This window comes from Adiantum capillus-veneris, chromosome 1, assembly GCF_014529385.1.
Source record: "Adiantum capillus-veneris isolate H3 chromosome 1, ASM1452938v2, whole genome shotgun sequence".
Classification (NCBI taxonomy): domain Eukaryota; kingdom Viridiplantae; phylum Streptophyta; class Polypodiopsida; order Polypodiales; family Pteridaceae; genus Adiantum; species Adiantum capillus-veneris.
Genome location: NC_140931.1, coordinates 143,835,668 through 144,124,025, shown reverse-complemented (window position 1 = coordinate 144,124,025; position 288,358 = coordinate 143,835,668). Strand labels below are relative to the sequence as shown.

The 288,358-nt window shown below is 41.8% G+C and overlaps 2 protein-coding genes, 2 long non-coding RNA genes and 2 pseudogenes across 11 annotated transcripts in view; 2 read left to right on the top strand and 4 right to left on the bottom strand.

The window, feature by feature from the left end:
* LOC147465726 (uncharacterized) overlaps positions 1–1,269 on the bottom strand; it is a 1,785-nt gene extending 516 nt beyond the window's left edge. Inside the window, exon 1 of the mRNA XM_086521581.1 lies at positions 60–1,269. Within this exon, the coding sequence (XP_086377707.1) occupies positions 60–874 (815 nt within the window). The 5' untranslated portion in view covers positions 875–1,269. The remainder of the gene's footprint in view (positions 1–59) is intronic.
* Positions 1,270–63,259: 61,990 nt separating this feature from the next.
* LOC147465725 (MFS-type transporter clz9-like) lies at positions 63,260–63,930 on the top strand (annotated as a pseudogene).
* Positions 63,931–63,955: 25 nt separating this feature from the next.
* On the top strand, positions 63,956–64,604 carry LOC147465724 (uncharacterized; annotated as a pseudogene).
* A 1,663-nt stretch (positions 64,605–66,267) lies between these two features.
* Positions 66,268–219,706, bottom strand: LOC147465722 (uncharacterized). Of its 5 annotated transcripts, XR_015189401.1 has the most exons (5): positions 219,142–219,706; positions 218,443–218,823; positions 217,394–217,504; positions 161,822–162,001; positions 160,736–161,535 (listed from the first exon to the last, which is right to left on the bottom strand). It is a non-coding gene; the product is annotated as an uncharacterized LOC147465722 (long non-coding RNA). The 5 variants fall into 5 exon arrangements; XR_015189404.1 differs by lacking the exons at positions 160,736–161,535; positions 161,822–162,001 and adding an exon at positions 66,268–66,286 and having other exon boundaries at positions 219,142–219,699; XR_015189403.1 differs by lacking the exons at positions 160,736–161,535; positions 161,822–162,001 and adding an exon at positions 185,099–186,364 and having other exon boundaries at positions 219,142–219,699.
* Positions 186,375–192,699, bottom strand: LOC147465723 (uncharacterized). The gene is made up of 3 exons (XR_015189406.1): positions 192,285–192,699; positions 192,052–192,192; positions 186,375–191,958 (listed from the first exon to the last, which is right to left on the bottom strand). It is a non-coding gene; the product is annotated as an uncharacterized LOC147465723 (long non-coding RNA).
* A 31,533-nt stretch (positions 219,707–251,239) lies between the features above and the next one.
* On the bottom strand, positions 251,240–281,061 carry LOC147465721 (uncharacterized). Of its 4 annotated transcripts, none has more exons than XM_086521549.1 (11): positions 280,707–281,061; positions 265,207–265,336; positions 264,996–265,108; positions 264,834–264,906; positions 264,559–264,620; positions 260,201–260,323; positions 260,030–260,083; positions 258,341–258,380; positions 257,202–257,342; positions 257,002–257,084; positions 251,240–251,474 (listed from the first exon to the last, which is right to left on the bottom strand). In XM_086521549.1, exons 1-11 carry the CDS (start codon positions 280,758–280,760, stop codon positions 251,379–251,381), a joined length of 969 nt encoding a protein of 322 aa, XP_086377675.1. In that variant the 5' UTR covers positions 280,761–281,061; the 3' UTR covers positions 251,240–251,378. The 4 variants fall into 4 exon arrangements, 3 of the variants coding, with proteins under 3 accessions (XP_086377675.1, XP_086377679.1, XP_086377686.1); XR_015189400.1 differs by having other exon boundaries at positions 251,418–251,474; positions 257,002–257,091; XM_086521553.1 differs by lacking the exons at positions 264,559–264,620; positions 264,834–264,906.
* Positions 281,062–288,358: the final 7,297 nt, after the last annotated feature.

Sequence of the window (288,358 nt, the reverse complement as noted above, 5' to 3'; positions counted from 1 at the left end):
CCAAGCCACACACACTTATGCAGATAGATCATATTAACACAGACATAGAGAGCCCCTACCTGTAGATAAAGATGTCCTTCCCAGGCACAAAGGCTCTCGTGCAGAAACCACAAGCCTCTAGAAAGCTCACCGGCAGAGTGTCAAGACTGCCATAATTGGATGGAACGGATGCAAGGGAAAAAATGGATGGGCTCTCAATGTAGTCCTCGTCATTGTCAGCAGTATTAAAGCTTGTCCTGTCATATACCACATATTCCTGCTTGGGAGACGCATAATCAGACCCAAAGAACTCCATGTCCAGATCACTCTCCATGGAGCTTAAAGCATCATCCTGCAATCCAGAGCTCTCAAGAAACTCGCTAGAGTTGTGAGAAGTTGGTTCCTCCCGACTGCAAGAGCTTGTCGCAATTGCAATAGGCTGACTCGGTTGATGATGGCAATGACCTTGTGGGTAGAGAGACGAAGGGTTCAGCTCATGATAGTGCGTCAGGAATGCCGAACCATGGCCAACAAGAGAAAGGGGCCCCTGATCCCCCTTCTCTTCAGCGTGTATGTGGACAATGATGGCAAGGCCAACTCCTTGGCTCCCCTTATTTTGAAGTGGTAAAGCTGGCACATATGATCGGAAAGATTTCCCTTGAGGTTGCTTCTCAAGAGGAAGCACATTTACATCTAGCACAGACCTTGGGCTCTCACATACATCAGAGGGCTTAGACTCTTGCTGAATATCAAACCCAACCAAAACATGCTGGGGGACAAATGAATGCTTGCTGCGAACTGGCACATCCACAGGCTTTTGATCAAAATCCTCTACATGAGGAAAGCTCAGCTTGCTGGCTGTGCGGAGCAGGGGGCGTGAGCGCTTGCCAAGCATCTCTATCCCCCCAAACAATACGTGAGCACCGCACAGCACTTTGCACTGTTCGGCCGCAAATTGAAGGATGATCAAGCAGGCAATGACGCTACACGTGAGGACAATGCTCGATCGTGCAGAAATGGCACATAAAACCTTCAATCAATGGAGATGCTGCTCCTGGCACCTGCTGCAAAATGTTTGTACGTGCAAACAGGACAAAAAAATCCGCAGAAACAAGCGCAGGTGTGCTTACATGGGCGATGTAAGCGATACAGGGCTTGAGGGGGTCGGGCTTCACGCTACGGCGATGGCGAGCTTCGAGGAAAGAGCAGGAACGACGACGAAGAAGAAGAGGAGAAGCTTGTAATAGAAGCATCGATGGAAAGGGGAGGGAACTCAGGGACCTCTACAAAAGCCTGCACTGACCAGGGGTTAAAATGGAACCGGGGTTACTTCAGGGATGTTGAGGGGGCGTCAAATCAACCGTCAAATGTAACGGCAACCAGCCGGAGATGTGGATGGGGCCGTCAGTGGGGGAATAGGGCTATCATGTAGACTCTAGTAGTGTCTAGACACTGTAGGTATGGGTTCAGGACACAAGTCCTTCCATGAGAGCGTGGGCCATCCCTGCTTAGCGAAGTCCCATGCGTCCCTGTCACCTTGATGCCCCACACTACCTACTCCTTTTCCTCCTACTTAGCCCCCCTTCACACCCCTTCACGTCTTCCACCTAACTTGCTTAGAAAATTAAACCTTCCCTTTCAACTCATGGCTAGGCCTAGTGCCACTCTCACAGTGAGAGTTTGATTTGTATTTCGACGTCTGCCATTATCTCATACACAACCCAGCACGTGCGACCATTGCATGAGCCAAACCCAACCAGATTAAACCTATACTAGTATAATGGCGTCACCTTCGACGACGACACATAAAGGGAAAGCGTTAAAAGGCTTTGTAAAAGAAAAGTATTGCTTTGCACATCAGATGTGAATTTTGAACCCTCTTCTTAAAGAGACAACACATCAACTTCAAGATAGCAACAATCCTCACACTCTGATTTCTCAAGGCCACTTGGACTCCCAGCTAAAGCTCACACCATTTTGTTGCTCAAGGCATTGCTCGATAATCAAGATAGATCAGTGCTCTCAATATGCAGGCTACACGTCGATGTGACCACCGCCATGTCATTGCTGCCATGGGCGTCTCCTCCCTCGTTATACGGGAGCCAGCTAGCATGCAAGAGTCACCTCGGTGCTGTATTCTTTCCTAAGGCCATCTCCACATCTACTAGCTGCCAACTCTTTCACTCCCAAGAGTGGGCAGGGCAATCATCTATGGCAAGTCCATTCATTGTGGGCGTATGGAGAAGCGACCACATGGATGCACGTTCTACGCTTTTCATATAATACATAAATGCTTCTATCGTTATTTTTACTTTTTTAATCTATCCAATTCACATATTTGATCTCAATATTCACAGTTTATACAAAATTTCTTGATTTATTCTTTTTCAACGCATTTTTCATTTATAATTTCTATCTTAACAACCATTTTTGGTCGAGGAAAAAAAAAATTTGCCTGCTGTGGAGAGAGAGAGAGAGAGAGAGAGAGAGAGAGAGAGAGAGAGAGGTGTGGGACCTCACTCCTATCTTATTGGCAGACATAGCGAGAACCATGAATAAATTGTCAATCCATGGTATGAAGCTGAATCGACTAGTGCATAGAGGCTACAAGAGGTTGTCAATCTCTTAGAAAACAACAAACAACTCGTATCTAACTCAAGCTACACTCAAATGACTGAAATCACCAAAGACTAATTGCTCATTGACAAATAAATCACATCCATTACAGCATCAAATGACATCCAAATGTAATGAAACTTCTAGGACATGTTTATAAGACCTAAGCACACATGCTTATGGTCTCAAATCTCACTTTAGGTCGAGTGCAAAAATCGCGATAATCAACAGCAATGAGTTTTTGACCTAGTCGTTTTCGACCGAAAATGCATCTAAATGCTTAGCAATGATGCCCCAATACCCCGCCTATACTTAGTTTTTGATTTTAAAGTGTAAATTCCTACTTATGATGAGATTAGGCCACGAGTCGGTGACGTCAAAAGCTACGTAATACCGTGAAATGCTTACATCAATGCGTAGAGCTCTTACCTGTGGTTGTAACACAACAGACGCGACCACAATGTGACAACCGGGGAGGGAGTAGGGAGCGCCAGAAGGAGAGAAGTGAGCGCCGTTAGCTCACGTTGTGTATTTCATTATCCAAAACTTATGAAAAACTTACAAAAATTGGCTTTCATATCTTAGCTAAGGTTTTTGGTGGTCAAAACTAATAATCTGGGATCTCTAACTAAAGACAGGTTGATACAATCTAGAAGCTTGTAGCCCCGACTCATCAATTACAAAGTTTATTAGGAAAAATAGGAGTTACAATATTCTCGATTCATCAAAATAATAAATGTTTTTACAATGAAAGCTCCAAAAAATGGTATCCGAGTTAGCTTGCTGCTAACATTTCCCCCCTCATCGCCTGTGTCGTCCCTTGACACAGCTTTATGGACTGAAATAACCTTTGGGTTGACGGCTAGCAAGACGGTCTTTAAGTGCATGTAAAGCTTTTTCATATCTGATCTTTCTTTCTTTGTTTGGAACTTGCAAAACTTGCATGGTGACCCTATTTTTAGCTCGATGACTGAGTAGCCAACAAATCAAGAGGTTAGGTTGCTGATCATTGGCCCAAAAATCTTTGTTCGCCAAGTGAAGAACCCTGTATAGAACGCTTCCTCAAACGCCAACATATTGTGAGATGGCAAGAACATGCATCGGGCGTAGAAGCCATAAAGGACTTCTTCGGAAGGTTGGTCGCTAAGGTCGTTACCAAAGACCTTTATTGCCCTTGAGGAATGACATCCACGGTGCTCCTGCTTGCTCTAGCTTGTGAAAAGCTTCAATGCATGTGAGTAGCATTCAACAAATTTTGTAGAGCATAGCAAATGAGAGATCAGGGAGACTTTTGAAGAATGTCATGGCGCTCCTTAGGGTTTTCACCATGTATTCCTCTGTCAGTGTCCCCTTTTCTGGAGCTGGAAATCTTGGATAATTAAGCCATGTAGGCCGCTTCTTTGTCATTGCTTCATGTGCTTGCCATGTCCTTACCCTTGGTACATGACAAAAGGTCGATCGGGTCTTTCTGAAGTGTTGTAGGTGCTCTTGTGAACAGAATCAAGTATCTAGGATTCTTGTTCAGCCAACTCTTTCTCCACTTGGGGTGGACTTCCTCTACGCCTTTTGCTTGCATGTCTTTGTATAATCTTTCCTTAACCTATAGCAGCTCTACCTTGATCAAGGGATATGGAAGTGATTGCTGATGTCATTATGCATTGATTTGGTTGGGAGTGAGTTGAGTGACATTAACTAAATGGAGAACTCTCAACTCCCAATCCATCGCTACTTTCCATTGTTCATCCGTCTCCTGGGCAACCTGTTCCTTAAGTGCGTCTTCTTTAGCTTTAGACAGTTGGACCATTGGCACTTAATTAGAATCTGCTAGTGGTACCTGAAAATCTTCTTCTTGTCCTTGCTACAGACGGAAGCCTGGCTGCCCTGCAAAAGACTCGAAAATAGCACATAGCGAGACATAAACGACTAAATCTGCATACCTCGAATCACACGACGCCTAATCCACGTTGTACACAAGCAGAGAGAGAAAGAGAGCGTGATAGAACGAGAGAGCACCTGCAGGCGCACCTCCTAGAGTGGAGTGCTACGCAGGCACGACGAGAGAGAAGAGGGGAGAGGGGAGAAGAAGTACACAGACACTGGGTGCAATCTCCCCCCGTGCAAGAGTGACCATTTCCCTCTTGCACGTATTTGTTATATAGATTTCTTGAATGGTCAAATTGGTTACAAACTGGCCGGCTGGTCATAAATGGCCAAAGCTCATAAAGAGCACTTGAATAATAAAATGTACTCTATATATATATATATATATATATATATATATATATATATGTTTCCATTCGCATAGGCCTAGCTCGGTCTAGTCTTTTCCACCTGTCAGCTGCAGTAAATCATAAAATATCATTTCTATAACATACCTCTCCGTTGGAAAGCAATTGTCCTCAGTTGCGAAGATAAAAATCTGCAAACAATACTTGTCAAAAACAATGATTAGAAATCTGTATCAAATAGTAAAAGGAAAATCCATAAAATGAGATAATATTGCTTATGCCTGCCGTCATCCACATACTACCTATTCTAGTGTCCCATACCACTAGAATAAGCGGTATATGTCATACCCTGATGAATCAGGATATCATTGGTCACACTCATCATTAATCTCATAATGTCAAGTCTCATCACATAAACACTGCCATAATAATCACCAGATACCAAATCCCAATCCAATTCCAATTCCACAATATAAGTCCAAATCCAAATCACTTTCATTATGTACCCGGGTAACAAAATCATACCAGTTACAGTGGTGGCCACTGCCGCATGATTTTGTGATCGGTGTTGCCTAAATCGGCGAATCTACACTAATGCTACCTAAATCGGCAAATCTGCATTTGATATAAGTTCAAAAAGCGTGAATCTGTAGTTTGTTGTTGTGCTGCCCAAATCAGCGAATCTGCACTAGATGAGCATTGACACACTGCCTAAATCGACATATCTGTGTGCTTGTGACCAATGGACTAGACAAGGCATAAAGGAGAGAATAAAAATAGTTACTATGTTGACATCGCAATGCAGTATATCAAGGCACTTACAAATTGTTGTGCACCATCCCAAAACACCGTGGCTCACATGAGTAGCTGCAGGGCTTATTGACAAATCATCTTTACAAAAAGTACTTATAGTACAATTAGAAGCCATGATCGGAGCATTTGATGGAGTATTCAGTGAGAAGATAATGTAGAGAAATGAAATTTAAAAATAGGAGTGATGTATATGAGATTCCATTTTATAAGTATTAGTGATGACATGAGAGATGTTGGGTTGCCTAATCTATAAAAGATTGTTGGTAAAGCAATTATAAAAAGGGGAGTGAGGTTAATGTACATACCTTGAGGGTACACTGCATCAAAATTATATGAGCCAGTGTGTTTGTGGAGAGAGATATGATCGTAACTTGCATCTGAGGCGTGTCAAATAGATTTGTAGAAGCTAAGGAGAACTGCGACTATCAAACTTGCACCATAGTATAATTAACAATTCCAAAATATGTTAATTTTGTGTTAGTAATTTGAAATAAAATAAAACACTATGTTGTCTGTTGAGAATTTGATTCAAGATTAGTGTGCGATCACATATTAAGAACATACAGTGTTAGCACTTTGATTTAACAATCGCCAAATAAATTAAATGAAGTTGGAACACAAATCAAAGTTAGCCATAGCCCTGCGAAAATGAAAATGTGTCGGAAAATATTGCAGTCCTAACGAAATAGCACAGACAGACAAAAACCACGAACAAGGCAGAAAAAAAAATGTAGGTAAGGAGATCTAATTGGATTTTATAGTGCAATGTGGGAGACAAAATTACATTTGAGGACTGACAGACGTCTACGATGATTAACCGTGACTGATTGGACAAACAACCCAAAAGTAATTTGATCTTGAAGTGCCTTTGCCTAGAAGCCTTTATTTATGACAAATTATTTGTTAGGTAGAGCTAGAATTAGGGATGAGAATATAGATTTTTGGTGCGTCAAGGAAATGCCTTACAAAACCATCTACTTAAGCCTCTGGATATTAACTGGGAGGAGGTAGGATGGGAGTTGGTATCTTATACAAGTTACCCAAACCTGAAAAGACAATGCGTAGATAGTTGGTGAGCGTAGACCGCAGTAGTTGTAATCACATATTTCGACATAAATAATAAATCATTATATAATGAAAATCATTGAAATCATAGGAGAAAGGGATCAACGTTCTCCTCGGTAGGTATAGCAATCATGGATGATGAGGGTTCCGTAAAGAATGCTTCATCATTGCCATAAATGGAGAAAGAGGTATCCAGGAACCTGCTCCATGCATCATCAAAGCCCATGCCCCCCGACGTGCAACAACATTACAGGAAAGGCAAGCTCCTCAATCTCTGTGTGTGTGTGTGTGTGTGTGTGTGTGTGTGTGTGTGTGTGTGTGGTTGGGCACCAGCATGCATCACCTAAAGTCAATGTGCGCAGCTCATGGCTGCAGGGATTTTGACATCAACTATATGACGAGGTCATGAACATATACAACAAGATGAAAGCAGACCTTGTAATATTTTATGCTGCATTTGAGTCTTGGGACAAAAGACCTTAAATTCTCGGAGCTGCAAAAACCTTGGTGAAGCTGCCTGCACTCAAGTGAGTCAACATGACACACGCACGTCACATTAAAGAAGCCCTAATGAGGCTCGTAGCGAACTGCATGGGTACCGTTTCAGACAGTCAGTCAAGGGTGAACTGCTGCAACAAAGAGGCCTTCCATTTGAGTGCTAGAGAGAAGAGGAAGAGAGGGAGAGAGAGAGAGAGAGAGAGAGAGAGAGAGAGAGAGAGAGAGAGAGAGAGAGAGAGAGAGAGAGAGAGAGAGAGAGAGAGAGAGAGTAAATGCATCATGTCAGTGTTCAGGAGCTCAGAGTGTGCAAGGAGATTTTGATGTTCTCCCTCAAGAAGCGATCGCCTACTTTAGGGATTTCTTTGAGCAAGAGGATCCCGATGTGTTGGAAGGCTTATCAGACCCCTTTGAGGCTCAATCTCCCAACAAGCAATTAAGCCGCCATTACAGGTACATTGTCTCATGACCAGCTTCCGATCTTCTTCCTGGAAAGAGAGGTGGTGTATCGCTACGCCACGAGTGCGTGGCTCCTGCCTGGCATTGAAGCAACGTCTGTGAGAATACTGCTGTAGGTGGTTAACGTTGACGAGTGCTTAATTTCCGGAGTATGGCTATCCCACCTCACCGTGGCCGCAGAGAGAAAGGCATGCCACTTGGGGCTTGATAGGTCCTGTCTCCTTGTCAAATTTTTGCGAGCTATTTGCCTTACATACCAAGGCCTCTGAATTTGCTTCCATCATGGAGGAAGACTCTCCTGCTTTAAACTTGAGTTGCAGCTCTCCCATCATTGACTTTAAACAGCAGGAAGAGGTGAGCATCCCTGAACGCTTCACCAAATGCTTGTCGACAGTGGGACAATGACTTGGCGAGCAAGTCGAAAAATAAAATAAAATAAAAATAAAAAGAACAATCCAACTGGGTGCTCCCCGTCTGCGTGCAGTTGGATGCCCCACAATATTGTAGTGTAGAGATATTACTGCAGACCAGATCTCCTCTCACATGCGTTTCTTCCGTTTACACTGATGGTGTGTGCGCACGTGTTCTGCAACAACGAGAGGCAGAGAGAAAAAGAGAGGCGGCTCCAAATTTTGTGTTCTGGTTGGTAGGGGTGAGATATTGTATGCAGGGGTGGTTGGTTCCCGAGAGAGAGAGAGAGAGAGAGAGAGAGAGAGAGAGAGAGAGAGAGAGAGAGAGAGAGAGAGAGAGAGAGAGGGAGACATAGTTTAGTGGGTGATCCGCTGGGTGGCCGCTGGCTGGGTGCCAGATGTACATGCAGAGGTGGTGGGTAGCCCACCGTTCTAATTAAGTGGTTGGCAGATCTGGTTGAGTGCGACACCACGAGTTGCTGGGTGGGGGACGCCATGCAGACAACTGTGTGTGTGTGTGTGTGTGTGTGTGTGTGTGTGTGTGTGTGTGTGTGTGTGTGTGTGTGTGAGAGAGAGAGAGAGAGAGAGAGAGAGAGAGAGAGAGAGAGAGAGAGAGAGAGAGAGAGAGAGAGAGAGAGAGAGAGAGAGAGAGAGAGAGAGAGAGAGAGAGAGAGAGAGAGAGAGAGAGAGAGAGAGATAGATAGATTGGATTATCGTCCACGGAGGTCATATATGACCTATGGGACCAAGAACAAAACATTACAACGATTCATTCTCAGTGTGTGCTGATACATATCGGTTAAGGACTGAGGGTCCCTCAAGAGGGTAGGGTAGAAAAAAAAGGAGAAAACAAACAAAAACCTAAGGGTCGGCTGGGGGGAGAGCTGGTTTGGGATTTCGGAATTCCTGGATGATCGCTTTGCCACCTCGATAGATTGCCCATTTTCCTTGCTTACGCGCTTCATGCACCTTCTTAAGCTCGCTCGCTTTACTCTTGAGTTGATTCATGGTCAATTCTTCTGCAATCCAAAGCTTGGTTTCTTTGAGAAGGCGGGACTGACGTAGAAACTTCACCCGCTCCTCTTTGTTCTTGAAGGTAAGAACACAATGCTCGGGACGCACATGACGATGTGTATCATCAAACTTAACAACATTATTGAGCCAGTCAGAGAGAGAGAGAGAGAGAGAGAGAGAGAGAGAGAGAGAGAGAGAGAGAGAGAGAGAGAGAGAGAGAGAGAGAGAGAGAGAGAGAGAGAGAGAGAGAGAGAGAGAGAGAGAGAGAGAATTCTGCATGAGACGAGAGAGGAAGACGGCTGCAGGGTAGGCGCTATTCGACCAGAGAGAGATTTGGTTGGTTATTGTAGAGAGTGAGGGTGTGTCTGGTAATTGGTGGCAAATGGTAGCCAAGAGTGGGTGTGTGCACCAATGAGAGGTAGAGGGAGAGAAAATTGGCAGCCGGGCTGTTGCTGCTTATTGCATGCTGAGTGCTTTTCCCAAAGTGGCCATCTCGTTAGCCCTATAATCCAGCATCAGCAGCTACCATTTTTCTACAACGTCGGCTGCTATTGGCGCTACCATAATTGTTCCATTAGTGGCTACAGGGTAAAGATACAGTTGCAGTAGATAAAGGCATTAGTAGAAGGCGGATGGGTGTTCCGTAAGCTGGTCGTCTTTCTCTCCTGAATAATTTAGGTAGGGTAGCTTCCCGCATATGCGTAGAATCTCCAAGCTGCTCACGTTGCATGATGGTCACGATGCAGTTTAGTCTGCTGTGATGCATGTCCCTTTGTGTCAGGGTGTTCTAGGGTCAATTCCCACAACCCATTTAAAAATTACCTCCTCGTGTTGCGCCATCCTTGCTAAGTATATTTGAAGTCTACAAATTTATGATATCAGGTAATTTCTTTTGACAAGACAAGGAACCCAAAAGAAAAATATTCAGAAACCCTTAAGTTAGTTCACACGTTCTCGATGGCACAACCTGACTCTACGTTCCAATGATCTTTTTGCCAAATCTCTAAAATAAATGACTCTAGAAGTATGGACTGCTAAATCTTTCTTCCTCTTATTTTTCGTAGTCTATGTACATCCCTTATACCTTCTCTATTATTATACATGTATTTGCTAATGTAATCGAATGCTCATTGATGTATCAACTCAAATAGAAATTTCTTTGCTATGTAGTTTGCTTAGTTATACCTAGCGATGGATTACTCAAGCATAAACACTCCTCCTTCGAGTGAGGATGGAAAAATCAAGAGTAAAAAGAACAAACAAAAATTGCAAACATACTTACCTTTGGTAGTTTGATCTTGAAGTTCTCCGTATTTGTACTTACATGCAAAGCTAAGAGCATGTCCATGGCTCTGATACCACTGCTACAGACGGAAGCCTGGCTGCCCTGCAAAAGACTCGAAAATAGCACATAGCGAGACATAAATGACTAAATCTGCATACCTCGAATCACACGACGCCTAATCCACGTTGTACATGAGCAGAGAGAGAAAGAGAGCGTGATAGAACGAGAGAGCACGTGCAGGTGCACCTCCTAGAGCGGAGTGCTACGCAGGCACGACGAGAGAGAAGAGGGGAGAGGGGAGAAGAAGTACACAGACACTGGGTGCAATTTCCCCCCGTGCAAGAGTGACCATTTCCCTCGTGCACGTATTTGTTATATAGATTTCTTGAATGGTCAAAGTGGTTACAAACTGGCCGGCTGGTCATAAATGTCCAAAGCTCATAAAGAGCACTTGAATAATAAAATTTACAATATATATATATATATATATATGTTTCCATTTGCATAGGCCTAACTCGGTCTAGTCTTTTCCACCTGCCAGCTGCAATAAATCATAAAATATCATTTCTATAATAGTCCTAGCCCTTTTGCTGGCTGTGTTAACATCTCAACGAAAGAGACTGAGGGAATCTCAATGTGTGGTTGCTCTGATGTACCAGCTTCTTCTTGTACTCTGGTTGACCATCTCGTAGCAGGCAGCTGATTAACTCGCTTGAGCTCTATTATCTCCTTGAGCAGTTGTTCTTCCCTTTGTGCCCGCATCAATGCAAGGTCTCTTCGTTGTGACTGCTCTAGCTTTAGCTCGAGTTCAAGATCCTTGTGCTTCTTTTCTAAAGCTTTGTATACTTCATATGTACCTTTGATCGAGGCAACTGCATGATTTTTCCTTATCTGTCGCAAGAAGGTTGCCTGATTGTTGATCCTTTGCTCTGAGTATTGCAGTGAAGCATTCGCTACATCGAGCTACACTTGGATTTTTTGTATTGACAGAGTTGTAGTTAAGAGTACAGTGGTAACCTCTGTCAGTTGTTCGTCTTTGGTCTTGCAGGTATCTGATAACTTCGTGAGAATTTCACCTAGTTACTCCATCTCCTTTTGTTTCTTCTCTTTGGCTAGCTGGTGTTGTTCAGCTTCAGCTCTCAGCTCCTGGATTTGTCTTTGCAGATCAGTGATGACAATCATTCTGTCCTCTAGCTCTCCTTGCAAAGCGTCGATGACCATTTCCAGCTCTCTAGCCTTAGCATTGTGGCTAAGTGCTATTGTTCGCATTTTCTCTGTCATCTCATGTATCTGCTTGGCATATTCGTTTCCTTGTAGAATAACTTCATCATTTGTCTGCAAGTCTTCTTGTTTTGTGAGTTGCCTAGATGTTTTAGCAATCTCTGTGTGTGGCACTTTGGGTGGGGCTATGGCGGCTGTTTGTGGTAACGGTAGGGATTCTACGTCTCCTTGAGGCTGTGTGGTTGGTTCGGCTGCTTTTTCTTCTTGAGGCTTCATGGATGCCGTGGTCATTTCTTGTTGGGGTGGTTGTAGACGGGGTGGGCTCTGTTTCTTATGCCTTAGGTTGCTCAAAACTGGCAGTCTCTTGTGGTTCAGTACTTGTTGCCTTTTTGCGGTGCGGGCCCCTTTTCTTTGGTTTTGTTACGAGATTGGGCACCCTCCTGTTGTAGTGGTTAGCTGCAATTGGGATAGCTGGGCGTAATGGTTAATTATGTGCTGTCTATTTATTTCACTAATTGAGTTGATGATGATTTTGTAGAGTGGAATGCGGGGAGTTGATGAAGAGGCGACGGCAATTACTCTTGGCCATTTTATATTTGCACAGTATCTTGGAACATCATTTCAATAAGCCACTATGGCTCTGTAAATAGTTGTAGTGGGAACTCCCCTTATAGGTCATGCAAGAACTAATGAGCTTCACTCATTTGCAAAAGTAAAGTGGTTGTAAAAAGAGGGGCCTCAATTTTTGGCACCTAAAACTCAAAATAATATATTAAATACCAACTCCACAAGAGAGGTGCCGTGGAGTTTGGGGCTAGATTTAGGCCTTTCTCTTGCAGATTCTCTTCTCTACTCTCTAATGTTATGGTTATTTGTTGTGTACTCTCTAATCTAGTCTCCATCTCTTACACATCTCTTACACTCTCTTACAAGCATGTCTATGTCAATTCTATGTTTACTCTGTGTGTGTGTGTGTGTGTGTGTGTGTGTGTGTGTGTGTCATAGTCTAGGTGAGTGTGTGTGCTTGGGAATTGGAAGAAGAGGTGGATAGGTTGATGGTGATTGCTTGAAAGCTTGTGTTGAATATTTTAAGCGGTTGATCTCCCCCTCTTCTCCCAACAGGTTTGCTCTCCCTCAGTGGGTCTAAGTGTTGGTGAAGGTGGAGGGCTTGGCATGGGGTCATCTTCCTCGTTGTGGGTGAGGCAGGCTTAGGAGACGTCTCTTCTTGGTCATGTTGTATGTCTCCTTGTTCTATTGACGCGGCCTGTCTTTCTTGCTCTATTGCCTCTTCTTGGCTTTTCTCTTAATCTCTTGAGCTTCTTTTAGTTTGAGGGCTTCTGCCTCTGCATACATTCTTTCCAAAAAATCAGTGGAGTCCTCTACCTCCTTCCTTGTAGGGTTCTTTGTTCTAGGTCCCTTTATCTCTTTGGGAACCCACTTTTTCAGGTCCTCTCCTGTAGCTTGGCGGCTTCTTTTGTAAGTGTGCTTCTCTCTTTCGAACCTTGCTTTTTTCTGATGGGACTCTTCTTGGTGTGCAGCCATTTCTTTTCTCCTCATCTCTTCTATTCTGGCTCGCCTTTCCTCGTTTTCTAAGCTTTCGTTGCTATGTGCTTCAAGAGAGCTCTCTGCAGATTCTTCATCGGATTTGTAAACTCTTTTTGCCGACCTTGTGGTTCTTGGAGATGGCTGTGCTGACACAATCCATGTATTTTGATCTAGGGCAGGCGGCAAATTGACTGCCATGCAGATAGCATGGTATGCTATTCTTGCCAATACCTCAGGTGCACCCAGATACATGATCTTACGCTCTTTCTTGGTACCTTTCAGCGTTGATAGCACATACTACATGTGATCAATGGGTTGCCTGGTTGTTGACTTCAACACTTGTGTGAATGTAGTCGCAACTGCATGATTAGGTGTTGTGTACCTTGGCGGTCTCTTTGCTAGAAAGTGGAAGTGTTGATGATATAACCGTGTTGATTCTTCCACTTGCTTCTGGATGAGGTCAGCAAAGGTTTCCGCAACGGTCTCCTTGGTGAAGGTACCTGTTGTCTTTCTGTCTTGAGCCCTCATCGTCATGCCTTCTGTTGGCAACTTGAGAGCCTTGGCCACTATTTCTTTCGTAATTACCACTTCTACCTTATGCCCTTGTTGGTCAGTAATCTGGGCTGTTCTGCCTTGCTTGATTGTAGAAAAGAGCTCATAGGCTTTCTGGAAGTCTACGCCACACGGTTCCTGGTCATAGAAATCCCTGAGGCCAAGCCTTCTGTTAGCTTCTTTTGTGTTGGGCTTTGCCACGACATCATAGATTTCTTTCGGCAGCAGCTGTAGTTCAACCTGGTGTCCTTCTTCACTTTTAAACCTGCCTGTGATGAAGACTGTGGTGTTGTTTTCTTCAAGCTGTTCTCTGGATAGATTTGTTGCTTTGGCCGTTTTTACTGAACTGTGGTCCAGTTGGTATGGTGGCAGCTCTGCAGCTTCTTTTTTTGAGAGACCCTCTTTTTGGCCTTCTCCGCAGCTTGCATTGCTCCCGTTAAGTGAATAGAGTTCCAACGTTAGAAAGTTCTACAATTATTGCTCTGAAATGCCCTTCAGTCTAAATTGCCGACAAATTGAGTCCAGTTTGCTTCAAATCAATTTTTGAACATGCATAGATGCATAAAACATGTAAAGATCAAAATCATAAAGTCCAAACAAAAAAATTGCAACAAAAGTAAATAATTGTGATTATTTACAGTTGATAAATTTTTTCAGCTTTTTGCAATTTTGGCATCATAGGCTTGAAACATATATCAATTAGATACTTTGAGTGAGGTGTGGGCTAATTTGAGTGCACAGGGTGAGAATGGTGCCAGATTTAGGCTTTTTATCTCTGAAACAATAGATACAAAATAATTTTGAGATTTTGAGCTCCAAATTTGTTCAAACTTGGTTAGTGGGCTTAGGACATCATGTGCTTTGGTCCCATGAAGTCAAAGTTGCAATTTCTCCCATCTTGGCAAAAAAGTAAATAATCGCGATTATTAACTTTTTCATCAAAATGAACATTTTTTGGTACAACTTGGTTCTATGCATGATGTAGACCCTGTGTATGAGATATGAGGTGATTTGGATCAAAAAATGTGACTGATAACTCAAAATTTCATTGGAAGGGCTTCTTTGCGTTTTTTGGCCATTTTCCAAGTTATCATTTATCATTTTGGCTCATACTTGAAATGTGGCATGTAATAGGTGTGTACAAGGGATGGGTGATGTGAAGGTACCATTTTCAAGCCAAAGACTTACAAACGTAAATAATCGCGATTATTTACAGCAGTCAACTTTTTTTACTAAACTTGACAAATTTTGACCTATACATATTCAATACACCTAAAACAAGTCCTAAATTGAATTTGGTAAAGTTTCGTCGTGTCGGCATCACTTCTTGCTTTGGCGACTCTAAAATCATCGATTTTTGTGACTATATGGCCTGTGGAATTGGTTAGTCACTTTTGAAGCTATGGACTTGTCCGCTACATAGTCCTGAAGCTACTCATCCAGTTTTGGCCCATTTGGAGTCAGTTTGACTTCGCATGTCAAATTTTATGCTTTGTAGCCTTCGAGTTCTTTTCTGCTTTCCGAGGGCTTGCCTTGATTGATTTTATGAAACCGACTATATACATTGTATATAGACCCAATCTATAAGCTGTCTGTGGAGTCAGAATCCAATTCTGACATCTGTCAAAAACCTAGTTGTTCTACTTGGGACCCCCCTCGACCCCTGTCGAATGGTCAACTGGTGATATATAAGTGTTCTATTATATGGGGGCATGCTACATTTCAAGTCTCATCTGATTTGGTTGAGCTGACAGGCCGCTATGGTCAATTTTTGGTCGTACGACTTTGTGCACTGCTCAATTTCTAGGGTCTTTTCCTGGGGTTTAGACTAGCTACCGGCCATACAGAATGGATCATTGATAAGTATAGAACTTACCCCTCATGTCTCGTGTGAGACAGCGGTGTAAACGGGCGACTGTCGACTCCGAAAAATGCGCGCGAAGAAGGTCGAAAGCTCTCTCTCCAAAGGCGATAAGTGGAAATGAGGTGGTTTTAGACTACCCTGGATATCTATACTCGGACTTCCCGAACCAGTTTTCCCCATATTCCCTTGTTAGTCCTACTAGGCCATGAAATCTACGTTAGACCCAAAAATTCCATCAATCGGATTCCTATAGCTCCTCCTGTAAGAATTTTGCAAAAGTAGTTTTTTGTGCCTGTTTGTCTTGTCCTTTTGATCATCAGTGTATCTTCAATTTTTCCATTTGAGCTCATTTGCTATTTATTATTAATTTTTGACTTGTTTATTGAAAAAATCAAAGAAAATAACAAAATGTGCTAAGAAAGCAAAGTGAAAATCCAATAATCAAGAAAACCCATGAAAACACAACCTTATTGGCTTTTGTTGGATTTCTCCATTTTTAAGTCCCAATATCAAGAAAAATGATTAAAAATAACCAAAAAGACTATTTTTTGATGATTTTCTCATAGTATATACACTATTTACACTCATCGGGGAGATGTTATCCCCTGTTGATGACTTGTAAGGGAATTATTAGGTAATTTTACAAAAAATTACACGTTAACATCAAACTTTTTCCTCCCTCTTCAAACATTGCCCTTAATTACTTAGTTCCCTTCCACCCCTCCTAGATGGCGTTCTCCGGGATGACTGTGTGCATGGGTTGAACAATCATGTCTATGCATAGCCTTGGTTGGCTCTACCATGCTTTGAAGATCAATGCAGTTCAAACCAGCATGTTGTGCAAGGGTTGAGTCTTGAGTAATTAACTCAAGGGTTTCTGATGTCGAGGTTTTCTTTTGTTGTCTTCCAAAGAGGAAATCTTGTAGCTTATGTGCTCTTTGCTTTATTGTACCGTCAGGATGCTTTGATATACTGATTTTTTGAGCTTTCGGTATCAAATGATGGTTGTCAAGCTTTTACCCGTCATTGGTATCTTGGTTTGCTTTGGTCAGAATGCTATGGTCAAGTTTTTTGAGTCTTAACTCTCCATTGCTTGGTCGGTTTTACAGTTTCCGGAGACGATAAGTGCTCCTTTTGTTAAGTATGGAGCCTGATTTACCCTTGTAATTTTCTGTGGTAAAAGCGCACATTTGTAAGGCCCCCATTATGAGGAGAAGCCATCGTGCGTGAAGGAAAATCACTCACCGGAAACCAAAATTTTCACGGACAAGAATCAGGGGCAACTCTAGAGGCCTCGGGGGCGGAGGCCCCCGAGACTTTTTTCGCCGAAATATTCCTTTTCGCCGGAATATTATGGTCGGACGGCGGCCGGAAAGTGGTCGGAAAAAAACCGGTCGGTTGGCCGGTGGCCGGTAGTCAATGGCCGATGGCCGGTGGTCGGAAGTCAATGGCCGGTGGCCAGTGGCCGAATTCAATGGCCGGTGGCCGAATTCAAAAGCGGACTTGTCTTCTCAAGGGCGGCCACACATGGGCGGATTGGAGGGTCCGATTTGGACTTATTCGCACAATGGCGGCTACACATGGCTATCTCTCATTAGAGAGGGCAGCCCTTTTGGCCTATAAAAGGAGGCCATTTCTACACACATTTGATAGTGTGAAGTTGATGCAACAAGGTGAGTGTGAGGTGGTGAGAGTGAAGCAAGGCGGGAGCTCCATTAAGGGTATAATCCCTTTGTAAACTACTTCTTGTTTTGAAGTACTAAAGCCATTGAGTGGCTGCTTTCCCGTGGACGTAGCCCACATTGGGTGAACCACGTATATCGTGTGTACTCTCTCTCTCTCTCTCTCTCTACTCTATAATCTCGTGTATGTAAATCTGTCTCTCTCCATTAAGTAATCCACTCAATTATCTATTTAGCTACGTCTTATTTCCTAACAACTGGTATCAGAGCAAGGTTTGCTCGTAGCTAAACTATCTCAAGGAAAGGATTCCTTGAATTGAGTGGGAGTTATGGAAAAGGAAGGGAAGCTCAAGATTGAGAAGTTCAACGGCAAAAACTACCAACATTGGAAGATGCAGATTGAAGACTATCTTTACTAGAAGGACCTCTATTTGCCACTAGGCGGTCTTGCAAAGAAGCCCGCAACGATGGCAGATGAAGCATGGATTGTCCTTGATCGAAAGGCCCTGGGAACAATCCGGTTAAGCTTGGCGTCAACGGTGGCCTTCAATGTTTCGGAGATGAAGACCATGGAGGACTTGATGAAGTCACTTGACGACTTCTACGAGAAACCATCGGCATCCAATAAGGTATTTCTTATGAAGCGCTTGTTCAATCTAAAGATGGCAGAGAATGGTTCAGTTGCAGAACACCTAAATGACTTTAACACAAACATAAGTCAACTTCGATCGGTGAAAATCAATTTCGATGACGAAGTGCGAGCTCTCCTTATATTATCATCTCTACCGGATAGTTGGGACAGCCTTGTGATGGCTGTAAGTAATTCTATCTCTGGTATAAATACTCTTAAGTTTGATGATGTTGTGGGTGTTCTCCTAAGCGAGGAAATACGAAGGAGAAGCACAGGAGAATCATCAAGTGCTGCATTGTCAGTGGAAACAAGAGGAAGGCCTAAGGAGAGGTTCAAAAGCCAAAAGGGTCGTGATCGCTCAAGCCGGAGCAAGTCACGAACAAAGTCAGTTCTTGAATGTTGGAACTGCGGCAAGAAGGGCCACGTCAAGAAGGATTGCTGGTCCAAGAAGAAGAAGGAGACAGAGTCACAAGACAACAAGCCAACATCGGAGGCCAATGTGGTAGGTAAAGTAGAGCAAGATGCTCTAATTCTCTCATTAGACAATGTGTCTAATTCCTGGATAGTAGATTCCGGGGCTTCATTCCATGCGACACCACACAAGCAACATTTCCAAGACTACACCAAAGGTAATTTTGGGTATGTATACTTGGGAGATGATGAAGCTTGTGAGATTGTCGGCAAAGGTACAGTTTCTGTCAAAACTGCTAACGGAAATGAATGGAAGCTTAAAGATGTTAGGCATGTTCCTTCTCTTCGAAAAAATTCAATCTCTACAGGACAATTGGACGATGAAGGTCACAACATTGCATTCGGAAATAAACGGTGGAAGATCTCAAAGGGATCTTTGGTGGTTGCCAAGGGGGAAAAGGTCGGTACACTTTACTTGTGTACTGTTAGCACGCAACCTTCAGCTTGTGCAGCAACTACAGAAGTTGATAGTGCAGTGTGGCACTATCGACTTGGGCATATGAGTGCCAAAGGAATGCAAATCCTTCAAACAAAGAAGCTTCTACCAGGTTTGAAAGAAGTGGACTTAGAGTTTTGTGAAGATTGTGTTTATGGTAAACAAAAGAGGGTAAAATTTCAAAAATCAGGAAATGAAAGAAAAAATAAAAAACTTGAGTTGGTTCATTCTGATGTTTGGGGTCCTGCAAGTACACCATCACTTGGTGGCTCATTATACTATGTAACATTCATAGACGATGCGACTAGAAAAACATGGGTTTATGTCATGAAGAATAAATCCGATGTATTTTCCATATTTCAAAGGTGGAAAGCCTTTGTGGAGAATGAAACAGGTACCAAGGTTAAATGCCTCAGATCCGACAATGGAGGCGAATATTGCAGCCAAGCTTTTGAAAGCTTTTGTGCTAGCAATGGCATTCGGAGGCAAAGGAAAACCCCAAGGACACCTCAACAAAATGGGATTTCGGAAAGGATGAACAGGACAATCATGGAACGAGCACGAAGCATGCGGCTACATGCAGGCCTACCGCTTGAGCTTTGGGCGGAAGCTGTAAGTACGTCTGTGTACTTAATCAATCGGTCACCCTCAACGGCTTTGGATGGAGGTGTTCCAGAAGAGGCATGGACAGGTAAACCGGTGAATTATGCATTTCTCAAAGTGTTTGGGTGTGAGGCTTTCATGCACATAGATAGAAGCCTAAGATCAAAGCTAGATGCAAAGTCCAAAAAGTGTTTCTTCATTGGCTATGGAGAAGAAGACTTTGGGTATCGCCTATGGAATCCTGAAGATGGTAAAATCTTAAGGAGTAGGGATGTAATTTTTAACGAACAAAATATGTACAAAGATTACTTGGAAAGAAAACAAACAAAAGAAACAGGTGATGAGTACATGGAGCTTGAGGACGGTGAAGACTCAAGGACTGCAAACAGTGACAATGTGCAACAACGTCAACCAAATGAGGAGCCTCAACCTATTCCCCGAAGATCTACAAGAGCAAGTAGACCTCCAGAAAGGTTTGTTCCTTCCTTCAACCATCTCTTGATCTCAGATTCTGGAGAGCCGGAATCATACGAAGAAGCTATGCAACATGAATCCAAAGAAGAATGGACGAAGAGCATGCAAGTGGAGATGGACTCGCTACATCGCAACCAAACATGGGAGTTGGTTGAGTTGCCTAAAGGTAAGCGGGCACTTCAAAACAAATGGGTGTACAAGCTGAAGGAAGAAGAAGGTGGGAAGAAAAGGTACAAGTCTAGGCTTGTGGTAAAAGGGTTTTCTCAAAAGAAAGGTATTGACTTCAATGAAATATTTTCTCCTATTGTAAAAATGAACTCAATTAGGCTTGTCTTAAGCCTTGTGGCTGCTCATGATCTAAATCTCGAGCAAACGGATGTAAATACGGCATTCCCTCATGGTGATTTAGAGGAGGAAATCTACATGCTTCAACCAAAGGGGTATGAAGTAAAAGGTAAGGAGAAAATGGTTTGCAGATTAAAGAAGAGCTTGTATGGTTTAAAGCAAGCATCAAGACAATGGTACTTGAAGTTTGATCGATGGATGTTGGATCATGGATTCACAAGATGCAACTCCGATCACTGCGTCTACACGAAGAATTTGGGAGATGGGAAATTCATCATCCTAATGTTGTATGTTGATGACATGTTGATTGCAAGTGCTAACATGCAAGACATCAAAGACCTAAAAGAGGAGCTGTCTAAATCTTTTTCAATGAAAGATTTAGGTGCTGCAAAGAGGATACTTGGTATGAAAATATCAAGGGACAGGACGAAGAAGACAATAAAGCTATCTCAAGAAGATTACATCAAGAAGGTACTAGAAAGGTTTGCAATGCAAAATGCAAAACCAGTTTCTACACCTTTGGCTGGTCATTTTAAACTAATGAAGGATATGTGTCCAAAGACATAAGAGGAGATAGCCTATATGTCTAAAGTTCCATATACTGCAACGGTAGGTTCTCTAATGTATGCTATGGTCTGGACAAGGCCAGACATTGCACATGCAGTGGGAGTTGTGAGTAGGTTCATGGACAACCCAGGTAAAGAGAATTGGCAAGCTGTGAAGTGGATACTTAGGTATCTAAAAGGGACAACAACAAATGCTTTGTATTTTGGAGGAACTGATATTTTTCTAGAAGGGTATGCTGATGCAGATATGGCAGGTGACAAAGATACTCGAAGGAGAACTACTGGCTATGTGTTCACGGTTGGAGGCACAACAGTAAGCTGGGCTTCAAAGCTGCAGAAAGTGGTTTCACTTTCTACCATGGAAGCAAAGTATGTAGCAATGACGGAGGCAAGCAAAGAAATTCTGTGGCTTCACAGATTCTTAGAAGAGCTTGGATTCAAACAAGACAATTGTGTTTTGTACAGTGATAGCCAAAGCGCTATCCATCTTGCGAAGAACTCAGCCTTTCATTCAAGGACAAAGCACATTGAGGTGAGATATCACTTCATACGCACTCTTTTGGAAGAGGGACAGCTAAAGCTAGGAAAGGTGCATACAAGTGAAAATCCTGCAGACATGTTTACAAAGGTGGTCAACAAGGAGAAGTTGAGCTTTTGCTCATCTTCAATCGGCATTCAAGGATAAGAAGCCAGAATGGAAAGCAGTCACAGGTTTGGTTTGGAGATCAGTCTCCAAGTGGGAGATTGTTAAGTATGGAGCCTGATTTACCCTTGTAATTTTCTGTGGTAAAAGCGCACATTTGTAAGGCCCCCATTATGAGGAGAAGCCATCGTGCGTGAAGGAAAATCACTCACCGGAAACCAAAATTTTCACGGACAAGAATCAGGGGCAACTTTAAAGGCCTTGGGGGCGGAGGCCCCCGAGACTTTTTTTCGCCGGAATATTATGGCCGGACGGCGGCCGGAAAGTGGTCGAAAAACAACCGGTCGGTTGGCCGGTGGTCGGAAGTCAATGGCCGGTGGCCGGTGGCCGAATTCAAAAGCGGACTTGTCTTCTCAAGGGTGGCCACACATGGGCGGATTGGACGGTCCGATTTGGACTTATTCGCACAAGGGCGGCTACACATGGCTGTCTCTCATTAGAGAGGGTAGCCCTTTTGGCCTATAAAAGGAGGTCATTTCTACACACATTTGATAGTGTGAAGTTGATGCAACAAGGTGAGTGTGAGGTGGTGAGAGTGAAGCAAGGCGGGAGCTCCATTAAGGGTATAATCCCTTTGTAAACTACTTCTTGTTTTGAAGTACTAAAGCCATTGAGTGGCTGCTTTCCCGTGGACGTAGCCCACATTGGGTGAACCACGTATATCGTGTCTACTCTCTCTCTCTCTCTACTCTATAATCTCGTGTATGTAACTCTGTCTCTCTCCATTAAGTAATCTACTCAATTATCTATTTAGCTACGTCTTATTTCCTAACACCTTTTTCTTCCAAGTCATTTCGTATTAGGTTCCTTGTTCGGAGATGCTCTTCTTTTTGTTTTGATCCTTGGAACCTTCTTTGGTACAATAGATGATGTCTTGGGCACCCATATTTGAATCGGCTTGTCCTTAAGCTGTGCTTTTGGTACCCAAATTTGCATGACTCCTTGTATGCTACTTGTAGCATTTGATTGTCGATAGGATGGAGAAAATTGGTTGCCTCTGTTATGGAATTGATATTTTATTATTTGTTGCAACTGACAGGTGGAAAAGAATGGTACCCAGCTAGGCCTATACGAATGAAAGTATATACATTGTACATTTTATTATTCAAGTGCTCTTTTATGAGCTTTGGCCATTTATGACCGGTCGGCCAGTTTGTACTCAATTTGACCATTCAAGAAATCTATAAATGAAATACGTGCAAGAGGGAAATGGTCACTCTTGCACGGGGGGAGATTGCACCCAACGTCATCTTATTCTTCTCTTCTCTCCTCTCTTCTCGCTGATCGTGCTACGTAGCACTTTGCTCTAGGAGGTGCGCCTGCACATGCTCTCTCACTCTATCTCCCTCTTTATCTCTCTCTGCTCATGTGTAGCTTGATTATGTGCAAGGATGGTTGTCAGGTATGCAGTTTCATGCGCTTCATCGTCTATAGTATATAGTACTGGTATTTTGCAGGGCTCTCCGCGCTCCCATTGTAGCAGTGGTATCAGAGCCAAGGCTACGTTCCAAATATTGAAGATTCAGATAATCAGACGAAAGCTAAGTGCAATCATCTAAATTTATTAGTCCGTTCCTTTTCCATACGCATGATTTTCACAAAAAAGTTAATTAATTTTAGGATAGTTAAGGTCAATCCCTCATCAAATTAGAATTTTAAGTAACTCGAATAAGATAGCTAGAATCGTGAAATTGAGTGTTGAAGGACCCGTAGTAATGGCACGATGATTAATTAGAGGCTTTAGTTTCTACAATAGTGGTAATTTTTTTTATTTTTATTTTTGTGAGTACAAAGAGAATATGAGAGCACATGAGACCGCGATCATCAAGACTTAATGAAAGTTCATAGAGCTGGAAAACAAGTGGAAGAAGAAATTAAGGCGATTTGTTGTAGTAATAATCAGAAGAGACCTTTGAATCGTGTCCGGAATTGTGCAACTATGTCCAAGATGAACGACAAGTAGAGCAAGTAGGATCATGCAAGTATAAGATGAAGGAGAAGAGACAAGAGTAGAAAAAAAATTTAATTGCCACGCCCCCAACTGAAGATGCTCAAAATAGCCGACCGGGTGGGAATTTCGATAATCAATACTCCACCTGGCACACAGTGTCGAGGTGGTTCTTTTGCTTTTGGCTAGTTGGAGACCATTGAGTTCGATGCTATGAGGATGGTCTGGCTCTCAAGAGCTCGGGTTTTAATTAGAAAAGAACGAAATATTAAAAAAACATAAAATAAAATGGGAAAGGCTCGGGAATAGCCATGCCACATCATCTACAGCTGTAGATGCCTTGAGACACCATCGACCAGGCTACGACAGTCGCTGCCCATCCATACTCGTACTTTGGCGTAGCCATCCCCATAGCCTGGCAAGCGTCACTGTTGACATGCATACGCCACTGTTTCTCTAACAACATGCATACGCCAACAATTACAAGTAACTCACACCATTTTTTTTTAACGAAGAGACATGCAGGTAGCTGCCAGTCATCCACTCTCTCTCTCTCTCTCTCTCTCTCTCTCTCTCTCTCTCTCTCTCTCTCTCTCTCTCTCTCTCTCTCTCTCTCTCTCTCTCTCTCTCTCTCTCCCCCTCCCTCCTCAGTTGCTAGATGCATGCCAGGCACCGCCATGTAAACTCGAACTCTCTCTCACTCTCTCCCTACCACCCATTACTCCTGCGACAACTGAACCTTCTCTCTCTCACACCCTCTTCCTGCCTGTCCAGCCGCCACCCTTTTTGCTTGGCCAACCACCAAACTGACACACACACACACCCCATCTCAATATCTCTCTCTGTCGCTGGTTCACCACCATACATCTGCCTCTGTCTCCGGTCGCCAACCACTCCCATGCAGTGGTTCTCTCATCCCCCGCCCCACTTCTCATCACTCGGTGGCCGCATGCAGTCTCCAACCACTCCTTTGCGGCTGTGATCGTCTGCCAACCCACCCTTATCGTCCTGCTTCTCTCCCTCACTTGAGGCATGCCTCCGTTCGACACCCCGCTTCTACCTCTCTCTCTCTCTCCCAACAACATGCTGTCTCCCTCATCATCTATGCTCTCTCTCTCTCTCACACACACACACACACACACACACACACACACACATACACACAGGTTGTCAACAACTAGCACCTCGCCATGTAGCCGAACAAAACTCTCGCTGTCTCTCTTCAGTCATCATCCATCCTTTCCTATTGTGATGAACCAACCCCATCAGCAGCTACATGAAACGCAAGGGCATAGCAGTTGGCGAGTGCTGCCTAAGCAGGCTGGTCTGGCGAGGTGTGGCAAGAGTTGCCGACTGCAGTACACTGACTTCGTGTGGCCTGGCATCAAGTATGGCAGCTTCTTTGTGGCAGAGAAGAACTCCATCATCCAGCTCCACGCCGTTCTTGGCAACCTGGCCTTCCTGTTTCCATTTGTAGCTCAGTATAGTGAGCGTTTCGCTTGTCTTTCAACAGTTGCATGATTGTCGTGCTGCCTTTATTCCCACAGCTCCCAATCTCCCTCAACCTATCCTGTGGCCCACCCAGACATCCACCATGGTGCACTGGTAGTGGACTTCTCGCAGACCGAGTGTGCGAGTTGACACTTGAGCCAGACCGAGTGAGCGAGTTGTCATAGTTCTTTGGTGTGGAGGAATCCTTGAATTAGATTGTCGAGGACATAAAACATATTAATAAATAAATAAATAGAGTAGGATAATTAGACCCAAAATATAGTACTATCTGGTCTATCGTGATGCATACATTTAGTGTAGATGATTTGAAACATGCACGTACGAGCGGCCAAACAGAATTAGGACTCTAAAGAAACAACTCACACTTTTCTCTTTTATTTTTTTTGGTTAGTGACACTAGTTGATCTATGCTATTTACTTAGAACTGCAAACATTTTCTTTCCGCTCAATTGTCTCACATTTGTTTCATTGTATACTAATCCCTTATGTAGTTGTAATTGCAAGTTCATGACTAATTATTAACCCCACACTACCACATTTTGGATCTGTTAGCTATAATTTGGTCTAAGTTTGCTAGTTGCAGCACTTGTACCTCTCCCCATATGCCAACAATGGTATATATTTTCAAATACAATATACCCTTATGGTATGTACATCAAATACGTCATTTCTCTTTTCATATTTCATTTCTCTGCATTGTGTTTTAAGCTGAATACTCAAACATTGCTAAGGTCATGGCTTCTAATTGTATTTTCATTGAGATGATTTTTCAATAGGCTACACAACATTTTCTTGTCAACTCAATACTCCAACACTGTTACGGTCAAGGCTTACTACTTGCACGTTATGACATTTTATTGCCATGATTATTCATTAGCTATGCAGCTCGTCATTTGAGCTAGGGTGCTCAGGGATATCGAGCCACAGTTTGTAAGTGCTTTGCTACTGGAACATACTCTAATTTGGTGTAAAAAAGGTAACAAATATTTTCTTCTTTTGCCTTGCTTGGTCCATTGGTCACACGCACACAGATTCGCCGATTTAGGCAGTGTGTACATACTCATCTTGGTGCAGATCCGCCGATTTAGGCAGCACATTGATAAATTGCAGATTCATGATTTTTTAAACTTATACCAAATGCAGATTCGCCGATTTAGGCAGCACGTCTTATTAGTGCAGATTCGTCGATTTAGGCAGCACGTCTTATTGGTGTAGATTTGCCGATTTAGGCAACACCGATCACAAAATCATGCTGCAGTGGCTGGCCACCACTGCAACTGGTATGATTTTGTTACCCGGGTACATAATGAAAGTGATTTGGATTTGGAATTAGATTGTGGAATTGGAATTGGATTGGGATTTGGTATCTGATGGTTACTACAACATTGTTTATAACATGAGACTTGACATTGTGCGATTGATGATGAGTGTGACCAATGATATCCTGATTCATCAGGATATGACATATACTGCCTATTCTAGTGGTATGGGACACTAGAATAGGTAGTATGTGGATGATGACAGGCATAAGAAATATTGTCTAAATTTATGAATTTTGTTACTATTTGATACAGATTTCTAATCATTGTTTTTGACAAGTATTATTTGCAGATTTCTATCTTCGCAATTGAGGACAGTTGCTTTCCAACGGAGATGTATGTTATGGAATTGATATTTTATTATTTTTTGCAACTGACAGGTGGAAAAGACTGGGACCGAGCTAGGCCTATGCGAATGAAAGTATATACATTGTACATTTTATTATTCAAGTGCTCTTTTATGAGCTTTGGCCATTTATGACCGGCCGGCCAGTTTGTACTCAATTTGACCATTCAAGAAATCTATAAATGAAATACGTGCAAGAGGGAAATGGTCACTCTTGCACGGGGGGAGATTGCACCCAGCGTCGTCTTATTCTTCTCTTCTCTCCTCTCTTCTCGCTGATCATGCTGCGTAACACTCCGCTCTAGGAGGTGCGCCTGCACATGCTCTCTCACTCTATCTCCCTCTTTGTCTCTCTCTGCTCGTGTGCAGCTTGATTATGTGCAAGGATGGTTGCCAGGTATGCAGTTTCGTGTGTTTCATTGTCTATAGTATATAGTAATGGTATTTTGCAGGGCTCTCCATGCTCCCATTGTAGCAGCCTCGTGGTTTGCTTTGTTGGTAACCTACTTTCCATTCCTCCTTGCTTGGTGCAATTGGAACAATGAGTTGTCCGCCTTTAGGTGATAGCTTGAGCTGATTGGTATCCCAATTTGGAACTGCCTTGTACGTCCGCATCCATGAGATTCCAAGTATCATTGTTTCATTCATGTGTTCATCTGGTAAGCATACAAATTGATGAGGGCAAGAACATCCATCTACTACCACATTTAAGTTGACTACTCCCAATGTGGGTGTTGGGTTCTTGTTGCATCCTTTAATAGTCGCTATTCTTGTTGTCAAAGACTGACTTGTTGCTTTCTTGTACGTGGAATAGCTGACTGCATTTACTCGAGCTCCTATATCAACCAATGGATTTGTGCTATGATTGTACAACTTTACTTTGATGCGAATGTCCATTCCATCTAACCATTCATCATCTGTTGACACTGCATCTTTCTGCAATTCCCATTGTAGTCATCTGGTTTTAGAGTGTTGATGGGAAAAGATATTTTCTGATTCTTGAGAGCAGCTTTCCTTTTGAGTACGAAGCCTGAGATTCTTTGTGAGCATAGTGGGTGAAGTTATTTGATGGTAGCAACATAAACACGGTACCGTTAGTTAACTTGGCATGAACAATACTTTTCCAAGAGAGAGAGAGTTTAGAGAACATGCCAATAGTTGAGGACCCGATTCATATGGAGCCGGTCCCCCCTCCAATAGACATTTGTATTATAGTTTCTCCCACCAAAAGACAATACAATCTTTGTGTTCCTTGTGACCTACGTGATGCAATGAAGATGGAAAGCTTCATGCATCACAATCATATCATAAACTTAAAGAAAGCATTAACTATCCCAAGCCTCAGTCCCAAGGCCTCAAACACCTTCAAAGGTGGAGAGAGCTAGCGGGGAATGAGGATAGGGAAGAGGAAGAAGAAACATTCCATAGGAGAAAGAAGTAGTTCCTCACTTATCATTACTCTTCTTGCTAGCATACATAATAGCATAGTAATGGAGATGGAGAAGATGGCAAGCTTAAGCATTGAAGCATGGCTCTTGGTTGCATTTGCATTCCATAGCCAAGAGTGTTGGTGTAGGCTTTCACTCTCACAAGCTTGGAGAAGGAGGTGGTGTTCCTCAACTTTCACCAAGTGAGAATGGTCCTCAAATGAGTGTGTGTGATGGTGTATATTCTCCTAGCACCCCCCCTCCTTGCTTTGGGAGAGTGGAGACTTTTCCACATGTTGCAGGCTCATTGGACCCCTCTCCCCCTGGCCAATCACATGTAGCATGCAGTCAAGTACATGGATAGACTTTTGACAAGTGTCCTCCTTACCCCTTAGAGAGAGAGAGAGAGAGAGAGAGCTTGAAAATATCTAGATATTTGTTAGATGGAAGTGGAAGATCATTGGACCCCTCTTTATCCCAACCAATAGCATTCAAGCACACCATGTGGTTAAGCTTAGTGAGAGTCTGACATGTGTCCCATGTGCTCTTTTAGAATTCCCATAACTTTGAGATTTTTATGCATAGGAAGTTTCTCAAACAACTTCCTCATTAAGTGAGTAGGTTCTCTTTTTGACTCAAGCATCTTAACCCTTATGCATAGGAAGATTCTCAAGCAACTACTTCATTAAATGTGACAAGTACCTCAAGTACCTTAGTCATCAAGCATGACAAGCACCTTAGGTGGAGTTCCCACCTCAAGCACAGCCCTAGATTGCCTAAGTTTAGGTCGGATTCCCACCTCAAGCACATCCCTAGCTTGCTTAAGGTTCCCACCTCAAGCACAACCCTAGCTTGCTTAAGATCAAAAGGACTTTTAACACTAACCATTGGAGGTCTTTAATGAAGTTAACCCTAAGGTCTTTTAAGCTTCATTAGTTAACCTTGCTCTTTGACATACCATTTCTCATTTAGGCCCCTTTACCATTAGCCTCGTGTTGAGATAGATCCGTAAGCACATGTCTATATTCTAACCCTTGTTCCCATTTATTATCCCATATTAAATGACCAGTTTAATATGAGAAAATCATTTGGGTTGGTTAGATTTTAGATATTTGATGACATTACCTCTCTCTTGAAATCATAGTCGTCCTCGACTATGAGGTAAAAGAGATAAAGTCATATTCATTAGTCAATTTGTTTTAGTGGGTAGAGGATCCCTTTTTACCCTACGACATCATTCCAAGATGGATGACTAATCCATTTGGTGCTTGGGAGACATAGCTGCCGCAAGCATGTCTGCTCTTTAGTCCATTTCATCCTCCCAAGGAGAGTGACAAATTCTACACGGTGTTTGAGAGACTTCGTCATCCCAAACATGATTCTCAGTATGCATACTACTTAAATTTGTGCACAATAAAGAGAGAATTAGTCTTATAAGACAAAAACATTAATTATTTAAAAGAAACATGTACATTTGGTTACTCTAAGGTAGCATTGTAAGCGTTGACAAGGTTCATACTATCCTTAAGCTGGATTCCTTGCATCCATTTAGCATCTTCAAAAGGATAATTTTTAAACTTAATAAGATACCATCGGATAATCTTACCATGTCGTAGTACCTTGTCTTCATGCTGAAGGATAGCTTCGGGTTGTAGGACCTCTTCTTGATCTTCGATTTCGGGAGGGTCTTCAATAATTGGTTCATTTGGAGGCTATCCTTTGTAGGGCTTGAGTAGGCTCACATGAAAAGCATTGTGTATGAGCCAATTGTTAGGTAACGTGAGTTGATAAGCTACCTCATTGATTCGCTTCAAAATTTGAAAAGGACCATAGTATCTTTTTGCTAGTTTAGCATAATACTTTTGATGGCCCGTAGGATTTTTTCCCATCGTTTGCCTCAATCGAGCCTTAGGAAACTTAAATAAGACCCAATAATTTTCTTTGAACGTTAAGGTCCTTTTGTGCTTGTCAGCAAACAACTTTTTTGCCTTAGTTGGGAGATGGATATATCCTCCTTAATCTTTTGAAAAGATGTTTGCAGGTCACCGCTGTACTCATCGGCAACGAAGATCTTCCATGTAATTTAAGTAGCAAGGGACTTTTAGGTCTTCCTTCTATGATTTCAAAAGGTGCTTTTCCCGTGGAAGTATGGATAGTAATATTATACGCATACTCTACAAGAGGTAAGTACTTTTCCCATTGTGAGCATTGATCTACTTTTGTAACATAGGTCTTTAGTAGATCAAGAATCGTAAGATTGGTTATCTCACTTTGGCCATCCGTTTGTGGGTGATAGGCCGAAGAGAAATTCAATCTTGTACCTAGATTTTTGAAGAGACCTTTCCAGAAATTACTAGTCATTCTAGGATCTCTATCTGACACGATGGATGTTGGCAATCCATGGTGTTTGAAAATCTGTGATATGAAGAGAGTTGCCATTTGGTGTGCCTTAATAGTCTTCTTGACAGGGATAAAGTGTGCTTGCTTGCTAAACCCGTCGACTATTGTCCATATTCCCATATTACCATGGATAGATTTTGGTAATCCAAAGATAAAATCCATGGATATACTCTCCCATGGCGAATTAGGAATTGGCAATGGCTGGAGTAATCCAAGTTGCTTCCCTCTATCATACTTGGTCTTTTGGAATACTACACATTTTGAAACATACTCTTGTATGTCCACTTTTATGGTAGGCCAATAAAAGTACGTCTCTACTCCTTGAAGAGTAGGTTGAATGCCTCTATGCCCCGCATAGGGAGGAGCATGGGATTCATACATGACTTTCTCACGAAGGGAGTGGGTAACACATAGCCTATTGCCATGGAGAAGATAAGCATCCTGCAAGGTGAATGGTTCCTCTTTATTCCCCAAAGCAAGGGCTGACATTATGTCTTTAAAGTCAGGGTCAGTAGCATACTCATTTGTCATAGAAGATAGATCATTGTGAGTTGCTATTGACACAACATTAACTTTTGGTTGTCGTGAAAGTGCATCAGCCACTTGATTGTGCTTACCAGCAATGTGAGCAATGTGGAAATTAAATTGTGGAAGAAAATTTTCCCACCTCATTTGTTTGTCGGAAAGCTTTGTTCGCGTCATGAAGTACTTGAGACTTTGATGGTCTATTTGTAAGATGAATGGAGTCCCCAACAGATAGTGCTTCCATGTGTCTAGGGCATGTAGAACAGCTAACAGCTCTTTCTCATAAATGCCTAAGACCCGTTCATATGTGTTGAGCCTTTAGCTCTCATATGCTATGGCATGCCTTTCTTGAAGCCAGAGTGCTCCAAGGCAATCACCACAAGCATCACATTGGACCTCAAATGGCTTTGAGAGATTTGAAAGCATAAGGACTGGTTGGGAGATAAGCTTCTCTTTGAGCTTGTCAAAAGCACTTTGCTCCTTAGCAGTCCATGAATACTTAACGTTTTTCTTTGTTAAGTTATGTAATGGTTCTGATATTTGAGAGAATTTTGCTATGAAGTGTCTATAGTATGCACACATACCAATAAAGCTTCTTAGCTCATGTAGATTCCTTGGATTAGGCCATGCTTTTATTACCTCCAACTTTGATGGATCCATACGGATACCATCTCCAGAGATAATGTGACCTAAGTATTGAATCTCTTGAAGAAAAAATTCACTTTTCTTTTGATTAAGAAAAAGCTTATTCTCCCTTAATGCTTGAAAAATCACTTGGAGATGTTGCTTGTGTTCCTCCAAGGAATTGGAGTAAATGATGATATCATCAAAGAACACTCCAGTGAATTTGCGATAGGGTCTAAAAAATTTCTCCATTAATCGATTGAATGTAGCTGGTGTATTAGTCAAGCCAAAAGGCATGACTAGATATTCATAAAGGCCAAACGTTGTATGAAACGCGGTCTTTAGGATATCTTCATTCACTATCATTATTTGATGGTATCCACTTTTAAGGTCAATCCTACTGAAGTAGGTAGAGACTTGTAGCTTTTCAAACAGACCTTCTACCCGGGGTACGAGAAATCTATTTTTGATAGTGATATGGTTTAGTGCGTGATAGTCCACACACATGCGTTATGTACCATCTTTCTTTTGCACTAAAAGGACTGGAGAGCAAAAGGGAGAGGAGCTAAGCCTCACCATTCCTTTGTCTACCAATTCTTGTACTTGCCTCATGATCTCCTCTTGTTGAGCTTGTGAAACTCGATAAGGAGGTTTGTTAGGCGGTGAGCTTCCTGATAGGAGCTCAATTCGATGGTCATCATCCCCTCGTTTTGGAGGTAAGTCCATAGGGATATCATCAATGAACACATCTTGGAATCCTTTTAGAAAGTTAGACAAGTCTACTCTTCTTGATTCCTACCATTCACCTTTGATGAAACATTAGGACCTTTTAGGGATTCTTTAACAAAAATCATGTACGCAAAAACTGAGCTTTTCATTGATTTATCAAGGGCGAGAGGATTTACAAGTGGTATAGTACGACCAGACTCATTAGCATCTATATACATATTCTTTTCCCTGTAGGTGAAGTAGATTCTCCTTTCAAGGAACTTCATGTTGGTAGCCATGTGGTTGAACCATGGTATCCCTAGGATAACATCCTCATGTTGGAGAGGAGAGATGTAGAAGTCTTCTTTGTCGACATAGATTTGGACATGAAGCCTCAACTTCCCAATCAAGGGAGTGACGGAGGCTTGTTGTCCCTTGAAAGCGGCATCAGCCGTTACAGCATCTCCCATCTCAAAAGCTTGACTGCCCAACTTGGTAGCCAACTCCATTGATATGAAGTTGAGAGCAGAACCAGGGTCAAACAAGATGAAAGCATCATGCTCCCTTACCTTTCCGCAAGCATAGGAGAGAGGTGATCCTTTGCAATGAGTATCCTCTTTTGGAGCTTCGATAGTGGAAGCTCTAGGAGTCTCATTGCGAGCATTTCTTTTGGGGCAAGAACGATAGCCATGTCCTTGCTTCCCACACTTAAAACATTTGTGATCCTTGCGAAAAGTTTTAAGATCTTCAGGAGAGATTTTATTTTTACCTTTGTAAACTCCTTTCTCCTTGGACCGATTGTTGTTGTTGTTGTTGGAATGGCCGTGGGAAAAAAATTGGGCATTAATTTTTCCCTTTGCATCACTTTTGTCTTTATTTTCCATGGGTTTGACATTCCGTCTAACCTCTTTCTGGAAATTGATGCATGAAGCAACCATGGTATGGTGGATTACTTCGCTGATAGAGTCAGGCCGTTGAGAGTTGACATACTTGGCCATCTCTTCAGGTAATCCCGCACATAATTGTTGTTTTTGCTCAACAAAGTCTATCTTTTGAAAGACAGTAGCCTTGAGATGTAAATCCCAAAACTTGTCCACATATTTGTGAATAGAATCATGAGAGAGAAGCCTTAAACTCCGCCATTCGGTGAGCACTTTGTACTTTGCATCACTTGCAAGGAATTGCTTCATGATGGAAACTCGTAGAGTTTTCCATGTCTTTGGTGCTTCACCATTGCCTCGAAGGCTAGCCCACCACTGACAAGTCGATTTTTGGAAGTGCATAGCTACATGGCATAGCTTGGAGGACTCCGTGAAACCCTCGTCTCCAAAGGTCGCATCAAATTGTTGGATGAAGGCCAATACTTTGTCGGTAGCACCAAGGTGCCATCATAGGTGAGAAAAGAGATACTCTTTCCTCCCTCTTTGACCTTCTTGAGCTTTTGTGACCTTTGCCATGCAGAGTAAGATTTGTGATGTCCTCTCCTCTTGTATTCTCTAGGAGAATAGCCATAGATTTCATTGGTAGAGGAGGAAGGTGAAGAAGAAGAAGAAGAGGGTGACCTCTTTCTTGCCCTTTTCTTCCTTGGTTTCCTCTCTTCCCTTTTGAAGTGACGAGGAGAAGGACTATGGGTTAACCGTTTCCTCTTGGGAGGAGTTGGCGATCGTTTAGTCCTCCTTCTTCATGGAGCCACATCTTCAGAGGAATTTAGGGATTCATTGCTTTCTTGATCTTTGGATTCCTCCTCTCGTATGGGAGAGAGTATTCTTTTGGGGGTCTCTTCAAGAGGTCTTGTAAGCTCTCTCTCCTCTTGGAGAGGAAAGGAAATCCCATAAGCACGAAGTTGTTGAGTAACTTCAGCTTGCAAAGTGGGGTTGCACATAGCTTGTTGCAACTTAGTGACAAGTTAATTAACAAACATGGGAGCATCATCATTGGCACTTTCATGAGCAAAATCAAAGTTATCAATGTTCTTTCTCCTCTCTTGATTATTGTCAGCCATGCTAATTAAACTTATGTGTTTACTTAGTGTATGCTTTGTCAATTCAAAACCTTAGTTGCTACTTCTCTTAGCCTTTGAAAATAGGCACTTAAGTATCTACACCCATAGCTCGAATTGGTTAATTATAGAGAGTAGTGGAGTGAGTCTAACATAGAAAAGTTGTCGAGGGATAGCTCCTTTCGGAATTCTTATGGCTCAATAATGGTAAAGCCGTAGGAAAGTCTAAAAAGACTCCATTATTAAGTCCAAATCTCCTGAGGTGTGCACCTTATCCCACATAGTGGACTCAACAAAACTGATAATAGATTCCAGTCCCACTTACCCTAATATAATTAACAAAATCAACCATCAATAGGCTACTTAAGGACCTCTCTTCTTAAGCAAGAAAAGAGAAACCAAATGCTTTGATACCAATGTAATGGAAATTGCCTATGAACTTTGAGAGTAGGAGAATTAGGAAATTAGGTGAAGCACTTTTGAGAGATTCTTTGTGACCATAGCGGGTGAACTTATTTGATGGTAGCAACATAAACATAGTACTTAGTTAACTTGGCATGAACAATACTTTTGCAAGAGAGAGAGAGTTTAGAGAACATGACAATAGTTGAGGACCGGATTCATATGGAGCCGATCCCCCCTCCAATAGGCATTTGTATTTTATTCGCCCATCAAGAGAGACTTGGTACAATACAATCTTTGTGTTCCTTGTGACCTACATGATGCAATGAAGATGTAAAGCTTCATGCATCACAAGCATAGAATAAAATTAAAGAAAGAATTAACTATCCCAAGCCTCAGTCCCAAGGCCTCAAACACCTTCAAAGGTGGAGAGCTAGTGGGGAATGAGGATAGGGAAGAGGAAGAAGAAACATTCCATAGGAGAAAGAAGTAGTTCCTCACTTATCATTACTCTTCTTGCTAGCATACATAATAGCATGGTAATGGAGATGGAGAAGATGGCAAACTTAAGCATTGAAGCATGGCTCTTGGTTGGATTTGCATTCCATAGCCAAGAGTGTTGGTGTAGGCTTTCAATCTCACAAGCTTGGAGAAGGAGGTGGTGTTCCTCAACTTTCACCAAGTAAGAATGGTCCTCAAATGAGTGTGTGTGATGGTGTATATCCTCCTAGAACCCCCCCTCCTTGCTTTGGGCGGTTGGAGACTTTTCCACATGCTGCGGGCTCATTGGACCCCTCTCCCCCTAGAAAATCACATGTAGCATGCAGTCAAGTACATGGATAGACTTTTGATAAGTTTCCTCCTTACCCCTTAGAGAGAGAGAGAGAGAGCTTGAAAATATCTAGATATTTGTTAGATGGAAGTAGAAGCTCATTGGACCCCTCTTTATCCCAACCAATAGCATTCAAGCACACCATGTGGTTAAGCTTAGTGAGAGTCTGACATGTGTCCCATGTGCTCTTTTAGAATTCCCCTAACTTTGAGATTTTTATGCATAGGAAGTTTCTCAAACAACTTCCTCATTAAGTGAGTAGGTTCTCTTTTTGACTCAAGCATCTTACCCCCCATGCATAGGAAGCTTCTCAAGAAACTTCTTCATTAAATGTGACAAGTACCTCAAGTACCTTAGTCATCAAGCATGACAAGCACCTTAGGTGGAGTTCCCACCTTAAGCACAACCCTAGCTTGCCTAAATTTAGGTCGGATTCCCACCTCAAGCACAACCCTAGCTTGCTTAAGGTTTCCACCTCAAGCACAACCCTAGCTTGCTTAAGATCAAAAGGACTTTTAACACTAACCATTGGAGGTCTTTAATGAAGCTAACCCTAAAGTCTTTTAAGCTTCATTAGTTAACCTTGCTCTTTCATAGACCATCTCTCATTTGGGCCCCTTTACCATTGGCCCCGTGTTGAGATAGATCCGTAAGCATATGTCTATATTCTAACCCTTGTTCCCATTTACTATCCCATATTAAATGATCAATTTAATATGAGAAAATCATTTGGATCGGTTAGATATTAGATATTTGATGACACTTCCTCTTGGGCTTCATCAATAACCTGCTATCGTTTTATCTTTCTTTGCTTAGCTGCATGCATCCTTTCTAGCAATTCATTGGTTAGTGACAAATTGTACTTCTTTAAACCACATCCACTAATCCAATTAGCTATTGGTTCACCATCTAGAGTGGACAACTTAACTGCTCCACTTCGAGATACATCTTCAATGACGAATGGTCCGTTTCCCTTTTTCTTAAACTTGGGAATGTGTTGCTTAAGGAATAGACTAAAACCAAGTCCCCTTTTTTGAAAATTTTTGTAATTAGATGCGAATCAAAAAACTGTTTTTGTTTTCGCTTTTGAGCATAGATATGAGCTACAACAGGTAGGCTTTTCTAAATCTTCAAGTCTTTCTGACAATTCATGTCCAGTCCACTCAAGTTCCTTGGCTGCCCTTAGTGTCAGCAATAGAAATCCTATCGGCAGTATGGCATCAAGACCATAAACAAGGTTAAAGGGTGTAGCATTCAAAGCTGTTTTGAAACTCTATAAGTCCATAGAGCAACATGGAGATTCATTTCCCAATATGTTCTTCCTGAACTAACCACTTTAGTTAGTACCGAGCTAAGAATTTTATTCGTATGCTCAGCTTGTCCATTTGCTTGTGGGTGATAGGGAGATGATTTGTTATGGATGACCATAAATTCATTAAGCAGATACTCAATTACCTCATTGAGGAAATGGGTTCCCCTATCACTGGCAATTTCTACTGGTAGTCCATATCTAGTGAACACATACTCATACAAGAATGCGACTGTAGTTCTGGCATCATTATTTTGAGTTGCTTTTAGCCTCGGCCCACTTGGTCAAATAGTCCGTAGCTACAATGATATTTTGAGCTTGGGTTCTATGAGCAGGTGGCTGTATTGGCCTAACAAAGTCTATACCCCATTTTGCAAAAGTTCTAGACCCCATCATTGGTCTTAGAGGCATGCTATCTACACGGGTTGACATTTTTGCTCGTTGACAAGCATCACACCTTTGAACATATTCCTTGGCATCCGCAAGAAGTGTTGGCCACCATATGCCAACCATTAAGATTGCTCTTGCGGTGGTCTCACTAGAATAGGAATGTATTCGTTTTCATTTTCACAAAGACATAAGTGTTGATCCTTACCTCTCTGATATAGTTGGTTTCCAACAAGAACGTAGTCTCTTGCTTCAGTTTCAATTGCTCTTTGATGGCGTTTACTCATATCCTCAAGAAATATTTGGCTTGATAAGTAAGTAACTAGATAGTTACTCCACTTAGGAACAAGTGATATGTGGAACAATGTCACATGAGGTATGAGTGCTTGTTTTTGACATTGAGGACAATTTTTTACAAATGAATGAACACCCCTCCTCATAGTTGGCTAGGATACTCCAAGTCTCAAGATCCGTTGCATAGTTTGGTCTTCCGCAAAGTGAAGCCCTACAACTGTGATATGTGCTTGACTTAGGTATTGGGTTTTCTCCTCAGGATTAATGCACAACAACAATATTCCATCTCGATTTCTTTTGTACAACCTCCCAACTAGTAATTGATACATAGCAGATTTCTCAACTAATCCGATGGTAATAGAAAGTGGTATTTGTGAATCCACTTGAGCTATTGTCATCAAGGATACTATGTTTTTCGACCATCGAGGTATCATTTCAACGGAGAACAGGTATGCATCTGGTATATCATCGTCTATTCCCTGAGGTGGTTCTCCTGAAACAATCCTTGACAAACGATTTGCTCTTTGATGAGTGGTGTCCTTTTTCACAACGACAGTGAAATCAAATTCCAGAAAAATGATGAACCATCTCACTATTCTTCCTGTGTTGCATGGCTTGTTGACCATGCACAATAAGGCTTGGTGGTCCACAAAGAGCACAAATTTGTTAGCCAATAGGTAATGTCTATACTTTTTCACGGCATAGATCATTCCTAGTCCTTCCCTTTTGGTGGTTGTGTAGTTTTTCTCTGCCATATTCAACTGTCGGCTAGCCTAAGAAATAGAAAAATCAATTTTTTTGTCTCGTGGTTGAGCTAGTATACACCCGATGGCAAAATTGAAAGCATCTACATGTATGTGGAATATCTTATTCCAATCTGGTGCTTTCAATATTGGAGCTAAAGTGAGAGCTTGCTTAAGAAGCTTCATGAAGGATTCTTCACACTCATCAGTCCATTTAAAGTGTGTAATCGAGCTATACATGGGTTTTGCAATTATAGCGTACATGTAAATGAATCGTTTGTAATATCCACAATGTCCTATGAACGCTTGAACCCCTTTGACTGTTGTCGGTTTAAGAAAATAAAAAATAACATGAATTTTATCCATATTAGTACCTATGCCATTTTTAGACACTATATGTCCAAGAATTTTTCCTTGTCTACCCATGAATGTGCACTTCACTGGATTTAGGCAAATCCTATAAAGTTTACATTTTTCGAATACCTTTTTGAGGTGTTCAAAATGATTAGTCCAAATTGATGAATGTACACATAGATCATCCATATATACTTCCAAGAAATTCCAAAGATATTCTTTAAAAGCGTGGCTCATTAATCTTTGAAAGGTGACAGGAGCATTAGTTAACCCAAAAGGCAAAATCCGATAGGCAAAAATATTCCATTCAGTTGCAAAGGCAGTTTTATGCTGACCTTTGGGATCAACCAAAAGTTGATTGTATCTCAAAAAGCCATCTAAAAAGTTGTAAGCTTTCTTTCTTGCAAATCGTTCTAAAACATGCTCAGTGATTGGAAGAGGAAAGTTGTCTCTAACGGTAGATGCATTCACTTTCTTGAGATTGACACATACTCTTAATTTTACATTTTTCTTGGGGACTACCACAATTGAAGAAACCCAATCTGTGTGTTCAATTTCATAAATGAATTCGGATTCCTTTAGCTTTTCAATCTCTTCTTTGATCTTTCTGGCAAATATTTCATTATAAGTGTATGGCCTTTGTCTGCTTGGTTTCGCATCATCTCTCATGGGTATAGTATGTTGACAGATTTTTGGATCAACACACTTGATATCCTTATAAGACCAAGCAAAGATATCTTGGTATTCTTTCAGTAAGCTTAACAAAAGCTCTTCTTCTTCTGTGTTAGGTCATTTGCAATGTAGGTAGGTCTAAGCTTTTCTCCTGGTTCGGCCAGATCTATCTTTTCTGCGTTTTCGGGTCCTTCGTAGTTTCATAGTTCCCTGACAAGTTGTTCGACAATGATTTTTTGGTCTTGGAGAGTATATTTGTTGTAATGGGATGGAACATTCATTACATCTTTACCTTCCTCAGCAGTAATTTCCATTTCAGTTGTATATATCTCCTTTAGAGCTTTTTTCAACTCTTGATATTTCTTTTTTCGCTCAACTCGTGTCATTGTTGAAACCTTGTCCTGGTTTTTAGATTTTTCTTGAGTTTCCTTTCTCGGTTTTCTCGATGTTTTTAATGGTTTTTGTTTTTCGTTTAAAGGATATCTACTAGTGATTTTGTCCTCGACACAATCATGTGCATCCATCTGCATCAGGAATTGTGTTCTACTGGAAACTGATGGCATAGGTCTAGCTTTCAAGTTTTTCGCGTCTCTTTTTCTTCTATACCATTTCTGTCTTCTCGGTTTTTAGTTTGGAAAGTCAAAAAACTTTTCCTCCCCTCCTTTCATGAGTAGTTTAGCTCTCACATGTTATTTTTCCTTCCCTGAATCATCTTAGGTAGCTGAGTGTTCGTCTAACTCATCTGTTGCATCGTAGTAGAGGTCTTGAAAGACTTGTTGAGCTTTCATCAAGTCCTTGGATTCCGGAATTTCTTCTTCAACATGGAGGGTTGAGATCATTTGGATGGGAATTATGTCATAGCCGTCCTCATTGCAGTAGGCATAGATGTGTTTACACATACATCCATTGTCGCTAAAATTTGAGTCCACTCAAATGGCTCAAACAAATGCTCTGGGAAGGATTCACGTACAGAGGCTTCATCTGTGCAATCCCTTTCTAAGATACATTCTTCTCATTTTAAGCTCTCGTTTTTTGAGGCTCCGCACATCCAAATAGGAGTTTCTTTGTTCAACCAAGATGGAAGCTTAGTTTCAGCCGAAGAGACTGAGTCGAATTCTTGTATGGGTGTTTTCATGACATCTCGATAAGTATGTTCTTTTAGATTAACCCTTGTTATGGATCCCACTTGCTTCAAGTACAGATAATTGTTTCTGCAATCTTGGATGAGTTGTACTTGTCGCATGAAAGGTCTTCCCAAGATGATTTTGTAATTGAGTTTCTTTCAAAGTCTACTATGGAAAAAGTGTGTTAATATTCAATCCCATAGGAATTAACTATCACTTTTTCAAGAAGTCCTAAGGGTTTTTCGATGTGTCCATCAACCAGTTGCAATTTCATTCGAGTTTTGTCTAATGGATGGTTGTCCCCATGATTCCCATACTTCTTTCGTGGCTATGGCTATGCCTGCCCCACTATCGAGTATTGCAATGGTTTCTATATCATTGTTTCTTACTGGAAGGGTTGTGTTTCCTTCTTTCCCTTCGTAGAATTCTCCGACTCTGTTCATTGGAACAACTCTAATATCTTTGGTACCCATTTCGTGTTTTAATTTTTCCAAATTTTTTGCGATTAACTCTGTTATCCCCACCTTCTCTAGAGTTTTTTGTAGATCATTCCATAAATATAGTCTGATTTTCAACAGTTCTCCTAAAGTAAGAGTGCATGGAATGGGCGTGGACATGCTTGAATGAATGTTGTCTACTTCTAGGGTCTGTTCAACTCTTTTTACATGAGTGATTTTACACACTATGGATTCATCTTCGTTATCCCCCAAGTAAGAGGGTAATGTTTTCAAAGTCAACGGTTTAGACATTCCCGAAGCTTCAGATCCGCAATCCCCATACAAGGATTGTATACCCATGTCCTTATCAAGAGGTAGGTTGTCTAACCGAACTTCCTGTATACCGGGTTGACTTCTGAGTTAAGCTCCCATCATTAAGCTCTCTAACTTTTTTCCATAAGTGTCCTGGCCAATCTTCTTCTACGAATGGAATTCCTTCTAAGGCATCTTCATTGTCCGACGCTGGCTCTTTTGTTTCAAGGTGGGATTCTCCCACCACTTTGGATTTCTCTTTACTGGTTCCTACCATGAGCTCCTCAGGTTTTTCCATACTCTCGAGCTTAGGTTTCTGTTTTTCCAACATCTCTTGAGTAATTCTTACCAAATTTTGATAAGCTTCAAGCTTAGCTGCTTCCATGTCTGGAGAAGGATAGTTTTTCCATTTGTTTTCCATGTTTTGGCCTGCTTTAAGTCCCACTTGGTAAGATTTCAAGGCTACATTAATAGGCTCAAAAATTTTGTCTACCAAAATTGATCCTCCAGATTTCACGGTGGTTTCCTTGATTTCGCTTTCAGTCTTTCACCTTTTCTTGAAATAGTTTCTTTGCTTTCTCCTCGATTTTAGCCCGTTGTTTCTATTTTCTTATCTCATACCTCTTGTTTCTGCTTCTTTTGGTCTTTTGAGAGGAAATTTTAGTATTTTTCAAATCATCAAAAAAGTTATGTTACTTTTTCTTAGCCTGGGCTCTGGTGATTACCTTGATTGGAACAATCGGTTCACTCTCAGATGAGCTACTAGGTATCACTTGAATTACATTCACTACTGTTTTATCCTTGTTTTAAGGATTTTTTTGACAATCTTCAGGGAAGTGTCCTCCCTTTTTGCAACATTGTATGCAATATGCTTCAACTGGCTTGAGATTCTTGTCAGGCTCTGGGCATTCATTTTTCCAATGATCATTTGCACCACAGTTATGACAGTTTTCAGTTCTTGGCTTAATCAATGGGTCTTACCATAGGAGGTCTAACACCTTGATTAGCTACATAGTACATTGGTGCAAGCTCTGGAGTACATAAGTCACAGGTTCTTCCATTGGTGGTGGATGTGAATTATACCAATCTCCTTCTACCATTACTGTATATAAACTAGGCTCAGCATAGGGTGTAACATGTACTAGTGCTTGTTCATCTATGACTCCCTTTGAATGCATGTACTTTACAGGCACTGCATTATGTCCAGAATATGGAGGTTGTTGACCCAACACGGGTTGAGGTCTTTCCATACCCATCAGTGGTCTTTGAGCTCGGGCCATATTAGGCTGATATTTGTACATGGGTTGTCCTTGTGGCCTCATAGGCACATATTGAACATTCCCATCATACTTCAGTCGGTAATAGCACTCATGGGTCTCATGGTTGGTCCATTTACCTCGACTGCACACCATTTTTGTGGCCTAATTGGTTGTCCTTGTGAAGGAGTCCCTTGCCCTGGTCCCCTCATAAGTGCTTTTTTCATGTTATTTATCATGTCATTCATCCTTTTGAGCATGTATTCTATGGCTGAAAGCGGTGCTACGGCAGCCATTCCCACTTGGGCTGGTTTGGTGGATGCTATTTTCTTGCTTTGGTTATCCTTAGGATCATCTTCTTCATTGAAAATATCACAATTGTCTCTTAAGTCAATAGCATCTGACACACACTCTTCTAGGGTTGTATGCTTCTTGCTATACAGTATAGCATGAAGTTCTTTGTTTAGCAATCCCTCTAGAAACAATGATATTAGTTGTTCTTCTGGAGGTATCTCTAGCTCTGGGTATCTTGCAATGTATTGTTTCATTCGAGTTGCACAATCCCTAACAGACTCACCTTGTTTTCATTTAAAGCTATAGATTTGAGCTACAGTATTGTGTTTGATACCCCTTTTTGGAACAAGCAACTACAAATTCTTGAGCTAATGTATTTAAGTCCATGATTGACCTCGGTGGAATGTTTTGGAACCATGTCAATGCTTTTCCTTCTAATGTCATTCCAAACCCCTCGAATTGAGTATAGAAATCAAATATGCCTTCTGCTCTTAGCACTTGTTTAAAGCTTGCTAAGTGGTCATGTGGATCCCCAGATCACTATATTTTTTGATCCATTTTTGAAAATCAGCTGGTCTAACACGTCTATGTGATTCAACTCCCAGTCTCCTGGCAGTTGGTCCTGTTCCGAGTCCTTCAAACCAGTCTGTTGGAAATAGTGACTCATGTAGCCCTGGATTGGCTTTAGTGTCACCCAATTTTCTTCGTGATGAGGTGGTTTCTAGTTTCTTAACATTACTCTGAAAAGTTCTCTCATGGAGTTCTTCTCGTGGATTAGTTTCTGGTCCTTGGCCCAATATTCAATCCCGTATGGAATACCCTTGATATTTGGTATGTTCCACCTCCTCAGGAGTCATCATAGCAAAGTTATTGTTATAACAATCCCTAAACAGGTAGGTCAGTAGATCTGCTGATCCCTTGTCCTTGATTTTGTAGACATAAATGATCTTCATGGGCTTTAGCTATCCTGAGTTGGCATGAGAAGTCCATAGAAGATCTTTTACGTTTCTAATCTTCCCAACAGTAGACTCCGATACTAGGATTATCCGTACTAAGCCGTTTCAAAGGCTTCAAGTCAACTTGATAGTATCCCTCAAATTCTAAAGTTGGTGGTCCTTCTTTTGCTGCCATATCTGGAATTATGGTATTTACCTCTAACCCCCAGTTGTCTATCACGTCAGGTTTTTCGACTTGTAAATACTGAGTTCCGTTTCTATCCATGTATATTTTTTCTTGTTTGTTTGCTCTGATCTCCTCTTTAAACTCAATTCTAAATTTGGTGGTCCTTATTTTGCTGCCATATCTAGAATTATGGTATTTACCTCTAATCCCCATTTGTCTATCACGTCAGGGTTTTTGACTTGTAAATACCGAGTTCCGTTTCTATCCATGTATATTTTTCCTTGTTTGTTTGCCCTGATCTCCTCTTCAAACTCAATACCATGGTCATCAATGCGAATAGCATACTCTTCATTAGGATCTAGGTAAACATGAGCTCCATGGAGATTAGTCTTATTATATAGACTTGTGAATCCCTGGATAGAGTACTTCCCGTCGGATCGACTTGTTGTCAATGTCTTCCACTTGACTTGATTGCAACTTCTGTCAAGCTGTCAATTTCTTGTATGCAACCTGATTTCTGTATCAATTCTGATCAAGTTAGCTATTCTTCCACAAAGACTGTATAGTTTTTGCTAACTATTGTGACTGATCTATGTGTATCACTTCAAATCGAGCTAAGTGAGTCAGCAATTGAGACTTTCAGATTCCACTTTTGCAAAAAGCCAAACACTAATCTGCAACTTGAAACTGAGTGAATATGTACTAATCTGGATCCGATTGATCCCAAAATTTCCCGGTGGCCTTGTATTATGTTGGTCTAACACTATACAAGTTCAAAAGTCAAAACTAGTGTCTCTGTGTAGCAGTTGTAAATAATCGTGATTATTTACTTTTCTCAGTTTTTTGCACTTTTTGGCTTGATTTGCCAAGTATACAACTTGCTAAGGTCTCTGGACAAGTTTCGTTAAGTTTGAACAAAATTTGCTCAAGTTATCAACTGTTTTGTGTCCGTAGACTCCGTTTTCAAGAATCTGGCTTAGGTCTCACTTTTGTGGTCCAAATTTCACCAAAATTGATTTGTGTGGTCTACTTAATATGCTTGACCTTGTGATATACTCAAATGTGAAAGATTATCAATTTTTGTAGCAGATGTAAATAATCGCGATTATTTACTCCAGCTAATTTTTTGCAAGTTTTTGTCCCAATCTTGATACAGATCTGTTAAGTATTTCAACTCAAGCTCCCAAGCCAAGTTTCATCAAGTTTGGACATTTTTTGTTCAAATGGTCATCAGTTTTGTATCTGTAGACCGATTTTGCAATACAATGATCCAAATCTTACCAAATTTGATTTGTGGGCTTAATACAACATGGTAAAGCTAGTGGTATGCTAATTTGGTCAAAAAAGTTAAAAAATGGGACATATGTAAATAACCGTGATTATTTACTTCTGACAAATTTTTGCATCTTTTGATCAACTGAGCATGTACACTTGTCTATCACATCAATATAAGCCTATGAATCAAGTTTCATTGATTTTGAACAAAATTTTCTCAATTTTACACTCAAGTTTCCCAAACTCAGTACAGACTTTAGCTTTTATCCAGTTTTTGGTCAGTTTGGTGATCCAAATTCTATGGTTCTTTACAAAAGTTGGTTGTACACATGCATGGAGTCTTTGGTATCAACCTTGGTCAATTTTGGGCTGAAAGTAAATAATCGCGATAATTTATTTTAGGCTTAAAATGAACACTTTTTTGAACTTTTCACTGGACAGTCTTTTCATGAGCTATTTTAAGCCTCTGAGTCATGCCAGAACTTAATTTGGCCTAAAATGTCAAGAAAAAGTAAATAATCTGAGTTTTTGCAAACTCTTGAAATTTTTACCTCAATGTGTCCTTGAGCTTACCGCCGTAGACTTGAAATTCTGCAACTTCACATAACAACTCACAAGTGATTCTTTTGGAAAGAGCAATGTTCTGAAATCCACCTCGGATTCTACTTACCCTACTCCTAAGTTCTATTGCAATGGGGTTGTGAAAAGTGTCCACAAACACTCGTTTTCTTGTTTTTTTAAGGTTTCATGAGCATTGATCTTAAGACTTGTCTCGTCCATCAATCATTCTCAAAATCCTAATATAATTCTACAATACTACAATCCTAAAAGTACTTAGCAAGTACAATCCTACAATCCTAAAAGTACTTAGCAACTACGTCTTACTTCCAAGCTACCTCTACACAACAAAAGACGACTATCTTAAGCTATACGGTTTTAAAAACAAGTTTTGACTCTAGGTGAACCTAGAGAAAGTTAAAGGGTAACTTCACAAGATGCTCATGTTTTTCCCTAGTTTAGGTCTCTTTGATCCTCGGAAGCGGCGCCAAATGTGGGACGGGTGTCTAACCTCACTCCTATCTTATTGCAGACATAGTGAGAACCATGGATAAATTGTCAATCCATGGGATGAAGCTGACTGGACTAATGCATAGAGGCTACAAGAGGCTGTCAATCTCTTGGAAAACAAAAAACAACTCGCATCTAACTCAAGCTACACTCAAATGACTGAAATCACCAAAAGCTAATCGCTCATCAACAAACAAATCACATCCGTTACAGCATCAAATGACATCCAAATGTAATGAAACTTCTAGGACATGTTTATAAGACCTAAGTACACATGCTTATGGTCTGAAATCTCACTTTAGGTCAAGTGCAAAAATCACGATTATTAACAGCAGTAGTGAGTTTTTGACTTACTCGTTTTCGACCCAGAATGCATCTAAATGCTTAGCAATGATGTTCCAATACACGGCCTATACTTAGTTTTTGACTTTGAAGTGTAAATTCCTACTTATTATGAGATTAGGCCGCGGGTTGGCGACACCAAAAGCTACAAAATATCGTGAAGATGTCAATGCGTAGAGCTCTTACCTGCGGTTGTAACGCAACAGATGTGACTGCAATGTGACAACCGGGAAGAGAGTAGGAAGCACGAGAAGGAGAGAAGTGAGCGCCGTTAGCTCACGTTGTGTATTTCATTATCCAAAACTTATGAAAAACTTATAAAAATTGGCTTTTATACCTTAGCCAAGGTTTTTGGTGGTCAAAACTAATAATCTGGGATCTCTAACTAAAGACAGGTTGATACAATGTGGAAGCTTGTAGCCCCGGCTCATCAATTACAAAGTTTATCCGAAAATAGGACTTACAATATTTCCGATTCATCAAAATAATAAATATTTTTACAATAAAAGCTCCGAAAAATGGTATCCGAGTTAGCTTGCTGCTAACAGAGGTCTCTAAGCCCGTATGTGAGCCAGCGGAAGTCACTAAGCCTAGAGAGAGAAGTTTACTTGCATCGAGAGATCTTTTAAACAAAAGCCTTTAAAAATGTGTGTCGAGTATCCAACATGATGGACCCATAGAGAGAGAGAGAGAGAGAGAGAGAGAGAGAGAGAGAGAGAGAGAGAGAGAGAGAGAGAGAGAGAGAGAGAGAGAGAGAGAGAGAGATAATCATTGTTCACAGAATAGCAGTCTTTAGTGTATTTTGAAAGGACAAAATTTAAAAAAATTGATTAGTTTTGAGGGACGAAACCGATTAAATGTGGAGGATTTTGGTGTAAAAACACTAAAATTTTCTCTAAAAACGGAAAATTTCAGTGCTCTCCTTTTTTCCATTGGTTCCTAAAAAAATTTGGTGAACGATAAGTGTAGTTACATTTAACACTAGTTTGGTAAGGATAACAAGCCATAAAAGTGTCCTTTTAGGGTTTTGAAAAAACTTCCAAGACCATAGTAGATCCACTCATTTTGGAAAATCTTTTCATGAGCTTATAGTTCAAGGACTACCATAAATATGAGAAACTTGTAAAATTTCTTATCTCTTGGTCACAACAAGCCTCCAAAGTTGATGTAGCAGCCATTTTTTCCAAAACAATCATTTCTTACGGTTGATTGCATATAAATGAGATTGGGGATTTTTGTAGGATATGAGATAAAATTCCCCGTTAACTTCAATGGGTTGGTGATCAAGAAATATGGTTGCTTTTGCCTCACCTTCATGTGAAAAATCAAAGCTATCAATGTTCATTCTACTCTCTTGGTTATTGTCAGCCTTGCTAACAAAATTTGTGTACTTACTTAGTGTATGCTTTGGCAATTCAAAACCTTAGTTGCCACTCCTCTTAGCCTTTGAAAATCGGCACTTAAGTATCTACACCCATGGCTCGAAGTGGTTAATTATAAAGAGTAGTGGAGTGGGTATAATATTGCAGAATTGCCGAGGGCTAGCTCCTTTTGTACTTCTTATGGCTCAATAATAGTAAAGGTGTAGGAAAGTCTAAAAAGACCCCATTATTAAGTCCAAAGCTCCTGAGGTGTGCACCATATCCCACATAGTGGGCTCAACAAAGTCGATTATAGATCCCAGTCCCACTTACCCTAATATAATTAACAAAATCAATCATTTATAGGCTACTTAAGGACCTCTCTTCTTAAGCAAGAAAAGAGAAACCAAACGCTTTGATACCAACATAATGGAAATGGCCTATTAACTTTGAGATTAGCGGAAATTAGAGAAAGTACTTTTGTGAATTTTTTTTTGAGCATAGCGAGTGAACTTATTTGATGGTAGCAACATAAACATAGCATTTAGTTAACTTGGCATGAACAATACTTTTGCAAGAGAGAGAATTTAGAGAACATGACAAAAGTTGAGGACCGGATTTATGTGGAGCCGGTCCCCCTCCAATAGGCATTTGTATTATAGTTTCTCCCATCAAGAGAGACTTGTTACAATACAATCTTTGTGTTCCTTGTGACCTACGTGATACAATGAAGATGGAAAGCTTCATGCATCACGAGCATAATGTACACTTTGAGGAAAGCATTAACTATCTCAAGCCTCAGTCCCAAGACCTCAAACACCTTCAAAGATGGAGAGAGCTAGCAGGAAATGAGGGTAGGGAAGAGGAAGAAGAAACATTTCATAGGAGAAAGAACTAGTTCTTCACTTATCATCACTCTTCTTGCTAGCATAGCATAGTAATGAAGATGGCAAGCTTAAGCATACATAATAGCATAGTAATGAAGAGGAAGAAGAAACATTTCATAGGAGAAAGAATTAGTTCTTCACTTATCATCACTCTTCTTGCTAGCATACATAAAAGCATAGTAATGAAGATGGAGAAGATGGCAACCAAGCTTAAGCTCTTGGTTGGATTTTCATTCCATAGCCAAGAGTATTAGTGTAGGCTCTCAATCTCTCTACTTGCTTGGGGAAGGAGAGGGAGCTCTTTCACTTTACCCAATACACAATGAGAGTGTGTGTAAGTGTGCGTGGGAGAGTATACCCCTCAAGCATGCCCCCTACTTGATTTGGTCAACCCCCTCATCTAGCACAAGCTTAAAGCTCATTGGACCTCTGCAAGCCTGGCCTATCACATGCAGGATGCATACCAAGCAAGTATGCTAGCCTTGGTACAAGTGTCCCCCTTTCCCCTTTGAGAGAGATGACTTGATAAATGCAAAAACAATTAATTAAATCTACTTTATTATCATTGGACCCCTTGGGAGGCCAACCAATAGGCTTTGGACACTCCTTGAGGGTAACCTAGCTAGGGGCTTGACATGTGTCCTACTTGCCTCTTGGGAAAGGGGTGCCCTTTGGGAGAGAGAGTGGTCAAGCAACCACCCCCCCTTCTTGCATGGCTCACCCCCTCCTTGTAGGGATATGCTTTGACTTTTGTGACACCTCAAGCCCCTCAACCTTGGACCCAGTTCTCACTACAAGCACAACCCTTAAGCCCCTCAAGCTTGGTCCGGGTTCCCACCTCAAGTACAACCCTAGCATCTTAGGCATGACAAGCATCTCGATCATCAAGTACTTCAAGTATCTCAGTCATCAGGCATGACAAGCACCTCAAGCTTGAGTTGGGTTCCCACCTCAAGCACAACCCTAGCTTACCTAAGGTTACATGGCTTTTAACACTAACCTTTGGAGATCTTCAATGAAGCTAACCCTAAGGTCTTTTAAGCTCTAGTGGTTAGCCTTGCTCTTTGATAGACCATCTCTCATTTGGACCCCTTTACTATTGGCCCCGTGTTGAGAGATCTGTAAGCACATGTCTATATTCTAACCCTTGTTCTCGTTTATTCTCCCACATTAAATGATTAGTTTAATATGAGAAAATCATTGGGTTGGTTAGATATTAGATTTTATGACATTCCCTATCTCTTGAAATCATAATTGTCCTCGACTATGAGGTGGAATAGATGAAGCATTAGTCATTAATCAATCTTGCTTATTAGCAGGTAGAGGATACCTTTTTACCCTGTACGACATCTTTCCGAGATGGGTGACTAATCCATTTGGTGCTTGGGAGACAGATTTGCCGCAAGCATGTCTGCTCTTTAGTCCATTTCATTCTTCCAAGTAGAGTGATAAATTCTACTTGGTGTTTGAGAGACATCGTCATCACAAACATGATTCTAAGCATGCATACTATTTAAATTTGTGCACAATAAAAAGAGAGAAGTAGTATTATAAGACAAAAACATTGGTCATTCAAAAGAAATTTATACATTTGCTTACTCTAATGTAGCATTGTAAGCATTGACAAGGTTCATACTATCCTTAAGCTGTATTCCTTGCATCCATTTAGCATCTTGAAAAGGATAATTTTTGAACTTAATAAGATATTGTAGGATAATATTACCTTGTCTTTATGCCGAAGGATAGCTTCGGGTTGTATCACCTCTTCTTGGTCTTCAACTTAGGGAGGGTCTTCAATAATTGGTTCACTTGGTGGCTCTTCTTTGTAGGGTTTAAGTAGGCTCACATGAAAAGCATTGTGTATGAGCCAATGGTTGGGCAACTTGAGTTGATAAGCCATTTCATTGATGGACTTCAAGATTTGGAAAGGACCATAGTATCTTTTTGCTAGCTTAGCATAATACATTAGGAAAGTTTTGAACTCATTTTTGGGCCTTTTAAGAGTGCCACATCATCAAAGTTGTACAAAAGAAAGCAACCCGGTAGACCCCTCTAAATATTTCTCAGAACCCCATGATATGACCTATCATTGGAAAGCTTTTAAAAAATGGATTCTAAAGAGATAAGGTCCGAAAAGTTTGGATGACTTCTATGAAAGTTATGCCATTTTTTTTCAATCAACCAATTTTTGTTACTGTTACGGTAATCTAAAATCACCTTTTTCTAGATCTATATGAAGGCAATGTCTGATACATGCATGCTATATATCAATAAATAGCATTTGAAGAGTAGATTCTAAATATCCAACCTTCGACAAGTTTGGATCTTATTTACAAAAAACTTATCGATCCCCACTTTTTGAAAGCTATGCCACATCAACAATTCTTACAAGGCCCAAAAATGAGCTCAAAATTTTCCAATGCTTTTGATGGCCCGTAGGATTTTGCCCATCGTTTGCCTCAATCGAGCCTTGGGAAACTTGAGTAAGACCCAATCATTTTGTTTGAAGGTTAAGGCTCTTCTGTGCTTGTCAGCATCATCTTTTTGCCTTTGTTGAGGGATGGATATAGCCTGCTTAATCTTTTGAAAAGACTCTTGTAGGTCACGGCTATACTCATCAGCAATGAAGATCTTCCCATGTACTTTGAGTAGCAAGGGACTTTTAGGTCTTCCCTCGATGATTTCAAATGGTTCTTTTTTCGTAGAAGTATGTACAGTATTATTGTAGGCGTACTCTACAAGTGGTAAGTACTTTTACCATTGTGAGCGTTGATCTACTTTATAACGTAAGTCTTTAGTAGATCAAGTTTCGTAAGATTGGCTGTCTCACTTTGGCCATCCGATTTGTGGGTGATAGACTGAAGAGAAATTCAATCTTGTACCTAGATTTTAAGAGAGACCTTTCCAAAAATTAATGGTCATTCTAGGACCTTTATCTTACACGATGGATGTTGGTAATCCACGATGTTTGAAAATATGTGATATGAAGAGAGTTGCCATTTGGTGTGCCTTAATTATTCTTTTTGACATGAATAAACTGTGCTTCCTTGCTAAACCTATCGAGACTATTGTCCATATTCCCATATTCCCATGGATAGACTTGGGTGCACAAAGATAAAATCCATGGACATACTCTCCCATGGTAAATTTGGGATAGGAAATGGGTGGAGTAATCCAAGTTGCTTCCCTTTGTCATACTTGGTCTTTTGGCATATTACACATTTTATACTCTTGTATGTCCACTTTCATGGTAGGCCAATAGAATTACATTTCTACTCCTCGGAGAGTAGGTTGAATGCCTCTATGCCCCGCATAGGGAGGAGCATGGGATTCATACATGACTTTCTCATCACGAAGGGAGTGGGTAACACATAGCGTATTGTCGTGGAGAAGATAACCATCCTGCAAGGTGAATTGTTACGAGACTCGACACCCTCTTGTTGTAGTGGTTAGCTGCAATTGGGATAGTTGGCGTAATGGTTAATTATGTGCTGTCTATTTATTTTCTAATTGAGTTGATGATGCTGGTTTTGTAGAGTGGAATGAAGGGAGTTGATGAAGAGGTGTCGGTAATTACTCTTGGCCATTTTATATTTACACAGTATTTTAGAATCTCATTTCAATAAGCCGCGATGGCTCTGTAAATAATTCTGGTGGGAACTCCCCTTATGGGTCATGCAAGAACTAATAAGCTTCACTCATTTACAAAAGTAAAGTGGTTGTAAAAAGAGGGGCCTCAATTTTTGGCACCTTAAACTCAAAAATAATATATTAAATACCAACTCCACAAGAGAGGTGCGGTGGAGTTTGGGGTTAAATTTAGGCTTTTCTCTTGTAGATTCTCTTCTCTACTCTCTTATGCTAAGTGCTATTTGTTGTGTACTCTCTAATCTAGTATCCATCTCTTACACATCTCTTACACTCTCTTACAAGCATGTCTATGTCAATTCTATGTTGTGTGTGTGTGTGTGCGCGCGCTTGGAAATTGAGAAAAGAGGTGGATAGGTTGTTGGTGATGTTTGGGAGCATGTGTTGAATAGATTAAGCAGTCGATCTCCCCCTCTTCTCCCAATAGTGGTATCAGAGCGAATAGATTCAAGGATTCGTGGAAATTCAAAGCTTAATCGGTCTAATTTGCAAAACAAATTCTAGTCGATCATCAATTGGTGGCGAATCGACTACTAATCGGTAATTGGTTTCCAATTTTGGCTTCATGACGATTAAAAACGGGTATGCGCAACGTCTATTTTGCGATAAATACTAAAATTTGTGGAAATATGACGACACGGGTAAGAAGGTTATAAGAAGATTCGAAAGAAGTTGGAATAAAAGTGATGGAACCGACTCGGCATAGGAGGATTTTGAAAGATTTTAGAAGGGTTGTACTTTGCGGAATTAAGAGCGGAAATCTTCTCTAAATCTTGGTGAATTTCACGTTGCGGAACGAAGTAGGCGATCACGGCTATCAAAGAAAAGACGAAGAGAATTTGAAGGTCTTCCAAGGAAGCTTGAATCCCTCGAGCTGCGAATTATTGCTTGAAATTCACCCCGAGCAACTCGAATTGAAGTACGCTGTGGGACACAACCCTTGCACACAAAATCAATCTTAATTGACCTGCAATAAAAGTGCCTTGAGTGGTAGCAAGAGAATCGCCTTGGCTTGGGGAACATACCTCCCTACTATCACAAAGCCCAATTTCCATTGTACAAAGTGCTATCTCCCAAATCATCACAGCCTGCTCGTTTTCTTCTTGTACTCGCTCACTTTAACTTTGAGAATTTTGAATTCAGTCGGCTGCTCGTTTTGAAAGCTTCTTTTGCTATTGAAATACCAAACCCACCAATTTAACTTAAAAGTCTTCCTTTGCTAAGAAGTCAGTCACCCCTTCTTTCGATACTCTTGGTCCTCGACAAAACTCACCCATCCGCTAGTCGACGACAGCGAATCTTAATCGGCACCGGCGGAGAAAAATTTTCTTTTGAACTCGTTGAGTTTTCAAAGAACAAAATTGATTCTTTTGGAAAACCGGCTATCACAATTGAGCCGACAATCATCCGCCAAGGAGCAGGTCACCTGAATAACTTGCGAAAAAGCTTGCGACTACTACTGCTTTCTGCTTTGGGGGTACGGGATATCGGGCACCATGAAATTCAACAAACTCGTAGACGCACTGTCGGACCGCTCACTTTTCTGGCAATTTCCTAGCGCATCGCCATTTCGGACTGGACGCCACCGCAAATTCTCAGCTAAGTATTTCATTTTTGTTATTTATTTTACTCTCTTTTACTTATTCCACATAATGCATCTGTAAATATCATCAAATAGCTCTTTTAAACATTATTATCTATCAATTTAAAAAAAAAACAAACAAAAGGAAAGAAAGAAAAAGAGAAGAAAAAAAAAAAAAACCACGCAATTATGGCACATCTTCCTCAGGCAACCACGATTGCTGAACAACTTCTAAATCTGCAACAATCCCTCACATATGAACGCATGCAAAGGCAAGAACTTGAAGATAAATTATTGCATTCTGCACGCACCGAATCTGCATCGACACCCAAGAATTTTTTTAATAGCAGAAAGGCCTTCACTTTCAAGGATTTTGAGGTCACTAAGGATGCTAGCACGGTTCTAGCATGGGTTAGTCAGTTAGATGACTATTTCCACGATGAAGACTTCCCCGAGTGTGAAATGGTAAAGTGTGCATCAAATCATCTCACTAGCAGTGCTGCATTGTGGTGGAACGCCACCAAGCAGCATGGGAAAAGACCACGTACCTGGCATCCCGAGGGATTCACCATGGAAAACTTATCGCACCACGTAAGTGTAGGGGAGGGGGGTTTTTTTACGAGTTACATAAGTGTATAAGTTAGGGGTAGGACCCCAATATTTTATCTCCTAAGCTTAAAAATAAGGGAAGGGGTATCATATTTAGCGGGGGGGGGGGGAGCGAAAAAAGGGAAAAATGAGAGGAAGTTTTTGTGTTTCAAAATCATGGCTTTCCAAAAGAGTCTTCCCTCAAACTTGTGAGTAAATAGCTACCAAGATACATGCAAGAACCAACACTGCTTTGTATCAATTGCTTGTTTTGTTATTATAGTTGATTTATTGAGGAATGAAAGCTATAAAGAGTTTATATAGATGCAAATTTGCACGGATAACCTAACACAACTTTATAACCATGTTTATTAAGTGATTTAGATGGATCAGAATTGGACAAGTAGCTAGAGTGCAGGCTGAACAGGTACATAGTTTGAAAGTCAAACTAAGACACATTAAGGGTACATCTAGTTATCAACAAAAGTGGTTCCTTAGTACATTGCCAATCACTATGTTACACGCTCTTTGACTAGTTTTACTTATTTAGATCACGTGAGACCTACATTTTATATGTAAGATAGGGGTATAATAGTTTTCTGCATTGACTTTTCTATAAGCGTAGAAAGGGGGGTCATATTCCCTAATATGACTCGTATATAGGGGTTTTATCAAAGTTGTCCGCTCGCAGGTGGCGTCCTGTTTGGTATATAGAGTAAATCCCCCAGGCCTGGCATGCATTTAAAAAAGTGTTTTTACCCCAATTTTTGCCCACACAGTACAAAGCTAAAGCACGATGTCAATGGGATTTAATTGGACAGGGTCAAAATGAAGATGTACAAGGTTACACTGATCGTTTTTGGAATTGTTTAATTCGATTGCAAGCTATTAAAACATGTTAGTCGTAGGAAATTGAAGCGTAAATACATATCAGGCTTGGCACTACAAATTGGTGCTGAGGTAGATATGTTCGAACCAGATTCTCTGTCAAAGGCTATTAATTTGGCTCTCAATGCAGAAAAGAAGAAAGGTGGACAACCCTCTCACAGTGATCAACCTGCTAACACTAACCGTAACAAGAGACCTCTTTTCTCTACTAACTTTGACAGAAACAAACACCAAAGCCGTACTTTTTTCAAGAGACGCAGATTTGACAATTCTTCTACAATTGCTCAACCTCTTACAAGCATCATCAACAACAACAACACGTTGCAAACGAGGCAACCAAAATTCTTTCAACCAACATCCTACTCCAAATTCTAATGGTAACAAAAAGGTGAAGTGCTTTAAATGCTTTCAGTATGGTCACTATACAAATAAGTGCCTAAATGGTCCGCTAAGGGCAATGGTCAATTCAATGGCCACTCCAATGGAGTCAATAGAAATTCAAGTAAAAAACCCTTCAACAACAACCGCCCCAACGGAGATTTAAACGTTTTTTTTGTGATTACCAGAATTTTGTGATTGTATTTTTTGATGACATTCTGGTATTCAGTAAATTTGAAGAAGAGCATAAACAACATTTAAACGTGTATTTGACCTGCTTGCACAAAATCACTTGTATTCAATCATGGGCTAGACCCAAAACTTGCATGAGCTACGTTCTTTTATTGGTCTTTGTAGCTATTATAGGAAATTTGTTAGTAATTTTGCTTACAAGTCACACTATTTGATTCTCCTGTTGAAGAAAAACACACCTTATGAATGGACTGATTTACAAGAAAGCTCATTTAATGCACTTAAACATGCTTTGACTAATGCACCTGTATTGCAATTGCCTGATTTTGAAAGACCATTCTTTGTGGTAGTCACTGATGCTAGTGGAAAAGGTATCGGTGCAGTGCTTATGCAAGATAACCATCCAATTGCTTTTGAAAGCCGCAAATTCAAACCTTTTGAAACAAAGTTCAGTACTTATGATAAAGAGTTGACTGCTGTGGTACATGCATTGAAAATTTGGAAACACTATGTAATGGGTACTGAGTATCAAATATGTAACAAAGTATCAAATATTTACTTTCTCAACCCTTAATAGATGATAGACATATTAAGTGGGCCGCTTTTATTCAAAGTTTTTAGCCCAACATTCAATACCAACCTAGTAAAGAAAACTTTGTAGCTAATGCTTTGAGTAGAAGACCCTCACTTAATCATCTATCAACCATTACGGGAACTTCATTTGACACTATGCGTGACACTTATGCACATGATGATGACTTCAAAACGACATGGTTGCATATGCTTGATAATTCTGTGCACACATTTCTCGAATACACTATTCAAGAAAACTTTCTTTATTTCAAACAAAAATTGTGTGTGACTAAACCTTTCCGTACATTAATTATTGAAGAATTGCACATACCACTCTATGCTGGACATAGAGGATTTGCTGCAACTTTTCAAAATTTACGTCATGATTTCTATTGGCCTACTGTGAGAATGGATGTTAAATAGTATGTTTCAACTTGTTTGATTTGTCAAAAAATCAAAGCAACTACAGGTAAGAAATTGGGACTTTTACATCCTCTCTTCATTCTTGAAAGACCTTGGGAACACATTTCAATGGATTTTGTTACTGGTTTCCCACTCACAGTGCACAAACATGACATGATTTGGACTATTATTGACCGTTTTTCTAAACAAGCGTATTTCATTCCTTGTAAGAAAACACTCACAGCACATCAAGCTGCACTTTTATTTCTTAAGACTGTTTTTCCACATCATGGTTTGCCTAAAGTGATTATTTCTGATCGAGATTCAAAATTTTGTAGTGCCTTTTGGACTACTGTGTTTGAAAATCTTGGCTGCACTACACTTGACTTCACTTTTGCATTTTATCCTGAATCTAATGGTCAAATGCTTACATGTCATCAAGCCACTTGTTATTTCTCTAAAATAAAAAAACTTGCCTTTGCTAGTCGCTTCAACACCACAAGTACCAACTCCTGACGGGCTTGATTCTCTTGTATATTTTGCTTGGCCTTGCCCTACTCGTCTGAGCTCATCATCGATTATCTACTGGCGCAGCTGCCAATACGCTACATGCTCTTGTCCTTGCTATTGCCTCCTGCCAGCCATCAACCTTGCAACCAAGGCCTCGTACTGCCCACCGACCTATGGCATGCTACTGAATTGTTTTGCTCGTTGACATCTGCGCTATCAAGATGCTCAAAACTACCTTCTTTGTGCCCTCAAAATCCCCACATGCTACATCATCAGAGGTGTCACCCACATTTCAATCAAAGGGCAAAACCCTTTTTGACTTAATGGTCGACTTCACAAGAGCACTTTTTTGGTAGCTCCATTCGTAGCAATTCTCAAAGGCCTTATGATATTCCAAGCCCTATTTCACACGCAGCCATCTCAAAAGCCTTTTAGCTCCCATTCCTACACACAGTGTGCTTCCACACAAGGCTCTAAATGCCACATCTTCAGTGTTAAAGGACTCGTTTCCACGAAGCCCAAATGATTGTCATCCTCAAGCACACAAGCAACAAAAGAAATGTATGTACTATTTGTGTACAAAGGTAGTATGCACATGAGCACGGGTTCTAGACAATGTCCAAAGGAGTACTTTGTGGTAAGACCACCCATCACATGCACACCAAAAATACACAAAATTGCAATATATGTGTACTTTACACCATTAGCCAAGAAGGCTGCATCCTCAACACATTGGATCAAAGACAACAATGAAGATCATGCCACATGATAAAAACAAATGATCAACATGAAAGCCTGAATGTAAAACATTGTGACACATGACGGAAATGACATCAAGATGAAGACAATAAAGGAAAAACAAGGCGACCTCTTCACACATTAATGAATGAATGAATAATTTTTGTACTACCCAGGACTACTAGTGAGCCTACTAAATCTCACTTGTGAACCATAGTGATAAATCCAAATGAGAACTGCTATGATGTGTCATGGGACATTGAACCATGGTGATGAATCAAATTGAACCGCTATGATGTATCATGTAGATGAATCATGTTAGCCTGGGAGTATACCATGACATGAATACATGAACTAAAAACACATGGACTCTTTGAAAAACCCCAAGTTTGGCTTAACGGGGTGTTTGTTAGGGTAAGCCCAACTTGTGGCACCATATGAAAAATCCCTCTAGCCACCTAAGAAAGGATAAAAGATGAGATGGTACAACAGAAAGAGGATGCAACCTCTCTAGCCAATGATTGTAAAGCACGAAGCCTACTTAAGAGGCTATTCCCTATAGAATCAGAGTTCTATCATTTGTGTCTATACTCTACCCTAATGCTCTTGCACTTGGCATAGCCTATCCCTAATCTCCATCTCTCTAACCCTAACCCTAACACCATGGTTAAGCTAAGCCTTTATCCACCATAGCTTAACGCTACACCATTGGTGATTAGGAAACACTGAACGCTGCCTTCCAAGTCTTTCTAACTACGTTCAATTATCCTAACGGCCCCCTTAACTAACCTAAAAGTGCACTAATATGCCACTTACTTACTACTCCCAAGCCCATTTTAACAGATTTATAAATATACGTTCGTAATTTACTTACTCTCCTATATTTCATAGTCCAACTAGGCCAACCGCCCCCTTAACTAACATCCGAAGTACTCTACTTTCTGCTAAGCATCTTCAACAACAATCGTTTTATAAACAATTTGACATATTCACGAATAATAAATTTTCTTTCTCTACTTTATCAATTTTGCAACAATCTTCACCACTCTGAACTCATACAGATTTTAATTTATGACCACACACATATACCCATTTCATCATGAACAGTGGATTTCATCAACAAAAATATTTGTATTGAAAATAATCAATTGTTCAATTCCCAGCCCAATGCATATGAAAACTTTGCAATCATTGCTTTTGACTTACAGACTTTTGCCAAATACTTTCAAACAATTAAAGTTTGCTTTTAAAATTTGAAATAATAATAAAATATGAATCTGCTTGTAAACTCTACTATACAAAACTCAAAGATTTCATTTATGCTTCCACAAACAATTATGAATTTACTATTTTAAAATTTTTATTTCTTATTTTCTAAAATCACGACTCAATTAACCACAAATTGCTTTCGTCCTCGACGTTAATGTTGCTTTTGTCATTCACTAGTTCAATTCAATACATCTCCGTCGTCGGCTTCTCTTGTGCGCTCGATAATCGAAATCTCTCTTTTCATTCTTTAAATGATTCCTCTCTAGCCTTTTTGCACTCACCTAATTACTTTCCTTTCTCCTCACTTTCTCCGTTTTTCCTCCCTCTTTCTCTCTGTCTCTAAGATTTCTCCTTTATCTCTCTCTCCTGTTACATACACACACTAACACATTAACTTTTAACTCTCTCTGTCTCTAAGATTTCTCCTTTATCTCTCTCCTGTTACATACACACACTAACACATTAACTTTAAAGACCTGTAAGTCGGCTTCTTTCTCTCTCACCAACTCTATAGAGAGTATTCATTCTCTCTCTATCTTAATGAACACACATGTTCACAAACAGTCGCAATTTCTCTCTCTCTCTCTCTCTCTCTCTCTCTCTCTCTACTTCTTGCGACCCCACACACCATGAGTTGCATAAAGGAATACTCTCTCTCTACCTCACTACACAAACTCAGACGCACTCTCTTTCCCTCTCTCTCTCTCTCTCTCTCTCTCTCTCTCTGTGGCGCTCCAAGGGTTCTACGCTACAGCAAGGCACACACAAAGGGTAGCCCTCTTGGGCTCCCTCTCCCTTCATTTCTTGCCGGAGTCACTCTCTCTCTACTTCTTGCTAAATACCCAAAAATCCCTCTCTCTCACACACTAGCGCTACAGGGTTCTTTCCCCCCCTCTCTCTCTCTTCCTCACTACATAGACATACATAGAAAACTAGAACAAAATCTCTCTCTCTCTCAATCACATAAATAGACGCAGTCAACTGTAACACACACACATGCAATACATATCATGCAATATGACTATTAGACTCTCTCACTCTCTCTTACTCGCTAACTAGCTTGCGGCCACCACCTCTTTCTCTCTATCCTCTCTATCCTGCACTACAATAAAGGAAATCTCTCTCTCTCTCTCTCTCTCTCTCTCTCTCTCTAATTGCGGCAGCAAAGAATGTTGTCCTCATCTCACTCGGACCATCCCTGTAGAGAGTTCTACTCTCCCTCTCGGCTCCTTCCTCATGGCTTGTGCTCGTTCTTGGCCCTTGCTTCTCCTACTCGGCATGGCAACACCAGCGTCTTAGCATGTTGCATGGTCTCCAGGGAGCCCTCCCCTCACAGCAATATCACCAGAGAGTTCCTCTCTCTCTCTCTCTCTCTCTCTCTCTCTAACTCTCACCCTCTACACACACAAGGCATCACCACCCTCCTCATGGACTCTCAAAGCTTCTTTCTCTCTCTCTCTCTCACACACACACATGCTAGTTACACATACACACATAGGGTCCAGCCTGGCAAAATCTAGCAACCCAGTGAGGGGAAGAAAGAGAGCGAAGGAAGGGAGGCGCTGCCGACTCTCTCTCTTTCCCCTAACGACCTCCACCAGACCTCGCGACCTCGCCTGTCGGCTCTCCCCTTATGAGGGCGGTTCATAAAAACTCAAGAAAAACATTTATTTAAAAATTGATTTTTTTAATCTTCTTTAGAAGACCTACTTGAAAAAGGTTTTAACATCGTAGGGACAATCCTCAAGATCTCAAAGATCCAGTGAACAAGGGTTGAGCTCCCCTTTCTCTCTAGGGTAAAGGGGCTAGTAAGGTTAAGGAGCCCAATAAAGGCACATTTTTAAAGCGCATCTCAAGGCCAATTAAGGCGCATAGAAATTTGAAAGAAAACGCTCTGCACGAAAAAAGCTTCGCTGTCACTATTGAGGGAAGAGTGTGCACTGTTTGGCACGCACCACAACTGCTTTCGGTCTCTTCATGCAACATTAATGGACCTTTGCACACACAACATGAGCATTCATATTCTGAAGCGTAGAGATTTATAAAGAGCAAATTTATGTTCCGTTTTCATTCCAGATTTAAGAAAACGATTAAATAGAAAAGGTTTGCAGCTCATATAATGATTTTTAGAACATTGCAAAGCTCAGAAACTAATTTTAAAAAAGAACCCAATCAATCAGAAACAATTTCCTCAGAGCCTTCCTCCAAAACCTGGTTCCCTCCATTAAGCAAGCCACTTTCAAAATACAGATTCCCTCCTCTAATCTACAAGAGCATGTCTCACACATTAACTACCCTAATCCAAGAATTCAAAATATGACCAATCATGCTCTATTCCTTTGAGTCTTGCCTCAATCCATGCTTTTTACAGTGGACTAATCAAAACCAAGCTTCAACCCTTTAAATAGCAAACTGAAATCCCATACACAAGGCACAACCCATCTTGAATTGCTGCTTTCGTGACTTGCCATGCTATTTCTCCACCCTTATGTGAATGTTTGTTATGCCTCTTGTATAGGTACCCAACACTTTCACCCTTCTTATGCACTCAAATATTAGTTGATAGGAAAGGAAATAGAGTATGTAGATGTGGTCGAGTACATGTTAGACCATCAGCCCTTTGCACTCGTAGTGTTGCCCAATCAAAAGTGTCAAATATCATCACGAAAACCCCTTCAAAGCCCATAGAGAGAAACGACAAGTCACAAAGAAAAGCACCTTCTCCTAGAATCATAGAGGAAGTGGACGCTTTGGACGATTTGTTCAACAACGCAAACCCAAGTTGTTCACTCAAAAAGAATGTACGAAGAGCTGAAAACAATGACATGGAGATGCATCCGAAAAAACGCTTTCGTTGCGTGGACTACGCTTATTTGCTGATATGAGGTAATAAATAATTTCACCTTCTTTGCATGGATCAAAAAAACCTTGCATAATAACATTACATGGTTATTTTGTTGGAATGTTTAGGGTTTGGACAACCATCAAGTTTCTCTAAAAGCGTGTTATCTCCATATTTCTCAGCACTCTTTCCTTGTGTTTTTCAACACAAAGCCCCATCTCTTTCTTGCCTTTTCTCGCCCCATTCTCTCAGCTATGCCGCTCACACGCTCTTCGTTCGAAAAGAAGAGAGGAAGACAGCCTGGTTTTGTCTCCAACAAGCATTGCAATGTACCTAGTCCTACTTTGATACATAATTCCTCGTCATCTCTTGCACCAAGAGAGAAATCAACAACAAATCCACCTGCCAAAGATGTTGCCCATGCAAAAGTGAGAGCAGACTCACCACCAAAACGACGCCGCTTAATATGGTCCGAGAAGGACATGGCAACAGCTCTTGAAGCACATGATGGGGGTATGTCATTACGGGAATGCAGTCGTCAATTTGGCATGAGTGTCAATGCAATCAAGGCATGGATGGAGGGAAGGACCAAGACAAAGCGCAAAGATCCAACAACAATTATTCCGCCTCTTGAAGAGAAAGCATTGGTCAATTGGGCATTCCAAATGCAAGATGCCGCTCATGGGGTGACACTTGGTAGCTTAAAGCTTAAAGTGGCTGAGCTTTGCCAAATGCGGGCAACACCTTTTACAAATGGAGTACCAGGCAAAAGCTGGTGGGATTCATTTAGGCGCCGCCATCCCGAGATAACATTTCGTACATCACAGGCACTTGATAAATCAAGAGCTATTGCATTACGTCCAGAGGTGCTTCAAAGCTTCTACAACAACCTTCGCATCATGTATCGAGAGCATGAATACCCACCAGAAAACATTTGGAATGCAGACGAGACAGGAGTGCAAGCAGGCAGAGAAAAGGGCATGAGGGTGTTGGCTAAGAAGGGCTCTAAGGTAGTGTATGGAATCACCCCCGACTCTAGGGAATGGTTGACCATCTTGTGTTGTGTAAATGCAGCAGGGAGTGCATTACCCGGATACTACATCTTCAAGGGAAAGAAGGCAATGCAAAACTACCTGATGGAATGCGAGGATGGAGCTGTGATGTCAATGCAAGGCAAAGCATGGATGACTGGTCAATTGTTTGAAGCTTGGCTTGATCACTTCAAAGCTGTGTTGCCATCTCCCCTTACACCAACACAATGTCACCTACTTATAGTAGATGGCCATGGCAGCCACACCCGGTTGGAGGTGGTTGAGAAAGCATCTCAATGGGGACTAGACATAGTCACCCTTCCAGCCCACACATCTCATAAGCTACAACCTCTTGACGTAGCTGTTTTCAAGCCCTTCAAAAGCAACTTTCAAAAAGAAAGAAATCTCTGGCAGCTAAGAACCTTTTCCACTCAAGCCACAAAAAGTGAGCTAGCAGGAGTAGCCTCTCGTGCTTTGAGAACTGCTTGCACAGAAAGTAACATAATGGCAGGCTTTAGAGCCACATGTATATGGCCTTTCAACCATCAAGTAATAGACCTTTCATGCATGCCGTGTGAGTACATGGATGTACACATTTCAAGTAGCACAACAGAAGAAGAGCCAGATTGTAGTCAGGTGCCATGCTCGGAAGAAGAGCTAGATTGTAGTCAAGTGCCATGCACTCCAATGGATGATGTAGCGTGTGATGTGGCAAGTGTCTTGACTACTTTAGGGGCTGACCTATCACCTCCTCCGACAAACCCTAGTGTGATTGAAATCCTCAAAGTGCCACATGAGAATGTCACAATAGGACAAGTGCAAGGAGAGGCCTTCTTGGACTACACCAATTCTCTTATCCTTACCTCATCTCAATACATTGAAAGCATGAAGGCAAAGCAAGCCAAGAGAGAGCAACTAGACCAGCTTAAAGAGGAACGTCGAAAGTAAAAGGAGCAAAAGCACAAGGAGACTATGGAGTTAAGTCTTCATTGAAAGCAACAAAAGGAAGAAGAGAAGCTGAAAAGGGCAGCAAAAAGACAGTGGGATGCTCAACAAATCCAATTTGAACACCAGATGCGAGCTATCTTATGGGAAGGAGAGACTCCCCATGCACCGCTACATCCTCTACATGTGCCAAACATTTGGCAAAAATCTCGAAGGGCAGCACGCTTACAAGCACTTCGCTTGAAAAAAGCATCGAGGAAAGACACATGCTCACAAGCTTAACCTTGAATTCAAATTTTCAACTAAGTTTGAATTTCCGATTTTGTCAAGAACAACCTTGAATGCATATTTTCAACTCAATTTGAATCTCAGATTTTCAACCCAATTTAAATCTCAGCTCAATTTTGAATCTCAACTCAATTTAAATTTCAGGTTTTGTCAAGAACAAGCTCAAGCTCAACCCCGAATGCAATTTTTCTCAGGAATTTCAAAATCGTCGCTCAATTTGTATCTCGGATATTGTCTCAAGCTCAATCTTAAACACAGACAAGCACTATTAAATGTCAGTTTTAATATTTCTCTCTGTGTGTGTGTGTGAGAGTGAGTGTGAGTGAGTATGTGTGTGTGCACGCGCGCGAGGAATTAGCTCAATCAAGATAGCAGAAGTCAAGAAATTGTATTCCAACACACAAAAAGAGCAAAACGCAATCTGTTCTGAGCGAGTTTGGTAACTCACTTGGAAATTGTGGACGAAGAGCCTCCCTGCTGGTTGACGAACCTGGCTGCGGTGCTCTTCTTTCTTCTCCTCGCTTTCTTTGGACAGCCTCCTGCGCCAACCAGCTACTCGATGTGCCTATACTCGATAGCGTGTGTTCCGGGATTGGGGGTCAACGTGGCAGCAATGGGGGCGACAGTGCATCCCTTTAACGGGACTTTTTTTAATAGGGAAGCTGGAGTTGGCCTTTAAAAATGCTCCCAAATGTTGCTTTATGGATCCCCAATTTTTTGTATGGCATCTGTACGCGCAGACTATGCCATGCCAAACCTAACATGAAAAAATTTATGCATGAGTCTTCAATGATGGCCCCTTGAAGTTTGGTGTGACAGTACTGGCCCCCCTACCCTATCCACTGCCCTTTTTGGTGACCATATGTTTATCTCTCGCTCTCAACCGGCAAATATAAGGACAACCTTGAAATGCTCTCAGTCTTTATGTCAAAATTTGAAGATGTTATCGGTAATTACACTAGAAATAGTGTAAACTTTTACTGTTTCCTTAAAGGAAAACTCAACGGCTAACTGGGATTTTACCATTTGAACCTATTAAAATACACTGTATCCCCGTTTTCTCTCTTGCCCTGCCCCAAAATAACCATAAAAGAGAGTTTTAATGTCGTAAAGACAATCCTAAAAAATCGTAAATATTTATTTTGGCTAGTCTTGAACTCAAGTCGAATCTCCAATTTACTTTGTCTCTCAATACTATCACCCTCTTTATACCTACATATTTAGGCCCCCATGAAAACTGATATGGCTATGCATAGTAGTCTTGACAATTGCATAACGTCTCGAAACTGGTAACGAACTTTCAAAGCAATTGGAAAAGCATTCAAATTTGAATGTAAATATCAGCAAATGCTTTAAAATCCTATCTAATCATTTATATGCAGCAACATCAAATCATGTTAAACATGCATACATGTGCAATGATTTGAAATGCAAATGCTTCTAACATGCCCATGCATATCCCAATTAATCCCGGTTTTGATACATAATGTGAAAATATCTTCGGGTCTACATTCCTCCCCTAGTGAAACTTGAAGTCTTCCTTGACGAACAAGAAATATCTTCGACAATGGAAATGAATTTCTTTAAACTGCTGCAACTCCCCAACTTGGCAACTATACTTTGAAAAATATTTGGCTCCCCTCCTTAACTGCGAACGCCCTCGTGAGCACAATAGCCTGAAACACAACACACCAAAATTAACTGTAGTATGTCTATTCTCATACACATTATAACATCATACTTTTTCAACCCTAGCCTCTCTAGCCTTTTTGCACTCACTCAGTTACTTTCCTTTCTCCTCACTTTCTCTCTCTTTCTCCATTTTTCCTCCCTCTTTCTCTCTCTAAAATTTCTCCTTTATCTCTCTCTCCTGTTACACACACACACACACACACACACACACACACACACACACACACACACACACACACACACACACACACACACACACTGACAGACTAACTATAAAGACATGCAAGTCGACTTCTTTCTCTCTCCTATTCTTTCTCTCTCACCAATGCTACAAAGAGTATTCGTTCTCTATCTATCTTAATGAACACACACATTCACAAAAACTTGCAATTTATCTCTCTAACTTTATCTCCCTACTTCTTGCGACCCCCACACACTATGAGTTGCATAAAGGAATACTCTCTCTCTATCTCACTACACAGACTCAGATGCAGTCTCTTTCTGAAAGGGCGGCGGTGATGCGTGTGCTAGTCTCCACCTAGCCGTGCTATCTTATAGCCTCCCCCTAGCGTACACACTTTCCGGCCATGCCGGTGACCTTGTGTAGGACCCATGTCCTTACATTACCCTCCCCTTGGAGAATTGTTTTTGTCCTCAAAAACAAACATAGGAAAACGTTTTTTAAGTGCGAAGACATTCTCCCATGTAGAACCTTCTTCAGGTCTATCTATCCATTTTACCAACACCTGTCATCTGACATGATGTCTAGTGAGAAGCTCATGAGAATCCAAAATCTTTTCGGGCTCATGAGGGATGCTTGGTGGTTTGATAAGGTCAACTAACACACCTATGTCAATGACATTGTCATTCTGTCCTACCTATTTTTGTAAACGGCTAACATGAAAAATAGCATGAACTCGTGAGTGCTCTAAAAGAGCTAACTTATAGGCCACTTGACCTATACGTTTGAAAATAGTAAACGGTCCACAATAGCATGGTCAAAGTTTAGCAACTTTTCTTGTCTTTAGACTTTCTGAATGCTCCGGAACTTTGAGGAAAACCTTGTCTCCTTCTTCGAAAGTAGCACGACGACGATGCTCATCTACGTACTTCTTATATTGATCTTGAGCTTGCTTAACATTCTGTCTAGCAACTCGAAGCATGTCAAAATGGTCTTGGAGAAAATCCTTCGCTTGTTGTATCTTCTCCTTAGCCAACCCCACCATAATGGGTGATCTAGGTTGAAATCCAGATAAAAAAAAAGGGACTAAACCCTATAGTCACATGCTTTGAATTATAAGAAAATTCCAATATAGGTAAGTAATCTTCCCAATTGGTTTGCTTCTTGCTAACGTACACTCGTAGCATATCCTCTAGCACTTGATTAACTCTTTCGGTTTGACCACCTGTTTTTGGATGATCAGCCGTACTTAGATTAAGTTTAGTTTCCAACTTTTGAAACACAGCTCTCCAGAAGTGATTATCGAACTTTCGATCTCTATCACTAATGATACTAGCTTGAAGACAGTAGAGTCTATATATATTCTCTACAAATAGCCATGCTAATTTAGGTGTCTTAACTGTAGTCTTAGTGAGAATGAATCAACCCATCTTTGTGAGACGGTCTACAATTACCCATGTGGAATCATGGCCACGATTTGCAGTAGGTAGTCCTACTACAAAATCCATAGAGATACTCTCCCACACCTTGTGGAATCTCTAAGGGATGTAAAAGGCCACCTATGTTGAGATGCTCTGCCTTATTAACTTGGCACTGTTGGCAGTTTAGTATGTACTCTTGAACATCATGATGTAAGCCTGGACAATAAAATTACCATGGAACTAAGGCATACGTCTTACAAATACCTGGATGATCATCACTTGGACTATTGTGACACTCAAATAAGATTTGGCGCCTAGTGTCTGAGTCCTTTGACACACATACTCTACCCTTGTGGAGTAAGTAGCCATCATCAATGGAAAAATTCTTCTATCGCTTAAGCTCTTCCTGAGTAGGGGTGGAGCTCTGTGTGTTGGAGTTTTTATCTGCATGTGCAGAGACATGTTGATCTGGCTGTACAGAGACATGTTAGTATGAGGGATCCCTTTTTAAAACTGCACTCCACAATTTAGCATATGATTGATCTTGTCCACACTTGCCACGTAATGACTCCAAAAATTCACTCTTTATTTATGTGAAAGCAAGTGAATTAGACTGAGGCATCCGACTTAGTGCATCCACTACTACATTATATCGCCCCTTGTGATATTGTAGCTTACAATCATAATCTTGAAGGATTTTTGCTCATCTAGCTTTATGGCCCTTCAAGCCCGTTTGAGTAGTAAACCATTTGATACTCTCATGGTGAAAAACTACTTCAAACTTTGCACCATATAAATAGTGTTTCCACTTTCGTAAAGCGTGGATTATGGAATTGAGCTCTTTCTCATAGATAGAATAATTCTATTGAGATTTATTTAACTTTTTACTTTCAAAGGCTATAGGTCTTACCTCCTGAAGAAGTACCACACCAATTGCTTTATCACTAGCATCAGTCTCTACCACAAACGGCTTAAGTGGGTCAATGATTGCTAGGATAGGAGCAGTGGCTATAGCTACCTTGAGCTGTTCAAAACTGCATTTTTGGGCTTCTTCCCAAGAAAAGGTCTTACCTTTTGCTTTAGGTTGATCCATCATAGGAACATCGATTTTGACATAATCACGGATATACTGTCGATAAAATCCAGCCATGCCTAAGAATATTTGAAGCTCCTCAACCATGTTGGGATGTGGCCATTGAAGAATGGCAGCGACCTTGTCAATGTCTATCTTGATGCCAGAATAAGAGATCACATGGCCAAGGTAATGTATCTCCGTTTTAAAGAAATCACACTTGCTTTGCTTAGCATACAGAGCGTGAGCTCGTAGCTGTTCAAACACTAATTGTAAGTCTTCTATGTGTTCATCTTTAGTCTTACTGTAAATGAGAATGTCATCAAGGAAAACCACAACAAATTTTCCAAGATAGGAACGTAAGACACTATCCTTGAGTGTCATAAATGTAGCTGGAGCATTGGTTAAACCAAAAGGCATAACCAAAAATTCAAAATGCCCGAACCGTGTTCTAAAGGCAGTTTTGGAGATATCTTGCAAAAGGATACACACCTGGTGGTATCCTGAATGAAGATCTATCTTTGTATAGTATCTTGCCCCATGGAGTTGATCAAACAACTCATCTACTTGAGGTAGAGGATATTTGTTCTTGATGGTTATGGTGTTTAATCCACGATAATCTACGCACATGCGTATAGTACCATCTTTCTTTTTTACCAATAGAATTGGTGATGCCCAAGGCAAAGTGCTAGGTCTAATGAAACCACGGGCGAGGTAGTCAGCCAACTGACTCTCAAACTCCTTGGCTTCTTTACCACTCATACAATAAGGTGGTTTACTCACCAGTTTAGTTCCTGGCAAGACATCTATGCCATGCTGCATATCACATGTAGGGGGTAAACCCGACGGTAAATCACTTGAGAATACATCACTATACTCCATGAGTAAGTGAGTCATATTTTTCCATGCAAAAGGAGAAAGTAAACTAGAGTTATGCTGGGATGGAGAATCTTGTAATTCTTGTAATGTTTGTTTTACAACAGTTGCACGTTGCTCAATAAAATTAAAATTGAGAGTGCTTTGCTTGTTAGATTTGTTAGCACTTTGCTTATCATTAGAATTCATTGCACTTTGCATACCATTACTAGAATTCACAAGACTTGGAGACAAGCAGTAACACAAAAAACGTTGTTGCACGCATTTTGAGAACCCTTTTTTTTGTAAATTTGTACATATGGACATGACACCCAGTATCAAAAAGGTGTATGGGGTCTATTTTTGTGAGCTTTTTAGATTGATTTAACAGCACATGTACATGCACTGCAAGTCGCTAGTCTAGTGACAGTTGTCGAGCTGCTGTAAGTGTCCGCGAGTGAGTTTTTCGAAGGGATACTTGTATATAACTAAAACTCATGTACAAACTGAAAAAATTTCAGCCACCAAAATTTTGCAGCTTTGATCTCGTTGTGCCTCCTTGATGGTTTCTGTTGCAAATTTTGTCCTCGCCTTGCCTACTCTACGCGTAGTCGCACCGAGACAGCTCTCTGCTCGTATCAATTTTGCATGTAGTGGCTTGTAGATTCAAATTTTGTCATCTTCAGATTTCTCACCAGTCATTTTTCAAGATTCCTCTCAAGCTTTAAAGTGCCCCAATTGGAGTTGTGCTCTTCAGGTTATGAATAGTTCTCTGCAGGGTTATGGCTATGGCAGACTAGTGGCAAATTGTGTGCAGACAGATTTGGAGGGCATGTATCTATGAATTGTGGAATTGATGTTGAAGTTGTGGGTTTGTGTCGTTCAATTTTGAAAGGAGAGGCACTTGTCTTCATATGCATTGGTCGGCGTGTGCTTAAATCCGTGCTTTGACAGGGTTTTGCTCCTATATGACATAGTCTCTTGGGTGGGCGACGGCTAGTAAATTCCCAAGGGTCTGCTCTTATCGGACTTGTGGTGTTTCAAAGGGATTTTCCAAAGCTTTTGGTGTTGTTGTAGTGCTCTTTCAACGCTCTTGGGTGACATCACTATAGAGGTGTTTCAATTTGTTTGTTTCCCAACTATGTCATCTATTAAATCTGATTTCTGCAAAATAGAAAGCTCGGCTATACATATAAGAGGTGCAGATGGTATATTTTTCTCACCAAGCAAAAGAACATGTTTACCATTGGCCATAAAGGATAAGGAGTTGTGTTCATAACTAGTGTGAAATGTGTTTCCTAAACCATGCAGCCACTCCCGACCTAAAACTACTCAGCACGATCCATGTTCATAACTTGAAATTCAAGGATCATCGTATGATCTTGAACAATAAGTTCAACCCCTTGAACTACCGTGTCCCATACTTCCTTATCATTCCCAGACATTTGTTCGACCACATGCTTGTGAGAGCAGGGAGTCTGTGTAAGCTTTAATTTCTTGACTAGCTTATAGTTCAGGAAGTTATGTGTTGCACCATCATCCACTAAAAGACGAACACGTTGTCCGTTAATAGTGCCATACATGCGAATCAAATAATGGGGGCCAAAGGTGGGCTGCCACATAGAAGCAGACACACAACACTTGTGCTTTTCTTCCATATGAAAAACCTCTACAACACAATATTCAGGAGATGAATCTAATGTGAGGCGTTGCACCGTGTGCATGTCCTTTTCTTTGCCTCTGTAAAAGAGGACAATATTTCTTGTTATGTTGGTCCGAAAGACATCTAAAACACAAATTGTGTTTCTTGCATGCTCAAAATCAACAATTCTAAGAGACCCACGTGGAGTATCTCATGATTTCTTAGGCTTCTTAGCCTCTTATGAATGTGGAGAGGTAGATTGTCTCTTATTCCTCTTGGAACCTGTGGGAGATCTACCTCGCCACTGGCTCTTAGCCACATTGCTCTTAGCAAAATTATGCTTAGAGTAAGGAACATTTTTCTTCCTCTCTTGGTCATCATCATATCTTTGGGCATGATTGATGGCTTCTTCCAAAGTTTTTGGATGTTGGGTTTTGACATGAAGACAATAGTCTTTGTCAAGACCCCTATTAAAACCCCGTATCTTTTGAAATTCATCTAGACCTTCTAGTTTTAATATGATTTTTCGATACTTGGAAAGATACTATGTGAGAGAGAGGCCAGACATGCGGCATGCATCCCATGCTAACCAATTCTTATCTTCTTCATTGGAGTCCAAAAACTCTCTCGAGAAAAAAGCTTGAAACGCAGCCCAAGACGGAGGACGAGCATCTATTGGAAATGTCATCCACCACTTAATTATAGGCTTTGCCGATTTTGATCTACGTGCTCAAAATCAAAAGTGTGTGTAGGTAGGATATCTGCACTGGCCACACTAATGTAAAGAGAGAAAAAAAAAACGTCAACTTATACCTTGTAAAACTTGAAGTCTTTGTGTTTTTTATGCTCGGCGATTTGCGTCGCATGCGAACCTCACCTTGCAAAAACTGTAGCGCCTCGCGTGTCATTCATCGTAAGAATACCTTCATGAATTCTTCACAAAAATCATCGCTTTTGAGAAGGCTTTTGTTCACTTTGAAGCTACCTCCTTGAGGAAAAAAGACTTTTGGAGGAAAACTTGCCTTCCTCCAAGAAGTGAAAAGAAAGGGTGAAACTACTTCCTTGAAGTTCGAAGCTTTCCCTTTTCTTCTAGCTTTCTTGTCAACACAAGATGCTATCTTTTGATGTTATACACAACAAGACTCAATAGCTTTATGGTAAAGTGTTGGCCTCTTACCCTCATGGATTGGGTTCAACCCTCCTGCATGCAAGGGTTAAGCAAGCCCTACGTGTGCAACCAACGGTGCCAATGGAGCCTTCGTAGCCTCGGTGCCATAGAGTTGTCGATCGAGTTTGCCTTGGTCGCCCGTTGTAGTTGCCTATCGTGGAGGGCGTGGATGGGGTGGTTGCTGTCGCTGTCTGTCTTCGCACGTTGTGCACAAAAAACTGTGCATTTCTTCTTTTAGCTTCACAACCGAGACGTCGCTGTCTGCGAAAGGTGGGAGAGGAAAAGCAACACGTCACATGCACATGCAATCTGCTTTTCTCCTTTCCCAAAAATAGTTCAGATACCAGTGAAAGGGCGGTGGTCATGCGTGTGCTAGTCTCCACCCAACCGTGCTATCTTATAGCCTCCCCCTAGCGTACACACTGTCCGACCGTGCGGATGGCCTTGCCCGTAGGACCCATGTCCTTACACTTTCCCTCTCTCTCTCTCTGGCACTCCGAGGGTTCTACGCTACAGCAAGGAACACAAAGGGTAGCTCTCTTGGGCTCCCTCTCCCTTCATTTCTTGCCGGACTCTCTCTCTCTCTCTCTCTCTCTCTACATCTTGCTGAATACCCAAAAATCCCTCACTCTCACACACTAGTGCTATAGGGTTCTTTCCATCTCTCTCTCTTTCTCACTACATACACACACACAAAAAATTGGAAAGAAATCTCTCTCTCTCTCTCTCTCTCTCTTTCTTAGAATCACATAAATAGACACAGTCAAGTGTAACACACACATATGCAATACATATCATGCAATATTGCTATTAGACTCTCTCACTCTCTCTTACTCGCTACCTAGCTTACAGCCACCACCTCTTTCTCTCTATCCTGTGCTACAATAAAGGAAATATCTCTCGCTCTCTCTCCCCCCTCCCTCCCTCCCTCCCTTTCTCTCTCTCTCTCTCTCTCTCTCTCTCTCTCTCTCTCTCTCTCTCTCTCTCTCTCTCTCTCTCTCTCTCTCTCTCTCTCTCTCTCTCTCTCTCTCTCTCTCTCGGCAGCAAAGAAATTTTGTCCTCATCTCGCTCGGACCAGCCCAGTAGAGAGTCTTTGTCTCCCTCTCGGCTCCTTTCTCATGGCCTATGCCCGTTCTTGGCCCTCGCCTCTCCTACTCGGCATGGCAACACCAGCGTCTTAGCATGTCACATAGTCTCCAAGGAGCCCTCCCCTCTCAGCAATATCAACAGAGAGTTCCTTGCTCTCTCTCTCTCTCTCTCTCTCTCTCTCTCTCTCTCTCTCTCTCTCTCTCTCTCTCTCTCTCTCTCACCCTCTACACACATAAGGCATCACCACCCTTCTCATGGACTCTCAAAGCTTCTCTTTCTCTCTCTCTATCTATGCTACAAGCCAGTATCTCTCTTTCTCTCTCTCTCTCTCTATCTCTCTCTCTCTCTCTCTCTCTCTCTCTCTCTCTATATATATATATATATATATATATATATATATATATATATCTTATCTCTTGCACTATGCTCTCTCTATCTCATGCTCATCTGCAGTTAAACACGCACACACACACAGAGTCCAACCTGGCAAACTCTGACGACCCACTCTCTCCCTCTTGTCTCTCTCTTCGCTCTCGACCCCACTAGGCAACGCGTCCCTTCCTTTTCTCTCTCTTTCTTCCCCTCACTACCTACTGCACTTGCGTCCCCCACGGCATGGCGGTTTTGACTCTCTCTCTCTCTCTCTCTCTCTCTCTCTCTCTCTCTCTCTCTCTCTCTCTCTCTCTCTCTCTCTCCCTCTCTCCCCTACCGACCTCCACTAGGCTCCGCGACCTCGCCTGTCGGCTCTCCCCTTATGAGGGCGGTTCAGAAAAATTCAAGAATTTTTTTAAAAAAAATTGATTTTTTAAATCTTCTTTAGAAGACCTACTTCCCACCTTGAAAAAGGTTTTAACATCGTAGGGACAATCCTCAAGATCTCAAAAATCCATTGAACAAGGGTTGAGCTCCCTTTCTTTCTATCCACTTCCCTTTTTGGTGACCATATGTTTATCTCTCGCTCTCAACCGGAAAATATACGGACAACGTTGAAATGCTCTTAGTCTTTAGGTCAAATTTTGAAGATGTTATCGGTAATTACACTAGAACTAGTGTAAATTTTTATTGTTTCCTTAAAGGAAAACTCAAAGGCTAACTAGGATTTTACCATTTGAACCTATTAAAATACATTGTATCCTTGTTTTCTCTCTTGCCCTGCCCCAAAATAACCATAAAAGGAGAATTTCAATGTCGTAAACACAGTTCTAAAAAATCATAAAGGTATTTTGGCTAGTCTTGAACTCAAGTCGACTCTCGAATTTACTTTGTCTCTCAATACTATCACCCTCTTTATATCTACATATTTAAGCTCCCATGAGAATTGATAGGGCTATGCCTAATAGTCTTGACAATCGCATAAGGTCTCAAAACTGGTAACGAACTTTCAAAGCAATTGGAAAAGCATTCAAATTTGAATGTAAATATGAGCAAATGCTTTAAAATCCTCTCTAATCATTTATATGCAACAGAATCAAATCATGTTAAATAGGCATACATGTGCAATGATTTAAAATGCAAATGCTTCTAACATGCCCATGCATATCCCAATTTATCCCAGTTTTGATACATAATGTGAAAATATCTTCGGGTCTACAAAGTGTTAGTAGCGAGCTAACACGAATACCATTTTTTGGAGTTCTCTTTGTAAAACACTTATTAGTTTGATAAATCGGGAATATTGTAACTCCTATTTTCTCGGTTAAACTCTGTAATTAATGAGCCGGGGCTACAAGCTTCCAGATTGTATCAACCTGTCATTACCCAACCTTGGTAGAATTCCAGATTATTAGTTTTGACCACCCAAAAACCTTGGCTAAGGTATAAAAGCCAATTTTTGTAAGTGTGATTTTAGTTACTTGAGTGTAGCTTGAGTTAGATGCGAGTTGTTAGTTGTTTTTCAAGAGATTGATAGCCTCTTGTAGCCTCTGTGCACTAGTCGAGTCAGCTTCCTCCCATGGATTGACAATTTAATCGTGGTTCTCGCTAATACTGCAATAAGATAGGATGGTGAGGTTAGACATGCGTCCCATATTTGGCACCGCTGTCGGGGATCGAAGAGACCTAAACTAGGAAAAAACACGAGCGTCTTGTGAAGTCATCCTTTAACTTCCTCTAGGATCACATAGAGCTCAAAACTTTCTTTTAGAAACCGCATAGCTTAAGGTTTGTCGTCTTTTACTGTGTAGAGGTAGCTTGGAAGTAATCGTACTTGCTGAGTATCTTTAGGATTGTACGATTGTAGATTAAGTTAGGATTTTGAGGATGATTGGTAGACGAGACAAGTCTTAAGATCAGTGCTCAGGAAAACATAAAAGACAAGAAAACGAGTGTTTGTGGACACTTTCCACAACCCCATTGCATGAGAATCTAGAAGTAGGGTAGGATCCGAGGTGGATTTCATAACATTGCTCTCTCTGAAAGAATCAAGTGTGAGTATTCTTTGAAGTTTCTGAATTTTAGGTCTACAGGTAGAAATAGCTCGAAAAGACTCGAAACCACTCAATCTGACTTGAGAGTAACCTTAAAAGTTGTTTGAACCAATGGGTAAGTTCAAAGACACGTCGAGGTAAAAATTTCAAGAGTTGGCCAAAACTAAAATTATTACTTTTTCTTGACATTTTAGGCCACATTAAGTTTCGACTTGATTCATAGGCTTAAAATAGCTCATATAAAGACTGCCTTTGAAAAAATTGCAAAAAAAGTGTTTATTTCAAGCCTAAAGTTAATACTCACAATTATTAACTTTCTGGTCTAAATTGACCAAGGTTTATACCATTGACTCATTGCATGTGTACAAACAACTTTTGTAAAGGCCCAAGAGATTTGGATCACCAAACTGGCAAAAAACTGGGTAAAAAATAAAGTTTGTACTAACTTTTTGAATCTTGAGTGTAAATTGGGAAAAAATTTTCCCAAACTTGTTGAAATTTGATTCATAGGCTTATATTGATGTGATAAACATGTGTACATGCTCAGTTGACCAAAAAGATGCAAAAAGTTGTCAGTTGTAAATAATTACGATTATTTACATTTGCCCCATTTTTCAAGTTTTTTGATCAAGTCAGCATACCACTAGTTTTACCATGTTGTAATAAGCCCACAAACCAAATTTGGTAAGATTTGGATCACTGGATTGAAAATCGTGACCAAATTTGCAAAGTTAGTCTGCGGACAGGAAATTGATGACCATTTGACCAAAAATTGTCCAAACTTCATGAAACTTGGCTAGGGACCTTAACTTGAGGTGATTAATAGATCTGTGTCAAAGTTGGGGGGCAAAAATTTGCAAAAATTTAGCTGAAGTAAATAATCGTGATTATTTATATCTGCTTCAAAACTTACAAATTTTGTAAATTTGGGGATACCACAAGGTCAAGCATATCAAGCAGACCCCACAAATCAATTTTGGTGAAATTTGGACCCAAAAAGTGAGACTTAAGCCAGATTCTTAAAATCAGAGTCTGCGGATAGAAAATTGTTGATAAACTTGATTAGATTTTGTCCAAACTTGTTGAAACTTGTCCAGGGACTTTAACAGATTGTATACTTGCAAAACCAATCCAAAAAGTGCAAAAATCTAGCAAAAGTAAATAATCGCGATTATTTACTACTGCTATCCAGAGACATCAATTTTGACTTTTAAACTTATACAATGTTAGACCAACATAAAATAAAGCCATCGAGAAATTTTGGGTTCAATCTGATCAAAATTGGGACATGTTCACTCAGTTTCTAAGTTGCAAATTAAACTTTTGATTTTTGCTAAAGTCGAATCTGAAAGTCAAATTTTGACCCCCATAGCTCGATTTGAAGTGATACACAGAGACCAATCAGGAGAGTTAGAAAAAACTCTATTGTCTTTATAGAAGAATAGATAGCTTGATCAAATTTACACAGGAACCAGGTTGCAGACGAGGAATCAGTAGCTTGACATAAAGTTACAATCGAATCAAGTGGAAATTGACCGCAAGTCAATCCAAAGGTAAGTACTCTACCTAGGGTTTCATAAGTCTATATGAACCTTAGATCTGGTCGTGTACAGGAAATCAGTGCATACTCAGAGAAACATCCAGTATAGTATCCACCGAAGAAAGCGTGAATCAAAGCAATTCCTTGCACACAATTCTTGAAGAAGTCTCAGACACTTCTTGAGATTCAACATCCGAAATGTCTTCTTACTCGACTCACTCGGAAATCGGAACGACAATGCGCTATGATCATATACTCTCTTTTTATAAGACTAACCACCATGGAGCCCAGGTTTACTTGGATCCTAACGAGGAGTATGCTATTTGCATTGATGACCATGGTATTGAGTTCGAAGAAGAGATAAGGTAAAACAAACAAGGAAAAATGTACATGGATAGAAACGGAACTCAATATGTACAAGTCGAAAACCCTGATGTGGGCTAGAAGTAAACACTATAATCTCAGATATGTCAGCGGAAGAAGGACCACCAACTTTAGAGTTCGAGGGATACAACCAAGTAGATTTGAAGCCTTTGAAACGGCTTAGTACGGATAATCCTAGGATTGGAGTCTATTGCTGGGAGGATAGAAATGTAAACAGATTGTTATAACAAAAATTTTGTTATGATAACTCCTGAGGAAGTAGAACAAACCAAATACTTAGGGTATTCCATAAGGGATTGGATATTGGGACAAGGATCAAAAACAATTCCAAGAGATGATGAACACCATGAGAGATCATCTGAGAGTAATGTGAAGAAACCAGAAACTACCTCCCTCACGTAGAAAACCGGGTGACACTAAGGCCAGTCCAAGGATACATGAGTCACTATTTCCAACAGACTGGTTTGAAGGACTCGGAACAGGATCAACTGCCACAAGACCGGGAGTTGAAGCAAACAGACGCATCAGACCAGCTGATTTTCAAAAATGGGTCAAAAAATACAATGGATCAGAGGATCCATATGACCACTTAGCAAGCTTTAAGCAAGTGCCAAGAGCAGAACGTATATTCGATTTCCATACTCAATTCGAGGGGTTTGGAATGAAATTATAAGGAAAAGCATTGACATGGTTCCAAAACATTTCACCAAGGTCAATCATGGACTTGAACACATTAGCTTAGGGATTTGTAGTTGCTTGTTCCAAAACAGGGATCAAGCATAATACGGTAGCTCAAATCTACAGCTTTAAACAGAAACATGGTGAGTATGTTAGGGATTGTGCAACTCGAATGAAACAATACATTGCTAGATGCCTAGAGCTAGAGATACCTACAGAAGAACGACTAGTGTCATTGTTTCTAGAGGGACTACTAAACAAAGAACTTCATAGAGTATAGCATGAAGCATACAACCCTAGAAGCGTGTGGGTCAGATGCTATTGACTTAGGAGACAATTGTGAAATTTTCAACGAAGAAGATGTCCCTAAGGATAACCAAAGTGAGAAAACAGCATCCACGAAACCAGCACAAGTGGGAATGGTGGCTGCAGCACCACTTTCAGCTATAGAAGACATGCTCAAAAGGATGAATGACATGATGAACAACATGCAAAAAGCACCTATAAGGGGATATCGGACAAGGGATACCTTAACAAGGACAACCAATTAGGCCACAAAAATGGAGTGCAATCGAGGGTAAATGGACCAACCATGAGACCCACAAGTGCTACTTCAGACCAAAGTATGAAGGAAATGTTCAGTACATGCCCATGAGGCCACAAGGACAACCTGTGTACAGATATCAACTTAATATGGCCCAAGCTCAAAGACCACCTATGGGTATGGAAAGACCTCAACCTGTGTTGGGTCAAAAACCTCCTTATCCAGGACATAATGCAGTGCCTGTAAGGTACATGCACTTAGAAGGAGTCAGATGAACAAGCATTAGTGCCTGTTACACCCTATACGGAGCCTAGTCCATCTACAATAATGGTAGAAGGAGATTGGTATAATTCACATCCACCACCAATGGAAGAAACCATGACTTATGCTCCACCAGAGCTTGCACCAATGTATTATGTATCTAATCAAGGTGTCATACCTCCTATGGTAAGACCCATGATTAAGCCAAGAACATGAAACTGTCATAACTGTGGTGCATATGATCACTGGTAAAATGAATATCCAGAGCCTGACAAAAACCTCAAACCAATTGAAGCCTATTGCATACAATGTTGCAAAAAGGGAGGACGCTTCCCGAAAGATTGTCCTAAAAATCCTTTAAACAAGGGTAAAAAACCGTAGTAAACGTAGTCTAAGTGATACCTAGTAGCTCATCAGAGAGTGAACCGATTGTTCCAATTAAGGTAATCACTAGAGTCTAGGCCAAGAAAAAGAAACACAACTCCTCTGATGATTCGGAAAATACGAAAGTTTCCTCTCAAAGAATCAAAAGGAGCAGAAGCAAAAGATATGAGACGAGAAAACAAAAACAACGGGTTGAAATTGAGGAGAAAGCAAAAAAGCTATCCCAGGAAAAGTTGAAAGAAACTAGAAGTGAAATCAAGGAAACAACCGTGAAATCTGGAGGATCCATTCTGGTGATAAAATTTTTGAGTCTATTAATGCTGCCTTGGAAGCCTACCAAGCATGACTTAAAGCAGGCCAAAACATGGAAAAAAAATGGAAAAACTATCCTTCTCTAGACATGGAAGCAGCTAAGCTGGAAGCTTATCAAGATTTGATAAGAATCACGTAAGAAATGTTGGAAAAACAAAAACCCAAGATTGAAAGTATTGCAAAACCTGAGGAGCTTGTACCCCACCTTGAAACAAAAGAACCAGAATTTATAGTGCCGGACAGCGAAGATGCCATAGACGGAATTCCATTTGTAGAAGAAGACTGGCCAGGAAACTTATGGAAAAAAGTTAGAGAGATCAATGATGGGAGCCTAACTCTAAAGTCAGCTCCTATAGAGGAAGTCTGGTTGGATAACCTACCTTCTGATGTGAACATGGATGTACAATCCTTGACGGGGATTGCGGATCTGAAGCTTCAGGTATATCAAAACCATTGACATTGAAAACATTACCTTCTTACTTGGGAGATAACGAAGATGAATCCATAGTGTGTAATACCACTCAAGTAAAAAGATCTGAACAGACCCTAGAAGTAGACAACATTCATTCAATCATGTCTACATCCATCCAATGCACTCTTACCTTGGGAGAACTGTTAAAACTCAGACCATATTTATAGAATGATCTACAGAAAACCCTAGAGAAGGTGGGGATAATGGGGCTTATCTCAAAAAATTTGGAAAAATTGAAAAATGAAATGGACAACAAAGAGATTTGATCTGCTCCCACGAACAAAGTCGGAGAATATTAAGAAGGGGAAGAAGTAAACACCACCCTCCTAGTGAAATATAATGACATTGAAACCATGGCGATACTGGATAGTGCTCGGCATAGCCACAACCACGAAAGCAGTATGGGAATTCTGGGGACAACCAGCCATTAGAAAAACTCGAATGAAATTGCAATTGGCTGACTAACACATTGAGAGACCATTAGGGCTACTTGAAAAGGTGATAGTTAATTCCTGTGGAATTGAATATCAACACAATTTTGCCATAGTTGACTTTGGGAAAAAACTCAACTATGAAATCATATTAGGAAGACCTTTCATGCGAAAGGTACAGCTTATCCAAGATTGGGGAAACACTTATCTGTACTTGAAACAAGTGGGATCTATAAAAAGAGTAAATATAAAAGATCAAACTTATAGAGATGTCTTGAAAACACCCATACAAGAGTTTGATTCAGTCTCTTTGGTTGAAACTAAGCTTCCATCCTGGTTAAACAAGGACACTCCTATTTGGATGTGTGGAGCTTCAGAAAATGGAAGCTTAAGACGAGAAGAATGTATCCTAGAAAGGGACTGCACAGACGAAGCCTATGTACCAGAACCCTTTCCAGAGCATTCGTTTGAGCCATTCAAATGGACTCAAATTTTAGCGACAATGGATGTATGTGTGAATACGTCTATGCCTACTCAAGTTTGCAATGAGGATGGCTATGACATAATTTCCATCCAAATGATTTCAATCCTCAACATTGAAGACAAAGATGAGGAACCCAAGGACGTGATGAAAGCTCAACAAGTCTTTTCAGACCTCTATTATGATGCAACTGATGAGTTGAATGAACACTTAGCTACCTCAAAAGGTTCGAGATAAAAAAAAGAACATATGAGAGCTAAGCTACTCTTAAAAGGAGGGGAGGAAAAGTTTTTGACTTTCCAAACCAGAAATCAAGAAGACAAAAATGGTATAGATGCAAAAGAAACACAAGAATTGTGAAAACACGACCTATGCCATCAGTCTCCAGTAGAACACAATTCCTGATGCAAATAGATGCACATGATTGTGTCAAAGACAAAATCACTGGCAGATATCCTTCAAACAAAAATTCAAAAATGTCTCAAACATCGAAAAAAAAGGAAGGATACTCAAGTAAACCCACAGGATAAGAAACCACTCATGACATGAATTGAGCGCAAAAAGAAATATCAAGAGTTGAGAAAATATCTAAAGGAGATATACATGCTTGAAATGGAAACCACGGAAGAGGATGGTAAGGATGTAATGAGTGTTCCATCCCATTACAAAAAGTATACTCTCCAAGATAAAAAAATCATAGTGGAACAACCTATTAGGGAACTACGTAACAGGGTGAGTCCTACGAAGGTCCTGAAAACGCTAAAAAGATAGACCTAGCTCAACTAAGAGAAGAGCCTAGACCTGCTTACATTGCGAATGACCTAACAGAAGTAGAATAAGAGCTTTTGCTAAGCTTGTTAAAGGAATACCGAGATATCTTTTCTTGGTCTTACAAGGATCTCAAGGGTGTTGATCCAGAAATCTATCAACATACCATACCCATGAGAGATGACGCGAAACCAAGTAGACAAAGACCATACATGTATAATGAAACATTTGCCAGGAAGATAAAAGAAGAGATTGAAAAACTAAAGGAATCCGAATTCATTTACAAAATTGAACACACAGATTGGATGTCCAATTGTGGTAGTACCCAAGAAGAACAAAAGATTAATAGTGTGTGTTAATCTCAAAAAGGTGAATGCAGCTACCATTAGAGACAACTTTCCTCTTCCAATCACTGAGCATGTTTTGGAACGAGCTGCAGGAAAAGAATCTTACAGCTTCTTAGATGGCTTTTCGGGATACAATCAACTTTTGGTTGACCCAAAAGGTCAGCATAAAACTACTTTTGCAATAGAATGGGATGTTTTTGCCTATCGGGTCATGCCGTTTAATTTAACTAATGCTCCAACCACATTTCAAGTGTTGATGAGCCATGATTTTAAAGAATATCTTATGAAATTCTTGGAAGTATATATGGATTATCTATGTGTACATTGATCAATCCGGGGTGATCATTTTGAACATCTCAAAAAGGTATTTGAAAAATGTAGACTTTAGGGATTTGCTTAAATCCTGAAAAGTGCACATTCATGGGTAGACAAGGAAATATTCTTGGACATATAGTTTCTAAAAATGACATAGCTACTGATATTGAGAAGATTCATCTCATTGCTGATTTGCCTAGACCAACAATAGTCAAGGGGGTACAAGCCTTCATGGGGCATTGTGGATATTACCGATGGTTTATCTACATATACGCTATCATTGCAGAACCCATGTATAGCTTGATTACACACTTTGAACGGACCGAGGCATGTGAAGAATCCTTCATGAAGCTTAAGCAAGCTCTCACCTCATCTCCAATATTGAAAGAACCAGGTTGGAATAAGATATTCCACATACATGTAGATGCTTCCAATTTTGCTATCGGTTGTATACTAGCTCAACCAGGAGAGGGGAACATCAACTTCCTATTTCTTATGCTAACAGACAGTTAAATATGGCTGCAAATAATTACACCACCACGGAAAGGGAAGGATTAGGAATGATCTATGCCGTTAAAAAGTATAGATATTATCTCTTAGCCAACAAGTTTGTGTTCTTTGTAGATCACCAAGCTTTGTTGTATTTGGTCAACAAGCCATGCAACACAGGGAGAATAGTGAGATGGTTATTCATTCTTCTGGAATTTGATTTCACTGTGGTTGTAAAAAAGGGCACTACACATCAACGAGAAGATCATTTGTCAAGTATTGTTTTAGGAGAATCACCTAAAGGGGTAGACGATGATCTACCAGATGCCTATTTGTTCTCTGTGGAGATGAGACCTCGATGGTCGGAAAACATGGTGTCATTGATGACAATAGCTAAAGTGGATTCACAAATACCTCTTCCTATTACGATTGGTTTAATTTAGCAATCGGCTATGTATCAACTAATAGCTGGTAGGTTATACAAAATAAATCGAGATGGAATATTGATCTTATGCATTAATCCTGAAGAAAAAAACCAATACCTAAGTCAAACACATGTTACCATAGTAGGACTTCACTTTGCGGAAGACCAAACTATGCAACGAATCTTGAGACTTGGAGTATTTTGGCCGACTATGAGGAGCGATGTTAGATCTGTTGTAAAGGATTTTTCTCAATGTCAAAAACAAACATCCATACCTCATGTAATATTGTTTCAAATGTCAATTGTTCCTACGTGGAGTAACTATCTAGTTACTTACTTATCAAGCCAAACATTTCCTAAGGATATGAGTAAACACCGTCAAAGAGCAATTGAAACTGAAGCAAGAGACTATGATCTTACTGAGAACCAATTGTATCGGAGAGGTAAAGATCAACATTTGCGTCTTTGTGCAAATGAAGAAGAGTATATTCCGATTATGGAACAAACACATGTTGGATTAGCTGGAGGTCACGTTTCTAGTGAGACCACCGTAAGAGCAATCTTGATGGTAGGCATATGGTGACCAATGCTTCTTGAAGATGCTAAAGATTATGTTTGAAGGTGTGATGCTTGTCAACGAGCAAAAATGCTGACATGCGTAGATAGCATGTCCTTAAGACCAACGATGGGGACTAGAGCTTTCGCAAAATGGGGTATAGATTTTGTTGGGCCAATATAGCCACTTGCTTATAGTACCCAAGCTCAATATATAATTGTAGCTATGGACTATTTGACCAAGTGGACCGAGGCTAAAGCAACTCAAAAGAATAATGCCAGAACCACTGCTGCATTCTTATATGAGTATGTATTCACGAGATATGGACTGTCGATAGAAATTTTCAGTGATCGGGGAACTCATTTCCTCAATGAGGTAATCGAGTATTTGCTTAATGAGTTTATGGTCATCCATAACAAATCAACTCCCTATCACCCTCAAGAAAACGGACAATCTGAGTATACGAACAAAATTCTTAGCTCGGTGCTGACTAAACTAGTTAGTTCAAGAAGGACAGTCTGGGAAATGAATCTCCATGCTGCTCTATGGGCTTATCGAGTTTCATTCAAAATAGCTTTAAATGCTACACCCTTTAATCTTGTTATGATCTTGATGCAATACTGCCAATAGAATTTCTATTGCCGACAGTAAGGGTAGCACAAAATCTTGAGTGAACTGAACATGAATTGTTAGAAAGACTTGAAGATTTGGAAAAGCTAGATGAGCAAAGGCTAACTGCTATAGCTCACATCTATGCACAAAAGCGAAAACAAAAACAGTTTTTTGATCCCACTTAATCACAAAAATCTTCAAAAAAGGGGACTTAGTCATTAGGAGAAATATGGACCTTGCATGGGTATTGTAAGGAATCCTAATTTTTAGGGATTAAGGCTAATGTTGTGTAGGGTTAAAGAGACAAGGGCATTCAAAAAACTAGTTTTGAGTAGGCTTTTCTAGCTTTTTTTTAAAACACATGTAGGATGTGGACGTAAGAGGTCACCTTCTCTCTCTAGCTTTTTGAAAGTAAAGGGAGTGAAGAGGTGTGGCCACATCAGCAAAAACGTGGGTCACTAAGAGCCAAAATTTGACTTTTTTTCAAAAAAGTTATTTTTACTTCTTTTTTACTTAAAACTTCCTCCCAACATATATACATATCAAAAAATCATTTTTTGACCTTTTTAAAAACCTATAAGCACTAAAAGTCCAATTTTTCAAAAACAAAATCCCCCCCTCCAAAAAAAATCCGTTGTTCTCTATTCCTCCTCCATCATTTCTCCCTCTCCTGTCCCTCCCTGCTCCCTTCTCTCCTCCTCCTCCCCTCTCTCTCTCCCTCTCCCCCACTACCCCCTTCTCTCCTCCCATGTTCCTCCCTCTCCCTCCTTGTCCCCTTCTCTCCTTCTCCTCCCCTCTCTCTTTCTCCCTCTCCCCCACTGCCCCCTTCTCTCCTCGCATGTTCCTCCCTCTCCCTCCCCCCTCTCTCTTTCATCTTTTGCTTCCTCACGCAACAACTGCCATGGTGCTCACGGACATGAGAAATCGTATGCATACATATTTTCTTGTTCGTGGCGTTTGCACCGAAGGATACACGTGAGGGTGAGCAGAGGTCATTCCAAGAATGTCGTACCATCGGTGAGATGAATGTTGATGGTTCTTCAATGTCTTGCCAATACCATCACATATTTGAATAAAACACCCCTTTGTACAAGGTAACAATATACTTCTTTCTTTTGGTTGTGTTCTTCTTATCATAGAGTTTGAAGTATAAGGTGTTGCCTCTACTTGTTTTGTAGTGCTTGGTACAAAGGTTGCTTTTGTGCACAAATAGTGAAAGGCTGCAGGTTAGAGAGGCCAAGTGTCACCACTTTTCCTCTAAAACAGTCTTCTTTGTTACATCTTGCAGGTAGGTGCTTCAAATCCATGCTTATTAGAGGTGGGTAATCTCATCATAATGTATATTTTAGGATTGTTTATTCCCAGTTGGATGAAAATACTTGCAAATTTGTACAACTTATACTTAACAAGTGTCTTTATTATACAGCTTGCAAATGTTGAATTCATACATGTTTGTTACAAGGTGACCTCTTACTATGCTAGTTGAGTGGCGTTGTTTGCAAGAATGGCTCAAGGAACTGGCATAACATGAAGCTTTTACGGTGGCACAAAGCTCTCCTCAGTGGCAATGTGGTTCCCACTACACCAAAAATCATTATGCTAACATGGAGAGATCCCTAGTTGGACAATGCAACATCTTTTCATCAGTAGCAACACACCCTTTCCTAACATGAGGGCACTCCTACCAAAGATATTTTTATGTGATAGGTCACCCCATACAATGCCATATCATGGAATGGATGTAAGAACTATGACCGCACTACTCCTTGGAAGTTGTTCACAAATGTATGTTTATCAAAGTTAATGAGAAAAAATTTGGACTTTTTTGTTTGTTGATGTGTAAGAGCACTCTAGGTCTACCATATTTTAGATTGTTTGATAAGTTAAATACGATTTGTAGTCATTTAAAGTGTAATTTTTTTTTTGTTTGGTAAGATTGTACATGAGAAGACATGATAAAGGACAAGAGATCTTGACGGAATAAACCTCGATGCCACACCTCTCCTTAAACCCTTTGATTTCTATTGTCGTGGGAAGTCCATGGGAAGTTTATTTTCAAATTTTTAGCAATAAATTTTTTTTGAAAGAAATTTTGGTTATTTTAAAGTTTGCACATAGTTTAGGAGTTCATTCTCATTATTTTCCTTCAGTTTCAAATTTTGACCGAGGGCACTCCTTGGAAGCCACTTTTGAAGGTGTTAGGGCGAGATTTTGAGAAAGTTTTGTATGTAGGAAATACAGTCCTTAAAAAACATTAGTTCTTTGAGTATTTTTAGATTCCATGGTTTCAATGCTCGTTGGAGGCCGCAAATTAAGGAAAAAGTAAGAAATCTCTGCTTTACATTATTTTTTAAGAAATTGCCAACTTGCACGTTGTTTTTTGGAGAATCCGAGCAAAAGATGATTTTTTTTGCATCACAGTCTAAAAGTTCAATTTCTTTTGCATCCCAATTGCACCAAGCAAGGAGGAATGGAAAAGAAGTAATCACAGCAGACCAAACCACGAAGAAATCAATCTTCTCCATCCCCTCGACAAACAAATGCTACAAATAGCATGCAAGGAGTTAGACAAATTTGGGTACCAAAAGCACAACTTAAGGATAAACCGATACAAATCTGGGTGCCTAAGACTTCACCAACAAAACAAAAGAAGGTTCCAAGAAGACGAGCATCTCCGAGCGGGAAACATACCATGAAATTGGTTTGGAAGAAAAAGAAGCACTTATCTTCTCCACAAACCATAAAACCAATCAAGCAATGACGAGTTAAGTCTCAAAAGACTCCTCCAATCCGTACAACAACAAGAAAATCGAGCAACCAATGGCGAGAAAAAGCTCGACAACAAAGAAAAGTGCTAGCAACAGCTCAAGCAATTAGCGTGTTGAAGCATCTTGATGGTACAATCAAATAGAGAGCACACAAGCTACAAGATTTGCTCTTTGGAAGACATCAGCAATAAACCTCGACATCAGAAACGCTTGAGTTAATTACTCAAGACCCACCTCTTGCACAACAAATTGATTTGAACTGCATTGATGTTCAAAGCATGGTAGAGCCAACCACGGCTATGCATAGACACGATTGTTCAATCCATGCACACAGTCGTCCTGGAGGACGCCATCTAGGAGGGGTGGAAGGACACTAAGTACTAAGTAATTAAGGACAATGTTTGAAAAGGGAGAAAAAAGTTCGATGTTAACGTGTGATTTCTTGCAAAACTACCTAATAATGCCCTTATAATTCATCATCAAGGAAAAATTCAATGATAATATCTTCCCGATGAGTGTAAAGAGTGTATATACTATGAGAAAATCATCAAAAAATAGTCCTTTTTGGGTACTTTTCATCATTTTTTGTGATAGTGAGACTTAAAAATAGACAAATCCAACAAAAAACAATAAAGCTGTGTTTTTCAATGGATTTTATTAATTGTTATATTTTCACTTAATTTTTTTAGAGAATTTTGCTATTTTCTTTGATTTTTTTAAATAAACTAGTAAAAAATTAATAATAAATAGCAAAAAATCTCAAATGGAAAAACTAAAAACACATGGTGATAAAAAAGACAAGGCGGACAAGCACATAAATTTTCAATGAAATCAGAAGATGGAAGCGAGAAGCCTAAATTAGGCGGCAAACCTATTTTTGCAAAATTCTTACAGAATGAGCTACAGGAATCCGATCAAGGAAATTTTTGAGTTTAACATAAATTTCACGGCCTAGTAGGACTAACGAGGGAATATGGTGAAAATTGGTTCGGGAAGTTCGGGTATAGATATCCAAAGTAGGCTAAAACCACCTCATTTCCACTTGCAGCCTTTGCAGAGAGAGCTTTCGACCTCTTTCGCGCGTCTTTTTCGGAGTCCACAGTTGCCCGTTTTCAGTGCCATCTCACACGAGACATGAGGGGTAAGTTCTTTATTTCCTCAATGATCCATTTTGTAAGGCCGGTAGCTAGTCTAAACCCCTAGAAAAAACCCTAGAAACCAAGCAGTGCACGAAGACCTACGATAAAAAACTGACCATAGCGGCCTGTCAGCTTGATGCACATAAATTTTCAATGAAATCAGAAGATGGAAGCGAGAAGCCTAAATTAGGCGGCAAACCTATTTTTGCAAAATTCTTATAGAATGAGCTACAGGAATCCGATCAAGGAAATTTTTGAGTTTAACATAAATTTCACTGCCTAGTAGGACTAACGAGGGAATATGGTGAAAATTGGTTCGGGAAGTCCGGGTATAGATATCCAAAGTAGGCTAAAACCACCTCATTTCCACTTGTAGCCTTTGCAGAGAGAGCTTTCGACCTCTTTCGCGCGTCTTTTTTGGAGTCCACAGTTGCCCGTTTTCAGTGCCATCTCACACGAGACATGAGGGGTAAGTTCTTTATTTCCTCAATGATCCATTTTGTATGGCCGGTAGCTAGTCTAAACCCCTAGAAAAAACCCTAGAAACCAAGCAGTGCACGAAGACCAACGATAAAAAACTGACCATAGCGGCCTGTCAGCTCGATCAAATCAGATGGGATTTGAACTGTAGCATTCCCTAACATAATAGAACCTTTCTATATCATCAGTTGACCATTTGGTAGGGGTCGAGGGGGTCCCCAATAGAAAAAGCTAGTTTTTTGACAAATGCCAGAATTTCGATCTGACTCCACAGATAGCTTGCCTACGAGGTCCATATACAATGTATATGATTGGTTTAGTGAAATCAATCAAGCAAAGCCCTCGAAAAGCAGAAAACGGCTCGAAGGCTACAAAGTGTCAAAATCGACATACGAGGTCAAACTGACTTCAAATGAGCCAGAAATTGGACAGGATGCTTCACGACTATGTTGCGGACAAGTCCAAAGCCTCAAAGTTGACTGACCAACTCAACAGGTAGTGTAGTCAAAGAAAATGGTGATTTTAGAGTCGACAAAGCACAAAGTGATGCCGGCATGAACAAACTTGACCAAATTCAATTTAGGACTTGTTTTAGGTGTATAGAATGTGTTTAGGTCAAAATTTGTAAGCTTTGCAAAATTTTTTGTCACTGTTGTAAATAATCATGATTATTTACTTTTGCACTATTTTTGCTTGGAAATTGTTACATCACCTCACCTATCATGTGTACACACCTATTACATGCCAAAAATCAAGTATGAGCCAAAATGAGCACCTATAACTTGAAAAATTGCCAGAAAACGCAAAAAAGTCTTTGCAAGCCAATTTTTGGGTTATGGACATCTTCTATAGATCCAAATCACCTCATATCTCATACACAGGGTGTATACAATGCTTAGAACCAAATTGTACCAAAAAATGTTGATTTTGGTAGAAAAGTTAATAATCGCGATTATTTACTTTCTAGCCAAATTCGGAGAGTTTTGATATTTTGCCATCATACATCCAAAGTACATGATGTGTTAAGCCCACTAGCTAAGTTTGAACCAATTTGGAGCTCAGATTCTCAAATTTCCTTTATATCTACTGTTTTAGAGACCGAAAGCCAAAATCTAGTACCATTTTCACCCTATGCATCCAAATGAGCCCATATTTCACTTAGAGTATGTATTTGGTATATGCTTCAAGCCTATGAAGCCAAATTTGCAAAAAGTTGAAAAAAATACTCAGCTGTAAATAATTGCAATGATTTACTTTGGTTGCAAAAATTTGTTTTGACTTTACAATTTTGGTCCTTGCATGTCTTTATGCATCTTTGCTTGTTCAAAAATGATTTGAAGCAAATTGGATCAAAATTGTCAGCATTCAGATTAAAGGACATTTTAGAGAAAATTCTGACAAATCTGCTAACTTTGCACTCTATTCACTGAACAGGAGCCATGCAAGCAGCAGAGAGGGCCAAGAAAAAGCTCAACGAGAAGGAAAAGTTACAAAAGCTGCCCACATATCAATTGGACCCAGAGTAAGTCAAAGCCGCCAAGGCAGCTTATCTCTCCAAAGAACAGCTAGAAGAGCATCATACCATAGTCTTCATTGGCATATTGAAGAGTGAAGAGGGACATCAGGTGGAGTTGCAACTCTTACCGAAGGAAGTATATGATGTTGCCGTGAAGCCTGAGACTAAAGAAGCCAACCGTAGGCTAGGACTCGGAGATTTCTACGAACAGGAGCCTTGTAGGGTGGATTTCTAGAAAGCTTACGAGCTTTTATCCATAATTAAAGAAGATGGAATTTCCCAGATCACTGACCCCCAAGGGAACAAGGTCGAAGTGGTAATAACAAAAGAAATAGTGGCAGAGGAACTCAGACTGCCCACAGAAGGAATGGCCATGAGAGCAAGGGACAGGAAAACGACAGCCACCTTTGCAGATTTAATTCACAAACAAGTGGAAGAGCCAGCCCGGTTATACCATTAGCATTTCCACTTCTTGGCAAAAAGGCCACCAAGGTACACTATGTCAAATCACGCGGTTGCCATCACTTTCACACAAGTTCTCAAGTCGACAACCAGGAAACCAATGGACCACGCCCAGTACGTCCTGACCACTCTGAAGGGAACCCAAAAAAGAAGGTAAAATCACTTATTTGGGTGCGGGTGCGCCAGAAGTCTTGACAAGGATAGCGTACCATGCCATCGGCATGGCCGACAACCTACCACCTGCCCCAGACCAAAACACACAGATATTGGCAACACAACCATCTCCAAGAGCTACAAGGTCAGCCAAAAGATCTTATAAATAAGATGAAGAGTCAGCTGAAAGCTCGTCGGAACAGCATGGCAGTGAGAGCTCAGACAACGAAGAAAGGAGACAACGAATTGAGGAGATGAAAAGAAAAGCTGTGAATGTCCACCAAGAAGAGACAGTGCAAAAGCAAGCTCGCTTTGAAAGAGGAAAACATACCTACTAGCACAACCGACAAGCACAAGGGAAGGACCTAGAGAAATGGGTGCCTAGTGGACTTAAAGGCCCAAGGACAAAGCATCACACGAGAAAAGAGGCTAAAGATCCAACAGAGTCTCTGAAAAAAATATACAAGAAGTAGAAGCCCTCAAGCTGAAAGAAGCCCAAGAAGAGGCAAGGAAAGGAAAAGAGGCAGAGGACCAGAGAGCCGAGGAAACGGCAAGGGAAGAGGCACACCATGAACAAGATCAAGGATCTCCCCGACCCACTTCACCGCCTACTGAACAACAAGAACATCCTATGCCAAGCTCACCACCATCACTTGCAGGTAAAGACACCACCAAGGACATAGAATCTAAATCAAAAGAAGCTAAGCTGGAACAAGAGAAAGCAGCCAAAGCTACACAAGAGCCTGAACAACAACAGTCAGATGAATCTGCAAAAGAGGCTACCACTGCACAAGAGGCTACTGCTACACAAGATCAACAACAAGAGACAGAACCTGAGCCAGAAAAGGAAGTGAGTCCTGCACCAAAAGAGACCACAAAGTATGATCAAACACCCTCTACTTCCACGCAGCAAGAAATAGCCGAGGCAGCCACAAAGCCTTAGGATGACAAAGAAGAAGAAGACCAACCCTCTACCTCCACACAAGAAGAACCAGCAGCCACGACACATTGAAAGAACACACAAGAGGCTGCAGGAACATGACATCAGCTAGCAAGACACGAGGACTGGCAGTCTAATGACGTGGAAATACGAATATGTAAGGAAAATGCAAGATATGACGAAGAACCTCCACTCAGTAGCACTTGGCCGTAGCACAAAGGCCAAAGAGCTAGAGATGGTCATTGATGCTCTCCAAGGAGAGTTAGAAGACAAAATGAACGTCATCACCGATCTTCAGAGGCAAGTGCAGGAACTGAAATACAAAGCTGAACAACATCATCTAGCTAGAGATAGACAGCATAAAGAGATGGAAGAGCTAGGTGATTTGCTCACAAAGCTATCAGATGCTTGTAAAGTAAAGACGAATAGCTAACAGACGTTACAAACAAACTTCTGACAACCACCTTGTCAGCTCAAAAAATTCAAGTGCATTTGGATGTTGCAAATGCTTCTTTACAATACTCCAAACAAAGAATAAATGATCAAGCAATCTTCTTACTTGCAAATAAGAGAGAATCCAGTCGTGGCCTCTATCAAAGGAACATATGAGGTCTATAAAGCATTGGAGAAGAAGAACAAGGACCTCAAGCTGGAGTTAAAGCTGGAGAAATCTCAGTGCAGAGACTGGCTTTGATGCGGTCCAGAGAGAAGAAGAGCTCCTAAAAGAAATAGCTGAGCTCAAAAGAGTTAACTAGCTCCTAAGAGAAGGAAAGCTGGATACGCAGGGAGAGGCAGGCACTTCAGAGCTGGTGCAAATAGATATACCCTCGGTCTCATTTGCTGAATTGGAGACACAGTCCACAACAGAGCTGAGTGGTGAAGATGATTTTCAGATAGACATTACAGATACAGACACAGTGCCCATGGTCCAGATATCAAAAGCTGAAGAAGATGCACTGAAGGAAAAGATCACACAAGAGGATCATGAGGCCACGATGAATTGGGACTTGAGAGTTCTTCACTGTGTCAAACTCACTCAACTCACTCCCAATCAGATCAATGTGCAATGGCACCAACATTCCCTACCATACCCCTTGATAAAGGTGGAGTTACTCCAAGTAAAAGAAAGGTTGTACGCAGACATACAAACAGATGGCGCAGATAAAGACCACCCAAAGTGGAGGTTGAGTTGGTTGAACAAGAATCCGAGGTATTTGATTCTGTTCACAAGAGCACCTGTAGCCCTACAAAGAGATCTCACTTTCTGTTCTGTACCAAGGGTAAGGACTTGGCAAAAGCATGAGGCACTAACAAAGAATAGGACAACCTCGCTAAGCTACCCAAGAATGCCAGATCCAGAGAAAGGACAAGCCACAGAGGAATACATGGTAAAAACCCTAACGGGCACCATGTCTTTCTTCAAAAGTCTACCGGATCTCTCCTGTGCAATGTTATATAAGATATGCCAAATGCGGCTCACCTATATTAAGGTTTTTCATGAGCCAGAGCAAGCAGGCGCCCTGTGGATGTCATTCCTCGAGGGAAATAAAGGGTTATGCTATGATCTTAGTAGTTAGCCTTCTGAAGAAGTCCTTTATGGCTTCTACTCCCGGTGTATGTTCTTACCATCACATAATATGTTGGTGTTTGAGGAAGCTTTCTACACGGGATTCTTCACTTGGCGAACGAAGATATTTGCACCATTGATCAACCGTCCTCACATCCAGGTTTGTAGGCTACTCAGCGGTGGAGCTGAAGAACAGAGTGACCATGCAGTTTCAGATACCAAAAGGCACTGAATGCGCTTAAAGACCGAGTTGCCAGCCGCCAACCCAAAGACTATTTCAACCCATACAGCTGTGTCAAGGGACGACACAGGCTACCATTTTTCGGAGTTCTCTTTGTAAAACACTTATTATTTTGATAAATTGGGAATAATGTAACTCCTATTTTCTCAAATAAACTTTGTAATTAATGAGCCGAGGCTACAAGCTTCCAGATTGTATCAACCTGTCATTACCCAGCTTTGGTAGAACTCTAGATTATTAGTTTTGACCACCCAAAAACCTTGGCTAAGGTATAAAAACCAATTTTTGTAAGTTTTTAATAACTTTTGGATAATGAAATACACAGCGTGAGCTAACGGCGCTCACTCCTCTCCTTCTCGCGCTTTCTACTCCCTCCCTGGTTGTCACATTGCAATCACGTTTATTGCATTGCAACCGTAGGTAAGAGCTCTACGCATTGATGTAAACACATCACAATATTTTGTAGCTTTTGGCATCGCCAACCTGCGGCCTAGTTTCATCATAACTAGGAATTTACACTTTCAAATAAAAAACTAAGCATAGGCGGGTATTGGGGCATCATTGCTAAGCATTAGATGCATTCTGGGTAAAAAACGACTAGGTCAAAAATCCACTGCTGTTAATAATCGCGATTTTGGAACTTGACCTAAAGTGGGATTTGAGACCATAAGCATATGTGCTTAGGTCTTATAAACATGTCCTAGAAGTTTCGTTACGTTTGGAATGTGATTTTTTTTTCGATGAGCGATTGGCTTTTGGTGATTTCAGTCACTTGAGTGTAGCTTGAGTTAGATGCGAGTTGTTAGTTGTTTTCTAAGAGATTGACAACCTCTGGTAGCCTCTGTGCACTAGTCGAGTCAGCTTCGTCCCATGGATTGATAATTTAATCGTGGTTCTCGCTAATACTACAATAAGATAGGATGGTGAGGTTAGACATGCGTCCCACACAAACACACTTCCCAACAAGCACCTTAGTCAGCAAGCACGACAAGAAAATCAAGCACCTTAGTCAGCAGCACCTTAGTCATCACAAGCATAACATAAACTTGAAGAAAGCTTTAACTATCCCAAGCCTCAGTCCCAAGACCTCAAACACCTTCGAAGGTGGGGAGAGCTAGCAGGGAATGAGGGTAGGAAAGAGGAAGAAGAAACATTTCATAGGACAAAGAATTAGTTACTCACTTATCATAACTCTTCCTGCTAGCATACATAATAGCATAGTAATGAAGAAGAAGGAGATGGCCAGCTTATTCATTGAAGCATGGCTCTTGGTTGGATTTGCACTCCATAGCCAAGAGTGTTGGTGTAGGCTCTCAACCTCTACTTGCTTTGGAGAAGGAGAGGGAGCTCTTGCACTTTGAATAGCACACAATGAGAGTGTTTGTGAGTGTGTGTGGGTGAGTATACCCTAAGCAACCCCCTAGCTTGCTTGGGTCAACCCCCCCCTTTGTAGCTCATGCTTGAAGCTCATTGGACCCCTCCAAGCCTAGCAAATCACAAGTAGCAAGGGTAGCCTTGGGACAAGTGTCCCCCTTTCCCCTTTGAGAGAGAGGACTTGATAAATGAAAAATCCATTAATTGAATCTCCCAAATTATCATTGGACCCCTTGGTTGGCCAACCAATAGGCTTCATGTACACCATGAGGACAACATGAGGAGGAACTTGACAAGAGTCCCTTCTGCTTTCTTTGTACCATGCATGCCTAGTGTGAGTGTGTGGGTGATTCTCTCATCCTCCCTCATGTAGGGCTCGCCCACTCCTTGTAAGGATTGAACATTTGACTTTTTGACACCTCAAGACCCTCATGCATACGCCCATTTCCCACCACAAGCTTGGCCCTTAAGCACTTTAAGCTTGTGCTGGGTTCTCACCTCAAGTACAACCCTAGTATCTCAAGCATGTCAAGCACCTCAATCATCAAGCACCTCAAGCACCTTAGTCATCAAGCATTGACAAGCAGGATAAGCACCTCGAGCTGGGTTGGGTTCCCGCCTCAAGCTCAGCCCTAGCTTACCTAAGGTCAAAGGACTTTTACACACATTATTGGAGGTCTTCAATGAAGCTAACCCTAAGGTCTTATGCTCCATTGGTAAGCCTTTCTCTTTGATAGACCATCTCTCATTTGGGCCCCTTTCCTATTGGCCCCTTGTTGAGATAGATCTATAAGCACATCTCAATATCTTAACCCTTGTTCCCGTTTATTCTCCCACATTAAGTGATCAGTTTAATATGATAAAATCATTTGGGTTGGTTAGATATTAGTTTTTATGCAATATCATTGGATAATCTTACCATGTCATAGTACCTTGTCTTCATGCCGAAGGATAGCTTTGGGTTGTAGCACCTCTTCTTGGTCTTCAATTTCAAGAGGGTCTTCAATAATTGTTTCACTTGGTGGCTCTCCTTTGTAGTGCTTTAGTAGGCTCACATGAAAATCATTATGTATGAGCGAATGATTGGGCACCTTGTCTAAGAGGTGTACCATTTTTTTATAGCAAAACTGGGCATATTGAAAGAGAAGGATTTTTTTAATGGTTTCCAGTCCTGCTCACTATACTTAGAAATTTATTAAAAAATTATGCAATCACTGTAGTAATTGCTTATGAATAATTGGTTACATACTACCTGTGGTGGATTTTGGTGTGATAACAGAGGGAAACCTGGTGGCCATGACTGAAAATTGTTTGTATTAGGTGCTTCATTATGCATATATCTTTTGCGTACTATGGTTAAGATTGAAATCATGATTTGTCTCTGCTGGCTATACATTGCTAAAAGATCTGATCTACAACTCATTTATGCTAACCTTTTAATCTTGGTCTTTACATATGGATAATGCTCTGGTTCTTTGGTGTTGTATTACCTTAGTTTGTTATGGTATTATGATTTGGGGGAGACTATTTTGACTTACAAAACATCTAACCTTCACCTGTTGCTTGGATATCTAGCTTAGATCTGGTTTTTTACTTACATATTCCACTACATCTAGTGATGATGCTACCATAAAATATATTCCACTTTTTACTGTTTGCTTTGACATACAATAATCGGAACCTTCTGCTTGTTGCATGGATGCCTCGCTTAGATCTGGTCTTTTTTCATATATACACTACATCTAGTCCTTGGTGATGGTACTACCATAAAAACCTTTTATATACATACATATTTTGTTTCTTTATGCTTTACTACTTGAGATTTGCATAAACTAAGATTCTGACCGAGTTGGGTATATTTGTTACTCTGGCTCTAGCTGATACTTCTTTGGCATTGGTTGCTACTTCTCTGAGCTAATGGTTCAGCTTTTCCTTTAATTTCAAAGGGAACTTGTTATGGAGTGAAGCATAGTGCTAGAGAATATGCATAACCTCCTGCATAATATTGGATGAATCAATGACTTCAGATTCTGGATATCTGGCTTAAAAATTGGTCGAATGATAAACCTAGTTGATTCTAGCCTTGAAGGGCTCGACCTCAAGGATTATTTTAAGAGTGGGAAAATACAATACTAAGAAAAATACAATACTGAGGTGGGGGTACTTGTTTGCTTTGATTTACCTACACCTTGACTGTTGATTACTGGTTGGCCTTTTTGGATGTCTGGCTTAGTCTCGAAACTGTTTTACAGTTAGCTTACTTGGGATTTTTAGGTGGTACTTTACTACCTGGTTTTGGTGCACTAAGTAGTTGGAACTTTTACTTGAAAAATCTAAGAATATATCTTTTATGATCTGCTCACTTGGTCCCTATGGTTTAACATATATAAAATATTGAAATTTGGCTTTAGCACAAAATAGGATGGATCTCTTCGGGCCAAATATGGCTTAAAACTAGATAATTGTACTTCAGGCTTGCTCATTGAGCTTAGGAAAAACTATCTAAAAACTTTTTCATACAATGTTTAGCTAAAAGAAATACTTTGAATGATATGGTATAGCCGACTGCTTCTCACATTAAAAAGGTTGTTTTTTTAAAAAAAGAACTGTTATTAAACATATGAAGCAATTCTGGTAGGATTACTTTGTAGGTGAAAAAACCTTGAGATATTATCTACCTTAATGTATAGGACAATAGCTAGTTTAATAACTTTTAAGTTTGACATGGATAACAACTAATAGGTTCTTTGAAGCCTGCCATATGTAGCCAAGCCTAACATATTTGTTGTCTTGACTATATGGATGCATGTGAGAATTCTATCTTGGCTTATAGAGGTTTAGCTTGCTGCAGTCCGACTTTGAAAACACTTGATGATTCAGTCGGGATAGTTTTGATACCTTTGTACAAATTCATTTGGAATGATACTTCATTCTTATTATGTTGTACATTTATGAATCAAAGACTGAGTTGTTTCTGTACTTATCTTTGCCTAGACATCTTTAGCCAGTCATCTTTTTGAACTTCTTGTTCATTGGTGTGTTATTTATTTTAAGAAAAACAGCTACACACACCTCCCTTGCCCACATACACCCTCTCTCACCCTCTCTCTCCCTCACGCTCTCTCCCCCTCTCTCTCATTTCAGTGCAGTCGGCGAGCCAGGAAGATTAAAAATGAATGAAAACTTCTCTTATTACTCTCGTTTCCACACACACACTTGCCCAAACATTCATCCTCTCTCTCTCTCTCTCTCTCTCTCTCTCTCTCTCTCTCTCACACACACACACACACACACACACAACCCCATACACATTGCTCCCACACACACTTCCTTGATCTCTCTCTCACCCATCTCTCACTCTCTTTCCATACACACATATACACACACACCCACACGCTTCGTGCACACACATTAGATTTTACACACATGAGAAATGCACCTACTTACACACTCACACACATAAAACAACTACATGCATACACGCATAAGCACAAATGCACAAGCATCTAAAGCAAAGAAGTAAACAAGCGCCACGCCATCGACAAAAGGAGAAAAACGATCAAAAGCACGTGAAAGCGGCCCCAAATCGAAGATTGACGCCAAAGACATGCCCCGGCCGGCTCAAAAATGATGAATGCGTAACAAACACCAGTTCTGGTAGCACCAACATCACACCAGCCACCCGAACCATCAACAACACCCATTGTAAATGCCCGATCTCCACTCTTTTCTAATAACCTAGCCAACGGCTAGTAAATTGTAAAAAATTCCCCACCCGACTCTTACCTCCCTTCTCTCTATCTGTACCTTCTCTCCCTCTCTAGCTCTCTCACTAGAGAGGCATCTAGACTCTCTACAATGACCAATGGGTATTTTGAAGGACCATTAGGTAAGAACCACCTCTAAGGCCTATATAAAGAGGCTTCTAGTAAGGGAAAAAGGACATTGGAGGCGCCACCCAGGCTCCATGCACTCTACATTCCATACACATAATGCATCTGACAAGCTAGGGAGCTCACCGTGGCATGTTTGTCACAAGCATGAGCGTTTTAGCATTGGAAACATCACCACTGCCACCAGTCTCCCCCCACACCATGTTTGATTTACTAGTCATGATCATCCCATGCACATAAAGCATTCATTATCACCCCGCAAGGCAGCATGGCCACATTAGGATTGAGTACACCCACACTAGGCTACCCCGGGCCACTCTGGATGCTAGTGATCATTGTCACCGGCAGTTGCATCATCTTGATGTTTCCCTAAAATAACCTCCTGATAACGTGCTAACACTGATAACTCCAAGGTTTGCCATGCACTGTTGAGATGTCGAGCTCTACATCTTGAGCTGGCATCCACTACGGGTCTTGGCCGCTTACGACATTTACTCACTGGCGCATTAAGTGACCGACACAGAGGATCTCTGCCAGTGATTCTACAGCTGGACTACACTTATAGTGCCAGCCTAGTATGCTTCTAGCGAGTTCACACTTAGCGACCGCATGTACATATGTGCTACTTTTCAGCTTTAGAACTTAGTCATTTTTGTACTCTCTTTTCTGTGAAGAAGAAGAAGAAGCTTTCCATCTTTGTGTGCTTTGTGCTTGTCTTGTGTAGCTCTCTTGCATCCGCATTCTTTACATGGTATCAGAGCCTGGTGCAGGCAAGAGAGGCTAAGAGAGAAAGAGCATCACAATCCCTTCATTCACAATCCACGACCAGATTTTGAACAGGTTTTTCGTACAAGTTTCTGAACAGGTCTCCAAAGTGCAGTACACAGAGATTTACTGTACAAGTACAGTGGTTGTATGTATGCTTGATTGTGGACACTCATTGAGTGTAGCAAGCGTTACAGGTACCACTATAGCAGGTTCAACAGATTTGCAGGTTTTTGCAGATTGTAGCTACTTTGTCTTAGTGCTTCAAGAAGTCTGACGGTTTCAGTCAGATTGTTACTGAGAAGCTTGAGAAAAATAACTACCCTGCATGGAAGTTCAGAATAACTAATTTCCTAAAAGGAAAAGGTTATTGGGACTATGTAGAAGGAGACAATGAAAAGGAACCAGAGATTCCCGAGGCAAATGCTACAGCAGAACAAAGGAAAGCTTTGAGGGACTGGTAGCAAGGCCAGAGCAAAGTGATGTATTGGCTTTCTATGAGCATCACAGATGGCATGATGGGCTATCTACAGGATGCTGAAACCCCCGCCATTGCATGGAAAAACTTAGGCAGAGTGTTCGAGGTGAGCACCAAGGCCAGGAAGCTTCAACTAAAGTCGGAGCTAAATCAGGTTAAGAGGAACAACCTCTCAATCAATGATTATGACTTGAAGATCAAGAGTATCATTGAGGCTCTTGGATCTATTAAAGTCTCAGTGGAAGACGATGACATTGTCCGTGCATGCTTGGATGGCCTAGGAGATGAGTATGTACATTTCAAGTCTTCCATGAATACAAGAGACGACATCCCCATGTTCCAAGATTTGATTTCTATGCTTATTCTTGAGGAGAAGAACCTTGACACATCTTCTTCTCATGGCAGAAATAATTCTGAACAGGCCTTCTATTCTAACTCCAACAGAGGTAGAGGTAGAGGTCGTGGCGAGGCCCAAGAGGTTGCAGGGGCCAATTTCAAGAAGTTCAATCAAATCAAAAAAATACAGGTGGTAGGGGAAACCAGTCTCAAGGCAGGGGGAGTCAAAGAGGTCGTGGTGCAGGATCAAGCAGGCAGCAACATACTCCAGATAGCAGAGAATGTTGGACTTGTGGTGAAAGAGGTCACATGTCACTGAGTAGCGTTAAATGGTAACCTTGCATTTGCACTACATTTCTACTTAAATGTATATATTTTTTATCAAATTTTGAACCTAGTGTTCATTCTCTCTTTCCGTAATAGCCTTTTTCCATACAAACACCTTACCCTTCTCAGATCTTTATGCATTTACATCATATTTCTCTCTTCATGCTAAATGTAAATAGTAAACTTAATTCTACTCTCCTAGTTTTTTACTGCACATTCTTTTAACTAATTACCTTTACTAATTTAAATAGCTATCTACATCCCATAATTTGTAAATGAATAATTTATGGGCACTTATCTTACCCATCTTCTCTCAAGGGTAGGGTTAACCTTGTAGGCCTTCCCTTCCCCACCACTATGTGACCCAAGTCTTGGATCATTTACTTGTGTTGGTCAACAAATCTTAAATATAATGTATATCCCCAATAAATCAAACTTTATTGGAGCCTACCTCATTTGTTTAAGGTGGATTCCCTTTTGAAAAAAGCATGCTACACCTTGGATGCATGCTAAAGGGCCCCCTACAAGGAGACTTGGTTCAAAAGGTGTTTTGGATGCATCTTGAACGCCTTAGCTTGTGGGTATACTTGATGAACACTCCAAAATCAGCTTAAACACTTTGAGAAGGTCAACTTTGCCTTTTACAGCACCCAATTTTGAGTTACAGGCTGAAAGTTATGGTGAAAACAAAGTGCTGCGGACACTGTTACTGCAGGTCAAAGTTACAATCAGGTAAACCACAAAGGTGAAAAGTTTTCTTGACTTCTCCAACATTCTAAAATACCAATGGGGAGTTAAAAACCACTTGCATGTGGAGGGGTTGGCTCAAGATGCTTCCAGAGACACAACAAACAGGATGGGGACACTCTGTAGGAGCCACTGGAGGGACATCATGGTGGGGCCCACATACATTATCAACCCTTATGGAGCCTCCACGACCTAAAAGGCTATTTTTAATGAAAAAATAAGTCCCTTATTTGCATAATTGAAGGAATGGTCAAAAGGGAACCTAACTATGGTTAATTACCTACCCTAGTCAAGTTTAACCTAACCCAAGGTCTTGTACATCTATAAAAAGGCCCTTTGGCAAGCACAAAAATACACACACCTACTCCATTGCTGAAAATAAGCTCCTCTAAGGTTAGGGAAGCCCTAATCTCTCTCTCCTCTTGTCTCCCTATCCATTTCCTAAGCTCGCTATCATAAGCGGCACCATAGAGAGAGCATCAATGTGCTATTGCTACCATTCTCTTGCAAACATTTCTCTTACCATACTCATCCCTAAATAAGGATTGTAGATTCTATATGAGAGCAAGGATATCAAGTTCAATGATCTATCTCATGGTTTGATCAACAAATTGTTGCAATTGGGGTGTCATCGTCACACTTTTGCTCTAAACGCATGTAAAATTGGTAAGCATATCTTGGCAGCTTCTCATATTTTGTGCTCATTGGGTTGCTTGTTTGTTGAGAAAGTTTTTTGTGCACCATGGTGTCTATTTGCTTGGCTTCTCTCCTTATGTTGTGTGTAAGTAAGTCTTGGGGCTGCATAGATGGAGAAGAGCTCTCTATGCATGCCGCCTTATGTGTGTAAGTAGTCTCTTCTTTTGGGAAAGGAAAGGAGTTGTCAAGTATTTGTGCATTATGGTGTTTTGAGTTTTGAGGTTTTGTGCTTGCTTTTCTTAGAAGTATATGAGCACTAATATGGTGAAGGTCAATCTTTGCATGTGAGTTTGTGCAGTGTTCAAAGGGATTGCTTAAGGAGTGTGTGTTGAATGGTTGAAGGGCATTTTGTGTTGAAGCACATAAGGAAGGTGTGAGCGTGTGTGTGTGTGTGTGTTGTATATGGTTTGTTTTGGTTTCCTTCTTTCTCCATAAAAGAGGGTGGTGCCCCTAAGAAATATGCGTGTGTAGGGTCTCACAGAGTGGTTGTCTGGTGGGAGCCTTGAGTTGAGCCCCATCTCAAAAAATCCTCTCTCATCACGTGACTGTCCAAAGGGAAAAGCAAGTGGAAAGAGAGAACAGGGCAACTATGCATCTATTAGCAGAGATGCAGATGACAACAAAAACGAGGGCATGTTTGTTATGCAGCATGTAATGAATACAATGACTGCAGAGAATTCCACCCAAGATGATGTTTGGTATGTGGATTCAGGTGCCTCTAATCACATGACGTCTCGTGGAGAGTGGTTTAGAGATATGCGCAAACCAGATGTGTCAGGCTATGTGCAGACAGGAGATGACACAGCTCACCCCATTGCTCATGTAGGGGACATACCCCTAAATACAAAGAGTGGGAAATCAAAGTACTTAGCAAATGTACTTCATGTCCCAAAAATTACAAAGAATCTTGTTTCTGTTGGACAAATGGTTGAGCAGGGTTTGCAGGTTCGCTTCAATCCGAATGTTTGTTATGTAGAAGATTTCCAGAATGGCTGTAAGCTCATCACAGAGGGAAAATGTGTGGGCAGAATGTTTACGTTGAATGTAGACATGCCTGAGGTAAAAGCTGCATTATTTGCACAGGGCACAGGTGTTGTGGATGATGTTGACATTTGGCACAAACGCATTGGCCATGTCAATGAGCAGAGATTACGCAGCATGCAATCAAAACAGATTGTAAAAGGTTTGCCCAAATTCAAGGTGGATGGTATGCATAAAGTGTGTGCCGCATGCCAGTATGGAAAACAGTCAAAGGGCTCATTTCCACATGAGCGCAATGTATGTAAAAAGCCACTTGAGGTGGTGCACACAGATGTTTGGGGTCCAACCAATACTGCAAGTATACATGGTTGCAGGTATTATGTCTCTTTCATTGATGACCATACAAGGAAAGTATGGGTCTACTTCATGCGTAACAAAAGTGAAGTGTTTGGTCACTTTCAAGACTTCAAAGTCATGATTGAGAAGGAGACAGATATGCAAATCAATACATTGAGGTCAGATGGAGGGGGAGAGTACTTTTCCAATGATTTTTAGATTTTTTGTGAAAGCATGGTATACACAGGCAGTTTACATGCAGATATACTCCATAGCAAAATGGGGTCGCGAAAGGAAAAACAGGCACATTGCAGAGGTTGCACGTGCATTGATGAATGAGAAGAACATGCCTCATCATTTCTTGGCTGAAGCTGTAAATACAACTGTGTACATTATGAATAGGACACCTACAGCTGCGGTGCATGATGTAACACCTGAGGAAAAGTTTACAGGTACAAAGCCTGATTTGGCACACTTGAAAGTGTTTGGATGCATAGCTTACATGCATGTACCAGATGAGTTGCGTAGGAAATTGGATCCTAAAGCAGAGAAATGTATTCTTGTGGGATATTCCCTTGAACAAAAGGGGTACAGGTGCTACAATCCTACTACACGAGAATTACAAGTGAGCAGAGATGTAGTCTTTGATGAGATGAGCAGCTGGTACAGTAATGCACATGGCACTATTGGGGCTGATGTAAAAGATGATGTGGTCGTACAAAATGTGAGGCCACAGTCACAGGTTTTGAGTGGACCACAAGAGTCCTCTTCTCGTGGATCTGTTGAGAAGCCATGGAATGGTAGACTACATACGCAGGTTACTCCACCAGCAGGTACATGGAATGTATCACGAAAAGGAAAGGAAAAGGTTGATGAACCTCACTTTATGGCTGATGCATCATCAGTTTTTTCACATGTAGACATGGATTCAGATGGTTCTGAACAAAGTCTTGATGAGGAATTTGGAATTCCGGCTGTCAGGACACCTGGTGTAAGGAAAATACAAGAAGATGCTAGAGGGCAAAGGAGTGACCCAGGACCGCGCAGATCTAACAGAGTCAAAAATCCAGTTCAGAAATTGAATTATGATGGGTATCTAGTGCATCACCAAGCCTACATGGCTAAGGTGATACAGGATGTGGAGCCCACATGTTTTGAGGATGCAGCTGAAAATGTGCATTGGGATGATGCAATGAATGAAGAGATGGCTGCATTGGAAGCAAACGACACATGGGAGTTGGTGCCATTGCCAAGTGGCAAGAAAGCTATTGGCTGTAAATGGGTGTATAAAACCAAGTATAAGGCTGATGGTAACATTGAGCGTCACAAGGCACGGCTGGTCGCAAAGGGTTAGGCATAGACATATGGCATAGACTATGAGGAGACCTTTGCTCTAGTGGCAAAGATGACGACTGTGAGAGCTGTCATAGAAGTGGCTGCATCTAGAGGATGGATTATGCATCAAATGGATGTAAAGAATGCCTTCTTGAATGGTGAGTTGCAAGAGGAAGTGTATATGGATCAGCCACCTGGTTATGTCGATCCAGGTTACCCAGATTATGTATGCAGGCTTCTCAAAGCTTTGTATGGTTTGAAGCAGGGCTCTAGAGCATGGTATGACAGGATTGCCAAGTATCTTGTCAGTATTGGGTTTAGAAGAGCTCATGCTGATCATTCACTCTATGTACGTGAGAGTGATGTGGGGATTGTGGTCATTACAATATATGTAGATGACCTTATTATTGTGGGTGACAATGCTATGGAGATTGACCATGTGAAGGGTCTTCTCAAACAGGAGTTTGAAATGAAAGATTTGGGCGAGTTGCGCTACTTTCTTGGCATTGAGGTGATCAGGACTCCAGAGGGTGTATGGCTGTCACAGAGACAGTATGCTTTGGACATGTTGTCAAAGTATGGAATGGCTGATTGTAAGCCAATTTCTATTCCCTTGGATGTGAATGCAAAGCTGAGTGCAGAGAAGGGTGATGTTGTTGAGGATGTCAAGATGTACAGGAAGATTGTGGGTAGTCTAATCTACTTGACTATCACGAGGCCAGACTTGAGCTACACAGTAGGCTTGGAGAGTCAGTTCATGCAGCTTCCGAGGAAGCCACATTTGGATGGAGTACGACGCACACTTAGGTATGTGCAAGGGACTCTTGACAACGCATTGTTCTATGCAACAAATGTGCCATTAGCATTGTATGGGTATACAGATACAAATTGGGCAGGTAGCATTGTTGATAGGAGATCTACGAGTGGCTTCATGTTCTCTTTTGGGAGTGTTGCTGTTACTTGGAGCAGCAAAAAGCAGCCTACGGTTGCTTTATCGAGCACGGAGGCCGAGTACAGAGGTGCAGCAGTTGCGGCGTGCGAGGTAGCTTGGCTACGCACATTACTTGAGGACTTGGGAGTGCAGGTGGACCAGCAGATTGTCATCCATTGTGACAACCTCGGCAGCATGCAGTCGGCTAGGAACCCAGTGTTCCATGCCAGGACCAAGCACATAGAGGTCCATTACCACTACGTTCGAGAGCAAGTGTTGGCGGGCGACATCGACTTGGTCTACGTCAGCACAGAGGAGCAGATAGCGGATATCTTTACCAAGGCCCTCGGAGCTGAGAAGCTTCGACGTTTCCGGACTATGCTTGGACTCTGCGACATGCAGAGCTCGAGGGGGAGTGTTGAGATGTCGATCTCTACATCTTGAGCTGGCATCCACTACGGGTCTTGGCCGCTTACGACATTTACTCACTGGCGCGTTAGGTGACCGACACAGAGGATCTCTACCAGTGATTCTACAGCTGGACTACACTTATAGTGCCAGCCTAGTATGCTTCTAGCGAGTTCACACTTAGTGACCGCATGTACATATGTGCTACTTTTCAGCTTTAGCACTTAGTCATTTTTGTACTCTCTTTTCTGTGAAGAAGAAGAAGAAGCTTTCCATCTTTGTGTGCTTTGTGCTTGTCTTGTGTAGCTCTCTTGCATCCTCATTCTTTACATGCACCACATGGTGCTCGCATTCCATCATGTACCCCCAATGTCAGGATCAAGGCTAGTTATGAGCCAAGATCACCGTTTGTAAGTATCATCACAATCAATAAATGTGAAATTCTATCATGATCTTTGAGTCGATTCTCTCTTTAACTTTGTTCTCCCCATGCATGTGGGATGGTTCTAACCTTGTATGTCATCTCAGTCCTGCCATCCTAGGTCATTTATGTCTGCGTCCTAGTGGCACTTATGCTAGGTGGTGCCCCTTATAATTATAGGATAACCCCTCGTTTGAGATGATGCTTGAGGAATTCATGCTATGTGTGATGTAGAGGCCACCCCATCTGGCACGTCATTTCCGAACATCATCACCACATGAGGTGTCATCCGTGAGCTATCTTGGGAAATTTCAGATATTTCAAGACTGAACCTTCATAAGTAAGCCAAGAAAACCAAAAAGACCACCATATGAGAATACGACGGTCTTGGGAAAGCCATGGGAAAGCTTTGATGAGCCAACAAACGTACTTTAGGAGAAAATTTTAAAGTTTGACAAAAACATAGATTAATATTTCCTTGGTGGTTCATGCTTGTGAATTTAATTTTTTCTAACCAAAACCTTATGAATTGCTCTATCTAAAACCTGAATGATGTCAAAAGATTAAAAAAATTCATATGGAATCCAAAAGGTATTAATTGCGATTAATATATTTGGCTTAAGAAAAGGGCTTCGGGTCCACCAACACCTATTAGCAGCAAGCTAACTCAGATAACATTTTTTGAGAGCTTTTAATGTAAAACACTTATTCTTTTGATAAATTGGGAATGTTGTAACTCCTATTTTCCAAATGGATAGTGTAATTGATGAGTCGAGGCTATAAGCTTCCAGAATGTATCAATTTATCTTTAGTTAGAGCTCCCAGATTATTACTTTTTTACCACAGAAACCTTGGCTAAGGTATAAAGGCCAGTTTTTGTAAGCTATTTTCAAGTTTTGGATAATAGAAACACAATGGGAGCTAACAATGCTCACTTCTCTCCTTCACGCACTTCCTACTCCCTTCTCGGTTGTCACATTGCAGTGTCTTCTGTTGCGTTGTAACCGCAGGTAAGAGCTCTATGCATTGACATAAACATTTCATGGTAATCCATAGCTTTGGTGTCGCCAACCCGCGGCCTAATTTCATCATCATAAGTAGGAATTTAAGCTAGGAAATCACAAAGTAAGCATAGGTAGGGTATTGGGGAATCATTGCTAAGCATTTAGATGCATTCAAGGTCAAAGAAGACTATGTCAAAAACTCACTGCTGTTAATAATCACAATTTTTTCACTTCATCAAAAGTGAGGTTTAAGTGTTAGGAAATATGACGTAGCTAAGTAGATAATGTAGTAGATTACTTAATGGAGAGAGATAATTTTCACACACAAGATATTATAGAGTAGAGAGAGAGAGAGAGAGAGATCACACGATATACGTGGTTCGCTCAGTGTGGGCTACGTTAACGAGAAAGTAGCCACTCAATGGCTTCAGTACTTCAAACAAAAGTTTTCAGTGAATGTGATGTACTACTTTCCAGCACTTGTGGAGTAGGATGAAGTGGACTTGTGGGTTTGAGCCGTTTATATAATTTGTCAGAGATCAAATTTGCTTGAGCTCCAGAATCAAGCAATGCCGTCGATTCGGCCTGATTGCTACCCACTTTGATTGCCATTATTGGCTGCACTGTGTATTCATCAAACTTCGTTAGTCGAATGGCATTGATTTGAAATGGTGATCCACATTGTTGTTGTTGTCGCAGAAGTCTTCTTTTTGCAATGCGTTCTTGTGATTTTGCTTGAGCTTCTTCCCGTACTCTCTGTTTCTCCTTCATTCGTTGTTTTTCTTGATGGATTTGTTGAAGCATATCCTGTGTTAGTGGTAAATGATATTTCTTTAATCGACACCCACTAATCCAATTTGGAATTTCCTCTCCTGCTAATGTAGCAAGTTTGACAGCGCCGCTTTGTGATAGCTCACTAATCACAAAGGGTCCCATCCCCCGCTTTTTAAGTTTCTTGGCATGTTGCTTCAAGGTATAAACAAGTACATAATCACCTGTTTTGAACTCTTTCGTGCGCACATGCTTGCTAAAAAACTCCTTTTGTCTTCTTAAAAGCGAAGTTCATCTAGCTTTTCAAGGTCATCTATTCTTGAAGAGAGCTCATGCCCTGTCCATTCTAAGCGTTTCGCTACTCGTAGAGTTGGAATTAAAAACTCTATGGGTAATATAGCATTTAGGCCAAACACCATGTTGTACGGTGTCATTCCTATTGATGTTTTGTAAGCTACCCTGTATGCCCATAGTGTTGAGTGTTGCTGCTGATCCCAATCTGTTCTTGATTCAGATACAATTTTAGTGAGAACCGTGCATAGTGTTTTATTTGTGGCCTCTGCTTGTCCATTTGCCTGTGGATGATATGGAGCAGATTTTCTATGTATGACCATGAATTCCTCTAGCAAATATTCAATGAATTCATTAAGAAAATGTGTTCCTTGATCACTGACAATTTCTATTGGTAAACCGTATCGTACAAAGACATTTTCATACAAAAATTATGCAGTGGTTCGTGCATCTGCTTTTTGTGTTGCCTTGGCTTCTGCCCATTTCGTGAGATAGTCCGTAGCCACAATGATATATTGGGTATGGGTGCGATATGCAGGGGGTGAAATAGGTCCCACAAAATCAATGCCCTATTTTGCAAATGCCCTTGCTCCCATCATTGGCCGTAGTGGAATCTCATCTCTCTTTATCGGCACCTTGGTGCGTTGACAAGCGTCACAACGCTTTACAAACTCTTCAGCATCCATATGTAATGTAGGCCACCATATTCCTACGGTTAAGACAATTTTTGTCGTCTTATCGCTTGAAAAATGGCCTCCACTTATGCCTCCATGTGCGTGTTCTAGAATCAGCAGGTATTCACTTTCACTTGCACAGATTCTAAGTTGATTGTCCTTTCCTCGCTTATAGAATTGGTTCCCAATTAACTGAAAGTCACGAGCCTCCAGCTCTATAGCCCTTTGCCGTGCTCTTGTTGTGTTTTCATGAAACATCCTTGTGGTTAAGAAATCAATGATATATTGACTCCATGCAGGTGCAATGTTTACTTGAAACAATGTCGCGTGATCCACTGGTCGTTTGGCACTACATATAGTACAATTGGTAACATAATCATGTGTGTCCGCGTACATAGTTGGACAGTAAACCCCTAACTGTTTCAATCTCTAGTGTGTTTTCACTGTTGAAAAATGAAATGCACAATCCTGGACATGTGTTTCTTCAAGATAACACCCGAATTCCTCCGGATTTATACATAGTCGTAGAAGTTGGTCCGATCCTAGATGATACAACCGTCCTGCAATTAACTGGAAGTTTTTTGTTTGTCGAATTGTTTGTTGTTTGGATCTGTCTTTTGTGTTATCAAACCTTCCACCAAAGGAAAGAATGCTAACAATTTGCTGAGACCATTTGGGTATCATTTCAATATTGAAAAGATAAGCATCTGGTATGTCATCCTCTACTCCTTCAGGAGCTTCCCCGTTGTGTATCCTTGAAAGATGATTAGCCCGTAGATGAGTTTTACGCTTTTTGACTACCACTGTGAAATCAAACTCTAGCAATATAATAAACCAGCATACAATTCTCCCGGTATTGCATGGCTTATTCACCAGATACAAAAGAGCTTGATGATCTGTAAAGAACACAAATTTGTTTGCGAGCAAATAATGCCGAAATTTCTTTACAGCATAAATCATTCCTAACCCCTCCTTTTTGGTGGTTGTGTAGTTCTTTTCTGCACTGTTTAACTATCGGCTGGCATAACAAACTGGGAAATCCATTGTTCCATCTCCAGGTTGAGCCAGAATACTCCCGATTGCATATGCAGATGCATCAATGTGAACATGGAATATCTTTTCCCAATCTGGTGCTTTAAGTACAGGTGCTAATACAAGATTTTCTTTCAGCTTTTGGAATGAAGTTTCACACTCCTCGGTCCAGTTGAAACTGACTAACAAACGATACAGAGGTTGTGCGATGACTGCATACCTATATATGAATCTTCAATAATACCCGCAGTGTCCCATGAAGGATTGCACTTGTTTTGCATTAGTAGGCCTGGGCATGTCTACTATGACCTTGATTTGTCGAGGTCAGTGGTTATGCCATTTATGTAGACAATGTGTCCTAAGACGCGGCCTTGTCTAACCATAAAAATACACTTTTCTGGGTTAAGATAAATTCGATATGTTCTGCATTTTTTAAATACCTTTTGCAAATGGTCAATATGTTCCTCTCGTAGAAGAGAGTGTACACAAAGATCGTCCATGTATATTTCTAAGAATATTCTCAGGTATTCTTTGAATGCATGCGTCATTAACCTTTGAAAGGTAGCTGGTGCATTAGTTAAGCCAAAAGGCATAACCCGATACGCATAAATTCCCCATTCTGTGGCAAACGTTGTTTTGTGTTGATCCTCTATTGCAATTGCCAGTTGGTTGTATCCTGAAAACCCATCTAGAAAGGAATAAGCCCATTTCCCGGTCACCCTCTCAAGTACATATTCTGTGATCGGCAAGGGATAATTGTCCCTTATGGTGGCTGCATTTACCTTTTTGAGGTTTACACACAATGGGTGACACCCAATCTGTATGTTTGATTTCATAGATGAATTCGGCATCCATCAGCTTGTCAATCTCCTCTTTTATTCATTTAGCAAATGTGTCATTATATGTATAAGGACGTTGTTTGCTAGGTTTTGCATCTGATTTCAAAGGAATTGTATGTTGCCATATGGATGGATCAACTCCTTTGAGGTCTTTGTAGGACCATGCAAACACATCTTCATACTTTATGAGAAGTTATGTTAGCAGTTCTTCTTCTTCAGGCTCTAAATCAGTTGCTATATAGACCGGCTGAGGCTCTTCACCTGCTTTAGCGAGGTCTATCCGTTTAGCATTTTTCGGTCCATCGTAAGATTCCTGGTTTGTTCTTTCCCTGACTGGTGGTGTCATTATGATTTTTATGTCCTAGATGGTGAATTTCCGATAGTGTGATGGTGCATTCATGTTTCCTTTTTCTGACTCCCCTTTTCCATCACTATCTTCCTCAGTAGTCCATTCCTCTCATAAAGACCGTTTCATTTCTTGGTATTTCTGTTTACGCTCCAATTTGGTCCACTCTGGGTCTTTTGTTGTTGTTTTTTTTTTTTTGAGATTTTTGTGATTTTTTTTCGGTTTTAGCTTTTCGTACTTGTTTTATTTCCTCTCGCGTTCTTTCCCTTCGAACTTTTGAGAATCTTCATGATACTTGATCTTTTACACAATCCCCTGCTTTTACGAGCATCGGATAGTGAGTTTTACCTTTTATCCTGGGCATCACGTTCTCTCGCTTTGTTTCCTGCTCGTTTTCTCCTATAGTGTTCCTAGCGTCTAGGGTGCTGATTAGCAAAATCATAAAACTTGATATTCTCTGTTTTCTCCCCACGCTCACTTGAGTTGTCTGAACACTCATTATCTGCATCGTTATTTACCTCCAGATGTTTAGAGGAGTTATAAAACTCTTCTTGTTCTGGTGGTTCTACCATCTCATCTCCTCCTAGTATAAGGCTTACCATGTAATAGGGTAGCATATCATAGCCATCCTTATCGCAAAATTTTATTGTTGGACTATCTGTAATGGTACAGACATCCAATGTTACTAGTATGTGTTCCCATTCTAGAGGTTCCAAGGCATCTTCAGGAAAAGGTTCAGGAATATCATCCTTGTCCTCAATCGCTCTTTCTAAGACGCATTCCTCTCTTTTTAAGCTCCCACAAATGTGAAGCTCCGCACATCCATAGCTCTTTTTGTTTCCCTAACCATGCTGGAAGTTTCGACCCTGCTAATGTAGCTGAATCAAACTCTTCCACTGGTGTTTGGTTCACATCCTTGTAACTATGGTCTTTCAGGTGTATTTTGGTTGTTGTCTCACCATGTCTGAGGTATATGTGGTCATAACCCCAATCCTGGATCATCTTCAATTGTCTCATGAATGGTCTTCCCAAGATGATCTCGTAATTGTTCTTTTTGTCGAAATCGACTATTGCAAGTGTATGCTCATACTCGATTCCGCACGAAGTGACAATCACTTTTTCTAAGAGTCCTAGAGGCTTCTCCATGAACCCATCTGCCAATTGCAATTTCATTCAGGTAGCTCTCAAAGCTGGGTTTCCCCATTTTTTCTAGATTTCCTTGGTGGCGATAGTGACTTCTGCTGCACTGTCAAGAATAGCCTTGGAAACTACTCCTTGGAATTCTACTGGTAGCGTGGTGTTCCCATCTTCTCCCTCGCAATACTCTCCAACCTTGTTTAAAGGTACTGGCCTAGTATTTAGTTGAGGCCTGTCCAATTCTCTGATCCCTTCATGAAGCTTTGAGGTGGGGTCTTTCACTCCAAATTTTTCTAGGCATTTGCCTATTGTGGTCCACATGTTTGGTCGTAACCTTAGGAGTTCAGCTAATGTGATTGTGCATGCCACCGGGGTGGACAATAACTCAATCAACCCTTGTGAATCCATCACTTTGTTAGAAGCAAGTCTTTGAGATGGGATTGCTCTCACTTCAGACTTGGCTTCATACTCTCCTAGGTAAGAGGGTAGAGTTTTCAGCGAGTTTGGTTGGCTGTGCCCCGAACTAATTGACCCCTGGTCTCCCCCTTGTGAATGTATATCAAAGTTCATTTGTGATCTTGTCTCAAATTCTTCAATAGGAGGTAAGATCTCATTTTTCCCTTTTCTCGTGTTGTTCATGTGGTAACTTTCCCTGTTAGCTTCGTTGGCCTCACAGATTTGTTTCCACAGATCATCAAGACCGTTACAATCCTTACCCATTTCTACCAATGTTTTAGGTTGGAACCCGTCACTTGCCTCATCTGTTGTATTTGGCACTATGGTAAGCTCTCCCCTAGACTCATAGGCATTCGTGAGTCTTTTTCTTCATTTCTACTTGTTCCTCTAAAGCTGGTTTGATAGGGGTTGGAGCTGGTACTTCATGCCAATTTACAGGTTTACCAAGCGGGTTTTCTATCAAATATTGAGCTGTTTCAATCATCTTTCTACACATTTCCATCCTCTGTTTTTCTATTTCAGTATATGGATAAGTCATCCATCTTTGCTCTTGGGTTTGGTTCTTTTTGAGTCTGGCTTCATAAGCTTTTAGAAGTGCATCTAACTGCTCATTTACCTTGTCTGCCAGTATTGATCCTCCTAACCCTGCACTTTCGGGTTCTGTTATTTCCTTTTGTGCTATGGTTGCCGCAGTGTGTGAGCTTAGGCTAGCTAGATCCTCTAACCATTCTAATCTATCCTTTGTGTGTTTTAACTCCTCGGATAGAGCAGTTTGCTCTCGTTCTTTCCTAGCTTTCATACGCGCCTTTCTAACTTTCCAAGCGCTTCTCTGATTTTTCGTTTCTGAACTTGGGGCATCGGTTTTTGGCTCTTCAATTATGGGCTCGTTCGTCATTCTTTGAGCTTGGGCTCGTGTTACTGTATGAATAGGTATGATTGTCTCGTTTTCTGACCCTCCATTGGAAGGCACTGCTTCCAATATATTCAAGGTAGTTTTTGCTCCTTTGCTCGGGTTCTTAGGGCAATCAGGAATCAAATGAGTATGCGTTGACTCTAATGATTTCATCATGAGGACAGTCTCTTAGCCAATGGTCTCCACCACACTTGTAGCAGGGTCCTTTAGGCTGTTGAGGTGCTCCTTGAGCTACTATTTGTTGGTATGCATGTCTCTGTCCGCCCATGCCTCCGTTGGCTATGAACAACAATGTTCGTTCATCTAAGCTATATCTTCCATCTCCTACTGCCTGCAATGTCGGTTGTCCTGCACCTCCCATCATGCTCCATGGTTCTGGTGTTGAGGGTTCTTCCGGTGGATAATAGGCAGGGTTTGCCGCATATCAATTGGGATCTTCATAATATGCATGCATAGGCACCAAAGCCTTCTCTTCTGATTCAGTTACTGTTGGTGTGTATCTTATGCCAACTGGTCGTAATCCTGGTAGGGGTGGTTGTTGCCCCAGCACTGGTTGTGGTCTTTCTACACCTAAAGGTCCTGGTAGGTTGCCTGCTTGATACCTAGGCATCGGTGGAGCTTGAGGAGATGCTACCGCTTGGGGAGCATAAGGTCTCTCTCTCACATATCCCTTGTTATAATAACATTCCTCCGTCCCATGGTTTGTCCATTTTTGTTCAATAGCACACCACTTGGGCTGTTTAGCCTGGGATTTGGCGTACAAGTTAATCTTTTTTAGCACTTCCTCTACAAGCTGCTCCTGGTTTACAGCTACTTCTCCTTTCGGTGCTATTTTACAAGATTTGCTTCCACTTTGTTGTGAGGATGAATCGTCATCAAGATCCTTGAACTCACCCTCTTTGTAGACCGCACAATTGTCTACAAGGTAAAGAGCCTCTTTAGTTAACTCATTCAACGTCGTGCTCCTCTTCATATGTAAGTCCTTCTGGAGATCTGCATTCCTTAGTCCTTGGATAAATATAAGCATAAGTCTGGACTCAGTTGGCAGTTCTTCCACAGGGTAGAACTTAACATATCTTTTTAGTCGTAGGGCTGCCTTACGCATAGATTCCTCCTCTTTCTGTTTGAATTTATGGATTTGTGAGACTGTATTATGAGCTATCCCCCTTTGTGAGAATTCCTCGATAAACTCGTCAAACACTTCCTCCATAGACTCAAAGTCTCTACGCTCCACAGAGTCAAACCAAGTAGCAACGTCATCCTCTACGGTTAGTCCAAACCCTGCAAATTGGGTAGGGAAGTCTAACACCTTTTCCGCTCTAATTACACACACAAAGGCTGCTACATGATCTCGCGGATCTCTGTTTCCCGTGTATTTATTGTTTACCCATTTTTGCACTTGAGAAGGTCTAATTCCACGATGGTCTACAAATCTCATCATTGGATCTTCTCGTCCCAATCTATATACCTCCTCTGGCCTTCTGTAGTAGGCTGGTTCCTCTCCCAATGGTGCTCCTAAGCCATAATTTCTAACAGTTCTTGCAAGAGATGGTTCATCTCTTCGAACTCATTCTATGGGTGGTCTTCCAGGCTCTGTTGACCCTTGAGTTTTTGTCTTACTCTTTGCTTAATACCGTGAATAGAGTGGTGGTTCTTGTAAATCCCTTAGCCCTCGTGCGGCTTGATAACCATCTCGATTTCGGTCTTGCTCTAATGTTGCACTTTGTCGAAGACATGCCTGCAATGATGGCTGAGTTGCTGGTTGGTTTTGGTTGTTGAGTGTTTGTGGTCTGGTAGAATGTGAGGTCGCGTCATACTCCTCTGAAAAGGGATTTTTCAATTTGCTAGGGGTGTAGGTGTCTCCTGACACTCCATCGGGAGCATATGTTGATGCTCATGGAACTGTTGCCCTTTCTACCTCCTCTGGGAGAATACGTTGGTACTCTCGCCCGTACCTATCAACAAAAACTATATCCTTCCCCATTGCAATTTCATAAGAGAATAAGTAAAGAACCTTGTCTTTGCTTAACTCATGTGGGTATGGTTCTTTGCAACGAAAGTAAGAGACTATTCCCTCGCTCTCATGCTTGTAAATTCCCACATTATCATTATAAGTTGAAACCCTGGTTGTTTTCTTATCATGCATAAAAATTGCTCCAGGTCGATCAATGTTTGCTAGCGGTTCTTGAGTTTCTGAAACCATTTTCCCCTTCGCCATGTTATCTCCATATCTGTTGCAATCTTCAGGGTTACTAACTATCAGATAGTGGTTCCCCTTTTCGTCTCGGAATCTATTTCCATCATCATAGACTCGAATCATCTCCAATCTGTGAGCCGGTCTTTCTTCAATACGAATACACTTATGTCCTTGATAGTCAGAATAAACTAGGGCTCCCCTCGAGTTTGTTCCTTCTAAGAAGATCACAGTGAACTTGGAATCATTCAAAGGATTAAGCGAGGTGCTTCCTCCTGGCATTGGTCCGTCATAAGTGAAACCTCCTGGCTGTTGACTACCCATCATGAAGAAAGATTTTTCTGATGAAGTGTCAGTATCACTACCCTCCTTAATAATCAGTGCTAGTGGATCTAGCATTGCCTGGGTTACACTCTCCTTGGTGGACACTAAGCTACCTTGGTCACCTGCCACCTTTTGGTCTCTAAAAATGTATCTTCCTGATCTTAAATTCATCAAAATTATCAATGCAATTTATCACAAATCCAACCACTCACCTGGTAAAGGATCAGTCTCCGCTCAACTTCTTGCTTTGCTGCTGAATATACCTGTACACAAGCGTTTAATTTCAGCAATCGAATCAAAGCATTTAACTGCTAGAGGTTATCTTAGTAATGATTGGTATAACTGGAGAGTTAACCTCAACCACTACTGTATTTTATACACTGCTAATGTTCTGGATTAGTTCTGCTAATCTAGAAATGTACTTCCCTTGGACGTTGGTCAATTTTACGTGAAAAGTCTGAATTCAGTCTTTGCTCCGTTAAAAGGTCAAACAAGGTCCAAATTCACTTCTGAAAGAAGTTCTGGAACCCTTAAGCCAAATGGATCCTCACTCTATAAGCTCAGTCAAATTTTCTCTTCACTAAGCCCTAGTAGACATCCTACGCGTAGGATGTCTCCTGCTCTGTTTTGCCTGGATTCTTGCACTATGGATTCCCCTTGATGTGCCGAGTCCACATCTGTTTTTACTTTTTGATTTGGACACCTATTAGCTAGTCAATGGATCATAAATCTGTTCTGGCAGCCTGCTGCAAGTCTTGATCAGTCAAATCAACCCCAATTTGGACCAAAATTGACTAGGAGGCTTGTCTCAGGCTATCTCAGGCTATACAACACCTTGCTATGCCCACAGTCAGTATCTGGCTTCGATTTCTTGCTTTAGACATCCTACGTGTAGCATGTCTTTTTGCTCAGATTATCTTCAAATGCAAAGCACATACTCTCATTGAGATTCTGATCACTTTAGTATGCTCAAAATTAGGTTTGGAGTGCAAAATCACACAGATGACATCCTACGCGTAGGATGTCTTTTTGGCATGTTTGACCCCAGACTTGACCCACAGCTTTCCCTTGATGTCAGCAACCTAGTGGTATGCTTAGATTTTGGTTTGGATTTCAAAAGTCCCCAATTTTAGCTGTTCTAGCCTTTTTCAGTCAAAAGCGCTAAAGTCTGCTTAGAACCCAATTTTCTCACCCAAATGAGATGAAACCTCTCTCAGTCACTCAATATATCATGCAGATCATGCTCATGCAGTCATCCTATGGTTTTGGTCTTAAAATAATGCCTTGGCACAATTTGGGTCAGATGTCTAGCAATTTCAGTCTATCTGGCCTTATACTGTCAAGATATGGTCAAATTTTCACTTTCTAGGTGAGAATAGGGTAACACCTACCTTCTGAACACACTGGTCAACTCAAAATTCCAAAATTCCCACCAGATTAGCCTATAGACATCTTACACATAAGATGTCTCCTAGCTTAAAATTAAATTTTTTTCAGACAGAAATGCTCCTGATGCTTTACAGCTCTATCAGAAACACTCACAGTAACTTTTGGACTTCACCTTAGCTTTCACACACACTTTTGCGTCTTTTACAACCTTGTGATGAATCTAACAAGCAAGTATGCATGCATGAAGTGCTCTAGATCCTGAATCATGATGTCCTACTTACTCTACTCCTACTCATCATGTGAAATGGTGATAATGGTGTTTTGGTTGCTTCCTGGCCTCTCCGGACTCTCAAGCTCTCCTCTCACCACTTCTACCACTCCAACTCCTACTCTTCTAATACCTAAAACATCTTAGTCTACCTAAGTCGAAGGATCTAGGCCAGACACATGCTCCCTAGACTCCCTCTAAGACCTAGAGAGTCCTCCACCCTCTGATCCTATCTAAATGTAAAATGAGACTCTTGGCAAGCCAAAGAATCCCTATCCTTAAGGACTAGTCTCGGTCACCTACCTAAGGTTTTCGTCCCCAATAGCGGCACCAATGTTGGACGGATACGCCGCAACGGACGTTAGCACAGCGAGAACTCACTAACAAGATTTGTCAGCTAAGGACAAAGCTCGAACCGTAGGCACATGGAAGCAGGCATAGGGTGTCAACCTACACTCGACCGACTCCTAACTAATTCCTACAGAGGTCTCTACCCAATGTCTAAGTCACAGCCTTCAAGAGTGCATAAGAGGAAACTTCCTACAACGCTTTCTAGAGTTGAATACCCATCAAACAATCTTGAAACGCCGCAGAACTTGAAGGAGACCCTACTAACACCAATAGGTCGCTCTCCCTAAGGTCTATGAACCAAAACCCCAACCCAAAACACCTCGTGTAAAATTACGTAGGATGTCTGGCCAAAATTTGCAGGTCATCGTTTCCGAAATCTAAAGTGCCTAATGTGTAGCTCTACTCAATGCGAACACGTGGATATGTTGCAATGCAAAATCGGACAACGTATGCTCACCGAATCACCAGATGAAGCTCGTAGATGGAGATCGCAAAACCAGACGGTTCGTGCACAATGTAGATATTGGCTCGTAGCTCTCGTCGGGGGCAACACACTGCACTTCTCCGCACTCGATTCTGACCACCGGTGCGCACGTAGCGTCAAGATGAAGCTCTCACTCTCTCTCGTATACAGTACGCTCACTCACAGACTTCAAACTTTTTAAAATGACAAAAGGTTTTTTCATTAAGGTCAAAAAGTGGTATAAATACCTTACAATTTTCAAACCCTAAAGTTTCAAATTAACCATCTACTCAATCTAAATGTCAAAACTGGGATACAATCTGGAAACTTCTGTAAGCCCCAATATTTACAAGGTGAAATGTTGGGTTTTCTCAATGAATGAATAATTACAAAAAATAATAATCTGCCGAGCCGTCATTTTTCGTAGGGTGTGTCCAGCTTCCAACACATCATGTACGCATATTATCCATTTGTGCAATGATCACATGATTGGTTTCATAGATTTACTTGTTAGCACAATCCATTATTTTATTTGGATGAAAAAAATTAATGAGATTGTCTTAATTTCTACAAGCATCTATGCTATAATAATGAGAATAATTTGAGCACAAATGATTATGTAATCAAGCAATGAGATCATTATCATTAGTCCATAGAGTATACATAGAGAATTACCAAAGAATAGGTGTAATCATTGCCGATTCCCAGCTAAGTATAAGTACATAAAAATATAGCATTGATAGTATTGTGACAATTGGAAAGGATTCCAATTGAATGAGAGAAGAGAGTGAAGATGGCTTGATTAAGCATAAGAAAACAATAAATTCTATTTATTGATTGTGCTTTGGAGTTATTGATCTCTTAAATATTTGATGGAGTAACCACCAAGGTTTTTAGCCACAACAGCAAAGCTTCTTTCTCCCAAGAGTGTGTCCAATATGACTGAGAGAAGGTCCCTTTTATAGATTCTAGCAAGCTAGGGCCCTACTTAAGCTGGTCCCTTGCTTCCCAAGCAAGACACTAGCTTCATAGGAAGCTCCCTCTTGCTATTACAAGGGGGAGAGGTTTCAAAAGTCTCATTTCTTGCCAAAGAAGGTGTCAAGTGACCACTCCCTAAGTCTTCTATACCAAATTTGTGTGCTACACCTCATGTAACCCCATGTTTAGAGTCAATCTTTCCAAACAAGATGGGTCCATGGTTATGGGTCATTATATGGGCAACCATGGACATGCATACATGTGCACATACTACCCATGCACATGCATACACATACATACCTTAGAATTGTGACTTAATTCCATTAATATTTGGATAATGATTAATTGACTAGAGTGAGCTTAGCTCATCAGAATTCAATTATGAAAGATGCTTTTAAAAGACGAGCTTGAGGACAACAAGCTAAGGAATTAGATGCACACACTTGCTATATTTAGCAATTTTTGAAGCAGATAACTATTTTTTTGGAATTTCAAGGTGGGGTAAATTTAGATGAGACGATCACGTCTAGCTAGGTGCAAGCACCTCAAAACTTACTATATTTGGATGAAAGTGAAAAAAAGTAAAAAATTTCATTTTAAAAAATCTTATATTAATTTATACATCAGTAACCTATCAGAAGTGAAAAAAGTGCTAAAAATATAAACTTCTATTTATGACCGAAATAGTATGATAAATTTATTTTTAAATTTTTCCACGTAGACCCGCTCTACTAGGGTCGTGGAGACCTTACAAGAATGCACTGGAACTTGATACACAGCTTCCCCTCAATCCCCTGATCCTTGCTATATGGTTTTAAGTGATTTGGATCTATTTAGGTCACCCAAAATTCAAACCCTAGGTCTGTCTGGTGGTTTTTGGACTTGGATTGCTTTTTCCCTCTTTTGACCCACTTCTTGAAGTTTCTTGGCTACCTTGAATTTTGAAGTTTTGTTTGTATTGGTCTCTGCTTTAAGTATGTAGGGTATGCGTCCCAAAATTTAGAAAAGGTACATGGATCGTGATCCATGTTTCACCAGATTTGGACTCCAAATTTGGCTTCATGGTTACTTGCAGTCTTAATAGTCCACTCCACAACTTACTTTTGGATTTGAAAAAGTTTGTGTCAATCAAAAGTGAATTTTTGTGTCTACCCTGCAGTTTTTGACTAGCAAATGGTTTTTTAATGATTTGGTCAATTTTTTTTGTAATTATTGCTATGGTTCCCTTCGAGAAAGTTGTTCCAAAGGCTGTCAACTATCTACTTCTCGAATCTCATCCTCAAATCATCAAAAGATACACGGATCGCAATCTATGTTTGACCACATTTGAATATGAAATTAGGTCAATTGAATGTTTACACTCTATCTTTAGAGGTCAGTTTTTCACTTCTTTTTGGATTTGGATCTCAGCAAGTTATAAAGCCCCAAATTTTGATCAATTTTCAAGGTTTTTGAACCTTTTGTCCAATTTCTTGATTTGAGTGAGTTTTCAGTGTCAAATTCTCACCCAAAGAGTGTATTCAATGATTTCGAACCACCCTAGACCCAGTGGCATCCGTTTCTACTCAAACAGTCACATGGGGACATGGATTGCGATCCATATTCCTACACCAAATGGATTGAAACTTTCCATATTGACTCTTTTTAGTTTGGTTATTTTCCTTTTGCACTTATTTTTGGGTTTAGATAAGCTTTTTCCAAATTTTCAGAGTACTTACCAAAATATGGTTTTTTGCAATTTTTCCCCTTGAACTTCTCAGCCCAATCTGATGGTTTTGGTTGTTACCTAACCTACTCCTAAGTGTTGAAATGAATCCTATGAACAAAAACAAACAAACAATACAAAATGGAAAGTAGAATGGATGATGGAACATTACTTTTAAAGTATCAAGAAAAATACATAATGAAATGCTTTTCATATCTCACTTACAACACCCTATGCCTCTCAAGAGTAGATCTAGCAACTCTCAGACTTATAGCCTCTACCAAGTACTTAACCTCTCATCTAGCTGCTTGACTATTGAGGCGTAAACATAATGGAAATTAAAATCTAGGGCCTCAAAGTAAAAGCAATGAGTAGTTCACTCACCACCTAAGGATCGCTATCCTTAAAAATGGCACCAATGTTGGTGGGTTGCCATGATCGGACGTCTACAGATATCGGCTTGGCACTAACATAATCTCAATACTCAGTGAAGTGACTCGGATGGGGCATGAAGACTCTTTGAGGGTGTCAACCTCCAGAAGTGAACCTACAGAATGAAGCTATCTCTTTCACAAGCAAATCTATCAATCTCTACTTGGGCAATCTGCCTACATCGTGTCATGTCTCATCGCTCCCAATCGTCATTCCATTTTGGCACTCAAGCAAAGTCTAAATGCAACAAAATTTTTGGAGGATGTCTAATATTTCCGGGGATACTATCCTACCAAGTCTGATTGCAATCCAACAAGGTACAAAAACCACAATCCATCATTATTAAGGTCCTAAAAATTATATCAGAACAGTCCAGAAAAGTCGCCCTATGGTCTATGAACACTCTCCTATGGTCGAAACGTCAAAAAAACAACCATTAATGCACATGATTATTAGAGCTCAAGAAAAATGAATCACAAGTGGCATGAGAGTAGACGCTCTTAATCTGCACTTCAAACTCTCCAAAAACCTTTGATAATGATAAGTGGTGTGTTCAAAGTTACAAAATTAGGCTTTAACCTAGGGCTCCTTTTGGCGAGTGGGCGACTTACAAGGCTCAAACCCAGAATTAGACTTTTTAACTCATATTTTTACAAAAGCTGGCTAAGAGATCACTCGGCTAAAATCAAAGTTCCTCATATTAAGAAGTAGTTTTCAAAAAATAATAATGGAATTATAAAATTGGCAGCTTTATGATTAGGTGACGGACTAGGAGGGTGGCCTTCTGGTCCATCTGCTAGCACCAACCACTTGTACCCCAGATTCTCACTCTACTACCTACTTGCCAGCTAGCTCTGTCCAAGGATTGAGTCCCATGCCTACCGCTTGGAGGCCTTTCGCACAAGGCTCTAGCCACCAAGGGCCAAGACAAATTGAGTTCTCCAAAGTATTTTCCCTCGGTAGCCTTGCCATCCATACCCCTCAAAGCTCACTTTACCTTGCATAAATGAATCCAACCACACATAACCCTGTGACATGTAGGCAACAATTCTAACAAAAGGAGATCATCCCTAATATCTTGTAAACAAAGACAGGCATTTCCCTTTCAAAACTTGAAAGAGGTAAGACCTTCTCCTTGCACACAAAGGGGTGAACCATGGGGAAAGAAAGCCTAGAAAATTTTGACAGCATAGGATTCCACACATGAAGGCAAGTAAAATTGAAGGGTTAACTTATGGAAAAAAAATCTTTGGGAAGTGGTCAAACCTTTGGGGCAAGGAGGAGAGATTGTGAAAATTAGAGCATCCATACACAATTCTAAGGTAAGGATGAGTAGGCGCTTGGGATAATTCTCACTATAATAGATGATAACTTTGTACACTACTTAGATGATACTACCACTCCACTCTTCAATTCTTGGTAAACACTGGAACATATGTCTGGTTCTAAAGAGAAACACTCTAAAATTTCATTCAAAATGCAATTATTTAGTCTAATGATGAAAGAAGGAGAGGATCTCTCTAGCCTCATCACTAGGCTAAAGAGTATATGTACCAAACTTGTTTACATAGAAGCACCAGTTGATTAAGAAGACAAGATAATGGTTCTACTTAAAGCTCTTCTTGAAGAATAACACCAAATTGTCAGTGTACTTAAAGAAAAGGAACCCCATACCAATCCTTCAATGTGTCTTAAATTCACTACAAAAAGAAGGCAAGAAGCACGACAATAGCACTAAAGGAACTTTTAATGGAGCATATGTAGTCACAAGTAGCAAAAGGAAGTAGTGTGAACCGTTTGTCAAAGGATTTCTACAAGATCAACATTTGTGGAAAGAACACACACTCATCAAAGTTTTGTTTTTACAGGGATTTAACAAAGGCAGTTAGCACTAGGAGAAAGGTAAAAGAGAGTTTTCCTGTTGTAAAAATTGCACATGCTGAAATGAACGAGGATATTACACCTGTGCTAGATTGTTACATAAAAGGAAGATTGGTTAGGAAAGGTCTGGTGGATGGGGGTGCACAAATTTGCATCATGACAGAAGGGTTCATGCAAAGACTAGGCATGCACATCCATGAGACACCTGAAATCAAAGTGAAAATGGCAAACAATAGCAAGGCTAGGTGCGTAGGCATTTGTAAAAATGTTTTTGTGGAGGCCTTTGGCATTAAGAAGGCAGTGGATTTCTATGTCATGTCGACCAAGGGAAGTGGTTATCCATTTATCCTAGGAAGACCATGGCTAATGAAAATGCAAGCTTTGCAGGATTGGGAGAGTGGAAAGCTAATTTGCAGGAATGACAATCACAAGAAGGTTGTCTTTGACATGAAGAAGCAACGCCAAGAGGAGCTCCATGAAGAATCATCTCGAAGTGAGACGGAAGAAGATTGGACTGAAAACACTTCAGAAGAAGAAAGTAGCGGCAGCATTACTGAAGAGGAGTCCTCCATTGAAGTCATGGGGGTAAGGTTTAAGCCAAACAACCAGGAGACCTCTTCTCGAGGTTTGGAAGAGGTAGGTTCCCAAGAGAACCAAAAGGTGGAAGATGAAGGAATGTTAGAAGGTATGTTGTCTACAACACTTACAAAGGATGAAAGAGAGGAGTTCAAATGTGTGCTAAGGAAATTTCCGAGGCTTTTTGCTAAAGACTACACCGATGTGCGTGGAGTAGATGTTGTTCAACACAAGATTGAGTTGAAGCCAGAGGCCACACCTAAGGCTCAAAAGCTACGAAGGCTAGGAGTCATTAAGGAGCAGGCTCTACTCAAGGAGGTAAGAAAGCTTCTAGCAGCAGGTTTCATTTATCCAGTGGAGAATTCAGAGTGGGTCTCTCCCGTTGTTGTCACTCCTAAGAAAAACGGAAAGTGGAGGGTGTGTGTGGATTACCGTCCACTCAATGAGGCAACAAAAAGAGATCACTTTCCCCTCCCATTTCAAGATGAGATACTAAATGAGGTAGCTGGTCATGAGAAGTACACTGTGTGTGATGGCTACTCAGGCTACTTTCAAATAGGTATCGCATTGGAAGATCAATTGAAAACAACCTTTATCACTCCTTGGGGTTGTTATGCTTTTAGAGTCATGCCATTTGGTCTGACAAATGCTCCTGCAACATTCCAACGTTTCATGAACATGGTGTTTCAAGCATTCTTTGGAAAGTCAATTAGGGTGTTCATTGATGATTTCTGCATTTATAGCTCAAAATCATTGCATCTACAAAGGGTAGAAGAAGGTTTAAAGAAGCTCTACGACATGGGAGGTCAACTCAACCCCGACAAGTGCCACATAGGTGAGGATGAAGTGATCTTGCTCGGTCACAAGGTTTCCTATAAAGGCATTGAGGTGGATCCTTCAAAAGCAAAGGCTCTTATTGAGCTCCCATCACCGAAGAGTCTTAAGGAGGTTATCTCTTTCATTCAGAAGGTGAAGTATATGTCACGCTTCATTCACTTAGCCTCAGAGTTGCTTCATCCTTTGCAAAAGTTGACACAACAAGTAGAATTTGCATGGTCTGATGAGCTTGAAGAGTATTTTTGTAACATTAAAGTCATTTTGTCAGAGCTACCAACACTCATGCCTCCTTGTTGGGAGTACACATTCTTTGTTAGCTCTAGTGTTGGAAGGGAAACAATTGGTGTTGTGTTGCTACAACAAGATCCCCACAGTACAAGGATGCGACCCATCTACTTTGCTAGTAGGGTCATGAATGCTTTGGAGAGAGACTACACAGAAGCAGAACTCATGATGCTTTCTCTCATGTTTGCGGTGAGAAAGTTTAGATCCTACTTACTACCAAAACCTTTTGTAATTCTCACTGCAGAAAATTTGTTCCCTTGGGTGTCATCTCAAATGAATCTTAGTACTAGGATCTCAAAGTGGATTATGGAGTTGCAAGAGTTCCAATACTCTTTCAAGGTAAAAGATAGTGTGCGTGCACAATTGGCAGGGATTCTCACTTATAGGGTACATGAGAAGGAAATTAAGGTGCCTCAAGTAAAGACCCTACCATTGCCACCACCAAAAAGTATTCCCAATGCTTTTACCTTGTTCTTTGATGGAGCTTTTCGATGAGCCACAGGGAAAGCAGGGGGAGGGCTAGTGTTGCTCAACCCAAGTGGAGAGGTGGTCATGAAAGAGAAGGTCAATCTACCAGGTTCAACTAGCAACAATGAAGCAGAATACGACACACTACTTCATGGTTTGAAGATGTGCATTGGCCAAGGGATAAAACGTCTCATGGTAAAGGGAGATGCACTTCTCATTGTTAAACAGATTTTAGGCATTTGGGCATGCAAGAATGAAAGCTTAAGGACAAAAGTTCATGCCATTCGTAAGATGTTTAATCAGTTTGAAGAAGTGCAACTATATCATATTCCGAGGAAACAAAATGAAGATGCCGATTTACTTGCACAACAAGCAGTTACATGTGTTGAGAGAGAAGTGCAGGTTATCATGGTGGCAGCAGCTGTCAAGCAACCGAGATACCAGGGATTGGAGTCATTGGCTCCCATTATCGGCTACATTTTGGAGGGTGAGTTTCCACAAGACTTCACGAAGGCTCAGAAGAGGAGACTCATGAAGAAGGCAAATTTCTATCTCTTCCTAGAAGGCTCCCTCTATCAAAAAGGGAAGGATCAAGTGTGCAGAAGAGTACCAACTATCGAGGAAATTCCAGCCATTCTAAAAGGTTTGCATGAAGAGGCATGTGGTGGTCATTTTTCCCAAGAATCAACTGTGAAGAAGATTTTGCTTGCGGGGTATGTTTGGCCAAGCTTGCATGTGGATGTTCAACATTGGTGTAAAAGCTGTCACAATTGTCAGATAAATGGAAATAGAAGGTTGGTGCATGGCCCGAGGCAAATAGTGCTTGCAAATGGACCCTTTGAAAAGTGGGGCATTGATGCTATGGGTCCTCTGCCTAAGACAAAAAATGGTAAACTCTACATTCTAGTGGCTGTAGACTATATGACTAGGTGGGTGGAAGCTCAAAGTGTGGCAAGAGTGAATGAGAGGACAGTTAGCAAGTTTGTGTACACTCACATTTGTTGCAGATTTGGCACACCTTTGGAGATTGTTTCTGATAATGGTCCAGGGTTTAGGAAGGGCTTGCTCACAGAAGTTTGTGAAGAGCTTCACATTCTACATCGTCATAGCACACCATACTACCCACAGTCAAATGGTTTGGTGGAGAAGGCTAATGGTGTCATTGCAGGAATCATTAGAAAGATGGTGCAAAACAAGACAAAATTATGGGATGACTTCTTGGATGGTGCCTTGTGGGCATATCGAACCACATATAGGGAAGCCACGGAGTTCACACCATTTCACTTGGTCTATGGTCAAGAGGCTTTGTAGCCTATCGAGCTCAACATTCCAACAATGCGACTTCATGGCAAAGGAGCACAAGATGATCAAGAGGTATGGATGGATCGACTTCTTACGTTAGTGGAGCTTGAGTGGAAAAGAGAAGCAGCATATGAGTGCTACAAGAGGAAAGCCACACAAGCGAAAGAAACGCACGACAAGAAACTGAAGGACAAAGGCATCAAGGAAGGAGAGCTTGTGCTAAGGTATGACAATCGACTTGACAATCGTTTTGATGCCAAGTTTGAAACTAGATGGCAAGGGCCATACATAGTCAAGAAGGCTTTCAATTCTAGTTACTATCAGCTTATGGACTTGAATGGTAAAGAGCACTCCAGGAAGGTAAACGGGTATCGCTTGAAGCCCTATTTGAGTCGCCTTCTACCAAAGGATCTACCAAAGATCTGTCCAAAGGCCGCTGTCTCATGTAAGTATTGTTATATGAAGCATGAGTGTAACTCTAGCCAAAATTCTGAGGGGCCAAACAATGAAGATCTCGTCAAGGACTCTAAAGCACTCTCTTTGGAAAAGATGCTCTATGATGGTACATGAATATACCATCATCCTGGGGGAAGGGCTAATGATAGCCGTTTTTCGGCTCTCCATAATTGCCATACTAGATTACTCCATCCTACCAAATTCACCCAAACGCTATGGCTATCCCTACCATTTCACTGTACATAGGCGTGTGTGAGTTAGGGGGCTTTTCCCATATCTTCTTAAAAACCCTCAGCTAGCTAGTCACTGGGCTAGGTGAGCCAAAAAAAATAAAATAAATAAAAAATAAAAGTATATTATGGCCTCTTTGTGTGTAAATATTTCATTGTATATATGGCCTAAATATAGGGATTTTTTATAATTATTTTGGTATTTTATTTAAATATTTCTACTTAGGTGTGTGTTTTATTAAACCTATGTACACCTTCTTTCATCCTCTTACACCATAAGTATATTTTTTGCCAATATGTACATATTCTAACCTCATTTTTTTTCTTTATACAAATCACTCCCACATTTTCACCCTCACCCTCGTGAAAACAAAAAATTGATTTCTACTCATTAGTTACGTTTATTATATTATTTACTTGCATACCTTTTCCTCTTTCACCCAAAATAATTCAAGGAGGGACCATATCATATGATTCCAATATCTTTCCATATCCATAACTCCTCCATATTTTTATTATTATTTTTACTCATTATTCTAACACCATGTGCTCATTGAGCTAAAGTCCATGAATAGTCCATACACTAGTCCCACCATGTATATATTTCTTATTTCACCAATAATCCTCCTCCATGCATGGGTCAAGGGCAACTTGAATGCTTTGTATTATAATATGACAAAGGAGGGGCTCACTCTTGGATGCATTGTACAAAATCAACAAAGGAGGGGGCCACTAAAAGACTTTTGCAGGCATAAAAAACAGGCTTTTTGGTGAGAATTTTGGCACCTATCTCCACTCTGAATTTGGAGCGGTGGTCAAAAGAGAAAATGTAGCCCACGCTCTGAATAATCACCTCAAATTTTTTCATGATTTTTGGAGCTACCAGCGGTGAGCTATGATTTTTTGAGTGGACCCCAGTCTGCCCACTTTTCTCACAAGTAGCCCTTAGTCTTCTCTCACCCTTCCACACACCTACTCACTCTTACACATCCCTCCCTCTCCTTCCCTCACTCAAACCTGCAATTTCCATGGCTTCTCCCACCCTCTTCACCATTACCCTTCTCTCTCATCCCTATAGTTCTTTTATGAACCTCTACATACATACACCCTCTCCATGTCTCTCTCTATTGCTTCTATGTTACAATTTCATTTACCTCTCCTAAAATATCTAAAATTCAACATTTTAACCATGATAACTTCTGCAAATTGAGGATTTTTCATCAACAAATCCTCTTTTCATCGTGGTGGTCAACCGTGGCGGCGGCGTAAAGAAGCGAAGAAGAAGAAGAAGACCAGCGGTCATTTTTTCCACAATCTACACAAGGGTGAGTTCAAGCTTCTTCAAAGCTTCACCATCTCAATGATTCTCTTTTAATTCACCCCTCTTCCTTCATCAAATCAACTCACTCTACCCATTGTAAATGTAACATTAACTTTCTAGTGATTACTAACGACTAACATACTAACACAAAATAGCATTGACCTAACCATAAAAGAGACCTCACCTCAAGACATGTATAGTAACTCTCTCTCTCTCTCTCTCTCTCTCTCTCTCTCTCTCTCTCTCCTTCCTTAAAACTTACTTTCACCTTATCTACCATCAATAATGCTCTCTTTTGAGCCCACACCCATGACTCAAGCAGACAAAGAAGGCCCGCAATGTTTTGATATTCAAAAAAATCATAATCCTGATTTGTTAGCTTGTAAATTAGGATTTCCAATAATCTTAATATGGGGTCTCCAACCTATAAATAGGCCCCTCTCCTTCTTGTAAAACAACCTCCAATATCTCACATAGCACCCCAACACTCTATGCGTGAGGAGAGACTTAGGTGTAGCAACCACTTGTGAGCTTCACTCTTGGTGTGAGAGAAGCCTTCAAGCTACACATTGTAAGTGAGAGAGCGTGAGTTCCACAAATCTCAAAACCACTATTGTATATGCTCCTTCATCATCAATAAATTGAGGTTTGGTGCATCAAAGGCGTGATTCGACGTTCAAATCTTCATCCTTCCATTTGTGCAATACGGTTCGGTGAATTCAAGGTGACTTGTGTATTTTGAGTTTTTATCGGTTGATCTTGATTTAGAAAGTGTTTTAGTGTGTTTTTTCATTGCCATTTTTTGTCCATTGTAAGAGGGTATTGTGGTGAGAGGTCTCCCACACCCTAAGATAGTGTGTGTGTTTTGGCAATGTTTAGCAATCACTAAGCATTGAGTGAGTTTTATACAAGTTCTACGATAGCATCATAACGGACCATCTTCATTTTCAAGTCACAAATAAGGTATTACCCAAGATCCTTTTCTCTCTCTCTTCCCTTTGCTCTAGCTCTCTTTGGTCCAGTTTGTGTGTGTCTTGGTGTGAGGTTGTTTGTGTGTTTTGTGTGGTGCATCTTCTTGGTTGTGCCAAAATCTCTCTTGCGTCCTAGTTCGCATACCATAACTAGGTGGTGCCCCTATCTTGTTTGGGTTTGGCTGTGGGTTTGTTGTTGTGTTGTGCTTGTGGTTGCCCCAGCCCCAATTGAGCAGCACGGGAGCCTTGAGGGGTGTTTAGAGGTCGCCTCTCTTGTTGCCCGCCCCGGACCGCCTCACTAGAAAAGAGCTTAATTCAAACATGTTTGTTGGTAATCTGACCTATCGAACACTTTGGATCTTGTTTTTAGTCATTTAAATATCATTTATGGACACTACATGGCCTAAGAACTGTCCCTTTCATAACATAAACAGTGATTTGAAGGGCTTCAAACAAATCATCTTCTCTTTGCATCTTTCAAGACTATCTTTAGAAATAATAGACGCAAATGTTTAAATGAGATTATGTTGAAATAGTCCACAAAGATTATGGAATAATTCAATTAATATCTCTATCATACACCTCTAAAATGTGGTCGGGGCATTACATAAGCTGAATGGCATAACCATGTACATGAACGCTTCCCATTCAATGATAAAGATAGTTTTAACCCTATCTTTTGGTGTGTTCTTCAATTGATTGTAGTCGTTGTACCCATTCATAAAGTTTTACTCATCTAGCATCATATCAATAAAGGGTAGGCAGAATGGGTGCTTAATTGTCTAAGCACTCAACTTTTGGTAATCTACACAAACTTTATGTTTGCCATTCTTATTTGGTATTACCACAATTGAAAACAATCAATCATTGTTTGTTATCTTTGTGATTAAACCCACCTTCAAAAGGCTATCAATCTCTTCCTTGACCTTCAGCTTTGCATAGTTTGAGTTCATCGTATACCTATGTAATGTGGTTGGATGAGAATTGAGTTTTAGTGGAATTAAATGTTAGCAAACTTTAGGATCTACTCCATTTAAATTAGTGTGCTCCCAAGCAAAAATATCCATATACTTTTGAAAAAGTTTTTTGGATTTTTTCTTATCTTTTGACATCATATTTTTGTTGATCTTTATAAATTTTGGATGTGATTCCATGCCCAAGTTTCACTCTTCCACCTTTTGATCATCTAGTAAGAACCAGGTGGATGTTCCCTTCTGGCCAAGGACTCAGCCTTCTTCTTTGTCCTTATGCCAACTGCAGTTTTGTTATAAGGAGGGTCTAAAATGGTTGGGATCTAATGTACTTTGGAGATAATCTGACCACCTTCTAAGGTCTATGCATTCTAATTCCTAACCTTCATGTCAACACTATTGGGTCTAACCATACCTGGTGCAATTTTTTGAAGTGTTGTATAGTTTGAACTAACCATCCCATGTGTCTAGTTTGTTGCTTCCCCCGGAGCTCTCCCATCTAGACTTATTGCTCTTTCCCCTTGGTTTAATTTGATAAAGTGCTTAAGATACTATTGTTGCTGCTCTTGAGACCTTTTTTGATATAAAATATTTATGTTTAGGTCAATATCTACTATAGATAATATATTCATACGGGCGGGTGTGTGCATGATAAGTTGTACCCACTTTTAGCAGGTTCTCCCAACAAGACTATCAAAAAATAGTCTGTTTTTTGACACTACTATCTACATTTGACATGCTTTCACTTACTTTGAAGAGGCAAGATTTGGTGGCCACACAAAACACATAGTGTTAAACACATTAGTAAGTTTTGATCTCCAATCTCTCAAACCAAAATGGAAATTTTAGTGTCCAAGGTCTACTCTCATTCATAGCCTGTCACACCCTACCACAACATTGTGATCTTGCTGAACAAATACCTATAGCTTTATATGGGCTTATTTGCATCACTTACCCTTCTATACATCAATTATTCACTTGAAAAGCAATATAACTTGATTTTTTGATAATTTTTTGGATCTCTTTGTTACAATTTCTATTTACAAAAACTGTAATTTTTTACACCAGATATCTAATGATGCAGAGATTATTTTGGAAGAGAAACTTTGAAGAGGTGTGCTAACTTGCATTTCTTTGAGTTCAATATATTGACCTCCTTCTTCATCAAGTCTCTGAAAACATAGTTGCAGCTTGGACAGGTGATCCTCCTTTGAGCTATAACAACCTATATTGTCCATGAAAACCCTAACAAACCTACCCAAGTAGGGACCAAATACCCTATTCATCCAATCCTAAAAAGTGGCATAGGCATTTACCAACCCAAATGGAATCCTCCAGTAAGCAAAACATCCCCATGGAGAGATAAACGTCGTCTTCTACTGGTTTAAAGAAAGTAACTTGAAACCCCATCCATGATGGAATACCTCTCTTGGCCAGCTACGTGATTTAGGATCTCATCCTGAAAGGGAAATGGGTAGTGGTACCCCTTGGTTGCCGCATTCAATGGCTTGCAGTCAACACACACCTGCCATTTCTATTCTTCTTAGGAGTGATAACCACCAGCAAAACCCACTCATACTCCTTCACAAGGTATATAATACCCGCTTTTAAACAGTTGGTTGATCTTCTACCAAAGGGAATCTTTTTTGAATTTCCATCCTGAAAGGGAAATGGGTAGTGGTACCCCTTGGTTGCCGCATTCAATGGCTTGCAGTCAACACACACCTGCCATTTCTATTCTTCTTAGGAGTGATAACCACCAGCAAAACCCACTCATACTCCTTCACAAGGTATATAATACCCACTTTTAAACAGTTGGTTGATCTTCTACCAAAGGGCCTCTTTTTTGAATTTCCCCCAATCCCATTAGCTTCTGTGCTTTTGGCTTGTACCCTTCCTTGAGCTCTATCTTGTGCTCAATAACCTTTTCTCCTCACAGATCCTTGTACTCCATTGCAAATATATTTGGAAAGGAGGCACACAATTGGACATAGAATTCTCTCTCTTGACTCATGAAATCTTTGCTCAACATATTGGCTACCTCTTTTGTACCTATGCCATGAATTTGTGATTGCACCTCCTCTTTTGCATGAGGGTCTTTCACAGTGACACCAAACAAATTGGCATTAATCTTTAGCATAGCATCCTTGCTTTCATCTTCTTATGTATTTGTGTAGCCCTCATCATACGCCGTCTCGGTTTCGTACTCATAGCTCGTCGGATCATCGTTGTCTCTTGTGCCATAGGATGGAAACTTCTCTCTTTGGTCTTTAGATTCAACACCACCTGTCTTCCTCTCTCTTTATTAGGCAGCACAATGAACACCTTGCTTTCCTAATCTTGTTTAGCACCTATTGCAAGCAGCCATGGCCTACCCAAGATGATAGGGTATGCATTTGTTAAGTATGGAGCCTGATTTACCCCTTATAACTTTTAGTCTTAAAAAATGCACATTTGTAAGGTCCCCATTATGAGGAGAAGCTATTGTGTATAAGAAAAATCACACGCCAAAGAACCAAAAATTCACGCTCGTCGGAATATTTCCTTTTTGCCGGAATATTATGGTGGGACGACAGTCAAAAAGTGATCCAAAAATGATTGATCGATTGGCCGATGGGCAGAAGTCAATGGCCGGTGGGTGGAAGTCTTTGGCCAGTGGCCAAAATCTAGGTGGACTTGTGTTCTCAAGGGTGGCCACACATGGGTGCATTGGAGAGTCCAACTTCTACTTGTCTACACAAGGGCGGCTACACACGGTTGTCACTCATGAGAGAGGGAAACCCTTTTGGCCTATAAAAGGAGGCCTCTTCTACACACAAAATGCATTGTTGTGCATTGTGAAGTTGATGAAACAAGGTGAGTGTGAGGTGGTGAGAGTGAAGCAAGGCGGGAGTACCATTAAGGGTATAATCCCTTTGTAGCCTACTTCTAGTTTGAAGTACCAATGCCATTGAGTGGCTGCTTTCCCGTGGACATAGCCCACATTGGGTGAACCATGTATATCGTGCTCTCTCTCTCTCTCTCTCTCTCTCTCTCTCTCTCTCTCTCTCTCTCTCTCTCTCTCTCTCTCTCTCTCCTCTATAATCTCTCATATGTGAAAACTATCTCTCTCCACTAAATAAACTACTCTAATGTCTACTTAGCTACGTCCTATATCCTAACAATATTATCACCTGCTTTCAATTCAAAGAAGTCGATTAGGCATTCAATGCTTGTCACCTTCACTCTTACATCTTGAGCCACACCGAAACACTTAGCCTTAGAATGGTTAGCCATAATCATGCACACATTCAATTTGGCTATTGATTTAACACATGTTTCCCTCATTGCAGTTTCTATCATGACACAAATATGTGTTCCACCATTTATATAAGCTTGAACTTGCATCCTCTTTTCAATGACAACATCCACCAATGGAAGGATATCAATTGGGCTACCCACCCTTAATGCCATGTTTTGCAAATTTGCCCTTACCTTTTGGTAGCCTCATGCTCACACTCGTAGACCACTATCTCCTCAATTTAGGGTTCAAAGTAAAAAAATTGGCCAGAAATTATATTAGCTTTTTGGCATTGCACATCACTTACCAGATCATATTTGGGGTAGCCACGTTCTAGCTAGAAATCACCTTGCTTGATTTTGTGATACCTTCTCTTCTTGATAGTTTCTAGCTGCTCTCTACCCTCCTACACATTCTCTTTGCCTTCACAAGCTCTAGTCTCCCTTTCAACTCTTGCCCTTTTATTGGCCAAAACTTTAACATCCTTCTTATCCCCTCCAATGATGTTCACCCTAGGAACTTCACCGCCATCTAGAGGGGTTGGGGATTCTTGACTACCTATTCTCTCGGGCCATTGAAATATGATTGACCTCTCCCTCTACCAAACAACAAGTAGATACCACCTCTTTCTCTTGCCACTGCACCATTATAGTTCTTTGAGCTTTCAAAACCTATCGTTTCCCTTACTTTATGATGTAGACACACCATGAATTTCTTCAGCTTAAAGTAGTTGCCATTAGCCAACTGCATGGCTGCTGCTAGCTCTGCCAAACAAGCTTCAAAATGATCCAAAAACAAATCAAAATTTTCACTTACCATCTTGTTTGAGCACCTTCAATTTGGGATGCACCTCGACTGGGGACGCTTTTTTGCGGAAATCATGTACGAAATGTGCTTGTAGAGCCAGCCAAGCAAGCCTCAGTTCACCTTACAATGCTTTCTACCACACTTTTTCTTTATCGTTCCTCACTAGTGGAAAAGTCTGCATCTTGTTGTCCTTGTTCAGCATACACAATGACAACATATATAGCTCAAAATCTGCAATCCACTCATCTAGATTCTCTTCACCTATGAAAATAGGACCATAACTTCGAAACACCATCTCGATCAATGCAAAAACATGTTCTTCTTTAGCAAATTAGGAGCAATCAGCATGGTCCTCAATGGGGGCACCAAAAGATGGAAAGGGGAAAGGAAGTACACACCTGAAACACACAATTGGTGCCTCTCTACAACCTAAGGTAAACATAGCACCCCTAACCACTAGTTTTCACCTTCAAAACGACACAAAATAACTTGCACATTCTTGTTTTGGCACACCAATGTACACACACGCTTCACAAGGAGCTCCAGCACATATCACAGACCCAACACCTCTATTCCACACCGCAGATTCACACTAATTTACACACGCACTAATTCACACACGCACTTCACGGGGATCTCCAAACATATCACACACCCAACACCTCTATTCCACACCACAGACTGACACAAACCTCTCTCTCTCTCTCTCTCTCTCTCTCTCTCTCTGTGCACAGACCTCAGTTTGAGGTTCCACCCAACCACACTGATAAGAAAAACACTAGGAAAAGCACAAGAGTAGGAAAAGAAAGGAGGGGGAGTGGGGAATCAACACTAGAAGGAGGGGGAAGGAAAGCTTTTCCTTGCAAAAGATTACAAAGATCCCATGGATTACACAGATGAAAGCTCCTCTTCAAAACTCCTTTACAAGAAAGCACTCTTCACTTTGCAATAATCCCTCTTATCAAGAGGCTTCACTTACAAAGAAACACAAAACGGTGGGTTTTTTGGCCCATTCAACTCAAGGGAGCCTCTTTTTTTTGAATCGGGGCTCATTTGACCCACTTGGGCATACCACTTTAGCACATTTGACAGGGTGCCAACATCTTAGCTCCTTTCTCTCTCTTCACCACATGAAGACTTCTTTGGCTTGATCCCATTTTGGTTGTCACGACACCGTGGCAACCATTTTTTGCGCACGCTCCCCTTCAAAGCATTTTTGAGCAATAAATGCCAACCATGTCATTTTTTTCCAAGAGTCCTTGCTATCATCCTTTTATTTCAGTTCAAATGCCTTCAAGGTGAAACCATAGGTGATTACACTTGGGTAGAGGCCCTAGATACACACCCTGGAAAATAACCTAAAGCACTATCTGCTACCATGTTGGATGTACCGTATTAGATGTGCACTCAAAGAGAATAGTATTCCGAAAAACAACAAATGGGTGATCACGCCTAATTTCCCCTCATTTGAGCAAGCCCTCATCCAATAATTTAGATATTCTCTCGACCTCTATGACAAATATGACAAAATAAATCATTTCCAACCATAGTGGTTGCAAAACATTATACATAAACTACTTGGTTATGCTATTCACAACACTCTTAACCTCTTTGAGTATTGAATCTAACTATACCAAAAGCTTTTGATGTGTAGAGAAACTCAAAGGAGCAAACATTGCTAGTTTCATCACCTACAAGTTCAGCAACACAATGGTATGCTCAGAATTTCATTTGGACCTAAAAATGGCCTTGAGACATCCTACACATAGGATGTCTTTTTGCTCAGAATGACTTGAAATTTTCACCCTAGCTTCTCCTTCATGTGCTTATCACAGTGGTGTGCTCATAGGTTGGTTTGGAGTCCTAAATCAAGCTGGAGACATCCTACGCGTAGGATGTTTAATTGCTCAGATTTTGTCCAAACTTGATCCCAAGATTCTCCTAGTGCTCAGCAACTCAATGGTATGCTCAAAATTGAATTTGGATGCCAATAGGTCAAGATTTGGGCTGCATAAGCTTCTAGTGCACTCCAAGACTAGGATGTCTGAAAATTCTTGTCTTTGCTTGGTAAATAGGCCAAACAAGGTCCAAATTCACTTTTGAAAAAAGTTCTGGAATCCTTGAGATGCTTAGAACCTCCCTACATGGCCAAAGTAGAATTTTGACCACTTTATGACCCTGGAGACATCCTACGCGTAGGATGTCTTTTTGCTCTGTTTTAGCTCAAACTTGCACTATAGCTTCCCCTTGATGTACTTAGCTCACAACTATTTTTACTTTTTGATTCTGACACCTATAGGTTGGTCAAATGATCAAGAATCTGTTCCAAAAGCCTGATGTCTGTTCTGATGAATTCCCAAGTCAAATCAACTCCAAATTGGACCAAATTTGCCTAGGTGGCTTATCTAAGGCTATATGACAGCATGGTATGGTCACATTAGAATTTTGGTTTCAGAATTATGCAGTACACATCCTACGGGTAGGATGTCTTTTTGCTCAGAATGAACCCAAACTTGAACCACGGACTCTCCTAAAGGTGCTAATCACTGTGGTATGCTCAGAGGTTGATTTGGAGTGCTAAATCATGGTGAAGACATCCTACGCGTAGGATGTCTAAGTGCTTAGAATTGCCCCAAACTTGAGCCATAGCTTCCCCTTGATGTCAGCAACCCAATGCTATGCTTAGATTTTAATTTGGATGTCAAAAGACCCCAAAACTAGCTATCCTTGCCTTTTTCAGTCAAAAATGCTAAAGTCTGTTCAATCTTCCTTTCACTGACCCAAATGAGATGAAATTGATCACATGCACTCAATACAACATTTAGAACATGCCTTTGGAGTCATCCTATGGTTTGGTCTCAAAAATTATGCCTTGGGCACAATTTGGGTAGGATGTCTGGCAATTCTCGTCTTTTGGCTTTGATCTGTCAAAATTTGGTCAAATTTCCACTTTCCAGGTGAAAATAGGGTAAAACCTACCTTCTAAACACATTGGTAACCTCAGATTTTCAAAATTTCCACTAGATCACCCTGTAGACATCCTACGCGTAGGATGTCTACTGCTGATTTTTTGAGACTGAAGTGTCCCTGATGCTTCCTTATGCTCTCAACAAGTGCAAGTATGCTTCACAATTGCAAAAACATGCAAAAATCACTCAATTTAAGCCTTTTCTGAAAGTTTATGTTTTCTGACTCCGCCTTTTGTCTTTTGGTCAACAAAAATAGGGGAAAACACCCAAGTCAATATGTTACTAAGGTAAACGCTACCCTCTGAACCCACTGGTGCAGTGAGAATTTTCAAATTTGGTCTCCAGAACCTACTTGATACATCCTACGCGTAGGATGTCTATGTTTACAGAATTGCAGGTTTTCTTCACAGAACCCTTGCAAATGCTCTTTTATATGCACAGCATCAGTCAGTCATACAAAAATATCCACAAAAGCTTGTTTAATGCATTTTTACCCTCAAAAGCACACTTTTCCGTGATTTCAAATGCAATCAAGCACTTTAGCAAATAATTCAGTGCTGAATAGCTCTAGATCAGAATCGGATCACTTACCTAAAGCTACTCCTACAAATCATATGGGGTTTTGCATCTATGAGTAGAAAAACGCTTCACTGCCACACACGGACTAGTAAACGCTTTTATCACCTCACAAATCACTCGACCACCAACAACTACTCTAATCCACAGATCCTAACTAAACCTATCTAGTCGCAGACCCTCGGCAAGACACACGCTTCCTGGCTATCCACTTGATTGCGGAATATCCTCTTCCGGATCCACTTAAGAAAAACGCTTTCTTTAGCCAAAACTAAATCAAGCAACCATCACACGAGTGTTAGTAGGAAACCTACTTAGGTCCTTGTGTCCCCGGCAACGGCGCCAATGTTGGAGGAGCGACTCACACACCCATGAAGTGCATGCAAACACTACCTAGATCAACATAATGTCAATCGAGGACACAGATGACATGATAGGCACACGGAGGAAATCTCTTTAGCTTATCAGACTGAGACCATCCTACACATACAACACTCAGGAAGGCCAACTAAACCACAATCAAGAACCTCACTGCTCTCAACTACACCACCTAGCCACATATACACATACAGAAGGTAACTCACCTAATCATGCCAAATTCGTACGAAACTTAAGGAACACCATCCCCTCACTAGGATACACCTGTCCCTAAGCTTCTACACTCAAAACCCTCACTCTAAACCCATCTACGGAAAACGCGTAGGATGACAGAGCATAATTTTGAAAGTTCCCAAAACTGAAATTTATGAGTACCTATGCGTAGCTTATGTCGCCATGATTCTATAGACTACTAGCATGCAGAAAACAGACATCGTTTGATACACTTACGGCCACAAATAGCTCGTAGATGCGTCGGTGTGTGCGCTTCGTCTCGCGTGGAATGCTTGGCGTTGTCGCGTAGCTCTCCTCGAGCCTACAACAATGGTGCAGTCGGATCTCCAATGTGTTGAGCGAGTTAGGCGTAGCTAGAGGATAAATCTCACACTCAGTCTCTTTCTCTCTCACACACAGTAGACGGCAGCGCTAAAGTTTAGATTATGATAAAAGTCTTCTTCCTTTACAAAATGACCTAGGTACCTTATATACTAAGGCTACCTTAGGTTTAACCAAAAATGGGGTTGAAAGGGTCAAATTGCTTTGTATTTACAATCTGGAAGTGCCATTGCACCCCGGCTTCTAAAACTAGAATAACTACTCATTACAAATGACGTTTATAGCCTTAAATCGGCAGTATTTCATAACTCGCAAAAGATAAGACTTTGGTACGAAACTTGAGTTATGTTGTGTTGTTGACCCAGCGGTCAACAACCCACTACACGTTTCTGCTAGGCAAAGAACTAGGAGAGCACCTCAGCCTATTCCTATGGTGCCACCGCCTAATAACCCCAAGGTTAAATCATCAAAATCCAGAGGCAAGTCTAGTGAAGATGCAGATTGTCATGTGTCTCAATTTGAAACTAAATGGGCAAGAAAGTGGATATCACGTCATGTTTGGTGATCCAATGAAACTTCAGTAGTTTGCAGTAACATTGGAAGGCAAAGCTATGCCAGTATGGTATTGCACACTTTGCAGCTTATGCTCTACTATGAGATGCATTTTTGAAGAGGTCTAGAAAGGAGAAAACTCCAACAGTTGTATTGAAGAAAATTAGAGACAACAGGTAAGGAAATATGTTGGTGGAAGATTATGCTCAAAAATTCAAAATTTTGGTGGAAATATTACAAGGTAATGAGAGACCCACATATGAAATGTTAGCAGGTTACTTTTTGAAAGGTTTGAGAATGATGTGTCCAACATTGATATTGCAAGTGAGTTTAACAATTTGGTCACAGTTGCAGCAAGAGTTAAAAAAAGGCTTGGTATGACCATGACAAAAATCAAAAGCAAAGATAGATCTCATTTAGAAGCTGAATCAGATGCTAAGTCTGAAACTGATGAAGATAGTGATTCAGAGGAGTTATTTAAAAGTGAGGCTAAAAGCAGTAAGGAGAAGAAGAAGAAGAAGCATAGTGATAAGAAGAAGAAGGATAAGGAGAAAGAGCTGATTACCAAGTTGAAGAAGATTGGGTATTATGTGGTACCTTAAAAGGAAAAGCAATATTGTCATATTTATAAAAGAGAAGGGCATAATACAACACAATGTTGGTATAATTGCAATAACAAGGGTGGATCAAGTACCAATGCAAGTAGAGGAACGAATGATGCTAAAACAAATCAAGTGGCTCCATTCAGGGGAAGACCACCATTTTAGAGACCTATAAGACCTTGGAGAAATCAAAACAATAAACAGAGAAGAACACCAGGTGTATTTCCATGTGTTTATTGTGGTGCACCAAATCATGGGGTTGGTCTGAATTGTGCTTTGTGGGTTAAGCATAGAGAGGAAAGAGGAATGCCAGTGGTACCATACGATCAGGATAACTAGCAAGCTAACCCAAATCTACACAACAAAATCAGCCACATGCTCAAGAAAATGTGATCATAACTTATATCACTAAGAAACAAGCACCAGAGAAGTTATTTGAAGAAAATCTGGAGTAGCAAACTAAAGAATTGTGATGAGTGGGCATGTGATTGTAACCATGTTGGGAAAGTCGGGAGATAGATGTAATGGTTGTTACTAGTTCTGAGGCTAAGGGACCTATTGATTGGAAAAAGCAAAGAGGAATCAATGACCAAGTTCAAAAACAGGTTCAAAAGGAGCAAAAGAATCAAATTGTGGATGATATTACTTCAGACATTCGAGAAGATCACTTGCAATAGCACTATGAAAGACCCTTAATTAAAAAGGATGACAAGGACTGGTTTGAGTTATTAATTAACTCCCCATTGCAATTGTCCATAGATCAATTATTACGTGTGGTTCTAGCCTTCAAAGAAAGATTTTTTAATAGATTGTTATCAAGGGAGTATCCAATTCAGAAAAATTACATAATTGAGCTAGTAGTGAACAATGTTGATCCAGCAGATGTGGACATTGTAGTTCCAGCTATAATGGTGGTGTCTCATGGCACTCTGTTTGAGGAAGTGTTGTTGGATGGAGGATCTGGAGTCAACATATTGCCTGAATCTATATATCATAAGGTGAAGTTGGAAAAATTAGAGTCAGTACCATTTAGGTGAAGATGGAAAATCAGAGGAGATTTCAACCTTCAAGAATTTTGAGGCAACAGTCTATTCAGATTGCAGATATCCAGTTCTAGGTGAATTTCGTTGTTTTGAAGATAGGGAAGGGTGACATCTCCTATGATATGTTATTGGGGAGGCCTTGGTTCAGATTGGCTAAAGTCAAGCAGGATTGGGGTGAGACTGAAGTTGTTTTAAAGAAAGGGAAGCAGGTAGCTACAATCCCTATGAAGGGGATAAAGAACATTCTTTTAAGGAAAGACCATCATATGCTCAAACAATTAATATGACATAAGAAGTGGAAGATGATGAGGAAGAAGCATTTGTAAGAACTAATCCAACCATTGTACAGGTATTTGAAGTTGATGTTGAAGACATCTTACAGAAGGAAGAAGAAGTAGAAGAGGAAAATTTAGACTTGCTACCTGGACAATTATGTGGCGATCACGCATGGCGAGCCGCGTTGGATAGGTGAGTTACATGGCTTGTCCATTGTGGAAAATACTTGGAGGACCTTTGCTACTACCAATGTGGAGTGGCCACGTAACTCATCAAGTTATGTGGCAAGGCCTTTTTATAACTCGGCGAGCTATGTGTCTATGCCATGCATCACCTCTGGGTGCTTTGGATGCAAGAGAATCACAAAGAGTTAGTTGCATGGCATATGTCAGACTAGGGTGGGAACTAGAAGAAGTGGGTACATCTTATCATGAATACATGCAAACCAACATCCTTTCTATTTTCTTTGTTCCATTCTTCCAACATAGCTCTTTAGCTTGCATTGATTGCATCCATGTTCTGGTATTATTCATCTACATCTGAGTTCTTCTATTTGGCCGATGTATTTTGAGTGTTTGGCCTACATAATTATGTACGGACCTTGCACTCCTTAGCCAAAAACTTCTAACCAGCATGCTATAATCACCTTGTACATCGATTACCAAAAATCTTTCCTTGAGATTTTTAAAACCAACCTTAATCTGAATATTCTCTACTAGGCCACTAGCTTACATAATTTGTTGATATGGACTTCTGATTCTAAATTTTGCAAGCTTCATGTTAATAATTTCCAATTTTAATCTGATGTGTTTGCCAACAAGTACGTCTTTACACCAGCACATCCATCCAAAATTACTTTGAACAATGACTTTTACTACTTTAAGATTCCTCATATCAAGATCAATCACACTGGGATTTCAGTTGTCGTCTCAAGACTTTACACCAGCACATCCATCCAAAATTACTTTGAACAATGACTTTTACTACTTTAAGATTCCTCATATCAAGATCAATCACACTGGGATTTCAGTTGTCGTCTCAAGACTCTACACACAAGATCCAGTCATTGGGATTCCTATGGTTTGGGCCACTAAAGCTATTGGTGAAAGCTTTTGAATGGATTGGGCCTCTAAGCACTCAGGTTTCTCAAGATTTTTTTTCTCCAAATCTCAATTGATCTTAGAAACCAAAACCCTCTCCTCTTGCCATTTGTCCACTTCTTTTTCTTTCCATGTACCTTTCCACACGGCCTTTTCTTTTCCCGCTTCTAGCTCTCTTTTCTCTTTTTAGGTTTAATGATTGTCTCCTCTAGGACTTCCTTGATGACAACGCCAAAGCTCCTAGTGATCACACACACTACTACTGGCTCTGCCATCTTTCCCTCGGTCACTTCACCTTCACATTTTTGGGACACTATGTTGAGAAGTGCTCGTACTTCCTACAATTAGTGACAACTAAAATTATTGATGGTAGAGTCTCTTCTTCCTCTATCTCTACCAGAGAAATTTTGGTACCTTCTTCTCCCAGCCATAACACTGGTATTGGCTCCATAGTCTGGGTTCTCAACAAATTGTTCTCGCTTAATAGCTTTGGGGTTTGTCAATGTAGTCAAAATTTTATGTCTTTTCTTTCTTTAAAGTGGTGTATTTTGTTTTTGCAATTATTCCATGCATGATCATAAGATTTATATTAGGTACACTCAATGCATTCATCAGTGAGATGTTAGTTTTCATTCGATACACCAAGTTTTTACCTTTCTAAGTAAAGATAGGTCGTGTGATATCTTAGAGCTCTATCTCACCAATTCTTCAAATTTCTTTTTCCAAGCTCCCTCCTTCTTGGTTTTGAGTGGTTCTTCAAAGTGCTTGTCGCCAAATGAATTGAAGCTTGATGATGTATCTTTTGAAGAGTATTTACTAAAACTTGAGCTGGTTCTAGCTCTTTATCCTTTCTCCTTCTTGGATTGTTGTTCTAGTTTAAGGGTTCTTTGGACCAAATCATTCAATTTCATGGAAGGAGCTCGTACTTCTTGTTCTCTTAATTTTTTGTTCTCATGAACCCACTCAAAAACCAAAATCTCATCCTTTTTTCAGATGGTGGCTCATGCTACTGTGTCACCAGTGTGTGACTACTATCTATCCTTTTTGTTGATTTCTTTCTTAATATTTATTTACTTTCACTTTTTGGAAACACCCCTCGGGAAATCTAATTGCCCTACATTGCATAGCTAGTGTGGAACTGTCCAGAGGGAGTCCAGGCCTGAGGGCAAGAGAGCACTAAGGTTGGACAAGACTATGGTTAGCAAAAGTGGGGTCATTGACTAGCCAAAGTGGAATCCTTTGCTACAAAGGCTACATTTCAGTTTTGGGTGTGGCTGTAGTGTACAAAGGGGGGTCAGATGACCTAGAAAGATACAATGGCAGCATCTCCTAAAATTTAGGGACTACTATATTTGGGACCTGAAAATGTGTTTGCGTCATTACCTCCGGAATGACAAGGAGAACATTTTCTTACTCTCCGCCGTGAAGTCAACTGGGCAACCGGTTGGGAGATTTTTAGGCGGCAACCCCGAAACGGGAAAATGCTTGTAAATGTGCCAAGTGGCACCTTCTGGTGCACTTTCCTCATGCAACAAGAGGTGGCGCTGAATTTTAAGCTGGGAGAGGCTCATTTTCAGATTTTGTCACAGGTTACGAGCTATGGAGTGCTTGCTTTCCCTCTTATGTACAGTGCGGTGCCAAGAGTGATACCCTGCACGCTACACACAGCCCTCTCTCTCCTTTATGGCATTATGTTATGCCCCTCTAGTGGGCTTTTCAATTGACCAATGTACATTTGTCTGGGTTCATGCGCGATTGCCGAGGCAAGAGCCTCTTGCATAGGTACTGGATTACCTAGCGGCTAATCCCCCGCAGGTACAGGTGAATTCGGAGAGGCTTCACACCAGAAATCTCGTCCGATTCAAAGGGCAAGTAGCCCTACAGGTGCGGGAGCTCAAGGACTTGCTACGGATGCGACCGGCACGCAAAACGGAGCCCGAAACAGTAAATTACAGCCTGCTCTATATTTTTGCAGGTTTAGGGTTTTGGCCCTAAACGGTCCCTAATACCCCCAGGAGGTTCGGGGACGCGAGGTTTAGGGTTTTGGCCCTAAACGGTCCCTAATACCCCCAGGTTCAGGGACGCGAGGGGACCGCTGTGCAGGTGATCTAGCGCATTTTCGGGGCTAAAAACAGAGAATTCAGCGTGCTGTAAATTCTCGCCAGGTTTTGCAAAGTGCCCGTATGTGTCGGGAAAGTCATTCAATGCGTGGGAATACTGACTGTGAAGGGTCCTAGTACAGTTATGCTTCCGAAATCGGACCGGAACAGTTGAAATTCAGTTAAGATTGTGTGGGGCAGCTTGTAAGGAACCACAGAGTTTATTCTCTCTTTTAAACAATAAAGAAATACCAAAACGGGCGCCTAAGTTAGGGGCCAATCTGGTGTCGATCTACTCATACAGGTGCAATCTAGCAGCCTGTATCCCTCTCCCATTTGTTGCGTCTTGAAAGTACAGCTAGAATAGACGACTAATAATGGGTGAAAGCTAATCAAGGTTTGAAGTAAAGTCTACCGGCCTTTTTGGAGTTAACAGGCTGGTTTCATGGTTCCATCGACGGGATTAAATCACGTTTTCTCATAGAGGTGAGCCTTGGTCAGGTTGGGCTTGAAGACACAGGTGATCATAGACCAGACACAGGGAATTGCAATTATGGCTGACAAACCAGATGATGTGACTGAAGAGGTTTCCTCTTCACAGGGTCAACAGACACATGAACTGGGCGAGTCTTCAAGACCACCATAGACGCATGATGATATATTCAGGACCCAGTTGGCTACTGTTGTGGCTATGTTCACACAAGTAATGCAGAACCCGAGGTTTTTAGCCTTTCTGCAACCTCCTCTTCCGGCTCACCCAGTTGGGTCACTGGCTCGTATTCAGAAGCCTGTTAAGGCTTAAGCACAGGTGATTCATACTGCACAGTCAATGGAAACACCTGTACACTTGACGGATAACATGCAGTCTCCACAACCTATGCCTAAGGTGCAAGAACAGGTGGCTGAGATGCCAGTCTTTCAAGCTGTACCAGTTCAGCCCGCCGCCTTTCAGCAGCCTAAAGCTGGTTCTAATGGGCAGGGAAGCAACCTACAGGCTATGCAACAAGTCTTCCCACCACCTTCAGTACACCCTGGCTATTTTGGAGGTGGATCGGTATTCCAGAGCATGGCTGGTCATTCACCTGGAAATCAGTGTTTGGGGGTGCTCAAACGATGATGCCTAACCCCATGTATGGTGTCACGAGCATGCTACCAGGGTTTCAGAGCACTCAGGGCCAATTTGGGATGCCACAGCAAATTTTGGTATGGCTGGAATTACAAATCAGTAGCCAAATATGGCATTTCCAGGTCAACTTAATAGCGGTCAGGGAACACAAATGAACCCTAACAGTGTTCCCATGTTTCAGTCACTTCCATATGACAATTTGACGTCACTGGAGAGGCCAACTTCGTACAAACAAGGTGGCAAAGGTGTGACTTTCATGACCTTTACAGGGTTTGATGACAGGAAGAAGGCTCTCATATTCCTCCTACAGTTTGACAAGGCCTAAGCAGGGGGAAACTTTACAGAGGCTTCAAAGGTCCGGAAGGCAGCCACTTTCTTCATAGGGAATGCGGGACAATGGTGGAAAACTTTATTGCTGCAAGGGCAAGCTCTGTCCACATGGATTTACTTCAAGCATATTTTTGCAGCAACATGGTTATCTGATGACTTTGAAGCAGATGTCATGACAGAATGGCACCAGCTTAATGCTTCCACTTGCAAGAATCTGGATGATTACAATCGGAAGTTTTGGAAAGCTCTACTTCCAGTAACTTCCTATAGGTTTGTGCCATTGACACAACACATTGAAAAATATTGTTGTGGCCTACCCAAAGGATTGAGAAAGTACTGCACGAAGACCAAAGTCACTACTTTGACGCAGCTCATCGAGGTAGCAAACACTGGCAATGGTTTGCTAAAGGGAGAAGATTGTGAATTCAATACTGGCGTCAAGGAAGAAGCAGCCAAGAAAAATTCAACAAAGAAGTATGTTCCCAAGGAGGTTCCTAAAGTGACTCAGGAGCCAGCCAACGCAGGGAAAGACAAAGCTACGGCTGAATCAGAAAAGGGACCAGCGAAGAAATGGAAAAGGCGTTTTCCTTGCAAGTCGGAAGAGCAAAAGAAGGTCCTAAGGTCAGAGAAAATGCTTTATCTGTGAGCAGCCTGGCCACATTGCTTACAATTGTCCTACAAAGAAAAGGCCAGCTGATTCTGAAGACGAGGAGGACAGGAAAGGGAAGAAGCCCATGGCTGGTCTAGTGCCAGATATAGTGGGCGACAAGCCAAATTCAGATGCAAGTGAGCTTTGCAAAGCATGGGGAAAGGTCAGGGATCAAAGGGGAGTCTATTCCCACTGTATCGGCTTCTGCTATTACTTCTGTAATGAAAAAGCATCTTTCTGCGTACTTGGTTTTTGCACGTGAAGTGTCAGATTGTGATGAATCAAATTTATCTGTGCTAGATAAAGAAAGGTCAATTTATTTACAACAGTATAGTGACTGTTTTTCCGATTCATTACCGTCTCAATTACCACCAGAGAGACCCGAGGACCATGCGATAGATTTGGTGCCAGGCAGTAGCCCACCAAATAAGCCTCCGTACAGGGTTAATGCGGCTCAGTAGAAAGAGATAATGGGCCAAGTACAGGAGCTGTTAGAAAAGGGGCTGATTCAGCCCAGTTCATCTCCATTCTGTTCTCAACTGTTGTTGGTGCAGAAAAAGGATAGCTCATGGCGTATGTGCATCGACTACCGTGCACTGAACAAGAATACCATCAAGAATAGGTTTCCTATACCTAGAACTGTCCAGAGGGAGTCCAGGCCTGAGGGCAAGAGAGCACTAAGGTTGGACAAAGACTATGGTTAGCAAAAGTGGGGTCATTGATGAGCCAAAGTGGAATCCTTTGCTACAGAGGCTACATTTCAGTTTGTGGTATGGCTGTAGTGTACAAAGGGGGGTCAGATGACCTAGAAAGATACAATGGCAGCATCTCCTAAAATTTAGGGGACTGCTATTTTGGGACCTGAAAATGTGTGCGTCATAACCTCCGGAATGACAAGGAGAACATTTTCTTACTCTGCCGCCGTGAAGTCAACTGGGCAACCGGTTGGGATATTTTAAAGCGGCAACCCCAAAACGGGAAAATGCTTGTAAATGTGCCAAGTGGCACCTTCTGGTGCACTTTCCTCATGCAACAAGAGATGGCGCTGAATTTTAAGTTGGGAGAGGCTCATTTTCAGATTTTGTCACAGGTTAAGAGCTATGGAGTGCTTGCTTTCCCACTTATGTAGAGTGCGGTAGGAGTGATACCCTGCACGCTACACATTGCCCTCTCTCTCCTCTATGGCAGTATGTTATGCCCCTCTAGTGGGCTTTTCAATTGACCAATGTACAGTGTTGTGGGATCATGCGCGATTGCCGAGGCAAGAGCCTCTTGCACAAGTACTGGATTACCTAGCGGCTAATCCCCCGCAGGTACAGGTGAATTCGGAGAGGCTTCACACCAGAAATCTAGTCAAATTCAAAGGGTAAGTAGCCCTACAGGTGCGGGAGCTCAAGGACTTCCCTAATACCCATGGAGGTTCGCGGACGCGAGGTTTAGGGTTTTCGCCCTAAACGGTCCCTAATACCCCCTGGTTCGGGGACGCAAGGGGACCGCTGTGCAGGTGATCTAGCACATTTTCGGGGCTAAAAACAGAGAATTCAACGTGCTGTAGATTCTCACCAGGTTTTGCAAAGTGCCCGTATGTGTCGGGAAAGTCATTCAATGCGTGGGAATACTGACTATGAAGGGTCCTAGTACAGTTATGCTTCCGAAATCGGACCGGAACAGTTGAAATTCAGCCAAGCTTGTGCGGGGCAGCTTGTAGGGAACCACAGAGTTTATTCCCTCTTTTAAACAATAAAGAATTACCGAAAGGGGCGCCTAAGTTAGGGGCCAATCTGGTGTCGGTCTACTCATACAGGTGCAATCGAGCAGCCGATATCCCTCTCCCCTTTGTTGCGTCTTGAAAGTACAGGTAGAATAGACGACTAATAATGGGTGAAAGCTAATCAAGGTTTGAAGTAAAGTCTACCGGCCTTTTTGGAGTTAACAGGCTGGTTTCATGGTTCCATCGACGGGATTAAATCACTTTTTCTCATAGAGGTGAGCCTTGGTCAGGTTGGGCTTGAAGACACAGGTGATCATAGACCAGACACAGGGAATTGCAATTATGGCTGACAAACCAGATGATGTGACTTAAGAGGTTTCCTCTTCACAGGGTCAACAGACACATGAACTGGGCGAGTCTTCAAGACCACCATAGACGGATGATGATATATTCAGGACCCAGTTGGCTATTGTTGTGGCTATGTTCACACAAGTAATGCAGAACCCAAGGTTTTTATCCTTTCTACAACCTCCTCTTCCGTCTCAACAAGTTGGGTCACTGGATCGTATTCACAAGCCTGTTAAGGCTTAAGCACAGGTGATTCATACTACACAGTCAATGGAAACACCTGTACACTTGACGGAGAACACGCAGTCTCCACAACCTATGCCTAAGGTGCAAGAACAGGTGGCTGAGATGCCAGTCTTTCAAGCTGTACCAGTTTAGCCCGCCACCTTTCAGCAGCCTATAGCTGGTTCTAATGGGCAGGGAAGCAACCTACAGGCTATGCAACAAGTCTTCCCACCACCTTCAGTACACCCTGGCTATTTTGGAGGTGGATCGGTATTCCAGAGCATGGCTGGTCATTCACCTGGAAATCAGTGTTTGGGGGTGCTCAAACGATGATGCCTAACCCCATGTATGGTGTCACGAGCATGCTACCAGGGTTTCAGAGCACTCAGGGCCAATTTGGGATGCCACAGGCAAATTTTGGTATCGCTGGAATTACAAATCAGTAGCCAAATATGGCATTTCCAGGTCAACTTAATAGCAGTCAAGGAACACAAATGAACCCTAACAGTGTTCCCATGTTTCAGTCACTTCCATATGACAATTTGACGCCACAGGAGAGGCCAACTTCGTACAAACAAGGTGGCAAAGGTGTGACTTTCACGACCTTTACAGGGTTTGATGACAGGAAGAAGGCTCTCTCATTCCTCCAGCAGTTTGACAAGGCCTAAGCAGGGGAAAACTTTACAGAGGCTTCAAAGGTCCGCAAGGCAGCCAATTTCTTGACAGGGAATGCGGGACAATGGTGGAAAACTTTATTGCTGTAAGGGCAAGCTCCATCCACATGGATTTACTTCAAGCAAATTTTTGCAGCAACATGGTTATCTGATGACTTTGAAGCAGATGTCATGACAGAATGGCACCAGCTTAATGCTTCCACTTGCAAGAATCTGGATGATTACAATCGGAAGTTTTGGAAAGCTCTACTTCCAGTAACTTCCTATAGGTTTGTGCCATTGACACAACACATTGAAAAATATTGTTGTGGCCTACCCAAAGGATTGAGAAAGTACTGCACGAAGACCAAAGTCACTACTTTGACGCAGCTCATCGAGGTAGCAAATACTGGCAATGGTTTGTTGAAGGGAGAAGATTGTGAATTCAATACTGGCGTCAAGGAAGAATCAGCCAAGAAAAATTCAGCAAAGAAGTATGTTCCCAAGGAGGTTCCTAAAGTGACTCAGGATCCAGCCAATGCAGGGAAAGACAAAGCTACGGCTGAATCAGAAAAGGGACCAGCGAAGAAATGGAAAAGACGTTTTCCTTGCAAGTCGGAAGAGCAAAAGAAGGTCCTAAGGTCAGAGAACAAATGCTTTATCTGTGAGCAGCCTGTCCACATTGCTTACAACTGTCCTACAAAGAAAAGGCCAGCTGATTCTGAAGACAAGGAGGACAGGAAAGGGAAGAAGCCCATGGCTGGTCTAGTGTCAGATATGGTGGGCGACAAGCCAAATTCAGATGCAAGTGAGCTTTGCAGAGCATGGGGAAAGGTCAGGGATCAAAGGGGAGTCTATTCCCACTGTATCGGCTTCTGCTATTACTTCTGTAATGAAAAAGCATCTTTCTGCATACTTGGTTTTTGCACGTGAAGTGTCAGATTGTGATGAATCAAATTTATATGTGCTAGATAAAGAAAGGTCAATTTCTTTACAACAGTATAGTGACTGTTTTTTCGATTCATTATCGTCTCAATTACCACCAGAGAGACCCGAGGATCATGCGATAGAGTTGGTGCCAGGCAGTAGCCCACCAAATAAGCCTCCGTATAGGGTTAGTGCGGCTCAGAAAAAGAGATAATGGGCCAAGTACAAGAGCTGTTAGAAAAGGGGCTGATTCAGCCCAGTTCATCTCCATTCTGTTCTCCAGTGTTGTTGGTGCAGAAAAAGGATGGCTCATGGCGTATGTGCATCGACTACTGTGCACTGAACAAGAATACCATCAAAAATAGGTTCCCTATACCTAGAATTGATGATATTCTAGACAAATTAGAAGGAGCAGCTATGTTTGGCAGGATAGATCTAAAGAGTGGGTACCATCAGATCCGCATTAGATCAGAGGATGTGCACAAGACTGCTTTTAGAACGACGTTTGGATTTTACGAATTTTTCGTCATGCCCTTTTGTCTCACAAATGCTTCTGCTACATTCAATAGGATGATGGACAGAATTTTCCGTCCACACTAGCAGTTTGCTGGTACATTCTTTGATGACATGATAGTCTACTCAAAGAATGAAGAGGAGCAATGCATCACTTGGCCATTGTGTTCAAAGAGCTACACATTCATAGGTTGCTCATCAATGCAAAGAAAAGTGAGTTTTTTCTGGAAGAGATCCACTTTCTGGGACACATTGTCTCAAAGGATGGTGTCAGAATGGATCCTGCAAAAGTTGAAGCGATCAAGTCATGGCCAGATTTGAAGACGGTGCACGATGTCCGAAGTTTCTTTGGACTATGCTCCTATTACAGAAGGTTTATCCGAAATTTCGCTGAGATTGCTTCACCTTTACATGCTCTTCAAAAGAAGGCAGTCACCTTTAGATGGACACAGAAATAGATTTCAGCATTTAATCTCTTAAAGGAAAAGATGACTTCAGATCCAGTCATTGTGTTGCCAGATCTTAGGAAGTCATTTGTGGTCCAGTGTGACACCTGCGGTAGTAGCATTGGTGCAGTGCTAATGCAAGATGGCAGGGTAGTAGCCTATGAGAGCAAAATCTTGCAAGGGCTAGAGATGACCATGCAGGTCTATGAGAAAGAGTTACTTGCTGTGATTCATGCGCTCTTAAGTTGGAAACACTACCTGCTAGGTGCAGACTTTGTTGTCCAAACGGACCATCAGACCTTGCGATACTTCTTGACACAGACAAAGTTATCTGAGTAGCATATGCGATGGGCAAATATCTTGTCCATGTTCCATTTTCAGATTGTGCATGTGGAAGGCAAGAAGAACGTTGTGGCTGATGCCTTGTCAAGGAAGCCACAAATTTCAGCTGTGTCAATTCCTTATCATCATGAACTTGATGATATGAGAGAACAGTATGCAAATGATGAAGATTTTGCAAGGGTCTTCGAGCAGCTAATGGATGGACAACGTCATGAACACTATCTTCTCAAAGATGGGTTCATGATGATGCATGGCAGATTGTGTGTCACAAAGCCATTGCGATGCAAAGTTATAGAAGAGAGTCATGTCCCACCGTATGCAGGGCATAGTGGTATCGATGCTACAGTTAAAGTGGTTGAGACATTCTTCTATTGGCCTACATTGAGAAGGGATGTGGATGCCTTTGTGTGAGAATGCCTAATTTGCCAGAAGGTCAAGTTTGACAGGCAAAAGGCACCAGGGTTATTGCAACCACTACCTATTCCAGATAAACCATGGGAAAGTATTGATATGGATTTTATCTTTGATCTTCCTAGAACGCAGACAGGAAACGATGGTATTTGGACCATTATTTGCAGATTCAACAAACAGGCTCATTTTATCCTTGTTAGGAAGAAGATAAAACCAAATCAGATGGCACGCTTGTTTATGATCAATATTTTCAAGTATCATGGCATGCCACAGTTGATTGTTAGCGATCGTGATCCACGCATGACAAGTTTGTTCTGGAGAGGCTTGTTTGAGAATATGGGCACAACGCTCAAATTCTCTTCATCATTTCATCCTCAAACAGATGGGCAGTCAGAAGAGGCAAATTCTATTGTCCTAGATATGTTGAAGTGCTATGTGTCAGGACATAAAGGAAAGTGGGAGCAGTATTTGCCATTGGTGGAGTATGCATACAATAATACAGTGCATTCATCAACTGGTGAGGTAAGTCTAGAAGCACTTGTTGCATATTTCTCTTTGTAACCATCTCCTTTTGGACCCCTATTGAGAAGAAACCATCTCTCCTTTTGGTCCCGTGTTGAGAAAGGTCTAGAAGCACATGTCTCTATTCTAACTCTTGTTTCTGTTTATTCTCCCACATTAAATGATCAGTTTAATATGAGAAAATCATTTGGTAAAGTTAGATATTACATTTTATGACAGCCATGGTCAAACAAGATGAAGGGATCATGCTCCCTTACCTTTCCCCAAGCATAGGAAAGTGATGATTCTTTGTAATGAGCATCCTCTTTTGGAGCTTTGATGGTGGAAGCCCTCGGAGAGATGGTTACATCTCAATAAGGGTCCAAAAGGAGGTAGTCTATCAAAGAGCAATGTGCATCTACTGGAGCAGAAAAGACCTTAAGGTTGACTTCATTAAAGACCTCCAATGGTTAGTGTTAAAAGTCCTTTGACTTTAAGCAAGCTAGGGCTGAGCTTGAGGTGGGAACCCGACCTAAACTTGTCGTTGACCTTAAGCAAGCAAGGGTTGTGCTTGAGGTGGAAACCCGACCTAAACTTGCCTTGAGGTAGGAAATCCACCTAAGGTGCTTGTCATGCTTGATGACTAAGATACTTGAGGTACTTGTCATACTTAATGAGGAAGTTCTTTGAGAATCTTCCTATGCATGGGGGGTAAGATGCTTGAGTCAAAAAGAGACCCTACACACTTAATGAGGAAGTTGCTTGAGAAGCTTCCTATGCATGGGAGGTAAGATGCTTGAGTCAAAAAGAGACCCTACACACTTAATGAGGAAGTTGCTTGAGAAGCTTCCTACGCATAAAATTCCCAAAGTTAAGGGAATCTTTGACCTAACATTCCACTCACCCAAGGGGCACCCCTTTTCTAAAAGGGCACATGGGACACATGTCAGACTCTCGCTAAGCTTAACCACATAAGGTGCTTGAATGCTATTGGTTGGGCTAAAGAGGGGTCCAATGAGCTTCTCCTTCCATCCAACAAATATCTAGATATATTCAAGCTCTCTCTCTCTCTCTCTCTCTCTCTCTCTCTCTCTCTCTCTCTCTCTCTCAGAGGTAAGGAGGACACTTGTCAAAACACTACCCATGTACTTGACTGCATGCTGCATGTGATTGGCTAGCGGGAGAGGGGTCCAATGAGATTGAAGCATGTGGAAAAGCTACCACTCGCCCAAAGCAAGGAGGGGGGGTGCTAGGGCGATATACTCCACACACACACTCATTTGGAAGGGCATTCTCACTTGGTGAAAGTTGAGGAACTCCACCTCCTTCTCCAAGCTTGTGAGAAGTGAGAACCTACACCAACACTCTTGGCTATGGAATGCAAATCCAACCAAGAGCCATGCTTCAATGCTTAAGCTTTCCATCTTCTCCATCTTCATTACTATGCTATTATGCATGCTAGCAAGAAGAGTGATGATAAGTGAGGAATTATTTCTTTTTCTAATGGAATATTTCTTCTTCCTCTTCCCTATCCTCATTCCCCGCTAGCTCCCTCCACCTTCGAAGGTGTTTGAGGCCTTGGGACTGAGGCTTGGGATAGTCAATGCTTTCTACAAAGTTTATGTTGTGCTAGTTGAAGGTGGCAAAAAAGTTCCTCCCATACTGCATACAAAGGACAAGATATTTGAAGCAGATAAGTATGTTCAGGACATGGATGAAATGTACAAGAAGGTCAAAGTGGCCTTAGAAAAGACTCAGGCAAACCAAAAGAAAGCAACTCATCGTCACCGTCGTGAAGTGGTGTATTCACTTGGTGATTGGGTTCTTTTACGCTTTGAAAAGGCAAGGTTAAAGAAAATGAAGGGCAAGGAAAGACTGTTTCCAAAGCTCAGCATGCCTTACTATGGGCCTTTTCAAGTGTGCGACATAATCAGTGATGTTGCATATAGGCTAAAATTGCCTGACAGCTGAAAGATTCACAATGCGTTTCATGTGAGTCTTCTGAGACCCTATGTGGGTGATATGCCAGAGGATATGCCAGCTGAAGACCAGCCGACAGTCGAGGAACTTGACGAGATCTTGGTCCCGGAACAGATTTTGGCACATAAGGAAAGAAAAGTGAAAGGCAAGGTTGCTAGGCGTTACTTGGTAAAGTTCAGAAACTATCCACCAATGGATGCTAAGTGGATGGAAGAAGGTGAACTTGCAAAGTCACCAACTGTGTTATCACTTTACCTTGAAGCCTTCGATTTGCAACCTGCCTTGACCCCTTGAGTTTCAAAGCTACATGGATTGTCAGTGTGACAATGGCTTCTGAAACAAATGATGTACATGGTATTTAAAGTGAGCTCAAATGAAATACCTGTTACATGAATGTTAGAGCTGTACAGATTGTCAGTTTGGCAATTTCTCTTATGGAATGTCCAAAAGTATGGTTAGTGCTATAGAAGTGAGTATTTCTTGTCAGTTTGTCAAGGATACATTAATTGCTTCTATTAAAGGGTACATGTGTAACTGCATTCTTGAACTGCCGGTTGGGTATGCTCGAAAGTGTTACTGAGCCCAACGTGTACTATAAGACAGTGGAAAAATATGTAGCTACCATTTTGTCATTGGAAAGTTAGTGACTCAAAGCAATGGCAGAGTGCGAAGCTCCCACTATGTCATTGGGACAGGGTTCACATGCAGGCAATACATGTGTCGACGAGGTGTTGAATACACGAGGGTTGACAATGAGCATGTATGTGTCGTACATGTGTCGACAGGTGTTGAATACATTAGTGTTGACTGTGAGCATGTACGACATAGATGCAAACGAGGACGTTTGAGATTTCAAGAGGGGGGTATGTCACCAGCGTGTGACAACTATCTATCCTTTTTGTTGATTTCTTTCTTATTATTTATTTACTTTCACTTTTTGGAAACACCCCTCGGGAAATCTAACTGCCCTGCATTGCATAGCTAGTGTGGAACTGTCAAGAGGGAGTCCAGGCCTGAGGGCAAGAGAGCACTAAGGTTGGACAAAGACTATGGTTAGCAAAAGTGGGGTCATTGACTAGCCAAAGTGGAATCCTTTGCTACAGAGGCTACATTTCAGTTTTGGGTATGGCTGTAGTGTACAAAGGGGGGTCGGATGACCTAGAAAGATACAATGGCAGCATCTCCTAAAATTTAGGGAACTACTATTTTGGGACCTGAAAATGTGTTTGCGTCATTACCTCCGGAATGACAAGGAGAACATTTTCTTACTCTGCTGCCGTGAAGTCAACTGGGCAACCGGTTGGGAGATTTTTCGGCAGCAACCCCGAAATAGGAAAATGCTTGCAATGTGCCAAGTGGCACCTTTTGTTGCACTTTCCTCATGCAACAAGAGGTGGCGCTGAATTTTAAGCTGGGAGAGGCTCATTTTCAGATTTTGTCACAGGTTAAGAGCTATGGAGTGCTTCCTTTCCCTCTTATATACAGTGCGGTGCCAGGAGTGATGCCCTGCACGCTACGCACTACCCTCTCTCTCCTCTATGGCAGTATGTTATGCCCCTCTAGTGGGCTTTTCAATTGACCAATGTACAGTTGTGTGGGTTCATGCACGATTGCCGAGGCAAGAGCCTCTTGCACAGGTACTGGATTAGCTAGCGGCTAATCCCCCGTAGGTACAAGTGAATTCGGAGAGGTTTCACACCAGAAATCTCGTCCGATTCAAAAGGCAAGTAGCCCTACAGGTGCGGGAGCTCGAGGACTTGCTACGGATGCGACCAACATGCGAAACGGAGCTCGAAATAGTAAATTACAGCCTGCTGTGTATTTTTGCAGGTTTAGGGTTTTGGCCCTAAACGGTCCCTAATACCCCCAGGAGGTTCGGGGATGCGAGGGGACCGCTGTGTAGGTGATCTGGCGCATTTTCAGGGCTAAAAACAGAGAATTCAGTGTGCTGCAGATTCTCACCAGGTTTTGCAAAGTGCCCATATGCGTCGGGAAACTCATTCAATGCGTGGAAATACTGACTGTGAAGGGTCCTAGTATAGTTATGCTGCCGAAGTCGGGCCGGAACAGTTGAAATTCAGCCAAGCTTGTGCGGGGCAGCTTGTAGGGAACCACAACGTTTATTCCCTCTTTTAAACAATAAATAAATATTGAAAGGGGCGCCTAAGTTAGGGGCCAATCTGGTGCCGGTCTACTCATACAGGTGCAATCTAGCAGCCTGTATCCCTCTCCCCTTTGTTGTGTCTTGAAAGTACAGGTAGAATAGACGACTAATAATGGGTGAAAGCTAAATCAAGGTTTAAAGTAAAGTCTACCGCCCTTTTTGGAGTTAACAGGCCGGTTTCATACTGTCTAATGAGCTCCTTAATTTTCTCGAAATAGCTCCTTACTGACAGTCTGTCCTACTATATTTTGTCTAACTCATAGAGGATGTTTTCATCACCTCTATTGATGTACTCCAAGATAAAGGATTTCTTCAGCTTATTGTAATTTCCTTAGGGAGGGGGTCACTTAATAATTATGTGACTATCACGTGAGTGCAATAGAAGGCATTATTAAATTTAATTTTTCTCACATTTTTACATACAGAAGGGTACTGTATAATGTAATTGCGAAAAAAAATACATATTGAATAGGAAAATGGTGTATTTTATTAGTCAAAAACTCACAAATAAGGAGTTTAAAAAATAGTCCTTGCACGCACGAGATATACACAATTTATACATAGTGACCCCCCTAAGGTAGTTTATTAGTTTACATGCTAGATAATGATAGTACCTTTTTTTGGTTGCATCTTTCATTGTTTGAGGGAAGTACTCTACCCAATCTTCTTTGCTGATATGATTGAGGTCAGCATACTATTTGAAGGCTTGGAAATGGACATTTGGATCATCCTTCCGACTACCTCTGAATGTTGGGGATGCTATCTTCCGGTCATTGGATTTCTCTCAATGTCTAGGTTTGTCATGGAAATTAGTTCTTGTCTCTCGACGTCTAGGTTTGACAAGGTAATTAGCTATTTTTTTATGTCACTATTTCAAGATATTTTCCCTTGTGAGGTTTTGTCATTGATTCCGAATGTATATGCTTGTGCCTCCTTGAATCATTGGCATTAGTAGAAACCTTCACTTTGCTCTTATTGGAAGAATTTTGAGTATTGTGTGAATGAGAGTGCCTCTTAAACTACATGCCTTTTTCATTGAATACTGAGATTGTCTCAAAGCTCAATTGTGGATTTAGTGTCTCTGATGCCTAGTTCTGCTTCTATCTTGTCACCCTAAGAGAATAGCTAAATATCATCAAATATTTTCTTTGATCCTTCCACAGTGGTATTGATGTAATTCTCCTTTTCAATGAGCACTCTAGGGACTCTCCTTACTTGTGTTGGGTTTCGTACAGACATTGTGAATAGCTGACTAGCTCTCATTTGTAACTTGGGAGACTAGTTCTCTCAAGAGATTTAGATCACCACCGTGATCACAAAATGGAATGAGTTGGATCTTCACAACTAATCTACAATTAGACTCAAAATAACTTTGAGGGGGAGGAGGGGTCACTATATGTAAAACATATGTATTGCATGCATTCAAGGACTATTTATAAAACCACTTGAGAATTTTCCACCAATAAAAGGGACCCTTTTCCTATTCAATCTAAATTTTTTTTTCGATATCATTTTTTCAAGACCCTTTTTTATGTGAAAAAATGTGAGAAAATATAGAATAAAATAATCCCTACTGTTGAACCCACATGATTTGAATTTTCTTGTTATAGTGACCCCCCAGAGTAATTGACAAAAAATCTGAGTATTAGATGAACTAGTTATATATGATCAATGATACAAATCTTCAGCTACCAAATGATCAAATGGCGTAGAATCAGGCAAAGCATAATTTAGATCAATGGACAAATAAATTTAAATGAGACTTTAGACAATTGAATAAAACAAAATGGATAAACAAGTTCCGATAATAGAAATAGGGAATAAGAGACAACTCAAAATGTGATTCGGATTCTAGCTGGATACAAATGATTCAGATTCAAATCAGATTCAAATTTAATGATACATTGATAAAAGACTCTAGACATGATTAATTGATAACCTAAAATTAGTCTTTGGCTTAGGAATTACAAATGATACAGATGGTAACCATTGACTACTCTTCTCTTAGTATTGCCCTTCCCCTTGATGATGTTAAAGATGGTGGGGAAGTTTCTCTGTCGCACTCCAACACCGCGTTGGCTTCAAGACCTCCTAGGTAGCCCTTGAATTTTCCTTGAAATTCCGAAGACACACACACACACACACATACACACACACACACACACAGAAAATTTCTCCCCCGCTATGCGTTGCAAGCTTTACAGAGGATTTTCCTCTCTCCTTCGTTCTTCCCTCTTGCTTAATCAAGAGTAAGATTGAGAGAGAGCGATATGCTGCTTCCCTCAAGCTCCTTGACTTGTTTTCTTTCTTCTTCCCCAACTCTCCTGCAAGTCCTTTCTCCCTTCTTCACATTATGCTCATTCTTGCCTTTGCTAAAGAAAAACTCTTAAAATAGGTCCCTCCCTAAGCAACAACGGTGCTGTCATTGCTAGGGACCGTTGACATTAACCCTGTTGACGTGGCACGTTGAGCTCTGCCCTGCTCCAAACTGGCTGGAATCCAAACGCCATGCCTTGCTGAGGTCTTCGTTTCATTGTCAAACTCAATCAAGCTTCCCCCAGCCCTGTGCGAGCATCTTTTCCCATATGTGCCTTTGTTCTCTGCTGCCATTTCCCTGACCCTTCATCTACAGTTGCCCAATCCATTACATTTCTGCAAACTGTTCAAACTTCAAACTGTCATAACTTTCTCTTCATATCTCTAATCAACGAGCTGTAAAGACAGGTCTGTAGAGAACTTTTACTACAATTCTAGCCTATAAACTCCCATCTGTGATCACCTCAAACATACTCCCTTTTAGCATTAATCAAGACAACTTTTGTCCCCTTAAGGCCACATCTAAGATATATTTAGCATAGAATTAGCTTGTTATCAATCCCTGAACATTGGTCAACAATTATGTAGATTTCAATCAAGCACAATGTACATCCTTGTGATATTTTTACCTTCATGGAATCGGAGCTGCACGATAACATTGGCTAGATTTATTTCAGGGCCAATAACCACCCCCATTCCACATATGATTCCAAGAGTGCCTCCATTGGCCATACCTCCTTACATAGGTGATTTGGCAGCATTTGCTTAAATGATAAGTCGATCTATTGTGGAGAATATGCATCATGCACCTGAGAGAGAACATGGGAGTAAAGAAGTAAAAATTGCAAAGCTTACGCAAAAATTCATTGGGGAAGAAGATGCTCAAAAAAACATCAAAGTATTTGAACAAGTATGTGATTCCCTAGGAGAACACAATGAACTACATAAGTGCAATGCTTTAAGTTTGACTTTAAGTGGGAATGCTGGGGATTGGTATAGGACCTTAAGGATGGAAGAGAAAATGATTTACCCTACTCTTTGGAGATTGTTCCTGAAGGAATACATACGAGAAGATGTACCTTGGGGTGTAGCAAAGGCTGAACATGAGGAACGCAAGTTAGTTAGAGACTTTACCAGTCGTTTAAAGCACTTAAACTCTCGTTGTCGTGTAAATGAGCGTTTTCAACAATAGCCAATTGCGCCATAGATTCCTCCAATAATGCAGCATGAAAATATCTATAATCTCCTAGTCATTAGAGGTATTACTACTGATAGCCGTTTTTCGGCTTTCCATAATTGCCATAGTAAGCTACCTCACCCTACCAAAATCACCCAAACACTATGGCTATCCCTACCATTTCACTGTAAATAGGCGTGTGTGAGTTAGGGGACTTTTTCCATATTTTCTTAAATACCCTCAGCTAGCTAGTCACTGGGCTAGTTGAGTCAAAAAAATAAATAAAATCAAAAAAATAAAATATATGATGGCCCATTTGTGTGTAAATATTTCATTGTATATATGGCCTAAATATAGGGATTTTTTATAATTATTTTGGTATTTTATTTAAATATTTCTACTTAGGTGTGTGTTTTATTAAACCTATGTACACTTTCTTTCATCCTCTTACACCATAATTATATTTTTTGCCAATATGTACATACTCTAACCTCATATTTTTCCTTTATACAAATCACTCCCACATTTTCACCCTCACCCTCGTGAAAACAAAAAATTGATTTCTACTCATTGGTTATGTTTATTATATTATTTACTTGCATACCTTTTCCTCTTTCACCCAAAATAATTCAAGGAGGGACCATATCATATGATTCCAATATCTTTCCATATCCATAACTCCTCCATATTTTTATTATTATTTCTACTCATTATTCTAACACCATGTGCTCATTGAGCTAAAGTCCATGAATAGTCCATACACTAGTCCCACCATGTATATATTTCTTTATTCACCAATAATCCTCCTCCATGCATGGGTCAAGGGCAACTTGGATGCTTTGTATTATAATATGACAAAGGAGGGGCTCACTCTTGGATGCATTGTACAAATTCAACAAAGGAGGGGGCCACTAAAAGACTTTTGCAGGCATAAAAACAGGCTTTTTGGTGAAAAGTTTGGCACCTATCTCCACTCCGAATTTGGAGCGGTGGTCAAAAGAGAAAATGTAGCCCACGCTTTGAATAATCACCTCAATTTTTTTCACGATTTTTGGAGCTACCAACGGTGAGCTATGATTTTTTGAGTGGACCCCAGTCTGCCCACTTTTCTCACAAGTAGCCCTTAGTCTTCTCTCACCCTTCCACACACCTACTCACTCTTACACATCCCTCCCTCTCCTTCCCTCACTCAAACCTGCAATTTCCATGGCTTCTCCCACCCTCTTCACCATTACCCTTCTCTCTCATCCCTATAGTTCTTTTATGAACCTCTACATACATACACCCTCTCCATGTCTCTCTCTATTGCTTCTATGTTACAATTTCATTTACCTCTCCTAAAAAATATCTAAAATTCAGCATCTTAACCATGATAACTTCTGCAAATTGAGGATTTTTCATCAACAAATCCTCTTTTCATCGTGGTGATCAACCGTGGCGGCGGCGTAAAGAAGCGAAGAAGAAGAAGAAGAGGAGCGGTCATTTTTTCCACAATCTACACAAGGGTGAGTTCAAGCTTCTTCAAAGCTTCACCATCTCAATGATTCTCTTTTAATTCACCCCTCTTCCTTCATCAAATCAACTCATCCTACCTATTGTAAATGTATCACTAACAATTCTAGTGATTATTACCACTAACAACTAACTTCTCTTGTAAAAATGCACCTACACTATCAACATATGGAGTAGGCAACCGCACAAGTAAAACAAATTCATTCACTCCCATGGAAGTTTCTCTCCTTTCACCACATCAATAATTCTCTTACTTGAGCCCACATCCATGTGACTCAAGAGAAAAGAGAGACCCCATTCTCATTTGAAATTCATAAAAATTCATAATCCTTGATCTTTCCTAATAAAATTGATTAGGTTTAATCCTAATCAAGGCTTCTAGAACCTATAAATAGAACCTATTCCTCCTTGTTAAGACATCACTATACCATTGCACACTAGATTGAGCGTACCACACGCCAGTTCTATCTTGGTTGTAAAGAGAGAGTAAGCTTTCTATACACCATCACCTTGGTGCATAGGAAAGCTTGAGCTAGTTTGAGTGAGTACGAGTAGAAGATATTCTTCCTACCATTGTTTTATCTACCCCAACATCAATGAATTGGTAGTTTTGGGTGCAATTCATGTCCAAAGGCTCACGCTTCTCCTCCAATTTGGCTTGGCAAACTCATTCAGCTTCATAAGGTGACTTGTTGCATTGAAAGTTGTTGTTTTGTTGCTTGTGATTCATTGGCTATTGTTTAGCTACCATTGTAAGAGGGTGGATGGTGAGAGGGCTCCCATAACCCTAAGACAATGTGCTAGTGATGCTATAACCAAATCTTGTCACTTGATTCCGCAAGCTCTAAGTTCCTTTTTTGTGCAAAATATAAAGTTGAAGCTAAGTTGTACACCAGCTCTCTCTCTCTCTCTCTCTCTCTCTCTCTCTCTCTCTCTCTCTCTCTCTCTCTCTCTCTCTCTCTCTCTCTCTCGTGTTTTAGTGTGTGAGAGTGTTCCATTGGTGTTAGGGTTAGTGTAAATTCCTTGCTTGTTTGTGGGTTGCTCTAACGATTCTCCTCTTTTGCGTCCTAGTTCGCTCTTAAACTAGGTGGTGCCCCTTGTGTAGTTGGGATTTGGCTGTGGGTTTGTTGTTTTGGTTTGTGTTGTGTTGTGCCCCAGCCCCATTGAGCAGCACGGGAGCCTTGAAGGGTGTCTAGAGGTTGCTCTTCTTGTTGCCCGCCCCGGACCGCCTCACTACCTGGGAGGCAGTCACTACCAATGCAATCCCATTAGGAAAGATATGAACCCCAAAAGGGCCCTTTAGCTTAAGGGGTGATTAAGCATGGACCAATAGGAAGAAGGTGGTGGCCACAACCATAGCCTCAAAAAAGTAGGGTAGGAGGGGGCATGGGGGCCTATTTGTTCCCCTCGTTATAGCTTTGTCCCCTAGAAAGAGAGAGAAAAGGGAGGGGGGGAAAGGAGGGTTTCCTAAATTTTCAAAATTTTAAAAAAATCTCTAAATCTCACTTTTCACTCCCCAAAAGCTCCCCTAACCAAATACATGGTCAAAAATCTATTTTCTTTCACCAAAATCTGCATTTCTCAACCATTTCTCTCTCTCTCTCTCTCTCTCTCTCTCTCTCTCTCTCTCTCTCTCTCTCTCTCTCTCTCTCTCTCTCTCTCTCCACAAGCTTTCCATAGCTACATCACATATGAAAGCCTTCCATAACTGCTCACGGTCTAAACTCGCTCTGTGTGTGTGTGTGTGTGTGTGTGTGTGTGTGTCTGTGTGTGTGTGTGTGTGGTTGTGTGTGTGTGTGTGCTTTCCCACTTTCATCTACACCTCCACTGTACTCTCTCCTCAAGATCTCCATGGCCGTAGTACTTATGGATACTTTACCAAGCACCTCTTCTACCCTTTCTTCTACACCTCCACTGTCCTCTCTCCCCAACCACCTCTTGGCTCCTTGCCATGACTGCAATATTGCACTCCAAGGTTCTCCATTGAAGTTTTAATCCTCTGTATCTCCCTCTCTCCAAAAATATTTACTTCTTCCTCCTCCATCTCTAGCTCATTCAAAACCACCATCAAACTCTAATATTGTAGCCCCTTCCTCTCTGTAGCAAAGTCAAACTCTACTACTCACAAAAATCCAACAAATGAGGTAGAAAGGGTTGTCTTGTACAACACTAGAGATTCTAATGGCGAGTGGGTGTCTCAGGTGTTTCGCAAAGGCGCTTGGGTCTTCATGCAACCTGCAACCATTGGGCCTCATCGTGTTTGAGATTGTGCGGCAACTTGGATAACATTGGAAAGGGAGGTTGCTTGGGTTCAAAGACATCAGATCAATGGGACGGTGGTTGTTGTTCAACATGTGTATTCAATGCCTAACATGCATTTGGGGCACACTAATCCAAGACTTTTTCCACCTAACTGTAAGTTGCTTCTCTTTGTTGTTGCAATAGTCATATGCATTGAGTTGACCTATGTGTTCAAGTATGCTACTAAGTAGCTTGTGGGCCATTTGATGTCTATGTAGATATATTTCCATCAAACTTGGTCAGAAACAACAATTAAGAAGTCTCTCTGGAACCTTTTACGATTTTCATGTTGACATTGGTGCCATGATGCTTCCCATTGTGCAACCATTGATGCTACTGACGGGAGCAAAGCGAACCCCGACATCCTCTTAAACGTCGGGGGCCGAATGGCGCGCCTCGAGCCGCCTCGAGCCTATCACGGTAAAGCGAACAGGGGGGCACCACCTAGCTTTGAGCGGCTAGGACGCAGACCACGATGATATGAACACCACGAACTTCCACACATAGAGAGAGAGAGAGAGAGATATTGACAGATGATGAAAACCCTCGGGGGTGTGAGGGAGAATTATTTCTGCAGTATTTACAAATGACATTCTTTCCGGCGAGGCGGCACACTGTGGTGATAGAGAAGTAGGGAGGAAAGATGGTGCAAACTACTTGGTGCGTTCTCTAAGATGACTCAATTATTGTGAAGCTTGCTACCAAGAGCGTTTGTACGTGTGTGCATCGACCATTGGAGTCGAGAGGTGGACGTGGCTCCCTTTGCATGGTGCAAATCCCAAGGCAAACCAACACACAAGCCCCCTTCCCCGTGATGCCAATAGTGTCAACTCTTCCCACTTACACTCTACCAAGTGTTGACCTATCGTGAGCCCCCCCCCCCCCCCCCCCCCCCCCCCCCGATAGTGACCTCTCAGTGCCAATTTATAGGTGTTGGCCGCTTGGATTATGGTAATCCCGGTGTGATTAGTGTAAGCTTAATTGGGGAGACAAAGCAAGTGGTGGGCCCGGTGTGGTTGACCCTTGCTTTGTTTTGGGAGGTGATTAAAAGATGAGAATCTCTAGGTGGGCCTTTGTGACCATCACCTAGAGAGAGGAAATTTACAAAGTGGGAATTTTACAATGGCTTGGGTGAAAAGTGAAGAAATGATAAAAATAACTTATAAATTACTGAAAAATGGCATCGTGGTTGCGTGATGCCGGCGAATGGGTGTTGTCCGTGCGTCGGTGTAGCGAATACTTCTTTTCGGGGTCGGCTGGGGCATGCCTTCGACTCATTTCTCCTTTTTGTTGTTGGCGGCGCGTGATTTGGGTCCTCCTTTTCGTTGTCGTCGTAGTCGTAGACCTCCTTCGGTTTTTTTTGTATTTCATCATGTGTGTGCGTTTATGCGTGTGTGTATGTATGGGTGCATGTGGACGGATGTGTGTAAATATATATAGATGTGGGTGCGCATGCGTGAGTGTGTGTGTGTGTGTGTGTGTGTATTTGTATGTGTGCGCAAGCGTGCGTGGGAACGGGCTAGTATAATATATATATTTTTTTTTTTCTGTTTTTTCGGGTTGGTGGCCAGCTGCAGCTACGCGAGGCGAATGGGGGGGAGAGGATGGTGAGGGGGGGGTGTGTGCGGTGTGTGTGTGTGTGTGGTGTGTGTGTGTGAGAGAGAGAGAGATATATTCCGTGCGCCTGTACAGGCCGAGAGGAAGAGAGAGAGAGAGAGAGAGATAGGCTTGCGACGGCAGGTTCTGTGCAGAGCGCAAGAGAGAGAGGGAGAGGAGTGGGGAGAGAGAGTGTCAGGGAGGGAGAGGATTAGGCGGGTGTGTGTGTGTATGGATAAGAGAGAGTGCATCCCGTTTTTACGCGCCTTCACAGGCTGGGACGAGAGCGAAATGGATAGAGAGATTGGCCGATTGGGGCTGTGCTAAGGACGCACGTGAGAGAGAGAGAGAGAGAGAGAGAGAGAGAGAGAGATGGGGTGAGAGAGACTCAGGCCTACCCTTGGGCTCGACACAGAGAGAGAGAGAGAGAGAGAGAGAGAGAGGGAGGCCTTTTCTTGCGCCTTCACAGGCCGGTAAGAGAGAGAGAGAGAGAGAGAGTTTAGTGGCGGGGGGGTTTCTTTGGTAGGTCTCCGACAACAGAGCACGGGAATGGGGGGGGAGGGGGAGACTCTTTGGCATGAAGTGGGGTAAGGGGGGGTGTGAGGTGAGAGAGGGGGGGGGAATATCACCCCTTCCTGTTTGGTGGCTCAAGGATGAGAGGGGGGGGGGGGGGGGGGGGGGGGGGGGAGTCCAGGAGTGGGGTGTGAGGGAGAACATTAGCGGGCCAAGGGAGGGAAATGAGGCCGAGGGGAGGGTGAGGGCGAGCGGGGTGGGGAAGAGAGAGAATATTATTGGGCTATTGGCTTACGTAGAGAGCGAGGGAAGGAGTGTGAGAGGGGGCAGGTGTGTGGATAAGAATACGGGAGAGTGGGAGTTCACATGCGGCCACAGGCTCAACACAACGGGAGCGCAAGAGAGAAGGGGGGGTGGGTCATCGAGGCTTGCGCCTAGCCGAGGGTGGCCAGTGAGGGGGGGGGGGGGGGGGTGGGGGGGGGGGGGGGGGGGGGGGGGGGGGGGGGGGGGGGGTGGGGGGGGGGGGGGGGGGGGGGGTGAAATTGGGATCAAAAGGTGTCGGTAAGGGGAAAGAGAGGATATTAGAGAGAGGTATGTAGGGAAAATGAGAGAGAGAGAGAGAGAGAGAGAGAGAGATCTCAGTTGATGCCCGCCGGGGGGAATAAAACTACAGGGAGAGAGAGACAAGGGGTATCTGAACCGGAGGGCGGTCGGCTAGGCTGGGGCATAGACGAGCGGAGGCATGAGGGTGATAAGGCCGGCCAATCGGGGGGGGGGGGGGGGGGGGGTGGGCCATGCCCGTAGAAGTGTCGTGAGGTTGACCAGGCATTGCCGAGCCTTCCAACAGTGTCGCCAAGGCTCCGGCAAAGGAAAAAACATAAGTTTTTTTCTTTTTTTTTCTTCGATTTCCAAAAATCGGCCATCATTATCCCTCTCCTTTTGGCTAGACGCATTCATGCTTCTAGCCCTTCCTCTGCATCTTTAGTTGTGGAGTTAGAGGGTTCTCCCTCCTCTGGAATGTCTAGCATAAATTCTGGATCAAACCTAAGAAAATACATTTTCAGTCTCCATCCATTGACCCTAGTCTTGTGAATTCTCTCATCTGCTTCCATCAGCTTATAGATGCCGTTGTCATAGCGTTTCTTGATGATAAATGGACCTTCCCATCTGGGTTGAAATTTCTTGTCCTTCCTGGTGTCGAATCTGTTGTCGTATCTCAGCACTAACATACCTTATTCCAGTCCCTTTTCTTTAATCCCTTGATTGAAAGTGAGCCGGCATCGTTCTGCCTGTGTTGCATAGTGATTGATTGATTCTTCCCTATCTAGTTGGAGTCTCTCTAGATCCAAGATGTGGTTTCGGAGATTTACAATTGGACGATGTATCTGGCTAGCCAAAACTCGTAAGCTGGCTATCTGTACCTCAATGGAGCGGGGCCGATTGCGTCAGGAGCTTAAGTGCTGCCTTGTGGGAGGAGAGATTGATCTCCTTATGCTTCAGGAGCACCATCTGTGTGAGAGCCGCATTAGACGTTGTGGTCATCTCTTGCGTGGACGATATGATACTTTTTGGTCAGCTGCTTTTGGACCTGGAGGCATCCAGGGTGGGGTATGTATGACTATCGCGATCTCACCAGTAGGCCATTGTGGGCAGAGGGATTATTGTGCTAGGCAGGGATCAGTGGATTACTATGCAGGTTCACGGTTGCCTTGTGGGCTTCTTCAACATCTATGCGCCCAATGTGGCGAGTGCTTGAGCAGAGTTTTGGTCACAGATAGTTGAGTCTCTATCGTAGGCGGAACACTAGTGCATGGGGGGGACTTCAACATGTTGGAGGACCCTTCTGACAGGATTGGTGGTAGCCATGCTATTGTGCATGGAGTTGAGTTGGCAGCTTGGGAGAGGTTTTGTATGACTATGAGGGTCTCGGATGTTTGGCATCACTCTAGTTTTGTGAGGCCCCCAGACAGCCTTGCCTTCTCTCGTTCGGACCGCAGAGTGGGAGGAGTGACTCTATCGCTGATACATCGCTTCTACACTAGTCACTATTTCAGTGACTTGGGAGGGACAGTTGGCATTCTGGCAAGGACTTCCTTCTCGGACCATGCACCAGTGAGTGGCAGACAGGCAGAGGAGAGGGAGCACGATGCTTCGCATCCCAGAGAGGGTCTTGCTGGACTCTGCACTCAGAGAGCGAGTAGAGGCTCTCTGGACAGAGAGCTTGGACAGGCAGGATTCTCCTGCTGACAGAGTGGCCTCAGGACTAGCTCAGATTAGTTGTTTCTTTCTCTAGGAGTCTTTGGCTCGTCGGGCTGCAGCGAGAGAGCAGGAGCAGCGTCTCAGACAGGGCATTGCTTTGTTACAGAGGATGCAAAAGCAGCATCCAGACAGTCCCTGGTTGGAGGAGCAGCTACTACAGCAAGCTCGCCAGGATCTTGTTAGCATAGAGAAGAGGCAACATGAGTTTGCTTTCCACCGGCAGACATCTCGGTGGACACAAGTGGGCGACAGATAGACTGGTGCTTTCTTTGAGGCAGTGGGACCTCGGCATTCGCATGCCAAGGTCAGTCAGTTGCGAAGGCCCGACGGGTCAGTTGCTTCTGAGCCCGATGATATACGTGCAGTTGCTACTGACTTTTACCATGAGTTACTGTCCTGCAGAGCCTCACTCAGAGCGTCAGGATGCATGCAGGAAGCAGGTTTGGTCACAGATGTCTTGTGAGAGTGAGGAGATGCGTCAGAGGCTTGAGATGCCACTTCATCTTGAGGAGCTGCACACGGCTCTTAGGGCCCTCCCCCGTGGTAGCTGTCCAGGTGAGAATTGGTTGACTCTCAATTTTTTCTTGGAGTACTAAGACCTGCTTGGCCCAGATCTCTGTAGTGCTTTTCATTACATTTTGCACACAGGAGTGATGCCTGACAGCATGAGTGAGGGCTTGATCTACCTCATTCCCAAGGAGGGTGGCTCCTTGGATGAGATTCAACAATGGCGCCCCATCACCATCCTCAACTCAGCCTACAAAATTATTGCCAAGGCTCTGAGTTGGAGGATTCAGCCACTTCTAGAGAGCCTTATACATCGGACTCAGAAAGGTTTTGTCAAGGAACGTAGTATCCTTAACAACATCTTTACTTTTTGGGAGGCTTCTGCCCTAGCACGGCTCCGTGGTGAGGACCTAGTGATTCTTCTTCTTGATTTTGAGAAGGCATACGACAGAGTTGACTGGGACTTTCTAGAGGGAACTCTCCGCAGGATGGGCTCCTCAAATGCTTGGATCAGAGGGGTGTCAGCTTTGTACAGACAGGCTCACAGTCAAGTACTTTTAGCAACAGGTAGAGGTGATCACTTCATGCTCACACGTTCGGGTAGACAGGGCTGTCCCCTTTCCTCTTTCTGTTCTATGCGGAGGCGATGAGTAGGTTTTTGGTGTGGCAACAGGTTGGTCTATGGGACTTAGCACTCCCTATTCAGGGAGATGAGCTACTCGACGCTGAGATTGCCGACGACTCAGCCTTGTACTTAGATGGCCAGGAGGCCAACCTTCACAGGTGTGAGCTGGCTCTAGAGACCTTCTGTTGTGCATCGGGTGCACTGATCAACTGGAGAAAGATAGTGGCTTTCTTGGTTGGTAGTGCTCCTGTGCTCGATTGGATGCCAGGAGAGGGTTTTAGGTGGATTCCTTCGGGGACTACAGTTTGGTACTTGGGCTGTCAGGTTGGTTTGAACTTGTCTCCCGAGTAGCAGATTGCTCCCCTCCTCCTGTCTATCAGGAGGAAGTTGTTACATTGGAGCTCAACACGACTTTCTTTGGCTCGCAGAGTAGTAGTGACCAACCATGTGTTGTTGGCGACTATGTCGTACATCACTTCTTGCTGGATCTTCTCGAGTTCTTGTATCAACCAGGTAGTGAGGACGATCAGGAACTTCCTTTGGTGAGGACGTGACACTTAGATAGCCCGAGCCAAAGTGGCTTGACAGGTCATCACCCTTCCTTGTTCACAGGGAGGGCTTGGGATCATTAGCCCAGCACAGCACAGCAGAGCCCTTCTTGGGAAGTTCATAGTCAGAGGACTTCTTCCAGGTGAGGAGCCCTGGAAGGAGTTCTTGCTACAGCGGCTTCGTGCTAGGGTGCCTCAGGCTGGAGGCCCCTGGCAACCTTCGACTAGATGGATCTTCACAGAGATGTGCAGAGTTGGTTTGAGCAGGAGATTGGAGGACCGCTTCGCTGTGAGTTTGCTTCAATCTTGGGAGCTCTTGCGGCGAGGCTTGGAGCAGAGACAGCCTACTTGCACGGAGGAGCGCTTACAACAACCCTTGTCTAGAACCCCATGGTTAGCACTCAGAGAGGCCACTTGGTTGGTAGTCGGCCTCATGTTTCCTGGGGTCCCATGGCAGCGGGTCCAGCGCGCTCTTTAGGTGACTGGTTAGAGTTCTCAGGCTTGTCAAAGGAGGTGCAGGGTTCCCAGCTACAGGGCATGAGAGGGGTGCAGAGCATGTGCCAGGACATCTCAAAGGCAGTTCTAGCTGAGTGGCTCACGCCTCTCAAGCGAGTAACACCCAAGTGGATGGGAGCATTCACATGACTGGAGGTTCTCATCTGATTCAGGGCCTGCTCAGAGACTGTTCCATCCCTTTTCTTCGAGCTTCAAGATGGGGGGACGCTTACAGCGAGTTGCAGTAGAGGCCCCGCACGTGGCAGAGTGCTGTTTTCAGAGGATCCGAGTAGTGGGCATCTGTGGGAGGACTTGTGTCATCGATCTTGACCCAGCAACTCTTGAGACTGGACACTAGAGGCTGTGGGCTTGGGAGTGTTGTCCACTGGCACGAGTACAGTGGGATCCTGGTGAGTGGCTCTGGAGGGATCCTTTCTCTTCTACAGACCACCCAGGTGTCCGATTCTTTCAGTACATTGTTCAACTTGGACATCATATACTAGCAGCACAGAGAGAGGCCCGCCCCGCTGCAACACCTCATTGGCAGGAGGAGGGTCTCACAGCTGAGTTCTTGGCAGCCTTCTCGGAGAGGTTGTGGGACTCCAGACAGCCGAGGCGAGTCACCTTGTTTCAGTGGCTGGTCGCACACAAAGCTACAGCAGTTGGGATCTGGCTAGTGCATAGTGGTCTCTCGGTCACATGTGCAGCTTGTGACCATCTTGTGGAGAGTGAGTGTCACTGTCTTTGGGACTGTCCTTCGGCACAGTAGGTGTGGCTTCGAGTTCTTTGGTTGATGCCTGCTCTCTCCACGGCTCGACGGTACACTTGGGGACTGACGGATGATTAAGTTTGGATTTTAGGCTAGATGTCGGTGGTGAGCAGATGCCTTAACCTAGAAGTGAGCTTTGAAATATTGACGTTGATGCGGAGAGCGACGAAGAAGTGGAGTTTGATGACAAAGATGCAAAAGTACAGATTAAAATAGACATCTTTGGTGCATCAGCTCTCATAGAAGATGAGAGATAGACTAATTATTTTTGCTAAGAACTCTTTTGTAAAACTCTTCTATTTCTCTACAATACTGGATAGTTAAGTTATGTTGGAGCTTTGTTTTTTTGTTATTTGCATTGCTTTAGCGTTACTTTTGTAAACTAGCATATTGTATCTATGTTATTTGTGTATCTGTAGCCATGGTCGATGACGACGATACATACTCTCCTAATTTTAGTTTTTCTGTCACTCCGATCGGCATGTCACCCGAGTAGATGGGCTCCTTTTCAACACAATTCACACCAGAGCAGATTAGTTACGCACATATTCTTTGGGTAGCTGGTTCCTCTAGACCTACTACGGCTATCCCTACGCCTAAGACTAGTGTTCTCTCTACACCGACCGGCCCCACATCTCAGTCGAGTGTGCCCCCTATATCGACGGATGGTTCATCTTCGAGGCGAGGTAGGCATCGTTTTAGAGGCGATGGTTGTTGTGGTAGCGGTTCTACCGATACGTCCACACCACCGAGAGACCGTCCTTCACTCTCTTCAGTAGATAGTTCACCAATTGGCACATTGTGTACACCTTGGGGATCACACGCGCATGATCCTAACAAGGTGTACAAAAGCAGGGATGGCGCTGTTGTGGCAGATAGGGTAGGAAAGGCCATGCGATAGCGGATTTGACAGCTCTGTAGAGTTCAGTTTGTCCACTCTGTGATGGAGACTTGGGATAATCAAGATGATGAAAGAAAGAATTACATCGTCAAGGCCATTCACAGAAAGATGATGAAAGAAAGAATTACATCGTCAAGGCCATTCATAGAAAGTACAAACCGGCTGAGGGGTACGATCCAATCTCAAATGAGTGGATTTTGAGTGTAATGATTGCCACAATGTCACACTACCGATCAAAGGTGAGAGACAGGTAGAGGAAGGCATTCCAAAGCCGGCATGGTTGGACGCAAAGGAGTGGACGGGGATTGAATAAGAGACACAAGACAATCATGAGAGATTCCACAGTAAAGAGATGCAACCAGAACACGTTTGGAGTCTGCTGGAGCGTCACATCTTGGGAGTCGAGGTTACGATACACTTTGGCATGAGTTTATAAGTATTATACGTATGCTTTAAATTGTCAAAAATTTATATGTTATTTGAAGATTTATCAAATGATTAAATTATAATTTTGCAAGAAGTTGCCGTGAAGCGCCCTCCGACACACCGAGAGGAGAAGTATGGGTACAAGCATGGACTTGTGGCCCTTTTGATCCAGATGCAGGAGGAGGGAGGTGTTACATGAGGGTGAGATCCTCCATATATTTTTGTTTTTGTAGCTGTGATCTTCTTGATACAATTGTACTCATTCATTGTATACATGTACAGTTTCACGCTTATGTTTATGGTTTTGCTTTCCGTTTATGATTATGATTGTGGTATGACAATCAGGTTATGGTTATGGTTTTGCAATTATGATATGGCGGCAGAGAGGTTATGGTTATGGTTTGGCAATCATGGTATGGTTATGGTTTTGAAATCATGTTATGGTTATGCTTTGGCAATCAGGTTATGGTTATGGTTTTGCAATTATGATTGTGGTATGACAATCAGGTTATGGTTATGGTTATGGTTATGGTTATGGTTATGGTTATGGTGTTGCAATGATAGTATGGTTGTTATGGTTATGGTATGACAAGAGGTTATGGTTATGGTATAGCAAGTGGGTTTTGTTTATGGTTTTTCGGTTTTCAAGTCAACGTTATGGTTATGCTTTTGAGAACTTGTCATGATTCAACTTTTGATTTTGTGGTTTTGTTCTTTTCACAATTTTGTTAGCGTCAAACTGTAGGTGGAGTGCGGTTGCTTGTGCACTCTTCTTTTGGGCAGAGAGGGATGTTTTCTACTACTGCAGTACATAGGGATTTAATATTTACATAATTATGAAAAATTTTGTGTGATCACAAGGTCTTATTGACACATTTACATGATTACACTAAACATAATCACACAGAACCCGATTAAGTACGACCTACAACCCACTAAATTCCCGCCGGGATTTTCAGTATTCCCAACGGGCCCGTCGAGGTTTACCATTTTCCCTACGGGCCCGCCGGGAATACTGAAAAGCCCGACGGGCTCACAGAATTATATATACGCGGGTCCAATCGGGTCCGCTGGGTGCTCTTTCGTCTTGCTTTCATCTTCTGAGAGAGAGAGAGAGAGAGAGAGAGAGAGAGAGAGAGAGCTCGTCGGCCACCTTTGCAGATACGTCGAGAGGAGAGAGGGGGTCGTGTGGGAGCGTGCTCTGCGTCGCAGTGCGTGGCAGCAGTAGAGTACTTGACCACACGATCCGGGTATGTGTTGTGTGTGTGTATATACGTTGTGTGGTAGCGTGCCTTTTTTCGTATTGCGTGGCAATAATAAGGTACCTTACCACACAATGGGAGTGTGTGTGTGAGTTGTTCTACGGAACAATGCTTATCACGGGGACATCACCTCAGTGACGCGGGAAAGATGGTGTCCTTATGGTAAGTTTCGGCTTACTGTCTGGGTACTACGTCGATAACGCGGTGAATCTAGTATCCTTATGGTAAGTCAACTTCCCTTCCCCTTTTCCAAAAAACATATGGCTATCGGTCACTAATGTGGCTATATGATGTTCGTATGCAAGCCATTGTTTTTCCTTAGATTCATGCGGCAATCGATCGGTAACGCGACTAATAGAGTGTCGTTTGTTAGAAGCATCTGTTTTACATAAATGTGGCGTTCATGTCGTTAACCCGACCGTACGAACGTCATATAATTTATATGTGCATGTGTAATTAATTTTTTAAGTATTAAGTATATGAAATACTTGGTCGGTAACACGACTGTGAAGAGTATTTCATATACAAAATATATGAATTGTTTGATTTTGTTGTTTTTAACTGTCCATTTAAAATTATATACTAGCTAATCATATTCAAAAAAATACTTTATTCATCAATCATCGCTATTTTAAATGTTCCATTTATATAAATTATATATAAAAACATATTTGCACACAAATTACATGTTTAATATTCTTTTTTAATCTTTTTAAAGGACTCTCAACCATTATCGCTATTTTTAATGCTTCATTTACATAAATTCTCTGTAAAGAATATAAATGCACACAATTTGCATGTTAGATATTCTTTTGTATCTTTTTGAAGAGCATCAATTATCATCGCTTTTTGATTGCTACATTTACATAAATTCTTTGTAAAAAAATGTGTGACCACCATTTGCTAGTCCAATTTGTATACTTCCAATATTTTAAATGTTTTTGCAGTTTTTAATTCGTTGTGTGCTTTTTTTGAATTAGTTTGTGTGCACAGAGAAAAATATAAGTTAAAAATTCAATATATACTGAAATGTGTCAGACTGTTAACATGTATTGTTTGATCTGAATTAAGTTCTTATAAACCACTTGTTTGAACTGCATTTTACACGTGTAACAAATTGCAATTTTAAATGAAGATTATTTTCAATTTTTATCAATATTTCTTTACACATTTGTTAAAGTCTTCAAGTTGTGGTTAAGAGCTTACGTGAGATAGTGTGAGAGTGTTAGTGTCATTTGCAACCATGAATTTGTATTTGATATGCTGTTTTTTTATTGTCGAGTGCAAATATGACGCCAGATTAAAAGAAATGTATTATGCGTGCCATTCGTAAAGAATGTATTTTGGCAATCTCATCATGTGCAGCAGATCGCATATGGCAGATTAGTGAAAGCGATGTCTACATCAAAGACATGACTAGCGTTATATGGGAGAACACAGAGTGCAGGTTGCGACTTGAAGGCCAATACGAGTTGCTGCTTCCAGCAGGGATACGAGAATTTGACCCCCACCACAAGATTAGGGCAATGTTGGGTAATATGAAAGTATGTTGCAGAGACTTAAAGGAAGATATCCCACCTACCTGCGACATGTCAAAATTAGAGCTCTGGGATAAATTGTGGGAAGAACAGAAGATAAAGATGAAGCGTGTGAAAGCGCAGGACCACGCAGTCTTAACCAAGAGATTGAAGATGGCCCAAGATGCGCAAGCAACTTTGGGAGGTCGATCCGATGCCAGCAGTAGCGGCACAATCATGTGCACTGCTTTGAATGTAAAGTGTACACATCTTGTCGGCATCTCTCACGAAGCCTCGGTAGAAGGTATGAGGATTGGAGCAGGCTCATTCGGTGTGTGCACATTGTACACCATCAAAGGCATCTCATTTTTTTCCAGACCACATTACATATGTGGAAAAATGTTACAAGGGAGGGAGTAAGACGAAATTTGACAGCTTTCAGACAGAGCAAGGAATGCAAACACTTCACCCCTCCAAGGTGCACTGGGTTTACTACAGAATCTCCTTCGATCTCGATATTCCCATACTACAACGGGGGTGCCATGGCCAACGTGATGTGTCGCTTATCGTTCGCTCACAGATTGTTCAGATGACACATGCACAGGCTACAACACGGTTAGAGGTCATTGCCTGTAGCAAATCTTCCTGTGAGCGAGATAGACACAGTGCGGATCAAAGCAGTAATCGAGCAAATGCTAGCCATTTTTCATGCCTTAATTGACGACATTGCGGCTGCCCACTCAGTCGGTATAGTGCACAGTGACCTGCACCCGTTCAACATAATGTTAGACTTTACTCGCGACAATAAACCCCGCATCGGCATCATTGATTGGGGTATGATGCTGAGAACACCAGCTAAGCACGCAAGAAATAATTATCTACATCCAAGCGCACAGTCGGACGAAGCAGTTTTGAATGCACTGAGAGCAGAGAATGTCGAGATGGCTAAGTGACCGTCGATTGCTCCCGAACTATATGATCCATGGTGCACAGATGAATACACAAAAGCGAGCGACATTTATGCATTGGGCTACCTATTCGACATGCTGGCAGATTTTTGGAGTGCAACCAAAAAAGTTTATTTTCCATAAGAAATTTTTCACCAACCGGACGAAGATGTTATGAGGGCTATTCGAATTAAAGTAGATTGTTGGATGAAGTTAAAAGAGCGGGACTAAAGAAGGAATGCTTCTGACGTGTTGATATTTTTCAAAGAACATTTAAAGACAAATCCTAACCCTGTCCAACGTCCATTTGTTGAACTTGCACCATCATTTTATCCGATTTAAACATTTCTATGAGATACATATGTCTTGTCCAGAGTATTCTTTTTTTTATTGAAGTGTATTATCTGGTTTGAAGTGGTTCACCTAATTGAGTCAATTATCTTTAGTCATTTCAAATTTGTCATTTAACTATCAGTATTTCAAATTTGCCTTGTGCTTCAATAAGTCGCATTTGTTGTGGTTTGATTTAGTGGATTCCGCGCACTTTCCCAATAAGTGAGAATATATATTTGCCAATGATATTGAATATTTGTCTATCTATTGACTGTAGCTCTAAGAGAAAATGGTCAATGAAAAACAAGATATTGACACCCAATCACTTTCCGATGATCAACAACAAGCAACTGTTAATGTATTTCAGCACATGAAGTCTCTGACACGCGGCATGTCGGCACAACAAGCGACGCGTACTGTGTGCCGACTCTCAAAATGGGCAAATCCAAACCATATACAATGAAAAGAGATCAATAAAGAAGTAACAAAGGACATGATCAAGATAATATGGCCATGTGAGGACGCAGAGATCAAGAAAGGAAGGTGGAAGGTTTCCAAGTGCAATCATAATGCGATCAAAGATAACGCTGAGAGGATTTATTTGGAGGTTTATGGCCATCCCTGCACAATGCAGATTGTGCACTATATTTTGCAAAAATGTTATATGTTCACTTTGTGCAACAGAGACCAGTAGACTTCTCGTCAAAGGAGACAACTGTTCCACTCATGATTTAAGAGAGAGTTGTGTCACTTTCACCCGAGATGTGCTGGCATTGATAGTGGAGGGCGCCGACTTGCAATTAAAAAGAGAGAACGATATTTACACGACATAGTTGGCAGAGAAAGATACAAAAATAACACGGATTTCTATAACCACTCAGACACCCCAACCCTCACAAGTCCGGATGGAGAAAAGCATTCACCGATTAAGACACGACGTTCAAAATCTGACACAACGAGTGAATCCAACACCTGTACAAGGGACACACATCAGCCACCTTGTCATGCATCCGAAGTTGGTCCCCTTGTCTACTTTAGATGCATCCTCGTCTTTCCAATGTCCAATTTTTTACAAGAATTTTGATGGATGGAGTGGATATTATACATTGACATGTGGTCATTATTATCATTTAGTTTGTCTTATTTGTTTAATGCAAAATATTAGTCGATGCACAATCTGTCCACAAGATATTTCACAAGGAATATATATTATGTTTGGCATGGCAAACGAATATAAATTCAAGCAAGCACGCCCAGATATCCCTAGCACAATTAGAAATCTGTTTGATGAGCAAGATGCTGCTTCAAGGCAACACAATTGAGATCGACAAACTATGTACTATCGCGAATATGAAGCATTGTAATTTCTTAAAACACATTTGAATACAAGGTCTTTTACAATGGTTTTTGACATTCACTCGTTCTAGTCTCAAGCTATATTGAATCAGTTGAGTTGTTATCTGGTTCTAAGTCTGAGTGTTGTGATTCTCCTTGTAATTCAACCTCCACATCTATTATCAAAGTCTCTTCTATTTCGTCTACATTGCATTGAGATACACCGACATTGAACTCTTCTTCATCTTCATTTTGACAATCATACAACCAGGTTGGCATTTCCTCCTCGTAGCCAGCACTTTCGATGTGATTCAAAATCTTTTCGTCGTAAAACATATACACTAATTTTTCTGCTCTGTCTACTAATAGTCTGTTGCGAATAGTGTTCTGAATATACTTATACATACTCCAGTTTCTCTCTGAACTTGAGTTTGTTGCACATTGTGTGAGTACTTTCATTGCAAGGGGACGTAAGATAGAGTAATGCTCTCCACCGTTCATCATCCACCACTTCCATGCAAGTTACTCTTTTTCCATTACCTGTACAAAATCATTTGCAAAAGGACTTTCTTTTAAACTAAATGCACTCATTTCTTTGATCCAATCAATTCGGTCATGATTGTTGGAGTAGAACGTGTTGACCACGTGATAGAAATTGCTTACCACCTCTGTATTGGACATCAGATCTAAATTCCAATACTCTGGATCGAGCATGTAAGCAACGCTATGGAGTGGACTATGAGCGCTCTTCCACTTTGCACAAAAATACTTAGCCAAAAAATTTCGTTGTTTGCCAGAGAATGATAATCGCCACTCCTTCTCTACTACAGACTCTTTCAGCTCTTCAAGATTTTCAAGACTCTGTTGGACTGACCACCACCATGTCATCCACACTTTGCCCAAGTTTGGCGCCCTTTGATCAAGATTGCAGATCACGAACATAACGAGCATCATTACATGGTATGCATCCATTACACTCCTCCACCAAGCAACCTTGTTTACATTGCCACGTAGACATGTAATTTTATCTTTTCTTTCTGTTCACGCTGCCATTCATCAAAGGCTGCGCAATTGAATGTGTCAATCACAGCGCATTTATTACAGAGAAGTGATTCCAAGGTATAATATTGTGTGCAGAACCGAGTTTCAACAGGAAGTTTCAACATCACTGACATGCGTATCCTATACAAATCGAGCACTCTGTCGTTTCAAGATAAATTTCGCAACCTGACATGCTGTATCAATTATTTTGACGAACCATGCGGTCTCTTCGCTAGTGTACCAATCTTTCAGCACCAAGTTCAAGCTGTGTGTATTACAACCATTGGCAAAAACGTGTGGAAAGCACTTTTATTAATTTACTGGCACTTTTACAATTCTTTGCGTTATCCATGACTACTTGAACGACATGTTCAGAATCAATTTATTTAATTACATTAATCAAAACCTCACAAATGTATTTGCACTTCTAATTGCACCAGAACTATCAATCGCCTTTATAAACGTTTCTCCCCTTGGACAAACCAGCATTACATTGATCAGCCATTTGACCAGCCATCACTCACAATATTACATATTGAAAACGAAATATTTCCAAGTATTATTTTGCCAACACGCTCTTTGACTTTGATGTAACATTTGTCCAAGAAAACATTTCTTATCGTGTGATAAGAAGGAGCTAAAAATCCTGGACCAAACTCACCGATTTTCTTCCAAGCAGCCTTCCAATGATTGTTGTCTACCATGACCAAAGCACTTCCAGTAAAGAATATTGCTTTGACGAGTGCAATGTGTGCTTCTTCTAGAGACTTCACTCGAAAGCTTTGATGTAATGATTTTTGACGAATTTGACAAAGTCCACCTTCATTGTGACGTTTAAAAGGAACACTGCCTGGAATTTTCTCTGCTTGCGTAGATTGTTCTCCAAGTTTAGTTGGCGTCACTACAGGATCTGCGAAGTTAATAGGCTCTGGGAACTCTTGACTCGAAGCCACAGAGCTATATATCTGTTGTCTCTTACCACCCTTTTTGGCAAGCTCTTCTCTCCAACGCTTTGCAACTACAGGTGCCTAAGAATGTTCACATTTCTTACACAACTGTTTTTAGCGCTACCCAGAAAATGATCCCTAATACATGGTGCACCGCCTGATTTTGCTGTGTGACAAAATTTACATTGCCGCTCGATCGCATATGTTGTGAACATAATCCCACTCTTTGCCAGGAGCTTAAATTCACAAATAAGGGGTTTTACAAACATGTCTTGAACGCACGTCATATGATAGTTTTACACATACTGAACCCGCAGAGAATCACGCACATTATATGAAATGCAAGTAACAGAACTATGCATTCAAGAGATATATGCATAGGCAAAGTAAGGAGGGGACTAAGTTGACGTGTCCATAAGCACATCAACATCAGTAGCCCGCAACTCAACCACTATGTTCTGCATGCCTGTCTCAGAGACGGTGCTTGAAAAGTTCCATAAACCATTGCATCCCTGTAAGAGTGCACCACGTTATTCCATACATCCGCAAGAGTGCGATTATCATTACAAGGAAGAGGTTTTTGCCCCGTAGATTTTACTTCAAGAAGTGCATAATTAGGAGAAGAAAGCTGTGAATGCATCTTGACAGTCTTCTTGGGGGTTACCCAAGGAGATCCTTCCACTGAGTCCACATTTTTCCCTTTGTTTTTGGTTACAGGAGTAGATACCACCTTTCCTTTACTCGGAAGATTTGGGGAAGCAGCAGGTTTAACCTTGCCTTTATCCACATGTAGAAGCCGCAACAATGGCAAATTTGGGATTAAGGACTTCTCTCTCATTAGAAACCGCAAGCTGAGGGACAACTGAAGGAGGAGGTTGCAAAATAGGCTCAGAACATTCAGATTGCATGCGTCCAAATTTTCCACAGTGCAAACATGAATTTGTAAATTTTCCAATCTGAGCTTGAAAGGGCGTTTCCCAATGAGTGGGTCCCCCGAATTGATAGTAATACCCTAGGGATGGGAACATCTGTGTCCCAAAGCACACATAAGCGATTTGTATTGGCAGTGAGTTTGGGAGGACGAATCACTTTTTGCAAATGAGAGGCGAGCATAGGAAGAAAGTGGTGCCAATTGCGTGGAAAATCAAGAATTTCCACCCATATCGGGCACTTACGACAGATTAGGCTTTGATAGTCCTTGGTAAGTGCCCATAACAATACATGTGTCATCTGAGTACCAAAAAAATAAGGAGACAACTCAAGCAACATGTTACGGGCATCAGTGTCTGATAGCAAAACTTCGTAGAATCTTCTGGCACCGAAGTAAACACTTCGAATCGCCTGGCGTTTAAGAAGTAAGTCTACCCACTGACCCACGTCTTGCGCAGTGAACATCTGGCCTGGGAAGATCAGGATAACTGCATTCAAAGCATATTGTCGGACCGGAATAAGCACTTCAATAGCGGGCTCTTACCCTTCCCAAGCATTCCGTAAACTTTCAAAATCTTCTAACAGACAAGCTCGGATTCCATCCATTTTCGAAGATTTAGGTGCCATCTGTTTTCTGCATTTGTATGAGCTAATAAAGTGCCCACCAAAATACGACATACGCTGAGAACCTGACGATTATGTACTGCCGACTACTAGAAAATCAAAGAAGCAAATTTTTGTACACTGCCACAATACTGTACCAAAAAAAACTCTGCTATTCACAAGTCTGCTTATTGAAAATGAAATGCGACTAAGCTCGAGATATCAGCACACTCTCTGTTGCGCAGATGAACAGGAAACTTCACAGCAAGACTCCAGCTGAGGACGAGAGCAGTCTGTGCAGGCTGCTGAAGGTGCTCGAGTTGATGACTGCTACACCCCGCCCCCACACACACACACACGTATACCTTCAGGTCACAAACATGCAGGGTTGCCCAACATGCTACTGCAGCAGGACGTGCTGAGGCTGGCTCGAACGAACACACACACACACACACACTCTGGCAAGGGCGCAAAGAACTACTGCTGCGCGCACACGTCAGTGCTTCTCAAACAATCACGGCTAAAGCTATACGTACTGCTATTAACCTTGAGACAATCGCTGCTCATCTTTCAAGAACTACGGGCCTTGCACCGACGTTCGAGTTCTGCTCCAGCCTCCATAGCACGTCCTCCTATAGGCTGCAGACAGAAAGAGAGAGAGAGAAAGAGAGAGAGCCCTCAAGAAATCAAGCATGACCATCCTAGGGCTGGAAACATGCAGTGTGCAAGCCGGTAGATCGAGCGAGAGAGACAGATAAATATACGAGAGGCCCACAGAAAACCATTTTGCATGGCGGCACACGAGTTTGATTTGGTGAGTAGTAGTGTATAGAGACTAAGTATCAGTGCTTGATTACTTCGTTGGTGTAGGAGCCAATTTCAAATCCCTGCCCTCTCGTTAAGCCACATGGTTGCTCTCTTCTAAAAAAACCACTGCGATGAAAATGTCTAAAATCGATCTTCTCGACAAGCAGTTCACAGGTTCCCAGAAGCAGCTCGGAGCTTTGTCTGCAGGCTTGTCTCTGGCCCCTGTTTGAGAGAGAGAGAGAGAGAGAGAGAGAAGGCTATGAAGCTAGTAACATCTTTTGACGCTCCTCCTTTCAACCAAAGCCATCATCGCAGAACGTTATATTTTCGGCACACACATACTCACAGGAGTGATTGCTACAAGAGGAGGCTGCGACTTCTTTCTAGGTAGTACTGCAAGAAGTAACAAGCATTGTTGGCTGTGGGTCTACAGATTACCCTTCTCTTTCCATGCTTTTCTTTTGTGCTCCAAAATAGCTCGCATTTACCCTACGCTTAAGCAACTTATTAGGAGGTTAATTAGCAGCTTCTACTCACACATGAAGTCATATAAGAGAAAGCAATCGAGACAAAAGTTAAAAGTACTTGCTCGCGCGGAGCTTTAATGGAACCATCAAACGCGGACCCTACTGCCTTCGACTCATCCTCTGATCTATGTTGCTGGGAGTGGCAACACCCTTATATGGTGTTGGAAGTAGCAACGCCCAACTAGCTGTTGTACTGGCACCTTATACATGTTCACATGAAAGCAAAGAGCCATGAAGAAAAGCCTACGTCGTCGACATGGCGAGAGCATTCTTCAGTAGCATAGAGTCTGTAGGCCAAGCTCCTCCCTATTCATTCCAGCAGTAGAAGGTCGACAATGTCACTGTTTGCCTCATCGGCATATTGGAATCGACCTTCTTTTGCAGTGAAGCCTCTGCGCCTTCCCCGCGTAGCAATGATAGCAGCTTTGTGTGCAACGAGACCCAATGGCTAGTTGAACAGTATGTCCAGCTTCAACTACCTTACTTAGCTCGTTCCTGCAGGCGCAACTAGTTATGACCAGCATTATGCCGCTCCAAGTATAGCTCAGGCAGATTCAACAACCTTGTGCCCTCAGCCATCCTTCAATGTTCATGGAAATGATATACAGAAGGTCCGATGCCTAATTCTCAAGATTCACACCAATTCTTTTTCGCGCAGTATGCCCACGTAGCAGCAAGCCGGACAGAATCGGAAAGGAGTATCGAAGATCTTTCAAACCCTGGTAATATTTCGCAGATCATCAAGCTGGAGAGTACTTTGGATGCTTGCTGACGTGATGAGCACTCCCAAAGCTCAGATATCTCGTGCGATCAACCCAGGGCAGAGGTACGTTCTACTAGTGTTGCTGAAGCAAAAGATATCAGATTTCAATCGATGATCATTTGGTTTGATCTGTAGTCGAATCACCAAAAGTCATTGCTTTTGCTGGCCAGTTCAGCACATTCTTTTGTTGATGCTCTCAGCCTGCAGAGTAGATCAGATCAGCTAGCGATCTCACTTTTCAACCCATTCTCAGTCGACGGAATGGCTTGTAACTGCCTTCGCAATCATCCGTTGCGGTCCGGTGCTTCGGTAGCCCATTGGGCTTCTCCTCGGCCATTTCCACGCCGACATCGAGTGCTCGATTGTTGTCCATCATCGGCAACGCCAAGATCTGCATTTTGAGTCCTTCACTCCTCTCGCATCGGGTGCGCATTTCAGCCATCGGTGGCGATCGGCACCTTGAAAGCATCTTCCATTCCGAAAGATCCTGACATGGTTGAGAGAATACATGATGAGAGTGCTAGTCATGACCTGTTAGAAAGATGTTGTTCTTGGTAAGGCTTTTCTTGATATGTATGCCAAATGCAAAAAGAGAAAAAGTTTTTAATGAGCTTTTTGTGAGAAATGTTGTCTCTTGGAGTATGTTGATTGTAGGATATGCCTAACATGGTTGTGGCAAGGAAGTGAGGGCTCCTCGCCATACAGAGTCTCTTGGAGTGCTCTTCGAGAATGCAAGGACAAAAACTTGTCAGGCTACCTTCTCTGATACATCAGCAGAGGAATTACATGAGTATGACCATGTGGATCTTTGCATGCTCGACTTTCGGAGCAGATTTCAGCCGGTATAAAAAAGGGATGCTCTCCCATCATTTTTTGCATCAGCATAGCCAGTGTTTTTTCACTGGTTAGCTCGCGTTGTGCTGGCTACTGCAGATCAGTCGTGCTGCTTGGCAATCACGGCATATTAGCCTAGTGTTTTTTCTTCGAATCAGCCTATTCTCTCAGCCTGCAGCAGGTCAGCCAGCGATCTTAGTTTTCAGCCCATTCCCCATCGACGGAACGGGTCGTAACTACCTTCGCAATCATTCCGTTGCGGTCCGGTGCTTCGTTAGCTCATTGGCCTTCTCCTCAGCCATTTCCTTGCCAACATCGATTGCTCGATTGCTGTCCACATCGGCAGCGCCAAGATTTGCATTTTGAGTCCTTCATTCCTCTCGCATCGGGTGCGCATTCCAACCATCGCTGGCCATCGGCAATCCCCCATCGAAAAGGATTCAAAGGTGCATCAAATCAGCCCGGGAGGTTCTTCATATCAAAGAGTCCCCGCCGCGGCGACAATCCCCATTTGAGTTATTAGAGTTCTCCATGGTCTACAAATCCTCCTATCATTGCAGCAGAGCATCACAATTTGCAGCAGTTCGTTGCATGTCATCGCTTGGAATGTGATGAGATTTCCAGCCAGGGGCTATTGAGAGGAGATATTGTGCTTGGCAGTTCTTTGGTCGATATGTATTCCAAATGTGCTACGCTTGAGAAAGCAAAAAAATTGCTTGAGGAGCTGCCTGAAATTTCGCCTCTTGGAGTGCACTAAATAATGGAATTCAGCTTGTTATTCCAATGTTCTTCATGCATCTCATTCAAACCTCTGACAATCCTAACTCTCTCGTGTTTCATTGCAAGCAGATCTTGGACACATCTCCTTTTCATTTGCAACGGTGACATCTCCTCGATCTTCCTAGCTTGAAAACCCAGAGCAGCACAATCCAACACCAGGTACATGGTTGTTTTAAACGCTTGCAATCTTTGTTGCTTGGACGTGACTAGTAAGTAAATATCACAAGGTTCTCATCGCATTGAATCATACAGTTTGAGTCCGACTTAAGCCTTGAATGGACCATCACCGAAAGCGTAGGATACACCTTAGTACATCAAAAGCGAGATATCGCACTTCAATCAGGAAGAAGGCCAGATTTCTACCATGCGCACAATCATGGATTGATATCATTGATATAGTCTACCAATGGAATTCAGACGTTACAACGATATTTAGACCTTTAGGCATATGCTTTGTTTGTGGTGTAGTTTTCATCCAAAGAAGTGCCTCTTTCGATTGTACTCGAGCTCCAGATGAGACATCGATCACAATGTTTGCTAGCAATCTATTGGTATCCAGCTTAGAGGCTACACAAATACAAATGCAATGGGTGCAGTGCTCTGCTTGTGAGAACTCAAGTGCACGTCGCAGATATTGTGTGCCCTTACTTCCAGACTACACAAGAAGAATATTGAACGGAAATCACGTTCACATACAGCTACTGAGCGTCATTGACATATCTGTTAACACCATCTCAACAGTGACAGCAATTGCACGAGGTACACTAGACAGACGTTCAATATTGGATAGCCGTCTGGTAAAGAGCATAGAACAACCTTCACAGAGCAAGATCTAGCTACATCACAAGTGGTGCAGCCAAATCCAAACCTAGTCTTCAACGAACAAAATCACAGATGGCACTACTTCAGGCCCCGACATGAAGACAGGAATGGCGTACCTTACCACCCTACACTGCTCTTGCTATGGGTCCACATATGAATATACAGCGGGTCACCAATTCATCGTTGTCCTACTACCTCTTGAAGTATGCACTCAAAATTGAACCTATGGGCCATCTCAACATCCGTTCAGAAGATGCAGAGCGCTTAGGCCTAGGTGGCATCGACACTGTGAAATTGAAGCTGATCTCAGCCTCTTCACTGTCGAAACCTATCTCAGCAACAAAAGTGGCATTAAATTATTTGCAAATCCCAATCATTTCAAAGAGCAATAGCGTCCACTATGTTGGCTCATTGCCCCCGGCACTACGACAACGAATCATTTTTCACAACGAATGTCGTGCTGCACCCTGTCAATCTGTATTGTGCACGAACACAAACTCTGGAGAAGCTTACATTTTATGACTTCCACAAGAATTACATAGTGACGAAGGAAAATGAAAGGAAAAAAGGTCTTTCAGAGGAGAATACATACGGCCAATCGCTGCAGTGACAACGTCGACTGGTCCGTTTCACAGACTTTCACCCAGCGCATCCTCCGGAGGCTTTCTTTTACAACATGTTGCTAAACATCATCACCTTCAGAAATGAATCCCACCTGCTTTCACCTGAGAACACGTCCAGGTCTACAAGGAAAGATCTACAAGAAGATCACAGCAGCAAAGGGTGGACTGCATGTGATCACAGGAACTCCTAGGAGTGGCAAAAGCTTCCTCATAAGATACATCACAAGCCAACTCATAAAGCAAGGAAAAAATGTCACACTCGCTGTTTCCACCGGGGCAGCAGCCATGAGGTTAAGTAGCATCACAACAACTGTCCATTACCAATTCAAGATACCAGTGCACACACAACAGTATCCCCTGTCAATCTCCGAAACTGATGACAAATACGTCAGTATTAAAGAAGTAGACGCGATTATCATAGACGAGATTTCTATGTTAACAAAGCAAACTTTCGATCTCATAGTACAAAAAATTGTGAATGTTAGCAACGGCACCTGCAATCACGTATGCAGCATGGTGAAGGCATGTGGCTATACGCATGAGGCATGTGGTTCTACGCAAGGTGCTGGTATGGGCACAAAATTTCGCAAGCTCTCTCTCTCTCTCTAATTGCAATCGCCTTGAAGGCTTGTACCGTTTCACGAGTTTGTTATCCACTTGCAGTCATGCAGGCTAACGAAGCACTCTAGTTCTTGTAAATGCAAGCCTTACTTAGTTCTTTTGCTACTGAGATCATAGATGCAACTCTAAGAAACGAGGCCATGATTGCTACTATATTGATTATGCTAGGAAGCATACCTCCTCTTTTATAGGAAAAATTCAACTTTGTCAATTGTGGATTGGGTTCGAAATGCAATTGCACCAACTAGTTTCTCTTACTCACCATCTTATGAGTGTCATTTCTTGCATCAAATGATTCAATATTTGTAGCTCTCATGCACACATGCTCTTTGATTTCTTTGGATCCTTGATTCCTTAAGTTTCCAATCCTAGTCACACTAGCATGTGCCTCTGTTAACTACATGCTTGGCTTTCCAATGCGTTGCTTTGTGGTGATTTTAACAATGCGCCCGCTTCATCTGATAACACCGCAAGACATTCACATATGCTAAGCATAGAACTGCAGGCCTAGACAGAGCTCGTTACATGTACACGGATGTTGGACTTGTGGGCCCTCTTGCATTCTAATGTTTCGAGGTATGCATTTCAACATATTGCTTTTTTTACATATTGTGCAAGATTAGATCGGTCGTTTATCCTCGACATGCAACAATTTGATGAGTTTGTATGCAAAATGAGCATAGACCGTTCTCTGCTTTTATCTTATCATGCTCATGTTGTGATGCTCCTGTGTTTTGGGTGACTACATTATAATGAGTCTCTTTCTAAGAAATGGTTGTTGCATATCAACAATGCATATCTTTCGCACGAAGCATTTCGTGAGATGATCTATGATGTTATTCCCCCTTTGGTTGCCCAAATGTATCTTGATCTTGATGTTGCCTGGGTTCGCTTTGTTGTGCGTGTGCAGTGTAATTCAGGACTATGGAAAGCATTACATGTGCAATTACGTGGTGACATTGAGGACTTCAAGCATGTGTATCAACAAATCTCACTCTTAGCTGACACACGTTTGTTATCGGAAAGTGAATCCATGGCCCTTTGTCGAGTCCGAGTGTATTTGCAACATAATGATAAACGAAAATTGAATAAGTGGCAGACTCGTGCTTGACATCGAGCGTTTGTGGACAAATGATGTATCTCAAAGCAATTTTTTAAGCACTTGCATGATTCAAGGGCCTCTCAAATAGGACTGTTTTTGTCCCCTCCCCTCCCCTCATGGCATCTGCTGAAGTTAATTATGCTCGCCAACTTTTGGTGTCCACAGTGCATTCAATTGTCTTGCATCAGGATGCTTTGGCCATGGAGGCGGCTTTTACAGAGAATGAATTGCACTCAGCATTGCTTGCTCTCAAAAGATGGCGTTTGCCTGGTTGGTATGGACTCACTCTGGAATTTTCTCTTTTTGGGAATCTTTGAAAGAACCTTTGCTTTACATAATAAGCATTGTGTTGGCAAAGCAGGATTTGCCAATGTCTTGGAAAGAGGGTTTGTTGAAGTTGATGCCTAAACAAGCGCTTTGTGAGCAGTTCTCACATTGGCGGCGGATTTCTCTTATGCCGATTTTATATAAAATCTTCGCTAAAATCATTGTGAATCGTATTAGCATTAGTTCTGTAATTGGACATTTAAGTGTCGTATTTTTCTTCCAAGTTTTGACAATTTATTTGTCAAGCTAGAAAGAAGTTTTTATACCTTGCTTCTATCATAGTTTGGTTATGAGGGAAAGAAAACACTGGATTTCTCTCCATGTCAAAATACAATCCGTATGGATAGAATTATGTGAAGTTCTAAGTCATAAATTTTAGCGAAATTTCAAGTTGTTTTGCCAAAAAAATCATAAAATTCTTATATCTTTTTGTAGAGATGGCCTTTTTTATGTTTATAAAAGCCAAGTGTTAGCACTTAGTGTCACAAAACAATGGAATGTACTTTAAAGACAAGTTTCCAAGTTACACGCAAGTTACAGACATAATTTCATACTTGAGCATGTATTGAGTAAAAGCATAATTTTGGTCTTCCAAAAGTCCCCTCATGGAATCACTACAACAAAAAAAGGTGCCTTCGACGCAGATTTCGTCACTATACGTCGAAAAGTGCGTCAAAATATTCGTCCTTGTAAAACCATCGAAATACGCGTCAATATCTGTGTCGAAAGGCATTGTTTTCGACGCGTATTTCGACGTCCTTATCGACGCGTATTTCAACGATCATATCAAGAAAAAAAAAATCTTGGACAAAGGACAGGCAGCCTGGCCTGTGCCCAGTGAAAAGATAGACACAACCACAACCAGACTGTCTGTCCTCTTTCCAAGAAAGCGAGCAGCATCAAAAGCAACCGTGCTCTAGCAAAAATTTCGGCGTCTATACAAAAAAGAGACACAGAGATATGTTTGTGTCTTTCAAAACATATACAGAAATCCACTGATGATTCCACGTCACAATCTGCACATAAAAGGACAAGTCACAAAATTAGTATTGATATAACTTCACATATACTTAATTAATTAAATCAACTCACACATATTAACGTCTCACCTCAATCGATCAGCGAGACTCTAAGGCCTCACAGTCTACAGGCTCTCCTACGGCAGCAAGATCATTCAATTTTTCATAAATGCCTCTCCGATATCCATTTGTCACCTCCTGGCGTGTCGGGGCTCGATGCATTGCAAGATTCTGCGTTTATACAAAAATCAAAGTAATTAAGAATACATGATTTATCCCGTTTAAAAAAAAACGTCATAGCTAAGATTGGATTGGAAACTCACAAACTCATAGCAAAAGGTATCGAAGCCTCCGCTGCCAAGATGAGATGTGTCCCTGGTCATCTGTTGTACCTCCGCGGCCTGACGCTGCTATCTGAATTGCGGTCCGCTGTCTGCTCATCCTCCCTAATCTGCTACCACGTCTCGTGTGAGATGTTCGAAGGCTTCGGCGAGTCGGTCCTGAAAGCCCGACGAGCTGCATCTCAACGATGTTTCACGGTGTCCCGTGCAACACCCTTGATCCACCTCCTCGAAAGCTCCTCTGAACCCGGAGCAAGCTGACGCTCTCTCATGATACCTTGGCCTGATCAGGATCGCAACAAAGTCAATTATATAGTGGAGACCATCATGAGAGAGTGTCAGCTTGCTCTGGATTCAGAGGAGCTTCCGAGGAGGTGGATCAAGGGTGTTACACGGGACACCGTGAAACATCGTTGAGATGCAGCTCGTCGGGCTTTCAGGATCGGCTCGTCGAAGCCTTCGAGCATCTCACACGAGACGTGACAGCAGATCAGGGAGGATGAGCAAACAACGGACACGCGGTTCGGACAGCAGCGTCAGGCCGCCGAGGTACGACAGATGACCAGGGACACATCTCATATTCGCAGCGGAGGCTTCGACACATTTCGCTATAAGTTTATGAGTTTCCAATCCAATCCTAACTATGGCGTTTTGTTTAAAACGCGATGAATCATGTATTCTTAATTACTTTGGTTTTTGTATAAATGCAGAATCTTGCAATGCATCGAGCTCTGACACCAGGAGGAGACAGATAGATATCGAAGAGGCATTTATGAAGTATCGAATGATCTTGCTGCCGCAGGAGAGCCTGTAGACTGTGAGGCCTTAGAGTCTCGTTGGTCGATTGAGATGAGACGTTAATATATGTGAGTTGATTTAATTAATTAAGTATATGTGAATTAATATCAATACTAATTTTGTGATTTGTCATTTTATGTATAGGTTATGATGCGGAATCATGAGTGGATTTCTATATATGTTTTGTGAGACACAGACAAATCTTTGTGTCTCTTTTTTTTTATAGACATGGTTATCGTTATTGTTTAAACATGGTTATGGTTACTGTTTCGTTTATGGTTATGGTTATTGTTCTTGTATAGACATGGTTATGGTTATTGTTTTGTTTATGGTTATGTTTAACTTTATGGTTATGGTTATGGTTATTGTTTTATTTATCGTTATGGTTATCATTATGGTTTTGATCAATATGATTATGGTTATGGTTTTAATTTGGTTATGGTTTTGCACAATGTTCGTTATATATGAAGTTCGTTATGGTTATGGTTATGGTTTTAATTTGGTTCTGGTTTTGCACAAAGTTCGTTTTATTTCTTTCATTTGTCTTAAATCTCATGTGAGATCCTACATGGATATCATGTAGGAGGCATATACATATGGTTTTTTTTTTTAAGTTTATGTTGAAACGAAGGGAACTCTGCCAAAATTTTTGCGGGAGCACGGTTGATTTTGCTGTTGCTCGCTTTCTTGGGCAGAGGATAGGCAATCTGGCTATGACTGTGTCCATCTTTTCACTGGGCACAGGCCAGGCTACCTGTCCTTTGCCCAAGAAATTTTTTTCTAATATAATCGTGGAAATACGCGTCGATAGGGACGTCGAAATACTCGTAAAAAACAATGTCTTTCGACACAGATATCGATGGTTTTACAGGGACGAATATTTCGACGCACTTTTCGACATATAGTGTCGAAATCTGCATCGAAGGCACCTTTTTTTGTTATAGTGATATTAGATTTTATGACATTACCTCTCTCTTGAAATCATAGTCGTCCTCGACTATGAGGTAGAAGAGATAAAGTCTTAATCATTAGTCTACGTTTCTTAGCGGATAGAGGATCATTTTTCACCCTGCAACATCATTCCAGAATGGATGACTAGTCCATTTCGTGCTTGGGAGACATAGTTGCCCCAAGCATGTCTGCTCTTTAGTCCATATCATACTCCCAAAGTAGGGTGACAAATTCTACTTGGTGTTTAAGTGACCTCGTCATCACAAACATGATTCTAAGCATGCATACTATTTAAATTTGTGTACAAAATAGGTCTTAAGCCAAAAACATTGTTCATTTAGAAAGCATTTACATTTTCTTACTCTAGTGCAGCATTGTAAGCATTGATAAGGTTCATACTATCCTTAAGCTGTATTACTTGCATCCATCTAGCATCTTCAAATGGATAATTTTTAAACTTAATAAGATATTGTGGGATAATCTTACCATGCGTAGTACCTTCTCTTCATGCCGAAGGATAGCTTCGGGTTGTAGCACCTCTTCTTGGTCTTCGATTTCTGGAGGGTCTTCAATAATTGGTTCTATTGGTGGCTCTCCTTTGTAGAGCTTAAGTAGGCTCACATAAAAAGCATTGGTGTATGAGCCAATGGTTGGGCAACTTGAGTTGATAAGCCATATCATTGATTGGCTTCAAGATTTGAAAATAACCATAGTATCTTTTTGTTAATTTAGTATAATACTTTCGATGGCCCGTAGGATTTTTGCCCGTCGTTTGCCTCAATCGAGCCTTGGAAAACTTGAGTAAGACCCAATCATTTTCTTTGAACGTTAAGGCTCTTCTGTGCTTGTCAGCAACAGCTTTTTGGCTTTGTTAAGAGATGGATATAACCTTCTTAACCTTTTGAAAATATTCTTGTAGGTCACGTCTATACTCATCAACAGTGAAGCTGTTCCCATGTACTTTAAGTAGCAAGGGACTATTAGGTCTTCCCTTTATGATCTCAAAAGGTGCTTTTCTTGCAGTAGTATGGACAGTATTATTGTATGCATACTCTACAAGGATAAAGTACTTCTCCCATTGCGATCGTTGATCTACTTCTATAACATAAGTCTTTAATAGATCAAGTATCGTAAGATTAGCTATCTCACTTTGGCCATCTATTTGTGGGTAATAGACCAAAGAGAAATTCAATCTTGTACCTAGATTTTCAAAGAGACCTTTCCAAAAATTAATGGTCATTCTAGGATCTCTATTTGACACGATGGATGTTGGTAATCCATAGTGTTTGAAAATCTGAGATATGAAGATGGTTGCCATTTGTTGTGTCTTAATAGTCTTTTTGACAGGAATAAAGTGTGCTTGCTTGCTAAACCTGTTGACTATTGTCCATATTCCCGTATTCCCATGGATAGACTTGGATAATCCAAAGATAAAATCCATGGATATACTCTCCCATGGTGAATTAGGGATTGACAATGGTTGGAGTAATCCAGGTTTCTTCCTTCTATCATACCTAGTCTTTCGGCATACCACACATTTTGAAACATACTCTTGTATGTCCACTTTCATGGTAGGCCAATAGAAGTATGTCTCTACTCCTTGAAGAGTAGGTTGAATGCCTCTATGCTCCGCATAAGAAGAAGCATGAAATTCATCATGACTTTCTCACGAAGGGAATGGGTAACACATAGCCTATTTCCATGGAGAAGATAACCATCCTGCAAGGTGAATGGTTCCTCTTTCTTCCTCAAAGCAAGAGCCGACATTACATCTTTTAAGCCAAGGTCAATAACATACTCATCTATCATGGAAGATAGATCATTGTGAGTTGCTATAGACACCGCATTGACTTTTGGTCGTCGTGAAAGTACATCGGCCACTTGATTGTGCTTACCAACAATGTGAGCAATATGAAAATAAAATTACGAAAGAAAATTTGCCCACCTCATTTGTTTGTCGAAAAGCTTGGTTTATGTTCTGAAGTACTTGAGACTTTGGTGGTCTATTCATAAAATAAATGGAGTTCCCAATAAATAGTACTTCCATGTGTCTAGGACATGTAGAACAGCTAAAATCTCTTGCTCATAAATGCCCAAGACATGTTCATCGGTATTGAGCCTTCGGCTCTCATATACTATGGAATGCCCTTCTTGAAGCAAGACTGCTCCAAGGCAATCACCACAAGCATCACATTGGACCTCAAATGGCTTTGAGAGATCCAAAAGTATGAGGATTGGTTGAGAGGTAAGCTTCTTTTGAGCTTGTCAAAAGCTTTTAATACTTAACGTTCTTCTTTGTTAAGTCATGTAATGGTCCTGCTATTTGAGAAAATTTTGCTATGAAGCGTCCATAGTATGTACACATACCAATAAAGCTTCTTAGCTCATGTAGATTCCTTGGATTAGGCCATGCTTTTATTACCTCTAACTTCGATGGATCCATACGTATACCATCTTGAGAGATAATATGACCTAAGGATTGAATCTCTTGAAGGAAAAATTCGCTTTTCTTTTGGTTGAGAAAAAGCTTGTTCTCCTTCAATGCTTGAAAAATCACTTGGAGATGTTGCTTGTGTTCCTCCAAGGACTTGGAGTAGATGACGATATCATCAAAGAACACTCTAGTGAACTTGCGGTAGGGTCTAAATATTTTCTCCATCAAACGATTGAATGTGGCTAGTGCATTGATCAAGCCAAAAGGCATGACTAGATATTCATAAAGACCAAACGTTGTACGAAACGCGATCTTTGGGATATCTTCATCCACTATCCTTATTTGATGATAGCCACTTTTAAGGTTAATTCTACTGAAGTAGGTCGAGCCTTGTAGCTTATCAAACAGATCTTCTATCCGAGGCACATGAAATTTATTTTTGACGGTGATATAGTTTAGTGCTCAATAGTCCACACACATACGATAGGTACCATCTTTCTTTTGCACTAAAAGGACTGGAGAACAAAAGGGAGAGGAGCTAGGCCTCACCATCCCTTTGTCTACCAATTCTTGTACTTGCCTCATGATCTCCTCTTGTTGAGCTTGGGAAACTCGATAAGAAGGCTTGTTAGGCGGTGAGCTTCCTGGTAGGAGCTCAATTGGATGGTCATCATCCCCTCGTTTTGGAGGTAAGTCCATAGGGATATCATCGACGATGAAAACATCTTGGAATCCATTTACAAAAGTAGACAAGTCTAACTCTTCTTCATTCCTACCATTTTCATTTGATAAACCATTACGGTCATTACTGGATTCTTTGACAAAAATCATGTACGCAGAAATCGAGCTTTTCATTGACTTCTCAAAAGCTAGTAAATTTACAAGTGATATAGTACAATCACTCATTTTAGCATCTATATACATGTTCTTTCCCCTGTAGGTGAAGTAGTATAGTACGACCAGACTTATTAGCATCTATATACATGTTCTTTCCCCTGTAGTAGGTGAAGTAGATTCTCCTTTCAGGGAACTTCATGTTGGCAGCCATGCGATCAAATCATGGGGTCCCTAGGATAGCATCCTCATGTCGGAGAGGAGAGAAGAAAAAGTCTTCTTTGTCGACGTAGCTTTGGACATGAAGCCTCAACCTCCCAATCAAGGGAGTAACGGAGGCTTGTTGTCCCTTGAAAGCTGTGTCAGCCCCGTTACAATATCTCCCGTCTCAAAAGCTTGAATGTCCAACTTGGTGGCCAACTCCATTGATATGAAGTTGTGAGTAGAGCCAGGATCAAACAAGATGAAGGCATCATGCTCCCTTACCTTTTTCCAAGCATAAGAGAGAGATGATCCTTTGCAATGAGCATCCTCTTTTGGAGCTTCGATGGTGGAAGCCCTATGAGTCTCATTGCGAGCATTTTTCTTGGGACAAGAACAATAGCCATGTCCTTGCTCCCCACACTTAAAACACTTATGGTCCTTGCAAAAAGCTTCAAGCTTTTCATGAGAGAGTTTGTTTTTACCTTTGTAAACTCCCTTCTCCTTGGACCTATTGTTGTTGTTGTAGGAAGTGCCTTGGGAAGAATTTTGGGCATTGGTTTTCCCCTTTGCATCATTTTTGTCTTTGTTTTCCATAGGTTTGACATTCCGTCTAGCCCCTTGTTGGAAATTGATGCGTGAAGCAACCATGGTGTGGTGGATTACTTCGGTGATAGAAACAGACCGTTGGGAGTTGACATACTCGACCATGTCTTCAGGTAATCCCGCAAAAAATTGTTGCTTTTGCTCAACAAAGTCTATCTTTTGGAAGACAATAGCCTTGGGATGTAAATCCCAAAACTTGTCCACATATTTGTGAATAGCCTCATGTGAGAGAAGCTTCAAACTGCGCCATTCAATAAGTACTTTGTCATTTGCATCCCTTGGAAGGAATTGCTTCGTGATGGAAACTCGTAGAGTTTCTCATGTCTATGGGGCTTCTCCGTTGCCATGAAGGCTAGCCCACCATTGACGAGCCAATTTCTGGAAGTGCATAGCTACATGGTGGAGCTTGGAGGACTCTGTGAAGCCCTCATCTCCAAAGGCCGCATCAAATTGTTGAATGAAGACCGATACTTTGTCGGTGGCACCAAAGGTGCCATCATAGGTGAGAAAAGAGATACTCTTTCCTCCCTCTTTGAACTTATTGAGCTTTTGTGATCTTTGCCATGCAGTGTATGATTTGCGATGTCCTCCCCTCTTGTATTCTCTAGGAGAATAGCCATAGCTTTTGTCGGGACCAGAGGAAGGTGAAGAAGAAGAAGAAGAGGGTGACCTCTTTCTTTACCTTTTCTTCCTTTGTTTCCTCTCTTCCTTTTCGGAGTGATGAGGAGAAGAACTGTGTGTTGACCATTTTCTCATGGGAGGAGTTGGCGATCGTCTAGACCGTTGTCTTCGTAGAGACACATCTTCAGAGGAAGTTAGGGATTCATTACTTTCTTGTTCTTTGGATTCCTTCTCTCGTATGGGAGAGAGTCTTCTTTTGGGGGTCTCATCAAGAGGCCTCCTAAGCTCTCTCTCCTCTTGGAGAGAAAGGGAAATCCCATGAGCACGAAGTTGTTGAGTAACTTCGGTTTGCAAAGTAGGTTACCCATAGCTTGATGCAACCTAGTAACAAGATAATTGATAAACATGGAGGCATCATCATTAGCACCTTCATGTGCAAAATCAAAGTTATCAATGCTCATTCTACTCTCTTGGTTATTGTCAGCCATGCTAATTATACTTATGTGTTTACTTGGTGTATTCTTTGGCAACTCAAAACCTTAATTGCTACTCCTCTTAGCCTTTGAAAATAAGCACTTAAGTATCTACACCCACGGCTCGAATTAGTTAATTATGGAGAGTAGTGGGGTGGGTCGAACATAACAGAATTGCAGAGGGATAGCTCCTTTCGGACTTCTTGTGGCTCAATAATGGTAAAGCCGTAGGAAAGTCTTAAAAGATCCCATTATTAAGACCAAATCTCCCGAGGTGTGCACCATATCCCACATAGTAGACTCAACAAAACCGATAATAGATCCCAATCCCACTTACCCTAATATAATTAACAAAATCAACCATTAATAGGCTACTTAAGGACCTCTCTTCTTAAGCAAGAAAAGAGAAATCAAATGCTCTAATATCAATGTAATGGAAATGGCCTATGAACTTTGAGAATAGCGGAATTCAGAGAATTAAAGTGAGCATTTTTGTGAGATTACTTTAAGAACATAGAGAGTGAACTTAATTGATGTTAGCAACATGAACATAGTACTTAATTAACTTGGCATGAACAATACTTTTGCAAAAGAGAGAGTATTAGAGAACATGGCAATAGTTGAGGACCGGATTTACTTGGAGCCGGCGGTTTCCCCTCCAAAAGGCGTTTGTATTATAGATTCTCCCATCAAGAGAGACTTGTTACAATATAATCCTTGTGACCTTGGTGATGCTATGAAGATGGAAAGCTTCACGCATCACGAGCTTAACATAAACTTTACAAAAGGCATTAACTCTCCCAAGCCTCAGTCCCAAGGCCTCAAACACTTTCGAAGGTGGAGAGAGCCAACGGGGAATGAGGGTAGGGAAGAGGAAGACGAATCATCCATAGGAGAAAGAAACAGTTCCTCACTTATCATCACTCTTCTTGCTTAGCATAGCATAATAGTGTTAACCACCGGCGTCCACTTCTAGTAGTTATGGGTCGGGTTTGTCAGTCCAATAGAAAAAGAGTAAGAGTGATCGCCGATGAGAGGCACACTCTAACTGGAACATTCAAGGGTTAGTTGACTAAGCACGGATACCCAAGTGTGAATGGGCGATCTCATATAAAAATCACATAAACCTAAAAATCACTCATTCTCTCATTTGTGCAATTGAAGAGTGCTCTTGCTCCATCTCCATCTTCTTCTTCATCTCCTTGTGTGTGTATGTATGTGTGTGTGCACGCGCGTGAGAGAGAGAGTGTGTGTGTGTGTGATCGAGCATTGCAACGACACGGCGACGGTGAGGCGGTTGAGCGCAACATGGTGATAGCTCTCTCTTCTTCGCGGCGAGGAATCCTCCACGATGGTGAGCATAGAGCGGTGAGTGACACACCCTTGCTCTCTTGAGTTTGCTAGATTAGTCTAGTTGTGTACTTGCAGCCATTTGTGGCTCGCACATAGTGTACGACAAGTCCTTTGCTTTGACACGGGCGACAGAAGCGTACATTTTTTGCGTCGTTGCCGGGGAGATGCCCTGCATTAAGCTCGAATAGCACTCTATGGTGCTTTGTGGTGTAATTTGAGATGTAGGAAAGGTAGAGAAAAAAGGTGTGTGGCTGTTGAGAAGAATTTGTAAACTTTGTTCTTACTGCAGTATACTGTTTTTGTTAATAAGGTGTTACAATGTACTCTTTTCTGTTGATAGGTGTTAGAATTAAGGTATTATATCTATAATGATATGTAAGGTACAATAAGTAGATCTGTTAGTTGATTAGTTGTTGTAGTACTGTGTTAGACAGTGTGTAACAGTAGCTCTGTTAGTTGTACGTAGGTAGGTTAGGAATGTGAGTGTGCGCGCACTGCAGCGGGGCGACATTATCTCAAAAAAAATTTAAAGAGAGGACCGGGATCGAGAACATTCCCCAAGCCCAAGCCCAGGCCCAAGCTTCAGTCACCCTTTGAAATTACTTGTTTTAGCCTCACGCCTAAGTGAAACTCGACCCTTTTGAGCTTCAGATAACCGAACGCTGTGATGTAAAACACACCACGACCCCCTGAGCGATACGCACGTTTTGAGATATCACACGCTCTAATCCAAAAAGCGATCGTAAAAAGACATTAAAAAGCATGAAAAAGGAGTGAAAACAAGATGCAAAACGCCTAAAAAATCAAGTGGTTAATCTTCGAGGGTATTCGCCAACGTTTGTAGGGTGCCAAAGACACATGCATCTGCGCTCTGATCGTGTGCTAGAGGCCAAGCAACTAGCGAACACTTCGACTCACGCCGGTTCTCAATACCTAGCTACCTTAGGTTCCGGGCTCTCGACGAGGACCCAAGGTAGTATCACTCAGGACCCACTTATTGCGCCCAGTGACTCTTCCTCTGACTACAACGTCATGAAGGGTTACCCAATGCCTAATCCTAATAGCTCAAGCCAAGACATGCATGCCATGGACCCACGGTCCGGACCGAGCGTGCTTAGCCGCTTAAAGGAAACCTTTAGTAGAGCTCCAAACATGGAGCTAACGATGTAAATGAAGGGAGTGGGGAAGTAAATACTCCATTCATGACCAACATAGATCCCATGCCTGGAGAGTGCACGTGAATACTTCATTCACTCCACCCCCTACTCTTCAGAGCTATTCCCCTCCAAGGTTATATTACCTGATAGTAGAAGCCTTGCCGAAGTACAAGAGGTTGAGCGATATATCATTGCGGCTAGGGAAAGGAAATCGAGAGCTTGCGCAAGACGGAGCAACGAAGAGAGTTAAAAGCGAAAGCCCCTATGTCAATATCCTTGCTAGAAGAGCAATCGAGTGCTCCTAAATTAGCAACCACTAAGGATCAACCCATAGAGAGCCACATTGCATCTAGTTCAAAAGAAACCCCTAGCACCTCAATCTTAGATGGAGCGTTCCTAAATGAAAATTAGGAGTACAAACTACAAACGGAAACTCTAACCGACCTATACACAGGTCACACCTATCACGTGGGTTGGTTAGATGTCCTACAATCCACAACACATGCTACTAGTGTAGAGGATCAACAACAAAGAGTTTGTGAGGTCATCCATAGGGTTATTGAGCTAGAGAGACAGAACAAGGGGATCCACATGCCTTCAACGGGTTTCATGAGATTCTTGGATATAAGAAAGACTAAACAACCAACCTTATCGCAAATGGAGACTCCTTCGGTAAGTCCGATGGATCCTCCATATGTTGTTTCGCCAGGAGTCTTAGTGCAATCTGAGCCCACAAGTGATAGCTTTACCTTTCCAAGTCTAGGTCATCTTTCCCTGGATGACACAATGGCTACCATGCCTACCCCAATGATGGACATGCCAAGAAACACGTCATGGATCTCATTTGTTAGTAAAGCACCGTTACATGGTAGCTCAATGCTTCCAACAGTACCTACAAGTGTGTATCAATCGTATACACCTATGGGTCCTCATACTCATGTAGCCCTTACCCCTCCCATTGTTTCAACAACCTATGCTCTACAACCACAACACCCAAGCTCTTATATCCATGGGACCATACTAGCTAGCATTAGCATGTCACATCCGACGAACTTTGGACCACCACATGGCACAACACCGTCCCAAACTTGGAACCCAAAGGCTTCCTATGCGCCAAGCCCAATACCAACATCTACTCCACATGTAGTCTCTGGAGCGCCTTCACTGACGGTGTCTGCTCACTTAGGTGATTTGGCAACATTTGCTCAAGATATCGATCGATCTATTGTTGAGCATATGTGTAACATTTGCTCAAGATATCGATCGATCTATTGTTGAGAATATGTGTAACATTTGCTCAAGATATCGATCGATCTATTGTTGAGAATATGCGTAACACGCCTGATAGACAGCCTAGAAGTAAGGTAGTACAAATAGCCAAGCTCACACAAAAATTTAGTGGAGATGGGGATGTGAGAAAGCATATCGAAGTGTTTGAACAAATATGCGATTCTCTAGGAGAACACAATGACCTACATAAGAGTAATGTTTTAAGCCTAACCTTAAGTGGGAAGGTTAGGGATTGGTATAGAACCCTAAGGGTGGAAGAAAAAACAATTTACCCTTAAAAGAATACATACGAGAGGGAGTGTTTTGGGGTGTAGCCTCTCAGCTCCAGAAAGCCCAACGAGAGGAAGGAGAGTAGATGAGAGACTTTATTAGTCGCTTGAAGCATTTGAATTCTCGTTGTAATCCAAATGAGTGCTTCAATAATAATAATCAATTGCTCAATAGATTCATTAGGGTATTACGACATGAGGATATCTACAATGGCGTAGTCATTAGAGGTATCACCACTTGGGAAGCAATCACCACCAATGCGATCCAATCGGAGGATAATTTAATGATTCAAAGAGAAAGAGTGTCTGTTGAGCCTAAATCTACTAGCTCGCAAGCGTCGAGGCATCAACCAATGACCCTAAAGCGTATTGCTAAAGAGCCAAAGATATATGAGATGACTTTAGCAGATCTCACCAAGGTCATTCAAAAGAGTCTTAGAGACAATCGTGCTCCGCAAAACAATCATATGTATCCAAGAAGGTAGCAACAATGGTGCTCAGTATGCTATGGTTCACATAGTACCAGTGAATGCCCTACTTTTAGAGTAAAACTCAATGGAAATTGCAATGCTTGTGGGAGGTATAGTCATCAAGCTAAGGATTGCATAGTATTTAAGCGCACGATGGTCAATAGACCAACCTTAGCATGGATAGACACACCTCGATTGCCTACAGCATTGATGTCGACCCCACCTCTTGAACAAATGTCACAACATATGGTCCCTAGGGCCCAGAATGTTGTTCAAACAACACCCTTACCACCTCCAGTGCTAGGACCGCAACCACCACATCCGAGAATCACTTATGTGAATCAAGTGGATTGTGAATCATATGTTGCTTGTTTGGAAGGCTGTGAGAAAAATATAGACCCTAATATTGCCTATGGGATTGATGCGCTTGAAGAAAGTCCACAATACTACATGGAGGACTATTGGGGACAAGTCAAACCTATCTATCAAGTAGCTGCTCTTGCTGCAAGAAGACAAAATATCAATTACACTGCCAAGAGACCACCTCTTCAATGCTATGAATGTGGAGGTCCACATCGTGTGGCCGAGTATTTTATTAGGCTACAAAAGAACGTCACACTAATGCAAACCAATCAAGCGAGCACTTCAAATGCCACACTAGTGCAAACCAATCAAGCCGATACTCATTTGTAATCGATGTGGCATAGATCATTTGATTGCCCAATGTCCGAATAATCCAAATGCGCCGAAGATCACGCCATTAAACTTGATTGAGGTTATCGAGGAGCCGTCACAAAGTACACTTGTGGTACCAGTAAACATACTCACACGATCGATGCTCCAAAAACAAAATTATATTCTTGAAAAAAGAGACACGACATCAATTGCCCAATCTCAAAAAAAAAAAAACACACGAAGGAAGAGATCGCAAAAAGCGGCGAAGTCAGACCCCAGTTCAAAGACCAACGTAGGGACTGGTGATAACCCCATATATATGAACGACAATGAAGAGGATTCTGATTCAGGTGAAACCATGGAGACCAAAACGACCACTAAGAAAGAAACCACCAACAAGGAAGATCATCATGAGCCACAAACTTATTGTTCAATTATTAACTGATACACTACTTCAAGTTCGTTCATGGGAGAGTACCTTACCACCCTTGCAACTCGATGAGGCACCCAAGGTAATAAAGAACTATTGGCTAAAATCATCACCTATTACCAATTGGAATAACTAGTTCCAAAAGGTGATGACATCTTTTTAAAGTATGATCTATCCAAGGAAGGGGGGAGTCTTCATTCACGTCAACCTATTGAATTATTTTCCTGTTACCCTTGTTTCCCTAACCCTTGAGCTTTTCGATTTTAGGGATTGTATATATATAGATATATAGTAACTAATCACCCTAGTTTAAAACCAAAAAAAGAAAGTAAAGAGCAAGAGCAATTAGCAAACGAGTGTGTATAATACTAGTCAAAATCATTGACCCAGACCTACATATCACATCCGGTACACTGAAACAGAAACCTATGTCATCAAACACCTTTGATCTTCATCACTCGAGTGATGGAGGATAGGTAGGATTAGTACGGTAGGAGTGTTTTTGTTTTAAAGTTTAGTGATTAGCAAAGTTCTTTTTTTCCATTGATGTGTCTCTGGAAGGCGGATGTTTGGTGGTGACTATTGTGCAGTTTGTGACTACATAAGGATGCCTTTGAAGGACAACAACAATAGAATGTTTACCTGTTTACAACGAATATTCTCCATTATATCAAGTAAACTACTTCTTTTTATCTATGTTTTCCACAGTTAGATGTTTGCATCTTGTCATTTGAGTTCTAACAATGCATGAAGTTGTGACATTGCCAATTTAGATGCTATAATTTTTTCAAACTTCTAGTACCTTATTCTTCTCTTTGAGTTTGGTCTATTAGTTGGCTTTAAATAGGTATTAGGACCTTATACAAACTAAGCCACTTAATTGCTGACTTTAATTCCTAAATAGTTTATTAATTGTAGTAATTTTAGTAATGTTTTACGCTATGAGGATATAGTTCTCTCTAACTTATTCCACCTAAGTGTGACTTGTGTTGTGGAAGTCCATGTGTTAAGCTGGTATTTGAGACCTCGAGTCTCCCGGCTAGTTTATGCTCAAGCTCGTATTTGAGACCTCAAGTCTCCCAGCTACTGGTATTTTAAACTTGAGTCCCCTAGCTACCTGTAGCAATTATGACAACACAAAAAAAAGAGAAAGCAAATAGCACAAACTTCCTTGTATTTTATGTTGATCATACTTAGGTGGTACAAGTGACAAAATCACTAGTTTTTAGATCCCGACGAGCATTCATAGGGTTAACTACTCTTTACTTGACATTTTTTAATTAACGTTGGTCAATCTAATACTTACTTTAGCCCTAGCTCTTGTGTGCTTCTCTTAGAATCAACCTAATAAACCTTAACTCAATTGCGTTTCATTCTGGTACTACTCCTGTTCTAGTTGACAATGTTACAATTCATGAATTTTCTTTTCATTTCCTAGAATATCATGTATGCATGTCACTTATTGCACGTCTGTACATGTTGCCTTTGAGCTCTCACAATGTTGTTTTTCTTTTGCTACAGGTACTCCTATCGTGGATCCCGATGCTGCACTGTTATATTCTGAGGACAGAATCTACATCAAGAAGGGCAGCATGTTAACCAACAACGTCCACTTCTAGTAGTCATAGGTCGGGTTTGTCGGTCCAATAGAAAAAGGGTAAGAGTGATCGCCGATGAGAGACGCACTCTAACTAGAACATTCAAAGGTTAGTTTGCTAAGCATGAGCCTCCAAGTGTGAATGGGCAAGCTCACATAAAAGTCACCTAAACCTAAAAATCACTCATTTTCTCATTTGTGTAATTGAAGAGTGCTTTTGCTCCATCTCCATCTTCTTCTTCATCTCCTTGTGTGTGTGTGTGTGTGTGTGTGTGTGTGTGCATGAGAGAGAGAGAGAGAGAGAGTGTGTGTAATCGAGCATTGCAACGGCACGACGACGGCGAGGTGGTTGAGTACGGTACGACGATAGCTCCCTCTTCTTTCGAGCGAGAAATCCTCCACGAAGGCGAGCATAAGGCGGTGAGTGACACACCCTTGCTCTCTTGTGCTTGCTAGATTAATCTGGTTGTGTGCTTGCAGCCATTTATGGCTCGCACACAGTGTACGACAAGTCCCTTGCTTTGACACATGCGTCAGACGTGCACAAATAGCATAGTAATAAAGATGAAGAAGATAAAGAAAGAAATAGTTCCTCACTTATTATCACTCTTCTTGCTTAGCATAACATAATAGCATAGTGATGAAGATGAAGAAGATGACAAGCTTAAGCATTGAAGCATGGCTCTTGGTTGGATTTGCATTCCATAGCCAAGAGTGTTGGTGTAGGCTCTCCACTTCTCAACAATCTTGGAGAAGGAGATGGAGCTCTTGCACTTTTTGCACTCCACACAATGAGAGAACGTGTGTGTGTGTAGGAGAGTATACCTCCCTCTCATGCTTGGTCCACATCTCTCTCTCTCTCTCTCTCTCTCTCTCTCTCTCTCTCTCTCTCTCGTATTATAACTTGATTATTTATTTTTATGTATTTAAAATCTCATTAGACTCCTTTAAAACCTATCCAATAGCATTCAAAACACATAATGAGGGCCACATGTGGAGGATCATTTGAACATGTGTCTTTTATGCTTATTAAGTCATTTGGTTGAATTGAATACTTCAAGGACTTAGTCAATCAAGCATGAAAACGTTGATGCGTTTTGAGAGTTACTTTGAATTGAATACTTCAAGAACCTAAGTCATTTGAGCATGTGAGAAACACCTCAAGCTTTTGGGTAAAGTTTCCAATAACACTTAGCAAGCCAATAAGCACCTCATGCTTGAATATTCCCACCTCAAGGTCAGTCTTAGCTTGCCTAAAGTTAAAGAACTTTTGAACACTAACTTTTAGAGGTCTTTAATGAAGCTAACCCTACGATATTTAAGCTCCATTAGGTAACATTGCTCTTTAATCTACCATCTCTCATTTAGACCCCTTTTAACCTTGGCCTTGTCTTGAGACAGATCCATAAGCACATCTCTAAATTCTAACCCTTGTTCCCGTTTATTCTCTCACATTAAATGATCAGTTTAATATGAGAACATTATTTGGGTTGATTAGATATTAGATTTTATGACATTAGGTGTGCTTATGGATCTGTCTCAACACGGGGCCAAGGTTAAAAGAGGTCCAAACGAAAAATGGTATGGTAAAGAGCAATGCTACCTAATGGAGCATTAAAACCGTAGAGTTAGCTTCATTAAAGACCTCCAAAAGTTAGTGTTCAAAAGTCCTTTGACCTTAGGCAAACTAGGGCTGATATTGAGGTGGAAAGCTTACCCAAGCATGAGGTGTTTGTTGGCTTGTTAAGTGTTAGTAGGAACTTTACCCAAAAGCTTGAAGTGTTTCTCATATGCTTAAATGACTAAGGTTCTTGAAGTATTCAATTCAAAAATAACTATCAAGAGACATAAACGTTTTCATGCTTGATTGACTAAGTCCTTAAAGTATTCAATTCAACCAAATAATTTAATAAGCATAAAAGACACATATTCAAATGATCCTCCACATGTGACCCTCATGATGTGTTTGAATACTATTGGATAGGTTTTAAAGAGGTCCAATGAGAATTTAGATACATAAAAATAAATAATTAAGTTCTTTCTCTCAAAGAAGAAAAAGAAGACACATGTTTAAATGAAATAATAAAATAATACGAGAGAGAGAGAGAGAGGTATGGACCAAGCATGAGAGGGATATACTCTCCCACACACACACACATTCTCTCATTGTGTTGAGTACAAAGTACAAGAGCTCCATCTCCTTCTCCAAACTTGGTGAGAAGTGGAGAGCCTACACCAACACTCTTCGCTATGTAATGCAAATCCAACCAAGAGTCATGCTTCAATGCTTAAGCTTGTCATCTTCTTCATCTTCATTACTATACTATTATGCTATACTAAGGAAGAAGATTGATGATAAGTGAGGAACTATTTCTTTCTCCTATTGATGATTCTTCTTCCTCTTCCCTACCATCATTCCCCGCTAGCTCTCTCCACCTTCGAAGGTGTTTGAGGCCTTGCGACTCAGGCTTAGGATAGTTAATGCTTTTTGCAAAGTTATGTTAAGCTCATGATGCATGAAGCTTTCCATCTTCATAGCATCACCAAGGTCACTAGGAACACAAACATTGTATTGTAACAAGTCTCTCTTGATGGGAGAATCTATAATACAAACGTCTTTTGGAGGGGAGACCAGCTCCAAGTAAATCCGATCCTCAACTATTGTCATATTCTCTAATACTCTCTCTCTTGCAAAAGTATTCTTCCTGCCAAGTTAATTAAGTATTATGTTCATGTTGCTACCATCAATTAAGTTCACTCTCTATGTTCTCAAAGTAATCTCACAAAAATGCCCACTATAATTCTCTTAATTCCGTTGTTCTCAAAGTTTATAGCCCATTTCCATTACAGTTACGTACCAAAGGTAGAGTACTCATATACCTAAAGCATATTACATAGTTTTTCCTTGATTTTATCTTTGTAATTGATGAAAGATATTTTCTTATTTTGCAGTGCCTTTCCTTTAACTCTATGTGGTCAAAGGGTCGTCACTTTTGTATGCGCCACATTGACGACCGTAGAATCACCATGGAAGGTGGCATCATAGGCAACTTTGACATAGATGGTGATGAAGCCACGTACTGTGGAACTATTGAAAGGATACTAAAGATTAATTTTGGAACCTTTCATACCTTCATCTTCAAGTGCAAGTGGTTGGCAAATGTGTCTAAACAGCATGAGAATGGCCTCTACATGGGGGACTGTCACAAACTGCTGACGTGCCAAAGCCTAAAGAATGGAGCCAACTTACGGATGCCGATCGAGGGGCCTAAACCCTAAGAAGAGCAAGTAATAGAAGAAGTCCTACCAACTTATGGAGACCCCGTCCGATGGGCCCCAATTGACAAAAAGATTAAAATAAAGTAGGTCGGCAGCTGATGACGTGGCAGTTTCTGAAAATTGCACTGACACGATGACGTGGCAGCCTGTACGAATTTTCGCGTTTTCAGTTGACTGATGATGTGACTGACAGCTGTACGGATTTCCATAAATTACGCTGGCAACTTTTCGCATTGCTTTTTGGACCAGAAGCTTTTAAGTTTAAAGGCTTTTCATGTAAACTGCTTTTCAAGACAATGGCCTTTAAATATGAGGTTAGGACTCATTCTCTAACATGCTTCCTGGAGAAGGTGCAGAGTCTGGAGTACCGGCTTGTACTGTGTTGATGCAATATAAAGAAATACCGAAAGGGGCGCCAAGGTTTGGGGCCAATACTCTCTGGGGTGGAATTCTGTCACTCTGTGTCGCGTGTCGTCTCTCTCTTTTAGTTCAGTTGTTATTGAAGTGCTAAAAGTTTATTCAGTCTGTTCTTTTCTATTGGCACGTGGTGTCCGTTTTGTGACATGGACTCTAATATGCATCACACGGAGAGATATGACAATTTAGTTTTGTCACGCAATTGTGAGCAAGCGAGTGACTCATCTTTTTTATTCTTATTTGCTTGTAACATTAATTATACCAATATTACTCACTTTGAGCTTCTCTTTTATAGGACATCTACATCCCAACAATCCACCAACCAAAACTTTCGTTCGTAATTCTCGTAACACCTCGAGGGAGAACCATTTTCGTCACTAACGAAGTAGAGACCATCTTCGACCCTCTTACACCTGCTTCTTTGGATGAGGGGAAGACAGGAGAGGGAGATCGATGATTCAAGTCCGACGACTGCAAGTCTTAGCAAGGATAATTGCCATCATGATGATGACGATGAGATGGAGGATGACGAATTCGAAGATGATGAAGCCAGCGCATCCACAAACGACAATTCTATTTCTCTCTTTATTGATTTAATTAAGAGCCATGGGTTTAAAATTGGATAACGCTTTTTGTAGGGATCTTTGGGAAGATGATTCATATACATTTTGTATACTTTAAGTTATGAAATTTTATTGTCTTATCATCCATTCATCTCTCTCTCCCCCCTCTTTCTCTCTCTAATTTTGTGAAGCATGCTAAATTATGTTAATCAAGTGATAGTGATTAATTTAATTGATAACAAATGTATAGACCATGTGCGCGTTGCTGCAAAATAAAGCTTGAGGAAACTAACAAAGGTGTTACCGTCTCATAAAATGTGGACACATGGACACACTTCACTCTATCATGCAAACGCCTCGACAAAAGATGTCGTCCATGTTTAGCTTCTCATCTCTGGCATTGCTTGCTTTACGTGGAGCCGCATGCATTCCTTTAGGATGGAGCAGGCCCTTTGTTGTTTCATGTTTATCCACATAGCTAATAACTAGCGTTTCATGTTTTCATTTTATTTTTTTCACATTAAAAAGGCTTTCGATACGGTTTCATTGCCGCTACAATGCGAACCCTTGGCTTTGGTCCAAAGATAGTCAGTGTTGTATACTTCTTATATGCTCGCAGTACATCTTCAGGCCTCCTTGATGGAGAGCTAACAGAACCTTGGTCTCTTGGATGCTCTGTCAGACAGGGTTGCCCACTTAGCGCCTTCTTGTACGCCATTGCCGCTCATCCTTTGTTATTGCATTTGGATCACTTAACTTCGCCCGATCGTCTTTATAGGCTGAAGTTACCCAATGGAAAAGACTTCGCATGAGGGCAAGCCTATGCTGATGATTCGTTGTTCATGCCTCGTAATAACCAGGATGATGTGCGTGAAATTATGCAGGCACTGGATACATTTAGCTTGACAGCAAGCCTCAAGGTTAACTTTTGGAAATCTAAACTCTTGCCTCTTGCTGCTTGTGGACTGGCATCATCTTTTATGGCCTGTCGAGATTCTCGATCCACATGTGTTGGTCAGGCACTTAGGATATCCTATCGATTGGCAGGTTATAATACGCAGCAAATCAATCGAGTCACGATTGAATGTCAAATTGCACTATTCGAAACTGTCTACATGGCCGCTACATGTTCGACTTCGAATTGTGCAAAGTATAATGATGGCATATGTTCAATTTTACTTGTCGTTGTTGCACTTGCCTCACTCCCACCCCTCATTAGTTATGTCTAGTATTGTATCTCACTTCTAGCGCACCAGTTCTCATAAGAAAGGCCTCTGTTTGATAACAACAAAGCGTCTTGGGGGACTGAATATTTTGGACCTTCGTCGCCATGCATTGGTAAGGCTATGATATTGCCTACTCTTGCACTGCAGTCTTAGCCATGGACAGTTATGGTTGTTGATCTGTCGGCATCCTACCACTCTTGCCTTTGGTCATTGGCAAACTTCCCTTTGGGAGACTATGTTTGGCAAGATGGTCGATATTATTCATGGTTGCTCGATCACCTCTGCCTCGCTCTCCGCTTGGAAAGTTGTAACGGATCATCCCTCTTGGCATGGCAAGCAGCAAGCAGATGGCAAATTGTTGCGGTTGGAAAGCATTCACTAGAGCAGGGTGTTCCCTTTTCCCTTCGTTCATCGGTAGCCTCGTCAAGCCTACTTCCTCTCTAGTCGTGGCATACACACGATGGATGATGTGGTGGATTCATCTGGGAATTTGCTTACTATTTCTCAAGCAACAACATGCTTTGGGTTGGACCTGCACTATCATCAGATTTGGACCCTGCTTCAACATATGCTAGATGTTTTCCTCCCCATTCCGTCGCTGGCCAGTGGATGTCGTATGCAAGATTGAAATTTATGGGACACTTCTTTGGATGTGATTTATGCCCGCCACATCTATCCTTCTCTCATGCAGGACTCTTGCATGTGGCTGATCACCGTAATGCGCTTTGGGATTTACACAAATCTGATCAATGGTGGAGACAAGATCTTACTACAATCTAGAAGTCTCACTTGCCTCTTAAAGAGCATTTGTTTCTTTGGCGTTGTTTGCTCGGAGTTCTTCCAGTTGGAACATTCCTTGTGACCCGTCACATTAGCTCCTCTCGTTGTGTCGATTGCTTCGCTGCTTTCGGAGTATCGCTGCACCGGGGCTTTCCTTCGACGCGTTTCTGCTTGTATGAACCTTCGATTTCCCACGGTAATTTTCCACAAACGATTCTGGCTTTTTGGCATTCTTCCGACTTCCCTCGAGCAATTTGTCATCTTCTTCGCATGGTTAGATTTTGGTCGTTATGGTATTTGTGGCACTGTCACAATCTCCGCATGTTTCACCGGCATGATGCACATCCTTTTCCATCGTTCAAGATTTCGTTGAGGCAATCATTACATTTTGCCTTTGAGTTTGGCAACATATCCCTGGAAATCTCGCAACTCTTCTATGTTTTCTTTCTGGCGCATTCGCATCCCAGAGCACTTATGTGTTCTTCCCTTTGTATCTAATCTTTTTGGTGGGTTTTCCTCGCTTTGAGGTTTCCCATAGGTAGATTAATCAAAACGGATTTACAAATAGTGTGTGCGTGCACGCGCGAGCGCACACATAAGCATATGCACCTTGCCAACTACATCTGCCTCGAGTTGTAGTCATCTACACTAGTTGAATGCCATAGTAATATTCTATGAGCATTCTTTACTAAACCTTCTTCTACAAGTTCTCCCTAATCTTGCTTGATGGCCATAGATTCTCTAGCAAACATTAAAGAAAGTAACGGATACTAATGTCTGCTTCTACCAAGTGCTACATAAAGGGTAGTCCTTATAGCATCAAAATGCATTAAAAACAATTGAACCTTACAAAACATTTGTATGCATTGCAACTTTTATCAAGGGGCCAACACCATCATTCTATTGCACAAACACATAGGTCATGAAGTACTTGTAATCTTATTAGAAGAACACAACACTTCACGTATATGGCCTTTTGTATAACAGGCAATGGGAATCCTCATCACATAGAAGGCCTTCCAATTTTACAGCCTGTAAGACCAAGTTGGGTAACAACCTCCAATTAGCTCTTGATAGCAGAGGTTTTCTCTTAACCTAAACAAGATGCAAGTTAAGCACCAAGTTTAGTTCTTTGCCATGTGGAGCAAAAGCTCCCATCTTCCCAATATCCTACTTCGAGAGGGTCACTAAAGGAAGGGAGCATGTACCACATACAAGGAAGCTAATTATAGAGCGTCCTTGACACTACAAGCATTGACTTGTGCTCAAATGCTTACTTTGATACGAAATACGCACAATCTTGGCATGCCTCCCTGATGGCCTTTTGCAAGCCAAAAATAGAGTTGTATGGTCACACTAGCGTGTGAAAGAAATTATCCATTGTCTGCATGTTCTTCTTGTTGGAGGTGTACATGTACCATGTTGTGTGGGACTAGTCTTCCCAACATCTACGCATACACATAATCGACAGGGAAGGGCACATATGATTCCTACTGCCATGGGCATATTCTTATAAGATTCATTAGTTGCCACAATATCAAGCGCCCAAGTTCCAAAGCATGATTGGACCATTGAGTGTAATAAACCCCAAGCAGCAACACTCCTCTCCATCTAATTGCAACTACTCCCTCTTTTCAAAACATACATTCGACGTCTACACAAACGCAGCACGAACCATCTCCTGTAAAGTGTGCACGTAGTTATCAACTACCCTTGGTAGAAGAAGCAAAGAAGAATTTTAACGTCGTAGGAAACTATCCCAAGAGACCTTAACAATCTATCCAACAAGGAGAGTTGAACTCAAGATCTATTATTCAAGAGAGCCTTAAAAGCTTACCAAATCCACATGGGGGGGGGGGGGTGAGAGAGAGAGAGAGAGAGAGAGAGAGGAAGAAGAAGAAGAAGAAGAAGATGTTCGGCTCTCACTAAATATCGGACTCTCAAGGATGTGGCATCCTTGAGAGCTTCCAAGTGGCGCGCATGTTGACTTGTTGGGCCGATGCAGCATGTCAAACTTGGGCACTTAGAATTTTCGACTACCCCAACCCCTTGCACAAAGAGCGAAATGCTCAATCAAAATGTTGACTATGCATTGCAGTGAATGAACCTGCAAGATTCGAACTCAAGCGCCCGCAAAGAGAGGCGAAGGCTCAAGCCACTAGCATAGCAAGGGGTGTGGATGTTGGAGGTCGTGTTCAAAGGTGCTCATTGCTTAAACCTTGGGGCGCACCGGGGGGGGGGGGTATAAACCTTTTAGATGTTGACCAATTACCGGTAAGCAAGACTCTTTGCCACATCGACAGAGAGTTTGATATCTAGCTCAAGCCGATTGTTTTAACGTCGTAGAGAGAGACTTTCAGACAAGCAAGCAACAGAGGCTTCCCAACTAAATTTAGCTACATGAAAAGTGAGCCAAGTGCCACATAGAAGCAAACATTATCACATAGCCTGCTTGATTATGGAAATATTATAGAACTCTAATGATTATGTATCTTTAGCTAAGAGGTCATATTGGTGTACTCTTATCTCGTTCGAAGTAGCTAAGAACGTGCAATAATCTTGAGGTAGGGCTCTTGGCTTGGAGATATAATGCCTACTTGTTAACAAGTTTCGCTAGCTCCTAAATATTGGTTATCCCCATTAGTTGGGTTAATTGTTTATGGGTATTGTTTTCGTAGTGTCATCTAGTTCACATAGTGTATTGTGTGATAATTAGCATAAAGAGACCATTCATTAAATATATGTAGATATGGAACTCTCAGAGGGAACAAGATTTCAACCTTGGTAGTTTGGCCTAGTCAACTTCTCAATATGGGTGGAGTTCCATCACCTTTTTTTGCATACCAGTCACAATCAAAACTGTAAGCGAGAAGCTCGTAAGGTGTTGGGGGTTGCCCCAAGTTTGACTATATCTCCTCCTAGCATTCCCAAGTTCTCATTAGAACGGTCGTGTGGGTGATGCAATGCATCTTTAGTAAGAAGTTTATGGATGGGTGTTCTATGACACCAAGGTTTATTGTTGCTCAACGCCCTGGAAAGGAAGAGTTCAAATGCTACAACGCCTTCCGTATTGAAAATTGAAGAAGCCTATGGATGGGTGTTCCATGACACCAAGGTTTTTAAAGGATTTAGCATATGTCTCAAAGCATTATTGCTCTTGAGGAGCATCGATAAAACGTCCTGTCAATCAGCTACAACTCTTAATATTGACCCTTGAATGTAGGAAGCAAGATGCAAGAAAAGGAACGTCAATACATCCCTAAAATTAGAGTGAAGTATGGACCAGATGACATCATCATTTGAAATTGAGAGATACTCTGCTTGAGAGCACACTAAAGAATAAATGCCATCTAATCTTAAAATATCAAAAACTAGAGTAGCTAAATGGTATCTTAATTCTAATGTGAAGGTGTCAATTGTGAACCTTAAAACTTTTAGAAATTTCCCAATCACTGCTGGTAACTCCACAAAATGCGCAAGTATAATGACAGCACCCAACGATTGTCTCAACCTTAGCATGATGTAGCTTTAGAAGTGATTGTTTGAGCAACGATGACGTGTAAGTTTAGTTTCAGCCGAAGATCTCAGCTTAGAGCTGCGGTCATCCAATAATACTGTATTATCTCTCAGATAATTAAGATTCATGACATCTCATGTGTGCATGCACGCATTTGTGTGTGTACTGTGTGCACAATCGTACACAATACATACACGTATGCGCCCTGCCAACTACATATGCCTCTTGATGTTGTCGTCAAACTAGCACAAGGAACTTTTAAATCTTCTACATATAGCCCAAAAGAAAATTTCTCTATGTTTTTCACTACTTTAGATACACATAACTTGTACAAGTCTAAAGTAGAGAACATGAAGCATTCTCTATCTATATAGGTAGTTTACATAATTAGGTACTCTTTTGTCCACATTATTAATAACTATATAGAGGAATCCTAACTAACCATTGTAAATAACAGTGTGTAAAGGAGCCTATCCAATTAAAGTGCATTTATCACAAAGACAAACTCAAGCATAAAGTGTGTTTTGTTACACCATTACAAAACCCTTGGAAAAAACAAATTGCATAGCTTTGTGTATATGTGAGAAGCCAATTTTAAGTGTGTTTATCACAAACACAGAACCTATGATTAAAGTGTGTTCTGTTAAGCTATTACAAAGCCTGTGGGAAACGACAAATCACAATGCCTTTTGTGTGCGTGCATGTGTGTTTGTGTGTATGTGAGAAGTGGTGTACAAAATAGCTACCCATATACAAACAAGAGATGAACCACGCTCCTCGGTCAAGGGATGACAACATAGCACTACAACCGCATTTTTAATTCAACTACTATAATATATTATGCCTCTGATTTGTAGGTGGGTGGTTGTATCGGGCCCATGAAGTATATTCCCCACTTTGCAAATGCTCTCGCTTCCATCAATAATTGTAATGGAATGCTATTCATTTGAGTGGGCATCTTAGGCCTTCGGCACATGTTACCAATAATGCTTCAACTTTTGACCAAAAAACCAAATTTAGAGATTCAAGAGTGCCTATATTTCTTCAGTTTTAAAACAGTTTTGGCAAGCCCAGCACCAAATAAGATGCTTCTCATATTCTTTGCCGTAAGGCCTTCAATGGCATACATATACACAATCAAACAATGCACCTGGAATTTTCTCTCAATCAGCTGAAGATGAGTCGGCAAGCCATGGTGAACTGGATGCGCGTTGAAGATAATATTGAGCTATGGGGAGTCGATGCCAAGGGCGCTCGCCACCTGAGGAACAAAAACAATACGCATGTAAGCCAAGCAGTTCACACGAAGATTGTGCAGCACGAGAAGCAAGGAAAGGGGCACCACCAGCACGAGAAACAGGGGCAGGGAAGGGGCAGCACCAGCAAGAAGAAAACTGAATGCAGGAGCAAAAGAAGCTAGCACAAGGAACTTTGGACACACTACTATTTGGCAAAAAATATGAACTTGCTAGACAACTTACAACTTCAAAAAAAACACAACTAGTAAGAGTGCAAACCAGTAGGTGTGAGAAAAACTCCCATATGCAATATAGCAAGCTACTAACCAAATGGCAATTAAAATTGCCATATGGTAACAATATTGCCATACTACTTTACACAAGAAGTTTTGGACAAATTCTCAAAATAATTCCCACATTGTGACTTACCTGAACATCATGAGCTTCTGTGAGCGAGGCACCGCATACCTAGCTAGGTATGCGGTGCCTCTCGAGCAGAAGCTCTTGATGTTATGCATTGTATGAAAAACACTGAAAAAGACTCTGTTTTCCTACATGGAAAAATTTCTAAATCTGCTTGTGTTAAGGCACGTCCCAAAGTTACTAGATTGCCCTTACATGTGAAGAGTTTGAATCTAGTAAATTCATCTAGCAAGTTTTATTTGAGTTAAAAACATTTTTAGAAGATTCTCATGAACCAGAAATTTAATCAGCAACATAAAAGATTATAATTATTCCATGATAGTAAAATGAACATCAAATTTTTTTTTAACTCTTGAAGTGCATGTATTTGATACAAAATCTCACAACAAAAAGAAATCATTAAAAAAAAAAAAAAACCATCGCTCAGAAAATTTAACATTGTGCTTGAAACACCCAGTGCTGGTGGTACCAGTGCTGGTGGTACCATAGCATTTGTATCTCTAAAGTAAAATGACAGCTCTACATGGCAAGACCATACCTTGTTGAAGCACCTTTCTTGCAGCTCTAGACATGCAGCTGGCCCAATGAGGATAATGTCGAGTGGGTAGCCACAATCTCTTTCACAACCAGACCTTTAGCTATGACATATTTTGCAATCAAAAGATTGCACACATTGCTGCAGACATGCCAATGTTGGACCACTTTCCATACACCATGAAAAGATGAAAGTATCATTCCATCTTTCAAACCACTCCACAAGCCCTAAAGGTTGTCGTATGCTAGCCATACCTGTACTATCTGGGCGGCATCCTTGTTTACAAAATTATGCCCAAATCTAACTCTTCACAGACCCGTCCAATAACATTCCTGCAAAAACTTCGCCTTCCCATGGAAAAGTTGCAAAGAAGACATCCAGCATCTGCAAGAACAGATCAACAGGTTACACCTCATACGATTAGATTTTTTATGATCCTGTTATTAACCTTTCTAGTACTAAATGATCTGTGTTCAAATCTGGTCAGAGAGATAAAACACTGCCATTAGCCCTCAACATAAGACACGATTTTTTAATATTCTAACACCTCTGTCGCCAAAACACCAGAATCACACTACTTTGTAAGATGGAAAGCAACCACTATTGAACACAAGCAACCAAGCTATCTTTTAGATCTAACCTATAGGCCGCAAACCCTGCATATGCATCTAACTCATTATACACAAACCCTGAAAAAACCACCTTAATCCTGACTGTTGTCGAAATGGGCAAATTTTTGGCCTTCTGCTGTGGAGAGCCCTCTCAGAGATGAAATGCTTTGAGTCTGCTGATCCTTGTTTTAGATTTTCATATGCTGGCACATCTGTACAGCATCGGTACCTTCGAGAGAGCAGGCCAGCTTTGTGGCATCTTCAATAAGCTTCTGAAGGAAAATGGAAGCTTCATGCTCGACATTGAAAAAAGTTTCCATTTTGTACAAACACTTGAGATGTCGCACCCACTTGAAATCAGACAAAGACCTCAGCAGCCTGCTTCATCATGAGTTGGAGAGGGTAAGTAACGTGCTTCCTGCTAATCAGATACCTTCACTTTCTGCCTAAGCCTCTCCTGCAATGGCTCTACACGATCGTATCAGCTGAAGAAAGCTTGATTGTCCTCCTTGCTGTAGTCCACCAGGCTCGTGATTTTCCATGCTTCCCGTTTCTCTAGCCTTCATCTTTTGCAATCAAGAAAGGCTCGTGATTTTTCATGCTTCCCAAGGCTCGGTTTCTCTTTTTTGGCCTGCCCAATGGGCTAAGGACGTCACTAAAGGGCTAAGGACATAGTGATGCAGTGCACTATTGTCAAAGGGTTAGTTCCATTTTGTTTCTATGACCAGTGTCCCAAGGAGGTTCAAAAGTCTTGTAAATGAAAAGGAACCATGGCCTATTCAATGTTATTTTTTAAAGTATTCCTAGGAGTTTGATCCCATGATGTAAAGTCTTGATAAAGAGCCTTTTGATGTAAGGATTTTATAAAGATTTATTTCATTAATTTGTTTTATTATTTTTTATGTTTATTAAATTTACATTTTTAATAAAAAAAAGCATTAAAATGTTTTTTGTTTTAATTTTTAATTTTATCATTTTTATTTTACTTCTTTTTTATTTTATATTATTGATGTGCAATGTGCATCTTTCATATTATTTAAGTGGGGCCTTTCATAATTTAATAATAATTTGTGATTATGTATTATAATAGATAATCTTTGCAATTAATGACTCCTACAAAATAAAATTCAATACCCTTTAAGATTCCCTTTTTTTTGAGCTCCTTCCCTCATCACCTCGCCTTCGTGCGTGCATGTCCCTATCCCTACATCCGTCCTCTCTCCCACTAAGACCTCCTGCAACAATCGTGACAAGCAATCTCTGTATGCATTTAGTGGCCCTCACAGGTTCCCTTGCACACGACAGAGTTTGGGTGAAACCTTGGCTCTCACAGGTTTTTGAATCACCTGCGCCTCGTGTTGCCTCCCTCCCCAATCACTTGTGCCTAGCCATTAGCTGATGCTACCTCTACCCCAATCGCGAGCTTTCACTTAACAGTTTGCAGATGCAAAGATTGCAGGGCCATGCACGTGCTTTGAGGCATGACATGATGAGAGAGAGAGAGAGAAGGTTGAAACAACGAAACAATGCAGACTGGGGGCAGCGAAAAAGAAAGAGAAGAGAGATGGAGACACGTGTTGTCTGCAGGTTGGTGCATACACAAGAGAGAGAGAGAGAGAGAGAGAGACAGAGAGAGTAGATTGCAGTCGTCGTCGGCAACCCTAACAATAAGAAACATTTGGTACCCCCTAATAGATAATATAATTTTATATTAAAACACAATAAAAATTCCATGTGATTGTAGGCACATATTTAAACTTACTATCCCTCATCTCCCCTTACCTTAGTAGGCCTTTCTGCCTTCTCACCTTGTTAATTGTACAATTTTTTGATTGGTCAAAAAGTTAATGGACACTCAATGTGAGAGGAACGCTATCAAGAATATAATATAGCACCATTTAACATCTTGATCTGGAATCTAGACAAGCTCGAGAGTCAGGACTGTTTAATCTAACTAATGGCCGCCCTCACAGAGAGAGAGAGAGAGAGAGAGAGAGAGAGAGAGAGAAAGAGGACAGCGCAATGCTCTATCGCCATGCCCCAACAGCTCAACCTCACGCTCGAGCTCCTACAAACCCAACTCTCAGTGGAGTGCTCCATCGCCATGCCCTAGCAGCTCAGCCTTCCGCTCGAACCCAACTCTCAACAAACTCATTACGCACCACCCCTGGCCCAGAGAGAGAGAGAGAGAGAGAGAGAGAGAAGCATCAAATTCTTGTGCCTTCCTCCTCCTACTTCATCATCACCATTGCCGCACCTCTTTCAGATCTGCTCTTGTAGGAGAGTTGAGTTGTGTCTTCTTCCCTCTCTTTGGAGCTCTCTTAGAAGAGGTGAAGTATATCTGCAACAATAGAGCCACAAAAAAGAAGGGTTCTTCCCTCGGCACATTGAAGTTGCTCCATCCTCCTCGGATTCAAGGTAGAGAGAGATCCACTCGCCAAAAGTCACAAAGAAGAGAGAGAGAGAGAGAGAGAGAGAGAACACGGATCTGAGTAGGCCTAGTGGTAGAACAAAACCTGGTGCCCTATTATTAATCTGCTTCATCGGGCCACTCCACGCAGCCTGAGAGAGAGAGAGAGAGAGAGAGAGAGAGACAAAGCGTTTCATCTTTAGCCATGGCAAACTTTTTGAGACCGGAGCCCTAGATTCCCTGAGCACATCCTTACCGGAGACATCATAAAGGTTGTTCTTGTTCATTAAAATGTGCAAGGCACATGCACCATCTACTCAGTGTCCCCAACAACAAATCTTTGAACCTTTACACTTGCAGTCGTCTAGGAGCTCCATCTTGGATGCTTCGGAGTACCATCATACACTACCGATTGTAGCAGCACTGGTTTGCATCTTCCTCCTCACCTGGCTTCAGTACCATATGGCAACCAACTATAGCTTCACCACCGCGCGCTTTGGGTGCTCCTTCTCCCGTCCACCATCTCCTTCTTTCTCTTCATCTGGGCCTCCCGTCTGCCTCCCTCTCTCGCACCTGGCATCTCTCTCTCTCTCTCTCTCTCTCTCTCTCTCTCTCTCTCTCTCTCTCTCTCTCTCTCTCTCTCTCTCTCTCTCTCTCTCTCTCTCTCTCTCTCTCTCTCTCTCTCTCTCTCTCTCTCTCCATGCACCACTACCTCCTTTTCTCCCCTCAAAGACCTCCGAGCATCCGGTGAGATTCCCCAATAATCTAAACTGCCTCCGGGGCAGGCAGCTAAACAGGCTTGCCTTGCCCACTTCAACTTTTGCAGCGCATAGTGATTTCCCTCTACCCCGGATCATCTCTCCCCTCGCTCTTTGTCCTTCTTCTCTCGATTCGTCAATGGTTGCCACTACTCTGCCATCAACTCAGCAACTGCGACATGCAGAGAAAGAAAGAGAGAGAGATTCCTTTGCTAGCACATGTGTACCTGCGTCAGAATTTGCAAAAGGGAACTTCCTGCTTTTCCTTCGAAGTTGTGAAAATTTAGTAGCCATTAATTTGTCAAGAATATGCTTTTGTTGTTGGGGTTTGCACACTTAGAACTGTACAGTCGTGACAAGCTAGACTACTGTTGTCATAATAATCAATATCTAATTCTCCTAAGTTAAATTGATCATTTAATATGGGGAAGTGCCAGGGGAGAAAAAGCTAGAATATTGGTTAAGTTAGCAGACCGCCCACAATAGGGATCCAAAGGACGAAAAATAGGGATCCAAACGGGAGGCCATCTGCAAAAGAGCTATGTGCAACAATGGTCTTAAAAGACCTTAAGGTTCAGCCCATTAAGACTTCCAAAATGCTAAGGTTCCAAAATTCAAAGGTTGTGTCCAAAGGTCAAGTTTAGGGAAAATTGGATGCTTTGTGTGTGTCCCAAAAGTCTTTGTCAAGCCCTACATAGGAGGGGGCGAGCCCAAGAAGTAGGGGATGAGAGAGAAACTCATACACACACACACACAAGCTCCTTTTGTACACAAGGGGAAAGAGGGACACATGTCAGCTCCCTAGCCCAGATACCCACAAGGTGTCCTCAAATCCTATTGGATGGCCTTGGAGGTAGACCAATGAGAATTAGGCTAGAGTAAATCTAGTTTAATTAATTTAAAAACACTTAATAAAAGAACCAATAAGAATTAAGCTCTCTAGAAGACTATTGGACAGTCTCCCAAGGGGACCAATGAGCATTCAACAACCCAATGGCTTGCCTGATTCCTATTGGCTAGGAGGCAAAGGGGTCCAATGAGAGTTTAGTTGAATTATAAAATTACCTAAAGCTCTCACAAAAGGGGAAAGGGGGACACATGTCAGAAGGCTATCACTTATGCTACTTAAATGTCATTGGCTAAGACTGGGGAGGTCCAATAGGATGCTAGCATGGTTAGCAAGGGAGGTCGACCAAGAGAGAGAGGGGGCTGATTTTTGCAAGGCATTATTGACACACACACACTCACACAATCAATGTGTGGAGCAAGAAGACTCTCTCTCTCCTTCTCAAGCTTTAATGGAAAGCTTATCTCCTACTCCAGCTTGTGAGAAGGGAGGCCTACACCAACAACTCTTGGATTTGTGATGCAAATCCAACCAAGAGCCAAGCTTCAATGCATGCTCATCTCCTCTACCATGCTAATTACTAAGCTAAGCTATGCTAATATGAGTGATTATGTGAGGAGATGTACATCTTTCTCGTAAGAATACTCCTTCTTCGTCTCAATCTACTCTCATACCCCGCTAGCTCTCACCATCTTTGAAGGTGTGTGAAGTCTTGGGTCTGAGACGGTGAGGGAATTGATGTTGTGTTTGATAAGTGTTTTGCGTAGTGCATGAAGCTTCCATCTTCATTGCACTAGCTAGTATTGAAGGAACACAAGAAATTGTATTGTAAAATGTCTCTCTTGATGGGAGAAACCATAATACAAAGCCTTTTGGAGGGGGGACCGTGGAGGGGGGACCGGCTCCATGCAAATCCGGTCCTCAACTGTTGTCAATTGCTTAATTTCTCTCTCTTTTGAAGTATTTTTCATGCTATCTAACTAGGTGTTATGCTTTTTGTTGCTTTCTCCACCCAAGCACTCTTGTTAATCTCATTAGGAATCTATTCTAATGAAATGCTCACTATGTTTATGCTATTTTCCGCTACACACAAGTTACTAGGCCATTAAATGTTACATTGGTATCAGAGCACAAGGTTTCTCTTTTCTTGCTCAAGAAGGGAGGTCCTCAAGCTAGCTATAAATGGTTGGTGCTATTAATTGCATGTGAGTAAGTAGAATAGGGATTTTTCAGCCTTGCAGTGTGCCTGCCTTTGTGCAATTAACGGGGCATCACCGTCGAGAGCTATGGTCTTAATAGTGGAGTCCTACGGGGCTTGCCTACGGCTTAACCACTATTGAGCTATTAGAAGCTTGACAGGAGCCGGTGTTGTTTTGGTGTTGAACGACCATCTCTTCTATTCCTTGCAATTAATGGTATTCGAGCCATGGGTACAGTAGCTTGAGTGCTTTTTCTAAAGGGGTAAAGAGGAGTAGCAACTAGGGCTTGAAGTGCCAAAGTACACCTAAAAAGTTTACACCTAAAAGTTGTTAGAATGGCTGACAATAGTAAAGAGAGTGAAATTAATGTTGATAACTTTGATTTTGCTAATGAGCAAGCTACTAATGATGCCCCGATGCTTGTTAGCTATCTTGTTTCTAGGCTTCAACAAGCCATGGGCAATCCATCCCTCCAAAGTGAAGTGCAATGGCAGCTTCGTGCTCATGGGATTCTCCAACCCCCCCACCATGACGAGAGAACACTTAGGAAGCCTCCTTGCGAGACTTCCAAAAGAGTTCTCTCTCTGATTCGGGAAGAAGAAGAGGATCCCTATGAAGGGCTCAGAAATTTGCTCCTTGATGATGCATCCCCTTCTCAAAGGAGAACTCAAGAGCCTCCACCGAAGGAACGAGAAAGAAGTGAGTCTCCCGCCACCTCGATGTAGATGGCTCCACGAAGACGGTGGGCTAAACGCTTTCCATCACCTCCAAAACGGAGAAGACCATCGCATACTTCTCCACACCATACCTCAAAGAGGGATGACAAAAAGCAAGAGAAGAAAAACGCGAGAAAGAGGACACCCTCTTCTCCATCTTCTTCATCCTCTTCCTCTTATGAAAGTGATGGTCAAGACAACGAAGATCAAGGCAAGAAAAAGGCGAGAAAGAGGTCACCCTCTTCTCCATCTTCCTCAAATTGTTCATCTTCTGAAGAAAGTGACGGTGCAACCTTTGAACCATCAAAAAGAAGAGGCCATAGGAAATCCTATGCCACGTGGAAGAGGTCATCCAAGCTCAAGAAGTTCAAAGAGGGAGGGAAGAGCATCTCTTTCCTTACCTACGATGGCACTTTTGGTGCTACGGACAAAGTCTTGGCCTTTATCCAACAATTCGATGCGGCGTTCAGAGATGAGGGCTTCACGGAGTCCTCTAATCTATGCCATGTAGCTATGCACTTTCAAAAGTCCGCCAGAGAATGGTGGTCTAGCCTACGGGCCAATGGTGAAGCTCCATGAGCATGGAAGGCTTTAAGAGCTTCCATTATGAAGCAGTTTTTGGCCATCGATGCCAAAGACAAAGTACTCACCGAATGGCAAAGCTTAAAGCTCTCTCCCTATGAATCCATCCACAAATATGTAGACAAGTTTTGGGACCTACAACTCAAAGCGACTGTCTTCAAAAAGTTGGATTTTGGAGAGCAAAAGCAGCAATTTTGCACGGGCTTAACCGAAGAAATGGCGGAGTATGTCAACTCCCAAAGGCCTCGCACCATATCGGTGGTAATACATCATACTATGGTGGCCTCTAGAATCAATTTCCAAACAGAGGCTAAGAGGAATTCTAAGCCCCCTGAAAACAAGGGTTCCAATGAGCCTAAGGGGAAGGACAATGTCCAAAAGTCTCCCAAGGGCAACTCCAACAAAGCTAAAGAGAAGGGAGTTTATAAAGGCAAAAATAAACTCTCTCCTGAAGAGCTTGAGCGTTATCGCAAGGATAACCGATGTTTCAAGTGCGACGAAAAAGGGCATGCATACCGCGCTTGTCCCCAAAAGAACAACCGCCATGATCCTCCTAGAGCTACCTTGGTCGAAATCCAAGAGGAGGAAACTCACCACAAAGGATCTCCTCTATGCCATTCTTGGGGAAAGGTAAGAGAACATGATGCTTTTATTCTCTTTGACCTCGGTTCTACTCACAATTATATATCTATAGAGTTGGCCACCAAGCTAGGCATACAAGCCTACGAGATGGGAGATGTCCTACCCACGGACGGTGCTTTCAAGGGGCAAGAAGCTTCAGCCACTCCCTTAATCGGTAAATTGAGGCTCCATGTCCAAAGCTTTGTGGACAAAGAGGACTTCTTTATCTCTCCTCTCAAGCATGAGGATGTAATCCTAGGGGCACCATGGTTTGATAGCATGGCTGCCAATGTTAAATTCCCTGAAAGGAGAATCTCCTTTAAGTTCAAGGAAAAAGATATCTATATAGATGCTAAGAAAATGGGTAACACTATACCCACTGTACATACGCAAGCTTTCAACAAGTCAATAAAGAGCTCTATTTCTGTGTACATGATTTTTGTTAAAGATTCTCAAAATGAACCTAATGTTTTAGCAAAAGAAAATACACACAATTAAAAGGAATTAGAGTTATCCAATTTTCTCAAGGGGTTTCAAGATGTCTTTATTGATGACATCCCTTGTGAGCTACCTCCTAAACGAGGCAATGATGACCATGCAATTGAACTTCTTCCAGGAAGTTCACCGCCTAACAAACCCCCTTATAGAGTTTCTCAAACCCAACAAGAGGAGATTATGCGGCAAGTGCATGAGTTAGTTGAGAAGGGCATGGTTAGGCCTAGCTCATCTCCATTTTGTTCTCCTGTGCTACTAGTGCAAAAGAAAGATAGCACATATCCTATGTGTGTCGACTATAGAGCACTAAATAGGATTACTATCACTGAAAAATAGGTTTCCCGTTCCACGGATAGAAGACCTATTTGATAAGCTACAAGGCTCCACCTACTTCAGTAGGATTGACCTAAAAAGTGGCTATCATCAAATAAGGATAGTTGATCAAGACATTATAAAGACCGCATTTCGCACTACGTTTGGTCTTTATGAATACATTGTCATGCCCTTTTGGCTTCACCAATGCACCAGCCACATTCAACCGCTTGATGGAGAAGCTATTCAGGCCTCACCAAACCTTTACTGGAGTGTTGTTTGATGATATCATCATCTACTCTAATTCATTAGATGAACACAAGCGACACCTCCAGGTAATATTTCAAGTTCTAAGAGAGAATAAACTTTATGTTAATCGAAAGAAAAGTGAATTTTTCTTACAAGAGATTCAGTATTTAGGTCACATTATCTCTCAAGATGGCATCCAAATGGATCCATCAAAGTTAGAGGTAATACAAGGATGGCCTAAACCAAGGAATCTTCATGAGTTAAGAAGCTTTATAGGTATGTGCGCATACTATAGACGCTTCATAGAAAAGTTCTCACTAATAGGCAGGACCATTATATGATCTAACAAAGAAAAACGTTAGGTACACATGGTCTACCAAGGAGAACAATGCTTTTGAAAAGCTTAAAGAAAATCTTATCTCTCAACCTGTGCTTACACTACCGGATCTCTCAAAGCCATTTGAGGTCCAATGTGATGCTTGTGGTGATTGCCTTGGAGCTATTTTGCTTCAAGAAGGGCACGCCATCGGCTATGAAAGTCGAAGGCTCAACCCTGTTGAACAAGCTCTAGGCATATATGAAAAGGAACTCCTTGTAGTTCTACATGCCTTAGACTCATGGAAGCACTATTTATTGGGGACTCCTTTCATTCTGCGAACAGATCACCAAAGTCTTAAGTACTTCATGACGCAGACCAAGCTCTCTGACAAACAAATGAGGTGGGCAAATTTCCTTTCGCAATTTCATTTTCATATTGCTCACATTGCTGGCAAGCATAATCAAGTAGCCAATGCACTCTCAAGACGGCCGAGAGTGAATGCGGTTTCCATAGCAACTCACAATGATCTATCTTCTATGATAGATGAGTATGCTATTGATCCCGATTTTAGAGATGTGATTTCAACCCTTACACTAGGGAAGAAAAAGGAACCATTTACTTTACAAGATGGTTATCTTCTCTACGGCAATAGACTATGCGTTACTAGCTCACTACGTGAGAAAGTAATGTATGAATTTCATGCTCCTCCTTATGCGGGGCATAGAGGGATTTAGTCTACCCTAAAGGGAATTGAAACATATTTCTATTGGCCTACCATAAAAGCGAACATACAAGGGTATGTTTCTAAATGTGTGGTATGCCAAAAGACAAAATTTGATAGAGGGAAGCAACCTGGATTGCTTCAACCCTTGCCAATCCCTAATTCACCATGGGAGAGCATATTCATGGATTTTATCTTTGGATTGCCTAAGTCTATCCATGGGAATACGGGAATATGGACAATAGTAGACAGGTTCAGTAAACAAGCTCATTTTATACCTGTCAAAAAGACTATCAAAGCCCATCGAATGGCAACCCTCTTCATTTCACAAATTTTCAAGTACCATGGCTTGCCAATGTCCATAGTGTCGGATAGAGATCCTAGAATAACCAGTAATTTTTGGAAGGGTCTCTTTGAGAATTTAGGAACAAGGCTAAACTTCTCTTCAGCCTATCACCCGCAAACGGATGGCCAAAGTGAAATAGCTAACCTAACAATCCTCGATCTACTAAAAGCCTATGTAACGGAAGTAGATCCCAATGTGAGAAGTACTTACCCTTAGTGGAGTATGCATACAATAACACTGTACATACTTCCACGGGAAAAGCACCTTTTGAGGTAATAGAGGAAAGATCATAAAGTCCCTTGCTACTTAAGGTACACAGGAAGATCTTCGCTGCAAATGAGTATAGCCGAGACCTACAAGAATCTTTCCAAAAGATTAAGGATGCTATCTCTATCTCACAGCAAAGGCAAAAGGCTACTGCTGACAAGCACAGAAGAGCCCAAGCCTTTAAAGAAAATGATTAGGTCTTACTCAAATTTCCCAAGGTTCGATAAAGGCACACGACGGGCAAGCATCCTACGGAACACCAAAAGTACTATGCTAAGTTAGCAAAAAGATACTATGGTCCCTTCTAGATTGTTAAACCAATCAATGAGATGGCCTATCAACTCAAGTTGCCCAGTCATTGGCTCATACACAATGCTTTCCATGTGAGCCTATTAAAGCCTTACAAAGGAGAGCCACCTCAAGAACCAACTATTGAAGACCCACCAAAGATCGAGGACCAAGAAGAGGTGCTGCAGCCCGAGTCCATTCTCCGACATGAAGACAAGGTACTAAGAGGTGGTAAGACTATTCGACGATATCTTATTAAGTTTAAAAATTATCCTTTTAAAGATGCTAGATGGATGCAAGGCATACAATTAAAGGATAACCTAAACCTTGTCAATGCTTACAATGCTTCCCTAGAGTAAGCAAATGTACAAATGTTAAAAATGAACAAAGTTTTTGTCTCATAAGACTCTGTTTTTCTTTATTGTGCACAAAAATGAAGTAGTATGCATGCTTAGATCGAGTTTGTGGAAACGACATCTCCCGAACACCAAGTAGAGCTTGTCACTCTACTATGGAAGATTGATAGGACTAATGTGGAGACATGCTTGCAGCAACCTCAGGCTCTCAACCGCCAAATGGACTAGTCATCCATTCTGGAACGATGTCGTAGGGTAACATATGGAGCCTCTACCCGTTAAGAAAAAGGACTCATGAATATGCTTTATCTTCTCTACACCATAGTCGAGGACGACTATGATTTCAACAGAGAGGTAATATCATAATAATCAATATCTAATTCTCCTAAATGATTTTCTCATGTTAAACTGATCATTTAATATGGGGAAGTGCCAAGGGAGAAAAAGCTAGAATATTGGTTAAGTTATCAGACCGGCCCATAGTAGGGATCCAAAGGAGGGAAAATAGGGATCCAAAGGGGGGGCCATCTGCAAAAGAGCTATGTGCAACAATGGGCTTAAAAGACCTTAAAGTTCAGCCCATTAAAACTTCCAAAATGCTAAGGTTCCAAAATTCAAAGGTTGTGTCCAAAGGTCAACTTTAGGGAAAATTGGATGCTTTGTGTGTGTCCCAAAAGTCTTTTTCAAGCCCTACATAGGAGGGGGCGAGCCCAAGAAGTAGGGGATGAGAGAGAAACTCATACACACACACACACACACACACACACACACACACACACAAGCTCCCTTTGTACACAAGGGGAAAGAGGGACACATGTCAGCTCCCTAGCCCAGATACCCACAAGGTGTACTCAAATCCTATCAGATGGCCTTGGAGGTGGACCAATGAGAATTAGGCTAGAGTAAATCTAGTTTAATTAATTTAAAAACACTTAATAAAAGAACCAATAAGAATTAAGCTCTCTAGAAGACTATTGGACAGTCTCCCAAGGGGACCAACGAGCATTCAGCAGCCCACTGGCTTGCCTGATTCCTATTGGCCAGGAGGCATAGGGGTCCACTGAGAGTTTAGTTGAATTATTAAATTACCTAAAGCTCTCACAAAAGGGGAAAGGGGGACACATGTCAGAAGGCTATCACTTATGCTGCTTAATTGTCATTGGCTAAGCCTGGGGAGGTCCAATAGTATGCTAGCATGAGTAATTAGCAAGGGGGGTCGACCAAGAGAGAGAGGGGGCTGATTTTTGCACGGCATTATTGACACACACACTCACACAATCAATGTGTGGAGCAAGAAGACTCTCTCTCTCTCCTTCTCAAGCTTTAATGGAAAGCTTATCTCCTACTCCAAGCTTGTGAGAAGGGAGGCCTACACCAACAACTCTTGGCTTTGTGATGCAAATACAACCAAGAGCCAAGCTTCAATGCATGCTCATCTCCTCTACCATGCTAATTACTAAGCTAAGCTATGCTAATATGAGTGATTATGTGAGGAGATGTACATATTTCTCGTAAGAATACTCCTTCTTCCTCTCAATCTACTCTCATGCCCCGCTAGCTCTCACCATCTTTGAAGGTGTGTGAGGTCTTGGGTCTGAGACCGTGAGGGAATTGATGTTGTGTTTGATAAGTGTAGTACTTATGTTTATGGTTTATGGTTATGTTTATGGTATGGCACAGATGTTATGGTTAAGGTTTGACAATCAACTTAAGATTATGGTTTTGCTATGATGGTATGACAATCATCTAATGGTTATGGTTATGGTTATGGTTATGGTTATGGTTATAGTTTTTCTATGGTTATGGTTGTGCAAGGTTATGGTTAAAGTTTTGGTATGGTTATAGTTATGGGTTTGCTATGGTTATGGTTATGGTTATGGTTGTGCAAGGTTATGGTTATGGTTTTGGTTCAGGTGATGGTTATGGTTTTGCTATGATGGTATAGCAATCGTGTGATGGTTATGGTTATGGTATGACGAGCAAGTTATGGTAATGGTTATGGTATGGAAAACAGGTTATGTTTATGGTTTTAAAGTTTTCAACTCATGTTTTTATTATGTTAACAAGTTATGTTATTCTTACAATTTTGCTAATTGCCATACACTCGCTCTTTAGCCTCAGCTTGTAGGTGGAGTGTGGTTGCTTGTGCACTCTTCCTTTGGGCAGAGAGGGTTGTTTTCTTTTGCTGCGGTACATGCAGCATTAGTTCCCAACCCTCTCTGCCCAAAAAAAAATTACAGATTTTGGTCGTCGGTACAGGTGACAGTATCATCGGCGGTAGTACCAACGGAATGAGCGTTGGAATTTAATATATAGATACCGGTGCTTATTACGTCGAGTATTCCGACGCCTATTCAAAGGCCTATTCCGACGTTGGCTATACCAATGGTCATACCGACGCTACAATACCGGCGTCTCTTTCGAAGCCTATTTCAACGCTTTTTAGTTTAAAAATTAGCGATATTTCGTCGGTACCTGCACTGAATTTTGCGCGACGTCTTGTAGTGATAGATGCATATCATCACAATTCCTGCCTCGTTCTTTTGCACATACAATGAATGATCTGCATCAAACATTTCAAAGCCCAATGAAATGAGGAACACCACAACCCTCTCATACTAAGATGTAGGTTCTTTTTTCAACCCATATAAAGATTTCTTGAGAGCATGAGACAACACCACCGTTACCAGAGGAAGGTGCAATGGTTGTGCAGAAAAGATGTTTAAAGATTGGAACTAGAGAACTCGGAAGGTCACGTAGTGGCTTCTTGTGAGTATGCAAGACACTATGATTGAGCACATACAAGATGCTCATACCCCTAAGGAGGCTTGGAACACCTTACTATCGTTGGATGTGACAAACACAAATGCAAGGAAGTTGTAGTTGAAGACTGACACTATGAAAATCTCTAAGTGTTTACCGCGTTTTGTAGAGAGAAGGTGCAAATTCAAGTAGAAAAACAAGAGAGAGGAGGGGGGGGGGGGGGGGGGGTTGTGCTTAATTATATTTCCGCGTATATTACCGCTGTTATTACCGCGTAGATTATCGTTGTTATTACCACGTAGATTACTGCTGTTATATCCGGTAGCCAAATTTAGCATCTAAACTTTTAAATTCTTGCTTAACCCCTCCCCCCCCCCTTTTCAAATTTTGGTGTTTCGCTCCTCTCAAATTTAAAAAAGAATAGAAAGAGAGAGAGAGAGAGAGAGAGAGAGAGAGAGAGAGAGAGAGAGAGGGGGGGGGGGGGGGGGGGGGGGGGATATAAGATTACACTTGGTTACAACTAAAATAGTCACTGTCAATTGATTAACATAATTGATCATATTCTCAAATCTAAAGAGAGGAAGAGTTGGGAGAGAGAGATGAATGGTTTACACGACCAAAAAACTTCATAACTGCAAAATGTTTATGAATCATCTTCTAAAAGATCTCTACATGAGGCATCATCCAATTCTAAGCCCATGGCTCCTAAATTAATAAAGAGAGAAACGGAATTGTCGTTTGTGAATGCATTGCCTTCATCATCTTCGAGTTCGTCATCCTCCATCTCATCATCTTCATCATCACGACAATCATCCTCCCTAAGACTTGCTGCCACCAAACTTGATTCATCGACCTCCCTCTCCTTTGTTTCCACCTCATCCAAAGTTGGAGGTGGAAGAGGGTCAAAGATAGTCTCCACTTCATTGGTGGAAAAAATGGTTCTCCCCCGAGGTGTTACGAGAATTACGAGCCAAAGTTTTGGTTGGTGGATTGCTGGGATATAGATGACCTATAAAATAGAAGCTCAAAGTGACTAACATTGGTATAACTAACGCTACAAGCAAGAACAATAAAAAAGGTACATTTCACTCACCTGCTCACAATTGCACGGTAAAACTAAATTGCCATACCTCCCTGTGTGATGCACACTAGAGTCCACCATGTAGAGGCCATTCTCATGTCGTCTAGACACATTTGCAAACCACTTGCACTCGAAGATGAAGGTATGAAAGGTTCTAAAATTAACCTTTAGTATCCTTTCAATAGTTCCGCAGTACCTGGCTTCATCACCGTCTGTGTCAAAGTTGTCCATGATGGCACAATCCATGGTGGTTCTACGCTCGTCAATGTGACGCGTACGAAAGTGACGACCCTTTGATCACATATAGTTAAAGGAAAGGCACTATAAAATAGAAAAATATATTAATTTATCAAATACATATTAAAGATAATTTCAAGAGATAGCGTTACAATATGGTTTAGGTATATGATCTTTGCTGGTGATGTCTTCTCCGTACGCATTTGCCTTGGTCATTCTGTCATGAATCCACTCTGCACTAATGAGATCTGGGAAACATGCAAGGTGTCTAGGCACTAGGGGTGCCCTCCTTCCTCCATGTGCTAGTTTCCATGCTTTCCTCTCTTGCAAACGCCTTGCCTTTGCCACTGTCCACAAGTCCACCCACTTGGTCATAATCTTTGCAGTGAGAATACAAAAGTTATTGACCACTCAGGATAGATTCATATGCATGTTAAGTAGTTTCCCCTTTCCACTTGGCAAGTGTGAAGTCATCCTTGCATCTTCCTTGTCTGACCACATGCGAGGCATTGAAGGATCAACTTGTGCCAAATACTCTGATAGGTAAACAAATGCCTCTTAAACGATCCACCCTTTGGCCATACATACCTCTGGTTGAAACCGTAGCCGCACAAAATCTTTGAGAAAGCTCCCTTTAGCAACCTCATGTATCCTGTTGGTGTGCGAATAGAGGCAATGGTACCCTTCACCTTGTCTAATTCTTCTTTGGCTAGCATCCATGGTGCTTTAAGAAGCACAATCTTTCCATTTGGGGCACAACGTGGAGTAGCAGAGGTGAGGAGACGTTTCAAAAGCGTCAAATCCTCCCTCGCACCCAAAGAGTCCTTCTTGCCAATAATGTGGTCTCATAGTGTTTTTGGGCTACATTCTTGAATATGTGCATGGGATCTAGGAGGTGTTGTATTTTTAAGTCCTTCCAATATGGAAGCCTTAAAAATACGGAATACCTTGACATACCTTTTGGTGGAGAACACGGAGCCAGATTATTGTTGTGGTGTTCTTCCCAAATGGTTGCCCAATCTGCCATCGTGAGCTTTAGAGGAGTCTTCCCATTTGTTGGAGCCTTGTTCTTGTTATGCCCTTGGGGTAAGAAACGATGGTTGTTTGGATAGATTACCTTGTACACGGAATTGGGCCTCTCCGTCACCAATGATGGCCCGCAAGTAGGACATGCATTGTGCCCCGATGTGGACAACCCTGCATACCTATCATATGGTTAGAGACATGAGTGAACTAAAGTGAACTAAAGGGAGAGAGGGAGAGAGGGAGAGAGATAGAGGAAAGGGGGCTACTAGAAATCTCTCCAAGCCCAGGATAGTCATGCATAGTCCACATAAGGATTCCCCTCACAATGGCCTCTCTCCCCCCCTTTTCAAGTGAGACATCGAAAACAGGAATGCTTCTCCATAGCTCCTCTAACTCCTCAATGAGGGGCTCAAGGTAAATGTCAACATTTGACACTTTGTACTTCCCTGGCACAAGCAAGGAAAGAAGTATATTGCCCTTCTTGATTGTCTCCCATGGTCCAATATTGTAGTTGACGATCACCACAGGCCAAGTGCTCCATGAAGTAGACTTAGTGCCAAAGGGGTTGACACCATCACTTGCTAACCCAAGCCTCAAGTGTTGAGGCTCCAACCCAAACTATGGCCATTGAGTTTCGATGTGCCTCCATGCAGGTGAATCGGCAGGGACACGCATCATTCCATGCCACGCAAGAAGCTCCACTGTAGACCTGCTTTTAAACATGTGTTGGATACAAGAAATTAATGGAAAATGTCTCAATACCTTTCGGGGTAGGTGCACCCCGCTCACTCCTGTCTTGTATCGTGCCTCCCCGCACACGGGACATGAGGTAGCATGTGCATGCTCATTGCGGTATGGCATGCAATCGTTGACGCACGCATGGATGCGCTCATACTCCATTCCAAGTGCAGTGACATACGATCTAGCTCATCGACGATCTGGAGACATGTGGTGATCTTTTGGCAACATTTTGCCCATCAAACTACAACAAAAATGCGTATTAGTATAATTCCTAGAAGACGGCACCATAAAGCGAGTGGAGAGTATATAAAAGCCACATTCAAATGTGCCCCTACCATGTCTAGAGGGGCTAGAAAATCCCATGGGTCATAGGTTTTATCATGGGGCATCATTTTACATCATCAAATCATCATCCATGGATAGGGAGAGGCTCCATATGCTAGGGTAATCTAGGGTTATCCCCAACACTCATCTCTAGAATTTCTTGAGTAATTCTTACTAAATTTTGGAAATCTTCCATCTTTGCCATTTCAAGTTTAGGGTTGGGATAGTGTTACTATTTGTTTTGAAGGATTTGACCTACTTGGAATCCTAGTTGGTAGGCTTCTAGGGTTGTTTTTATGGGTTGAAGAATTTATCCACCAATTCAGATCCTCTTGATTCCATTGATGATTTGTCTAACTTGCTAGAAGCTAAATTATTGCTTGTTTTTGGAATGTCTCTATGATTTAGTTTTTGGTTGCAAGTTTAGCTTTTGTTTCTTTTGTTGATGTCGTTGTCTCTTTGCTCTCCACAAGGCGGTAGAGGACTTTCACTTTCATTGAACCCTTAGTTGACATCATTTTGTTTTCGGAGATTTTAATTTATGACAACCTTCTTCTCTTTGTTTTGGTTGAGGATTACCAGTTGGCTACCCTATGCCTCCATTTTCAAAATAGTGAAGTAAATTGGATTCATCTCTATTGGCATATGAATGCCATGGGTCTACCATAGGTAGTGGCATTTACCAACCTTCATCAACTAGCATTGAAGAATTACTTGCTCTAATGACATCATAGGAGGAGCATAGGAGTCATGGCCCATTCTTCTCTCTACTACTTGGGTTCCATCAATTTGATGGAAAGTGGATTTAGACTACATCAGCGAGGTTATTGTCCTAGGGCAGGCTGCGATATTTCCAATCCTACTCTTGGGTACTTGAGATACATTTGGAGGATACCTTTATACTAGCTGTTCTTGTGGCTTTGTGGCACGCATTGGATGTTTCCATTATAATTGGGACTATTGTAAAACTTGAGTGTTTTTTGTTTGTCCACTTTTCTTTTGTGGCACACAACTAAGGCTGGTTTTGGTGAGCCAAATGCTATGCTTGTGGGGCTCTTGTGTGAGAATTTGCAATGGCATTTATCTTTGAATATTTGTCAACAATTGGTTTAGTTCCTTCATCATTTCTTCATGATCTCTTGAAATGGAATTTTCATTAGACCCACTTGTGCAAGTATTGTGTGTGGTGACAGATTTTAAAAAAATACCTCTTGAATGTGCATGCTTTAGGTGACTTTGTTGAAGGTTGATCCCCCAAGGTTTGCCTCATATGTTATGAGCTTATTACTTCAAAAAGTTAATATCTATACTAGTATATTTGCACACTGAGTTTAAAAAATTGACGGCAATGCATGTTGTTAATTTGTTGACATACTCGCTAGCTTGGACATATAGAGATAATTCTCATTTTCTACTATCATCACCTCTAATTGCTTCTTCCTTCTCCAAATCCACCTTTTGAATCTCACATTAGAGTGAAACCCAAGTAGTAGGACTATCCACATACAATGTTGATCCTTGTGTTACTTCTTTAAGAGGTGTTACAATACTACTCTACAAATGAACTGCATGTCACTCGTGCATAGTCGTAAGAGTTTTGTTTATCGATGAAGAAGGTTGAGAAGCAGAGATAGAGTGAGGGAGAGAGAGTAGCTTGAGAAGAGACTCCTTCCATACTTCCCATGAAAAAATGATCCACGTTGAGAGATGGTGGCCAAGGTTGTTCCGCATGTGGTGACCATTACCATAATACAAATGTGCAAGGTATCAAAGAAGAGGGATATTTCAATGAGGGGCCATGTTTGGACTAGCTAAATGGAAACCCCGTGTGGTGAAAATTACTAAAATCAAAGGGGACATTGTGCACTTAGGGATGTCACTTAGAAGCAGTGCATTGATCATGTGCATTCAAGAGAAGGGGATTAAAGACCTTAATACTTACAAAAATGCATATAGAAAAAAATACTGAATTTTTTATTCTAAAACAAACTTACACATTTCAAAAGAAAATGGTATGTTATATTTATAAAGAGATTCATAAAAAAGGCATTTAAGGAAGATATCTTGATTGCAAGAAATATAGTAGTATTACACATAGTAAACTCCCAAGACTATGTAGATGAGGGACCATGTTTGGACTAACTCAATGGAAACCCTTTTAAAAAACTAAACTTGCATACTATGGTAGAAAAGAGAGAGAGAGAGAGAGAGAGAGAGATTTTCCATCAACATCAAGGAAGAGAGAAAATAACAAACTATGTGTTGAAAGTTAAAAAGTGGGAAGGATCATGGTAAAAATCGTATGGAGAAGCCTTTCATACAGGCTTGCTTGCTATTTGATTGCCGTGATTTTTCTCCTTACATACCTTGCTCCCACATGCATGCGAGTAGAAAACATGAAAAAGGTAGAGCATGCTAACGGGCTTGAAAAATGATTGGTGATAGTAAGTGGAAAAGTGAGTGCCTACAAACAAAGAGAAAAATGGTTGAGCTGCTAAGATTTCCTCAGACAACATTCAAAAATCCAAATTTCAAAAGAGAAGAATGACCAAAGGTGGGAAATTCTTTTGAGTGTAGTCAATGCATTCCACGATTATATATGTATATGAAGTTTTGGGATAAAATGATTCTCTCTTATTATGGAAGTGATCACATAACTTTGATACCTTTGAAAAGTAAATTCTTGGACAAAATATGCACCTATTGTAAAATGTATTTTTAATGAGATTCTTCTATTGATTTACAACATGCCATCAAATTCCTCATACTCTATAAGATTTGATTTTTTGATGTGACAACTTTGTCTTATAAATGGAATCTCCTCCATGTTTCACATTTGATGGGAAGGCCATTACTTTTACAAATCAATTCAAAATTTGTCAGAGTTTGTGTGTTTAGGACCCAATTGAAAAGATCTTTCCAAGGACATGTCGCGTGATACGAAGACCTCTCTCTCATTTGTATCATAAATTTTCTCTACTACATTTAGCTAGGTAAGGTAGGGGTTGATGATCTACAAGAATGTGAACTTGTTGGCTAGGAGAGAGTACCAAAAATGGTTCACAACACATATCATTCCCAAGCCCTCTCTCTTAGTTGTGGCATAAATCTTCTCTGCTACATTTAGTTGTCTACTTTGCAAAGTTGATTGGGAAATCCACGGTACCTTCACCAGGTTGTGCCAATACACACCCTATAGAAAAATTTGATGTGTCATAATACACATGGAAGATCTTACATCAATTTGGAGTCTTGAGAATAGGAGAAAATATAATAGTTTTCTAAATTAGCTTTTGAAATGACTCCTAAGTAACATTCATTTGTCCATGCAAAGTTGGTAATTAAACCATACAAAGGATCGGCTACAATAGGATACATACAAATGGGTGTAAGCAGGTTACCGTGACACACTTTCTGAGTTATCAAAGCATATGGCATATAGTATATCTTGCTAGCATACATGATAGTGTGTGGGAATTTGTGTTAGATGTCATTTCTTTGAAGTGTGTGGGATTTTCCGTGATAGCATAATTTCAAGTTGTGGTGGTGGGGACCTTTGAATCACTTACAGCTAGGTGACTTCTAGTTCAAACATTTCAAGGACGTTACACACAGGTAGTGGCACAATGATGAGGAAGGGAGAGAGAGGGGCAATGAGGGCCACCAATGGAAATAACAAGAGGTAGCCGAAAAAAATTCTCACCATGGGTAGGGACTATGCGGGGGTTTGTGTAGGTAGGGAGACAATCGCATCTCCACATATCACAGCCAATTTCGGACCTATCCTTCACAATAAAAGCCATTTAGCAGTTGGCACAGAGCATCTCTCTGGGAGGAAGCATAGAGTAGAACCAACTCCATTTTCTCCCTCAACCACTAAGAAGAAGGCACCGCTGCCTAAGGAATCCCCACTGAAGATCAACGCTCCACCAGCAAGTACTTTCATGGTGCTTTGTTGTATCTCCCCTTCTTGCATGTATTTGCATGAAATAGAATGCTGTTAGAAAACAATGCATGCACGTTTGAGTTTCAATGTGTATGGATTGTGAGGTGCATGCATCCCATTATTTCATGCCTTGTTTGCAAATAACTTTGTAGATTTGTGATGGCCATGTCTTGATGTTCCACATCAATTAAAGAGCCCAAAGGTTCAATATCCCTTGCGGACAAGGATTTTCCACATAGTGGAGGAGTTCCACATTGAGTATGGCCTTCCCATGGAGGGTGCAGACCCAAAGCTTGTAAGGTGGGAGCAAGTCCCGGGGCAGTCACTTATCAAAAGACCCCTATATCACGTGCATTCAAGAGGTAATTAATAATACCCCAATATACATACTATACTTACACTGTGAGCCTATTTAAAAAACCCCCACCCCCCTCTGTATGTATACATTTTTATACATTTTGGTCTTTTAATAATCCTCTCCGGTTAACTCACGTGATATCATACACATTCTAAAAAGTGACCGCCCCGGGGATCAAGTCACTAATACAAAGTGATATTCAATGTTTAGACAGGCAAAAGACAGTAATCAATACATAGTCAAATGTAGTAACATTTGTGGAAAAAGATTTGAGGATCTCCTACAGTTCCACTACAAAGTCTATCAGAACCTACCCACTAATATGGAGATAACGTCTCCACTAGCCAAAGGCTATGTGCAGTGGCAACAAATTCCACCATTGTATTCAACTAGGTAGAGTTTGTTGTGATGCATTTGCAGGATCTTTGGGTGAAGGGGTATTATGATGTCTATGTGAAGAAGTGGAATGCATGCAACATACAGTTGGATTCACTTAGAGTTTGAATGGATTGTAAATAGCATGGGCATGGTTGTCAAAGGCATGCCATGCTCCCACTTAAACATTCACCCTAGCAAGTTGGGAAGGAGAGCTTCTCATTCTTTGTTGGGAGCGACATGGAACATGTTGAGAATGTCTCTCCTTACCTGAGGAAAAAGCTAATTGTTGCTAAACAGGCCTTCGTGTGTGCTCAAGACACAGAACAACATGAGGCTATACAAAAAGCAAACGATGAAAAGGTCAATCTTGTTGTGGTATCTTTGATGGACAAGATACAAGATGGAGAGATGGAATTGGGTTGTCCAAACATTGGGGCCAAGCACCAAATGGAACTACAATTCAAAATCAAAACATTGAGGGAAACACTGGATGCATTGGGGTATTCACACAAGGATGAGCCTGTGGATCGATTGAAGCTTCGTATGGTTGTGCTCACAATAAGATTATGGTTGGATATGGTTGGATATGGTTGTGCTCACTGTAATATTTTTCCATTTACAATCTATAGAGAGCTTTTCAATGACCAATAATATATACTAAAGGAAAAATTGCATTGTGTGTTCTGTAGATTGAAAGGTAAACCAAAGAAGATGGTGTGCAGGAAGTAATACGTCAAATGTGCTTGTGGACACAACTAGAAAAGCATCTTGTGGACTCAAATGTTCCTGCAGTGCTATGGCTCTTTCAAAGTAGCACGTCCGCAAGTTTCTCACCCCACAATTCTGACACTCCCCCATGAGGAATTTACTACAAAAGAAACTAGTGTCTTCTGGCTTTGGACACCGAATGAACTCCTTGAATTCATGAACACCTTCAAAAAAGTGATGAGTGGCTGCACATCCATCACCCTCGGCACATAAGCAACATGTAGGCCTACACTTATGTCCATGGAGCCGAACCCCTAGGATCAAATATGGTTCAAAGTTTCTTCTAGAAAGGACATTCAAACATGATACTCACAACAACAAGTGTATCTATCCTTCAATCTTCATACAAAGAATGGCTTGAACTCGTGTGAAAGAGCTCGACTTGCACAAAATATAATAGCAGCAATCAAATAATTATATGCCAGTTATCATAACCACAATTACATCTATATGTGAAAAGAAGCATACATGAAGTAAGACTCATCTGCTAGCTAGCATACATTTGCTAAATTGTGTATGCTACCTAGCAAACCAATGCTACCTAGAAAATGTAATGCAATGTTGTGTTGGATGAGAAAAATTCAAAAAGGTCTTGTATGTTAGTTAGCATAAATTGATAGAGTGCCATTTGCTAAGTAGAATACTTCTGAGAGAATCTTATGCTAGTTAGTATAGACTCACATAATGGAATTTGCTAACTAGCATAATTTTGAGAGAGACCTTGTATGATAATGAGAATACACTCATAGAGTGGAATTTGTTAACTGGCATGCTTCTCAGAGAGTCTGTATGGTAGTTAGTATACACTCACAGAGTGGCATTTTCCATCTATCATACTTCTGAGAGAGATTTATACTAATTAGCATACACTCACAAGTCACAGAGTTGCATTTGCTAACTAGAATACTTCCAAGAGATTTTGTATGGTAGTTAGCATAAACATACTGGCATTTTCTAAGTAGCATACTTCCGAGAGAGTCTGTATGGTAGTTAGCATAAACAGTGTCCTAAGTAGCATACTTCTTACTCATGAGATAACATGTATGCTAGTTATTATAAACTCACAGAGTGGCATTTTCTAACTAGCATACTTCTAGAGATCGTGTATGCTAATGATCCACACTCATAGAGTGGCATTTGTTAACTAGCATGCTTCTAAGAGAGCCTATGTGGTAGTTAATATAGAATCGCAAAGTGGCATTTTCTCTCAAGCATACATCTAAGATAGATTGTATACAATTAGCATACACTCACATAGTTGCATTTGCTAACTAGCATACTTCCAAGAGAGCATGTATGGTAGTTACCATAGAGTCACATTGAGATCTATGTTAAATAGAAATATTCCTAGCATATTCCACATAGAGAGGCTGTGTCCTAGTTAGCATAGAGTCGCACTGTGGCCTTTGATAATACAACCACGTGTATGGAATGTCACATAGTTAGCATATAGTCACAAAGGATGTTATTTAATACAGTAAATTATACATTATACAAATTATAGAGATAATATGGTAGTTATTACTAGTTGTGTGAGTTGAATACGTGAGGCTCCTCACGAACATGAACAAGGTGTGTCATGTAAATCCTTTTTTTTATTATTTTGCAACAAACATACTTTTTATTAGGTGATATGTGTGTCTCATCTCTCTAAAATAATGTGTAAACTAGTTTTCTCAATTCCTCTATTATTGGACTTTGATGATGTTGCTTGCAGGCTAAGGAGAACAAACCAGTACTTGGATCGCCATTGACTCGTGATTTTGCCTTGTGCAAGATGCAGCGGCTAGCCTTTAGAACCCATGATACTTTTGCAACAAGGAGTTGTTTTTGTGAACTCATCAATTGTCAATGTTGCATTTTTCATGATTAACTCCTCATTAGATTTTGGCTTCTTGGCAATGATTAATGTGTTGCAAACATCGGAAATTAAAGCATGTTGAACAACAGCCTCCTTGTGTGGGGCTCCTTCATTTTCTCCAAACTAGGATGTTCTGCAACAACTAGAGTCCAAATATGTAATTCAACATCTTTATTAAACCCAACAATCTTCCTCTTGAAAATTTTCACAATTTGTGGAGCAATCTTCTTTTTCAAAGGGATTGTCCGGACCATGCACTATATTCTCCTCCCTTGAGCACTTCTGCACTTGCCGAAGAAGTTTTCTCTTCCTTTCTCTCTCATACTCCCTAATGGCTTTAGTGCTATGTTCGTGTGGGTATTGTGAATTTGGATTTAGCCTTATCGAGGGAGCTTTCCTATTTCCAGTTGGTGTTGATGACTACAAACAAAAACACAAAACATGCTCCAATTACAAAATAAAAACGTGGGAAATAACTTTGAAATATGTTGCGAGTTCCATTACCTCCATTCACACTCTACTTGCCATGCCCAATCAAATGCCATAGTAGGTTTGTTGTGATGATAAGTCTTCAACCAAAAGAAAACTATTCTCCATAGCTCAACCAGATCTTACAAGCTCAAAGAGAAAAAAATAGGTGGAATATAGAGCTCAAGCTATACACACACACACACACACACACACACACACACACACACACACACACACACACACACACACACACACACACACACACACACACACACACACACACACACACACAGAGGGAGAGAGAGGGAGGGAGCTTGCCATTACAGGTGATTGCCATTACTCCCGTACACACAGAGAGAGATTACACAAATATTACCACATCGTTTCAAATAAGCACATAAGACAATAGTTATGGGAGACTTGGGGTTAGGGAACCAAATGCTCCTCCTAAACATCCTTGTCTATTCTTATAGACATGCCTCCGTGCTAGTTTCTCAGTGCCTCACTAGGCCATGCCCAGCCCTTGGCTTCACATTACTCCCCCCTTGGAGAAGCATTTTCATCCTTGAAAACAAAAGTGGGGTATTTCTTCTTCAGAACACTAATGTTTTTTCCACTTGGCACGTTTTGCATGTTTAGATTTCCACTTAATTAATGTTTAAAAATGCACATGATGATGAGTACGTAAATCATGATAGTCAAGAATGCATTTGGGTTCCTGCAAGACTGGGTGGAGGGTTCAAAGAAATCCGCCAAAACTTGTTGATCAATTACATTTTCATCCCTATGCAAGCTTTTACATAAACGACTTACATGGAAAACTGGATGAATACAAGTGTGCAGGTAAAGAAAGTTTGTAGGCCATATCTCCAACTTGCTTGAGTGTTTTGAATAGGCCATAATATCTAGGAGATAACTTAGGTGTAGCTCTAGTTTTTAAATTTTTTGAATGCTCTGGAATACGTAAGCAACTTGTCAATGTTTCTCATCGGCATATTTGTCAAGTACTTGTCGAACATTTTGATGAGCAATTTCAGCATATCCATATAATCTTGGATAAAGTCCTTGACTTGCTGAATTTTCTCAATAGCGAACCCCACCATAACTGGTGACCTAAGTTGACAATCGTACATAAGCATGAAGAGATTGATTCAAGTAGTAACATGCTTTCCCCTATTAAAACAAAATTCTAGAATAGGGAGATAATCTTCCCAATTTTATTGCTTTTTGCTAACATATGCTCATAGAATATCCTCTATCACCTACTTAACTAGTTCAATTTTACGATTTTTCTTTGGATGATTTGCAATACTAAGATTGATTTGTGTTCTCAATCATTTAAAGAGAGCTACTGAAAGTTTTCTTTATGTTTGAGTACCCTACATTTGGACTCTCATGACATTCATAAATAATTTGACACCGAATATCTTTGTTTGTTGGTCGGTACACAAACTCTCCCCTTGTGGAGTAGGTACCCCTCGTTCATGGAAAAATCCTTCTATCTAATCAGTTCATCACTCAAAAGAGGAGAACAGGGTATGGAGAAAATAGACACACTGTTAGCATTGAAGTGAGAAGGATCTCTCTTTTTAAAATGAGTCCACATCTTGGAATACGCATTGTCATGCTCACATTTTCCCTTAAGAGACTCCAAAAACTCACTTTTGAGTTCCATGAATAGAAGTGAGCTGATCGCAGGCATTCGACTAAGAGCATCATCTACCAAATTGTATCATCCTTTACAATATCAAAGCTTTGAATCATGCTCCTTAAGAATCTCAGCCCACCTGGCCTTTCGACCCTTCAAATCATACTACTATGTAAACCGCTTCATACTCTCATGGTCAAACACTATTCCAAGTTGAGGACCATAAAAATAATATCGCCACCTTTTTAGAGCGTGTAGTATTGCATAGATCTTTCTTTCATAAGCAAAATAATTCTGCTATGCAGAATCAAGTTTCTTACTTTCAAAAGCAGTTGGCCTCGATTGTTGGCATCTATCTCAAGGACAAAAGGTTTCATTGGATCCAAAATAGCTAAAATAGGTACAATAGCTAGCACAATCTTAAGTGCATCAAAATTGTGCTATTAATCCTGTCCTCAATGAAATGCTTTGCCCTTGGCTTTCAATTGGTCCATCACACGAGCAACAATTCTTGCATAGTTTTTAGCAAACCTACGATAAAAGCCTACAAATCCTAAGAAAATTTGGAACACTTTCAATTTTTTAGGAGGAGTTCAATTACGGATGGTTTCACTTTGGATTAATCCATATAAAGGTCTAAAACAAATATTATATGCCCAAATAGTGAATTTTGGTTTTCAAAAAATCACACTTGGATTCTTTAGCTTATAATTTATATTGCTTAAGAAGATCAAACGCTTACTTTAGATAGTATAAGTGCTTTCCTTAGATGCACTATAAACGAGAATGCCATCGAGAAAAACAATGACAAACTTGGTTAGATAGAGTTTCAATACACTATCCATGAGCATCATGAAGTAGCTAACGCATTGATTAAGCCAAAAGGCATAGCCAAAAAGTCATTATGTCCAAACCTTGTTCCAAAGTCAATTTTAGGTGTATCAATAAGTCTAATTCTTACTTGATGATACCTTAATTGCAAATCTATTTTTATAAACTACGAATATGTTTAAGTTTATCAAACAACTCATCTATCCATGGCAATGAATACTTATTCTTAATAGTAATCACATTAAGACCATGATAGTCTACGCACATCTGCATAGTACCATCTTTTTTCTTTACCAGTTGATTGAGAGAATCCCATTTTGAGGAGCTAGGTTGACTAAACCCACAACAAAGCTAGTCAACAGGGTGACGCTCAATCTCAATAGCCTCAGAATGACTCAATATTGTAAGGCGGTAGACTAACAGGCTTAGTACCTACAACCACATTTGTGTTGTGTTTCATAGAATGTGTTGATGATGACCGAGGTGGTAAATCTTGTGGAAAAACATCTTTGTATTCCATTAAGAGTTCCTTCAATTTATTAGTAATATTTGCTTATTGTGATGGTTGAGAAGTAGTAAGAGAATTAAAAGAGGAAAGAGAAGCATGTAGTGTTGAGGAATTTTCAAACATAATAGAATCATTATCAACATTATATAATAAATGCCACAAAGAGTAATACAAACAGAGTCCTTCTGTTTCATCATTAAAAAGAGCTTCATTAACTGTACGAATGAGTAGTGAGAGAGGTACATTTGTTTCTCGAAACAACAACACATGCATACCATTGGATTTAAACATGAGACCGTTATGCTCATAGCTACGATGTAATGATGAACCTAACCCAAGCAACCACTCCCGAATCAACACTCTACCCATGTTCATCACTTGAAAATATAAAGTTGTTTGATACCCTTGGATCTCAAGAGACACACCTTTAACTTGGGTATCCCACACTTCAGCATCATGGCCATTTATCATAGTTGTCTTGTAGTGGTGGGAGCTAGGTTTCTGAGGCAAACTAAGACGCTTCACTAATTTATAGCTAATAAAATTGTGAAAGACTTCGTCATCTACTAAGATTCTCACCTTGTGACCTTGAATATAACTATGCATTCTCACAAGCTCGTGTGGCAAAATATCGGTTGCCACATACAGATAATGATACATAACTCACCTTTTTGCCATGCCCACTTCCCACGCAAGTGAAACATAACTTCTCTTTCATTGCGTTTTCATGGTCTCTAGGCCCCTTGGGCTTTTTGCACGCATCAAATGAGGCTACAACAAGTTTTATTTTATTAGGTGCTTGATTATTATCATGAGATGCACGCGCATGTGAATTATCATACATATCTATGTTATGCAATGATTTATCATCAAGATCATCATGAACATGTGTTTTCACTATAACTTCCTTAAGTGTTTTGAGTTTAAAGCTCAAGAGTTAATCAATGGATAAACCCTCATACCTGTTGGAAGTCATATAAACCACCCTATAATTTTAGGATAGCATCTCTGTAATGCGGGATGTATTCAAGCAGTGGCTCATGCTATCGCATAGAACACTTATCCCATGCTGTCCAGTTTTTATCATTCTCATTAGTAGGAAGAAATTCTTTTATGGACACATAATTGAAAGCAATTGTGTAAATTATGATGCGCTTCTCCTTGAGAGACATCCACCATTTATAGGATTTGTCTTCTAGTGTCAAGCTAGTTTGCAATGCCTTGGCCGCATTTGAAGTCCAACAAAACTGGTGAATATCATTCTAGTTTGCAATGCCTTGGGCGCATCTGAAGTCCAACAAAACTGGTGAATATCATTCGATTTATTAAGGTATATATTAATCGTATCTTTGTTGTGTTCTTTCTCCTCCCCTTGAAAGACTGGTGGTTTCGTGTTTTTCAATAACTCATCCACCTCTTTTTGAATAAGAGTTTGCAATGGGTTCGGATTGGAGCCTTGCTCTGGCACTCCACGATAGAATTGTCAAATCTTGATTCCAAAAAATTCATATGCGGCTCACTTGTAGTGTCCTTGACCTGTTGATTCATGAATTGGACTACTAAATCAAAAAATTTAGTGACATTCTCATTCCAATGTTCAAAATTTGTTTCTAACACAAAAATGCATGATTGTAGTACCCTAGATTCCTCAAGATCAAGCAACTCTCTATCTGGTCATTTGTGCTAGTTTTCATGCAGGTATTCTCTATGATAGTATCCTACTATGAGGCAACGATAGGCCTAAAGGATGATGGATGCTCAAAATTGAAGCTATGATGCATGTTTATGTTTGAATCCATAGTGCAGTGCTACTGTAACGGGAAAAATTAGTACCTTGTAAATGCCTTGTGGTGTGTCTTTGGATTGCTTGTCAATGACAAAAAACAAGCTATGGAATCTGATTGCCCTTGCCAAATCAAATTCCTACGCCAAACTACCTTGTCGACGACATCGAACTTCTTTGTCTGCTGCAAAAGTGACGTCGTAAGAGCTTCAATGCACCAAATGTGCTTTGCAAGATGTCCGAAGTACGATTTGGAAGGCCTTGAAAACTTGCCAAAAGCAACCTTCTTGTCACGATCATTTCTATCAATTTACATCTAGTTTGTTATCAATCTACTTATTTGTTGTTATCTATATTAGTGTTGTGGATGCAACTTCGCTTGTCGTAATCTCCGAAGTACGATTTGGAAGGCTTTGAAAACTTGTCAAAAGCAACCTTCTTGTCACAATCATTTCTATCAATTTGCATCTATTTTGTTATCAATCCACTTATGTTTTGCTCTCTCTATTAGTGTTGTGGATGCAACTTCGCTTGTCGTAACCAATAGTTGTGAGATTCAACTTGCATTAATGAATCCCAATGTGCTTGTCGAATGGCAGATATGCTTGAAGCTCCGATGTTGCAACCTTTGGGCTTGTTGGATGGCCTTGAGGGGGGAAGGGGGACTATCCTTGACCTCCGAAATTGTAAAGGGTAGTGGTCTTTGAGTATGAACTCATAAAGGTTTCCAACCTCCAATGAGATTGCTTGACTTGGTGCACATCGACAGTGGTGTAGTGTATGTGCTAGGGGGAGATACCCACACGACATAGTCGAAAAACCCTCCTTCGCCTCCATCTCTCCATAGCACCTTGCATACATGCAAAAAGCAATTTCCAAAATAGAACCACGACCTTGCTTTGATACCAGTGGGAGGCTTACGGTCATGGAATTGAATGCTCCCCCCTGTCTATTCATATAGACAAGCCCCCACGCTAGTTCCCCACTGGGCTGTGCCCAACCCTTGGCGTCACAAGATGCCAAACCCAACTAACTACAATATCCACCCAAGATAGATAGTCAAATTCAAAAACTCAAAATTTGGCAAATACATTAATACTTGGCCCAAGAAATGAGAATAATAGAAAAGAAGGGCTTCCTTCAATTTCATTGCTCGGTCATGCCCTTCCTATGCTTTGTTGTGCTCTCTAGTGCAATGCTCATACAAGCTTTAATACAACAAACAAGACTTTATTTTAGTGGGCAAGCTACTATTCCATCTGACACATAAGAAACACAATGTCCAAGGCGATATAGTTTGTTAACTCTATTCTGAGTTTGTTATTTATTTTGTAAAACAATACACTTCTTCAATGATATTATGTGTTCGTCATTGGCTTTTTTATTTAGGTGTGCTATTGCCTATTTGAGATTGTAGTTGTCGATTGGCTTAATGGTAGTCACAAAATTACCCTCTACTTATGACTTCTTCATTTATAAACAATATCAACATGATCAGTACCCAAAAATCATCATTTTTTCTCATGACAATGCAAAGCCTCTCAATTAATGTGACCATCTTGAGGTTTACAAGAGTTAGAAACTCGTTAGAAAGCAATATGGTTTTAGCAAAGATGTCTTTGCATATCACTTGTGTGTACAAGCTTGAACCACTAAGAGTTGAAAACCAGAGAGAGTTTGAGAAAGATCAAGTTTCTAATTTCTTTGCAACCATCATCTCCAATTTGCCTCTTGGTCTCATTGCTCCTTTTTAGTCACATTCCCAAAAATATGTTCAAGGGATGTGATGCCTAGTAATAAAATTCCAAGGTCTTAAGAATTTAATATGACTACAACCAATTTATCATGTGTCTTTGGCCTAATTTGAGATATTCTATGATAAATTGGGAAGCCAATCAAGATTTTTAAGCAAAAAGTAATTTAAATACTAAATCCTTTGAAGGAAGTAATTTTAGTCTTGTAGGTCATCAAATATGAAAAAAATTTTGAGGAAGAAACTCAAGAATGATTGAGAGTTCATATAGAAAAGCAATTCATGAGAGTGTAAAAGTGCAAGAAAAATGAAAATAGTGGGGCATGGTGCTGCAAGGTATTTTACAAACTAGTAGACATGGCAGATCAACATTTAAAAAAGAAAGCAAATATGGTCACCCTTTGATGCCCTTAATGTTTTGAAGACTCTACTTTGACAAAGACCTTGTTAAGAGCCAAATCACACTCTGCACTAGTGGGATGCGTGGTATGATGCTAATCTTGTTGTGAAGTAGTCACACCAAGTCTCTCCAATATTAGCACTTTAAAGAAAACACTTTCCTTAAAGCTCGTAATATCCTTCACACAAAAAGAGCTCTATAGATTTCTCCTTCGTATTAACTCCTTTACAAAAAGCTTAACGAATCGAAAAGAGCCTTTCAAGTTGAGACTTCTTGGAAAAGGGTAAAACTTTTGGGAGGGAAACATGCAACCAATAGGATTTTTTCTCAAAGGGAGTGTGTGACACAAATGTAAGGGATTTAAGCACTGAAGTCCTTAGTATTGCTAAGCCATAGTGACACCTGTCTCTTAACACCCCCACTGCATCTAAATTACTCCTAGCCCATTTGGTCTCTTTATGATGCATCACAAAAGCAAAGGGCACAAGAGATTTTGGTCTCCTAAAAGAGTGGTATAACAAACTCAAGGTTGGTGCTTGAGGAAGGACTTGAAGGATGGATTGATAATGTCGAAGATGAGAGTGGACTTCACCACTCCACCCTAAAAAAATAGGTACAAATAGGCTTGAAGGATGGATTGACATATCGGAGATGAGCGTGAAACAAATTAAACCAACAAAAAATAGGTGTAAACCAACAAAAGAGGTGAAACAAAACCTTTTCTAATTTCTTGAAACAATTACACTATCTTGTAATAATTTGTACTTAATTACTTTGATATAAACTTGAAATCATTTTCCAATTTCAAACTTCACCGACTAAAAAGTTTGTAAAATCTTACCGATATTAATGTTTATAAAATCCTCAAGAAAGCATAAACAGATGACAATTATATAGTTACAAACCTTGAGCAAAGAAAAGGCTAAGAAAAAAAGGGGCTCAATATACATATTTTGGAAGCCCTTCTACTCATAGTTGATTGGATTGTGGACATACTCTTGAATAGATTTGATAGCTCTGAGATGCAATAATTGTCTTTCCAAAACAGGCTTATGCCTCACCTGTTCATTCCAACCAATAATCTCTCTCTCTCTCTCTCTCTCTCTCTCTCTCTCTCTCTCTCTCTCTGCCCCCCTGCCCTGCTCGCGCAACCCCGCAGCCCTGCGCTGCACCCTCGCGTCCGCCCTGCCCTGCACCCGCTGCCTGCGCTGCACCCACGCGCCCGCTGTCCTGCCCTGCTCTCTCTCTCTCTCTCTCTCTCTCTCTCTCTCTCTCTCTCTCTCTCTCTCTCTCTCTCTCTCTCTCTCTCTCCGCGCGCCCACTGCACACTAACGTAGCCCCCCCCCCCTCTTTCCTTTTCGCGCGTAGGATGTCCATCCTCTACGCGTAGGGAGTTTTTTTTTTTTTTTTTTTTTAAATCCCCGCCCCTACCACTTTGTAACTTTCGGGCCCCATAGGTCATTATGGCCTTTTGAGGACTTTAGTATAACATTTCATTTCATTTCTACCAACATTTACCCCCCTCCCCCCCCCCTTCACTTTTGTTTCCGAGGCGCACACACACACAGCTGAACATATTGAGGGCACCTGGCCACACCGCCTCGCGCTCCGCCACTCGTCGCGATCGCCGCCACTGTGGGTGCACACGTACATCCAGTGCCGCGCCCGCTGCTAGGGTGGGTGCACACGCGCATCTAACCCCCTTGCGGACGGCGATCAAACATGAGGAAGACGAACGAAAAAGCCAACCCCCTAGAGGATGCCATTCGAAAATGCAAAGAGAAATTGAGGGAGACCATCACCAAGATGAACCACAATCTCTGGGGCACAATAAACATTCTCGAAGGATGTGTACTGATCCAAGAGAGCAACATAAGCACGCTGGAAGACCGAGTGACGACCCAAGAGGAAGAGATCACATCACGCCGAAGCCCGATCAAGAAACACACTAGAAGAGGGCGAACTGCAACCCTCAGTAATTGAAGAAATCAACACGATCAAGGAACAAGTACGGGCCATCAAAGAGGGAGAAGAACAACACAAAGAAATGACGACTTCTTGGGTGGATGTTCTTACCAAAACCCAACAGAAGGCGGACGAAGCCGAGAAATGGATCAAGGTGGCCAAGAAAGGAAAAGACAAGGAGATAACGCCCACGTCCGCACCCAACAACATCATTAACCAGACACTAGAGGAGGAGCAGAGGAGAAGGGTGCGCGCTTTACATGTGAGAATTTGCGGTCTTAAAGACCAAGGCAATGTGGACGAAGAAGTAAAAGAACTCACAGCCTTGATGGGGATTCAAGAGCCGACACACACAAGGGCATGGAGAGTGGGCAACTGAAAGAAAAATGGAGGCAGTGGAGAAACCTCAAAAGAAAGAGCACTCATCCTCCGTTTTCCCTCCATGGAAGCAAAGAAGTCATTCTTGAAGAAAAGACCAACTCTTAAAGAGACTAGCATCTTTCTTGGGGACGATCTCACCCTCTCGCAGATCGCTCATATGCATGAAGTAATGCCGAAGATTAGAGCGGCAAGGGGAAAAGGCAAGATCGCTTTTTACCGAGACGAAAAAGTGGTAATACTTGAGCGACGCTCCACATGACGGTGCGAGACTTATGGGACCACACTCAAAGTAGCTGCCTGGAACTGCAATGGATCTATGCGTCTTGATGTGGGTGCTTTTGAGGATAGCTTTACTGGAAGAGACATCATCTTCTACTCTGAGACACACCAGGCCCTTGGGCAATCCATGCCTCACATCAGTGGATATAGGTGGGAGACAGCCTACAGACAGGAGACACGCTCAGAGCACAGAGGGCGGGGCTCGGGAGGAGTGGCAGTGTTATTTAGAGAGGATCTGCAGCCACTGATACATATATAGCCCGCAGGGACGAGCAGGCTAGGTAGATGTGGGTGAGACTGAAAGCAGAGACAGGCAGATACCTCTATCTAGCTATTTGTTACTTTCCCCCGAGTACATCAGTTTATGCACCACCCAGAAGACAGTCCCCTTTCTCTATTTTGGATGATGACATATGGGAGTTCTCTAGGGACGGTGACATTATCATCCTCGGGGACTTCAATGCTAGGACTGCCCATCACCAGGCAGTGTTTTATGATACTTCAGAGGAGATGCTAAGAGAGATAGATGTGGCAGAGACGGGCCTTTCCAGACTATCACACGATATGGAATATACTGAGTATGGGCGACACCTGATAGACATGGGCACTGCACATGGATTGGCCATCTTGAACGGCCTACAAAGATTTCCTGCTGGCGGGAGGCTTTACATGCTTCCCACACAGACATGGAGCCAGCACGGTGGACTATGTCATGGCACAACCGAATCTCATCTCTAGTATCGAGGATCTCACAGTTGGGCCCAGACCGGTCGGGGTGGCGGTGGATCATGCTCTGGTGTCAATGACCATCTCCTTCCATTTCAGTGCAGCACACAGGCCACGAGTAGCAGCCCTTACTCGCTACACATTCACAAGGGAGACGGACTCTGTATACATGGACGGAATCTACAGACGCCTATGCACTGAGGACCCGAGGCGACATCTGGAGGAGCTAACTACTATACTGACACAGACATTACATGAGGCAGCAACTGAAGCATACCCACACACCCAGCCTGAGCAGAGCTGCCTATTTGGGAGCATGCCTCAGAACAGTTGGTACGATGAGGAGTGCCGCCAGACTAGAGCCAGACTTCAAAGGGAGGTGCTATTGGGGGACGTCACTCACAGACAGTCACAGATGGACTTCCGACGCCTGGTGCGGCGGAAGAAGAGGGCTTTTTTGGCTAGACTCGAGCAGGATCTATATTAGCTATTCTTGAGTCAAGACTCGAGTGAGGCGTGGCAGCTCTTTCATGAGCAGTTCCCCCCCCCCCCCCCCCCCCCCTGCTATTTCCTCCATAGAGACCTGGGGTCAGTACGCATCATCTTTGTACACAGTACCTGGACAGCCGCCCCTCCCCAACCCCCCCGACCCATGCCCACATACATGTGTCTTTTGCATTGCTGCTGAGATGGTGAAGAAAGCCATTGACAGGATGAAGACTGAAAGAGCATATGATCATGAGGGCCTAGTAGTTGAGCATTTCATGCATGCCAAAGACCTACTAGCAGAGCTTCTTGCAGTTATGTTTAACCGTGCCATGTGTGAGGGCCTACCGGACACTTGGAGCCTATCTACAATCGTACCTATCTTCAAATCAGGAGACCCCATGGAGACTCGGAATTATCGCACTATTATGATTGGGCACACACTGGCACGGTTGTATGCATCCATTCTTGAGCAACAGCTGAGTAGATGGGCAGAGAGGGAAGGAATACGTGCAACTCGGCAGGCAGGATTCAGGAGAGGCTTCTCTACTCTTGACCATATCCTAACACTCAGGGCCATCATCGAGGAAGACAAATCTCATGGGAGACGGATCTATTGTAGCTTTGTGGACTTCCGCAAAGCTTTCGACACGGTACCCAGAGCTAGACTGATGCGTAGATTACAGGAAATGGGAGTACCCACAGAACTCATTTGGGGGATCATGGCATTGTACAGATCAGTAGTAGGGCATGTACGCACCCCGGAGGGACTTTCTACACCGGTTCACTCCACTATTGGGGTGAAGCAGGGCTGCCCGCTCTCTCCCACTCTTTTCGGTATGTATGTGGATGAGATTTCTGATTACATTGACAACGATGGGGATAAAGGTGCTCAGTTGGCACGGACATGGATTCCACTTTTGCTATATGCTAATGACTTAGTGTTGATCTCCGAATCCCCAGAGGGAATGCAACGTCAATTGGATGCTCTGCATACGTTTGCCCACGAAAGTGGTTTGTCTGTCAACCTGGGGAAAACCAAGGTTATGGTGTTTAATACCACCCCACAGTGGATCAGGAGGTCAGCACCTACACTCACATACGGCCAGGAGACTGTGGAGTACACAGACGCTTACACTTACCTTGGAGTGGTTTTTAGCGGACCTACATTCTCACTCAGAAGAGCAGCAGAAACCAGACTTACTAGAGCCCACGCAGCATTGGGTAGATTGGAGAGGATGTGTTCACAGGTTCAGTTTCAGGAGCCCCGGACGAAGCTTTGGCTCTTTGACACCTTGGTGGCTTCAGCATTGCTCGACCTTCACTGGATCACCACGGGAGGACGGGTCGCTCAGACGGATGGGGGAACATGGAGAAACCTCTCGTCTCTATGATCTCGCGGCTCATTAGAGCCAAGGCATCAGTACCACGGGCCATTATCCGAGCAGAGCTAGCGGCCCCCCCACTTGTGGTGGAGGCGCTCACAAGATCAGTCTCCTTCATAAACCGCACATGGGCACTTCCTAGAGACAGATATGCTCGCATAGCACTTGAATCCTCTCGACCGTTAGCCATACAAGGAGATACAACATGCTGGTATGGGGAGATGACATCATGGTTTCAGGCACATGGGTTCAGCATAGACCGGCTGCCACCATTCCATTACTCATTGGATGCACCATCTCTCACCCTTACACAGTCAGAGATCACCAAGCTCATACGCCAAGACCTGACCCAGCTAGACACCAGAAGGACATGGATACAACCAGCACAGGAATTGGACACGAAGATGGCTTTTTACAAAGACCACCTTCTCCAGCTTACGGAAGATGGTTTTGTGGCGAGACCCAGATACATGGATACCCACTTGTCTCATGGGATACGATGTGCTATTGGCCAGTTACGCACATCTTCTCACCAGTTGCGGATTGAGACTGGGAGATACAGCGGAATACCAGCAAAGGACAGGACATGCCCCTTGTGTAACATGGAACCTGAGACAGAGCTACACTATACATGTCGCTGCCCCGTCTACTACGAGATATGAGGCCACTTCCATTGCTTATTCAGAGAAGGTTTTGGACCACTCTCAAGAGTCATGGGATACGAAGATCAGAGATGTCTGGGTTTGTTCTTGCTCGAGCTGCGCAGACATAGAGATAGCCTGATGAATGGCGAGGCTAGCCAGTCTCAAAGACGGATCACAGACTTCTTCAGAGCACACACGGGACAGCCGCAAGAGCCACTCCCACAACAGAGCTCCCCCTCGTCTCACACCAGAGGCACACTGATTGACCGAGCGATTGAACTGGGGAAATCCAGGCGCCCGCGATTGCAAAGAACTACATAGCATCGACAGAGGCTACGACAGAAAATTCGGAGCGCGCTGGCCAGGCATGCACGACGCCCGGTCAGACTACTAACCATGGAGGAAATTGATGAGATTCACCAACGACCGATGCTAGATCTCTTGTGATTCAGCTATCCCAACAAGCCGCCCATTTTTTGCTTAGTCTTTTGCTTGGTTCACATCGATCAACTTAGGACCCCATAGTATATATCTTTGTTTTGTACTGTTGTTAGGTTATTTTGTTACTCTGACTTTGTATCAGATCCACCACTTTGTAACTTTCGGGTCTCATAGGTCATTATGGCCTTTTGAAGACGTTAATATAACATTTCATTTCATTTCATCTCTGTGTGTGTGTGTGTGTGTGTGTGTGTGTGTGTGTGTTGTGAGTGTGTGCGTACCCGTGTCTGATGCAAGCCAAGTTCTAAGAGCTCTTGCTTGTGAAAATTCATTGCAAATGCCCCTTTCTTGACTCTACTTCCACCTGCAAGCTTCACAAATTGTGATGTTAATATGGACTCCCTCTGTGTATATTTACATGCAAAAACAAAGCCCAAAAAAAAAAGCCATGATAGATGGAGCTTTGATAACTTGCTCTTACTTTTGTCAATGGGTGAAGTCTCGAGCTCAGGGTTGGCTTCCGCTTTCTCGTGCACACCTTTTTGCACCTCACAGCTTTCTAGAAGAATATGCTTCAGCTCATCGTCCAAGCTCTCTACAACATAATCTGGCAACAGATCGTCTGCAAAATGCAACATGGTGAGAAAAGCCACACGAGAATTGTGTACTAGTGCTTTATTTAAAAAAGGGGGAAAAAATTACACGAAGGCTTTATCTTATTTTGATTTTTATTTGATCTTATTTTATTTTGTGTACTATTGCTCACAAAAAGCCCAACCAAAATCCAGACAAAATGGCTCATTTAAGCCCTTTTTTAACCAGTTTATAGACATGGCTAATCAAAGTTCCAAGAGAAAAAGGCATTTACTTGATTAAAAATTTTCTTGAAATGAATAGAAAACTCAGCTTCTTATAATGTGCCAACTCATAGGTTTAAGTAGTGAGTGTTTAGGTAGGTGCATACACCCAAAAGAAAACCATGCACAATACGTTTATAGAAACATGAAAGTAAACAGTACTTAGGCTGGGTCAGACTGAACCGGCAGAAGAAGCAGCTCTGTGCAAATCTGGAGCCGCCTAGTGTGAACGATGTTGGAGGAGGAACATCGAAAAAGCGAAAGATGCTGAGAAAGGCCATCAACTCTTCCGAGGACCCGGGGGGGGGGGGGGGGGGGGGGGGGGGGTTTGGAAGAAAAATGGAGGGCCTAGAGGAAGACTGCCTCAACTGCGACGAATCAGATTTTGACATGGAGCCTTGACGCCCCTGTGCATCTCTCTTCCGCTGCCTAGTCTGAACCAGCCCTTACACATATTATACCCATCACCTCTTTAAAAAATTGCATAATTTGATCACAATTATGTTTTAAGGATTTCTCTAATTTTTTGGCTGGCATTCTTTTAATGAGGAGGTCTCTCTCTCTCTCTCTCTCTCTCTCTCTCTCGGTATGCATGTAGAAGAAGCTCGATTAAGGTTAATTTCAAATTATTGTACCTTTTTAACATCCTAAAATTTTAATGGGTCTTTTAGTGCATTTTAAAATCCTGAGTCTGTAATTATAGATGGTGTGATGCAATTCAACTTTTCTTTTATGAGTAGAGTACATAGTTGAGACAAAAAACCTTTGCCTAACTCCCTTCGAGCTTCAGCTTTCTTCATTTTCTACATACAAAGCAACACAAAAAGATAGTGGAAAAGAGGTGAGAAAGTGGAGCAACAAAACTCTCTTATCTACATTGATTTGTCTCACAGGCGGAGTTCGGCCTTTCAAAGATGTCAATCAACTCTTTCTTTCTTTCAAAAGTGGCTTGAGTAGTGAGGTGGTCTCTGACTAGATCTAATGCTACTTGAGATAAGCAAGCTCTACACACATACACCTATTTTCTATAAAGTGCATCCATGTCCCTTATCACTTGTATAGATATGAGATTGCAACTAATGCTTCTCAATTTATGTGCAAAAGAAAGACAGCATGCTACAAGCAATAGTGTTTGCATGAGGAGGAGAAAGAAGCAGATTTACTTAACACTAAAGTAAATTACACTTGCATAGGCTCCTAGTTTGTATTCTTAAAATGCATCAAGGCTTAATAACCATCAGCATGAGGTGGCAAGGAGGTTATTACTTGATTTAATTTTACTCAAGAGGAGAATAATGTTCATGCCTATTAAAAAGCTTCCTTTCCAATAGTACACATTGAGACCTCTTTCAATGAACCCCCCATCCAAGCTTGCACAAATTGGAGTCACACTTCACAGGCCAGAGAGCCTTCGAGCTAGAAACCCACAAAGACCGGATACCCACGCTCTATAATAGAGAGAGGACAGAGATTTGAGCTTACCATCATCAGGAGGCGAAGGGGAAACTGCCCAGCTCCAATCAGACCCAGGCAGATTCATAAGGGAGCTCTATACACCACCTCATTGACGTACACCAGTTTGCACCCCCTATATGGACAGAAGGAGTAGCCACATTATGCAAATGATGATTGTACACTCCACGCATATAATCATTCAGGGTGCGCTTTACACCTTCGTATTGATTTACACCATTTTACACACCCACTATGGAACAGGAAGTGCCTAGCTACATTACGCATATCATAATTGTACACCCGATGCATATAGTCTTGCATTTTGAGCCCCTAGTGATCGAGCTCCATCCTCATCCAACCTACTCTCCCACAGCTTTTGTGCTACCATTCATCCTTTTCAGTTTTAGTCGTAGATTTGACCATTTTACTAGTATATGACAGTTGCACATTGATTTGTCACATAGCCCAAGTTCCTTGGCCCCAGAGTGGAATGTACTTCAAAAGATGCATCTGATTTTTCCATAGGTTGGTGTTCAGCCTTCAAAGGACATTAACACAGTTTCTTCTTCCTCTTTCTCTCTCTCTCTAAATCTTCATAACCCCACAGCTTAGATCCATCATAGCTTGGGCAAGTCCAAACCACTAGAGTATCTCTATCTATCAAGCTCCAAGATGTCCAAAAGTTAAACCCCCCCCCCTTTCTGTCCATCCTCGAACAGAGAAAGTGAATGCGCTTTCTAGACAAGGTAGCAGCACCTGGATCAGGTACCGTCTGCTGCCCATTGTAGAGGTGCAATTTGGAAATGTGTGGACATACATGCAAGAAAAGTGATAGAACATATGTAGTGAGGCAAACGGTTCTATCTAGGTACATAGATCTCTTCTGTACTAAGACAGAAACCCTATTTGTCAGTGTGCAGATAGGGTTTCTCTCTGAGTACATAAGAAATCACTTACCTACAGACAATGTTTATATAAGCAAGGCCCAAGACCATACAGAGTATTTCACATCTGAAATTGTCCGCATCTTCTTGTCATCATATTGGAGTGCCTGCAAAACCAGCTCAATGGTAACATTAAGTCTGTTGCATTACTACAGGGGTGTAAGAAAACTCTTAGATGACAGCAAAGCCTTGGTGTTACTTAAAGATAAGGCACTTGTATGTACTGGATTTTGCTTTTCAGCTTCCATGGCAGCAAGAACAGCTTGACGTTCTGCCTCAGCTTCCTCAGCCTTTGCTTTAAGTCGTTCTTGGGCAGCTTTATCCCCACCCATCACAGCCTCCATTAGCTGGGAAAAGACGACCAACACAAAGTCTTTCAAACGTCAAGAATGGAGATATTCGGAAGATGCCCCATCGTTTAAACTTATTGCAGTGCATTCCATTGCAATGGTCTTAAGAGTTTTATTGTTATATCAAATGGATCAACATGTAGATCTTTAAAATCACCAAAACTCAGTTTGCCCAAGATAGATAATGTCTATTGTATACAAAAAGTTGTCTAAATGCCCACATGAATGTTAGGTATAAATGTGTTATTCAAGCATGCATGCTGCAGACACATGCACCCACAGACACACACGCAGAGAGGTTATTATAGGTGCAGAGTGCTGAGAAGCACTAACATCAATGCCAACCTAGCAAGCCATATAACAGTCTAACCATGCAGAATGCAGGTGAGACTGAATACATGACCCCACTCCCATGAAGGAGCTTGTATTAATAAAGAATACATTCAAAGAGTCTCCTCTTAGAAGACAATGGCAATTATCATCCTCATAAAGAGTGCATCATCAGCAATCTAGATGTCGAGTGGATATAGTAGGTAGAGAGATCAACTGAGGAGGTTCTTCACGAGAGAGAGAAGAATCAATCTAAAGGTGGGGATGGATATGTAAAGAGACAGGGAGGAGAGCTTGAGATTGCATGCCCACACGCGCACAACCAAGAGAGCACACAATGGAGATGGACGCTAAAAGTTGTTGCTTCTTTCTTCACTACTCAAAATGTTGACAAGGCTTACGAAACATAAGTAGGAAATACAACATATAAGAGAGTATGTACAACAGTCAATGTGACGAGTAAGCCTGCAAGATAAGTAGCCATCAATCTCAATAGATAGACCAAGTCGGTGAAGTCTAGCTATAGTACCATTGGTGATAATGCTCGTGTCCGCTATCTCATGCTAGTGATAAATATAGGGGAGAAGTCATCCAGGTGTACCATGATATCTCAACATTCCCCCTCAAGATCAATACAATCTCTCGTACTCCAAGCATAGCTCAAAATCGCATCAGTTTTTCTACTTCCATAGCCTTTGTGAAGATGTATGCAACCTGTCCATTGATCCCCACATACCTAAGGTTGATGTCATCAACATTTTTAGTACTTCAAAACAACTGGAAGAGAGAAAGAGAGAGAGAATCCACGTGAGACACAGAGTGGCAGAGTTCCACCCCTAGACGGCACTGGCCCCAAAAACTGGTGCCCCTTCCGGTATTTCTTTATTATTAATTCACAAATGTACAAATCGAGAGGCTCTTCTTTGCTTCTTTACACGGTAGAATGCCAGAGAGAGACCCTTGTTTACAGATTTAAAGGCCCTTGGTCAAAATCAAAAGCAACACATGAAAAACATCAAGCTTAAAAGCGTATGGTCTCAAAAGCAAGCCCCCATAGGGTTGTCCGCACAACAGTGCCACGTCACCATCAATAGCGTAAAATATGGACGTCTGTATAGCAGCTTCCACATCATCTCCTGGCTGCGCACAATGTTGGGGGTGTGTGTGTGGCTTTGTTTTAAAATTAGGCCACTCGACAAGACTTTATAAGCTGTTGGGGATTAGGATTAAAATTCCAAACCCATTTTATAATTTGGGGGTGCGTGTGTGTGTGGCTTTGTTTTAAGCTACCCACAATCTTCTTGTACATGGTGGCATTCTTAAGCACATCACCCACACCGGCTTGCGCTTTCAAATTCTAATCCAAGGGCATAGCAATAGGCTTACAATTAGCCATACCATACTTTGATGCACACTGCCTTTGTGACAACAATCTTCCTGTACATGGTGGCATTCTCAAGCACATCACCCACATTGGCTTGCACTTTCAAATTCTAATCCAAGGGCATAGCAATAGGCTGATGCACACTACCTTTGTGACAACAATATGCGCTCTTCCTCGGATCACACGTGATTTTCATAACTCACACGCGATTTTCAATGAATCAAAAATGCACAAGAAGCCCATTAAAGAAATTGAGTACAGACGCGTTCGGTTTGAGGATGTAACCTCTGAACCAACTTAATTCAGTAGTGTTACACCTAATCCTCAAGTGCAAGATACTACTATTTCTCCGGAGAGAGCAGAGTCCAGCAGTCAGGCACTGAGACGCTCTGTAAGAGTATCACGTACGCTCAAGCGGTTTGAGCCGGGTATACACCACATTTTGGTCACTCACAGTGGAAGGCCAACCTGCTACAAAGAAGCTATACAAATGGACGATAGCGTTAAGTGGGAGCAAGATATGCAATCAGAATGCAATTTGATTGTGGCTAATGAGACATGGGATTTGGTTGAATTACCAAAAGACAAAAATGCTTTACCTTGCAAGTGGGTATATACAAGAGAAGTATACAGCAGAAGATCCCAAGCCTAGGTAAAAGGCTCGTCTAGTTGCCAAGGGTTTCAGCAAAAAGGTGTGGATTTCGATGAGATTTTCTCTCCAGTAGTCAAGATTACTACACTTCGCACTGTGCTTGCCTTGGTTGCTATCCAGGACATGGAACTTGTTCAAATGGACGTGAACACAGCATTTCTTCACGGGGATCTAGATGAAGATGTCCACATGAAACAACCAGAGGGTTTCGTATGTGAAACCCAAAAGCCAACAAGGGCAGAATTGGTTTGTAGACTTAAAAAGGCACTCTATGGCCTCAAGCAAAGTTCAACGCAGTGGAATTCATGCAGTCTCAAGGTTACATAAGAAGTCAAGAGGCTCGCTGCTTATACAAACAAAGGTTGAACGATGGTTCTTTAATTATCTTGATCTTGAATGTAGATGATATGCTTATCGCAGGCAAATCAATTGATGAGATCAATCAGTTGAAAAAGATGCTAAGCACTCAGTTTTCCATGAAAGATTTGGGAAATGCCAATCACTTTCTTGGTATGCGCATCAAGGGAGACAGGCAACGTGGAATTATCTCAAGAAAAGTACATCCACAAAGTCTTGCAACGTTTTAGTATGCATACTGGCAGCACGGAGGGAGACTCGTCCTGCTGCTGCAGCACTTCATTGGCAGAAGGAGGGTCTCACAGCTGAGTTCTTGTCAAGCTTTTGGGAGTGGCTATGAGACTCCAAACAACTGAGGAGAACCACTTTGTTCCTATGGCTTGTTGCACACAGAGCTACAGCAATTGGGAGTTGGTTAGTGCATAGTGGCTTTTCGGCAGCCTGTGCAGCTTGTGGCCATCCTTTGGAGAGTCAGCATCACTGTTTGTTGGACTGCCCCATGGCACAGCATGGGTTCTTTGGCTGATGCCAGCTCTTTCCACAACGCGACAGTACACTTGGAGTGATGCTGCTTGGTCCACCCTCATGGGACCTGTGCTTTAGTTTGAGCTATCTTCCACCAGCAGGATGATAGTGATCCAAGGGGGTCGCCCTACACTCCAGCTTGCTACAGAGCTTACCCCCCCGGAGTGGTGTAGTGAGAGAGAGGTGTGTTGGGAGCTCGTCTGTGGCCTGACACTCTGGTTCATTTGGCGGGCCCGTTGCTTCCGCATCTTCGCGGCTCGCCCAGTCCCACCGGCGGAGACTGTTCATGACTTTTGGTTGGAGTTAATCCATACTCTCAAGGGTCAGCTTGAGAGACTTCAGGGCAGCTTTGACCGCATGCGGGAGCGCAGAGAGGCGTTCCTGCGACTCTGGCGCCCTGGGCCTTTCTTCACCATGGTCCAGAGGGAGCCCAAATGGCACTACCGTCCACCTGTGTGGCTTTTCCCTCCTCCCATCTCCTGATTTAGCCCTCAGTCTACATATGTTGTTTTTCATTGGGAGAGTCTCTCCCTATGGTTGATGTAGCCCTCTCTCGTAGAGGTGGCTGTAGCCCTATGGGCAGTTCTATAACTAATGGAAGGATCTTTTTCTCGAAAAAAAAAAAATTGTAGGACTTACTCTATCATGCAACCTGCCTGTTGCAAAGTGACGATGTGGTATCAACCTACAGAAGAGAGCGAGATACGGACCAAACTGGCACGTAGACTGGCCCAGAAAATCCGGTGGAAATTGCACCTAAGCCAGTAAACATCTGCAGTCAGAGGGGAAGTTATGTGACCCGCAGCAAGTCCGTTGTCCCTCAAATGCTAAGGCAACTCTGCTCAGAGGTGCGTAGTACTCCGCTCAACAGCTGATGGGAAAAGGGTAGTACTAAATGGTTAACCTCAGCTCCGCAACACACTGAGCATCATCTGAATAGATGCCACAACATAATTTTCAGATTACATTATAGCACCTTCACACCTTTTTCCTTCGATAAGCTTGAGCAAGCAACTGAAAAGGAAGTGGCTGCTTTGCTGGTTTCTCTGCAAGGAGAGGAAAGGCAGCATTTAGCAAAGCACAACACACGATAGTTGCAAGAATGTGTAACTGCAAGAAAGCAAGATAAAATAACAAAGAGACGTAATTTTCCATGTAATGTGTATTATAATTATATCTTTCAAGACACAAACTTTGGAGGCAGTGCCTCTGCAATTTGCACCCTACAGTTTTTGAATTTTACGTGAGTCTCTCTTTACCTTCTGAATCACCTTCTTGCACTTGAGCATCAAGCTTTGATGTCATAATCTGGACAAACTCTGGATACTCTACCTATAGCACATACTAGCTCTAATTAACCAAAACTTCAACTTTAGTCATTGGCTTCTAAAACAAATAAACAGGAAATCTACGATCCATACTTCTCCTGAACCATCTGCATCAACCTCTGCAAGCATTTTCTCCACCTCAGATTTCTTAACTCGCATGCCCAGGACATTAAAGGCTGTCACTAGTTCTTCAGCATCGATGGCACCTACAAAAAACAAGCTCTAGCTAGCTTAAAAATTCCTGAGAGATATCCTCATATAAAAGAGAAGGGACAAAGTCAAAAAACAAGACTTATCTGCTTACCAGATCCATCTGCATCAATTAGGTCAAAACATTCCTTCAACTCTTGCTTCTGCTTCTTTGTTAGCTCTGGCCGCACAGTTTTTCCATGGGCTCGTAGCCATGCATCAACTCCAACCTTTTGGAGCATGGGCTGTTGGTTACAGCAGCAAGTGCATGAATTAATCTCTCTCTCTCTCTCTCTCTCTCTCTCTCTCTCTCTCTCTCTCTCTCTCTCAGATGTCCTATCTCTTTCTACCTCAGTGATCTCTCTCCAATGCGTTGCAAGTGTTCTAGATCGGAGTCGAGGTGTCCACCGGATCACGAGCCGGTTCTTGTCTTCATTGCATCTTCCGTTGCTATTCATTTCCAGCTGCTTCTTCAGAGAGAGATGTTTGGACAACAGTAGGATCTTCTTCAATACTTCTGGAGCAGGTTTCTATGGTTGTGTTTTCATCAAGGAGATGGATCGACAGATTTGTTGTGCCTTTTGCAAATGCACGTCTTTCTTGGAATTGTCGACGGAGCTACCTATCGGATGGTTAGCAGGTTGATGATTCGGTTGCACTTTTGTACCAAATTGTGGATTATGGATGAAAGAGGGGGATCTCTTTCCTTCTTGAAGCAGAGGATGCTCTTTTGATTCTCCTTGTCATTTAAGGATGCAAGTTCCATTTCCGGCTTCAGGTGACTCTTGTTCATCCGGTATGTGTCAATTCAGGTGTATGTTTTAGTGCATGTGTTGGAGTTGGTTTTGACAAGCAAAGGGGGATTCTTTTATCTCCAAAACCACTTCTTGTTTGATCATCCGACCGTCTTGGATGAGGTTTAAAGGTAGAGCTTGTTGTGCCAGATGCTTAGCTGACAATCACAACAGTGCGAGGAGGTTTTGTTGGAGTGTGGACTACTACTATCTACATGTTCTCTCCTTCCTCGATCCTAGTGTGGCCCTACAGATTTGGTCATTCCTTTGCGGCCATCCAAAAGCTATTTACATGAAAAGCTTTAGGTCTAAAAGCATCTGGTCCCAAAAGCTAGCGCCCAAGGCAGCCAGCACAAATCATGAAAATCCGTACAGCTGTCATGCCATCTAGTCTAAAAGCATCTGGTCCCAAAAGCTAGCGCCCAAGGTAGCCAACACAACTCATGAAAATTCGTACAACTGTGGTGCCTCTTTCGGTATTTCTTTATATTGCTTTAACATGGTACAACACTGGCGGGACTACTCTACATTCCCCGCGGGTAATGTCCTAGAGAGAGCTCTTGTACATAATTGAAGGCCCATGGCCATCCAAAAGCAGTTTACATGAAAAGCTTCAAGTCAAAGAGCATCTCGTCCCAAAAGCTAACGCCCAAGGCAGCCAACACAAATCATGAAAATCCATACAGCTGTCATGCCATCAATTCAACACAAATGCGGGCATTCGTACAGCTACCACATCATCATCCTTCTACGCAATTTAAATTGTGTGTGTATGTGTGCGCGCTTTACTTTTAGGCCCCATCGACGGGTCCCATAAGTTATTGGGGGTTAAGATTTTGGTCCTAACCCTATTTTAATAATAGGCCACTCGACGAGAATCTGTAAGTTGGTAAGGACTTCATCTTCTTCTGCTTCTGCTAGGGTTTAGGCCCCTCGGCCTGGATCTACAAGTTGGCTAGGATTAGGGCTAGGGAGTCCCTAACTATCTGTAACATTTAATGGTCTAGTAACTTGTGTGTAGCGGAAAATAACATAGACATAGTGAGCATTTCATTAAGAATAGATTCCTAATGAGCATAGCAAGAGTGCTGATGGAGAGAGCAACAAAAGCATAACACCTAGTTAGATAAGCATAAACAATACTTCAAAAAGAGAGAGAAATTAAGCTATTGACAACAGTTGAGGACCGGATTTACATGGAGCCGGTCCCCCCTCCAAAAGGCTTTGTATTATATGTTTCCCCCATCAAGGGAGACATTTTACAATACAATACTTTGTGTTCCTTCAATAACTTGCTGGTGCAATGAAGATGGAAGCTTCAAGCACCAAGCTTACACTTGAAAACACAACATCAATTCCCTCACGGTCTCAGACCCAAGACCTCACACACCTTCGAAGATGGTGAGAGCTAGCGGGGTATGAATAGATCGAGAGGAAGAAGAAGTATTCTTATGAGAAAGAAGTATTTTTCCTCACATAATCACTCTTAATAGCTTAGCATAGCTTAGTAATTAGCATGATAGAGGAGATGAGCATGCATTGGAGCTTGGCTCTTGGTTGGATTTGCATCACAAAGCCAAGAGTTGTTGGTGTAGGCCTCCCTTCTCACAAGCTTGGACTAGATGATGAGCTTTCCATTAAAGCTTAAGAAGAAGATAGTCTTCTTTACTTCACACATGAGTTTGTGTGAGTGTGTGTGTTAGGTGCAGCGGAATGAATGTTTGCGCTTTGCTCAAGATGAGTGCTCCGAACTGTGTTCAAGGCTCCTTTTGTTCTTATGGAAGGGAGAGTATTCATAGACCATGCATGCCCAGTCACTTGGTATACATGCATATCCTCTGGTTGCACACAACATGATCATCAATATTCCCTTCAGAATCCATCAGATTCAGTCAGGGGAATTTTCCAGTGCATTTAGCCTATTTTCCCTATTTTTGATATTTTTCACTTATTATTTTTAAGTGACTTCCCAACAAAAGTAGGTAGGGCAATTTTGCTAAGTTTGTATATAAGAAAACTAGAGCTAGCACTATTTGGCACAAGAGGCAGCAGGAGCACCGCTCAACAGGCACCTTCTCAGCGGGACCCCAAAGGCTTCTAGCGTTTTTGCTCCACAACAACTTGGCTAGCGTTTTTGGACAAGACACCACAGATTAGCCAGCGTTTTGCAATTGCAGAGCCACGGCGACAAGGCTACAGCAAATCAGCCTAGCGTTTTTGCATCTGCCAGCAACCTCAGCGTTTTGCAGATTCATCGCGACGGAAAGTCAAAGGAACCTCAGCGTTTTCAGTTTTCAGCAGTTAGTACCCGCAGATCAAGTCCCAAACCTCGCAGATCTCACCTTCCCGCAACAGTTCCTCGCCGCACGGTCAGTTTCCACAAGGTTTACAGTTTCAGCCTGGAAAACGCAGATTTCAGCATCTGCATTTTCAGCGCGTCTTCGTCGCATCGTCGTCATCGACATAGAGTCAGAATTCAGCAGAAACAACATTTGCAGATTTCAACCCATAGAGTTTTTGGACAGCAGTAGAAAGATTGCAAATTTCAGCCCTTAGGTCGACTTCGTCATCACCGTCGTCATCGTCGACATAGCCTAGACTTGCATCAGTCTCATGCATACCATTTGTACCAGATTGTGCAATCATAAGTAGACCACTCTTGCCGACGAGAGTGGGGCCTTCGGAGGAGGGTTTTACGTCTCTGGTGTCGTATCTCTCTTCTCTCTCTATCTCTCAGTCTCATTCATTTGCACGCACGGTGTCCATTCACTTTGTTTGTGATCATAGCACTTCCCATTAAGAACGGAAGGTTCTCCCTTCCATAAGAACTAAAAGGAACCTTGAGCACAGTTCGGAGCACTCATCTTGAGCAAAGCGCAAACAATCATTCCGCTGCACCTAACAATTGCCGCCAGACTTACATGCTTTTTCGGACTCAGATTAGGCTGGTTGTTTTGACACGCGAGTGTCCACAAGTGGTTTTTGTTTCATGCTTGGCAATTCATGTATATCATGGTTGAGCAAGAAGCAACCTACTGTGGCCACTTCGAGTTGTGAGGCTGAGTACAGGGCAGTCTTCACAACTACGGTTTAGTGTGTATGGCTCAAGACGCCTTATCGCTGATTTGGGTGTTGGATAGGACACTGCCAACACTATCTACACTGACAGTCAGAGCGCATTGGCAGTTGTGAGGTACCCAGTTTTTCATGCTCGCACAAAGCACATTGAGGTGCATTACCACTATGTCAGGGAGAGGCTCTCAGCAGGAGAGATCAGCTTGGCTTATGTGCCAACACATGAAAACCTTGCAGATCTTTTCACAAAGGCATTGTCTCGTGAGAAGCTTGAAGCTTTCCGCAAAGCTTTGGGCTTACTTCCCTTTGTGGACTAATCATGTCCTCAGGGCATGGCACTTCCCTTTACTCATGTGCCAGCTCTCGTTCACCGCATCACTCCAAGGGGGATTTGTTACCATATACATGTGGTAATGATGTGTGTGAACACACTAGGACCGCCGGGGCATTTTTTCCCTCTTTAGGAGGTTTTTTCCCCCGAGCATTGTATATACGCCCATCACTCTAGGGCTATCCATCTTTCCATTTTGCACACTAAGTAATATACTCTCTATTGTGTGCCCATCACTCTAGGGCTATCCATCTTTCCATTTTGCACACTAAGTAATATACTCTCTATTGTGTGCCTTGAGCTTCCTTCGTCTTCTCCAAGATGTGTGTGTTTCTCTTCAACCCTAATTCCAACATAGGCCCCAAAAACTAGCGCCTCTTTCGGTATTTCTTTATTCAATTTAAGGTAGACGATCCGACCACTTAGTACAAGCTTTCACAAAGCTGTCCAAACCTGGCGAGGGCTGAAAACGCAAGTTTCCGACATGATTTCGACAGCATAACGGTGCAAAAACCCCTATAGGTCAAAAGTACCTATCTAGGGCAGATTCCCTTGCTATCTGGAAGCTTTCTAGTGAGCTGTCATAGAAATTCAGCGGGCTGCAATTCTCTGTTTTTCATTGTCGGGTGTCCAAAAGCTTGTACACGCATCCCAAGGCTCTCACGAGGCTCTCCTGGTGTTCCCTTACAGTTTAGCTGCGAAACCCTAAACCTGCAAACAAACACAGCAGGCTGTAATTCCCTGTTTCAGATCGTTGTTAGCGGAGCGAACACACCTACGCGTGTCCCAAGGGCTCCCGCACACAATGGGACAGTTCCCCTGTGAATTGGATGAGTTTTCTCGCGAGAAAACTCGCCAAACTCGTAGTCTTTCGCGTTGGAACTGTGCGTACCTGTGGGGGATTAGCAATTAGCTAATCCGGTTCCTGTTCAGAAGGCTCTTGCCTTGGCAAACGTGCATAAAACCCCATAACTGTACATGTTCATCTGAGTAGCCCAACTAGTGGGGCATTACCATATGTGCCAAAGGGAGAGAGAGAGATGCACGAGAGCAAATCATCGCGCTACATGAGAAAGAGGAGAAGGCAAGCTTTACATTAAAGTTGTAGACCTGCACCCACTACTCACACACACACTGTAGGTCACTTATCGGTCAAATCAACCTCCTCTCTCAAATTGGGCGCCCCCTCTTGCTGATGGAAGTGGAAAATTTCACCAGGAGCCGCCATGTGTCCAGTTGTCCCTTTTGAGTTAATTCTCTAGTTCCCACTGACTTATACAGTTATAAGTGACTTTCCGAGTGGCCCAGACTTCATTTGGCGCACACAGGCTTCCATGCTCATCAAAATTCAGTGCTAACTGGCCCGACCAATCCCAGACCGACCGACCAAGACTCCCGATGTGAGAAACCTATTCGGCCACAACTGTTTCACATTGGCCATGCAATGTCCACTTGCACCTTTTCAAGGGTTCCGGGGAAAACAAGTAGAAATACAAATAAATAAAAATATCTAGTACTTATTTATGAAAGGCAACAGGAAAAATACACCTCTTGGTGACAACTTTTACAACTAAATACTCGTGAGACTACAACCTGCATCGCTTGGAGGTTCCAGGAGTAAATATGTCACAAAATGATGACGTGGCTGCCCGTACACCCTCTGCAAAAAATCCCAAACTACTGACGTGGCAGGTTCTGCAGGTTCTGTACGACAGGGCCTGACACGTATCATCTGTACGAACGCCCGTAAAACGCGGAGCAGTCTGCGGCAGCAAAAGCAAGGCAGTTGGGGCAGTCTTGCTTTTGGGTTGGCCACGCTAAGGACTTGCTTTTTGCTACGCAATTTGACAAGAGAGAGAACCTTTTAAAATTGCTTTGTTTCATTAAGAGAGAGAGAGAGAGAGAGAGAGAGAGAGAGAGAAACTCTTTCTATTGGCTCAAGAGAGAGCTTGTGAGAGAGAGAGACTGTGAAAAGCAGGAAGCTTTTGGGCTTTTGATTTTCAGCTTTTGGGCTCTGCTTTTAGCATACCTTTGTATTCTTTAAATAAGCACGTAGGGCATCATAACTGAGAACATTTGGACGCAGAGTCTGAGTGTGAGAGCGTGCCCGAACTCTTGTACTTTGCACACAGATTAATGCAAAAAGAAATACCGAAAGAGGCGCCAGTCTTTGGGGCCAATATCTCTAGGCACGGAACTCCGTCGAACCAGTGTCGATTCAATTGTGAGCTGTGAACTGTTTTGAAGTGTTTATTTGTGTTGTCGCGGTAGATTCTCGACTTGGAGTGTCCAAGTCTGTTACAGTGGTATCAGAGCACGGACGATTTCTCTTCTACGGGAAATCCGATTCCTAATTTTTTTTCCGCGGCACCTATGGCTTCAGGCAAAGATCAGTCGACTCCCTCTGCATCCAGAGATGCCGGAAGGAATCACGATGAAGATTCACGCGAGAAGTATGGCCCGCCTTGGCCTACTCAGGCGGAGCGTCAAGAGATGGAGCGTCGACAATTGATCGGCGATGCAACAAAGATGATGCTTAATTTTGCCAAGGACCCAAAATTGGCAAAATATATGAGCAAGACTTCTTTTGAGGAGGTGCACACGTAGTGGTAGAAGACCACAAAACCACCCCAAAAACACGCTCTCAAGAAACCTCCTACTCCCAAGAAGTATACAGAGAAAGTATTAGAGGAGGTGGTTGATGCACGAATTGCTCAGCTTTTTGACGCGCAGAACAAAGCTAAAAAGCAGAAGAAAGCCATTGACTTCCCGGGTTATTTGAGTCGTCAGTCTACATTTGAAAAGGCAAGAAAGCAGAAGAAGCGTGTTTGATTTGAAGGAGTACCCAGCTCTTCTTCTTCTTCTTCTTCTTCTTCTTCTTCTAGTTCATCTGACTCGAGCGAAGAAGACAGAAAAGGAAAAAAGCGAAGCAAAAAGAAACGCTTCGGAAAGGGCAAGAAAAAGGCAAAGAAGTCTAAATCTTGCCCCGTGAGTGACAGTTCTACAGAGGACTCGTCTACAGACAGTTCAGACTCTGATGACAGCAACTTTTATGCAAAGAAGAAGAATTTTTACAAAGCCAACCAGTATGACTTTCTCGAAGATAAAAGCAAGAAGTCCGAGAGTTTAAGGAAGGTGGACAGTCAATTAAATTTGACACGTTTTCTGGTTATAGAGATGCTTTGAAGGCTTTGTCTTTTGTACAACACTTTGACATCGCTTTCGCGGAAGGGCGTTACTCAGAGCACTCTAAGATTCGAAGAGCTGCCTCTTACTTTAAGGGGAATGCTCGAACATGGTGGTCCACGCTTCTATTAAACAAGACCGCAAGTTAAATGGCTGAAATTCAAGAGGCTTTTTATTTCTTCTTGGCTGACTCGAGAGTATGAACGCGATATACGAACTGCTTGGAACCATCTTCGGATGACCAAGAAGGATATAGTGGACGCTTATTGAGAGATTCTGGAGCTCTTTTCTACCCGCCTCTTCATTAAAGAAGATCTCGTTCAAGGAACAAATTGAGCGGTTTACCTTGGGTCTACCTACAGAGATCCGAGATCACTGCTTGGAACAAAAGTCAGCTTCCATTCAGGAGTTGATGAGTCATGCGAAACAGGGTTTTGCCATTCACTAAGCACTTCGACCTACCCCACCGATGAGATCATGACACAAAGAGCCGAACGGACTTCGACAAATGAAAGTAGAAAGAGGAAGAGCAACCCAGAAAAGAAGGATGCACGACCCAAGCTCACTCCTCAGGAGAGAGCTCGCTACATCAGGGAAGGGAAGTGCTTTGGATGCGGGGAAACTGGACATATCTCCGCGAAGTGCCCTAAAAAGGCACAGAAAGAACAGAACGACAAGGACGACGAAAGGCCTGAGAGTTCGAGAGCAGCTCAGGAGCATGGAAGAAAAGGCAAGATGAAAACACGACAGGTTCCAGATTGCGTGGGTACCGATCCCAGCACGTTGGATGAGAGTACAGAACTTTGTCGAGCTTGGAGCAAAGTGAAAGACCATTTCAAAGTTAATGAAATTTAGTCTGTTTGTTTACTCGATCTTTTTGAAAGAGTTGAGTGATGAAGATAGGACAAATATGTCTGAACTTGATAAAGAACGCCAAGAGTTTCTCCACTCTCATGCCAATTGCTTTTCAGAGGGCCTGCCAAACGAGTTACCACCCGCTCGTCCTGAAGATCATACCATTGATCTGATACCTGGAAGCACACTACCGAACCAACCACCTTACCGTGTGAGCCGAGCCCAGAACGAAGAGATTATGAACCAAGTGAAAGATCTCTTGGAAAAGGGTCTTGTCCAGCCTAGTACTTCACCGTATTGCTCTCCAGTGTTGTTGGTTTTGAAGAAAGACGGCCGTATCTTGGAGAATGTGCATCGATTATAGAGCTCTCGACAAAATCACCATCAAGAACAGATTTCTCATTCCTAGGATCCATGATATACTCGACAGATTACAGGGATCCTCGTGCTTTAGCAGGATTGATTTGAAGAGAGATCCGAATCGTGCCGGGAGACGTCTACAAGACAGCCTTTCGGACGACTTTTGGGTTATTTAAGTTTTTGGTGATGCCTTTTGGCTTAACCAATGCTCCAACGACATTTAACCGGATGATGGACAGGATTTTCCGAGAGTACACGCTATTTGTTGGCACTTTCTTTGATGATATCGTTGTTTTCTTCAAGGATGAGGCAAAACATAGAGATCATCTGCTTCATGTCTTTCAGGCATTACGAGATCACAAGTTAGTGATTAATGCGAAGAAAAGTGAATTTTTCCTACCAGAGATACACTTTTTGGGACACATTGTGTCAACCACAAGAGTGCAGATGGATCCGGCCAAGATAGAGACTATCTGTGATTGGCCCCATTTGAAGAATGTCCATGAAGTTAGAAGCTTCTTGGGATTGTGTACGTACTACAAGCGGTTCATTCGAAAATTTGCAGAGGTTGCTTCCCCTTTGCATATCTTGACACAGAAAGGAGCCCCTTCTTCTTGGGGGGACCCACAGAGGTGACCCTTTCAAACTTTGAAAGAGAAATTGACTACGGGACCAGTTTTGACTTTGCCGAACTTGCAGAAGTCATTTGAAGTATATTGTGATGCTTGTGGTCGTAGTTTGGGTGCGGTCTTAATGCAAGAAGGCCATGTCATTACTCACGAGAGCCGATTGTTCTCAAGGCCAGAATTGACAGCACAGATTTATGAGAAAGAGTTTCTTGTCATGCCATTTGGTCTCACAAATGCTCCTGCCACGTTTAATAGAATGATGGACAGAATTTTTAGACCACATAGAAACTTCGTGGGTACCTTCTTTGATGACATGATTGTCTATTCGAAGTCCGAAGAGGAGCATAGGGATCACTTGACTACATTTTTCAATGAGTTACGTAAGAACAGGCTACTCATTAATGCGAAGAAGAGTGAATTCTTTTTGCAAGAAATTCACTTCCTTGGGCACATTGTTTCAAAGGATGGGGTACGCATGGATCCCACTAAAGTGGAAGCAATTAGATCATGGCCAGACTTGAAGTCCGTACATGACATTCGAAGCTTTCTAGGCTTATGTTCCTACTACAGGAGGTTCATCCGAAATTTTGCTGAGATTGCTTCTCCACTCCATGCACTACAAGGAAAAGGAGTTACTTTCAAGTGGACAGCCAAGGAAATTTTAGCGTTCAAACACTTGAAAGAGAAGCTGACATCAGATCCGGTAATCATTTTGCCAGATCTTTCAAAACCTTTTGTGGTTCAGTGTGATGCGTGTGGCCATAGTCTTGGTGCAGTTCTAATGCAGAATGGCCGAGTAGTCACATATGAGAGCAGAATTCTTTTGAAGACTGAAAGAAACTTGCAAGTCTATGAGAAAGAATTGCTGGCAGTAATTCATGCTCTCACTAGTTGGAAACACTATCTGCTAGGGGCTGATTTTGTTGTCCAAACGGATCATCAAACCTTGCGATATTTTCTCACACAGACGAAGTTGTCTGAGAAGCACATGTGATGGGCAAACATCTTGTCAATGTTCCATTTTCAGATTGTGCATGTGCAAGGGAAAAAGAATGTGGTGGCTGATGCGTTGTCACGAAAGCCCCAAATTTCAGCAGTGTCAATTCCGTACCATTGTGAACTAGACAAAATGAAGACACAATATGCTAAAGATTCAGATTTTGCAAGGATCTATGACCAGCTTGTTGATGGGCAACATCATGAGCACTATATGCTTAAGAATGACTTTCTCATGATGCATGGAAAGTTATGCGTTACTAAACAGTTACGGCCAAAGATTTTGATGGAAAGTCATGCTCCACCTTATGCTGGGCATCGTGGAATTGATGCAACAGTGAAAGGGGTTGAGGCATTCTTCTATTCGCCAGCTTTGCGTCAAGATGTTGACACATTTGTAAGATCATGCTTAGTATGCCAATTTGACAGACAAAAGCAACCGGGATTGTTGCAGCCATTGCCGATCCCAGATAGGCCATGGGAAAGCATAGCAATGGACTTTATCTTTGATCTTCCAAGGACGCAAACAGGCAATGATGGGATTTGGACTATCATTTGTAGGTTCAGTAAGCAGGCCCATTTCATTCCTGTGAGGAAGAAGATAAATCCAGAACACATGGTCAAGATATTTATGAGCAATATCTTTAAATATCACGGAATGCCTCAGTCAATTGTCAGTGACAGGGATCCACATATGATGAGTCTTTTCTGGAAGGCATTGTTTGAGAACATGGGCACTACGCTAAAGTTCTCTTCTTCCTTTCATCCGCAAACTGATGGACAGTCAGAAGAGGCAAATTCTACTGTTTTGGACCTGCTCAAACGTTATGTGTCAGAGCACAAGGCAACTTGGGAACACCACCTTCCATTGGTTGAATATGCTTACAATAACACTGTGCATACGTCAACAGGTAAGGCACCATTTGAGATAGTGGAAGGAGGGAAGAAAGTCCCGCCCATTTTGCAGACTAAGGACAAGATTTTTGAGGCAGACAAGTATGTGCAAGATATGGATGAAACATACAGGAAGATAAAGATTGCTCTTGAGAGACTCAGGCTAAGCAAAAGAAAGCTGCTGATCGTCACCGTCGTGAACTTGTATTTTCACTTGGTGATTGGGTGCTTTTGCGCTTTGAAAAGGCCAGGTTAAGGAAAAGGAAAGGCAAGGAACGCTTGTTTCCTAAGCTCAGTATGCGATATTATGGTCCTTTTCAGATTTCAGAAAAGATCAGCGATGTAGCTTTCAGGTTAAAGCTACCAGAAGGCTGGAAAATACATAATGCTTTTCATGTTAGCCTTCTAAGACCCTTTGTTGGTAATGTGCCAGAGAATATGCTTGATAAGGAACAACCCGAAGTGGAAGAATTGGATGAAATCCTTGTTCCTAAACAGATATTGGCACATAAAGAAAGAAAGGTTAGAGGAAAGGTTGCAAGACGCTATTTGGTGAAGTTCAAGAACTATCCATCGTTGGATGCCAAATCGATGGAAGAGTTTGAATTGGTTGATTCACCTCAGCTATTGCAATTGTATCTTGAAGCCTTTCAGATGGAACCCACAGTGACTTGATGTAGACTTTTTGGAGCAAGGCAAGAGCATGGTTCATGATGCTCAAGAGAGTAGTTAAGCAATTGTATCTACTCTTTCCATACAGAATTTAGCTAGAGAAGTTTGTGCTTGAGAGTACACTAGAAGACTTCTATGCTTGATATATGTGTCGTAGCCAGGTTGGTGGGATTGTTTAATCGTCCAACGCTACATTTCCGGAAGCATGTATATCTTGGATTCCCATCATAGAATATATGTGATATCAGGAGTTACTGCATGTATTATTGGCATGCAAGCGAGGTCGCTTGCAGTATTTCAAGGGTGGGGTGTGTCACCAGGAGGTGTATTTTTCCTGTTGCCTTTCGTAAATAAGTACTAGATATTTTTATTTATTTTATTTTTACTTGTTTTCCCCGGAACCCTTGAAAAGGTGCAAGTGGACATTGCATGGCCAGTGTGAAACGGCTACGGCCGAATAGGTTTCTCACAGCGGGAGTCTGGGTCGGTCAGTCTGGGAGTGGTCAAGCCAGTTAGCACTGAATTCTGATGAGTATGGAAGCCTGTGTGCGCCAAATGAAGTCTGGGCCACTCGGAAAGTCACTTATAACTTTATAAGTCAGTGGAAACTAGAGAATTAACTCAAAAGGGGCAAACTGGACACATGGCGGCTCCAGGCAGTTTTGCCACTTCCAGCATGAAGAGGGGGAGCCCAATTTGAGAGAGGAGGCTGATTTGACTCATAAGTGAGCTACAGTGTGTGTGTGAGTAGTGGGTGCAAGTCTACAGCTTTAATGGAAAGCTTGCCTTCTCCTCTGTCTCATGTAGCGTGATGATTTGCTCTCGTGCATCTCTCTCTCCCCTTTGGCACACATGGTAATGCCCCACTAGTTGGGCTACTCAGTTGAACATGTACAGTTCTCGGGGTTTATGCGCGTTTGCCAAGGCAAGAGCCTTCTGAACAGGAACCGGATTAGCTAATTGCTAATCCCCCACAGGTACGCACAGTTCCGTCGCGAAAGATTGCGAGTTCGGAGAGTTTTCTCGCGTGAAAACTCGTCCAATTCACAGGGGAACTGTCCCATTGCATGCGGGAGCCCTTGGGGCACGCATAGGCGTGTCGCTCCTCTAAAAACGATCCGAAACAGTGAATTACAGCTTGCTGTGTTTTTCTGCAGGTTTAGGGTTTCGCACCTAAACTGCAAGGAAACACCGGGGGAGCCTCGTGAGAGCCTTGGGATGCGTGTACAGGCTTTTGGGCACCCGGCAGTGAAAAACAGGGAATTACAGCCCGCTGAAATTCTGTGACAGCTCACCAAAAAGCTTCCAGATAGCGAGGGAATCCGTCCTAGACAGGTGCTTTTGACCTACAGGGGTTTTTGCGCCGTTATGCTGCCAAAATTAGGTCGAAAACCTGCGTTTTCAGCCCTCGCCAGGTTTGGACAGCTTTGTGAAAGCTTGTGCTAAGTGGTCGGATCATCTACCTTAATTTGAATAAAGAAATACCGAAAGGGGCGCCAGTCTTTGGGGCCTACAGGGTGTCGGTCTCGTGTGCGCAGTGACATTCTAGTCGCTGGACGCAACTGTGTTCTCTTCCCTTCTCAGTGCTCTGTGTAAAGTTAACAGGTAATTGAAATAGTAGCGCCCTCTACGTTGTACAGGCCGGTTATAGGGGTATGTCACAAAATGATGACGTGGCTGCCCGTACACCCTCTGCAGGAAATCCTGAACTTCTGACGTGGCAGGTTCTGTACGGTAGGGCCTGACACGTGTCATCTGTACGGACGCCCGTAAAACACGGCGCAGTCTACGGCAGCAAAAGCAGGACAGTTGGCGGCAATCTTGCTTTTGGGTTGGCCACGCTGAGGTCTTGCTTCTACACAAAAGAGGCTTTCATCTAATAAATTGACTTAAGAGACTGTTTGTATGCTTATGATGTGAATGTTCAGGGACTGTCGTCTTTGTGCAAGTGTTGAATTTGTGCAATCTAGAACATGAGTACTTAGAGTCGGTGTCTACTGAGCTAGTTTTTGTCTTGTGTCAATTTTGCAGGCAAAATCAAGGGTGATTACAATTCTTTCAAGAGGGGGGTATGTCACAACTTTGTGACCTGGCATGGCCTCTAACTTGTAGATTCTAGCAGAGAGGACTAGAAGGGGTTAGGGTTAATAACTGAACCCTAACCAACTTACACATAATGCCTAAGGGGCCTAAGGCCTTATAAAGAAAGCAGGACCCACAAATTTCGTAGAAACTGCTGATGTGGCAGAACTGTACGGACTGGGCAGAAATTGCGGAAAAATGCTGACGTGGCAAAGATGTACGGACAAGCCCTTGATTTGCGCCAAGAGCTTTTGGGTGCAGAGGTTTTCAAGCAATAGCTTTTGGGAGTAATAACTTTTGGGGGTGCCGTATTTTTGGGGGCCCTTATACCTTTCAGTAAAGAGCTACGGTCTCTCTCTCAAATAGATTAGCTTGGGAGCACTGCAGAGAGAGGACCCTCGGACATTGTACCTTTGTGAAGCAATAATAAGGAAATAATGGAAGGGGCATCAGTTGGAGTCAGTGCATCTGGAAGCGGAACTCTGCCACTTCGTGTCGACTCTCCCCTTCTCTCTCTCTTCCTTGTTAAAGTTCAGTTCACTTGTTTACAATTTTCTCACGTGTTCCTGTAGATCTTTCACTTGGAATGTCCAAGTCTATTACACTATTTGGATAGAGATCAACCTTTCGTCGATCAAGGACAAGGGTGAGGTTATTGTGTTGGGTGATATGAATGCACACACAAGAACTTTGCAACTTGACATATAACTATCTAATTCTTTACAAGAGGGGGATGAAGAATCAATCGAAGAGCGTGAGTGTAAACACCTTCGGACATTACTCCACCCTCACTCGTAAACACTCAGACCACTATCAACCTCTGAAATATGCGACTAGAACTCTAGTCATAAGCATGGAAATCTAGCAATGACAGCTAGACCCTTGCCCAGACTAGTAAAACCAATCCCTTGTCTCCATCTGTATGAATAAAATAAACTCTGCCAAAATCAAGCGGATTCCATGCACGAACTAAACTTAAAATCAGCATGGTTCGATATCTCAAACTAAATCCTAAAACAGCCTATCCTCAATCCTTCGAATACGAATGTCAAGAAAGGTAGCCTTGAGGTAGTTCAATAACTGTCTAGCTGACAGGCTGTATACCACCACCGCAACCAAGCAACAATTCTCCAATATAACGTCGTGACTGTTGAACTATAGATGGAGCTAAAAGTATCTATTGAAAGTCTGCTCCAATGGACATCCCATCATATCCATGATGAATAGAAAACTCTAATCACCACAGATGGAAATGGTTAGGTTTGCATTTTCATCCGGCTGTACTCTCGGAGGTATGTAGATATTAACTAAGCACCATAGTAAGTAGACCTCCATCCAACCCTCATGAACCTTGAGCACTCTCCACACCACTTTATTCATTGTATACGACACACACATCCATTCACAATCTTTAACATCACTACATCACAACAAAGCTTTTTCAGACATCTGAATGACACCGACACCTTATATATGGTTTTGTCTCAAAGGCAAGTTCGCTTTGGCCTCTTTAAGACCTTAAAAATCTCTCTCTCTCTCTCTCTCTCTCTCTCTCTCTCTCTCTCTCTCTCTCTCTCTCTCTCTCTCTCTCCACCCCACATGCACGCACAAGTGTGTGTGAGTGTAGCTAGGTACTTGCACGTGCAAAGGAGCAGGGATGTCGACATGTGCATTGTGCAGTTGTGTATCCATTGCTTCATGTGTCCACACGCATGCACATACAAAAAAATGAAAGGCTTACCAGCATAATTCCGGACCCACCATGGACCATTGGTGAAGGTTCCGCAGCCGCCATTTTGAGATTGACACGAGAAGCAGCATCTAGAGAGCAGCAAGAGAAGCGTGGAAGAAAAACTTGAATGGAGTAATACACATCTCACGAATCTCCATATCTCCGAGCACGCACTGCATTATACACACACAAAGAGAGCGAGAGAGTATTCGCTGGAGCGGAGAATTTGACGTATATTGACGCTCGCGCTAGATAAAGACTGTGGATGTGTGTGGTTGGGGGTGCGGAGTTGCATTCGGCAATCAGCAACCTACGTTCAACAGGAAGGAGAAGCCTCTTGCCTTCCTTAGAAGCTTGCATGCCTTGAATTCAAAAGAAGTTTGTGGGTGTGAGGGTGGCCAACCTTATATATTTTACAATAGCTAAGGTTTAGGTCTCCCCATCTCGGAAAAATAAAAAAGCTTTTCAAAACAACTTAAATGCCAAAATAGGCTTGCTTGGTGGGCCTTTGTTGTTCATAATCTGACAGATTTTGGAGCGCAGCTAGTTACTTGGTTAGTTGGTTGTGATTGTTGTCGCCTTGGGTTTTGTTGTGGTGACACGAGCAAATGAGTAGAACCTATTGATAGGCATCAATAATAGCTCAGCTTGGGACTTGATGAGCATTGGGAAGAAGCAAGTTGTGTCCTAGAGTGCTTCAAATACGACAAAGAGCTACTAAAGAGGGTAATTGAATCGGGCAAAAGGGTTACAACTTAACCTACTTTGGTAGTTATTTGCAAATTGCACCATTCAACCTAGTAATATCGACCATTTAGTCTCTAAATTGTGGAACCATCTTTGAGACACCCATCTTATTCTCAATCAAGCATAGTCAATTAACAGACTATAAAAAATGAACTACACTACCGACTTGATAATCGTGTACAAATGTCATCCAATTGTGCAAGCCGACGAACAATGTTTGAGTCAAGCTACAAAAAAGCAATGTGAATAGTTATACATATCGTCTTGCAATGAAACTTCACTGACTGAAACTGCAAAGTATACAGTGCATGTCATGCAGAGGTGCCATACAAAAGTATGATGGAGAGCTAGCACTGTGGTCTCTCCAAAAATTATAAGAAACGGAAGCCATGCCATGCTCCGTAGCATTTATGTGTTGCGCCAAGCAAACGCATAGTCATGGGGTACTCGATACAGATAATGAACCTTGTAGTGTTGTCGAGTTGAAGTCGCGCTTGTGCAATTGAAACGTCCATTGTTGTGAATATATGTCCTCCCTGTTAGACACAAAACACACGTTAAGACAAATAGAAAAGATGCAGGATATAGATTAAACTTAAAGAGAAGCAAAGCTAACTTTATGTTCTACATCATAGGCGTATTGGACTCCTACGTAGTGCGAGAAGTTCCCTCGCTTTGCATGCTAAAACCAATGACCCAGAGCTTTGTGGCCCAGTCCTTGTTGGGCATATCCCGCAATCAATGCATTTCAACAGACGACATTTGAGACATACATGTCAATCAAGGCAGTGCCATATGCCTTCAAGGGGATTTGACATACGGCCAAAGCACAACAAAGATTAACGAGGCCTTTCCCTCGATCGAGCCCCCGACTAGAAATCTCCTTATGTTTAATTTTTCCATGTATGTGTGTTAGGGTGATAGAAGGTGACCTCCTCGTACTGTGGGACCAGCAGTCAATTGTTATCCATGTCCTACTTAAAACCTTTTTAACTTATACCCACCATCCATGTAGTGTTAAATATCAGCAAGTATCCATTCTCAGAACAGCAAGCCACAGATGAAATGTGTGTGTGTGTGTGTGTGTGTGTGTGTGTTTGTGTGTGCGTGTGTGTGCATGTGCATGTGTGTGTGTAGCAAAATTTGCGTGACAGAAACCAAATTCTTCATGTAATTAGTTATTATCTTACAAAACACAAATCAAGCAGTGTTCAATTAAAGGATTAAATAGATACAATTGTATTTGATTATGCCTTAAAAATTATCTTTTATACACACTAATCTAAACCCAAATATGCCAAGGTAAAGCCTAATCTAATGCAAAATTGATGATGCAAAGATCTAACTTTTAGTTACTTTAAACTAAATTGAATACTAATTTACACTAAAATCTACTCTTAAGATGAGAACTTGCACATCTGCAGCGGGGATTTTCCAAGTTTGTCAGTCCTGTTGCAACTCACGTATACATACTAATGTTGTTTATCTATCCACCATCAATGTTGCAAGCAATTGGAGCCTAATTTTTTTGGCTAAACCTTGACCAATTCAATGTCAATATGTATATGCCCTAATGTAGGATGATGCTCCCTAGCAATAGTATCAATTGCCTAGCCAATTATTGTGTAGCATGAGCTACAGACACAACGAAATGTCAACCTATAGAGCTCAAAACCTAGCTAGGATATGGAGACACCAGGCCATCAAAAAGGGAACTCCGTGCACGCACACACACACACACACAATGCTTGCAACCAAGCTACAAAAGGATAGATTATGCACACAATCAATCTTTAGCCACCATCAACAATAGGGGTCAACTCATTTGAATTGGTTTCTTATAAGAATTGGCATTTTTAAAACAATTGGGGTGGAAACAAAGGAGTGACAATGCACCGGATGAGAGAGAGAATTATAGAAGGTGGGTGTGTAAAGAGAAGATAGTGGGTGGGAGAGGTGAGAAGAGAGGAATGGAAAGTAGGGTATGAACGGAGGGAAAGATAAATAGAGAGGTATGGAGGGGAGAGGTAGAGGGTAATGAGAGGAAGAGTGGAAAAGAATCTTGAGGGCTTGAGAGTGTAAGAGTAATAGTGAGAGAGTAAGAGAGTTTTAGTCCATGATTAAGAGTGAAAAGCTTAAGAGCTTGAGAGCTTGAGAGTAGAGTGAGAGAGTATGAGAGAAAAGACAAAAGGGGAGTATGAAGGGAAAGAGTGTGAGTAAGAGTGAGAGGCTTGAGCGCTTCAGAGGCTGAGACTGAGAATTAGAGAGTGTGAGAGAAAAGGGGAGTGTAAGGGACACTCCCCTCTTATACAAAGACCTGCCAACCCCCCTCTATCGATCATCCACGCAAATGCGGGGAGTCCACATGGACTGCTCGCGTCTATTGCGGACAACCCGCAATCCACGTGGGCTACCCCCATGGACGCGCAATCCACGGACTGTCCTCGATGGACTACAGCCGCCCCTGGCGGAGGGCCACAAGCCTCGCCACGGGGTAATCCACATGACAGGGCCACATGGACTGCGAGTCGCCATGGTCAACCATGGTTATGAGGCAAAACACTCTTCATGCAAAGAAATAACTTCCATGAGAACATGACCAATCACCATGTCAAAATAGACAAGCATTAGATTTTGATTCTTGAGCATGTTCTAAAGTATGTAAATGGCAACCATATATCGCCACGATTTAAAAAATAAAACATTAAAACGGAGAATTTGCAAACGATGCCTTTATCTCTCTCTCTCTCTCTCTCTCTCTCTCTCTCTCTCTCTCTCTCTCTCTCTCTCTCTCTCTCTCTCTCTCTCTCTCTCTCTCTCTCTCTCTCACACACACACACACACACACACACACACACAAAGGAGCCTGTGCGATAGGATGAGTGGGGGAGGAGAGAACGGGAATGGTGTTATGAGCGCGTCTCGAGCGAGAGGAGGCACTTACATTATACAAGAGCTTGAAACTTGATTATAAACTTAATCTTTATTAACAAACGTGATTAGAAGATCTAGATTACAAGACTTAATACTTGATTAGGAGAACTTGATAAAAGACTTAGATTTCAAGATTAAAGTACAAGGCAAGGCTTGATTGCAAGAACCAGACTTGACCATAAGACAAGAGCTAGGAGAGGACTTACCATGTAGGAGTCTCACAACTAGTGTTGGCAAGACTGAGGAGCTTGTAGCCTAAGACCTCTATTTATACTAAGGGATAAGGAGGTTAAGATCTTTCTAGGTTCTTTCTTCTAAGGAGGTTAGATCCTTCTAGGTTCTTCTTTCTAAGGAGGTTAGAACCTTCTAGGTCCTTCCTTCTAGAATCTTCTGGTGATGATGCAAGCGATGACATAAGCAATGATATAGGCGAGCTTCTACAACTTTATTTAATCTTCTAAAATCTTCCAAAATCTTCTTCTTGTAGAAGCTTAAGAAGACTTATTCTCCAGCATCCGTGACATTACCCCCTCCTTGAGCGACACGTTCCATGAGGAGCAGTGGTGTTTGTACCAGTTGAAGATTAGACGCTGGTTCCCATGTTCTCTCGCTAGCATCATATCCTTTTCAGTGTACAAGATATTGTAGCCTACCCCATGGAAATGGAGAATCAAGTACTTTATTGACTTCATATTCTTCTTGCCTATCGATCTCAATTGGAGGTGGGGGTTGCTAAGCTCTTTCGAGGATGTTGGACAAGGCTCTAGAACTGAGACATGAAAGACCAGATGTATCTTCATAGATTGGGTAGTTGGAAGCGAGGCGACTGGATTGACTTGGCCTAGAATCTTGAATGGTCCAAGCTACTTGTAACATAGCTTTTGGCAAGGATGAGAGGATCGTAGATCATGATGTAGAAGCCATACTTTATCCCCCACTTTGTATGTTGGGTGCTGCATTTTGATAGTGGTCTACATTATTCTTGTCTTTTGCTTGAGCTTCTTGAATGGTCCAAGCTACTTGTAACATAGCTTTTGGCAAGGATGAGAGGAGCGTAGATCATGATGTAGAAGCCATACTTTATCCCCCACTTTGTATGTTGGGTGCTGCATTTTGATAGTGGTCTACATTATTCTTGTCTTTTGCTTGAGCTTCTTTTATGTGCATCCTCAAATCCTCATGAATTTTGGATAACTATAGAGCAAGGTTTACAACAGCTAAATTCTTCCCTTGATGATTTGCATGGATACCCCATTTTGGGATGCCGACCATGGTTGGCAAAGAATGGGGTGTGGTGAGTAGAAACACAAACAATGTCATTGTAAGAAAACTTTGCCAATAGGAGTAGATTCATCCAATTATCTTGATGATAATTGATTGCACCATGTAGTTATTGCTCGAGGACTCGATTCACTCTCTCTTTTTGTCCATCACTTTGGGGATGATTGGCTGATGAGAGGTTTATTTGTACTCTTAGTAACTTGAAAAGGCTTTTCGAAAAGCTAGAGACAAATTATAGGCCTTGAAGACAAACAATGTCATCAGGTAAGCCATGACAACAATAGATATGCTATAGGATGATTTTGGCCGTACCTTCTTCGGTGATGGTTTTGGTGGTTGGAATGACGTGTGCCATCTTTGTAAACCGGTCCACGACCACTAGAATGGAGTCAATCCCCTATGACAAGGGTAACTCCACAATGAAATCCATGGATATGGATGACCATGGTTTGCTTGGAATAGGCAAGGGACGAAGTCCTGAGGATGATGACGAGGGGCCTTGGATTTATTGCAAGTGTCACAAGTACCCACATACTCCTTGACAAGTTTCCACATTTGAGGCCACCAATAGTCATGCGATAGAAGCTCGAGTGTCTTATTGACCCCAAAATATCCTACTATTGGAAGGTCATGCCTCTTTTGTAGTATTTCCAAGCATGTTGATTCTGGCGGAATATAGAGGAGACCTTTATAGTAAATCAACCCATCAATTTCTTGAAAGCCCTCATTAACACTTCCTTGCCCCTATAGTTGTCTTTTGATATTCTAGCCAAGGGGGTCCTTGGTGGTTTGCTTCTTCAATTGGACAAGAAAAGTAGAATCTTCTAGAGCTTTGCTTATGGTTGTGTTTAGCTTAAGCTGCTCAGGCTTCAAGATTACTGACTTTTGTTGATATAATGCTACATCTCCTTCTTTAGGTGTAAGGTAGGACCTTCTAGATAAGGCATCTAGCTTACTGTTGGGGTATAAAGCCCAATGTGGTCACCCAGGTAAGTGGGCGGACCGCCAGGTATGTACACATATTCTTTTGTAAAAACCTAATAAGAACTCACTATGCTCTACACATTATAGTAGAGTGAGTTCACCATATCGTCGTGCTCTTCTTCTCGCACTCTCTCTCGCGTCACACTTCCGCTCTTACTCCTTCAACTGGTATCAGAGCTCAGATCGAGGCGCGGGGCAGCATTTGCAGGTAGCCAGAGTCACCTGTTCAGATTGGAGTGAAATTCGATAGGCGAAGACACGGCCCCAAATCTTGTGGGTCAGCCCGAAGGGCTTGGTGTTCTCAAAATTTCATTATGAGGTCATCTCGGCCACCGTTCGGCTTCGACAAAGTTCTGCGCATGCCATTTTCGACTACGTGGTCTCGGCGGGTGCAGATCCGACTCTGAAAATTTGGGGTTTCGGCCTACGACTGCAGGTGTTGAGGATATCGGCACTCCCAGAGTGTTGATTTGTGGCTGTCTACACATCGAAGGACGGCTCACAGTTCTTGGACGCGTGTCACATACGACACGGGCGCATCTACAAACTGACTGTAGGCGACATCCACTAGTTCATCAGGTTGATATTGGTTCAGAGGTCAGTTTACAGGGGAAACTTTGCCGAATTTTTCCCAGGAAAGTAAACTACTGTGAAGCGTAGCTATGGCTGGATCACAAGACATTGCTCTTTACAATATCAAGAAGCTGGATGGAACCAATTTCCCATTGTGGAAGAAGCAGATTTGGCACGTGTTGGTACAAAAGAAGCAGATAAAACCTATAAAGCTCAAGGGGATAAAACCACAAGATATGGACGAAGATGAATGGAGCGAAATGGATGAATTGGCACTTTCTACAATTATGCTGACTTTGGCAGAAAGCGTTTACTTCAATGTAGCAGACGAGATGTCGGCTTATGAAGCATGGACAAAGCTGAGTGATCTTTATGAGAAGCAGAGTGCAGCTTCACAGGTATACTGGCTTAAGAAGCTTTTTGACTTGAAGATGAAAGAAGGGACACCTATGTCCAATCATCTGAATGAATTCAACACCATCTACAGTCAGTTGTCAGCTCAAGGTGTCAAGTTTGATGAACCTATTAGAGCTATGTTCCTGTTGATCACATTGCCGGAAAGTTGGGACACTTTTCGCACAGCTTTGAGTAATTCTGCACCTCCAGATGGTTTGAACATAGCAGGTGTAGAAGGCAGTCTGCTTACTGAAGAAACCAATAGAAAGACAATGGACAAAGGCAAAGGAATACCCTTAGTTGTCAGGGGAAGGACCAAAGAAAAGTACAAAGGTGGAAAGAGGAATCAGTCTCGTAGCAAGTCCCGCAGTGCTAAAGGCAAGAGTGACATAGAATGCTACCATTGTGGCAAGAAGGGTCACATGAAAAGAGACTGCAGAGAATGGAAAGCAGAAAAAGGCAAAGAGAAAGTTGAAGACCATGGTGAGAAGAACAAGTCCTCATTGAAGATTCAAGAAATAAATGTGACAAACATTGTTGCAGAGGATGACAGTCTAGTGTCAGGAGACATCTACTTCTTGAAGAATACAATGGACTCAACTCTTCTTACAGCATCTGATGGAAATGCACTGAGTGACTGGATTATAGACTCAGGGGCATCACTTCATGTGTCTCCAAACAAGGAGTGGTTTACCTCTTATGTGACCACTAAAGATCATGTTCGGCTAGGCAATGGGCAGACATGT

Coding starts and splice junctions, on each gene's coding strand:
- LOC147465721 (XM_086521549.1), bottom strand. CDS start 280,760: ATGGCGGCTGCGGAACCTTCACCAATGGTCCATGGTGGGTCCGGAATT. Junction 258,381..260,029: donor TTTCAGATGTGAAATACTCT/GTATGGTCTTGG, acceptor CTTTGTATGTAG/AAAATGAAGAAAGCTGAAGC. Junction 257,085..257,201: donor GACTTCACCCATTGACAAAA/GTAAGAGCAAGT, acceptor TGAAGCTTGCAG/GTGGAAGTAGAGTCAAGAAA.